This window comes from Thalassophryne amazonica, chromosome 23, assembly GCF_902500255.1.
Source record: "Thalassophryne amazonica chromosome 23, fThaAma1.1, whole genome shotgun sequence".
Classification (NCBI taxonomy): Eukaryota; Metazoa; Chordata; class Actinopteri; order Batrachoidiformes; family Batrachoididae; genus Thalassophryne; species Thalassophryne amazonica.
In genome coordinates, this window is record NC_047125.1 from 7396614 (window position 1) to 7684971 (window position 288358).

Sequence of the window (288358 nt, forward strand, 5' to 3'; positions counted from 1 at the left end):
CAGAACCATCCAGCTGTCTGATATATCCCAGAATGCACTCTGATCACTATGGCTTTCCAGTTACTTTACTGATAACTCCTTCCAAACCATACAACTGGAAGAGTGAAGTTTCAAACCATCTTTAGAAACACCACCGAAGGCGTACACTCTTTTGCTAGCTTTGGACTCCAAGTGTGTATATCTGAAGAACGACTGATTCAGTTTCGATCAAACTTGACAGGTATGTTCGATCTAGATTTGGTTAGGTCAGAGGTCATGGTCAAACTTCTTGCCCCATACTAATAAACAGGAGAAAGTCCAGTTTTAGATATGTTGAGCTGCAGGTGGTTGAGTCCACACCACTCCACAAACCTGTCCACCACACTCCTGTACTCAGCCTCCTGGTCATGCCAATGCAGCCCACAATGGCAGAGTCTTCCGAGAACTTCTGCAGGTGGCAGGACTGTGACCAGAACCTCTGAGCTGTGGAGCGTGCACAGAAAGGGAGACAGGACCGTCCCCAGGGTGTGGTGCCCCCACAGGTGATTAAATTCTCTTTTCACATCCTCAGCACTGATGGTGATGGGAGGCGTCAAGGAGAATGAGGGAGTGGTGGGGGCATGTTGGTGGGAGGCAGAGGGGTGGGGGGTGGGGTGGTACTAATTGGGGTGTGAGGTGAGTGCCCAGGGGAGGGGGAGCAATGAGATGAGTTGGGGGAAGGTTGGGAAGAGTCCATGTTGTCAAACCTGTTGAACAGGTTTAACTCTTTGGCCTCATGAAGGTCTCCTTCCAACATCTGGTCCACCTTCTTACCATGACCACTGATGGTTCTCATCCCACTCCTCACCTCCCTCATGTTCTGCTGGAGCTTGCTGTCCAACTTCCTCCTGTAACTGTCTTTCCCCTCTGCAAAAACCTGATATTTTTAGTTCTAGGCTTCAGAAAAAGTCTTGTCATGCATCAAGAACAATGTGGATAAACCGATTTAGACTTTAACGTTGAAGCACGAGATCAATCCAAAAACTAATTACATTCCCCGAGCCATCTGACAGCTGCTGAACACTGCAATCTACTGGATGGTTGGTAGATGTTGATGGAAATTAGGAGCAGGTGTGAAGATTAGGATTAGGATTTAAGATTAGGCTTAAAACTTTCCTTTTTGCTAAAGCTTATAGTTAGGGCTGGATCAGGTGACCCTGAACCATCCCTTAGTTATGCTGCTATAGACAGACTGCTGGGGGGTTCCCATGATGCACTGTTTCTTTCTCTTTTTGCTCTGTATGCACCACTCTGCATTTAATCATTAGTGATCGATCTCTGCTCCCCTCCACAGCATGTCTTTTTCCTGGTTCTCTCCCTCAGCCCCAACCAGTCCCAGCAGAAGACTGCCCCTCCCTGAGCCTGGTTCTGCTGGAGGTTTCTTCCTGTTAAAAGGGAGTTTTTCCTTCCCACTGTAGCCAAGTGCTTGCTCACAGGGGGTCGTTTTGACCGTTGGGGTTTTACATAATTATTGTATGGCCTTGCCTTACAATATAAAGCGCCTTGGGGCAACTGTTTGTTGTGATTTGGCGCTATATAAAAAAGTGATTGATTGATTGATTGAAGTGCTACCTAGCATGTCAGATTCTTTCATTTTCAATGCCTAGGTCAAGTGGCCTGGGTTTTGATTTGATTCCATAAAATAACATTTTTAAAAGCACAGGGTGGTGACTAACTTTTAATGTGACTCAAATGTCACTGTTTCAGTTATATGGTTTGAAAATATCAGTGTTTCCTTATTTGTGTTGTTTTTCGTAGATTCAATCAATCATTAATCTAATCAGCTCTGGTGACTGACCACAGCTTAAGACACGCCCACAAATGCCCAGAGTCAATAATAACAGGATATTCAAACACAGATTGACTGTGTGGCCAGACTTTAGGCTACGACTCTAAAGCCAGCTGACACGGAGATCGATAAAAAGTGAAGGATAACTAAAACCAGCGCTGCTCGAGCTGGTTACACAGGAAAAAAACAAAACAACAACACATTTCCTCTCACACTCGCATGCCCAATCACACACACACACACACACACACATTTGGCAAAGTTCAATCAGCCACAACAAAATTATCTTCACATTCAGCTTAAAGGGGCGATGATCCCCGACGCCCGCAGCACACAGCTTCCACTAGAACACAGTGCATGGCACGCACGTGTGTGTGCGTTACACTGCGTTCTCCTCATTGGGAGGTTCAGCACTGGCCGGCTCCAGAAGAGTCTGTTTGACTGCAGAGACAAAAATACACGATTGTTATTGGACACAATCGTCGCTGCAGAAATGACACGCAACCTGCACTCTAACCCATGTGGAGATGTTCAAACAGCGTTTCCCGTCTCTCCAGGGCGCCACTGACATTAAAATCAACTTGTAGCTACATGAAATCATCTGCTTTTAGGGTTAAACAATTGAAGCCCGAAGAAACTAGAGTTCCTTAGTTAACTTAGATTGTATCCAGTTTATTTTGGGAACCACTCTGTATTTTAGGTTAGAAAGTGCCACTAAATATTATTACAGCAGCAGTGCTTGTCTACAGCTTTTATTGTGAAAGCTCAGAGCAGGAAGTGCGTCTGTTTACCGTTAAGTTACTTCAGTTACTTCCCTAATCACTGTTCACACAACAGAGGCTCTGTTTCAGTGCAACTATGACCTTCTAACGTAGCCTTTGCAGTCACAGTTTCCTCAGCTTTAGAGGATGACACCCGTTGGCTTTCACAGTCCCTTTTCCTGCCCCTCGTCAATAACACGCCACTGTTCTTTTATTTATCGCCTCGTTTCCAGTGCTTTCTTATACTAAACCCCATCTTGCCAAACACAAATCAGATCAAAGCAAAAACTATGGAAAAACACAGATGTTATTTTGTGTTTTTGCCAGCTCAACCTGGTAGTCAAGCTGTCGGTACCACTTGAGGTGGCCAAACGACATTTACAATGAAGCCTCAGTGCCCTACACAAAAATGTAAGACCATCATCCCAGCCTGGTTGGGGTCAATAAAGGACTACATGGGGTGAAAATTTCAAAAAAGAAACAATCATTTTGAAAAGTTTACTGCATTAGTTATTCTGTTATTATTGTTCGGCTTTGTATCACATTTTGGGGATTCGTACACGGCTGTACGAACGTAGCTCGAATTCTTTTTGTTTTTCAATTCGTGTGATTCGTACAGCATTCATGCTCTAGTGTGATGTGGCTCTAAGTGTCCTGCTTGCTTCACATGCATTCAGCCTACAAAATCAGTAGAAAGGCTGAAGCCAAACAGTCCCTCGCTGAGGTGTTAACTGTTAGAGCAGAATGAAGAAGCCGTTACTGAGGCAAAACAACAAAATAGCGTTTTAAAGAAAACAGACTACAATTATTGAATTTTGTGGGAGCTGGAGAGTAGCATTACAACCACACCACATCTAAACCTCTGCACTGAAACATGGGGTGTCACAGGGTTCTGTGCTGGGCTCATTGTTATTTTTACTCTATATATCAGATCAACTTATTCGTAGCTATCATTTGCTGTTATGCTGATGACAGTGAAACACGGCTCGCTTGTGCACGTGATGCGTCTCATACTGTGAACCTGGAAGCTTGCCAGGCTGCTGATCAAAACTAGATGTCATTGAATTTCCCCATTTTTTAAACCTCATATGATGGGCTCTGGATCTTCTCAACACTGAGACACTGGTTAATTTCCTATCATGTGTTCTCTGCTAGCCTCCCCCGTGTTGGTTTGAGAAGTCTTCAAATGGTCCCAAAAAATGTCCCCACACCACTCCAGAATTCCACGCTTTACAAAGACTTTTGCAAATACGAAAGCAGACTTTGTTTCTTTGTTGCAACATCTAAATGTTTGAAGGCCTCTTTGTTTAAATATATTGAGTGTTCTCTAAAAGCAAGTCTACTTTGTGTTCTGAAGGTGAGTAAGAGGTTGGCAGGCTGCAGGACTTTTACAGACTGAGCTCCTTTGTTATGGAACAGAGGCTGCCGAGATTAGACAATTTAATGAATGTCAGTGCCAAGATAACCGAATCTATCTACAAGTTTCAGATACATTTCTGGTGGCCAAATCCAGGAAGTCACTAAAAGCCTGGATCTTAGTCTTGAGCTGGGACAACTGGAAAACCCAGACTGTCCCCTTCTTCACCCAGATGCTCAAGTACTGCAATAAAGGTATCTGCTGAGTCTGTCGAGGTCTCTGCACCCGTGGCCTTTGAAAGAGAGAAAGGTCCAGGAAGAACCTGTAGACTCAGGAGGTCACTGGACAGTAGAGCTGCAACAATTGACTGATTAATTGATTAATCAGAAGAATTACTTCACAACTGTTTTGATATCAATTAATTGTACTGCATCTTTTTTTAATTATCAAATATCCAAATCCTGTGATTTCACTTTCTTAATGAATACATGAATACTTGTTGAATTATTTTACTTGGTTTTTACTGCTATCTGGTTGTAAACTGAGTATTTTTGTGTTGTGAACATTTTAAAGCATCGTCTTGGGTTCTAGAAAATACTGACATTTTCTCAGCAATTTCTGACATTTTATTAACCAAAGAAACTAATAAATTATTGGCATTCACTCTTATTATTGGAGTTTGTTTTGTGCTTTGATTCGGGAAAGTCCTATTTGTATAAGGCATCCCAGGATTTCTTACATTTGTTATAATTATTAACAAATGCATGATTTTTTGGAATAAAAGTCACACGGGGGTAGAACTTGTAGAACCTCCCAAACTATTAAAAATTCTATTAAAAATATGGCAGATGTCTTCGTAAGTTTCTTTGGAGGATCATGGTTTGGCAAAATACATACTGCGGGTTAATTGTGAAATTCAGATTTGTTGCCATGGTGACTTGTTTTTAAAGTAATACCTGTGTAAATCTGAGCGTTTACGTGAACGGAGCCACCGGCGATTTGACTAATGTTTTCATCTAAAAGTCAGATTTTTATATATATATATATATATATATATATATATATAAGTTATTATTGTTACATCTCACTAGATAATGTAGACATCCTCATCTTTTTGAAAAAGAATTAGAAGTTATACACGTAGATCCACTTTTCTCCTTTTATCTCTTTTCTGATTGCTTTTCATGATTTTTACAAAGCATATTTATAATTCACTGGTACTGTTCATCATGCAATTTGATATAAAAATTCCATATTTTATTTTAAGTTATTATTTAACATCAGGCACCCTTGATCCCTTGATTTCAATGTTTGAGTTATTTTTAAAATGGAAAGTCAAGTGGAATTTGTCTTTTTTTCTCTCTCTCTTCCTGATCTGGAACATGACTTAAAAACTGTTAATACCTTGTGGTTCTGTGGCCACGACTCCCTCAGGGTTCTCAGCTTTCATGACTTCAGCATTCAGGCTCTCTGACAGAAGAAAAACACAGGTGGTGAGCAGGAACTACTGCAAAAAACGGACTGTTATTTTAACACTTTTAGTGTTAATCACTGTAGTTTGGAGGTGTTTAAGTAAACACCTCGACTCCCCACACCTCTACTACTGGTAGTCTGCTAACAATTCCATTACTGTACACAGTACTAAATATACAATGTCCATGTAAATAAAACAACAAAAATATAAATATAAAAATAAAATTGAGAGCTAAATCTACTATCTAGTAGAGACTGCTCAAATTTCTAAAATCAGCCTAGTTTTCTTAAAATTTGGTCCTTTATCCTACATTTAGTACTATGATGTAAAAGTTACTCCCTTTCATGATTTCTTAAATTATCTATACGAGGTCTACTAGAAAAGAAACCAACAGTTTTATTTTAAAAAAAACTATATGGATTTGAATCACGTGTGATTACATCAGCCAAGCTTGAACCCTCATGCGCATAAGTGAGTTTTTCCACGCCTGTCGGTGACATCATTCGCCTGTGAGCACGCCTTGTGGAAGGAATGGTCCAGCCCCCTCGTCGCATTTTCATTGTCTGAGAAGTTGCTGAGAGACTGGCGCTGTGCTTGATCAAAATTTTTTCAAAAACTGTGAGGCACATCCGAGTGGAGACCATTCGAGAAATTCAGCTGGTTTTTGGTGTTAATTTTAACGGCTGATGAGCGATTTTGGATTGTTTCTATCGCTGTAAGGACTTCCCACGGAGTGGGACGTCGCGCAGCGCTCCGAGGCGACGTCGTCATCCTGTTTCAAGCTGAAAACCTCCAAATTTAAGCCTCTGTTCACCCAGGACGTCGTGAGAGAACAGAGAACTTTCAGAAGAGGTCGGAATCAGCAGTTTATCCGGACATTCCAATGTTAAAGGAAAGTTTTTTAATGAAAGACGTGCGGACGGATTCACGCGCCGGCTGTGAGCCGGAGGAAAAACACCTGTTTCAGCTTGAAACAGGATGACGACGTCGCCTCGGAGCGCTGCATGACATCCCGCTCCGTGGGAAGTCCTTACAGCGATAGAAACAATCCAAAATCTCTCATCAGCCGTTAAAATTTTCACTGAAAACCAGCTGAATTTCTCGAATGGTGTCCACTCGGATGTGCCTCACAGTTTTTGAAAAAATTTTGATCAGCGCCAGCCTCTCAGCAACTTCTCAGACAAAGGAATTCTGACGAGGGGCTGGACCACTCCTTCCATAAGGCGTGCTCACAGGCGAATGACGTCACCGACAGGCATGAAAAAACTCTCGCATGCCCACGAGGGTTCAAGCTTGGCTGATGTAATCACACGTGATTCAAATCCATATGGTTTTTTAAAAAAATAATAAGGTCGGATACTTTTCTCACAGCCCTCGTATATGTCAAACTTATGATATAGTAAATGCTGCTAAGCCGTATTAACTACTAGCTAGCTAGCTAACACTCACACTTTAGTGGAGACAAAAAACAAAAACCGCTCACTCATAAAACCAGCTACAACTAGAACTAAATACATTTTTTTGAAGATACAGTTGTGGCAATTTAATATCATGAAGCATTTTGTATCACGTAACATCATTTTTGCAAGCTAACGCCACTACTGACTGGTACCATTGTAAGCTAGCAGTACTACAACTACCAGCTGGCCATTACCCCCGCCCCACACACACACACACACACACACACTTATGCAGCTTTAATCAGAATCCTTAAGAGGAACAGCACACAGTACAAGCAAAGACGCAATCTGGAAAACTAATTAAGAGGGGAGGTGTGCGACTGGAGCTTCAGCATCTATAATTAACGCCAGGCCAAACGATCATGTTCCTGCTGAACTGTGCTGTTAATCCTCTGAGGGGTTTTGTAAATCAGATTGTTATCAACCTGTTATTTCAGTCACGCGATTGTCTCAACTTGACCTACACTGCTCTATGGAGAAAAGGATGATTATACCATTAGGTGCACAAGAATTTGAACAGTGACAATTTTTGTAATTTTGTGTCTGTACACCACCATAATGGACAATAAATCAAACAATCGAGGTTCTTGCAGCGGAGGCTTTCAATGCTAATTCAAGTGTAACTATTTAGGAATTACAGCCACTTTGACACATAGGTTGTGGTTTACCGGCTGGATCGCTACTGGCTAAGGAGGATCATTTGCCAGGACCTGCGTTGGTGAACCCAAATAAGCAAAATGCATCGTGGGATACACCCAAATCCAGTGGTGGGCACAGCTAACCGAAAAGTTACACAAACCCAAAACAAACAACGACCCAGAGCTTCTGTCTTTATGTACGCTGCTGCCCCCGCCCCCCCAAAGTGTCATTTACTTTCCACATACTAAAACGCAAAGCTCTTTTCACTCACGGTTTCACTTATAAACAACTAATTCCGAACAGTTTATCAACATTAACGGTAAAGCCCCTTTCACACCGGGGTTGCTCCCAGTTGCATCATGACGACACAGGAATTTCTGCGTCAGGTGCACTCAGCAGGGGGCAGACAGGAGGTGAGAATGCAGCCTGCAGGTTCTCTGCACAGAGAAATCAAAGTGCACAGCTTGGCTGCAGACAGACCGTGCACTGAGATTTATCTTCTAGTTTATATTTGTTCTTGTGCAGAGCTGCAGGTCTGCGCTCTGAGTTCTGTTATACTTTATCTTTCCTCCTTTGAGGAACGAACCATCCATGAGCAAATGTGGAGATGTCTGGAGTTCTACTTGATGTTGACAGGTCCTGTCTCTGGCAATCAGTCTGTGAGCAGGACGTATGTCCTTTTTTAAACACAGTGATGAGAGTTTGAGGGGAGAACAAGGAGCCTGCAGCCAGACAGTTTTTTTTTCTTTCTTTATTGTTCACATGTGCGCGCGTGAACGAACCATCCGTGAGTAAATGTGGAGATGTCTGGAGTTATACTTGAGTTACACTTTTGTGAGTCTTCTCACAAAAGTGTTTAAAAGTGTTTGCTCCTCGTGGCAGCAGCAGCTGGCAGCCGGCCCGCCCCCGTCTGCTGCGGGAGGACTGAGCTCAAAGCGGTCTGACTGTTGCAAAATACGTAACAGACAGCAACTAAAGTATGATTTTAGGGTTTACAAATGTTTTCGACCGTTACGTTTAACTCACTGTGCCAGCAAAAAAATGTTAGCGGAGTGAAAGTTAGCGGAACTAAATTTAGTGGAAGCTAACTGGTCTGAAAAGCTAATCCGCTAACAAAAAAGTTAGCTTCACTAATTAGCAGTTAGCGGAACTGTGCCCACCACTGCCCAGATCTGGTGCACCTCAACAGGAAGTAATTTAACCCGTGTTAATCCGACCCAATGGGGTCACTGACTCCAATGTGGAGCCGTGGTGGAGACCAGCAAGTGCCAACAGGTGTGGAACTTAAAAACTTACGTTGTATACCAAAACACAGCTTCTTCTTCTGGTAGGAGATGTAGCTGGTGATTGCTCCCACCAACGCCATGGCAACCGCACTAACAATCCCTGCGATGGTGCCGATTTCTGCTGTAGTCTCTACAAATACACACAGATACACTCAGGCAGCTACTTGCAACGGTAAAGTGCAAATGCCGGTGCGCGCGCGCGCGCACACACACACACACACACACACACACACACACACACACACACACACACACACACACACAAAACCCACCGCTGTTTTGATCAGACTGGCCGATTTGGTCATTTCGGCCCGGCTGCCCACCTGTGTAGCACACGACAACAGTAAGTGACATCCTGTTAACCAGGTCTAAATTATTTATCTGGTCTTTATGATGACTTATGTTACCTCTGCCTTTGTCAGGTTTGTAGGTGTCATCTTTACTGACATCAAGTAGATCGTCATCAGAAAATCCACCTGAGAAACGAGACGGGTCATTAGTGAAACCTGAAAACTGACACCTAGAATTAGACACAACATTCTAAAGTTTGGATCATGAGCACTTCAAGACTAACTTGAGAGCCCGACCGATACCAGTCTATTTTACTACCATTAGGCAGTAAAATCATTTACGATACCGATATATACATAAAAATAGAGCCACTGGCACTGCATCTCACCCACATGATACAAGACATCACAGTTTCAGCTAGAGTGGGCATGGCCAAACTCCAAAGGTCATATCAAGATCAAAATTAAGGAAATCTTTAATAACCCATAGGATATATTTTAGAGCTATCTAATAGCTATCTTTGTACAAAATTTCAGATCTGTAGCTTTAAAAACTGCTGACCAATGGTATTTTCAATATCGCCACCGTGGCAGCCATATTTGAAATCAGATAAGAACTTTGGTGTCCTCATGGGCACACCAAATTTCAGTGCCATTGATTCAGTGGTTTTGGAGGTGATTATTAAACTGACAACTAAAGAAGTGGGCGTGGTCACTGTCCAGGAATCATATCAAGGCCACAATTTTAAATTTTGCAAAACCCATCAAATATTTTTTGGCTTGATTATAGCTACATGTAGATGCAGCAAACGTCAGCTCAACTGTTGCATAAATGGCTGTGAAATAACTATATCTGAGATTTTCAAGACAGCTGCCATGGCAGCCATATTTGAAATTGGATCGGAATGCCTCAAACAAAGTTTGGTGTCCTCATGGAAAGGAACATGCACACCAAGTTTCAGATTTATTGGTCCAGCGGTTTCAGAGAAGACGTTTACACACACTCACGATGACGACAGACCGGTGACCCACAACATAAGTTCACTGGACCTTTGGTCCAAGTGACCTAAAAATTGGCAACAATTCCCAACATTTGGACAAAGAAATGCATTTGAGCCTTGATAATGTCGTAAAATGGTGCACTCTGATTAAAAATTATAGGCAGCTTGTCGCTTTGCCTCGGGCTACTCTCACAGAGAAGGTGTGTTTGTGGCTTGATCGTTGCAACCAGTGGCATGCTACACTCACCGTGCACACACCAAAGTGTGCAGGAGTCAGTCGCGTTTAATATAGCATGTTGCCTTCTGGTTCCTGGCCAATTTATCAACCTCATCTCTGTTTTCTTTCCATTTTATCATGAATTTGGACTTTATGAACAACCTGGTGTTTTCCCGCGTCTGGTGTGTGTATAGAGACTGAGTGGCATGTAAGAGGAGACGGCATGATGAGTGGAGTTGAGCGGCACCCTGGACACACTCCAGTGAGTGGCAGCAACCATGTGGTGTTGTGTAACATGAGAGTAGTGATGCATTTGTTGCAGATAATGGCAGGTTGAGTGGTGAGTACTACATGCGCTTCAAAACCTTCTCTGTGAAAGGGATTTCTGGGTTATGTAGCTAACTTGATCAAGGGGTGATGGAGGTCCCACCCATCCTTGACAGCATAGTCAGCTTGTCCCTCTGCTGGACAAGCTATGTAATGACACCATTTCCAACAGCCAAAGTGTTTTCTGCATCATTTATTTGTTAAAATAAATGTTTTTATATCTGCAAAAATTATGGAAATAATATAACTGGTGAAAAGCTCATACTGGTCGACATTACTGGCTAAGCGATATATCAGTCGGGCTCTAATTAATACATTTCTTATTCCCAATCATGGTCAAATTAACAATTTCTCTTAATCTAATCAACAAACAACCAATATGTTAAAAACAAGTAACGCACATGCTAGCGCATGTACAGACCCAGCACCAAATGCTGTCTTAAAATATGAAATAAAAAAAAAAGTGCAACGCTCATACCTTCACTTGTGTTTTAATGTTTCAGCAACAAATAATGGTAACATTTTGAATTTTTTTTTTTTTTTTTTTTTTTTTTAATCAGTGATGTATTGAAGCCCCATTTAGCACAGCTCCTTTGGATATGTACTCCAGAACAACGTGACAAAAAGGTTTTGAAATATTCCAGTGTTTGCAGTTGGTCGTCACAATTTCAAAGTCCTGATGAAACGTTCAGGGTCCATTCCCACCCACATGTTCTTCTGGTTTTAGTTTCCTGTTCTATATTTTGTTGTGCATTTGACCATGTAGTGGGCATCACGTTTCTGCCTAGGGATGCTAGCTTGTTAACTGGGACACCGCTATGTAGACTAGGGTTTGATTCCCAGTCATACGTCCGGTCTGTGTCATCTACACGGTTGTCAAAGAGAACCAGCCTTGGTGGGGGAAGTAACCTGTGTTGGACTGGTGGTTCCTCCAGGTAGAATCTGGAGATGAGCACCGATACCAATGGGCCTCAGCGCTTATGACGTCTACCCAACATCCAGTGACCACCAATAACTTGTTAAAATATGTCAGTAACTATCCAGCAGGTGGCAGTTCTATGGGGTATTACATCGACAAAATACAGTTGGTCTTACGAAGCATCTGTTGCATCAAAATTCATCATACCTAATCGTGTTTGTCTTCACAAGCAGACTCTGTTTTGCTCTCTAAACCCTACACTGTTAAAAGTACAAGCGAAAAAAGAAAATCAATTTAGATATAGATATATATGAAAGGGTTGAATTGGTAAAAAAAAAAATAATAATAACTTGGAGAAATTAGATAGGAATGCAGAGTGGCAATAGAGAGCAGCAGTGTGGGACAAGACCAACGATCTGGACAACACTAAGCTGGAAAAAATGTTAATGACTTTCCTGACAACAAAGCATGCATTTGTATCCATCAGACAGTGGGACACGTTTCTGTCACCATCTGGTCCAGTCTAGTCCAGTTTCTTATACAGACTACGGCCCCAGTGGACATGCAATCAGATGCAGGGAAGGGTTAAAACGGAAAAACCTTGATTAAAAATCAGCGGTAGATCTGAACAAATTTAACCCGTGAGACAGTTTGGACAACCTTTTCAGACAGGCGACTAATCCAGCTGTTATTTTAACCAGGTTGTGATGTTTTCACAGCAAAGTGAAAAGGCTGATTCTGGCTGGCAGTGAAAAGCTTTTTTTAAGACAGACATGGTGTTTGTAATTGTTCATCATAAAACTGTTTGTTTGTTCGTCTGCCTGTCAGCAGTATTGGCCAGAATCATTCAGGAAACATGGTGAAAGCTGAACCAGAAAACAGACCAAACAAGAACCTATTTTTGGAATGGATGAAGGGGTGGATCTGGAATTGTCCTATTTCTAATTCATCTTTCTCTCCAAAAAGAATTAAAATAAGTGGTGTTTAAACAACTTTAAACTGTCAAATCTTTCAACCATTCAATTTCACTAAAATGGTGCTTACTAGAGTCTTGAATGATCTGCATCTTGATTTTAACGTCCGTGTTCTTACTGGACCTTGGTGCAGGCATTTGATACAGCAAGACTAGATCATTTTGTTACAGCTCATCAGGTTATTTCTGGGTTGTGATTATGTATCAGGTCGACGACAGTGAGTATTGTATAATAGCACTATGTGAACTGTCTGATCTAAAATGTGGGATACCTCAGGGTTCTGTCCGAGGTCCAGTGTTATTTTCCTTTAGATAACATCTCTGTCAAATTATTCACAGCTATGGGATATATTTCTGCTATGCTGATGGCATGCAGCTGTATATTCCCACAGATGTAGGTATGGTCTAATAATTTATTGATATTGATATTTATGGATCCACATGGTGATGGATGCCTTCCTGACACAACTCCAAATGTAGAAGGAAAAATGGGGCATGGATGGCCTTGAAAAGGGTTAATTCTCTGTGAAGTGACGACATGTAAGAAGAAAACCCACCTTAGGGGAAAACAGCAGGGGGGAAAAAAGAAAAGAAAAAAGCTAAACTTACAACAAATAGTCCCACCCACCTCCCTGCCCCTTGTTCTTATCCTTGCCACCAATGTCATTCTTGGGGTCCAAAGCATCAGCCAGGTCAAAGTCTCCATCGGCAGCTGTAGGGGTCAAAAGGTCAGGGATCAATGCCATTCCAAATTAAAGTCAAAGCAGGGGTAGAAACGTAAAACAAACAGAAATTCAAAAAACCAAAAGTGAATTGTTGCAGTCTTATTCCAGCATGTCCAAATTAAACAAAGTAACTATAATGCTCTAATGTGCACATCTGGATCCACACGCACTTTTATATTTGATCAGCTCTTTTTACTTTGCAAACTGTTGCAATGAAACAAAAGCATTTGAGTTTTCATTTCAGTAAACAGATTTTTTTTCAAATAATTTTGTGACACCAAAGTCATAAACACAAAAGAAATTCAATGTTCTTAGCATGTTTTTGTAATGGTGATTGATGATGTTGAAATGAAAACAAACCTCCACATGGTCTAAATTAAACTGCAAAATACTGAATTATGAAAGTCCTCGCTGCCTTTAAATGTGCATGATGAAGTTTTTCACATTGCGTTGATACTTATGTTGTAAACAAGTTGTAACCTCACTCAATAAAATGAGCCACTCACAGAACGGCCGATACGTGCACTGCTGTTTCTGGAAAGGAACTGGGTTGAATTTTATGGAACTGGCTAACACAGACCACGGTGTCTGTGTGTTGCTCCTAAATATCTCTTCCTGTGTCATTTAGCATCAACAGCTCAGCCAGAGAAGAGTACGGTTTGTGTTCCAAAATCTACTGTGTAACTAAAAACATGGAGTCAACCAACACCAAAAAAAAAAAAAAAAAAAAAAATACTAGGACGCAATAACCACTTATCCGAACAATCGAGTGGTTTAAGATCATGGACCCATGAAGTAGAACAAGTGGGCTCTTCATAGTCAGTTGACAGATCTGTTCCTTAGAAACATTCCCCAAAGATCCATGTATTTAGTGCAGCAGATAACTGAAACAATCCTGCAAATGGTGATACAAGCACCAAAGTCGGCACAAATACACTTAGATATTCGTCTTTTAAAAAACCGACTGGCCACTTGAATTTTCAATAGGTGGCCAGGTAGGGATCAATTGAAGAATTACACAGGGGTCAAAATTCAAAAAGATCCAATCAAATTGAAAACTACACTACATTATTTGTTGTGTGTTGGGGGGTGTGGCTGGATATTTTGGTGTTCTTTTCTTTTCTTTGCTCTCCAGGTGGCATGAGAACTGATTTGTCTGTGGAGAAGGTGCTGGCTGAAGAGTCCTTCACCCTCATCAACATCATGTGCAGCACCTGTGAATGGTGCTCACATGCAACCTTAAAGACTTTCAGCTGAAGCAGATAATTGGATGGCGTTCTGCATTTAAGTCATGTGTGATTCGAGCAGAACTGCCGGGAACTCGACCTTGTGATGTTCGTTTGTGAGACGCTGAGGACCGCGCCTGGGTTTGACACATCGAGCCTGTGAAGCAAGGAAGGGTGAGGGACACATGCTGTCAGCACACATCAGAGGTGATTAAGTGTTTGATTAATTGTTAATAGTAACTTGGTATTTTGTTACGCAGTATACTTGAATTGTGATGAGAATTGTGCAGCTCGCTTCTCACTGCTGTGGCATGCGGACAAGTGGTCCTCCACCTGTTGTGAGAAGCTGCTTATTTGCATAAAGCTTAAAATACAGACCTGTATGTGTTGCTGATAGTCTGTGTCTTTTGAAGGATATTAGTTGTAACTGCTAACTTACCTCACCTCTTCTATGCTTCGCAGAGAGTCGGTTTGTCGTGTCCACCTGGGGGGTGTTTGGCGGTGGTAGTGGGTCCAGGAGCGCCGGGCTTCGATCCTTTTGGGCGCTGGAGAGCGTGCCAGCCTTCACTCCACCAGAAGGATGCTATCTTGTTTTTTTTTTTTACACTTTTTATGAACTAGTGGGTGAATAAATATATTGTTTTTGGAACCGCTTTTCTGGTTATTTGTAGCGCTGGGTTCCGTCTGACGCAGGTCCGCTCCTCAACCCGCGTCAACACATAACATTATTTGTCTGATTATAAAGATTCCAAAAAGGTATAGTTTGGACTATCTATGACTGAATGTTCAGGAGTTATGGGTTAAAAACAGCAAAAATGGTGGCAAAGCTCAGTTTCAGTTTGTACAGGGGTCAGAAGTTAAAGTTGCTTCAGTTTTGGTAAAAAGTGATGCAAATTATTGGTTGAGATAATAAGATTAATAAATGGAATAGTTTTGACTGTGTTGAATGCTTGGTCTCCAAACTATTCCTTTTTAAAGCCCTGTTAACTCAACTAATAATTTGCACAATTTTTTTTTAAACCAAAATTGGAGTTACATTAACTTTTGACCCCTGTACAAAGTGAAACTGACCTTTGCCACCATTTTTGCTGTTTTTAACCCATAACTCCTGAACATTCAGTCATAGATAGTCCAAACTATACCTTTTTGGAATCGTTATGATCAGACAAATAATGTGGTATAGTTTTCAATTTGATTGGAGCATTTATAACACTGTAATCATAACTGTAATCAAAATCCAAAGAACTTCCTGTAAGTTCAAAAATAAAAGTCTGGGCACATTTATGTCAGCCTCATCTATCCATCTCTATTGGCATAGACATGCCCCTTTTTGGCTCCACTGTTTTCTTAAACTGAAGTACATATTTTTTATACACATCTTACCCCAGCAGTGATCCTCACAACAATTACACGACTTTTTAGGACGACTTATTCACTATTTCATCTCTGTCTGAAAACTGGTGTGAGAATTCCCTGTGAATCTGCGTACATCTGAGTTCACACAATACTTGTGTCATACCTCAAACGGGGTGAATGATACACAGTAAATTCTCTGCAGGCAGCCCACAAGTGATGTCATAAAGGGTTTGTCTACTTTAATTTACTTGTTCATAGTTCAAACCCACCCTGTATCTCTGATGGTGGGGGTACTGTCAGGTTCAGGTCTACACCCTCCCATAGTCTAAAGTCTCCAATATTTTAACAACTTAACACTTAAAAAAAGTGGATAGAGACTTTTCTAGTGTCAAATTGAAAAGAACATTACATATTTGCACAGAAATTAAGCGGCATTCTAATCCAATTACATTTGTTCCGTAAATCTGATTGGTTAATCGTGGGAGATTTCAGACCATGAAATATTGAGTATTCGGCAAAATATTCAACCATTTCACATTTGATGTATAACTCTGCGTTGCTGTGCAGGTGTCAGTAATGGCGTTGTCAGCTGAAAGCGACAAACTAGTGCCGCGACGACGATGCCGAAATGTGTGGATTTAATGGATTTAACTGGATTGATAGATGGATTGAACTCAATGCAGCTGACGAGATGGAGAACTCTGTGGATCTACTAACAGAATTTCCAGTTTGGCATGAACACGCGGCTACGGTAAGCTTTGACGAGTCAACCACACCCTTTCACAATGATTCACCGACTGAATTACTTGCAGAAAAATAAACCGTGCAAACGATGGAATTGGATTAGAATAACTCGTTGCGGGTAAAACTCAATTTGCAACCGAATAATCCAGCGTGAAGGTCCACAAATCAATCAATCAATTTTTTATATAGCGCCAAATCACAACAAACAGTTGCCCCAAGGCGCTTTATATTGTAAGGCAAGGCCATACAATAATTATGTAAAACCCCAACGGTCAAAACGACCCCCTGTGAGCAAGCACTTGGCTACAGTGGGAAGGAAAAACTCCCTTTTAACAGGAAGAAACCTCCAGCAGAACCAGGCTCAGGGAGGGGCAGTCTTCTGCTGGGACTGGTTGGGGCTGAGGGAGAGAACCAGGAAAAAGACATGCTGTGGAGGGGAGCAGAGATCGATCACTAATGATTAAATGCAGAGTGGTGCATACAGAGCAAAAAGAGAAAGAAACAGTGCATCGTGGGAACCCCCCAGCAGTCTACGTCTATAGCAGCATAACTAAGGGATGGTTCAGGGTCACCTGATCCAGCCCTAACTATAAGCTTTAGCAAAAAGGAAAGTTTTAAGCCTAATCTTAAAAGTAGAGAGGGTGTCTGTCTCCCTGATCTGAATTGGGAGCTGGTTCCACAGGAGAGCAGCCTGAAAGCTGAAGGCTCTGCCTCCCATTCTACTCTTACAAACCCTAGGAACTACAAGTAAGTCTGCAGTCTGAGAGCGAAGCGCTCTATTGGGGTGATATGGTACTACGAGGTCCCTAAGATAAGATGGGACCTGATTATTCAAAACCTTATAAGTAAGAAGAAGAATTTTAAATTCTATTCTAGAATTAACAGGAAGCCAATGAAGAGAGGCCAATATGGGTGAGATATGCTCTCTCCTTCTAGTCCCCGTTAGTACTCTAGCTGCAGCATTTTGAATTAACTGAAGGCTTTTTAGGGAACTTTTAGGACAACCTGATAATAATGAATTACAATAGTCCAGCCTAGAGGAAATAAATGCATGAATTAGTTTTTCAGCATCACTCTGACACAAGACCTTTCTGATTTTAGAGATATTGCATAAATGCAAAAAAGCAGTCCTACATATTTGTTTAATATGCGCTTTGAATGACATATCCTGATCAAAAATGACTCCAAGATTTCTCACAGTATTACTAGAGGTCAGGGTAATGCCATCCAGAGTAAGGATCTGGTTAGACACCATGTTTCTAAGATTTGTGGGGCCAAGTACAATAATTTCAGTTTTATCCGAGTTTAAAAGTAGGAAATTAGAGGTCATCTATGTCTTTATGTCTGTAAGACAATCCTGCAGTTTAGCTAATTGGTGTGTGTCCTCTGGCTTCATGGATAGATAAAGCTGGGTATCATCTGCGTAACAATGAAAATTTAAGCAATACCGTCTAATAATACTGCCTAAGGGAAGCATGTATAAAGTGAATAAAATTGGTCCTAGCACAGAACCTTGTGGAACTCCATAATTAACTTTAGTCTGTGAAGAAGATTCCCCATTTACATGAACAAATTGTAATCTATTAGACAAATATGATTCAAACCACCGCAGCGCAGTGCCTTTAATACCTATGGCATGCTCTAATCTCTGTAATAAAATTTTATGGTCAACAGTATCAAAAGCAGCACTGAGGTCTAACAGAACAAGCACAGAGATGAGTCCACTGTCTGAGGCCATAAGAAGATCATTTGTAACCTTCACTAATGCTGTTTCTGTACTATGATGAATTCTAAAACCTGACTGAAACTCTTCAAATAGACCATTCCTCTGCAGATGATGAGTTAGCTGTTTCACAACTACCCTTTCAAGAATTTTTGAGAGAAAAGGAAGGTTGGAGATTGGCCTATAATTAGCTAAGATAGCTGGGTCAAGTGATGGCTTTTTAAGTAATGGTTTAATTACTGCCACCTTAAAAGCCTGTGGTACATAGCCAACTAACAAAGATAGATTGATCATATTTAAGATCGAAGCATTAAATAATGGTAGGGCTTCCTTGAGCAGCCTGGTAGGAATGAGGTCTAATAAACATGTTGATGGTTTGGATGAAGTAACTAATGAAAATAACTCAGACAGAACAATCGGAGAGAAAGAGTCTAACCAAATACCGGCATCACTGAAAGCAGCCAAAGATAACGATATGTCTTTGGGATGGTTATGAGTAATTTTTTCTCTAATAGTTAAAATTTTGTTAGCAAAGAAAGTCATGAAGTCATTACTAGTTAAAGTTAATGGAATACTCAGCTCAATAGAGCTCTGACTCTTTGTCAGCCTGGCTACAGTGCTGAAAAGAAACCTGGGGTTGTTCTTATTTTCTTCAATTAGTGATGAGTAGAAAGATGTCCTAGCTTTACGGAGGGCTTTTTTATAGAGCAACAGACTCTTTTTCCAGGCTAAGTGAAGATCTTCTAAATTAGTGAGACGCCATTTCCTCTCCAACTTACGGGTTATCTGCTTTAAGCTACGAGTTTGTGAGTTATACCACGGAGTCAGGCACTTCTGATTTAAAGCTCTCTTTTTCAGAGGAGCTACAGCATCCAAAGTTGTCTTCAATGAGGATGTAAAACTATTGACGAGATACTCTATCTCACTTACAGAGTTTAGGTAGCTACTCTGCACTGTGTTGGTATATGGCATTAGAGAACATAAAGAAGGAATCATATCCTTAAACCTAGTTACAGCGCTTTCTGAAAGACTTCTAGTGTAATGAAACTTATTCCCCACTGCTGGGTAGTCCATCAGAGTAAATGTAAATGTTATTAAGAAATGATCAGACAGAAGGGAGTTTTCAGGGAATACTGTTAAGTCTTCTATTTCCATACCATAAGTCAGAACAAGATCTAAGATATGATTAAAGTGGTGGGTGGACTCATTTACATTTTGAGCAAAGCCAATAGAGTCTAATAATAGATTAAATGCAGTGTTGAGGCTGTCATTCTCAGCATCTGTGTGGATGTTAAAATCGCCCACTATAATTATCTTATCTGAGCTAAGCACTAAGTCAGACAAAAGGTCTGAAAATTCACAGAGAAACTCACAGTAACGACAGATAACAAATAAAACTGGTTTTTGGGACTTCCAATTTGGATGGACAAGACTAAGAGTCAAGCTTTCAAATGAATTAAAGCTCTGTCTGGGTTTTTGATTAATTAATAAGCTGGAATGGAAGATTGCTGCTAATCCTCCGCCTCGGCCCGTGCTACGAGCATTCTGACAGTTAGTGTGACTCGGGGGTGTTGACTCATTTAAACTAACATATTCATCCTGCTGTAACCAGGTTTCTGTAAGGCAGAATAAATCAATATGTTGATCAATTATTATATCATTTACTAACAGGGACTTAGAAGAGAGAGACCTAATGTTTAATAGACCACATTTAACTGTTTTAGTCTGTGGTGCAGTTGAAGGTGCTATATTATTTTTTCTTTTTGAATTTTTATGCTTAAATAGATTTTTGCTGGTTATTGGTGGTCTGGGAGCAGGCACCGTCTCTACGGGGATGGGGTATTGGGGGGATGGCAGGGGGAGAGAAGCTGCAGAGAGGTGTATAAGACTACAACTCTGCTTCCTGGTCCCAACCCTGGATAGTCACGGTTTGGAGGATTTAAGAAAATTGGCCAGATTTCTAGAAATGAGAGCTGCTCCATCCAAAGTGGGATGGATGCCGTCTCTCCTAACAAGACCAGGTTTTCCCCAGAAGCTTTGCCAATTATCTATGAAGCCCACCTCATTTTTTGGACACCACTCAGACAGCCAGCAATTCAAGGAAAACATGCGGCTAAATATGTCACTCTAGGTCCGATTGGGGAGGGGCCCAGAGAAAACTACAGAGTCCGACATTGTTTTTGCAAAGTTACACACCGATTTAATGTTAATTTTAGTGACCTCCGATTGGCGTAACCGGGTGTCATTACTGCCGACGTGAATTACAATCTTACCAAATTTACGCTTAGCCTTAGCCAGCAGTTTCAAATTTCCTTCAATGTCGCCTGCTCTGGCCCCCGGAAGACAACTGACTATGGTTGCTGGTGTCGCTAACTTCACATTTCTCAAAACAGAGTCGCCAATAACCAGAGTTTGATCCTCGGCGGGTGTGTCGTCGAGTGGGGAAAAACGGTTAGAAATGTGACACACACAAATCATCAAACACAAACAGTTATTCCCTAATTTTCAGAATGTCTTCAAAACACAACAGTGAAATGAGAGCAAGTCATGGAAAGCGACCGCTGGTTTTTGTCCTCTCGCAATAATCGTCAATCTGATGAGAACTATATTATTTCCAGTAGTCATGGTGACGGATGGGTAAGTCCTGCTGCATGCTACCATTTCTTTATTTTGCTAAATCCAATACTGCCATAATGTAATCTCTTATAAGGTGTATTTAGAACATCATGTGGCTCTTTCTGTACGTCATGTGACATGATATCCGGGAGGGTTTTTTTTTTTAAATCCCCCAGTTATGAAATACGGGGAGATATGGCAATCGCTTGTTAGCACAATATCTCAAGAACCAGTTGATCAATTTCATTCATATTTAGCATCAGTGTGTACTTGGGTGAACCTCGACACTTTGTATTACTGATTTGTGGGAACCATGATGATGTCATGTCCTGATGACTTTTGTTTAAATAACAATTCACAACTTCAACCTGCCAAGAAGCCCGCATATTCTCATTTGGCAGGGGAATACAGTGTGGAAAGAAAGTACTTGATACACCTGCGATTTTGCAAGTTCACCCACTTACAAGTTATGGAGGAGGCTGACACTTTCAGCGTATCTGCAATTCTCCTGTGAGAGACAGAATCTAAAAAAAAAAAATCCAGGAAATCACACTGTATGAGTTTTAAATTTATTTGCATTTCATTGCATGAAAAAGGTATTTGATACATTAGAAATACAGAACTTAATACTTGGTGCAAAAACCTTTGTTTGAAATTACAGAGACTGAACGTTTCCTGTAGGTCTTAACAAGGTTTGCACACACTGCAGCAGGGATTTTGGCCCACTCCTCCATACAGATCTTCTCTAGATCTTTCAGGTTTCTGGCCTGTCTCTGGGCAACACAGAGTTTCAGCTCTCTCCAGAGATTTTCTATTGGATTCAGGTCTGGAGACTGGCTAAGCCACTTCAGGACCTTGATGTGCTTCTTACAGAGCCACTCCTTGGTTATTTTGGTTGTGTGCTTCGGGTCACTGTCATGTTGGAACACCCAGCCACGACCCATCTTCAGTGCTCTGAGGGAAGGAGGATGATGGCCAAGATCTCGCGATACATGGCCCCGTTCATCCTCCCCTCAATGCGGTGCAGTCGTCCCGTCCCCTGTGCAGAAAAGCATCCCCAAAGCATGATGTTTCCACCTCCATGCTTCACAGTAGGGATGGTGTTATTGGGGTTGTACTCATCCTTCTTCAAACACGGCGCGTGGCATTTCGACCAAAAAGTTCTATCTTGGTCTCATCTGACCACATGACTTTCTCCCATGCCTCCTCTGGATCATCCAGATGGTCATTGGCAAACTTCAGACGGGCCTGGACATGTGCAGGCTTGAGCAGGGGGTACCTTGCGTGCGGTGCAGAACTTGAATCCATGACGGTGTAGTGTGTTACCAATGGTCCTCCTTGTGGCTGTGGTCCCAGCTCTCTTCAGGTCATTGACCAGGTCCTGGCGTGTAATTCTGGGCTGATTCCTCACCGTCCTCAAGATCATTGATACCCCATGCGGTGAGATCTTGCAGGAGGCCCCAGACTGAGGGAGATTGACTGTTGTCTTGAACTCCTTCCATTTTCTGACATTTGCACCAACAGCAGTAGACTTCTCACAAAGCTGTTTGGCTATTCTCCTGTAGCCCATTCCAGCCTTGTGAAGGTCTATAATTTTATCCCTGGTGCTCTTACACAGCTCTTTGGGCTTGGCCATTGTGGAGAGGTTGGGGTTTGTTTGTGTGTGTGCACTTGTCTTTTATACTCCTGAGTTTAAACAGGTGCAGGTAATACAGATAATGAGAGGAGAACAGGGGGGCTTCTTAAAGGAGAACTAAGAGGTCTGTGAATGCCAGAATTCTAATGAATCAAATACCTTTTTCATGCAATGAAATGCAAATAAATTATTTAGTGTGATTTCCTGGATTTTTTTTTAAGATTCTGTCTATCACAGCAGAACTGCATATACGCTGAAAAAGTCAGCGTCATCCATAACTTGTAAGTGGGTGAACTTGCAAAATCGCAGGTGTATCAAGTACTTTCTTTCCCCACTGTATGTCACACAGTTCGCTCGTATCAATCACCGTATTGCTGCAGGACACCGGTCTCCCGTGGATTCTTGACAGTCCCCAAACGCAACAATATTGCAGTTCCCACTGTTAAATTTGAGGAATGTTAACAGTGCTCATGTCAATCGGGAGCAAACCCACATAAAGCATTTAACAAAAAAACACCAAGACAACAAATAACACTAAAAATACTAAAGCTTAAGTGGGAATTTTAAAAGAAACAAACAAAGGCTCTGTGCATTCTCACCCGATTTGGGTTTAACTGGAGCTTTGGTGCTTTTCGGGACCTTGGGGATGACTTTGGGCGGGGCTTTGGTAACATCAAAGAAATCACTCAGGTCCAATTCTGCAGAAAATATTAGATCAGAAAAATAAAAAATACACAGATTTTATTTGTTAATGGCTGCTTAAATTACTTTTAAAAATAAACTTTGCAAACATGTCTTGCACATGCTCAGCAAAACACACTTTTCCACCATTATTATATCATTATTATATATGTGTTGCACAGCCACCGCGTAGGCTACAATTTCAGCCATTAATACAAGGTCCCTTCCCTTGTAACATTTTCACTTACTACTGGTCGATGTACAGTGCATCTGGAACGTATGCTTAATTTTTTCCACATTTTGTTGTTACAACCTTATTCCAAAATGGATGAAATTCATTTTTCGTCAAACATGTACACACAATACCCCATAATAACAATGTGAAAAAGGTTGCTATTGTTTTTTTTTTTGTTTTTTGCAAATTTATTAAAAATAAAAAACAAACAAACCAAAAAAATAAATTAAAAAAAATCATACGTACATAAGTATTCACAGCCTTTGCCATTAAGCTCAAAACTGAGCTCAGGTGCCTCCTGTTTCCACTGATCATCCTTGAGATGTTTCTACAGCTTAACTGGAGTAAACCTGGAGTAAATTCAGTTGATTGGTCATGATTTGGAAAAGCTCACAGTGCACATCAGAGCACAAACCAAATATGAAGTCAAAGGAATTGTTTGTAGACCTCCGAGACAGGATTGTCTCAAGGCACAAATCTGGGGAAGGGTACAGAAACATTTCTGCAGCTTTGAAGGTCCCAATGAGCACAGTGGCCTCCATCATCTGTAAAAGGAATAAGTTTGGTTCAACTAGGACTCTTCCTCGACCTACAGTGAAGCATGGTGGTGGTAGCATCATGCTGTGGGGATGTTTTTCCACTGGCAGGAACTGTGAGACTAGTCAATCAATCAATCAATCAATTTTTTTATATAGCGCCAAATCACAACAAACAGTTGCCCCAAGGCGCTTTATATTGTAAGGCAAGGCCATACAATAATTATGTAAAACCCCAACGGTCAAAACGACCCCCTGTGAGCAAGCACTTGGCTACAGTGGGAAGGAAAAACTCCCTTTTAACAGGAAGAAACCTCCAGCAGAACCAGGCTCAGGGAGGGGCAGTCTTCTGCTGGGACTGGTTGGGGCTGAGGGAGAGAACCAGGAAAAAGACATGCTGTGGAGGGGAGCAGAGATCGATCACTAATGATTAAATGCAGAGTGGTGCATACAGAGCAAAAAGAGAAAGAAACAGTGCATCATGGGAACCCCCCAGCAGTCTACGTCTATAGCAGCAATAACTAAGGGATGGTTCAGGGTCACCTGATCCAGCCCTAACTATAAGCTTTAGCAAAAAGGAAAGTTTTAAGCCTAATCTTAAAAGTAGAGAGGGTGTCTGTCTCCCTGATCTGAATTGGGAGCTGGTTCCACAGGAGAGGAGCCTGAAAGCTGAAGGCTCTGCCTCCCATTCTACTCTTACAAACCCTAGGAACTACAAGTAAGCCTGCAGTCTGAGAGCGAAGCGCTCTATTGGGGTGATATGGTACTACGAGGTCCCTAAGATAAGATGGGACCTGATTATTCGAAACCTTATAAGTAAGAAGAAGAATTTTAAATTCTATTCTAGAATTAACAGGAAGCCAATGAAGAGAGGCCAATATGGGTGAGATATGCTCTCTCCTTCTAGTCCCCGTCAGTACTCTAGCTGCAGCATTTTGAATTAACTGAAGGCTTTTTAGGGAACTTTTAGGACAACCTGATAATAATGAATTACAATAGTCCAGCCTAGAGGAAATAAATGCATGAATTAGTTTTTCAGCATCACTCTGAGACAAGACCTTTCTGATTTTAGAGATATTGCGTAAATGCAAAAAAGCAGTCCTACATATTTGTTTAATATGCGCTTTGAATGACATATCCTGATCAAAAATGACTCCAAGATTTCTCACAGTATTACTAGAGGTCAGGGTAATGCCATCCAGAGTAAGGATCTGGTTAGACACCATGTTTCTAAGATTTGTGGGGCCAAGTACAATAACTTCAGTTTTATCTGAGTTTAAAAGCAGGAAATTAGAGGTCATCCATGTCTTTATGTCTGTAAGACAATCCTGCAGTTTCGCTAATTGGTGTGTGTCCTCTGGCTTCATGGATAGATAAAGCTGGGTATCATCTGCGTAACAATGAAAATTTAAGCAATACCATCTAATAATACTGCCTAAGGGAAGCATGTATAAAGTGAATAAAATTGGTCCTAGTACAGAACCTTGTGGAACTCCATAATTAACTTTAGTCTGTGAAGAAGATTCCCCATTTACATGAACAAATTGTAATCTATTAGACAAATATGATTCAAACCACCGCAGCGCAGTGCCTTTAATACCTAAGGCATGCTCTAATCTCTAATAAAATTTTATGGTCAACTGTATCAAAAGCAGCACTGAGGTCTAACAGAACAAGCACAGAGATGAGTCCACTGTCCGAGGCCATAAGAAGATCATTTGTAACCTTCACTAATGCTGTTTCTGTACTATGATGAATTCTAAAACCTGACTGAAACTCTTCAAATAGACCATTCCTCTGCAGATGATCAGTTAGCTGTTTTACAACTACCCTTTCAAGAATTTTTGAGAGAAAAGGAAGGTTGGAGATTGGCCTATAATTAGCTAAGATAGCTGGGTCAAGTGATGGCTTTTTAAGTAATGGTTTAATTACTGCCACCTTAAAAGCCTGTGGTACATAGCCGACTAACAAAGATAGATTGATCATATTTAAGATCGAAGCATTAAATAATGGTAGGGCTTCCTTGAGCAGCCTGGTAGGAATGGGGTCTAATAAACATGTTGATGGTTTGGATGAAGTAACTAATGAAAATAACTCAGAACAATCGGAGAGAAAGAGTCTAACCAAATACCGGCATCACTGAAAGCAGCCAAAGATAACGATACGTCTTTGGGATGGTTATGAGTAATTTTTTCTCTAATAGTTAAAATTTTGTTAGCAAAGAAAGTCATGAAGTCATTACTAGTTAAAGTTAATGGAATACTCAGCTCAATAGAGCTCTGACTCTTTGTCAGCCTGGCTACAGTGCTGAAAAGAAACCTGGGGTTGTTCTTATTTTCTTCAATTAGTGATGAGTAGAAGGATGTCCTAGCTTTACGGAGGGCTTTTTTATAGAGCAACAGACTCTTTTTCCAGGCTAAGTGAAGATCTTCTAAATTAGTGAGACGCCATTTCCTCTCCAACTTACGGGTTATCTGCTTTAAGCTACGAGTTTGTGAGTTATACCATGGAGTCAGGCACTTCTGATTTAAAGCTCTCTTTTTCAGAGGAGCTACAGCATCCAAAGTTGTCTTCAATAAGGATGTAAAACTATTGACGAGATACTCTATCTCACTTACAGAGTTTAGGTAGCTACTCTGCACTGTGTTGGTATATGGCATTAGAGAACATAAAGAAGGAATCATATCCTTAAACCTAGTTACAGCGCTTTCTGAAAGACTTCTAGTGTAATGAAACTTATTCCCCACTGCTGGGTAGTCCATCAGAGTAAATGTAAATGTTATTAAGAAATGATCAGACAGAAGGGAGTTTTCAGGGAATACTGTTAAGTCTTCTATTTCCATACCATAAGTCAGAACAAGATCTAAGATATGATTAAAGTGGTGGGTGGACTCATTTACATTTTGAGCAAAGCCAATAGAGTCTAATAATAGATTAAATGCAGTGTTGAGGCTGTCATTCTCAGCATCTGTGTGGATGTTAAAATCGCCCACTATAATTATCTTATCTGAGCTAAGCACTAAGTCAGACAAAAGGTCTGAAAATTCACAGAGAAACTCACAGTAACGACAGATAATAACAAATAAAACTGGTTTTTGGGACTTCCAATTTGGATGGACAAGACTAAGAGTCAAGCTTTCAAATGAATTAAAGCTCTGTCTGGGTTTTTGATTAATTAATAAGCTGGAATGGAAGATTGCTGCTAATCCTCCGCCCCGGCCCGTGCTACGAGCATTCTGACAGTTAGTGTGACTCGGGGGTGTTGACTCATTTAAACTAACATATTCATCTTGCTGTAACCAGGTTTCTGTAAGGCAGAATAAATCAATATGTTGATCAATTATTATATCATTTACCAGCAGGGACTTAGAAGAGAGAGACCTAATGTTTAATAGACCACATTTAACTGTTTTAGTCTGTGGTGCAGTTGAAGGTGCTATATTATTTTTTCTTTTTGAATTTTTATGCTTAAATAGATTTTTGCTGGTTATTGGTAGTCTGGGAGCAGGCACCGTCTCTACGGGGATGGGGTAATGAGGGGATGGCAGGGGGAGAGAAGCTGCAGAGAGGTGTGTAAGACTACAACTCTGCTTCCTGTTCCCAACCCTGGATAGTCACGGTTTGGAGGATTTAAGAAAATTGGCCAGATTTCTAGAAATGAGAGCTGCTCCATCCAAAGTGGGATGGATGCCGTCTCTCCTAACAAGACCAGGTTTTCCCCAGAAGCTTTGCCAATTATCTATGAAGCCCACCTCATTTTTTGGACACCACTCAGACAGCCAGCAATTCAAGGAGAACATGCGGCTAAACATGTCACTCCCGGTCTGATTGGGGAGGGGCCCAGAGAAAACTACAGAGTCCGACATTGTTTTTGCAAAGTTACACACCGATTTAATGTTAATTTTAGTGACCTCCGATTGGCGTAACCGGGTGTCATTACTGCCGACGTGAATTACAATCTTACCAAATTTACGCTTAGCCTTAGCCAGCAGTTTCAAATTTCCTTCAATGTCGCCTGCTCTGGCCCCCGGAAGACAACTGACTATGGTTGCTGGTGTCGCTAACTTCACATTTCGCAAAACAGAGTCGCCAATAACCAGAGTTTGATCCTCGGCGGGTGTGTCGTCGAGTGGGGAAAAATGGTTAGAGATGTGAACGGGTTGACGGTGTACACGGGGCTTCTGTTTAGGGCTACGCTTCCTCCTCACAGTCACCCAGTCAGCCTGCTTTCCCGGCTGCTCGGGATCTGCCAGGGGGTAACTAACGGCGGCTAAGCTACCTTGGTCCGCACCGACTACAGGGGCCTGGCTAGCTGTAGAATTTTCCACGGTGCGGAGCCGAGTCTCCAATTCGCCCAGCCTGGCCTCCAAAGCTACGAATAAGCTACACTTATTACAAGTACCATTACTGCTAAAGGAGGCCGAGGAATAACTAAACATTTCACACCCAGAGCAGAAAAGTGCAGGAGAGACAGGAGAAGCCGCCATGCTAAATCGGCTAAGAGCTAGTAGCTACGCTAAGCTAGCGGATTCCTAAAAACACCCAAAGTGAATAATGTGTAAATAATTTAGAGGTGATTCAGCAGAAGGAGTGCTTTAGTTAAGGCACGTAAAGATTACACTGGGAAACAAATCGTAATCTAGATAACTAGATCAATCTAACTGCGCAGATTAAACAGCTAACAGATACAGAAAAACACCGCTGTGCTCCGGAACAGGAAGTGATACAATACCGCAGTGAGAGCCAAGATTGAGGGAAAGAAGAATGCAATAATGTACAGAGACATCCTGGATGAAAACCTGCTCTAGAGTGCTCTTGGCCTCAGACCCAGGCCACGGTTCATCTTTCAGCAGGACAATGACCCTAAGCACACAGCTAAGATATCAAAGGAGTGGCTTCAAGACAACTCTGTGAATGTGCTTGAGTGGTCCAGCCAGAGCCCAGACCTGAATCTGACTGAACATCTCTGGAGAGATCTGAAAATGTCTGTGCACTGACGATCCAACCTGATGGAGCTTGAGAGGTGCTGCAGAGAGGAATGAGCAAAACTGCCCAAAGATAGGTGCACCAAGCTTGTTGCATCATATTCAAGAAGACCTGAGATTGTAATTGCTGTCAAAGGTGCATCAACAAAGTACTAAGCAAAGGATGTGAATACTAATGTACACGTGATTTCTTACCCTGGATATAGCCTTTTCGACCTCCTCCCATCAGGTAGGAGGCTACGGTCCCTTCGGACCAGAACCTCCCACCATAAGAACAGTTTTTCCCCTATGCTGTTAGCCTCCTCAACAAGAACCTTAGAACTCTACATTGTTGGTATCACCACTAACGACCCTGTGTTGTGTACTCTGTCTGCACGGATCACATATGGGTGTGTGTGTATATATATATATATATATACACACACACACACACACACACGCACCCATATATGGGTGCGTATATGTATATACATCTTATATATTATCTTAGCTCATACATTCTGTACATTTTGTAACATTGTATAGTGTAAAGTTTTATTATATATTACTTGTTTTACTGCTCTTTTTTTTGTCTTTTATGTTAGCACCAAGTACTGCAGCAATTTCCTAATGTTGTGAACTTGTTCACTCATATGGCAATAAAACTTTTCTGATTCTGATTAGTTTATCATTTTTAATGAATTTGCAAAAAAAAAAAAAAACTTCTTCATGTTGTCATTATGGGGTGTTGTGAGTAGAATGTTGAGAGAAAAAAAATTTAATTTAATCGATTTTGGAATAAGGCTGTAACATGACAAAATGTGGAAAAAGTGAAGTGCTGTGAATACTTTCCGGATGCACCATAGCTAGATTCTGCCCAATCAGCGTAACTATAGCAGTGATGTCATCGAAGTGAATCCATCGGAGATGACTGGATGATGACTAACCAATATCTGCCACGCTGATTTTATACAGCACCGGAAAATGTTACATGGGACCCCATGTCAATCGCCATCATTATGGCAGATCACTGCTCTTTCATAAATTTGGTCACCCGAGGGGAATTCTCAAGCTTATCTTGTGCACAGAAATAAGAGGTGCAATCTGCAACCTTTTTTTTAAAGAAGACAAATATAATTGTATGCACATCCAAGGAGTGTAAAAACTAATGCCAATAACATATGAGGCCAAATTTCCAGAACATCAATCATGAATTACTTTCAAGAACAAATTTTTTTAAAGGCTGAAATAAATGCAACTAACATTGTTGAGGCAATGACAATAACACCACCAATGTTCTGCAAAGTCGAAAAAAAAAACAAAAAAAAAAACCAGTACCACAGAGAGATCTGAGGAGGGTCATTCCATGTCAATTCAACAAATATTTGAGGGGCCTCACGCACTTTGTCTCAGATTTTCTTTAAATTCTAATCAAATGTTCCCAGGCTATTCAGAACAATAAATCTGAAGTGTGAGGCCTGTAGGCCAAGTAGTTTCTGAGATATGGCCAATTTAGTGTGCATGGGGTCTGCTGTTTTTTAGGCAAAAAATTATGGCCGTCATTTCTGGAGCCATGTTCAAGGTAGAATATCTCAGCAAATAATAGACTTAGAGGCCTGGAATTTTCTGTGGCAGTTGTCATGGACACCCAGACTTGGACTATAGTCAAACAACAGCCATTGAAACTAAACTGTGAAGTTTATGTATGCTCAAACTATGGAAAATATTACATTGACTATTGCGAGCATCCATGTTTGAGACACTGAAGCATACCATTACACTCAAAGAAGCCTTTCCATTTCTTGGCTCTTTAATGCCAGCTATACTGGCTATGAAATATGTAAATTTGTCATATCTGTGGTAAACAGTTATTGTGGGAGAAACCTCTGAAATCTGAAAAAAGCATTTTGTGGTTGAATTTTATTAGAAGAAAAGCTCATGTGGGAAGTAAATAAAACTCTTCAAACTGATTCCATTTTGAAGGTGTTGATATCTACTTTATGTGTTATAAATATGGCCTTCTTTATGAAACTCCTTCCTGGTTAATTTAAGCATCCAATTATGGCTAATTTGTGCACTCGCAAATGTATTTCTAGTGCTTAAATGACAATTTCATTTTAATTGTGCACACACTGCTTTTATATGATTCATGGCACACCCCAGAATGCTTACACATAGATCTGCCAGGGGGATTCCCCAAGGTTTCCACGGTTACTAGGCTTAACAATACCTATACGTATAACAATAACAATACCTTCAAAATGGAATCAGTTTGAAGAGTTTTATTTACTGCCCAAATGAGCTTTTCTTCTAATAAAATCCGACCACAAAATGCTTTTTTCAGATTTCAGAGGTTTCTCCCACAATAACTGTTTACCACAGATATGCCAAATTTACATATTTCATAGCCAGTATAGCTGGCATTAAAGAGCCAAGAAATGGAAAGACTTCTTTGAGTGTAATGGTATGCTTCAGTGTCTCAAACATGGATGCTCGCAATAGTCAATGTAATATTTTCCATAGTTTGAGCATACATAAACTTCACAGTTTAGTGTCAATGTCTGTTGTTTGACTATAGTCCAAGTCTGGGTGTCCATGACAACTACCATTCCAGGCCTCTAAGTCCATTATTTGCTGAGATATTCTACCTTGAACATGGCTCCAGAAACGACGGCCATAATTTTTGCCTAAAAAATGGCAGACCCCATGCACACTAAATTGGCCATATCTCAAAAAAACTACTTGACCTACAGGCTTCAAACTTCAGATTTGTTGTTCTGAATAGTCTGGGAATATTTTATTAAAATTTGAAAAAAATCTGAGACAAAATGCATGAGGCCCTCATTGAATTGACATGGAATGACCCAGGAGCTAAATATCACTGCTACCAAGTGAGAGCTCAAGCGTAACTATATGCTACCTGTTTTTATTCTTCCTGGTTAAATTCATTGCATTTTATTATTCCAAAGACTCTAATTGTGTAGTTCCTACCTCCTCCTTCTCCAGCGCCCTCTGCTGGTGCTACTGGTTTTGGTGGTTTTGGTGGAGAAGTCGCTGTCGTGGAGAGGGAGACATAAAACAATCCTGTATTTTAATGCTGTAATTATCCTACACAACATATACATGAAATGTTTATTTTATAAAAAGGAGCTTAAAAGTGTAGTTCCCTTTGATTTTTCACAAACTTTACTCAAATTTCTGTTAAATCTACCCATTATGAAGGAACTTTATTTCTGTCCAGAAGATATCCAGCAAAACTTTAAGAGCCCATTTTTTAAAGATCAAGCGGGCTGAGATTCAAGCCGACTTAGATTTCAACAAAACATGGCTCAGAGATGGAACCTACCAAGAAACAAATTTTCCCAAAATCTTTCAACTGAAAACCAAACGGTGACCTTGCCAGGAGTCATCAAAGTTCAAGGCAAAAATACGCAAAAACTGATATTTCATTAAATTCCCATCTTTCAAGTGGTGTAACATTCAGTACCATCAAGTCCCCAAGCTAGTTTAACTATCAAATGACTAATGGAGGCAAACTCTTTCATCTTACATACATATTAAGTTGGGGGATCAATGACGCTGAATATAGGGGACGCTCAAAGTCTGGTCATTTTGCAAAATTGGCAGTATTTAAAGGCCCATAACCCTCTGTGCCATCAAAACCCCAACCAGATTTCAATGTTATCAACAAATATAGGTCCTAGTCTATCAAAAGCAACTGAAAAAACATTGGGGTCTTGATGGCACTGGCCACCAGGGGGCACCAAAGTACTCACCTTGCCTAATATTTAGGAAGTTTAGCGCCACCTGGTGGCCCGCGCCATCAGCCTTTTTTAACAAAATTTGCAGGAGTGGATAAACCAACATCTCTACTTTATATAACATTTTACAGAATTCTGGGGACTCCTCTTATACTGGTTTGATGTAAACCTGCCTGAACTTTAAAAAATATTGGCTCTTAAAATGAAATTTGTTCACATTTTATCCAGAGTTCTTCAAAACAGGATCTCAGGTGGTGTGTTTATTGGCTGTGTCCTTCTACCTCCATTTGACCTATTTTATTTCAGGTCTTTCTTGTTTCTGCTGCTCTGTGATGCTAACATTAGCGTATTTGGCCGCTGAACGGCATGCTGGGAAGCAGTGTTTTATCACTGTAAGTCCATGTGGGTCAAAATCTTAAAATGTTTCCAGAAAATGTGAATTTAGATCATACTGGTGAAAAATATAGTAAATCCTTTATCTGAATATTAACAAACAAAATGAGTGTTTCTAAAAAACACATTTTTATGGCAAATGGTTAAAAAAATAAAAGGGACAATACCTTTAAGTTTGGCAATGTTATTTAAAGTACGTGGTGAATGTTCTTCCGCTCTACTTACGTGATTTATCATCACCTCCCAGGGCATCAGACAGGTCCAACTCACCCTGAGAGAGGACTACATCCCAGAGAGGACAGAGGGAACGAAAAAGACCACACTTACTCAGTACAACACAAAAAGAGTTTCATTCATTCCAGCCTCTCATTGAAGCTTCTGGCATTTTGTCGCATTGAAATGACTGGAATTGTGCAGTCACACAGGCATGGTAATCCAGATGAGGTCCTGCTTCCAAACTGAGCCCCCAGTGCACTAATCCTCCCGTTTGTTATCCAGATCATTTACTTCAAACAACACAAAGGTTCAGGCAAACAAAAACGAGATACCTTCACTGACTCACAACCTCAAACTACGACTATGGACATCTGGAAAAAGTAGAGATTTATATTCTGTTTATCAAGTTTCAGTGAAACTTCAGTGTTGTTAATCTGATCAAAGTACCAGACCGGTCTCCACCCTTTGGTCGTGTCCGAAGTAGTAACAGGTTTAGAGATGCAGGAGGGAGAGCCAAGTACTAGAAACCACTTATGAAAGACAAGTATACGGGAGCAAGATCCCAGGTTAGAAGACCATCTAACCCACAGACAAACATAAGTCAAAGTCTCCACCAGGGATCTTCTTTAGATTAGATTAGATAGAATTTTATTGATCCCTTGGGAAGACCCCCTCAGGGAAATTGAGGTTCCAGCAGCATTTTATAGCAGCACGCTATATGTCTTGAAGCCACTACTTGGGTCCTGCACTTGGGAAGGAGCAGTCTGTGGCTGAAGAGGCTCCTCTGGTTGCTAATGACTGTGTTTAGAGGGTGACTGACATCGTCCATAATGTCCAGCAGTTTGTCCAGTGTTCTCTTCTCTGCCACCGTGACCAGAGAGTCCAGCTTCATGCCAACCACAGAGTCTGATCAGTTTGCCAGTCTGGATGTGTCCTTCTTGGATGCGCTACCCCCACCCCCCCAGCACACCACAGTGTAAAAGTGAACGCTGGCTACTACAGACTAGTGGAACATCTACAGGAGTTTCCTGCAGATATTAAACGACCGCAGCCTCCTCAGGAAGTCCAGCCTGCTCTGTCCCTTCCTCTACAGGTGGTTGTTCTGGGTTGTCTAGTCCAGTGTGCTGTCCAGCCACAGCCCGAGGTACTTGTAGGAATCCACAGCTTCCACCTCAACTCCCTCGATCAGAACTGGTCACGGTCTTGGTCTAGACTTCCCAAAGTCAATGACCAGCTCCTTTGTCTTCGAGGTGTTGAGGTATAGATGGTTTGTGTGGCACCAGGCAGCAAAGTCCTTCACTACGCTCCTTTAAGCCTGTACCTTTTTTATCTCATTATTGGGATTAAAGACAAGTGCCTCTGGTGCACACGTTTCGCAGATGAGGAAACAGAAAGCTGGCCAAAGAAAGAGCGGTGTTCGATAGGATGAGATTAAACCATGTCTGGCTTAAGTGTTGTGTGGTGTTGAAGCCGGGACTCCCCCCTTCGATAAAAGTTTCATTACCATTGGTGTCACTACAGCATCTCATTAATATAGTATTAAAACCCACTTCTCTCTTGTCTTCTCCAGCAAGTTATATTACAGTCATTACTTTTAGGATTACTGGGAGTGCCCTTGCATGGTTGACATCATACCTGACCAGTCGTTCTCACTGTGTTTTGTACAGTAACACTACCTCTAACCTTAGTGACATGAAATTTGGGGTTCCACAGGCGTCCGTCTTAGGCCCCCTGCTTTTCTCCCTATATACACCACACCTTGGGCACATATTGCGGCGTTTTGGGGTTACCTTTCACTGCTATGCTGATGATACTCAGTTATACATGCCGACAGCTGCTGGTAATCTCATTCACATAAAATCCTTAGAAGACTGCCTTGCATCAGTGAAAAGCTGGATGTCTAGCAACTTCCTACTTTTAAACTCTGATAAGACTGAAATGATGGTTCTTGGTACAGTGAGACATCAGCATCAATTTGACCAGTTAACGCTTAGCCTAGGCTCGTGTGTCATACATCAGTGAGCAACCTTGTATTTTTTGATCCTATGTTGACCTTTGACCTCCACATTAGAGATATTACGAGGTCTTCTTTCTTCCACCTGTGAAATATAGCAAAGATTCATCTCATCCTGTCTATGGCTGATGCTGAGACCCTAATTCATGCATTTGTTTATTCTAGATTGGACTACTGCAATGTTCTATTTTCTGGTTTACCGCAGTGCAGCATTAGGAGTCTCCAATTGGTTGAAAACGCTGCTGCCAGACTTTTGACAGGAAACAGAAAGTTGAAACACATTACACCCATTTTGACGTCTCTTCACTGGCTTCCTGTCCCAGTGAGATCAGACTTTAAGGTTCTGTTACTAAGCTAAAAAAAATATTCGTGGACTAACATCTCCCGACTTAGCTGACCTACTTAAACCCTATGTACCGGTCCGGGCTTTGCGTTCTCAGGGTGCAGGACTACTTTGTGTCCCTAGAGTGAATAAAAGGTCTGCAACTTACAGAGCTTTGTCTTATCGTGCCCCTTTTCTGTGGAATGATCTCCCTGCACCAATTAAACAGTAAGATTCTGTAGAGACTTTCAAGTCCAGACTTAAGACGCACTTATTTTCCCTTTCGTAGGCCAGCCTACTGGCATAGTATGTTACTATGCTTTTTACCCTTTTAAATTCATTTTATTAGGAAACAGACCAGGCAACTTTATCTAAAGTCTAGGTCTTTTAGTGAAGCTTAGGGCTAGTGGCCGGCGATCACCATAGTATTTCTTCTGTTTTTCTTGTTACTTAATGCTGAGAAATTATACTGTATTTCTTGTCTTTCTGTTGCCTGATTCTGTTTTTTCTCTCTGTTTGAGGTGCGGCTCCATCCAGAAGTGGGAGTGGACGTCTTCTTCTGCAAGCCTCCCGTCCTGGACACCAGCATGGACTCCCAAAATTTCCTGTATATTTGTATTGTCAATTGTGTCAATAGCATGGCCCCAGCAGAGGGTCGGTCACCCTTTTGAGTCTGCTCTGCTTGAGGTTTCTTCCTCAAAATCATCAGAGGGAGTTTTTCCTTACCACTGTTGCCTGTGTGCTTACTCTAGGGGTTGGTAAGGTTAGACCTTACTTGTGTCAAGCACCTTGAGGCAACTTTGTTGTGATGTGGCGCTATATAAATTAAATAAATTGAATTGAATTACCAACTAGATATATAGAACGCCACCAAATCAACAAGGGTGCGCTTCCGGTGGCGCTGCTCTGCGTGCGACCCGGACTTGTGTGCTGTTGCTGCTTTCTGTCTACATTTAAAACTGTCTATGTTTAACATTTTGTTGTGGTTTTGGATGCATTCATTTCCTTTGTGTTTATTGCACATAAGGATGGCATTATTTGTGAAAGCACTTCTTTTCGCGCTATTCCTCTGGACTTTGTTGAGGACATGCCAAACTTTTCTACACATGAAAGGTGAGTTTCCGCTCACCTATAGCAGAGATGTGCTGCTTTCCCTCCGCTTTTTGGGAATTACATCTCCGGGGGATTTACCTGAGGCTCTGGTGGTCCAACCAACTCGCAAGTTACGACACTGAAAGCGAGGCCGGCGAGGAGGGATACGGCAGCGTCTCCACCGTAGAGGCAGCAGACCTCCGCTGACAGGCATGATTCTCTGTAACGCCCGGTCTTTGAGGAACAAAATGCAGGAGCTCCGGGCTATTGCCAAGGTATGCTTCGAGTATCGTGAGTCGAGCATGCTGGTTTTTACGGAGACTCGGCTACATGCAGATATACCGACTTCTTTTATTGAACTGGAAGGCTTCTCTGTTATTCGCGCGGATCAGACCGAAACGTCAAGAAAGAGCCGTGGAGGGGGAATCTGTGCATACGTCAGCAACAGCTGGTGGAGGAATTACATCGTGAGGGACACTGTACGCAACACTGACGTTGAACTGCTGTGTCTCTCCCAGAGACCTTTTTATGTTCCTCGAGAGTTTGGAAATGTTTTAATCTGTATTGTTTATGTCCCTCCTAGTGGTAACGTGGCCCGGGCAGCAGCTCAAATTGCTGACTCTGTTCATCATAAGCTGCAGCGCACGCCTGGGGCCCCCGTTTTTGTTCTTGGAGATTTTAATCACTGCAAACTGGAAATGTCTCTTCCCGTCTTTGAACAGTATGTTAAATGTGCCACTCGAGATAATAAAATTTTAGACAAATGCTATGGAAACATTAAAAATGCGTATAGTTCTAGAATGAAGCCTCCTCTGTCAAATTCTGATCATAATACAGTCCATTTAATTCCTACATACAAGACTGTGTTCAAGAGAAGGAAACCTCAGACAAAGACTGTGTCTATATGGACACAGGATTGTGTGGAGACACTTAAGGGTTCATTCCTCTGCACAAACTGGAATATTTTTCATGATTTGAATATAAATGAGGCCACAGAAACAATAACAGACTATATTAAGTTTTGTGTTGACTGTGTGGTTCCCAAAAAGGACATTATTGTGTATCCCAATAACAAACCTTATATTACTAGAGAAGTAAAGGATTGTATTAATCGTAAAAAGATCACTTTCAAAAAACATGATAGAGCTGGTTTAAAAACAGTTCAAAAAGAACTTAATCAATTGTGGGAGGCAAGAAGGAAGCACAGGAACATCATAGAACAAAATTTTAGGTCTATGGACTCGAGAAGGCTTTGGGATTCTATGAAAGCTGCGGTTAACATGACTGCAGCAAGAAAAAGCTTAGTAACTCATGATGAACTGGAGAAAGCTAACGAACTTAATGATTTTTTTCTCAGGTTTGAAACTCAGGATTTTTCATTCGAATGCAATCATGTGTTACAGCCTCTTCCTGCTACTGAGGTTGGGTTGGTAGTTGACCCCCATAAAATTAAGTTACTATTTAGTAGGGTTTGTAAGGGTAAATCCATTGGCCCTGATGGCATTTCTCCTTTTCTTTTGGGGACCTGCGCAGAAGAGCTCACTCCAGCTTGGTGCCCAGTTTTTCAACAGTCTGTAGACACACACACACACACACACACACACACACACACACACACACACACACACACACACACACACACACACACACACACACACACACACACACACACACACACACACACACACACACACACACACACACACACTTCCTAACCTCTGGAAAAAATCGACTATTATTCCTGTTCCAAAGAAACCCAGTCCAACTGAGAGTAATGATTATAGACAAGTTGCGTTACCTTCCGTGATAGTTAAATGTTTGGAGAAATATATTATTTCTATATTGAAAGCCGATGTTAACTCTAAATTGGATCCACTGCAGTTTGCTTACAGACATGGACGAGGTACAGACGATACAATTAATAGTATCACCCATTTGACCCTAAAGCATCTTGAGGATCCCAAGGCTTACGCACATCTTTTGTCGATTTTAGCTCTGCTTTTAATACCTTGCAGCCTCATTTGTTATTAAGTAAATTGTCTCAGATGACTGTAGACCCGCTTATTGTGAAATGGTTTTATTCTTTTTTAATAGGACTCAGAATGTTAAAGTAAACAACACAGTCTCAGACTCCAGATTTACGAGTATTAGCACAGGAGTACCTCAGGGTTGTGCGAGTTCCCCTGTTTTGTTTACGTTATATACAAATCAATGCAGCAGTCGTCTCCCCGGTAACCTTATTTTTAAGTTTTCTGATGACACCGCCATCCTCGGCCTCTGCACAAGGACAAAGATTGCTCATCTTATTTTTCTGAGGTGGAGTCTTTTGTTCAGTGGTGTAATGCTAATCACCTGGTTATAAATGTAAATAAAACGCAGGAAATGGTTCTAGATTCTCGTTCTGTTGGGGACCAGACTCCAGTTGTAATTCATGATTAAAAAAATCTGCAAGGTAAGCTCTTATAGATATCTAGGTGTTCACTTAGTCTATTTAGCTGGGGAACCCATATTGATCATTTGTGTGTATTGATTGTATTTTTACTTCGACTTAGGGTATTTGGTGGTGACCAGAAAGTTATGCTTTTATTTTATCGGGCGGTGTTGGAGAGCATCATTAGATACGGGATGGCAGCATGGTATGGAAACTTATCGGTTCAGCTAAAATCGAAGCTTTCTCGCTTGGTGCAGACTGCTATGAAGTTTATGGGGAGGACCGGAACCCTTCCCCTTCAGCCCATCTATGAGCAGTCTGTTTATAGGCAAGCACAGAAAATACTCTGTGATCCATCCCACATCCTCCATCAGGAGTATGAACTTTTACCATCTGGCAGACGATACAGAGTTCCCAAGTGCAAACTGAACAGATACAAGAACTCTTTTGTTCCAACCTCAATCAGACTCTTGAATGCTGCAGGGGTTGTCCGGGAGCTGAATTAAGGGCTTTGTGCATGGATGTGTATGCACTTGTGAATATAGTAGAGAAGCTTGAATCTTCGACTGGACTGGGTTGCTTGACACAAGGACATGTGAGGACGCGAGGACACGTTTTATGATATTGTAAAACGTGCACTCAATATTGTCTTGACACATAAATGTTGGCTTTACACTGTGCGAGTTTTGGCCCTTTTTCAGTTGATTTTTCATTCGTGTGAAAATGTTTTGGACCGAGTTTCAGGTTAATCGCGCATCCTGCATCATGTAGTGTACATGGAGTAACAGGCTGCATTTAACATCTCACAACCACCTCCTGATCGCTGATCGTATGGTCAGATGAAAATCAAATCTGTTTGATATTATTCTGGTCAGCCGTCGTGAGGGTATCCTGCTGCTGAAGACCAACAAGCATCCAACCGCTCGCACTGTGCATGTGAAAACACCGCAGAGCTGTCTTGTAATGTTTTTTGTTGTTGTTTTGTTTTTAAACTTTGATGTCTCCCATCGAGAGTTTTTGTAAATTAAGTTTGAAAAAAAAAAAAGCTTACGTTTTGCTTCTGGAAACACGAGTTCAACGTGTGGTTTTTGAACGTACAATGTGTGTGAGAACATAAATCGTGTGCGCTGAACTTTTACACCGTGCGGTTCTGTTGTACAGTTTGAACTGAAACAGAGTACAGTGATTAAAATATCAAACAGTGTCTGCCCAGCTTCTTCTACTGCCATGAACACTACTGGCCAGTAGATGGCAGTAGAGGCCTTGAAAACTTGCCAAAACAAAATTCCAGATAATCCGTGTCTGTTACATTTAAGATGCGTGGAATTTAACAAATGCAAATACAATAACAACGTCTATAAACCCAGAGAATATATTCATCAGAGTTTTAGGCACTAGAGTTTAATGCTGCTGTCCGTGGAGCCTGAACAGAGTGTCTGAAATGCATTTCTCATGTCGTGAATGTACTGAGATTACCCTATCCTACCCATAATGCATTGCTGAGCACACATCTGCTATGTAACTTTTAACAGGTAGGTGCTCAACTGATTTTAAATTTTAAAAATGTTTGCCGCTGTTCAGCTTTGTTTACTACGTTATCGGTCTAAAAGTTATCGGACAAAAATTTTTCGGAAGATAATTAGTCCGATAATGGTTTTTAAAGTTATCTAAAAAGATAATCCGATTATGAAAATATTATCTTCGATAATTATCTGTTATCGGATTATCGGAACTGTGCCCACCACTGGTTATATGTAGACATGTGTATGTATATATATGTATAAGGGTGGGTGTGTGGGTGTGTGTGTACAAGTAAGGTGCGTGCTGCATGGGCAGAGTAACAATCAAGAACCCTTCTCAGGACCCGTTCAATGCAAGCCCTGAACAGAGTGGGGAGCAGAACATACCCCTGATGAACCCCAAAAATCATTAGAAAGATGCCTGGAACTAGTCTCTGATGACTGACACCAGAATGTTCTAGACAAATTTAAAGGAAACCCCTCCAGATGGATCATCAGTGCCCTCAAAGTTCTCATTGTCAATAACCCGTAATGCTTTGAAATGCCACCAACCTGAATCCTGCAGCTTCTCTTTGTGACAAACAAAATACTCTGAGATAAGACATCTCCTTCTGGTAACTCCAATGCAATCCATGGCACCCCCAGGATCTTGTCACAGAAGGTCTCCCATGCATTTAGGTGTTTCATTTTTTTTTGGGGGGGGGGGGGGTCCATTGTCTCTAAATACTCCACCCTAAGCCAGCCTGGTCTTGGGACTTCACTACAACCAGGACACCAAGCAGATGTTAATCTGCTGGAACCATTAGGGGAGCAACAACAGTTAGTCCCCACTCTGCGCCACACCCACGCAGTCTGTGAGGACTTGGAATGTAGAGTGGGAGGAGCAAGCAGCAGCTCCTTTCCATTTAAAAGGGTCACATTGTGTAAACCCCATTCTCTGTGTGATGTGGAGATGAGTCAGGATGAGCGTCCAGTGTCGTACCTAGAGCAAAAATCAACACGAGCTGCTGTGTCCCCAAGCAGAGACACCCGCCAAAGAAATAACATTTACCTTTAACATTTAAATACAGGAGGAGGGGGAGTAACAGGAAGACAGAGATCAGGAAGGAGAAGAAGAGTAGTAGCCAGTAAAGCACTACTGATCAGTATGTCTGGTATTTATATTTGCAAACTGTTTTTCTTTTCATACTCTGTGTGCTTCTTACCCTGTGTGCTGCTATACAATGCTGCTGGAAAATTCTATCTAACAGTTAACATTAAAAGTCCACAAAGTCCAATCATTTTTTAAACTGTGAATGTAGAAAGTTACCCACGAAAAGCAAAATTTAGGTCTGAAAACGCTTGACTAAAGGTGTCTGCGACGCATGTCGCAGAAGTCCATATATGGAGTGTAGGTTGCCCTGTGAAACGCCCACTCAGCCGGGTGCCACACCCACACGGAGAGGGACGAGCACCTGCTTTTCATTTAAAACAGCGAGCAAAGAAACATAAAAATTTATTTTACACTTAAGGGTTTTTTTTAAAGCAGGTGGTTAAAACCTAAAAATCAAAATAAAGGAACGCATAATATGACCCCTTTATGGTGGGCTGAAATAAACAGATTTCAAACAGATTTATAAATGAAGAGTGTGGTGTTATTTTACATTATAAGGTATGAACGTGGAGTAAGCGTGTGTAAAGGTGCCGTGGACGTGTGCGGGTGTGGGTTTGCCGTGGGACCGTTACGGGGCCTGAATGCGGCACAAAGGACGCGCGGCTGTGCGGAGCTCAGACTTACCGTGAAACGGCAAAACAGCCAGAAACAAACACACAGACACCGTCCACGGAGCCATTCCAGCTGTCCACGGGGTTTACACTGATCCCACGACGCCACAAAGAGCACAGCCCGTAAAAACCTTCCACACAACTGCCGCCGCCGCTGCAGAAAAACCGCAGTCAGTCACTGCGCGTGACACTCCCACACTGCACATCCGGCCAGACCCTTCAAAATAAAACCACTGCACTGTGACAGCGCGACTTCCTACCACAATAAAGGCATAACTAAGGCGCCACCGACTGACTATCTATCTATCTATCTATCTATCTATCTATCTATCTATCTATCTATCTATCTATCTATCTATCTATCTATCTATCTATCTATCTATCTATCTATCTATCTATCTATCTATCTATCTATCTATCTATCTATCTATCTATCTATCTATCTATCTATCTATCTATCTATCTATCTATCTATCTATCTATCTATCTATCTATCTATCTATCTATCTATCTATCTATCTATCTATCTATCTATCTATCTATCTATCTATCTATCTATCTATCTATCTATCTATCTATCTATCTATCTATCTATCTATCTATCTATCTATCTATCTATCTATCTATCTATCTATCTATCTATCTATCTATCTATCTATCTATCTATCTATCTATCTATCTATCTATCTATCTATCTATCTATCTATACTAGAGACCATCAGGTCCACAGGGTTTGTTCTTTTCCATAGTGGGGTTGCATAGCAAAACAATTGTGCATTCTGTGATAAAAGCATCAACTTTTGCACACATATTCTAAATTAACTCATGTTTATTTTCAGAGCCATCCTGGAGCTGACCTCGAATGAGCTACAGGGGTCAATAAAGAATTACACAGAGGTCAAAATTTAAAAATGCTCAAAATGCTCCAATTATGTTGAAAACTATACCACATTATTTGTCTGATTATAAAGATTCCAAAAAGGTATAGTTTGGACTATCTATGACTGAATGTTCTGGAGTTATGTGGTAAAAACAGCAAAAATGGTGATAAAGATCTGTTTCAGTTTGTACAGGGGCCAAAAGTTAAAGTTGCTCCAATTTTGGTAAAAAAAAAAAAATGATGCAAATTATTGGTTGAAATAAAAGGATTAATAAATGGAATAGTTTTGACTCTGTTGAATGCTTGGTCTCCAAAATTAAAGGTCAAACAAGGCCAACATCCATTGGGTTCTATGACATGTGACATATGTAACCCTGTAACATGATAACTTTTAATGATTCATCAGTTTATGTGTTCCTCTAAAGACATCAACATATAGTACCTAAGTTCTTAGGTTTCCATTTGATAGCATAATGATTATACTTTTTATTTTCCTATAGTATGTTAACAGAGTTACTTTAGATAGATACCAGTACACACACACTCACAGCTTCTACTTCTACAGCTTAGCCTACTAACTATATTTGATTTCACTACTAGACTACATACGAATTACCTTTACTACAATCTTCTCCTGTGATGTCTTATCCTTCTTATGTCTTATTACTTATTATATTATATATACCTTTTTCTTGAGCTGCTTGGGTGGGTAGGGAGAGTTCCCATGGGATAAAAAAGCTTTTTAACCTACCATCCCTGGTTCTCAAGACCAGGCACCTAAGTGGCTCTACTCTACTGTTTTCTACTCTCCTATTTCACTCTTCCTTTTTAGATCTACCTTTGTATACTGGCATAGTTCTACCTTAGAATTGGAATATAATACATAAGATATACCTTACTGAATTTTCATGACAGATGGTGCAAATTATTCCTTTTTAAAATACTATTAACCATTGAGCTCAGGTGCATTCTGTTTCCACTGATCATCCTTGAGGTGTTTCTACAACTTAATTGGAGTCCAGCTGGGGTGAATTCAGTTGACTGGACATGATTTGGAAAGACACACACTGTCTACATATAAGTTCCCACAGTTGACAGTCAGAGCACAAACCAAACATGAAGTCAAAGGAATTGTCTGTAGACCTTTGAGTCAGGACTGTCAAGACAGTCTCAAGGCACAAATCTGGGGAAGGGTACAGAAACATTTCTGCTGCTTTGAAGGTCCCAATGAGCACAGTGGCCTCCATCATCCCTAAATGGAAGAAGTTTGGATCCACCAGGACTCTTCCTAGAGCTGGCCACCCAACTAAACTGAACAGTTTGGGGGAGAAGGAGTTTAGTCAGGGAGGTGACCAAGAACACGATGGCCACTCTGTCAGAGTTCCAGCATTCCTCTATGGAGAAAGGAGAACCTTCCAGAGGGACAACCATCTCTGCAGCAATCCACCAGACAGGCCTGTATGGTAGAGTGGCCAGACGGAAGCCACTGCTTAGTAAAAGGCACATGACAGCCCACCTGGAGTTTGACAAAAGACACCTAAAGGACTCTCAGACCATGAGAAACAAAATTCTTTGGTCTGATCAGACAAAGATTGAACTCTTTGGTGTGAATGCCAGGCGTCCTGTTTGGAGGAAACCAGTCACCATTCCTACAGTGAAGTGTGTTGGTGACAGCATCATGCTGTGTGGATGTTTTTCAGCAGCAGGAACTGGGAGACTAGTCAGGATTGAGGGAAAGATGAATGCAGCAATGTACAGAGACATCCTGGATGAAAACCTGCTCCAGAGCGCTTTTGACCTCAGACTGGGGTGACAGTTCATCTTTCAGCAGGACAATGACCCAAAGCACACAGCCAAGATATCAAAGGAGTGGCCTCAAGGACAACTCTGTGAATGTCCTTGAGTGTCCCAGCCAGAGCCCAGACCTGAATCTGATTGAACATCTCTGGAGAGATCTGAAAATGTCTGTGCACTGACACTCCCCATCCAATGATGATGGAGCTTGAGAGGTGCTACAGAGAGGAATGAGCAAAACTGCCCAAAGATAGGAGCACCAAGCTTGTTGCATCATATTCAAGAAGACTTGAGGCTGTAACTGCTGCCAAAGGTGCATCAACAAAGTATTGAGCAAAGAGTGTGAATACTTACGTACGGGTGGTTTCTTAGTTTTTTAAATTTTTAATAAATTTGCAATATTTAAAAAAAAAACTTTTTCATGTTGCTATGGTGTGTTGTGAGTAGAACTTTTAGGTAAAAAAAAATGTATTTCATCTATTTTGGAAAAAGACCGTAACATAACAAAATATGAAAAAAGTGAAGCACTGTGAATTCTTTCCGGATGCACTGTGCAAACAGTATGGCACTCTATGGAAAATCTGCATGGATTAGATAATTTTCAAAAACTGAGTGACTGTGCAAGGAGACGAGTGAGGAAAGTCACCAAGACATCCAGACAACCGAGAAGTAGTTATTGGCTTCTCTGGCTGTGATTGGAGAAATTATGCATTGTCCATCTTTTGCACTTTGTGTCACCAGTCAGGGGTGCCAAAAAGGGGAGAATAAGGGGAAGGATTCTTGGGGCCCATGATTGACACAGGCCCAGAGAGGCCCCTAATACAACTATAAAACTGGCAAAATAACATGACACTCAGTTATAAACTTACAATAATGCATAGATTTTATTTACAATGTATTGGTAACACTATTGTTTTGGAAACATTTCTCAATGCTCACCCCCGACCCCACCCGTATTTACGTAAAATGGTTCAGTCCACCTGCTCCGTTAGACTGCTGCAGAAACTTTTCACAGACAGTCAGTGCAGGAGGGGAGGCAAGACAGCTCAGAGAGCAAAAAGTAAAAAATAAAAAAGGTCAGACAGGAGGAAGAAGCGAAGGGTCGACAGTATATCACCCAGTCCTTTCATAGGCAAGGTGGGTCTGTGATGGAAAGTTCTGGATTGTTAGCCTGTTGTCTGTTCCTAACTTTGTCCATAAGCTAGCTCACTTTTCTCTCCATGTTAGCTCATATTTCAAATCAAATCAAATCAATTTTATTTATATAGCGCCAAATCACAACAAACAGTTGCCCAAGGCGCTTTATATTGTAAGGCAAAAGCCATACAATAATTACGGAAAAACCCCAATGTCAAAAAGACCCCCTGTGAGCAAGCACTTGGCGACAGTGGGAAGGAAAAACTCCCTTTTAACAGGAAGAAACCTCCAGCAGAACCAGGCTCAGGGAGGGGCAGTCTTCTGCTGGGACTGGTTGGGGCTGAGGGAGAGAACCAGGAAAAAGACATGCTGTGGAGGGGAGCAGAGATCAATCACTAATGATTAAATGCAGAGTGGTACATAAAGAGCAAAAAGAGAAAGAAACACTCAGTGCATCATTGGAACCCCCCAGCAGTCTAAGTCTATAGCAGCATATCTAAGGGATGGTTCAGGGTCACCTGATCCAGCCCTAACTATAAGCTTTAGCAAAAAGGAAAGTTTTAAGCCTAATCTTAAAAGTAGAGAGGGTGCGAAGCGCTCTATTGGGGTGATATGGTACTATGAGCTCCCTAAGATAAGATGGGACCTGATTATTCAAAACCTTATAAGTAAGAAGAAGAATTTTAAATTCTATTCTAGAATTAACAGGAAGCCAATGAAGAGAGGCCAATATGGGTGAGATATGCTCTCTCCTTCTAGTCCCTGTCAGTACTCTAGCTGCAGCATTTTGAATTAACTGAAGGCTTTTCAGGGAACTTTTAGGACAACCTTGTTGTGTGGGCCGCTGAAGAGGAGGTACTGCTGGCCCACCACCACCAGATGGCGCCCTGCTTGGAGTGCGGGCTTCAAGCACGAGAGGGCGTCGGAGCCGCTGGATGTGACAGGTGTCACTTATCAGCACCAGCTGTCACTCGTACAACTCATCACCATAAAAGCCGGACTGCAACTCCACCTCCTCGCCGAGAAATCAGCTATCAATCGAGGTAACCTTCTCTGCGATTATTATTGTAACTAAACATTGTTCTGTGTGCAGCTGTATTCCTGGGGACTAAGTCTGAAGCTGGATTGGCGGATAGTGGGAGTGCGACGTTCTTCGCCTCTCACTCCATCCAGGGAAGAGACTGACAGGAGCTGCACGGGTGAAACTGTTTCTGGAGGTAGAGGTTCTCCCTCCCGGAGGAACTATTCAAGGGACGATTACTGGGTGTGTCTTCACACACCCACCATTAACTGTTTCTGCTCCTGCCAGCAGTACCTGGTCTGACAGCTGGAGACGGTGGCCACCTGGGACTCGGGACTTGGCGGCTCCGGTGTTCTTCAGATCCGCTGGCGGTGGAAGCCGTGTGGGACCGGCTCTTCTCTGGAGGGACGTCTTCTATCCTCGAGCCTGCCCACACGTCACCTTGTATACGATTGACTGTACTCCTCTATTGTGATTGTCTGTATTCCGTTGTGCGATTCACAACATTAAATTGTTACTTTTTGGCTCATCCATTGTCCGTTCATTAACACCCCCTGTTGTGGGTCCGTGTCACTACATTTGGCTCATCCATTGTCCGTTCATTAACACCCCCTGTTGTGGGTCCGTGTCACTACACCTTCCCAACAAACCTGATAATAATGAATTACAATAGTCTAGCCTAGAGGAAATAAATGCATTAATTAGTTTTTCAGCATCACTCTGAGACAATATTTCTGAAGAAAACTCTGGAATTATACATTTCATTGTTGCTTTAGTTAAATAATCAATGCAGGCAAACGGCTAGCAAGCTGTTGTGCTAAAAAAATGACTTATGGTCCACACAGACACATCGGGGGAGCAGCAGCACATCTGTCAGTTCTCACCCCCAACTAGAGGTGGGTGGATCGATCCTAATATCGATAATATCAATACCAACGCTGTTATTGATATTGAACAATCCTCATGTAAAAAGATCGATACTCAAGCTTGTTTTCTCTCCTGCACGCACTGACTGCTGCGCATACAGATTCATCAAAGTCTACTCTCTGTCTACGAGCAGCGCTGCGCTATGTCACACAACACGAAGCAGTGCACCCTCCCCCCTCTGGTCTTTTGTTGTTGCGCAGTCACGTGGCTCAGCGGCGCCAGCCAATTTTGTTGTGGTGTGTTAATTTTGTTGTATTGTGGTTTGTCAGCCCTCTACCTCAGGAGATTTTGTTTTAAGTTACAATGTTTGGCGAAATTCTATCCTAGGTCTTTTGGATCCTTTGGATCTATGAAGCTTAAATATGAAAAAGTATCATTATCGGTATCGATATCAGCAATACTGGGCCTGTATTTACTTGGTATCGGATCAATACCAAAATTCCCAGTATCGCCCACCTCTATCCCCCACCTGAACAAGCCCAGGAACCCCTGAGTTGAGCAGCTGTGTGTTGAATTAATCGATTGTTATGGAGAAAAACATTAAAAAAATAATAATAATTCTGAAATAGAAAAGCCTACAGTTTGTATTTATTTCAGAATAATTTTAATGGTTTGAAAAGCATCAGCTATCACTGAAATATAATGTTTGTTCAGTAGTTTGCAACTGCCACTCTTCTTTGTAGTAGGAACAGAGAACATTTCTAGTGCGTGCAAAATGGGTGACTGCTCTCAATCCAATCAGAGAAATGTTTACATTTTCTGAAATTCATAAGATTAAATAGTATTAACCAGCCTCATATATGTATTTTTGTCAGTCTCGTATCAGTCTTGCTGCAAATAACTGAATCTAAATGAGTTTCACTGTATTTTCAGTGCTTCCCCTACCAAGTAACTGTCAAATCACGTTTTTCTTTTCACAAATATGGGAATGATAGTCAAAAATATCATTAAATGCATAGTTTTATGTAAAAGAGTATCAAAATTTTTGTGGACGGCTATGGAGGGGCCCAAAAAGTTTTCTTTTCATGGGGCCCAAAATCCCTGGTGGCGCCCCGTCACCAGTTATACCGGTTCATGATGAAGTGGTATCGTGGTAGGCGCTTGGTCCGTACAAAAAAGGCCAAGGTCTGATATTGCCGCACAGACTGACCACGCAAGGTTAATAATTTGTTTATTATCTGGCTGTTTGGAGCTGTGTTTTCATCTTGTTGGTCTTCATTGTTCATGTTCACTTGCAGCTTGTTTGCTGTTAATTCCTCCAATTCAAACTCATCCTGTGTAATAAAATTTGCTCAAAGAATGGTCCTCTTTGTCACTCATAATTTCTTTGTTCGCTTTTTGTTTTATTTTATTTTGCACTGTGAAAATTGTTTGTTGTCCGGGGTGGGGGGGTGGAGTTTAATGGGAGTAGGTCTGTGGGTGAGTGTGTGTGAGATGAAGCTGTTTGTCAGCCTGCTGGTGTGGGACTGTTGACCTGCAGCATCTCCTGGAGGGCAACAGGTCAAACAGATCGGTGGGCTGGGTGTGTGGGGTCTTCTGTGATGGCCTTGGTTCTCCTCAGGCAGCAGGATATGGTGATGGTTTCCAGGCTGGGCAGCCGATGATCATTTGGGCAGTGTTTATGACCCTCTCCCCAGCCTTCCCATCTTTGGCTGTGGAGCCTGTGGATCGCACACCCAGACAGTATGTCAGTACGTTTTCCACCGAGGACTGATAGAAGGCCAGCAACAGCTTTGTGTCCAGGTTGTTCTTCCTGAGGACATGCAGAAAGTGTAGCCACTGCTGAGCCTTCTTAACCAGTGCCCTGATGTTGGAGGTCCAGGAATGATCTGTGGAGATGTGGTGCCCAAAAACCTGAAGGTAATGACAGTTTCCACCTGTTCTCCATTTATGGGGGGGTGGGGGTTCCTGTCTGTTCTTCCTGAAGTCCATGATGAGTTCTTTTGTCTTATGAACGTTCAGGGTCAGGTTGCTCTCTGAGCACCAGAGCGACAGTTTCTCCACCTCTGCCCTTTACGCTGTCTCGTCCCCGTCTCAGATGAGTCCATCCACTGTTTCAAACTAGTAGAATATTATCTCCAACCACCTAAAGGAGTTCAGCCCCAGTATACCATTGACCTTTACCCACGTGACTAACCTCTGGTTGACCATGCCAGGGCAACTCTGGAGTCCACCTAAGTGTTTTCCACATTTGGTCCAAAAATGGTTGAAAATTTGTTTCCTTGATCTGTACCAAAATTAATCCTTTAAGGGCAATTTTGTGGTCATAGTCCAGTGGACGTGGGAGGGATGCGTGTTTGGAGGTATGTATGAAGTTTTATTGTTGATTGTGGTACTCTGGAATGTCCTCAGCTAGAAACAGCCAAGTCCTTTAACTTTGAGGCACCTTTGAGGAATTTTTTTTATGTGTCAAAAACAAAATGGCCACAAACTGACTAAATTCCATATGCAAAATATGGCATCCATCCATCCATCCATTTTCTTCGGCTTTATCCAGAGTTGGGTCGCGGGGGCAGCAGCTCAAGCAAAGCCGCCCAGACCTCCCGATCCACACACACCGCCCCCAGCTCCTCCGGGGGGAACCCCAAGGCGTTCCCAAGCCAGTCGAGAGATGTAATCCCTCCAGCGTGTCCTGGGTCTTCCCCGGGGCCTCCTCCCAATGGGACGTGCCCGGAACACCTCTCCAGCAAGGCGTCCAGGGGGCATCCGGAAAAGATGCCAGAGCCACCTCAACTGACTCCTTTCGATGTGGAGGAGCAGTGGCTCGACTCCGAGCTCCTCCCGAGTGACCGAGCTCCTCACCCTATCTCTAAGGGAGCGCCCAGCCACCCTGCAGAAGAAACTCATCTCAGCAGCTTGTACTCGCGATCTAATTCTTTCGGTCATGAGCCAAATCTCATGACCATAGGTGAGGATCGGAACGTAGATCGATCGGTAAATCGAGAGGTTTGCCCCCCTACTCAGCTCTCTCTTCACCATGACGGCCCGATTCAGCAAGCGCATCACTGCAGATGCTGCACCGATCCGTCTATCGATCTCACACTCCATCCGTCCCTCATTCATGAACAAGACCTAGAGATACTTAAACTCCTCCACTTGAGGCAAGGACACTCCACCGACCTGAAGAGGGCAAAGCACCTTTTTCCGGTCGAGAACCATGGCCTCGGATTTGGAGGTGCTGATTTTCATCCCAGATGCTCCACACTCGGCTGCAAACCGCACCAGTGCACGCTGAAGGTCCTGATCTGACGAAGCCAACAGAACCACATCGTCCGCAAACAGCAGAGACAAGATTCTGTGGTTCCCAAACCAGACCCCCTCTACACCCTGGCTGCGCCTAGAAATTCTGTCCATAAAAATAATGAACAGAACCGGTGACAAAGTGCAGCCCTGGCGGAGGCCAACGTGCACTGGAAACAGGTTTGACTTACTACCGGCAATGCGAACCAAGTTCCTGCTGCGGTCATACAGGGACCGGTCCCTGTATGACCGGATAGCCCTTGCCAGAATCTCTTCGAGGCTGACTGATAGTCCTCCTCCAGAGCCTCCCCGAACTCCTCCCAGACCCAAGTTTTTGCCTCTGTGACCGCACGGACTGCGGCACGCTTGGCCTGCCAGTACCTGTCAGCTGCCTCTGGGGTCCCACCTACCAACAAAGATAAGTAGGACTCCTTCTTCAACTTGACGGCATCCCTTACTTCCGGTGTCCACCACCGGGTTCGGGGATTGCCGCTGTGACAGGCACCAGAGACCTTGCGACCACAGCTACGAGCGGCCGCATCAACAATGGAGGTGGAGAACATGATCCACTCGGACTCCATGTCTCCAACATCCTCCGGGATCTGGGAGAAGCTCTCCCGGAGGTGGGAGTTGAAGACCTCGCTGACAGAGGGTTCCGCCAGTCGTTCCCAGCAGACCCTCACGATACGTTTGGGCCTGCCAGGTCTGACCGGCTTCCTCCCCTCCCAGCGGATCTAACTCACCACCAGGTGGTGATCGGTCAACAGCTCTGCCCCTCTCTTCACTCGAGTGTCCGAGACGCGTGGCCGAAGGTCAGATGATACGACTACAAAGTCGATCATCGACCTCCAGCTCAGGGTGTCCTGGTGCCACGTGCACTTATGGACACCCTTGTGCTCGAACATGGTGTTCGTGATGGACAAACTGTGACTAGCACAGAAGTCCAACAACTGAACACCACTCGGGTTCAGATCGGGGAGGCTGTGCTTCCCGATCACCCCCCTCCAGGTCTCACTGTCGCCGCCCACGTGGGCGTTGAAATCCTCCAGGAGAACAATGGAGTCTCCAGTCGGAGCGCTATTGAGTACCCCTTCCAGGGACTCCAGGAAGGTCGGGTACTCTGTACTGCTGCTCGGCCCGTAGGCCGAGACAACGGTGAGAGACCTGTCCCCGACCCGAAGGCGTAGGCAGGGACGCGTCCCTCTCGTTCACCGAAGTGAACTCCAACACATGTCGACTGAGCTGGGGAGCAATAAGCAATGCGACCCCAGCTCTCCGCCTCTCCCCGTGGGCAACGCCAGAAAAATTAAGCGCCCAAGCTGTGCGTGGAGGTAAGCCCGACTATCTCTAGTTGGTATCTCTCAACCGCCCGCACAAGCTCAGACTCCTTCCCTCCTAGCGAGGTGACATTCCATGTCCCAACAGCCAGGGACTGTGAGCATGGACCGGGCTGCCGGGCCACCCGCCCTCGACCGCCACCCAATCCTCTCTGCACCCGACCCCCATGGCCCCCTCTGCAGGTGGTGAACCCACAGGAGGGCGGGCCCACATCGCTCTTTTAGGCTGAGCCCGGCCGGGCCCCATGGGCTAAGGCCCGACCACCAGGCGCTCGCGCGCGAGCCCCAACCCCAGGCCTGGCTCCAGGGTGGGACCCTGGCTCCGCCATACCGGGCGACGTCTCGGTCCTTGATTTTTTACTGGTCATGGAGGGCAAAATATGGCATAGCGTCTTTATTTTTGATGCTAGAGACACATACTTGGTGGTTACACCCATGTTTTCAAGGTCCAGGAAGGCATTTATGCATTAATAGAGGACCTAGCTGAGACATGTATGCACATCATTTAGGAGACGATAACTTAACTATTCTAGACTAATATGACCCCAATGAACAACTTGGGATATGTGCCAAAATCTCTATCTGGGATGAACAGCCCAAAAATGACGACGTCCTTTTTTGACCAGAGTGTTACTTTAAAAATAGCTGCATTTTCTAAACTGCAGCAGCTGCAGATTTTCCAACGTATTCAAAATGTTCAGAATGACCAATACATGTTTGGGAGGGTCATAGAAAAGTGTAAAATTTCTATTTTGATATTTTAAGAGAAAATGGCTAAAATAAGCATGTCAACTTATTACCATACATCTAAAGAAACTGAACATTTGCCATAGACATGAGGCTGTAATTGCTACCAAAGGTGCATCGACAAAGTATTGAGCAAAGGGTGTGAATACTTATGTACATGTGATTTCTTAGGGTTTCTTTTTTTTTTTTTTTTTTTTTTTATTAAATTTGCAAAAACTTCCAAAAAACTACTTCTTGAAATAAAAGAATTAATAAATGTAATAGTTTTGTCTGTGTTGAGTGCTTGGGCTCCGAAATAAAGGTCAAACAAGGTTGATGTCCATTGGATTCTATGACATGTGACAAATGTTACCCTGTAACATAACTAAGCATGACAGATGGTTTAAACTATTCCTTTTTAAAATGCTATTAACTCAACCAATAATTTGCATAATTTTTTTTTTTAACCAAACTTGGAGCAACTTTAACTTTTGACCCCTGTACAAACTGAAACTGACCTTTTTCACCATTTTTGCTGTTTTTACCCCATAACTCCATGGAATTCAGTCATAGATAGTCCAAACTACACCTTTTTGGAATCATTATGAACAGACAAATAATGTGGTATACTTTTCAGCATGATTGGAGCATTTTAAAATTTTGACCCCTGTGTAATTCTTTATTGACCCCTGTAGCTCATTAGGTCAGCTCCAGGATGGCTCCATATCTGAAAATAAACATTAGTTAATTTAGAATATGTGTGCCAAATTCCATGCTTTTATCACAAAATGAACAATTTTTATGGAAATTTTAGCTAAGCCGCACCACGATAACCACTAGACTATCACATCCCATAAGCTTTCCCAAAACCAGCCCTTTAAGGACAATTTAGCGGTTGGTCATCATCCCCCAGTCCTCCGAGATAAATTTTCATCCAGTTGGATGAAAATTTACCTCAGAGGACTGGGGGACAAAGACAGAAAATTTGCCCAAATTCTTGATTAGCCCTCAGCCATAGTCTGACTACCACAAAACAGCTTTCATATGAATGTAGCTGATGCAGACACTTCTTCCTTCCCTCTCTATCACTCTCTCAACGTGTGGTTTTTAAGTCCTATGCAGCAACCTGGCACAAGTGGAAATTTTGGGTCCGAAACAAGTTTCTTTGATTTTTAAAGACTAAATCTGGTGGACACCAAGGCGACTGCAGCTTTATTTGTTGTATGTATGTACAATGACGAGTACTTTTCTTTATGTTGACTGGTGGGTTCTGATATCTTCACCCCTGGCATAAGTGATGCGCAATTCAACAGCGGGTTCTTTCATTTTCCGAACATTGCTGTTTCTTGCATGGTCTATGCCCAGTGCCTCTGATTCTCTTCTGCCCTCATATGTTTTCTGTGCACTGCTCTCTTATCTCTTTAACGGGGGAGTGGCAGAGATACGACTAAGACAAAGTAGATAGACATAATATCATCCACATTGGGGAACCTGTGCTCTGGTTTACCAGAGGCCAGCGGCCGTGTGGCTCGACCCTGAAGCCTCAAACCACGACTTCTTATTGCTGTTACCCTGTGTAAAAATATTTTATTGGAATATCTAAGAAACTTGTGCAGAATTCAGATTTTAAAAAAAATCAGCACTGAATGCCAGAATGAACTTAGAAATACAAAGCATTTTACAAACTGTCCATTTTCAGATTACTGGTGGTTCTAGAAGTCCATCATGACGTGGACACAGTCACATACAAGAGCACTGCCCACAGGCCAGCACGCTCCTCTGGATTATGTCTGCTGCTGGTCCAGCATCACCTCACAGGTCCGTCCCAGGTCTGCCAGTTTCACCTTGGCATACTCAGCTCGGTTCAAGGCCATCTGACAGTCCTTTCTGGCTGAGTAAGTGGAACCTTCATGAGGCTGGCCTGTAGCTACCTGGAGAAAGGACAGAATGTTATTCTCCTGGTCACAATAACTTTAACAAACTGCCTACAAGTTGTGTTTCACAAATCTGGACCACTTTTTATGCATAGCCACTTGAAGCGGATGAACATCTAGGACTGTCCCTGGAAAGGACATCAGTCTGACATAGGTTACTTTCCCAGCCACGGCCGAAACCCATTTACAGCTGGAAGGACTGGGACAATGCAATTAACCCTCTGGGGTCTGAGGGCATTTTTTGGACAGTTCACTCGCCTGGCATAAATGTTTTATTATTGCTGTTAACAGCTCTCCCTGCATCCCACAATCAAGTTTTACGTCTCTTTTTTTCAGCAACAACCTGTGCTTTCAGAATATATATGTTTTTGTTGTGTTTTATAAGTGTAATAAAGGTTTACAATCAAAAATAGGCAAGGAAAAAATAAAGCGAAAAATAATTTTCCACACACATTTATTCAAACACACAGCAAACTATAATAAATTGTTGTGTGTGGGCCGCCAGAAGAGGAGGTACTTGCTGGCCCACCACCAGTGGGCGCCCTGCCTGAAGTGCGGGCTTCAGGCACGAGAGGGCGCTGCCGCCACGGACACAGCCGGGGGTGACAGCTGTCACTCATTATCTCTTGACAGCTGTCACCCATCTACTCAACATCATCTCACTCCATAAAGACCAGACGTCATCTCCACCTCGTTGCTGAGATATCGTACTTCATTGGAGGTAATATCCTCAGCTATTTGTGTTACTAATAAGCTGTATATTGTGAGTGTTTGCAGGAGTACCGGTCCCTCTTCCTGTGGAGGCTGAGTGAGTGCAGGACGGCACTCTTTTCCTCTGAGGGATCACTGCGGTACTCTGCTACATATTGAGTGAGAGGTGGAGGTGGCATTCCCACCGTTATTGTTACTGGGTGTGCACACACCTACACTTGACTGTCTTTGTTCTCGCCAGCCGTACCAGATCCAACAGTCGGGGACGGTGATCACCTGGGAATTCGGGACTTGGCGGCTCCAGTATTCACCAGGTTCGGAGGCGGCGGAAATCGTGTGGTTCCAGCTCTTCTCAGGACAGACGTCTTCTATCCTCGAGCCTGCCCACACGTCACCTTTGTGATTTGACTGTAATTATATTCTGAGATTGTCTGTATTTCGTTGTGCACATTTCACAACATTAAATTGTTACTTTTTGGCTCATCTATTGACCGTTCATTTACGCCCCCTGTTGTGGGTCTGTGTCACTACACTTTCACAACAGGATATCTCAGCCAGCGTCATGGACTCCGAGGGGCGTCACCCGACTGTTGAACGACCAATGGGAGAGCAGGGAGCGCAGGCGTCTGCAGGAGGCGTGATTGGTGAGCTGCAGCACATTCTCACCACCTTTACGGCTCGGTTGGATCAAATGACCGAGCAAAACATCCTCCTGAACCGCAGGGTGGAGGCTCTCTCCGCGCAGATGGCGGCGAGCGCTCAGGGCGCTGCTGCAGCTCCTCCTCCTGCCGACCCTGTGCAGGATATGAACGTTCCAGTGGTGGTTCAACAACCCCTCCCACCATCCCCTGAAGCATACATAAGCCCTCCTGAGCCGTACGAAGGTTGTGTGGAGACGTGCGCGGACTTTCTCATGCAGTGTTCGCTCGTCTTCGCACAACGTCCCGTCATGTACGCGTCAGATGCTAGTAAAATAGCTTATGTGATTGCTCTGCTTCGGGGTAAGGCACGCGCCTGGGCTACGGCGCTCTGGGAACAGAACTCACGGTTGTTATCAGCATACACTGGGTTTGTGGGGGAGTTCAGAACAGTGTTTGAGCACCCTAACAGAGGAGAGACCGCTTCAACAATGCTGCTGTCAATGCGACAGGGGCGCCGGTGTGCAGCCGAATATGCAGTCGACTTCCGCATCGCGGCTGCGAGGTCCGGCTGGAATAACGTTGCGCTCCGCGCCGCCTTCATAAACAGACTGTCGTTTGTCCTGAAGGAGCATCTGGTAGCTAAGGAGGAAACGCGGGATTTAGATGGGCTTATCGATCTCGTTATACGATTAGACAATCGGTTGGAGGAACGCCGTCGGGAGCGAGGCGAAGGACGTGGCCGGATAGGCGCCGCCCCTCTCCCTTCCGGGTTCGAAAAGGGGCCGCCCTCCCCATGCTCCACAGCCGCAGCGCTCTGTGGGGCAACAGCTCCCCCTGCTGACGTTGATAGGGAAACGCACAGGGCCAAAATGAGGAGGCTGATCCGCAGGGAGTGTTTTCTCTGCAGCTCAAAGGAGCACACACAGAAAAACTGCCCCAAACGGCCACAACAACAACCGCCCTCAGAGACTGGGCTAAGGGGGGGTCAAAACATTCACGTGAGACACACACAGATTGCCACACGACTCCCAGTTACAATCCTGAGCGGGGATTTAACCCTTCAAGCCCCAGCACTGGTGGACACGGGGTCAGAAGGGAATTTGCTAGACAGCAGATGGGAAAGGGAGGTAGGGCTCCCTCTGGTGGCGCTTCCTTCGCCATTGCAGGTGCGGGCACTAGATGGCACCCTCCTCCCTTTAATCACACACAAGACACAACCAGTAACTCTGGTGGTGTCTGGAAACCATCGGGAGGAGATTGAGTTTTTTGTAACTCCTTCTACCTCCCGCGTGATTTTGGGCTTTCCATGGATGTTGAAGCACAATCCCCGGATTGATTGGCCGTCTGGGTTGGTGGTTCAGTGGAGCAAAACCTGCCATCGGGTGTGTTTAGGATCCTCGGTTCCTCCCGGTTTACAGGCTAAGGAGGAGGTCAAAGTCCCTACAATCTGACGGCAGTGCCGGTTGAGTACCACGATCTTGCTGACGTCTTCAGCAAGGATCTGGCACTCACCCTTCCCCCACACCATCCGTACGATTGTGCCATTGATTTGGTTCCAGGCGTTGAGTTCCCGTCCAGCAGGCTGTACAACCTCTCACGACCTGAGCGCGAATCAATGGAGACCTACATCCGGGACTCATTAGCTGCCGGGCTGATCCGGAACTCCACCTCCCCGATGGGGGCAGGTTTCTTTTTTGTGGGCAAGAAAGATGAAGGACTCCGTCCATGCATTGATTACAGGGGGCTGAATGAGATTACGGTTCGCAACCGATACCCGTTGCCATTGTTGGATTCCGTGTTCACCCCCCTGCATGGAGCCAAAATCTTTACTAAGCTGGATCTTAGAAATGCGCATCACCTGGTTCGGATCCGGAAGGGAGACGAATGGAAGACGGCATTTAACACCCCATTAGGTCACTTTGAGTACCTGGTCATGCCGTTCGGCCTCACCAACGCCCCTGCGACGTTCCAAGCCTTGGTTAACGACGTCTTGCGGGACTTCCTGCACCGATTCATCTTCGTATATCTGGACGATATTGTCATCTTTTCTCCGGATCCTGAGATCCATGTCCAGCATGTACGTCAGGTCCTGCAGCGGTTATTAGAGAACCGACTGTTTGTGAAGGGCGAAAAGTGCGAGTTTCACCGCACGTCTTTGTCCTTCCTGGGGTTTATCATCTCCTCTAACTCCGTCGCCCCTGATCCGGCCAAGGTTGCGGCGGTGAGAGATTGGACCCAACCAACAAGCCGTAGGAAGCTGCAACAGTTCCTCGGCTTCGCTAATTTCTATAGGAGGTTCATTAAGCGCTACAGTCAGGTAGTTAGCCCCCTGACAGCTCTGATCTCTCCAAAAGTCCCCTTCACCTGGTCGGATCGGTGCGAAGCCGCGTTCAAGGAGTTGAATCGACGGTTCTCTACTGCGCCAGTTTTGGTGCAGCCCGACCCTAGCCACCAGTTCGTGGTTGAAGTGGATGCCTCTGACTCAGGGATAGGAGCCGTGCTATCCCAGAGCGGAGAGACCGATAAGGTTCTTCACCCGTGTGCCTACTTTTCACGCAGGTTGACCCCGGCTGAACGGAACTATGAAGTCGGCAATCGAGAACTCCTTGCGGTGAAAGAGGCTCTTGAAGAGTGGAGACACCTGTTGGAGGGAGCGTCTGGGCCGTTCACGGTTTTCACTGACCATCGGAACCTGGAGTATATCAGGACCGCCAAGCGGCTGAACCCCAGGCAAGCCCGCTGGTCACTGTTCTTCGGGCGTTTTGACTTCCGGATCACTTATCGCCCCGGGACCAAGAACCAGAGGTCGGATGCCTTGTCCCGGGTACACGAAGAGGAGGTCAAGACTGCACTGTCGGATCCACCACAGCCCATCCTGCCTGAGACCACTATCGTGGCCACCCTCACCTGGGACGTGGAGAAGATCGTCCGGGAGGCCCTGGCACAGAGCCCGGACCCAGGAACAGGTCCGAAGAACCGGTGCAGTTGTCCGGCAGCGCTTCTGGTGGGCGTCTATGGAGACCGACGTCCGGGAGTACATCCAGGCCTGCACCACCTGTGCCAGGGGCAAGGCAGACCATAAAAGGTCCCAAGGACTTCTCCAGCCATTATCTGTGCCTCATCGCCCCTGGTCCCACATCGGCCTGGATTTCGTCACGGGCCTCCCGCCGTCCCAGGGCAACACCACCATCTTCACGATAGTGGACCGATTCTCCAAGGCAGCCCACTTCGTGGCCCTCCCGAAGCTCCCAACAGCCCAGGAGACAGCAGACCTCCTGGTCCACCACGTCGTCCGTCTGCATGGGATACCCACCGACATCGTCTCAGATCGTGGTCCCCAGTTCTCCTCACACGTCTGGAGGAGCTTCTGCTGGGAACTGGGGGCTACTGTGAGCCTCTCGTCCGGGTATCATCCGCAGACCAATGGACAGGCAGAACGGGCCAATCAGGAGTTGGAGCAAGCTCTACGCTGTGTAACGTCCGCACACCCGACGGCCTGGAGTAAACATCTGGCCTGGATCGAGTATGCGCATAACAGCCAGGTGTCCTCTGCCACCGGCCTCTCCCCATTTGAGGTGTGTTTGGGGTATCAGCCCCCGTTGTTTCCCGTGGTGGAGGGAGAGGTCAGTGTGCCCTCGGTCCAGGCCCACCTGCAGAAGTGCCGTCAGGTGTGGCGCTCCACCCGTTCTGCCTTGTTGAAGGCCCGGACGAGGGCGAAGACCCATGCAGACCGCCGGCGATCCCCGGCCCCTGCTTACCAGCCCGGGCAGGAGGTGTGGCTTTCCACAAAGGACATCCCCCTCCAGGTGGACTCCCCGAAACTTCAGGACAGCTATATCGGACCATTCAAGATCCTCAAAGTCCTCAGTCCTGCCGCAGTGAAGCTCCAACTCCCGGCTTCACTGCGGATCCATCCGGTTTTTCACGTTTCACGAATCAAGCCTCACCACACCTCACCCCTCTGTGCTCCCGGACCGGCACCGCCTCCTGCTCGGATCATCGACGGGGAGCCGGCTTGGACGGTGCGCCGGCTCCTGGACGTCCGTCGGATGGGCCGGGGGTTCCAGTACTTGGTGGACTGGGAGGGGTATGGACCCGAAGAACACTCCTGGGTGAAGAGGAGCTTCATCCTGGATCCGGCCCTCCTGGCCGACTTCTACCACCGTCACCCGAACAAGCCTGGTCGGGCGCCAGGAGGCGCCCGTTGAGGGGGGGGTCCTGTTGTGTGTGGGCCGCCAGAAGAGGAGGTACTGCTGGCCCACCACCAGTGGGCGCCCTGCCTGAAGTGCGGGCTTCAGGCCCGAGAGGGCGCTGCCGCCACGGACACAGCCGGGGGTGACAGCTGTCACTCATTATCTCTTGACAGCTGTCACCCATCTACTCAACATCATCTCACTCCACAAAGACCAGACGTCATCTCCACCTCGTTGCCGAGATATCGTACTTCATTGGAGGTAATATCCTCAGCTATTTGTGTTACTAATAAGCTGTATATTGTGAGTGTTTGCAGGAGTACCGGTCCCTCTTCCTGTGGAGGCTGAGTGAGTGCAGGACGGCACTCTTTTCCTCTGAGGGATCACTGCGGTACTCTGCTACATATTGAGTGAGAGGTGGAGGTGGCATTCCCACCGTTATTGTTACTGGGTGTGCACACACCTACACTTGACTGTCTTTGTTCTCGCCAGCAGTACCAGATCCAACAGTCGGGGACGGTGATCACCTGGGAATTCGGGACTTGGCGGCTCCAGTATTCACCAGGTTCGGAGGCGGCGGAAATCGTGTGGTTCCGGCTCTTCTCAGGACACACGTCTTCTATCCTCGAGCCTGCCCACACGTCACCTTTGTGATTTGACTGTAATTATATTCTGAGATTGTCTGTATTTCGTTGTGCACATTTCACAACATTAAATTGTTACTTTTTGGCTCATCTATTGACCGTTCATTTACGCCCCCTGTTGTGGGTCCGTGTCACTACACTTTCACAACTGTTGGGAAAGTGTAGTGACACGGACCCACAACAGGGGGCGCAAATGAACGGTCAATAGATGAGCCAAAATATAACAATTTAATGTTGTGAATGTGCACAACGAACATACGGACAATCACAGAATATCATAACAGTCAATACACAGAGGTGAGGTGTGGGCAGGCTCGAGGATAGAAGACGTCTGTCCTGAGAAGAGCCGGAACCACACGATTTCCGCCGCCCCAGAACCTGGTGAATACTGGAGCCGTCAAGTCCCGAATTCCCAGGTGATCACCGTCCCCGACTGTCGGATCTGGTACTGCTGGCGAAGAACAAAGTACAGTCAAGTGTGGGTGTGTGTACACCAGTAACAACAACGGTGGGAATGCCACCTCCACCTCTCACTCAACACGTTGCAGTGGTCTCAGAGGAAAAGGAGCGCCGTCATGCACAGCCTCCACCAAAACGACCGGTTCTCCTGCAAACACTCACAATCACAGATTTATAAATCTCAAAAAAAGGCTGAGAGTAGTACCTCCTATGAAGTATGATATCTCGGCAACGAGGTGGAGATGACGTCTGGTCTTTATGGAGTGAGATAATGTTGAGTAGATGGGTGACAGCTGTCAAGAGGTAATGAGCGACAGCTGTCACCCCCGGCTGTGTCCATGGCGGCAGCGCCCTCTCGTGCCTGAAGCCCGCACTTCAGGCAGGGCGCCCTCTGGTGGTGGGCCAGCAGTACCTCCTCTTCTGGCGGCCCACACAACAACAACAATAAATAACTGTTTTGACACTTTATAAAGGTAATTTGAGGTCTTGTGTGAAAGACTGAACAACAAAAAGGTTCAAAGAATAAACACAAATGCACATTTTGAACACTATATACAAAATGGTCTATGCGTTTTGTTGTCAATTGATATGGTAAACAGTGCTTTACACAGAGAAAGCAACAGAGTTATCCAGTAACATTCACATGCAAACTAGTGGAGCAATCCTGATAGTTACACACTCTTTGTTTGAGCATGTGAGATTGTCATCAGAGGCTCTCGTCTGGTGCTGCTTTCACTGATCGCTGTGTGTAATGGCGCAGGGCGCACTGAGTATGTACTAATAGTATGTACTCATTGGAGCACCCAGGGGGCTATTCAAACGGGCCAACTAGTAACACATCACTCCTGAAAACGATCTTTGGATTTCATGTGAGGGAAATCTGCCCTACGATTGGATTTTGGAAAACTATGTGACAGTGAACCAATTCTGATTGGACACTCACATTGTGCACATCATCACACAGCTTCTATGAGGAGTACAAAGATGGCCGATGGCTGGCTCGAACGTCCGCGGAGTTAACTTTTCAGCAAAACAAAAAGTAAGTTTCTATCTCATATCATTCAAAAGTTATTTATAATTTAGTAAAGCTTGGTCTTAGCCGTCGTATATGACGACATCGAACCCAGAGGGTTAAGTGTCTTCTCCAAGAACACAGACAGGTAGAGTGGCTGGGAATATTTACTTTGGAGGAGTAAAGTTGAGGTGTTCAACCCCAAGAACACTGGACCAACCATGAAGCAGAGTGGTGGTAGATTCAGGCTCTAAGCGTGTTTGGTTATCAGTTGAACTGGTGCATTCCACAATGTGGATGAAATAACGAAGGGCAAGAACCTACTTCTGAATTTCTTTAGTAAAACCTCAGATCGTCAGCTAAAAAGTTGAAATTTGGACATAATCAAGCATCCCATCAGAACACTGACCCCAAACAAATATACAGATATACGTCTCAAAGTACTGATTTCAACTCTGTTGCAAATATCTGGACTGTCCTTAAAAGTCAATGGTCAAGGTGAAACTGGCTAAGTCACATTCAACTAATCATTAGGCATACTGTATGTGGAGGAGCAGGAGGAGTAACAGGAAGACAGAGGTCGGGAATGAGAGGAACAGTAGTAGCCAGTAAACCAGTATTGATCAGTATGTCTGGTATTTATACTGTGTATTTGTATTTCTATTTGCAAACTGATTTTCTTTTTTACTTTCACTTTTGATGCTCTGTGTGCTTCTTACCCTGTGCGCTGCTATACAATGCTTTCCCTGAAGGAGTCTTCCCAAGAGATCAATGAAGTTCTATCTAATCTAATGTAATGTATATTTCTAACTGTCAGTATAGTCATTTTTACAGTCATTTTTACATTTGTACAGTCATTTTTTATCAGGATATGTCCTTTAATGCGCATATTAAGCAAATATGTAGGACTGCTTTTTTGCATTTGTGCAATATCTCTAAAATTAGAAAGGTCTTGTCTCAGAGTGATGCTGAAAAACTAATTCATGCATTTATTTCCTCTAGGCTGGACTATTGTAATTCATTATTATCAGGTTGTCCTAAAAGTTCCCTGAAAAGCCTTCAGTTAATTCAAAATGCTGCAGCTAGAGTACTGACGGGGACTAGAAGGAGAGAGCATATTTCACCCATATTGGCTTCTCTTCATTGGCTTCCTGTTAATTCTAGAATAGAATTTAAAATTATTCTTCTTACTTATAAGGTTTTGAATAATCAGGTCCCATCTTATCTTAGGGACCTCATAGTACCATATCACCCCAATAGAGCGCTTCGCTCTCGGACTGCAGGCTTACTTGTAGTTCCTAGGGTTTGTAAGAGTAGAATGGGAGGCAGAGCCTTCAGCTTTCAGGCTCCTCTCCTGTGGAACCAGCTCCCAATTCGGATCAGGGAGACAGACACCCTCTCTACTTTTAAGATTAGGCTTAAAACTTTCCTTTTTGCTAAAGCTTATAGTTAGGGCTGGATCAGGTGACCCTGAACCATCCCTTAGTTATGCTGCTATAGACTTAGACTGCTGGGGGGTTCCCATGATGCACTGAGTGTTTCTTTCTCTTTTTGCTCTGTATGCACCACTCTGCATTTAATCATTAGTGATTGATCTCTGCTCTCTTCCACAGCATGTCTTTTTCCTGGTTCTCTCCCTCAGCCCCAACCAGTCCCAGCAGAAGACTGCCCCTCCCTGAGCCTGGTTCTGCTGGAGGTTTCTTCCTGTTAAAAGGGAGTTTTTCCTTCCCACTGTCGCCAAGTGCTTGCTCACAGGGGGTCGTTTTGACCGTTGGGGTTTTTCTGTAATTATTGTATGGCTTTTGCCTTACAATATAAAGCGCCTTGGGGCAACTGTTTGTTGTGATTTGGCGCTATGATTTGATTTGATAATTTGACTATGTACTAATTTAATAAACCTTAAAGCATTGAAAGTGATGCACTAAATGTGAAGGAATTTTGTTTCACTGAACTAAATCATGTGTGTCAATCTTTAACTAGTGGTGAGGATAAATCATCATTAATTAAGATAACTGCTGTCAAATCCTAACAAATACGATCCGTTTAATGGTTCTTGGGGGTTTTATTCCCATAAAAAGTATTGTCAGTCTGGAAATGTTTTCCTGTCTTTAACCTGTGTGAGATAGCGGATCTGGCCGCTCAGTTCGCTCTCCACTCGGTTGACGGAGCTCTGGAACTGGACCAGCTGTCTGTCCAGGTGACCGGCATTGTGCTTGTCTTTGGACAGCTCCAAGACAATATTACCTGGTAAGACAGCCACAGAACAATATTACAGTTTTAAATCCAGACATTGTCATGGCGTCAAAAACATAATTTTAAACGCATCATTGCACATTCTATTGGTGGTCAGTTCCATGAGACTGTCATATCCATTCACGTTCTCAACAGGATGAAGAAATAATGGACAAACCATAATTCTCTGGGTAGGCTCGATCAGAGCAGGACCATTGAAAGCCGTAATGAGCATGACAGACTCATGGGACTGCCCCGTCTAAAGGAGGAATTAAAAATAGTCAATAAATGTGCTTTGACTGTCACTTGAGGCCTTCACCTTTGACACAGATGGCATATTGTCACAGTCAGGTGACTTATGTAGCAACCCAGCACAAGTGGAATTTTTTAACCAAAACAACAGATATTAGGGAGTAAATTTTTTACCAATATATCTGCTGATATATACATTAAATATGGCAATAATTCCTAATATTTTATTATCAAACCCTTAGGACAAAAATGTAAATAAGGCTTGATGTCTTACAGTTTAAGCATGAACTTTATTATTCAGAATTATAAATATAACCAATAACTAACCACACTGCTATCACTCAGAGTAGCAATTGCCATGTCACATCGCTTAGCATTTGCTTCAAACAAACTTCTTATCTATTTTGGCCCCACCTATCTGGCAGCATGGTGAACACTTGTCACCTGTCACTGTAAAACCCCCACTCTGATTAAAAATGAGTGGCAGCTGGTCGCTTTGCCCCTGTCTCTTGTGGAAAATGTGACTAAGGGGTGATATGGGTCCCAGCTATGCTTGACGCCATTGTAAACATTGCCATTGGAGTGCCCTCTGCTGAACAAGAGAATAGCCCATTTCCGACACCCAGTAGGTTTTTTCTGCCTTGGTTATTCAGTAAAACAAAAGTTTTCATATTGGCAAAAATAATGCTGCTACGAATATGTTGGTGAGGAGTTCATGTAAAAAGGTCAAAATATTCATGAGCAAAGGCAGAATGTGGGTCAACGACATCCCTTCTGTGAAACATATTGGCCAATGTAACAATTACCTGATTTAGCTCATCATCAATTCATGCTAGCTAGTGTGAGATTCCAATTGCATGAAGCCTTTTCTTTCTTCTTTCCTGTTCAGTTGTTTCGTTCAATCACAGATTTTCCACTTTCAGCAAAATGTTGGTGCAACCATTTTTGCTGGCTATTCAGTATTTTAATGTTTCTCATAATCCCCTTATGCTTCCCAGAATGCACTGCGGTGCCAGCAGACTTCTAGCCTCTCACAGTTCATGTAAACAATGGCAAAGTGAAGCTGTGAATGGCGAGTGAATGGTGAATGTGATTCAGCAAGTTCACGAGCGATTATGATGATGACACGTTCTCTCAAGTTGAGAAAGTTATCTAGAAGAGGTGTAGCACCTGTGATGAACTTCTGCCATGCCCCAATGTTGTCTTGTTGTCCACTTTTCACGAGTTGTGTTAGTTAACATTGTGCCCTAAACCTGAACTCTGCTGAAACTGACCTCTCGCGTGAGTCACAACTGCCAAACGGCGCGAGATTCAAAACTGCGAAGCACCGAATACTAAAATAAGAAATGGAATAAATGTAACAAAATGGATCAAAATGGGGACTGATAATTACGAAATGGGGGTAAAATGTAACGAAATGGAGTAAAATGGGGTACTACAATTTACCCAGCTTGACTCCAATTATGAGTAAATTAAGTACTTTATTTTTATTATTTTTTTTGGCATTTTGGAAATGCGAAAATGCGCTCAGTCCCCAAAATGGTAAATGTACTCAGGGCGAGTGTGTCATCTGGTGATCAAGAGCTGAAACTTCAGCCACTGACCCAACAATGGACCCGTTTTTGCTCCATTTTGTTACATTTTACCACCATTTCGTAATTATCAGTCCCCGTTTCGCTTCATTTCGTATTTTGGTAAGGCCCGTTTTTGCAGCGTGATTAATTGGCGGAAATGTCACAAAAGAAGTACTGAACAATGCTTTGTTTTCCCCTTCTTGCTGGTTGCTATGGGCGCGCAGTGCATCGTGGGAAACCGGTCAACATCTCTCACGAATAAAATAACTGACATTTTAAAAACAGAAGCTAGTTGTTGCTCACCAGCACACTGCAGGATCATCGCGATCTCCTTTTCCACCTCCTCCAGGGCTCTGAGCCGCTCGTTAGCCATCAGGGCGTCTAAAGTTATAACAAAACCAGGTTTAAAGTTTTAAGATTCATTTACCAGAGCAGAACGCGACTAAATGTGGTGACGTCAGGTTGTCGCAGCGTGATGACGACACTCGGTGCTAAAGCAAGATGGCTACGTCGGGTTGGCTGCATGGCGCAGCTGGTGTGCGGCTAACGGAGGGTTTAGTGTCCGTTCTGAAGGAGCAGCGTCCGGAATATTTACCTGCTTTGTTGGCCAGCTACAGAGAACACGGCGTGCTCGTCGCGCAGGTAAGAGTTGTTGCGGCTGCAGAGGCTCGGTAGCTCGGAGGCTAGTTGTTAGCCTAGCTGCAGGGCTTTGTTGTTGTTCACATCTGGACGCGCTGCTGCTGTTTGTCTTTAACTGTTGTGTTGGACACATTTCAGTAAAACATGATAAATTAACGTTCTGATTGACGTCAGACGGTGTGATGTTGCCGTGTTGTTACAGAGCAGAACAGTTTACTTGACTGCTCTCTGTCAGGGTTTAGACAAACTGGATTTTGGTGTTAAATCTTTAGAAACACTAGTGTGGGGCTCCACAGGGCTCAGCCTTGGGACCAATTAAGTATCAGTCAACTCAGCCTCAATACACCACAGTGGAATTTAAGTGAATAGATGAATGAATATGGATGTACTTCTTATGGTAACCGCAAGTGTGTGTTAGTAGGCTGTTATGGTGGTGATGTGACACTCTAATAGCCCATATAACCTAAATCTGAACCAAAAGAATAACTGAAACAAGAAATGTTGGTTGATATGAAGGAAGTGGGGAAAAAAACCCAAACAAAAAGTCCTGTCGGAGAATCGAACCCTGGTCTCCCAGGGCCATACTAAAATACAAAAGCGAAATGTTGGTAAAATGTAATGAAATGGGGCCTAAAGTTACGGTACATTTTGTAAAGAGCAGGTCTTGGGGGGAAAAAGCACAAACTTTATAGAAAAAGACAGTGTTCTCCCCCTGTCTCTCGCTCTAACAAATTAGCTCTTTAGAATGGTGAAACAGGGGCAAATATAAAATAACCAAATAAATATTATTCATGATATACATATTTTATGTACGTATAAATAGGGCCATTCTTGGGTCAGTGGCTGAAGTTTTATTTCTTGAACACCAGATGGCACACCTGCCCCGAGTACATCTACGGAGTGCATTTCCGTATTTCCACAATGCAACAAAATAAATAAATAAAAAAAGTACTTAATTTACTCATATTTGGAGTCGGTCTGGGTCAGTCTGCTCCATTTTGTTACATTTTACCCCCATTTTGTAATTGTCAGTTCCCATTTCGCTCTTATTTCGTGTTTTAGTATAGCTGGTCTCCTGCATGACAAGCAGGGATGCTTACAACTACTAACAAGGAGTTAGCAACGAGCACAGAGTCACAGTACATCAATTACAGCAGCTGCCGTAAGCATAGATTTAGGGTTACAGCACAGCTGCCATAACTGCAACCAGTTCATAGAATGTTAGCTTTAATTCATGGGGTTTCATAAAAATATCACACGAACCATTGAAAAATTACAGGATCTATAAAATACAGTCCCTCTGTTTTCATAGATTAAGCTTCCCTTTGCATCAGGGGAGATTTACTGTCCCACATGGAGGAGTTCAAGTATCTCTGGGTCTTGTTTGTGAGTTGGGGTAAGACGGAGCGTGAGCTCGATAGATGGATTGGGGCTGCATCTGATCTTTTTCGGATGCTTTCGGATGCCGGTGTCATGCCACAGATTGCTATGATGAAGAAAGCTGCGCCAGGAGGCAAGACTTGATTATGTGTCTTTCTTCACCTATGTTGGAGGAGGCCCTGGGGAGGACCCAGGACAGACTGGAGGGATTATGTTTCCCAGCTGCCTTGGAATCCGCCAGGAGGAGTTAAAGGACTTGGCTGAGAATAGGGAAGGGTGGGATGAGCTGCATGTTCTCCAGCCACTGCGATCCAGACCCAGATAAGCAGCAGAAAATGAATGAAAAAACTAAATATGAGGATTATTTTTAGGCCGTGGCCATCTTTCAAGTTGCTGGAACAATATTCATCAGTCTGATTTTCCAGCTGTTGTCATGTGACCATATAACCTGTATAATATAAACTAACCCTAAACTCTTCTGTAACCATAATAATAGACTGAAAAACTGTACCAACAACACTATGTGACCCTGTCGCCAGCTTCAAGTGAAACTGTTGACAGTGTGATCACAACTTCCAACTGGCAGGATTCTGTCTACATCTATAGTATATGGATGTATTGTATCAATACACTGCTGTGATTTATCATGAGATAAAGAGAGATATCATGGTGTTGAAGGGTAGTTGATGAATTTGAAGCTCTAAAGTTAAGGGTTGTGCATGAACTATGCTTGGTGGTTGAAAAACAATGGTGCCTTACGAATACCAATTTGCAGTTTGTATATTGTACCATATCAATAGCAACATCCTGTTTTTAATTACAAATCGTCCCTTTTACAGCCAGTTTTTATTAGACAGATTATAGGATGGAAGCATGATCATTACATCATCATTCATTTACATCAATCATTAACAAATACAAAATGGGTCTGAAGTAGGCAGCTCTCAAAAAGTAACCATGCAAGAACGAGACTAGTGAGGGAAGCCACCAAGACGGGTCTGAAAGAGTTATAGGCTTCTGTGGTTATGGTTGGAGAAACTGCAAAGTGCAGCTTTTGTTTGTTGCATCACCAATTGTCCAGCTTCATGATGGAGTGGAGAAAAAGAAGGATTTGCATACAGGAAAATGGATCATATCCCAGCTCGAGTTTCTCATGTCCCTGCTGGAAAACTAGCTGAAATTTATTTATTTGTTTTATTATTGTTCTATTTTCAGAAAATCCCTTTCTACTTCTACTCCACCAAGAAGCAACATGCACAGTTTCCCCAGCCACAAATGTGTATAACCCCTTCAGAATTGCCATACAGTTTATATTTGCCATTGGTGTCTTGGTGGATCCCCTCACTTGTCTCCTTCTTACATAATCGCTCAGTTTTTGAGAATGGCCTATATACAGCACCGTGGTGTTTGCATGTGTTAACGTGAAGTCCAAGACACACAAAATCTGACTTGATAACTTCCTGTGTAATTTTCTAAGTCGACCCATATCAATCAATCAATTCAATCAATTTTATTTATATAGCACCAAATCACAACAAACAGTCGCCCCCAAGACGCTTTATATTGTAAGGCAAAAGCCATACAATAATTACAGAAAAACCCCAACGGTCAAAACGAACCCCTATGAGCAAGCACTTGGTGACAGTGGGAAGGAAAAACTCCCTTTTAACAAGAAGAAACCTCCAGCAGAGGTTGGGGTGATATGGTACTATGAGGTCCCTAAGATAAGATGGGACCTGATTATTCAAAACCTTATAAGTAAGAAGAAGAATTTTAAATTCTATTTGGGAATTAACAGGGAGCCAATGAAGAGAGGCCAATATGGGTGAAATATGCTCTCTCCTTCTAGTCCCCGTCAGTACTCTAGCTGCAGCATTTTGAATTAACTGAAGGCTTTTCAGGGAACTTTTAGGACAACCTGATAATAATGAATTACAATAGTCCAGCCTAGAAGAAATAAATGCATGAATTAGTTTTTCAGCATCACTCTGAGACAAGACCTTTCCTATTTTAGAGATATTGCGCAAATGCAAAAAAGCAGGCCTACATATTTGTTTAATATGCGCATTGAAGGACATATCCTGATCAAAAATGACTCCAAGATTTCTCACAGTATTACTAGAGGTCAGGGTAATGCCATCCAGAGTAAGGATCTGTTTAGATATATAGATTGAAAGATAGATTGATCATATTTAAGATCGAAGCATTAATTAACGGTAGGGCTTCCTTGAGCAGCCTGGTAGGAATGGGGTCTAACAGACATGTTGATGATATGCCATAGGCACTGCGCTGCGGTGGTTTGAATCATATTTGTCTAATAGATTACAGTTTGTTCATGTAAATGGGGAATCTTCTTCACAGACTAAGGTTAATTATGGAGTTCCACAAGGTTCTGTGCTAGGACCAATTTTATTCACTTTATACATGCTTCCCTTAGGCAGTATTATTAGACGGCATTGCTTAAATTTTCATTGTTACGCAGATGATACCCAGCTTTATCTATCCATGAAGCCAGAGGACACACACCAATTAGCTAAACTGCAGGATTGTCTTACAGACATAAAGACATGCATGACCTCTAATTTCCTGCTTTTAAACTCAGATAAAACTGAAGTTATTGTAGTTGGCCCCACAAATCTTAGAAACATGGTGTCTAACCAGATCCTTACTGTGGATGGCATTACCCTGACCTCTAGTAATACTGTGAGAAATCTTGGAGTCATTTTTGATCAGGATATGTCATTCAATGCGCATATTAAACAAATATGTAGGACTGCTTTTTTGCATTTACGCAATATCTCTCAAATTAGAAAGGTCTTGTCTCAGAGTGATGCTGAAAAACTAATTCATGCATTTATTTCCTCTAGGCTGGACTATTGTAATTCATTATTATCAGGTTGTCCTAAAAGTTCCCTGAAAAGCCTTCAGTTAATTCAAAATGCTGCAGCTAGAGTACTGACAGGGACTAGAAGGAGAGAGCATATCTCATCCATATTGGTCTCTCTTCATTGGCTTCCTGTTAATTCTAGAATAGAATTTAAAATTCTTCTTCTTACTTAAGGTTTTGAATAATCAGGTCCCATCTTATCTTAGGGCCCTCATAGTACCATATCACCCCAATAGAGCGCTTCGCTCTCAGACTGCAGGCTTACTTGTAGTTCCTAGGGTTTGTAAGAGTAGAATGGGAGGCAGAGCCTTCAGCTTTCAGGCTCCTCTCCTGTGGAACCAGCTCCCAGTTCGGATCAGGGAGACAGACACCCTCTCTACTTTTAAGATTAGGCTTAAAACTTTCCTTTTTGCTAAAGCTTATAGTTAGGGCTGGATCAGGTGACCCTGAACCATCCCTTAGTTATGCTGCTATAGACTTAGACTGCTGGGGGGTTCCCATGATGCACTGAGTGTTTCTTTCTCTTTTTGCTCTGTATGCACCACTCTGCATTTAATCATTAGTGATTGATCTCTGCTCCCCTCCACAGCATGTCTTTTTCCTGGTTCTCTCCCTCAGCCCCAACCAGTCCCAGCAGAAGACTGCCCCTCCCTGAGCCTGGTTCTGCTGGAGGTTTCTTCCTGTTAAAAGGGAGTTTTTCCTTCCCACTGTCGCCAAGTGCTTGCTCACAGGGGGTCGTTTTGACCGTTGTGGTTTTTACGTAATTATTGTATGGCCTTGCCTTACAATATAAAGCGCCTTGGGGCAACTGTTTCGTACTGATTTGGCGCTATATAAATAAAATTGATTGATTGATTTGGAGGAAGTAACTAATGAAAGTAACTCAGACAGAACAATCGGAGAAAAAGAGTCTAACCAAATACCAGCATCACTGAAAGCAGCCGAACATAAAGATATGTCTTTGGGATGGTTATGAATAATTTTTTCTGTAATAGTTAAAATTTTATTTGCAAAGAAAGTCATTACTAGTTAAAGTTAAAGGAATACGTGGCTCAATAGAGCTCTGACTCTTTGTCAGCCTGGCTACAGTACTAAAAAGAAACCTGGGGTTGTTCTTTCAGAAAGCGTTTTCAGAAAGACTTCTACTGTAATGAAACGTATTCCCCACTGCTGGGTAGTCCATTAAAGTAAATGTAAATGTTATTAAGAAATGATCAGACAAAAAGGGGTTTTCAGGGAATACTGTTAAGTCTTCAATTTCTTAAAGTGGTGGGTGGACTCATTTACATTTTGAGCGAAGCCAACTGAATCTAACAATAGATTAAATGCAGTGTTGAGGCTGTCATTCTCAGCATCTATGTGGATGTTAAAATCGCCCACTATAATTATCTTATCTGAGCTAAGCACTAAGTCAGACAAAAGGTCTGAAAATTCACAGAGAAACTCACAGTAACGACCAGGTGGACGATAGATAATAACAAATAAAACTGTTTTTTGGGACTTCCAATTTGGATGGACAAGACTAAGAGTCAAGCTTTCAAATGAGTTAAAGCTCTGTCTGGGTTTTTGATTAATTAATAAGCTGGAGTGGAAGATTGCTGCTAATCCTCCTCCTTGACCCGTGCTTCGAGCATTCTGACAGTTAGTGTGACTCGGGGGTGTTGACTCATTTAAACTAACATATTCATCCTGCTGTAACCAGATTTCTATAAGGCAGAATAAATCAATATGTTGATCAATTATTATATAATTTACTAACAGGAGAGAGAGACCTAATATTTAATACATACATATTTAATATTTACAACTCTGCTTCCTGGTCCCAAACCTGGATAGTCACGATTTGGAGAGTTTAATAAAATTGGACAGATTTCAAGAGATGAGAGCTGCTCCATCCAAGTGGGATGGATGCCGTCTCTCCTAACAAGACCAGGTTTTCCCCAGAAGCTTTGCCTATTATCTATGAAGCTCACCTCATTTTGTGGATACCACTCAGACAGCCAGCAATTCAGGGAGAACATGCGGCTAAACATGTCACTCCCGGTCCGATTGGGGAGGGGCCCAGAGAAAAGTACAGAGTCCGACATTGTTTTTGCAAAGTTACACACCGATTCAATATTAATTTTAGTGACCGCCGATTGGCGTAACCGGGTGTCATTATTGCCGACGTGAATTACAATCTTACCAAATTTACGCTTAGCTTTAGCCAGCAGTTTCAAATTTCCTTCAATGTTGCCTGCTCTGGCCCCCGGAAGACATTTGACTATGCTTGCTGGTGTCGCTAACTTCACATTTCTCAAAAGAGTCGCCAATAACCAGAGTTTGTTCCTCGGCGGGTGTGTCGCCGAGTGGGGGAAAAACGGTTAGAGATGTGAACGGGTTGGTGGTGTACAGGGGGCTTCTGTTTAGAACTACGCTTCCTCACAGTCACTCAGCCGGAAAGCAGGCCGTATCAGAAGTAATCTTTTAAAAATAATGGGGTTTTTTTGTTGTTTTTTTGTCATTTCATGAAATTGGGTGGTGGGGTGAACCCGTCTCATAACCTCTACATGTTGCGACTCGTAATTGTTTTTTTTTTTCTTTTTTTTTTCTTCTCAGCATTAAGTGATTCCGTTATGTGCTTGATATGGACAAAGTATTAATTGGTATTAATTAAACAAATTTATTTGTTTGTGGTAAGTTTGTATGGAGCCAAAATGTTTAGCTGTTCAACAAAAATTGTGTGATTTGATTCTTGTCATTCTTCTTCTGTTTGTTCTTGTTCTTTGTTATCTGATTAACGTGTTTCCTTTTTAATCTGCAGAGCTCTAGCACTGTTGGCGGTCTTGTGGGTTTCAGCAATGCCAAACTGGGTTCGAGCAAGACCAAGTGAGCAAATAAACATTTACTTTGATTTATATTGTTTATGATAATATGTCAATCATTAAGAAGTCTGTAAACCAATATTTACAGGGATTATAGAACCCCTGGCAATAATTATGGAATCACCGGCCTCGGAGGATGTTCATTCAGTTGTTTAATTTTGTAGAAAAAAAAGCAGATCACAGACATGACACAAAACTAAAGTCATTTCAAATGGCAACTTTCTGGCTTTAAGAAACACTATAAGAAATCAGGAAAAATAATTGTGGCAGTCAGTAACGGTTACTTTTTTAGACCAAGCAGAGGGAAAAAAATATGGACTCAGTCAATTCTGAGGAATAAATTATGGAATCACCCTGTAAATTTTCATCCCCAAAACTAACACCTGCATCAAATCAGATCTGCTCGTTAGTCTGCATCTAAAAAGGAGTGATCACACCTTGGAGAGCTGTTGCACCAAGTGGACTGACATGAATCATGGCTCCAACACGAGAGATGTCAATTGAAACAAAGGAGAGGATTATCAAACTCTTAAAAGAGAGTAAATCATCACGCAATGTTGCGTGATCATTAACACCTAAACAGAAAAAAACAAGGTTACAATGGGCTAAGGAAATGCAATCGTGGACTGTGGATGACTGGATGAAAGTCATATTCAGTGATGAATCTCAAATCTGCATTGGGCAAGGTGATGATGCTGGAACTTTTGTTTGGTGCCGTTCCAGTAAGATTTCTAAAGATGACTGCCTGAAGAGAACATGTAAATTTCCACAGTCATTGATGATATGGGGCTGCATGTTAGGTAAAGGCACTGGGGAGATGGCTGTCATTACATCATCAATAAATGCACAAGTTTACGTTGATATCTTGGACACTTTTCTTATCCCATCAATTGAAAGGATATTTGGGGATGATGAAATCATTTTTCAAGATGATAATGCATCTTGCCATCGAGCAAAAACTGTGAAAACATTCCTTGCAAAAAGACACATAGGGTCAATGTCATGGCCTGCAAATAGTCCGGATCTTAATCCAATTGAAAATCTTTGGTGGAAGTTGAAGAAAATGGTCCATGACAAGACTCCAACCTGCAAAGCTGATCTGGCAACAGCAATCAGAGAAAGTTGGAGCCAGATTGATGAAGAGTACTGTTTGTCACTCATTAAGTCCATGCCTCAGAGACTGCAAGCTGTTATAAAAGCCAGAGGTGGTGCAACAAAATACTAGTGATGTGTTGGAGCGTTCTTTTGTTTTTCATGATTCCATAATTTTTTCCTCAGAATTGAGTGATTCCGTATTTTTTCCCTCTGCTTGGTCTAAAAAAGTAACCGTTACTGACTGCCACAATTTTTTTTTCCTGATTTCTTTTAGTGTTTCTTAAAGCCAGAAAGTTGACATTTGAAATGACTTTAGTTTTGTGTCATGTCTGTGATCTGCTTTTTTTCTCCAGAATTAAACAACTGAATGAACATCCTCCGAGGCCGGTGATTCCATAATTTTTGCCAGGGGTTGTATTTATTTTATGGGTTACCCTGCAAAGCAGTAGACTTACATCTACACTTAAAACAACGTTATTTCAAATAGGTGATGTTAACGGGTGATTGCAGTCGTAATTTGGTGCAAACGCAGTATCTGCGAAAGGCTGAGTCTTTGAGAAGCCAAGATGGGCATAGGATCTCCAGTTTGTCAACAGATGCATGTTCCTCAAAGAAATATTGGAAGGGATTTGCATATTTCTCCCTCTGCAATGCATAATATCATTACATGATGAAAGAATCTGGAGGAATTTCAGTAGGTAAAGGGCAAGGACATAAGCCTAAGATGAACACCTGATATCTCTGCTCCTTCAGTCAGAACTGCATCAAAAAGCATCATTCATCAATAGCTGATATAATTACATGCGCAAGCGATTACTTTTTGTCAAACACTACGAAATGGAGTTACAGTCACTAATGCCACTTAAAAAATTACTGTGTAGAAAACAAGCCTTATGTTAACCTTGTTGAGAAGTGGCATTGACGTCCTTGGCCTCAGAGGCCTCTAGGTTCAGCCATCACACAGTGGAAATGTGCACTGTGGTCAGATAAATCAGTATTCGATATTGTTGGAAGAACACACCGTGTCCAGTGATGGAAAGGATCATTCAGACTATTATCAGCAGCAAGTCCAAAAGCATATGATATGGTCCTAGTGTGGGGTCGTGTCAGTGTGCTTGACAAAGGTATATTATACTTCTGTGATGGGAGAATTAATGCAGAATAAGATTTTAGAGTAACATATACTTCAGGGTTCTCCCCAGGAATTCTAATGAACACATACTGTATAAATAAAGGCGAGCACAAAGTAAGAGGCTTTGAATAATACGACTTGATTATACCAGAACTTGTCACAGTGAAGAGAAAAAGAACTCTTGTAAATGAGTGGAATCAGTCACAGGGTGACTTCATTTAGTAAAATGTTTATGTGCGAAGTTGCATCAAAACTCTAGCCTCGGTCCCACCAAATAATGAAGGCTGAAGAAGGAGCCACGCATGGGTGTGGAGTGATTATTCAAAGAATAACCCATGTTTTCATCTAACACGTATCCACTATTAAGGTGCCTCTCTGTACCCCGCACGTGCCACGTAGAAGCCACGACCGACAGGTCATTCGAGCCTCGAATGGCTCGTATTAGCCATGCTAAGCCACGCATGAGCCACGTATGAGCCACGCAGTGCTGTGTAGCGTGATGTTATCAAGCTATAAAAACATTAAAAATAGTTACCTTAAGCTGTTCAAAATATATTCCACATGGAGCAGGAAAGAGGAAAAAAAAAAAAAGGCGTCCAGATGAAACAGTCCTCTGTGATTCCAGAAGTGATTAGAGGTGTTTTCAGCATCCAAGGTTTGGCAGAACATGATTACGTTATTTATATAGAGCTCAGCGCACAGAGCAGGTGGAATTGTGTGCGCAAGAGCCGTTCCAAAAATAGCCTCTCAGGTCCTGTGTAACTGCCAGGCGCACGGATAATGGGCTTTTAGCAGATTTGTAATCACCACGCAAATGCCTCTAAGCCGTCGCAGTAACTCGAACACAAACTGCGCCACGCTGTTGTTGCTAAATTTTGAACATCTTGAAATTAGCGCCACGCACAGAGAGGAGCCTCGTTAACTGAAGATAATGCCTCTAAGAGCCACTCTGAGCCACTGCCACGATAGCTCATGAAACAAAAAAAACAGGGTGCGTGGCTCCTTCTTCACTCCTTCACTCGGTGGGACTGAGGCTTCTCTCACAAACATGCGCTCACAAGATTACTCCAGTAAATAAAAGAACAAAGAAAAATGGCTCCTGTTGGCAAAACGTCTGCATCTCAGAAAAGAAAAGCTTTTAACGTTAGAAAAAGAAGGGAAAGTCATTCGTTTGAATGAGAAAGGAGAAGGTTCCTGAAAGTTAGCTGTTGATTTCAGTGTTGGTGAAATGCAGAGCAACAATATTCATGCAAACGCGATGATGCACTACAAGAAGAAACTCTTCCATCATGTGTTGATGGTAATGGATGATGTTTCCAAGACATTAGATGTGTTGCCAGGCAAGTTAAAGATTTTATCAAATCACAATCAATTTTATTTATATAGTGCCAAATCACAACAACAGTTGCCCCAAGGCGCTTTATATTGTAAGGCAAAAGCCATACAATAATTACAGAAAAACCCCAACGGTCAAAACGACCCCCTATGGGCAAGCAATTGGCGACAGTGGGAAGGAAAAACTCCCTTTTAACAAGAAGAAACCTCCAGCAGAGGTTGGGGTGATATGGTACTATGAGGTCCCTAAGATAAGAAAGAAACCTCCAGCAGAATCAGGCTCAGGGAGGGGCAGTCTTCTGCTGGGACTGGTTGGGGCTGAGGGGAGAGAATCAGGAAAAAGACATGCTGTGGAAGAGAGCAGAGATCAATCACTAATGATTAAATGCAGAGTGGTGCATACAGATCAAAAAGAGAAAGAAACACTCAGTGCATCATGGGAATCCACCAGCAGTCTAAGTCTATAGCAGCATAACTAAGGGATGGTTCAGGGTCACCTGATGAAATGACTCCAAGATTTCTCACAGTATTACTAGAGGTCAGGGTAATGCCATCCAGAATAAGGATCTATATATATATATTTATATATATATATATATATATAAATAATATTATAAATAATTACCTTTGAGACAAGATTTCAAACTCATTCTCCACCACACGATGTGCATGAGACAACCTGCAGCTGTGGGCAATTTCTGGTGATTCTGGTTTCACTTCTGAGAGCAACTGCATCATCGGCTATGAAATTATTTTATATAGCGTGGTGTCAAGCGGGACGCATTGGCACAGTGAATTGTGCGGCGGCGCGGGGATCATACAGAATCCACATGGGGATGTTGGCTCATTGGATTTTAGTGATCTGGACAAGTCAAGATTGATATCAACCATGCATTATACTTTTTTAGCAGCCCCATTCCAGGCCGTGATAATAAAGGGTTTTGTTGTACCTTTGGGTCACTGTACCCACTCCTCTCCTGATCACATCTCTGTGTGCAGATTTGAAGGGCTGTGCCTTCTCTCCATGCTGGTTAAGGACAGTTCCAGTGATCTGTTTCAGCAGCACTGCCTGTCGTGGCTGCGCTCCGTGCAGCAGGTCATACAGGTAAGATACGAAGGCTGTTCCTGCTTCACCGACTGACCTGTAGCTTTTATCGGTCATCAGGGAGTTCAGACAGAAATGTGATGCCACTGTCATCATCATCATCATCATCATGGCCTGGAAGGCCGTCAGCTAAGAAGGAAGCAGTTTATCCAAAATTAACATTAGAAAAGTTCAGATTTTGTCCTGGTGATCAACTTTGCATTTTTGTCTTCGGGGAGTGAGATGGGCTATGTCCAGTTATCACACCCCTAATCACCGTAATGTCTTGAGTTTGAAAGTTTTTAACCAAGATGTACCCAAACATGTGTCCACAGCTGTGCATACACAGTCAGGAAAATAACACCAGTGGTGTTTTTAAATGAACTGCAAGAAAGACACTAAAATAATACATAGATGTGACCATGTCAGGGATGGGTTGTATTGACGGGTTGTATTGACTTTACTCTTTGTTCCATTTTTATTAACCCCCAAGAAAACCCTGTTGTCTCATTCCTTGCTCCACCCCAGATTTGCGTCTTCCTTTGGCATCATTGCACTCTGAATCGCCACTGTTCTTGTGCTTGTTATGCTCCAGTCTCAGGCTCCGGTTCAAACCATCCAGCTAGCGGTGAACATTCTGAAGGATTTGTTGCAGTATTCTTCTCAGCTAGCAGAGCTGGCCCGGGAGGTCGGCCTCAACGCCATCCTCGGCATCCTCACGTCTCTGCTCGGCCTCAAGACAGAGGTGAGTGTAAACAGCAGACGTGTCCGAGCTGTGAATTAGAAAATTTAAACATGGAGGCGGGGCATATGAATGACGACCCTTGTACATCATGCACGGGTTAATATTACATTGTATGGTGCAGATGGTTTTATGCATATTTAATGCGGCTGAAACTTAAAATTCATGTTGTTAGAGCCTGACAGATATCTTGGTTGGTCGATAACAACTTTACACTCACTGACTCTTTGGCCTCATTAATATACACACCAGGCCTCTGTTGCCATGGTGATTATTCCCTCCCCCGGAGCTACTTGTGACACATTTGTCTTAGGTATTGGAGATATTGTGGAATATAGTTGATCAATTGGACGGACAGCGCTGTCAACCCTTTGCCGGCTGATACTTTGTTTAGGCTCTCAGGGTACAAATACATCAAAACAGTCCCATCAAGTCACTGGGTGTCGAATACTTTTGCAAAGCACTAGCTCTGTTCTTCTTATGTCAACACACATTAACCGTTTCAGTCCAAGACAGCAGCTACATTTGGTCTTCATTTGTTTTTTTCTTGTTGTGACGCAGTGTGAGCTGGCAGCCATGGAGGGGATGATCGCCTGCATGTCGTATTACCCCAGAGCCTGTGGATCCCTCAGGGTAAGAGAGGCAGAACGGAGACCAAAGATGAGTAACAGGTTGTTCCTAGAGGTCTGGGGGTGGAAAAAGCACTCAACTGCGCTGTACACAGTTGCCTTTCAGAAAAGTTCAGACACCTTAAACCTAAAGCGCTCAGATGGACCGCTCTGAAAAAGTGTGCGTTTTTTTGTTTGTTTTTTCCTCGACGGCCGTGTACGTTCCGTTCTCACTTAGATCAACTGTTAAAAGGCACGAGTACCTACAAAAAAAAAACACATTATGTCCGCAGGGGCCCTTAAGCCCCTTTCACACCGGGCCTGCTTGAAGTTGCATCATGCAGCGTCATGACGACGCCAAGTTGATGCAACCTAATGCTACAATACCATGAGGAACGCAAAGGGCGAAACGGACACAAAAAAATTAAACATGTTTAACTTTTTCTGCCTCAAGCACAGGACGCAGAAAGGTAGTTTTCTCGCGAGTTGAGGCAACTTAACGGTACTTAACGTGACTGGATGCCACACCTACCCAATATAATGCTACCTGCCGCCAATTTTTGATTCCTGTTGTGCTCCATTGTTGCCGAGCTATAAATCACGCAGAATTGTTGTTGAACTTTTTATACCGTATACACAATCCAGTAAAACTATACCGCTGAAAGAGCACATGTGAACAATTAAAAGAAAAAAAATGCTCATTGCAGCCCGGCTGCAGTTCCTCACGCTCACATCCTCAAGTTCTCTCATGATTGTGTTAAATAAAGTCCATAACCCTGCTCACAGACCGATCGGCAGCGACAGGACATGTCCACATCCAGTATAACTCCTCACGGAGGACGTATCCACGTCCACTCATGGACAGTTTGCGCATGCGAACTCCGGCTGCAGCTCTGCGGTCACAGGAAGAATAAACTAGAAGAGAAATCAGAGCGCACACCTGCAGCACTGCACAAGAAGAAAGATAAACTAGAAGAGAAATTGGAGCGCACACCTGCTCAATTTACAGTCTGGCTGCAGCTCCTTGGCACTCTCACCTCATCAAGCTTCTCCCCCTGGCTGCGCGCAACTGACGCAGACATTCCCCCGTTATTAGATACGCAGCAGGCGCAGTGTGAAAGGGGCTTTAGGTAAGGAGAAGGGTGTTTCTTGTCATTGTATATACATGAATACAGACAATGGGCCTCATGTATCAACGTGCGTACGGCAATATTTGAGCGTATATGGGGTGTACGCCAAAACGGCTGCACCACTTGGCATTTATCAATGTGGTCGTTGGCGTACGCTGCGCTGAAAATATACACCAGGTTGAGAGGTGGTGTAAATTATACACCAAAATGAACCAGCACTGGAATCCACATAAAAATGAATATGATCGGTCTGATAAACAGTGCCATCATACAAATCAATGCATCTGTTACATAAATAACACTTTCCTGATTTTACATAATAATCTACTATCTAATAATCTACATACTACATAATAATCAATACAAATCCCACTTTTGCGGGATTGCTGGTCTATCGAGCACGATCCGTGGCCACAGCGCTGACTGCAAAGAAAGCGCTGCGCGCCTTTTTCTCCAGACTTCAAGCCTGGAGCCAGAACAGCGCTGAGCTTAACTTTATGTGGTGTGATTGTTTTAGACAATGAAATTGATCATAAGAACTGTAGTGTTGTCATTCCCTTCGCCTGTGCTGCAATCAGGTTGTGTCGTCTCCATTCGTTTGTCACAATAAAATAAAGAAAGAAATACATTTTAAGAATAAAGAAATCTGAAAAATTAGGCGTGTCTTATTAATTGAGCGAGCAAATATCCACGTCAAGAATTATTGACATGTGAAAAGAGAATACAGCAGTCCCTCGCTATAACGCGGTTCACCTTTCACGGCCTCGTCGTTTCGCAGAGTTTTTAGTCCAATTTTGCATGCTTTTTTTTTTTTTTTTTTTTTTTTTTTTTTTTTTTTTTTTTAAACAGTGTTCTGTGTTCTATGTGTCTGTTTATAAGAATCTTCTCACCCAGAAGAAAAAAGAGCGGCAACAACTACTCATAACTGTGTTTGTCACTCAGAAACAGACACCTGCAGCCAGGTGTGCGTGGAAAAAGGCACAGCGTCAGGACGCAGAGGCGCGATCTGTGAAATACTGGTCAGTCACTATTAATAATTTCTTATGTGTCCAACCTTGTACGTTGATCGTTCAAATTAAATTCGTTAGTTCTAAAAGCCATCATAATTATTTATAGGAAAACGTTCTATTTTTATTTCTCAAACAAATGTTTGGGCCTGAAAACAGTTTGGTCTTATATTTCTACTAAGGTTTGAACTTTAAGATCGTTTACACACGAGAGAAAAGTGAGAGAGAGAAATGTTCATGGTGGTTTTACAGGGGTTTTACAGCTTTGAAACGTCTATAATAATTCTAAAAAAATAACGCTGACTACGTCGCGGTTTCGCGTATTACGGGCTGTTTTTAGAACGTAACTCCCGTGATAAACGAGGGACCACTGTAACACTTTTTTGATTATACTACAAAACAATTAATACAACGGCCGCTTTTGACGCTCTATTGGCATGCATCGTGATTGATGGAGTTCTTTTTCTTTGCCGTCTTCCTGGCTTCCATGTCGTAAAATGAGGAGGGTGTGTCTGAAGTGGAGTCTGAATATTTATGGGCGTGTTTATTATAATTCCGATTGTTTTTACCCGCCGCATTTATCAAGGTCGCGTCAGGCGTACGCCGGAAATGGGCAGGTGCGCACTGCTTGATACATGTCACGGCAGCTTTGGTGTACTTCAAATTTACACCGTAAATTTATGCCACAAGTGCGCAACTTTGATACATGAGGCCCAATGAAACTTGTTCTCTGCATTGAACTCATCTTGATTACAATTGAACACAAGCCAGCAGTGTCTGGCTACACTCCAGTGCCTGGGGTCCAAGTCCAGATGTGGAGACGCTGCCTCGGTCAGGGGCAGAGAAAGGAGCAGACCCAAATGTGCATGTTCATGATAGTGGGAACCCACACAGACATGGGAAGAACATGCAAATTCCACACTAAAAGGAACTGGGCATATGTGGAATCGAACCCCAGACCTTCTCACCGTGAGGCAGCAGTGCTAAGTCAGTGTGGCTTCGGTTCCAGGTTCACTTCCCAGCTGGTCGTGTCTGTGTGGAGTTTCCATGTTCCCCCATGTCTGTGGGTTCCTTCCAAAGACACAAAAGAGACGAAGTTGGCCGTTGTTTGTGAATGCGTTGAAATGTTCTGATACAGAAGTCTGAATTCTGATTTGTTGTCTTCAAACAATCGAAGCCCACTTGGTTGAGTTCATTTCATTGCTTCTGTTAAGATTTTTTTTTTTTTCTCCAGGACAAACTGGGAGCTTATTTTCTCTCGAAAATGGAAAGTTCCAACAAGAAAACACAAGAGGTTTGTATTTTTTTACTGCTGAGGAGCAAACACTGAATTCACGGTCTTATTTATATCTCTCCACCTCTTTATCTTTCTGCCTGTCTTTATAGCCATCTGTCTGTCTCTTTCACTCTGTAGCTATCAGCATATTTCTCTCTCGCTCTATCTTTTTTCTGTCATCTATCTGTCTGTCTTTATCTGTGTGTATATTTGCATTTTGAGGTGTTTCTGAGCAGGTTTTGCGTGTCTTACTTTGTCAGGTGGCCTGTCAGTGTTACGCACGATTGCCCTGTCTGGGCGGCCTGTTGGACAGAGGGATGGGTGCTGGCAGAGCCGAGGGCTGGGCTAATCAGATCCACTGTTTACTGGCCTCGGCTAATGGCCTCCTGGCTCAGATATACCAGGGATCAGAAACAGGTAGACCATGATTTTTTTGTACAAGGGTTTATCTTTATTGGCTCTCAACGAAGCAAGCGTATAGGTAACGAAAAACTCCCTCAGGGTTTTTTTTTTTCATTACTGAAGAAACCTCAAGCAGAACAGACCATCCCCGGTGAGCATCTACACTGCAAAAACTGGCCCTCTCAAAGTGAGCCAAATAATCCGAAATCTAGCCACATTGTCTTGTATTGAGCAAAAAAATTTACTTTGTTACAAATCTCAAAACTAGCAAAATGTCTGAGCACTGAATAATCAAAATGTGCCTTAAAATTGGACAGAATTCTTATTTTAAGATTACAGTGGTCCCTCGTTTATCGCAGGAGTTACATTCTAAAAATAACCGGCAATAGGCGAAATCCGTGAAGATTTGGGCACATATTACAGCGTTTTGGGATTACCTTTCACTGCTATGCAGATGATACTCAGTTATACATGCCGATAACTGCTGGTAATCTTGTTCACATAAAATCCTTAGAAGATTGCCTTGCAGCAGTGAGAAGTTGGATGTCTAGAAACTTCCTGCTTTAAACTCTGATAAGACTGAAATCAATCAATCAATCAATTTTTTTTTATATAGCGCCAAATCACAACAAACAGTTGCCCCAAGGCACTTTATATTGTAAGGCAAGGCCATACAATAATTATGTAAAACCCCAACGGTCAAAACGACCCCCTGTGAGCAAGCACTTGGCTACAGTGGGAAGGAAAAACTCCCTTTTAACAGGAAGAAACCTCCAGCAGAACCAGGCTCAGGGAGGGGCAGTCTTCTGCTGGGACTGGTTGGGGCTGAGGGAGAGAACCAGGAAAAAGACATGCTGTGGAGGGGAGCAGAGATCGATCACTAATGATTAAATGCAGAGTGGTGCATACAGAGCAAAAAGAGAAAGAAACAGTGCATCATGGGAACCCCCCAGCAGTCTACGTCTATAGCAGCATAACTAAGGGATGGTTCAGGGTCACCTGATCCAGCCCTAACTATAAGCTTTAGCAAAAAGGAAAGTTTTAAGCCTAATCTTAAAAGTAGAGAGGGTGTCTGTCTCCCTGATCTGAATTGGGAGCTGGTTCCACAGGAGAGGAGCCTGAAAGCTGAAGGCTCTGCCTCCCATTCTACTCTTACAAACTCTAGGAACTACAAGTAAGCCTGCAGTCTGAGAGCGAAGCGCTCTATTGGGGTGATATGGTACTACGAGGTCCCTAAGATAAGATGGGACCTGATTATTCAAAACCTTATAAGTAAGAAGAAGAATTTTAAATTCTATTCTAGAATTAACAGGAAGCCAATGAAGAGAGGCCAATATGGGTGAGATATGCTCTCTCCTTCTAGTCCCCGTCAGTACTCTAGCTGCAGCATTTTGAATTAACTGAAGGCTTTTTAGGGAACTTTTAGGACAACCTAATAATGAATTACAATAGTCCAGCTTAGAGGAAATAAATGCATGAATTAGTTTTTCAGCATCACTCTGAGACAAGACCTTTCTGATTTTAGAGATATTGCGTAAATGCAAAAAAGCAGTCCTACATATTTGTTTAATATGCGCTTTGAATGACATATCCTGATCAAAAATGACTCCAAGATTTCTCACAGTATTACTAGAGGTCAGGGTAATGCCATCCAGAGTAAGGATCTGGTTAGACACCATGTTTCTAAGATTTGTGGGGCCAAGTACAATAACTTCAGTTTTATCTGAGTTTAAAAGCAGGAAATTAGAGGTCATCCATGTCTTTATGTCTGTAAGACAATCCTGCAGTTTTGGTGTGTGTCCTCTGGCTTCATGGATAGATAAAGCTGGGTATCATCTGCGTAACAATGAAAATTTAAGCAATACCGTCTAATAATACTGCCTAAGGGAAGCATGTATAAAGTGAATAAAATTGGTCCTAGCACAGAACCTTGTGCAACTCCATAATTAACTTTAGTCTGTGAAGACGATTCCCCATTTACATGAACAAATTGTAATCTATTAGACAAATATGATTCAAACCACCGCAGCGCAGTGCCTTTAATACCTATGGCATGCTCTAATCTCTGTAATAAAATTTTATGGTCAACAGTATCAAAAGCAGCACTGAGGTCTAACAGAACAAGCACAGAGATGAGTCCACTGTCCGAGGCCATAAGAAGATCATTTGTAACCTTCACTAATGCTGTTTCTGTACTATGATGAATTCTAAAACCTGATTGAAACTCTTCAAATAGACCATTCCTCTGCAGATGATCAGTTAGCTGTTTTACAACTACCCTTTCAAGAATTTTTGAGAGAAAAGGAAGGTTGGAGATTGGCCTATAATTAGCTAAGATAGCTGGGTCAAGTGATGGCTTTTTAAGTAATGGTTTAATTACTGCCACCTTAAAAGCCTGTGGTTCTTGGTCCAGTGAGACGTCGGCATCAATTTGACCAGTTAATGCTCAGCCTTGGCTCATGTGTCATACATCACACTGACAAAGTGAGGAACCTTGGGGTAATTTTTGATCCTTCGTTGTCCTTTGGCCTCCACATTAGAAATATTACTAGGACTCCTTTCTTCCACCTGCGAAATATAGCGAAGATTCGTCCCATCCTGTCTATGGCTGATGCTGAGACCCTGATCCATGCATTTATCTCTTCTAGATTGGACTACTGCAATGTTCTATTTTCTGGTTTACTGCAGTCTAGCATTAGGGGTCTCCAGTTGGTTCAAAATGCTGCAGCCAGACTTTTGACACGAAGCAGAAAGTACAACCACATTACACCCATTTTGGCGTCTCTTCACTGTCTTCCTGTCCCAGTGAAATCAGATTTTAAGGTTCTGCTACTAACCTATAGAGTTATTCATGGACTGGCACCTCCCTACCTAGCTGATCTAATTAAACCTTACGTACCGGCCTGGGCGTTACGTTCTCAGGGTGCAGGACTACTTTGTCTCCCTAAGGTGAATAAGAAGTCTGTGGGTCACAGAGCTTTCTCTTATCGTGCCCCTGTTCTGTGGAATGATGTCCCTGCGTCAATAAAACAGTCAGATTCTGTGGAGATTTTCAAGTCCAGACTTAAGACGCACTTATTTTCCCTTTCATATGGCTAGCATACTGGTACAGTTTTGTTTTACGCTTTTTACTCTTTTAATTCATTTATTAGTAATTGGAGCGGGCCTCAACTTCACCTAAATTCTGGGTCTTTTAGTGAAGTTTAGGGCTAGTGGCCGGCGATCACCTTAGTATTTATCTGTTTTTCTTGTTGTTTAATGCTGGCAAATTTTGCAGTATTTTTTGTGTTTCTGATGCCTGATTCTGTTTTTTTCTCTCTGTTTAAAGTGCAGCTCCATCCAGAGATGGGAGTTGTATTCGTGTTGTATTCCTCAGACGGAGTTTTTCTTTACCACTGTTGCTCTGGAGGTTGGTAAGGTTAGACCTTACCTGTGTGAAGCGCTTTGAGGCAACTCTGTTGTGATTTGGCACCATATAAATTAAAATAAATTGAAATTGAAAATTGAAAATACATGTTTTAAGACCCATCACTACACACTTTATACACTTTTCTCAAACAGGCATTAACATTTTATCACTTTTCTCTCCTGTGTAAACATTCTTTTTTTCTTCTGGGCGAGAAGATTATAAACAGACACACACAGAACACAATGCGCATGCGCTCCCTTCGTTCACTGCCTCCGGGAGTACGGATGCGCGACCCGCAAAGAATCCACATGGCCACAGAGCTCTGCGGCTGCAGTTACCAAGACCGTGCTGTGGATTTTTCTGCAAGAAGTCTATCCTTGCAGGCTGCCGGAGCGCTTCGCATCAAAACGGCGAGGGTAGTCTCTGGACCTGTTGCCAGACTTGTCTGCAGCTCCGCACAGCAGACGGGGGCGGTGTGAGTGGCCCGCTGCGGCACTTACCGAGCTCGCAGACTCAGTAAGCGCATCGGAGGCAGTGAGAACAGTCGCGGTGATGCCGACTGGTGCCGCGACCGGCCCGCCTTATCAGGACGCAGAACACAATGCGCTGTTTAAAAAAAAAAAAAAAAAAAAAACAGAAGCATGCAAAGTTGCACAAAAAAAATCCGCAAAACTGCGAGGCTGCGAAAGGTGAACTGCGTTATAGCGAGGGACCACTGTAGCCTCTGTCTTAAAATAAGGAAAACAATCTTGTTCCTTTAGACAAAAATGAAGTCAAATTTTCTTTAAGCAAAGCTTTTTTGCTTTCTTAGTTTTCTCAGTTTTTGCAGTGTGTGACTGATAAAAGACAAAAAGGCACAACACAAGATTGACAGATGTGTTGCAACTAAACAATTGTATCTCGATCATTGATGTAATAATGATGATGGCCGGGTAACGGAATAAAAAAAATAACTAGGAACGGGTTCTCGATTATTTTAAAAGTGCCCTGTTCACTTCCATAAAGTTCCTTTACAGTCGGTATATATTTGGGTACATGGTCATGTGTCAGTCCAGAAGACAGCTGACCCCACAAACATCAACGCTTCTGTGAATTTAGAGAGTAGTTTTTCTGAACATTGGTTTTTAACTCCAGATTTAGAGTCCACAGTGAATCTTGAGCTTTATTTCTTATTTGTGTCCCGTGCTGTGGGGTTATGCTGTGACCAAACTGTGCCGTTAGATGGAACGGTGCAGTATGAAGGTCCCGGGGTGGAGCTCGTCTTTCCTGATCTCGACCAGTCGGACCCTCTGGTGCTGCTGCAGCTCCAGCACAGATACACTGCCGCCTGCCTGGCTCTCAAACACACACTCAGGTAGGACACAGGAACGTCCTCCTCAAACCACAAGATAAATACTGATCAGAGATATTTTGATGTCCACTGAACTGAGTGAGAGATTCCAGATGAGTCTAGGTGTTCCCAATAGCAAAAAGACAGGATCTTGTTTTTGATTTTGTCCTTCAGGGTGGATCCATCTTCAGCAGTCCGCCTGCCCGTCAGACCCGTCCTCAACCTGGTGTGTCGAGCCCTCGCCGTCAGCTCCAAGAGCATCGTGAGAATCCATGCTTTTTAAAAAAAAAATCTTACGTTTTGTTGTTGTCTGAATGTCTTGAAGCTGCGTTTCTGGGCAGGTTACATCAAGCAAACTCGCTTGTTGAATGAAGGAATTCCATCTGTTCCACTGTGACATGCTCTATTTTATGAGCACCAGTGCGAGAAGATTTGCCACTTGTTTAATTTGCTGCGTTTGTCCCAGAATACAACAGGTGATGGAAGTCTGAGGGTCCTGCTGCTTCCCATCGTTCACACCAACACGCTGGACGTCCTGTCGGCGCTGATCACAGTGTGAGTTATCTCCCTCTCAAAGCACTTTTCAGCTGCAGGAACTAGGTCCCTAAGATGGTTGCAGACATACGTGCTGCTAGTTGTATAGCGCAAAAAAACAGCAGAAGCAAAAACATTCTTTGTCCACTCATTAAAGTTATGAAAATATAGCAGTTGTAATGTGGTGCCGATGCATTGTGGGTAATATGTGTTTTACAGGGTTCGTCACGGGATGGTTCAGTACGCCTCTGTACTCCAAAGGCTGTTTTCTCAAACCCTGTCGGCCTGGACGCCGCTGTCAGAAAGCACTCTGGGCCAGCAGAGAGCCTACAGGTAGCTTTGGCTTTGATTCACTAAAAACTCTTCTTGGTCCTGCAGCTGTTGAAGTAATTAGTTCACAGGCTGGTTAATTATATCCATGTCAGATTAGTGCCACATTACATTTGCATTCATTGTGAGGGTATTAACATGTAGAATAAGAATGTAAATGATAGGAAATTTAAACTGTTATTATCATTATGACCAAATAAGGTAAAATATCAGAAAATGTTCAAAACCGATAGTTATTTTATTTCTTCATATTAATCCCTTGGGAAGACTCCCTCAGGGAAATTGAGGTTCCAGCAGCATTGTATAGCAGCACACAGAGTATGAAAAGTAAAAATAAAACAATTTGCAAAATGTAAATACAAATATAAATGCTGCTCACGACAGGAACTACTGTTCCTCTCCTTCCCGTCCTCTGTCTTCTTGTTGTTCCTGTCACTTGAAAGTAAATCTGAATCAAATTTAATCAGATATTCCTGTCTAATAAGAAGGTAAATATTTAATTTGGGAGCATGTGAAAAAAAATTTTTTTTTGTTGATTTAAAGTTTTTGTCAACAAAGACTGTAAGAGGTGTAATAAATTGTTCCAGTTGCAAAATGTATCAGTTTATTAGGCTTTGAGGTGTTGATTAATGAACTTTAACAACAGATATTTCTGTTCTGTCAGCTGATTTTTGATTTATTAAACTTAATAAACTAACTTTATGAAAGTTTAGCTTTCCTTGTTGAAAACAAAATATATCAAACTTATGCGTGACGTTTAGGTAACATTCCCATCACCACAAACTGAGCAAGAATCTTCACAACAATCTTACAGTTGATTTTTTTTTTTTTTTTTCTCTCATTATTTATGAAACCTTTGAGATTAAAGTCTACCTGAGCCACAGTGTTGGAGTTTATTCATGTGTATTTTATGACTTTGAGTGGGCAGCGTTTAATTTGCGTCTTGTGTTTCTGTTTTCAACCCATAGTTCAGTGAGAGTATCTGTATATAGAACCTTGGAGCTCTGGGTCCAAGTGGTGGGAGCTTCTGCCGGTATTCTTCAGGCAACATCTGGACAAACAGATCTCCTGTTTATCCACCTGCTGGGTGACATCACTCCAGGGGCCGACTCTGTCAAGGTGAGTTCAGGTTCTCTCTCTCTCTCTCTCTCTCTCTCTCTCTCGCTATATATATATATATATATATATATATATATATATATATACATACATACATACCAAAAAATGTATCGGAATTTACAGCTAACCAATAATTTTCAGCATTGTTTCTGGTACACTCTCAGCTGTGAACAAGCGGATTTTGAGTTTAAACACCACCAATCCTTCTGATAGAATCAAAGGTGATCACAGCCAATGCTTCTGTCTTGGTGCGCCCTGCCCACTGCTGTAGGGAAGCGTCATTTTCACCTTGACAGCATACAGAGGTCCAGCCGTGAGGCAGACATCTTGAAAAGGAAAGCAGGTTTGACTTATGGTTTTGATTTATAAACCAAATTAATCTGTATAGAATATCTAAATTAATGTCTACTCTCAATATGTACAAAGTAAAAATATAACACATCTGTTCATTTTAAAATAATGCACTAATTCTGAAGATTTGAACATTAACACACAGATTCCCAAAGGGATTATGGGTAAACTGAGCCTCCGCTCATACTGATTGGTTGACTAATTCCTTCTATGTTAAAACCAACACAAGTTAATGTAACGTGTGTGTTGGTGTTCACAAATAAATGTGCTTTTGTAAAATAGGTTTTTTTCATTTGTTAAAAAAAGGCATTTGCAAAACCAAAAAGTCTTAAGTTGTGATTCAGGTTGACAACCATGTGATATAACTGGGCGCCAGTAGATGGTAATGTTCTATCCATGTTTTCCTCCAAGGACCAAAAAATGGAGACAAGGATCCAGATCAGAACTATACCACAGAGTCACATGGTCCATTTTGTATTTTACACAATGTTTTCCAGGTTTGTGTCTTTTTTTTGGGTAAATGCACACAAATGTAAATTAGAGGTGAGCACAAAGTCTGGTTTGGTTATGCGCTTTCTGTCCACAAGTTAGGCAACAGATACAAGAACATTTCCAAATCACTGGTGGAGTTTTCATTAATTCTAGAAGGATGAAGCTGACTAGAAAAGCAGCTGTCTGTGCTCTCACTTGTGAAAGCTGAAACACTTGTGATTTGTTCACAGTCTGAGCTCAGCAGCAGCGTGTTTGTGCGTCTGTAGTTGATCCTGTGTGTGTGCTGTTCTCCAGCTCCGAGCTGGCCTGTCAGCTGATGTGGTTCCCGGTGGGAAACCCGGCCCGCGCCGCACAAAGCAGCTGGTCATGGCAGACACTGTTGGACCGTCACTCCAGAGGAAAGGAGACCTTTTGGCCAATCAGGACACGTGTCTGTCAGCCCTCAGGGGTGAGACACAAACCTGAATCTGTATCATATTTTACAACCTTTTATATAAAACTTACGCGTCTTTCCCATTTTTTGATTGCAGCTCTTAGACAAATCATACTGACCAGCGGCACGTTGCTAAAGGACGACATACACAAGGTACAGTATGAGTTTTTTCCACCCGTGTGTGAAGTTGAGTTTGTCTGTGTGTGGCCCTGTCGTCCTGCACAGAGCAGGAGAAACAAAGTGTTTGTCACACTGCTGTGTTTTATGTTGACATGCTGCATATTACAAACTGTTGCTGGCTGTATTTCTTTGAGGTACAATGAATGTTTCTAAACCTATTCATTCTTCATAACAGGTCATTTGCTGTTGCAGCTACAAGCAGTTTTCTGTCCACATATGTTGTGTTTTGTTCTTTTTTTCATTCTTTCCGTTTTGCGTTTGTCAGTAATTTGTTGTCTGGGCTGTATTTGCGTTTTCCGCAGCGTCTCCACGGGGTGGTCTTACCGCTGTGTGTCCGCCTGCAACAGCAGCAGTCCAGTAGCAGTACTGCATGTGAACCTGCAGGGGGCATCAGCGGTCAGTACAGCAGTGCCTTTCCTCGCCGAGAACTCTACAGGTATTAGCTTCATTTTGATTGCAGTGATTTGGAAGAAAAGAAAGCAGAAATAAGCCAATCAGACGAGGTCCCCATTTTGACAAGATGTGATGGGACAGATTCAATTCCAATGAGACAATTGTCAAATACACTGGCAACAAACTTCTAACCAAATTTAGAATATTTACCAGTGTCTCAGTGGACAGCCTTGGACTCACTTAGCACTGGGTGTTTTGGCAAAAAATATCATTGTGTGTGTGCGTGTGTGTTATTGATTGATTTTAACATTTATAACAATATGTAATAATGTTCTAATGCTGCCAGTTAGAAGAGAACAATAACTGAAGCCTGAAGAAATTATGTCAGATTAAAAGAATTTGTCATGTTGGAGAAAATTTACTCTCTTTTGTAACTTCAATATGTTCTGTCACCAGAGTTGGAGATGAGATAAAACACTGAAGCTGTGCTCTCGTCCCAAATCATCAGGGACTCCCCCTGATATATATCTGGCAGATCAGAGCTCCGGACTAACTTTTATTTATTTATTTCAGTCAGAGTACTGCACTTACTGAAAATTTTAAGAGTATGATGTGGCCAATCAGGACACGTGCCTGTCAGCTCTCAGGGGTGAGACACCAACCTGAGTCTGTATCATATTTTACAACCTTTTATATAAAACTTACGCGTCTTTCCCATTTTTATAATGTATAGTATAATGATTCACATTCTTCCCGTCGTACTTCCTGTACTAATAAATGAACTCCCTCAGCCATGTCTGTCTGAAACATGGTTTTCTTGTGATTTTAATGAATATATTCAAACATATTTACATGTGAAAAACAATATAGTCACTTTTTTAATAGAGAGCAGCATCTAAATTGAATCCTGATTTCTAGACCCCCTCTCTCACACACACACACACACACACACACACACACACACACACACACACACACACACACACACACACACACACACACACAGAGCCAGCACAAGCAGACACACTCATTAAAAAAAAAAATAAGTTGCCAGATTTGCATGTTGCTCATGCTTGATCTCTCCCCCCCCCCCCCCCCCCTTCAGTTCTCTCGTCTCAAAAAAATAGTTGCAAAAATGTGACCATTTGGGGGCAGTGTGGAGCCCCACAGTTTGAGCTATACAGTACATTCCTGACCAGAAAAGCAGCGCAGCCGGCATATACATAAAAAAGGACAGTTGCCATGTAACCTACTAATCATGCACTGATGGGTTTTGTTTAAAATTGGCAATAAAATACATTTTTAAAAACGCACCACAAGCATCCAAACCAGCCCAAAAATATTTTAATCCACAAAATAAAATTCAAAACTACCTGGCAACACTGCAGACACTCTCCAGAGGGGAGATATCTCACCGTCCTGGTTCTCAGGATTACTTTCTCAGTTTTTCTCCCGTTTCTTTTTAGAAGCAAACTTTTTTTTTTCATTCTCTCAATGAGTTGACCATTATGTTCTGGTATATAGCTTTACATGCGTGCACTACCTAGGTATGCAGTAATTACTGCGAGGACACGCACGATTCAGCTGCAGAGTCTTTAAAACAAAATGCCAGGTGTCAACCAGGAGGCTGTTTACATCCGAATGACTGAATATTTGTTTGATAGTTTTCATCTGCGTTATTAACAATTATTTGTGGCCTGGTTGGGTTTCTGTCTGCATGTAATTGAGATCAGAGACTATAACGTGCGCCTGACCCACTAAATCAGCAGCGGTAATAATTCTGTACTTTATGTCGATGAGTTACACTTGTGGTACAAAAGACGTGAAACCAGTGGGACATATTTTTTTTTCCATGCAACACTGGTGTAAGACACCCCTTAGTGGTTTATCATTTTTAACATGAAACCTTATCCAATGTTGGTTTCCAGACTGTTACTGGCGTTGGTTCTGGTACCATCACCCCGTTGGCCCCCGCCGCTGACTTGTGCTGTATCCATTCTGAGCAACGGTCGTACCGACCGCAACCACAAGGTAACCGATGTTCTTCTCAGTCCTGCTCAGGTGCAACACACGATGGAGGCACTTTCTGAAACTGCCAAAAACAATCTAACAAACAATTTCAGTCTATTCTCTATTTATATAGCACCAAATCACAACAACGTTGCCTCAAGGCATTTCACACAAGTAAGGTCTAACCTTACCAGCACCTCGAGCAAGCACACAGGTGACAGCAGTAAGGAAAAACTCCCTCTGATGATTTGAGCGAGAAACCTCAAGCAGACCAGACTCAAAGGGGTGACCCTCTGCTTGGGCCATGCTACAGATACAATTTACTTCAAATATACAGGAAATTTTGGGCATCCATGCTGGTGCACAGGATGGGAGGCTTGCAGAAGAAGACACCACCCCCATCACTGGATGGAGCTGCACCTCAAACAGAGAAAAACAGAATCAGGTGGCAGAAAGACAACAAATACAGTGTAATTTGTCAGCATTAAACATCCAAGACCCAGACTTTAGATAAAGTTGAGGCCGCGGTCCCGCTTTCTTTACTAACAAATTAATTTAAGAGAGTAAAAAGCATAGTAACATACTATGCCGGTATGCTAGCCATACGAAAGGGAAAATAAGTGCATCTTAATTCTGGACTTGAAAGTCTCTACAGAATCTGACTGTTTTATTGATGCAGGGAGATCATTCCACACAACAGGGGCACGATAAGAGAAAGCTCTGGAACCACAGACTTTTTATTCACCGCAGGGACACAAAGTAGTCCTGCACCTCGAGAAAACAGAGCTCGGGCCGGTACGTAGGGTTTAATTAGGTCAGCTAAGTAGGGAGGTGTCACTCTGTGAACAATTTTATAGGCTACTAGCAGAACCTGTGGTCAAACTTTCTGCTTCCTGTCAAAAGTGTGGCAGCAGCAATTTGAACCAATTGGAGACTCCTAATACTGGAATGTGGTAAACCAGAAAATAGAACACTGCAGTAGTCCAGTCAGGAAGCAACAAATGCATGAATCAGGGTGTCAGTATCAGCCATAGGCAGAATGGGATGAATCTTCGCTATATTTTGCAGGTGGAAGAAAGCAGTCCTCATAATATCTCTAATGTGGAGGCCAAAGGACAACGTAGGATCAAAAATTACCCTAAGGTTCCTCACTTTGTCAGTGTGATGTATGACACAGGAGCTTAGGCTAAGCGTTAGCTGGTCAAATCGATGCCAATGTTTCAGTCTTACCAGAGTTTAAAAGTAGGAAGTTTCTAGACATCCAGCTTCTCACTGATGCAAGGCAATCTTCTAAGGATTTTATGTGGATATGATTGCCAGCAGTTATCTGCATGTATAACTGAGTATCATCAGCATAGCAGTCAAAGGTAATCCCAAAACACCGCAATATGTGCCCAAGGGGTGCTATATAAAGGGAGAAAATCAAGGGGCCTAAGACAGACCCCTGTGGAACCCGAAATTTCATGTCACTTAGGTTAGAGGTAGTGTTATTGTACAAAACACAGTGAGAATGACTGGTCAGGTATGATGTCAACCATGCAAGGGCACTCCCAGTAATCCTAAAATGATTCTCCAGCCTAGTGAGTAGAATATGATGATCCACGGTACCAAACGCAGCACTGAGATCGAACAGCAACAGAACCGTAGGGGTGTCCGAATCCATTGCAAGCAGAAGAACATTCACCACTTAGTGAGAGCCGTCTCTGTGGAATGATATTTTCTAAAAGCAGACTGCAGTGACTCAAAGAGATTATTCTCAGTAAGGTGGTCCACGAACTGCCATGAAATCACTTTTTCCAGAATTTTAGAGCAAAATGATAGATTTGATATCGTCCTATAGTTTTTCAATATACTTGGGTCAAGATTATATTTTTTAAGTAATGGCTTAATCACTGCAGATTTTAAACATTTAGGAACAGATCCAGAGGTTAATCATTTCCAGCACAGACGCCCCAAGAGTGGGCCACAGGTACTTAAACAGTTTTGTTGGTATAGGTGCAAATAAGCAGGTTGTGCTTTTTGTAGACGTTACGGGTTTTGTCAGCACTCCTAGTGAGACACTGTCAAATTCTGTAAATCTAGGTAATACCTCAGTAATGGCAACCACTTCAATAGTAGGGCGTAGTAGCTGGGTTAAGGCATGCTGGGATAACCTAACCTTTAACCTAATGTTGTATATTTTCTTCTTGAAGTAATCCAAGAAATCTTGTGCTGTAAAAGGAGAGCGACTTACAGGTGATGAATAAGTGTTGCCACCGTGTTGAACAAGAACTTTGAGTTGTGCTTGTTTTTGTTGATCAAATCCGAGTAATAGGTCCGCTTTGTAGCCAGTAGTGCATGCTTAGTCTAAGATAGCATCACACCACGCAAGGTGGAATACTTCTAATTTTGAACTACGGCATTTCCATTCTAGACCTCTAGCCTTATGCTTGAGGTCATGCAAGTAGTCATTGAACCAAGGTGACTGTGTTTTGGGTGGGGGCTTGGTTTGAATATAGGTGGAGCAATCATGTCGAATGTTGTTTTGAGTGCTGAATTTAAACTGTCCACAAGACTGTCGACTGGGCATTTTCCAAATGTGAAGCTAAGACATCAGGCAGTCTAGCTTTGAGTTTAGTCGTAGTTGAGGAGTTGATATGTCGTCGCAGTGATAAATAAGGTGGTTGTTCCACTAAACACGGTGAAACTGTAAACCACATAAGTGAGTGATCAGAGACCACTGATGCAAGAGGCATGATGTCATGATGGCATGATGAAAGTAGGTTTAGGTTTCAGAAATTCCATGCGGGTTGTAGATAGCACACAAAATATTTGATACTGCTGGAACAGCCAGTGGGCCATCCTCAATTTCAATGTCATCCAATGTAGTAATGGGTATTAAGTTTGCAAAGCATATCCCTCTGATTTTTATGGACACACCTGCGGAAAGGGGCCACATTTTCAACTGGACGAATTTCCTTCACATGCCACATAAACTTCACCATCACCATAGTGTATTTTCTGCACTAATTTCCCCGCGAAGATAATGGATTCCACACCCGCATTCGTCATAATCCTTGCAGGGTCTCTAATCACCTGCTCCATGGCCTACTGTAAAGTCCTAATGTTACCCTCCCTGTAGAGCTCTATCTATGTTCGCAGACAAGATGGCGGCGACTTACCCAGTAGGGTGAAGGCCGTCCACCATCAGCAAGCCACGGCGGCCCCAAAACAAAGGCTAGTTGTCAATAAAACTCTTGATAAGGATTTCTAAGGATTTTCTTACAAATACATGAAAATTTAGTAACAGTTTGTCAGAAGGCACATGGGAGGCTCGAGCCAAGCCTGGGTTTGATCTGCGGTCTATAAAAGACCTCTGCACCACTCCACCATGAAGTTGTATAACTGGAGATGCGCCGTACATGTCACTTATCACAGTTTCTCCACAACCACAGGTGTCTTGGTGGCTTCCCTCACTAATCTCGATCTTGTTTGTGCAGTACCTCTTTTTGATTTTCTGTCTGTGGTCTTTATCAGTTTTAGCACTGCCTTCTGGGTTCCTACGGCCCAAGACATCTCTTTTTTTTTTTTTTTTTTTTTTTTTTTTTTTTTTTTTACTGTAATATGTTATGATGAAGAAATGTGCACCAGCAGTTTCTATAATTCTGTGCTTCTCCTCTTAGGTCTCCTTATTCTGCACTGAGGCTCTGACTATCTGTAACTCCCTGGTGCACCCTCGCACTCCTTCCATTGCGCTCCCCTTACCACCACTCACCCTGAAACCCACTCCCAGCCCCCACGTCATGCCCTCACCCCAAGTACCGGCTCCTGGACTCACTTTGCCAACCCTCCTAGGAGGCCCGTCCGCCAGCACTCCCTTCCCCACCAGGCACTCCCTCAGCTTGGGCCCCGGTTCCTTGCTGGGTACTTTGGAGAACCACCTTTCCCTTGTTCCAGGGCTCCAGGGTCAGGGCCCCCCTCCAGCTGAGATGATCCTTTCTCCACGCACGCACCACCACCCAGATCCAGGCAGTCTGGGGCCTCCCGAGGGACAGAGACCTGTTTTTGTCCGCTACGACAAAGAGGAAGCGGAGGACGTGGAGATCTCTCTGGCCAGTGATTCTGATGACAGTGTGGTTATTGTTCCTCCGGGGATGCTGAACAACCAACAAGATGAAACGCCAGCCTCAACTAACTCCACTGTGCACAACATGGCCTCCTCTGCACCAGGGGGTGCCACTGGCACCCTACCAGGAGGTGAGTCTGGGGTCACCATGGTCCCCACTACAGCCTCAACAACCACCATAGAGGGAGTCTCGCTCTCCAATGACGTTTCCACCTCCTCTTCCCTTCTCACAACTTCCATCACCACCCCCGTCAACTCGTTCCCTCCTCCCAGCACTTCTGTGGTGTCTTTGATTCCACCTTTGAACTCCACCACACCCACTGCTCCCCCTGCTGGTGTGGGGGAGACGCTGCCAGGGAGACCACAGCTGCAGCAGATGCTGATGCAGTCGTCCACATCTGGCCAGCCCGGTCCCATGGGCCTCCCGCTCCAAATGCACCAGCTGCAGAATCCTTTAAGCCAGCAGGGGCGGCACGTCCCGCAACACCAGCCCCCCGCCAGCAACGAGGAGTCCGCCGTCATCAACATCAACAGCACCGACGACGAAGAGGAAGACGAGGACGACATGGAGGACGATGAAGAGCTGGATGAAGACGAGGAAGGTATGGAGGACGACGAAGAGGATGAGGAAATGAGCGAGTATGGGGAAGAATATTATGACGGAGAGGACTACGAGGATTACGATGAAGAGGAGGGTGAGGAGCTAGACGAAGAGGAGGAAGAAGAGGAGGAGGATGAAGATGGGGATATCCCACCACTGGAGGGAACAGAGGACAAGGCTGGAGAAGCTGAGGCAGAAGAAGTGGATGTAATCCAAGCAGCGGTGGTTGAAGGAGAAGTGGGTGCTTTCAGTGTGGAGAGAGAATCGGAAGGAGGGATAGAGGAGATCCAGACGAACAGAGCGGTGTTTGAGGACGACAGAATGAAAGTGCAGGAGGTGGAAAGTATCGGAGTCCTGGAGGAGGCGAGGGAGGGAGAAGAAGAAGACGAGGACGAGAGCGAAAGAATGGACGACCCCACCATGCCCCAGATCTTGTGTGTCACCGGAGGAGCTTTGGAGGAGAAAGAGGAAGAGGAAGCGGAGGAGGAGGAGGGAGCAGCAGCAGGAGGAGGAGGAGGGGCTGTGCAGGAGGAGACGAGGTCCTGGGAAGAAGAAGGAAATGAGGTCGAGCAAATGGCCTCATCAGAGGAGCAAACAACCAATCAGGATCAACAGGTAGCTGTCAGTCACGTCTCAATCTAAAGTTCAGGTCGGATCAGTTTGACAGGCTGAAAAATCACAGCCACAAAATCCTCTCATATGTGAATTTCTGTCCGTATTTTATTTGGCAGAATAAACGATACTGAAAAATACCTTAAAATAGTTTAATATGTTGTCATTATGTAGTTTGTCCAGCAGAGGGCAGTGTGACTGCATTGTTCACAAAGCTCTCATAGTCCGTAGGCCAAATAGGTTCTGCTCAGACTCCACTCGCCCACTGTCCTCAGAGTATGAACTTCTCCCAACAGGAGGAAGATTTTGTATACCAAAGTGTAAAACAAATTGTCTCAAATTATCGTTGGCTCCAGTTTTTGTATCAAACTGCTAAACAAAGCAAGCAACTAGTGCAATAGAACAACGTGCAACAGACATCAGCACTTTAGCACCTGGCACTTTTCTCAGCACTTTAAATAGTTGAATGTCTCTGTGTTGTCATTGTAATGTATTTCCTGATTTTAGTCTAGATTTTAATTCTTGTGTTTTATGTGATTTGTGTCCTTTTTAATTGTTCTCTGCCCTGTGAAGCGATAATGTAGTGCAACGCCCAAGACAAATTTCCCTAATGGGACAATAAAGTTGACCTTTACCTTGAGGTTGGTTGCTATCACCCATAACTGTTGCCCTGTGGTAGACTGCCGTCCTCTCCAGGGTGTACCCCCTCTCACCTTAGTCGCCCTACTGAGATATCCCATAATCCCTTGCGTGCCAGTGAGTCACTGTAGTCTAAACATCGAAAAGTCAAATGATAATTGCAAATGAACATTATACAACTAAAATAAGAGACTGCATCCATGAGACCCTGAAAACGTGCTAAAACAAATATTCCAAATAATCTGTGTCTGCTACGTTTAATCTGTGTGGAATTTAATAAACGCATATATATATATATATATATATATATATATATATATATATATATATATATATATATATATATATATATATATATATATATTATACAGTGAGGAAAATAAGTATTTGAACACCCTGCGGTTTTGCAAGTTCTCCCACTTAGAAATCATGGAGGGGTCTGAAATTTTCATCTTAGGTGCATGTCCACTGTGAGAGACATAATCTTAAAAAAAAAAAAAAATCCGGAAATCACAGTGTATGATTTTTTTTTTTTTATATATATATAATTTATTTGTATGTTACTGCTGCAAATAAGTATTTGAACACCTGTGAAAATCAATGTTAATATTTGGTACAGTAGCCTTTGTTTGCAATTACAGAGGTCAAATGTTTCCTGTAGTTCTTCACCAGGTTTTCACACACTGCAGCAGGGATTTTGGTCCACTCCTCCATATAGATCTTCTCTAGATCTTTCAGGTTTGGAGTTTCAGCTCCCTCCAAAGATTTTTTTATTGAGAGGTCTGCAGACTGGCCAGGCCACTTGAGCACCTTGAAATGCTTCTTATGGAGCCCCTCCTTAGTTGCCCTGGCTGTGTGTTTGGGGTCATTGTGATGCTGGAAGACCCAGCCATGACCCATCTTCAATGCTCTTAATGAGGAAAGAGGTTGTTTGTCAAAATCTCGCAATACATGACCCCATCCATCCTCCCTTCAATACAGTGCAGTCGTCTTGTCCCTTTGCAGAAGCGCACCCCAGAGTATGATGTTTCCACCCCCATGCTTCACGGTTGGGATGGTTTTCTTGGGGTTGTTCTCATCCTCTAAACATGGTAAGTGGAGTTGATTCCAAAAAGCTCTATTCTGGTGTCATCTGACCACATGACCTTCTCCCATGTCTCCTCTGGATCATCCAGATGGTCACTGGTGAACTTCAAACAGGCCTGGACATGTGCTGACTTGAGCAGGGGGACCTTGCTGCCCTGCAGGATTTTAAACCGTGACAGCATCATGTGTTACTAATGTAATCTTTGTGACTGTGGTCCCAGTTCTCTTCAGGTCATTGACCAGGTCCTCCTGTGTAGTTCTGAGCTTTCTCAGAATCATCCTTACCCCACAAAGTGAGATCTTGCATGAAATCCCAGACCAAGGGAGATTGACAGTCATCTTGTGTTTCTTCCACTTTCTAATAAATAATCATAACAGTTGTTGTCTTCTACCAAGCCGCTTGCCTGTCGTCCTGTAGTCCATCCCAGCCTTGTGCAGGTCTCCAGTTTTGTCCCTGGTGTCCTTAGACAGCTCTTTGGTCTTGGCTATGGTGGACAGGTTGGAGTGTGATTGAGTGAGTGAACAGGTGTCTTTTATACAGGTAACAAGTTCAAACAGGTGAAATTAATACATGTAAAGAGTGCAGAATAAGAGGGCTTCTTAAAGAAAAATTAACAGGTCTGTGAGAGCCAGAATTCTTGCTGGTTGGTAGGGGGACAAATACTTATTTGCAGCAGTAACATACAAATAAATTATTTTTAAAAAATCATACTTTGTGATTTCTGGATTTTTTTTTAGATTATGTCTCTCACAGTGGACATGCACCTAAGATGAACATTTCAGACCCCTCCATGATTTCTAAGTGGGAGAACTTGCAAAATTACAGGGTGTTCAAATACTTATTTTCCTCACTGTGTATACGTGTGTGTGTATATATATATATATATATATATATTACTCGAACAAATAGGACAAACAGTGCTGTAAAGGACAATTAATCAGGACGTTAAAGAGCAAACTTCACTTTTCACCAGAATGACATGACCAGGAAGCGATCGCGACTCACAGCGATTCCCATTAAGAATAACGGAGAAACACAATAACAGCATCTATAAACCAGAGAATATATTCACCAGAGTTTTATGCACAATATACAAAGAGTTTAATGCTGCTGTCTCGCAGCGCGGCGAACTCTTCAAGGTTTTGCGGGATTTGAAACCTCAATAAGGTGAATGACTGATGGGATTGGCTTACAGACGTCACCCTGGTGGTAGTGACACGCCCACTTTATGGCTCAAGGCCTATCGACACCTTATGCAAAGCACGTTTGCGTCACAGCGGACTGGTTTTAGGAATTCAGTGAACAAAGTTTACAATGATGCAGAAAAGATTACATTTTAGGGAAACGGTGTGTGTTTTCCTAATTCTATACATTTAGCATGTTCCTTTATAGTTATTAATAATTTTACCGTATAATATTGGTATTGCTTCCCAGTTTGTCAAAAATTTAAATGGGCGGCTTATCTGTAATCGTAACAACAGGAGCTAGCGGCCCAGCCTCCGCCGGAGAGCAGTTTGAGTGACAGCCAGCCTCCAAGCCATCAGGAGGAGCAGCAGCAGGAAGCTCCTCAGGGTGCTGACTCCACCGCCGCAGAACCTGAACCTGCCACAGACCAAAACCGAAACGAGCAAGAGGAGGCGAAGGCCGAGAAGAGAGAAGAAATGAAGGTGAAGCAGGAGGTGGAGGCCAACGGGGAAGACGGGGAGGAAGACAAGGGCAAAGGGGTAAAACGAAAGAGAGAGGAGGCACAGACGGAGGAGGAGGAGGCGGCACAAAGTCCACAGAAGAAGAAGGTAAAAGTCCTGGTTGATCAGTCATAGCGTGGCTGTTTACATTAATCCCGCCGACATGTTTCACAGTTCTCCCGCCACTGTTTCTCAGGTGGACGATGAAGCTATGGCATCCATGTTGGCGGATTTCGTGGCGTGTCCACCTGACGATGAAGACGGCACCTCTGGATCAAACCGCTCATGAATATTCACAGCCTGAAACAATGTCGTGGATTTACAAACTGTTTGTGTCAGTGTCATGTTGAAAGTTCAGTTCCGTTTTCATTCTTCGTCACTCGTACCGCCATAGACATTTTTCACTAAATTGTGGCCTCCAGTAGTGTTTGTTTATTTATTTTTTTTCTTTTCCAAGCAGTGTCGCCGGCTTTGATGTGCACCGTGTCAGTTTTGGGAATGTCTCTACAGTCCACATGGAGAAGACAAGCAGCAAAGAGAAGCTGCGTGAAGTGTAACCCGTGACTGCGGTGCTTTGGCCTGAACACAGTCCAAACAGTTCCACGTGTGATGTGTTTTTGTTTTTCAGGTTATTGTTGTTATATGGTTGTTATAAAAAAAAAAAATATCAAAAATGTTTACATAAAATACACAGTTTCTTTCTGGTCATTTAGCAGTTTCATTTTAATTTATTTTTTTAAATCATGCCTTCTGGCATACCTTCACCAGTAGAGGGGTCGGTCTGTCAGTTATTCGTCAGCCTCACTTTGATGGGGTACGAGCGCTGCTCTCCTATTGGTCATTTAGGAGTGGGAAATCTCACTCCAAAATGGAGGCCACTATCCGGCCCAATTCCTTGCCAGGTCGGTTGTCGGTTTATCCCACCCAGTATGTATGCATTTATGAGATCATAAAGATCAACAGTCAACCCACAGTTAAGGCACCTTGACACTTGGTCCCGTCTGACGCCGCGTTCTGTCCGGCTTTGTGCCACGCTATATAAAATAATCATTTCATAGGCGATGACACATTTGCTCTCAGAACTTGGCTGATGAAACCTTTTTCTTATCGCTCCCAGAATTGCAGAGAAATGATCAACAGCTGCATCTTGTCTCTTGCACATTATGTGGTGGAGAACGCATTTGAAATCTTGTTTCAAAGGTAATTATTGATAATATGTATTTTGTAATGGATCGGTAAAGCAGTTGCTTTGTAATGAGTTAGAGAATGTATCTGTAAAATTGTGTTTGTTATAGCTGTAACATCTCATAATTGTTCAGATGCCCAATGCGCAGTGACAACGCAGTGTTTTCGAATAGGTTTTGCAGTGTTCATGACTAGTTCACGAAATTAATGCTGTTTTGAACAGTTCAAAATTTTCTTTGTGCACTGGCACGCAGCCACGCACAGTTTACGACGGGTTGACTCGCCAGAGTATGGGGATAAAAAAAAAAAAAAAGAGTATGGGGATCAAATTCAATTCAAGTGTTGAGGTGCCTTTATTGGTTGGCCTTGCAGATGTGGTCCAGGAGAGTCTGACTGTCTGTACCTGGTTATTCTGAAGGCTGTCTGGATCCAAAACCAGGAATACAAAGTAAAAATTCAAATAGTCTGTTTATTATTGGAAAAATATCTATTTTAGTAAATATCTTAAACATGGCCTTGGAGAATTTGTCACAATTGTAAGAAGTATAAAAAAATCAAAAGATATTTTGCCAGCAGAAAGGTTGGAACTACTTGACAGCATGTTGGCTTAGTGGTTAACACTGTTGCCTCACAGTAAGAAGGTCATGGGATTGATTCCCACCTGTGGAGTTTGCATGTTCTCCCGGTGTTTGTGTGGGTTTCCTCTGGGTGCTCCGGTTTCCTCCTGCATTTAAAGACATGCAGGTTAGGCGGATTGGAAACTTTAATTATCCAGGTCTCCCTTACGAGAGAGGTCTCGATCACAATGGGACTAGGCTGGTTAAATTAAATTACTTAATAAAATTTTATATCTTTATCAAGCATAGTTTTCAAACTGCAGTCACATAGAATATTCTTTTCAATCAATCAATTTTATTTATATAGCGCCAAATCACAACAAACAGTTGCCCCAAGGTGCTTTATATTGTAAGGCAAGGCCATACAATAATTACGTAAAAACCCCAACGGTCAAAACGACCCCCTGTGAGCAAGCACTTGGCGACAGTGGGAAGGAAAAACTCCCTTTTAACAGGAAGAAACCTGCAGCAGAACCAGGCTCAGGGAGGGGCAGTCTTCTGCTGGGACTGGTTGGGGCTGAGGGAGAGAATCAGGAAAAAGACATGCTGTGGAGGGGAGCAGAGATCAATCACTAATGATTAAATGCAGAGGTGCATACAGAGCAAAAAGAGAAAGAAACACTCAGTGCATCATGGGAACCCCCCAGCAGTCTAAGTCTATAGCAGCATAACTAAGGGATGGTTCAGGGTCACCTGATCCAGCTTTAGCAGGATCAGCTATAAGCTTTAGCAAAAAGGAAAGTTTTAAGCCTAATCTTAAAAGTAGAGAGGGTGTCTGTCTCCCTGATCTGAATTGGGAGCTGGTTCCACAGGAGAGGAGCCTGAAAGCTGAAGGCTCTGCCTCCCATTCTACTCTTACAAACCCTAGGAACTACAAGTAAGCCTGCAGTCTGAGAGCGAAGCGCTCTATTGGGGTGATATGGTACTACGAGGTCCCTAAGATAAGATGGGACCTGATTATTCAAAACCTTATAAGTAAGAAGAAGAATTTTAAATTCTATTCTAAAATTAACAGGAAGCCAATGAAGAGAGGCCAATATGGGTGAGATATGCTCTCCTAGTCCCCGTTAGTACTCTAGCTGCAGCATTTTGAATTAACTGAAGGCTTTTCAGGGAACTTTTAGGACAACCTGATAATAATGAATTACAGTAGTCCAGCCTAGAGGAAATAAATGACGAATTAGTTTTTCAGCATCACTCTGAGACAAGACCTTTCTAATTTCCTTTCTTTTGATGGCTCATAAACACTAGAGCCTGACTCATGGCAGCTGGCGGACAATGTCGGCCATATGAACATTTCTTATCGAGTGCAGGCAAAGCACGCTGGCTGTTGGAAATGGTGCCATTATGTAGATTGTTCAGCAGAGGATGCTCCAACAATGTTGTTTACAATGCTGTCAAGCATGGCTGGGACCCGCATCATCACTACATTGACTTAGCCTGGAAAAAGAGTCTGTTGCTCTATAAAAAAGCCCTCCGTAAAGCTAGGACATCTTACTACTCATCACTAATTGAAGAAAATAAGAACAACCCCAGGTTTCTTTTCAGCACTGTAGCCAGGCTGACAGAGTCAGAGCTCTATTGAGCCGAGTATTCCTTTAACTTTAACTAGTAATGACTTCATGACTTTTTTTTCTAATAAAATTTTAACTATTAGAGAAAAAATTACTCATAACCATCCCAAAGACGTATCGTTATCTTTGGCTGCTTTCAGTGATGCCAGTATTTGGTTAGACTTTCTCTCAGATTGTTCTAAGTTACTTCATCCAAACCATCAACATGTCTATTAGACCCCATTCCTACCAGGCTGCTCAAGGAAGCCCTACCATTATTTAATGCTTCGATCTTAAATATGATCAATCTATCTTTATTAGTTGGCTATGTACCACAGGCTTTTAAGGTGGCAGTAATTAAACCATTACTTAAAAAGCCATCACTTGACCCAGCTATCTTAGCTAATTATAGGCCAATCTCCAACCTTCCTTTTCTCTCAAAAATTCTTGAAAGGGTAGTTGTAATACAGCTAACTGATCATCTGCAGAGGAATGGTCTATTTGAAGAGTTTCAGTCAGGTTTTAGAATTCATCATAGTACAGAAACAGCATTAGTGAAGGTTACAAATGATCTTCTTATGGCCTCAGACAGTGGACTCATCTCTGTGCTTGTTCTGTTAGACCTCAGTGCTGCTTTTGATACTGTTGACCATAAAATTTTATTACAGAGATTAGAGCATGCCATAGGTATTAAAGGCACTGCGCTGCGTTGGTTTGAATCATATTTATCTAATAGATTACAATTTGTTCATGTAAATGGGGAATCTTCTTCACAGACTAAAGTTAATTATGGAGTTCCACAAGGTTCTGTGCTAGGACCAATTTTATTCACTTTATACATGCTTCCCTTAGGCAGTATTATTAGACAGCATTGCTTAAATTTTCATTGTTACGCAGATGATACCCAGCTTTATCTATCCATGAAGCCAGAGGACACACACCAATTAGCTAAACTGCAGGATTGTCTTACAGACATAAAGACATGGATGACCTCTAATTTCCTGCTTTTAAACTCAGATAAAACTGAAGTTATTGTACTTGGCCCCACAAATCTTAGAAACATGGTGTCTAACCAGATCCTTACTCTGGATGGCATTACCCTGACCTCTAGTAATACTGTGAGAAATCTTGGAGTCATTTTTGATCAGGATATGTCATTCAAAGCGCATATTAAACAAATATGTAGGACTGTTTTTTTGCATTTACGCAATATCTCTAAAATTAGAAAGGTCTTGTCTCAGAGTGATGCTGAAAAACTAATTCATGCATTTATTTCCTCTAGGCTGGACTATTGTAATTCATTATTATCAGGTTGTCCTAAAAGTTCCCTGAAAAGCCTTCAGTTAATTAAAAATGCTGCAGCTAGAGTACTAACGGGGACTAGAAGGAGAGAGCATATCTCACCCATATTGGCCTCTTTTCATTGGCTTTCTGTTAATTCTAGAATAGAATTTAAAATTCTTCTTCTTACTTATAAGGTTTTGAATAATCAGGTCCCATCTTATCTTAGGGACCTCATAGTACCATATCACCCCAATAGAGCGCTTCGCTCTCAGACTGCAGGCTTACTTGTAGTTCCTAGGGTTTGTAAGAGTAGAATGGGAGGCAGAGCCTTCAGCTTTCAGGCTCCTCTCCTGTGGAACCAGCTCCCAATTCAGATCAGGGAGACAGACACCCTCTCTACTTTTAAGATTAGGCTTAAAACTTTCCTTTTTGCTAAAGCTTATAGTTAGGGCTGGATCAGGTGACCCTGAACCATCCCTTAGTTATGCTGCTATAGACTTAGACTGCTGGGGGGTTCCCATGATGCACTGAGTGTTTCTTTCTCTTTTTGCTCTGTATGCACCACTCTGCATTTAATCATTAGTGATTGATCTCTGCTCCCCTCCACAGCATGTCTTTTTCCTGGTTCTCTCCTTCAGCCCCAACCAGTCCCAGCAGAAGACTGCCCCTCCTTGAGCCTGGTTCTGCTGCAGGTTTCTTCCTGTTAAAAGGGAGTTTTTCCTTCCCACTGTAGCCAAGTGCTTGCTCACAGGGGGTCGTTTTGACCGTTGGGGTTTTTACGTAATTATTGTATGGCCTTGCCTTACAATATAAAGCGCCTTGGGGCAACTGTTTGTTGTGATTTGGCGCTATATAAATAAAATTGATTGATTGATTGATTGATTGATCACTTGGCCACATTAGGTACAAGGGACGGAGGCAAAGTGACCAGCTGCCATTCATTTTCAGTCAGAGTGGACAATTAACAGCGATGGGAGACAAGTGGTCACTATACTGCCCGCTAGATAAAACAGATAAAGCTGGTTAAGGTACTAATTACAATAAAGTTAATATTTAAACTGTAAAATATCAAACCTGAATTACATTCCTCTGTCATAAGGGCTTGGTAATGAAATGTTGGGATTTTTTATTTTTACTCACCAATAAAAAAATTATAATCCTTTTTGGTTGGGCTCTAGTATCCGACATAATGTAAATATACAGTAGTGTTCAGAATAATAGTAGTGCTATGTGACTAAAAAGATGAATCCAGGTTTTGAGTATATTTCTTACTGTTACATGGGAAACAAGGTACCAGTAGATTCTCACAAATCCAACAAGACCAAGCATTCATGATATGCACACTCTTAAGACTATGAAATTGGGCTATTAGTAAAAAAGTAGAAAAGGGGGTGTTCACAATAATGGTAGCATCTGCTGTTGACGCTACAAACTCAAAACTATTATGTTCAAACTGCTTTTTTAGCAATCCTGTGAATCACTAAACTAGTATTTACAACCCTCGGCAAAAATTATGGAATCACCAGCCTCGGAGGATGTTCATTCAGTTGTTTAATTTTGTAGAAAAAAAGCAGATCACAGACATGACACAAAACTAAAGTCATTTCAAATGGCAACTTTCTGGCTTTAAGAAACACTATAAGAAATCAGGAAAAATAATTGTGGCAGTCAGTAACAGTTACTTTTTGAGACCAAGCAGAGGGAAAAAATTATGGAATCATGAAAAACAAAAGAACGCTCCAACACATCACTAGTATTTTGTTGCACCACCTCTGGCTTTTATAACAGCTTGCAGTCTCTGAGGCATGGACTTAATGAGAGACAAACAGTACTCTTCATCAATCTGGCTCCAACTTTCTCTGATTGCTGTTGCCAGATCAGCTTTGCAGGTTGGAGCCTTGTCATGGACCATTTTCTTCAACTTCCACCAAAGATTTTCAGTTGGATTAAGATCCGGACTATTTGCAGGCCATGACATTGACCCTATGTGTCTTTTTGCAAGGAATGTTTTCACAGTTTTTGCTCTGGCAAGATGCATTATCATCTTGAAAAATGATTTCATCATCCCCAAACATCCTTTCAATTGATGGGATAAGAAAAGTGTCCAAAATATCAACGTAAACTTGTGCATTTATTGATGATGTAATGACAGCCATCTCCCCAGTGCCTTTACCTGACATGCAGCCCCATATCATCAATGACTAGAAATTTACATGTTCTCTTCAGGCAGTCATCTTTATAAATCTCATGGGAACGGCACCAAACAAAGGTTCCAGCATCATCACCTTGCCCAATGCAGATTTGAGATTCATCACTGAATATGACTTTCATCCAGTCATCCACAGTCCATGATTGCTTTTCCTTAGCCCATTGTAATCTTTTTTCTGTTTAGGTGTTAATGATGGCTTTCGTTTAGCTTTTCTGTATGTAAATCCCATTTCCTTTAGGCGGTTTCTTACAGTTCGGTCACAGATGTTGACTCCAGTTTCCTCCCATTCGTTCCTCATTTGTTTTGTTGTGCATTTTTGATTTCTGAGACATATTGCTTTAAGTTTTCTGTCTTGACGCTTTGATGTCTTCCTTGGTCTACCAGTATGTTTGCCTTTAACAACCTTCCCATGTTGTTTGTATTTGGTCCAGAGTTTAGACACAGCTGACTGTGAACAACCAACATCTTTTGCAACATTGCGTGATGATTTACTCTCTTTTAAGAGTTTGATAATCCTCTCCTTTGTTTCAATTGACATCTCTCGTGTTGGAGCCATGATTCATGTCAGTCCACTTGGTGCAACAGTTCTCCAAGGTGTGATCACTCCTTTTTCGATGCAGACTAACGAGCAGATGTGATTTGATGCAGGTGTTAGTTGTGGGGATGAAAATTTACAGGGTGATTCCATAATTTATTCCTCAGAATTGAGTGAGTCCATATTTTTTTCCCTCTGTTTGGTCTAAAAAAGTAACCGTTACTGACTGCCACAATTTTTTTTTTCTTGATTTCTTATAGTGTTTCTTAAAGCCAGAAAGTTGCCATTTGAAATTACTTTAGTTTTGTGTCATGTCTGTGATCTGCTTTTTTTCTACAAAATTAAACAACTGAATGAACATCCTCCGAGGCCGGTGATTCCATAATTTTTGCCAGGGGATGTATATAACCACAGTTTTTCATGATTTCTTCACATCTGCAAAGCATTACTTTTGTTGGTTTGGAATCAAGATTTTGCTTGTTTTCTAGTGTGCTTGGGGTCATTGTCTTGTTGAAACACCCATTTCAGGGGCATGTCCTCTTCAGCATAAGGCAACATGACCTCTTCAAGTATTTTGACATATCCAAACTGATCCATGATACCTGGTATGTGATATATAGGCCCAACACCATAGTAGGAGAAACATGCCCATATCATGATGCTTGCACCACCATGCTTCACTGTCTTCACTGTGAACTGTGGCTTGAATTCAGAGTCGTCTCACAAACTGTCTGCGGCCCTTGGACCCAAAAAGAACAGTTTTACTCTCATTAGTCCACAAAATATTCCTCCATTTGTCTTTAGGCCAGTTGATGTGTTCTTTGGCAAATTGTAACCTCTTCTGCACGACTTTTATTTAACAGAGGGACTTTGCGGGGGTTCTTGCAAATAAGTTAGCTTCACACAGGCATCTTCTAACTGTCACAGCACTTACAGGTAACTCCAGACTGTCTTTGATCATCCTGGAGCTGATCAATGGGTGAGCCTTTGCCATTCTGGTTATTCTTCTATCCATTTTGATGGTTGTTTTCTGTTTTCTTCCAAGCGTCTCTGGTTTTTTTGTCCATTTTAAAGCATTGGAGATCATTGTAGATCAGAGGTCTCAAACTGGTTCCAGAAATGGCAGAGAGGGTGCAGGCTTTCTGTGCAACCACCCACTCCAGCAGGTGATTTCACTGATTAACATCACTTTGAGCAGGTGAAATCAGTTAATCAGCAAAATCACCTGCTGGAGTGGGTGGTTGCACAGAAAGCCTGCACCCCCTCTGCCATTTCTGGAACCAGTTTGAGACCTCTGTTGTAGATGAACAGCCTATAATTTTTTGAACCTGCGTATAAGTTTTCCCCTCTCCAATCAACTTTTTAATCAAACTACGCTGTTCTTCTGAACAATGTCTTGAACGTCCCATTTTCCTCAGGCTTTCAAAGAGAAAAGCATGTTCAACAGGTGCTGGCTTCATCCTTAAATAGAGGACACCTGATTCACACCTGTTTGTTCCACAAAACTGACGAACTCACTGACTGAATGCCAAACTACTATTATTGTGAATGCCCCCTTTTCTACTTTGTTTTACTAATAGCCCAATTTCATAGCCTTAAGAGTGTGCATATCATGAATGCTTGGTCTTGTTGGATTTGTAAGAATCTACTGGTACCTTGTTTCCCATGTAACAATAAGAAATATACTCAAAACCTGGATTAATCTTTTTAGTCACATAGCATTACTATTATTCTGAACACTACTGTAAATGATAGAATCAGGTCAATATTGAGATTAAGCAGCGACTGCTGAAAACACCTTTTTATTTTTGTTTTCAGCCACATTGTGACACCATGATTGAAGTTACATTTTAATTTGATTAAATTATTGGGTTCTATGGGGGAAGTTTTACCTGTGAGAGTTTTCAGAATGTTCTGAGGGTCCATCTGCTCCAATCTGATTGATTTCATACAGATTGGACTAAGTTGTGAGTTAATGTATGGAACTTACTGTGTTTCATGCAGGTTTATACAAGCTGCTCAGGACAGGAATTTCTCAAATGGCAGGACAAGTTCAGTCTTGTAATTGCTTGAGCAGAACGTCCAAAATGGTCTATCCATCACATTTATGCAAAAGAAGGACTTGGACTGGTGTCTTTTCCAGGTGGAGCCGTAGACTCTCGACCACTTCATGCTGTTATTGGGATAAATTGGGATATTGAATTGCATCAACAAGAAAAAAGTCCAGGTGACGGTTTGAGATGATTTACACAGAACATTTTTACTGCTTCTGAACATAATTTTTCATTTTTGTTGTTGGTAACAGGTGTGCGTGTCAGAACAAGGTGTTTGTATCTTATCTGATGCCACGTTGTAAATAGGCTCGGCTTCCCTTTTGTGTGCGTGTGCTCCTGTGAGAGGTTTTATTCCTGCCAGGTGAGCATCTCTTGGTCCTCAGTGTTCCTGACGGCACCCAAAGATCACTTTGTGGGTTCAGACTGGGTTTAGTCTGTGTCCGATCTGGTGTGAGACAAGTGTTAGTGGGGCGGCATAGCAAAACAGTTGTTCTTTTTGTGATAAAAGCATGGAATTTGGCACATATATTCTAAATTAACTAGTTTATTTTCAGATATAGAGCCATTCTGGAGCTGACCTAATGAGCTACAGGGGTCAAAATTTAAAAATGTTCCAATCATGTTGAAAAATGTACCACATTATTTGTCTGATCATAATATTCCAAAAAGGTATAGTTTGGACTATCTATGACTGAATGTTCTGGAGTTATGGGGTAAAAACAGCAAAAATGGTGACAAAGGTCAGTTTCAGTTTGTACAGGGGTCAAAAGTTAAAGTTGCTCCAATTTTGCTAAGAAGAAGTGATGCAAATTATTGGTTTAAATAAAAGGATTAATAAATGGAATAGTTTTGACTGTGTTGAATGTTTGGTCTCCAAAGTAAAGATCAAACAACGTCCATCGGATTCTATGATGTATGACATATGTTATCTCGTAACATGATAACTAAGCATAACAGATGGTTTCAACTATTTCTTTTTAAAATGCTATTAACTCAGCCAATAATTTGCGTCATGTTTTACCAAAAATGGAGAAGCTTTGACCCTGTACAAACTGAATCTGACCTTTGTCACCATTTTTGCTGTTTTTACCCCATAACTCCAGAACATTCAGTCATAGATATAGTCCATGGGCCAAGCAGGTTTTTGGTACCACTTAAAAGGGAAAAAAAAACCCCACACTTAGAATCCAGCCTCAGTCTATCATGGCCCACACAAAAATGTATGATAGTCATCCCAGGGTGGTAGCTGTAGGCAGCTAGGGATCAATGAAGAATTACACAGAGGTCAAACTTTAAATATGCTCCAATCATGTTGAAAACTATATCACATTACTTGTCTGATTAACAATTCCAAAAAGGTATTATATTGGACTATCTATGACGGAATGTTCTGGAGTTATGGGGTTAAAACAGCAAAAATGGTGACAAAGGTCAATTTCAGTTTGTACAGGGGTCAAATATTAAAGTTGCTCCAATTTCGGTAAAAAATGATGGAAAATATTGTTTGGATTAATAGGGTTCTAAAAAGGAATCGTTTGCACCATCTGTCATGCTTAGTTATCATGTTACAGGGTAACATATGTCACAGGTCATAGAATTCAGTGGATGTTGACCTTGTTTGACCTTTACTTTGGAGACAAAGCATTCAACACAATCAAAACTATTCCATTTATTAATCCTTTTATTTCAACCAATAATCTGCATCACTTTTGACCAAAATTGGAGCAACTTTAACTTTTGACCCCTGTACAAACTGAAACTGACCTTTGTCACCATTTTGCTGTTTTGACCTCATAACTCCTGATCATTCAGTCATAGATAGTCCAAACTATACATTTTTGGAATCATTGTGATCAGACAAATAATGTGGTATAGTTTTCAACATGATTGGAGCATTTTTAAATTTTGACCTCTGTGTAATTCTTTATTGACCCCTGTAGCTCATTAGAGGTCAGCTCCAGGATGGCTCCATATCTGAAAATAAACATGCTTTTATCACAAAATGAACAATTTTTATGGAAATTTTAGCTAAGCTGCACCACCATGTGACTGTGATTGTTACGTTACAGGTTTGAGGCAATGCATTTTGTTGTCGACAATCCTCACAAGGGCGTGTGTGAGGGAGGGAGGACAGTGGTGAAAAGAGGCTTGACACTCTTTCAAAAGAGTGCGAGTCTGTTACAGCGTGGACACAGACACAAAAGAAGACTAAACAGAGGGGACGAATGACAGAAGAATAGACTGCAAGAGGACCATAGGTCAAAGGTGAACCAGTAAAAACAGGTGGCCACTGATACTAAGCTGCAGACATAAAAACAAAGGTGAGTTTTATTTATTTTTTTGTTAACTAAAAAATGTAATTTCTTGGAAAAAAGTCAGGAATCAGTTTCACACAAGAAAAATGCACAGAATCTAAATACTTTTAATCTAAATACATTGTAGGAATTTAAAATGTAATAACAGGCTTTTTATGCAAATATAATTTAAAATAACTTAAAACTATCAGACCAAATCATGGATTTTACGCTGTAAGTCATCAACCTGTTTATCAACAACAAAATTGTTACTTTTACAGCTGGTTGTTACCTCCGTCAAGGAGGTTATGTTTTCGGTCGAGTTTGTTTGTTTGTCTGTTTGTCAGCAGGATAACTCAAAATGTTTTGAACGGATTTTGATGAAATTTTGTGGAGTGGTTGGAAGTGACAAGAGGAACAAGTGATTAAATTTTAGTGGTGATCCGGATCACGATCCAGGAATGTTTTTAAGGATTCTTCACCATTGCGGGATAGGGGGAATTTTGACATTCTAGTTTCGAAGTCCACAAAAACAAGGCAGAAAGGCTTGAAAAAAATTAGGGTGTAACATAGTCAAATGTTCTATCAAACAACAAAGTTTGGTGATGATCGGATCTGGATTCCGGATTTGGTGATCCAGAATATGCAAAACTATAGGGAAAATAGAAAATGTGTCAGTGTGAGGTGACAAATGAAGCTAGAGATGCACAACTAACACCAAATTGTAGCTGAATCTGTACTGATTCAGTAAGGTGTCATCAGATTTGATGTAGCTTCAAATGTTATGTAGCTAGATCCAGAAGAAAACCACCATTACCGAAAAATCGTTTTTATACAATAACGTTTGAACTAATAAAGACATAAAAGTGATTCCAAGTTCTAGTGGTATGTTTTCATGGTCAAGGATGTCAAATATAAAGGAAAGAAAAGTGTATGTATCATAGTTTTGGTTGTAACACTGAATTGTTGAATAGATCACTGTACCAAGGAGGGAATCTCTTTAGGGTCAGTGACCCTATGGCCTTGTGTAGCACATGCAACACTTAAAAAAATAGTTCTATTTGAGAATTTACTGTTATTTATTTAGAGAAGTGTTTCATAAATGTTAAAAAATTCATTTATTTGCAGTTTAGTTGAATAATAAATTGAATTTTGTCTCTTATTTGTTTTTGTCTATAAGCACATGCAATATCAATATCAGTGCTCAGATGACAGTAGCTTCTGGTTAAAGGTGCAAGTTGCAATAAACTGTGATGCCAAGCGCTAAGGATACATGCTATCCAGTCACAGCAGATGAAACTTTTTTTACTACTGAGCAAACATCATTGTTAGACTTTTTTAGGTTCAGTGATTCCACGGTGTGTAGATGTTATGGCGTCACTGACCCCATGGTCTTGGCGGAGGTTTGCACTCTCTGAGTGCTTCTAGTTTTAAAGAATAATTTTAAGTTACTAAAATTACCATTGAGAAAATAAAATTGTGACACACTGTGATAAATTTAGTGAGATCAGGCTGATGTCAAAAACTGAGTGAGTGTGCATGTGAAGGAAGGCACCAAGCCTGGACTGTGGCTGTAACCACTTACAGGATTCACAATTTACAAGCATTTTAAAAAGTCAAAGTCTTACAACATGCAGAATTAGCAAATGAAGCAATTATTTTAGAAAAATGGTCAAAACACAAAATGAAACAATTGCTTCAGAAAATGATGCAGGACAAATTCTTTATTAAATTAAAAAGGAAGAAAAATGGATAATTTCAAAAGCAACACACCAACTGTAGATAAGGGTTTCAAAATATTTTATAAAAATTGTTTCAGTAAGTGATTTGCTGTTTCATAAAATTGATGGTGACATACGAGGGTAGGCTGAAAAGTTCTAAGGCTCACTATAATGCAGTTAATGCATTACTCCGTCATGGGGACCCTTAGAACTTTTCACCCTACTCTCGTATAGTTCAGAAGGGGGTTCGACGGTTCAAAAAAGAAACACTTTTTGAAAAGTTTGAATCAGCTGTCGGAAAAATAATCATTTTGTAACATTAAACAAACCAGTTTTGACTCTCAGTAAACTCTTGAGACAAGGAAGTTAATTATTTGAGAACATGACTCAGTTTCACAGAGAATGATTCAAGATATGTGGAGCGGTGCACATGCAAGGTGTTCGGACATAATTCACCAAGTCAGTGGCCCATTCAAGTTCAAATCTGTTCACGATCAGCCACTTACAGTTACAATGTGTTTCATGTTTCACAATTACATGTTGATGAACCAAACCTGTATGTTCAAGGTGACGCCGCGCTCCTCGCCTGGCATGGTAATCTGTTTTCCTGGCAGGTTCCATTATTTTTTTTTGCAATAATGTATGTAAACTTTGATCACTCACTGCATTGTGCCAAGCGCAGACAACCGTCTGCACCTGCTGTTTGTGTAATCAGCCGGCCCGGCCCTTTGTGTTTCACTGACAAGCCCCTGCGGTAGAGGTGGGCGGATTGGTCCTAATATCGATAATATTGATACCAACGCTGGTATTGATATTGAACGATCCTTGTGTAAAAAGATCGATACTCAAGCTTTTTTTCTCTCCCACATGCACTGACTGCTGTGCACGCAGATTCATCAAAGTCTACTTTCTGTCTGTAAGAGCAGAGCTGCACTGTGTCACACAACACAGAGCAGCACACCGTTGTATTGTGGTTTGTCGGCCCTCTACCTCAGGAGATTTTGTTTTAAGTTGTGTTGAGTGATATTTTTTAAACAGTATTTTGTTTACGTATTTTGTTGTCACGTACAATGTCTGGTGAAATTCTATCCTAGGTCTTTTGGATCCTTTGGATCTATGAAGCTTAATGAAAAAAGTATCGGTATTGATATCGGTGATACTGGGCCTGTATTTACTTGGTATCGGATCAATACCAAAATTCCTGGTATCGCCCACCTCTAGCCTGCGGAGTATGAAGCCTGGAAAGTTTTCAGTTTTTACTTTTATGTGAATAAAGGACATGCCATGTGTGTTAGACTGTAGAAATTGTCTCTCTTCATTTCGTCTGACTCAATTTCTACACACGGGATTCAGAAACTGATCCACTTGCAAAACACTCAAAAATAAATTCTACATTTTCCTCAGGAATTAATTCACTGTTTGAAACATAAGACAGTAATGAACAAATGAATTGTTTCAGAAAATGATTCACAGCGTTAAAACATCAAATATAACACCAAATACTGAAGATTATAAATAATACAGTTGTAATGCATTACTGCAGTCATCATTGTAGACACATCCAGGTTCAGAATGAGTATATGGTGTATTTGCTTATCTGTTGTTTATTTGCATTAGTGCAACGAGGACGTGTGCTTTTTGTGCACAATATTCAAACCAGGAAGTCATATCACAACAAACATCAGTGTATCTGCAGAATCCGTATGACAGCTGCTGTGTTTTAAATTTAAATTACGAGAGGGAATGTTTGTTTGAAACCTTCATTCAAATAGTAAAACACATACAATAGATATCTAAACATAAGATACTTCTGCTGAGGTTCAGCAGTACTCTGTGTCCTAATTATTTACAGTTATTCCTCTGATCTGTCCAACCTAACAGGTTTTGATCCTAATATTGCTGAATTTTGATCTTGACCTTGGATCCTGATTACTGATCTTTGATCATAAGCGCTAATCTTTGAGCTTTATTGCTGATCTTAGATCCTGGTGACTCATCTTTGATCCTGACCTTCGCTCCTGATTGAGGATGTATAATCCTGATTACTCATCTTTGTTCCTGATCTTAGAGAGTGATTGCTGATCTTTGATCCTGACCTTTGACCCTGATCACTCACCTTTGATCCTTACACTAGAGCCTGATTGATATCTTTGATCCTGACCTTAGAACCTGATCACTCTTCTTTGATTCAGACTTTTGACCCTGCTTCCTGGCTCTTTGGTCCTGACCTTAGAGCCTGATTGCTGCTCTTTGATGCTGATCACTCATCTTTGACTCTGACTGTTGATCCTGCTGGTGATTTGATCCTGAGCCTGAATGCTGATGTTTGATCCTGATTATCCATCTTTGATTGTGACTTTTGATCCTGCTTCCTGGCTCTTTGATCCTGGCCTTAGAGCTTCACTGCTGATCTTAAATCCTAATCACTCATCTTTGATTCTGACTTTTGATCCTGCTTCCTGGCTTTTGATCCTGGCCGCTCATCTTTGAACCTGACAATAGAGTCTGATTGTGTATCTTTGATCCTGATCACTAATCTTTGAACTTGACCTTATATCCTGATTGCTGATCTTTGATCCTGACCTCAGAGCCAAATTGCTGATATTTGATCATGATCGCTCATCTTTTATCCTGACCTTAGATTTTGGTACCTGGTCAAACTCAAAGGAATCATAATCAAAGTGTATCATGATTAAGATAAACCAATGGCAGGATCAGGATCACAGAAATAATCAAAGTTCAAAAATAAAAGATCAACAGCAGGTTCCACCATTTGAGGTGGATTTAACCCAAAATGTACACAACTCTTCCTATAGTCAAGGTAAATCTGAATGCAAAATTTAGATGAAATTTCATTAAAAATGCAATGAAAACAAAACCTTCTTGGCAAAGGTAAAAAAAAAAGTTAGGGTTCAAAAGATGTAATATTATCCACCTTTTCAGTAAGATAATATAGATTAACAGGTGTCTTGAAAGTGTTCAGATATGAAAAGTGAAGAGTATGTCATAAAAAAAAAACTAAATTTGTTTCAAAATGCCGTTGCTCACATTTCTGTTGCATTTGCTTAAAACTGTTACCTGAAATCCTGCATTCTTTTTTCTTTATGTCTTTAGATGGAAATCTACACTGTCACTGTGGCAACCGGCACATGCGAGTACTCTGGAACTAACAACTACATCTATTTGACTTTGGTGGGGGAGAAGGGTGAGAGTCAACGCACCCTGCTTGACAATCCTGGGTTGGACTTCTGTCGAGGAGCTGTAAGTCTGTAAAGACTTCTGATTTGGAAATTAAGCATTCATGAGGATGTGATTGTCGTTTCCAGTTTTGGTGGTCAATGTTTGATGCAATGATGATGATGAAATCTGAAGAGAGTGTGATGAAATTGGGGAAGTAACACTTTTCACACTTGTGTCAAAATGGATTTGATTTTAAGGTTGAAGAAACAGAGCCTGACTGCTCTGAGACCAAGTAATGGAAGAATGGCAAAGGCAGTGGCTGTTGTGAATACTGGTAATGCCAAATATAGTAACTTTACAGTAGAAATCAGCCTCTCCTATCAACACTGTTCCTCAACATAGTAGCTGGGTCTTCAGCAATGAGGCACCTGCATGCTGGCTCATGCTCAAGAAAATAAGCTACATAGCCTTAGGTTTGAAATTGAGATTCTGTGGTGTGCCCCAAGGTTTCATTCTGGGACCTATTTTGTTTGTTTTGTAACACTGAAGTCCTGAGGATTAACACTGAATAATAATAAGAATAATAAGAATAACAATAATAATAATAATAACAATAATAATAATAACACTGAAGATTGACAAGATGTTCCAGTTGACTTTTCTAGTAAGGAATTCACCTGTGGCTGACTTGGTAGAGCTTTTGCCTCAAGTACAAACAATCTGGTGTTTGAACTCCACCATAACTGTGCCACAAAGATATGTCATCCAGTCACACTTTGTGGTTTTTTTCCACCTGGATACATCTAAAGTACCTTTGAATGTGTTACATATCATTGCTATGTAGATGATATCCAGCTGTACATCTGATTTACACCTCAGAATGTAGCTAAATTATCTATACATATGATTTACACCTCAGAATGTAGCTAAATTATCTATCCCCCAGGATTGTGTTAATGTTACTGTAGCGGGATGAAAGTCCCGGGTCCCAATTGAAAAGATGTTCCCGCTAGCTTGGCTAACGGGGAGTTCCCCTTTGGCTGACCTGGTAGAGGAACGGTCTTTTGGTGCGAGCCGCGTGGGTTCGATTCCCCACCATCATCCCAGCCACGAAGGTCCTGCTGCTTCATTACAAAGAAATGGATGGCTGCTAACTACCTGCCACTCAATACAGGTAATTATCATCCATCCAGGTGAGGCATTATCCAAAAGAAACAAGCACTTTTCATCAACTTCCTGGGGCATTACACCAAGACAGCCTCATGAAGCTACTTCAGCTAGTTGTAGAAAGGAGGTTGGCAAAGTATCCAATCCCCTTTGCACTTCAAAAAAGTCAGACACAAGCACCTTCCAGACTATAAATAACTCTGGCCTTCACTGGAGGGTACTGGAGTTGTTACAAGGATGGACCAAATACTGGTCTTGGGTTTGAAATCCTTGACAAAATCTGCTGACTCACTCTGGTGGCTCCAATGTAGCAGAGTAGGTAGCTCAGTAGGATAGGAGCTAGACTGTAAACCTGGGTTTGACTCCCAGGAAGACTAGCTGTCTGTGTCCTTTGACATGGCAGCCTAAGTAGGTGTGTATGTGTACCAGCCTTAGCTGGGGAGGTAACCTGCAATAGACTATCTTGTTGGCGCTCTCGTTGGAGTGACATCTCTGCTATTTTGGCATTGTAGGATAGCACGCCAGACTACTTTCGCCTTGACCCAGTGCTGAATTTGCCGACATGAGAAGATGCTGCTGGATGAGTGTATTGACTTATGTAGCGAGATGATGGTCCCTGGTCCTGATTGAAAAGATGTTCCCGCTAGCCTGGCTAATGGGGAATTCCCCTTTGGCTGACCTGGTAGAGGAATGGTCTTTAGTGCGAGCCGTATGGGTTCGATCCCACCACCATCCCGGCCACAAAGGTCCTGCGGTCACAATTTGGCGTCACGAACAGGATGTGGTTAGTCACAGAACATGCTTAAATGCACCTGTGACTTCGGGACGAAGTCAAAAATGTTGGGGAGATATGTAGCGGGATGAAGGTCCCGGATCCTGATTGTAAAGACGTTCCCGCTAGCTTGGCTAACGGGGAATTCCCCTTTGGCTGACCTGGTTGAGGAATGGTCTTTAGTGCGAGCCGTCAGGGTTCGATCCCACCGCCGTCCTGGCCACAAGGTCCTGCGGTCACACTTACAATCATTTAGGTGTAAAAACACACAAGATACACAAGTTCTTGTGCCAAATATACTCCTGATGTTTGTGTTACCCATAAAAATGCACTGTCATCGCAGGTTTGGGAACTACTTTTAGCGCATGAATTTATCAAGCACATTGGCCATGGGCGCATAGTAACACAGAATATACAGAAATTGCATATCGTTGTTTGGCCAAAACGAGAGCGTTCACTGTTGTCTCGCCATAAAATAGTGGCATACGTGAGAGTATGATATAGGACATGCTTTCATGACAGATGCTAACGACTCTCGTTAGGAAGTGAATAGTCAAAAGTGATGTGCTTGATTAATGTTTTCTAGGTTGGAGGAATTTGTAGGACACCTACACAACAGCTGAAATGTATGATGGGAAATTGTGTTTTTCAAACTAATTTTTTCATTATGTTTCTCCTCTATGTGTATCAGGTCGATCAGTACACTGTATGCAGTCCGTCCCCTTTAGGTCCGCTGTTACTTGTCAGACTGGAAAAGCAAAAGTACTGGGTGGAGGATAACTGGTTCTGTTGCTACGTTACTGTGGAACTTCCAGACGGAGGCCGAGTGCTGGCTTTTCCTTGTTACCGCTGGTTTACCGGCAACATCAAAGTGGAACTAAGAGAGGGAACAGGTAGGAAAGATTTGCAGTTAAACTTATCTGTAAACTGACCAGGTTTTGCCCTCCAAAATAACCTGAAAGGTCCAGAACTAATCCCACATTTCAATATTGGGGTTAATCCAAACACTTAAATTAAATTAAATGACATCTAGACTGGATTTTACTATGACATGTATCTTGGAGTGCAGTTAAATGAATCACCAACACATGGAACGATTTAGCACAGTGTGATAAATACAGCCAGCAAGACACCCATGGTGAGTTGTGTAGTGAGTTTTTGGTGAGGATACTTTGTGATGGAAAACTGCATTCACAATCTGAAAGAATAAAGTTGAGGTTTATTTCACTGCAGAAAACGATCCAGTTGATCACACAGCACACAGGAAGAGACTATATTGTGATAAGCAGAGCAAATTTATACAAACACAACCAAAGCGGGTGAACAGTGACGTGTTTGTTACAGTGCATCCGGAAAGTATTCACGGCTTTTTCCACATTTTGTTACGTTACAGACTTATTCCAAAATGGATGACATTCATTTTTTGCCTACAAATTCTACACACAATACCCCATAATGACAAAATTTAAAAAAAGGTTTTTCTTTTATAGATTTTTGCAAATTTATTAAAAATAAAATAACTAAGCAATCTCGTGTAAATAAGTATTCACAGCCTTTGACATGAAGTTGAAAATTGAGCTTCATGGAGCTTTATGAAGCTCAAAATTGAGCTTCATGGCAAAAGCATCAAAACTGTTGATAAGCATCTAAACTGTTAATAAAGTTTAGATGCTTATCAATACCAACACCTAGTGATGTGTGAATGAGGACATGGCACTAGCCAGAATGAGAAGCAACTTGATGTTTGTAGCTCAGTGGGATAAGGAACTGGGTTCCCAAAATGTAGACCTAGGTTTGATTCTGAGTCATGCTTCATGTCTGTGTCCTTGAACAAGACACATCCTGTGGAACCAGCTCCCAATCCAGATCAGGGAGACAGACACCCTCTCTACTTTTAAGATTAGGCTTAAAACTTTCCTTTTTGCTAAAGCTTATAGTTAGGGCTGGATCAGGTGACCCTGAACCATCCCTTAGTTATGCTGCTATAGACTTAGACTGCTGGGTGGTTCCCATGATGCACTGAGTGTTTCTTTCTCTTTTTGCTCTGTATGCACCACTCTGCATTTAATCATTAGTGATTGATCTCTGCTCCCCTCCACAGCATGTCTTTTTCCTGGTTTTTTCCCTCAGCCCCAACCAGTCCCAGCAGAAGACTGCCCCTCCCTGAGCCTGGTTCTGCTGGAGGTTTCTTCCTGTTAAAAGGGAGTTTTTCCTTCCCACTGTAGCCAAGTGCTTGCTCACAGGGGGTCGTTTTGACCGTTGGGGTTTTACATAATTATTGTATGGCCTTGCCTTACAATATAAACCGCCTTGGGGCAACTGTTTGTTGTGATTTGGCGCTATATAAAAAAATTGATTGATTGATTGATCCAAGAAAATTGGCCAGATTTCTAGAAATGAGAGCGGCTCCCTCTAAAGAGGGATGGATGCCGTCTCTCCTAACAAGACCAGGTTTTCCCCAGAAGGTTTGCCAATTATCAATGAAGCCCACCTCATTTTTTGGACACCACTCAGACAGCCAGCAATTCAAGGAGAACATGCGGCTAAACATGTCACTCCCGGTCTGATTGGGGAGGGGCCCAGAGAAAACTACAGAGTCCAACATTGTTTTTGCAAAGTTACACACCGATTCAATGTTAATTTTAGTGACCTCCGACTGGCGTAACCGAGTGTCATTACTGCCGACGTGAATTACAATCTTACCAAATTTACGCTTAGCCTTAGCCAGCAATTTCAAATGTCCTTCGATGTCGCCTGCTCTGGCCCCCGGAAGACAATTGACAATGGTTGCTGGTGTCGCTAACTTCACATTTCTCAAAACAGAGTCGCCAATAACCAGAGTTTGATCCTCGGCGGGTGTATCGTCGAGTGGGGAAAAACGGTTAGAGATGTGAACGGGTTGACGGTGTACACAGGGCTTCTGTTTAGGGCTACGCTTCCTCCTCACAATCACCCAGTCACCCAGTCAGCCTGCTTTCCCGACTGCTCGGGATCTGCCAGGGAGTAACTAACGGCGGCTAAGCTACCTTGGTCCGCACCGACTACAGGGGCCTGGCTAGCTGTAGAATTTTCCACGGTGCGGAGCCGAGTCTCCAATTCGCCCAGCCTGGCCTCCAAAGCTACGAATAAGCTACACTTATTACAAGTACCGTTACTGCTAAAGGAGGCCGAGGAATAACTAAACATTTCACACCCAGAGCAGAAAAGTACGGGAGAGACAGGAGAAGCCGCCATGCTAAACTGGCTAAGAGCTAGTAGCTGCGCTAAGCTAGCGGATTCCTAAAAACACACAAAGTGAATAATGTGTAAATAATTTAGAGGTGATTCAGCAGAAGGAGTGCCCCAATCAGGCACCAAACAGGCCATGAAGCAGCACAGGCAACGCACGACAACAGCGAACGCACGACAACGGTGCTAAAATAAAATAAAAATTAAAAAAATAAAAAATAAAAACGAAAGCGTTAGCAAGCTAGTTAGCTTGCCAACGCTGATGAAAGTTAGCTGATAAAAGTGCTCTGTCGCGATGTTTCGACCGTTAGAGGTCTTCCTTAGGCGTTGGAGCACAGTAAAAAAGTAAAAAAAAAGTAAAAAGGTAAAAAAAAGTAAAAAAGTCTTGAAAAAGACTGTTAGTTCAAGTCCAAAGCAGCAGGTAGCAGTCTCAGTGTAAACAGTCCCAACAGAGAGCCAAAATTCTGATGCAATCTCACTCCGAAGACCAAGTCAGCAAAGTCCACGTTCCGCTATTATGTTAAAACTACTGTACATGATTTGAATGTGTTCACCCATAAAACTTGATTTTATGTCATAGAAGCTACATGTTAGACTTACGTTCATGTAACATAAAAACCAAGAACACCCATGTTGTCTTTTTTTTAGTATAGATGTCAGAATGGTTGTTCAACATCTTTCCAGAGATTGTAAAGTCATATGGCCGGAAGAATACATGGAATCGGGGTCATCATCATAGTAACGATATAAGCAGTCAAGTGAGATAGCATCAGTAGAAGATCATTGATCCCTAATTGATTGATCCCTGATGAACGTGTGAAGAAGATGTTGAGAAAAGTGTCTCACACTTATGGTTTTATACACCTGCTAAAGTTGCTATTCCCGCATTCTGTTCTCTTTCCTCAGCGAAGAGACTGACAGACGACTCATCAGCTCAGCTGCTGGCACACAGAAAGGCAGAGCTGCAGGAGAGACAGAAGATGTACAGGTCCAACACACGTGCATCAGCAGAACCTTGCTCTTTGATGTTGGTTACTCGTGCACCTGCAGCATAATGTGTGCGGTTGTGTTTGTCAGGTGGTTGACGTGGGCTCCAGGTATTCCCAGATGTATTGATGCCAAAACCGAAGAGGATTTACCGCATGATGCTCGCTTTGCCAATGAGAAGAGGAGCGACTTTGAACATTCTTTACAATATGCGTAGGTGGTGCACACGAACACACACATGCACATAATGGGGCCTAACATCCACTCGGTGAAAATCAGAGCAAAGCGTAGGGCATCACTGGTAGTTCCACTGCAATCTTAAACAAGGTGTATCTGAATATGACCAGGTATTCCTGCAGCTTAATGAAACAATCTTTCACTTGGTGACAAAAAGCATCAAATTTGGCACAAATTGTCTTTGCAACCTACTTTTTACAAAAAAAAAAAAAAAAAATTAGCCACCTGAAAATTCAAGATGGCGGCCATTTTTTTCAAGATGGCAACCCTTGAAAGTCATTTAAAGTGGTTTTTGACCCCTTGATGGCAAATGAATGTCTGATGATTTTGATATCAAAATATACATTTCTGAATGTGAATTAGTTAATTCTGTATAAAAATGTCAAAATTGTGATAAATTGTGAAGAAACAAGCCATGTAATTTCAAAAATAGTGTCCTACAGCATCAAATTCGACACAATATCTAGCTAGACAATATTATAATTCATTGTATAGTTAAATATGTATTTTTGTAATTCCATGTTTAAACACTATACATTTTATTTTTCATTGATTGATACCTATTCACAGCCTGCATTCTTGAGAGTTTCCAAAGCATACACTGCAGTGGTGAGATTATCTGTGTCAGAGGCCTTTACCAACACAGACTGCATGCAGTGCATGTAGAAAGATTCTGGTGTCCATCTCTTCATGGTTGTAAGGACTTAAGTCTTCCAGATCACTGGATTTATTGCTGAGAACATTGTCACCTTTGGTCACGATCACCACATTGTTTGGACACAAAGCAGCAATTTTGTCAGTAAGAAATCCAAAAAGTTCAGTCTTGTTGTTATTGTCTCAGAGGAAGCTTCTCCACTTTGGTGGACATTTGGTTTTGGACATCTGCCTTGTTTTGATCGAGCTTCAGCCTTCAGACTGGCTTCTCAGTAGACATCAGATACTATGCCCTGTTATAATTTGAAGTGTAAGAATGAACTCGTGGAACGAAGTCTTGGACAGTGCATTCCTCAAATGTCTTTTCATGCCTTTGGAGACAATGAATAAACAAGAGAAGACCCATCTATGATAATGACATCACATTGTGGTACTACATCTGTAGGAGAAGCAACAGTTTCCATAATATTGACAAAGTGAGACTTCTGACCACTGTGGAGTTTTGCGTTGTCACTCAGTGCTGCAGGGAAGGACGGGTTCTTAGGCTTAAAGAACTCAAGCAGATCACATCAGTGATCAGTGATCAAATTATGACATAGAAACTGCATTTTTATTTTAAAAATGGCTACAATTTTGAAAAATAGCAGCCATATTGATTTTTTATTTTTTTTTTAATGACACAGTTGAATTTGTCACATCAAAATACATACATATTGATGTTTTGACAATTAAAATATATCCAGCCATTCAAGTTCTACAGTGGAAAAACATTTATAAGATTAGATGCGACAGCCATCTTGAAAAATGGCTGCCATCCTGAATTTTCAGGTGACTGGGCTTTTCTAAAAATATAGGTCCTGGACATTATTCACCAAATTTGGTGCTTTTGTCACCAAGTAAAAGATTCTTATGAAATATTAACTTAATCTGCAGGACTGAGGTAATCCTCCAGTTTGATGACTTTAGTCAGTGGATGTTCAAGGGCAGCTTGTACATTGCGATGGTCATTCATTGAGAACCGACTCTTGATGGCGATACCCGTGTCCCAACAACATGGTGACTGTCTTTTTTTTTCCCTGTCAGCTTGCTGGAATTGTCTCTGAAGAAGTTGGCCATCAGTTTTGGAAAGTCCTGGGATAATCTGGAAGATTTTAAAAGAATCTTCTGGAAGCTGCGAAGCCCCGTAGCTGGTGGGTAAATGTGTTCCACGCTTTCCACGAAGCAGGGTGCACACGGGAAAATCAGCACCGCTGAGTTTGAATATAGGCCTGAGAAACAGAAATGATAACAAAGCTCATCACCAAACCCTCACTGCTTCTCAGTGAAGAAGCTGAACTGGCTCTCACTACAAATACACCGCTATTTGTGGTTAGAGTGTGTCTCCTGTTCTGCAATAGGCGAAACAGGCCATCATAGGGAGGCACATCTCCGTTAGCGTAGGAGATCATCAACAATATCTGTGACATCATCATGACAAATTGGCAAATCACAAGTGTTATTTTTACATGAAGATGGGGATCTCTGAGTCCACATTCATCTGCCTGTAAAGGACCTAAATGTGGTCCTGTGGCAGACAAACACATAACGGACATAATTCACCATACCAAGCAGCATGTTTTTGATGCTGCACATGGCCTTTCCCACCCAGGGAGGAAACCATGACAAAGGTTGGTGGCAGCCAAGTTCATCTGGCACGGGCTCAAGAAGGACTAACCATTAAACCAGAGATAAATTAGTTAAACTAATGATAAAACCAGTAATCACTAACAATAAAACCAGGACCCATTAACTACAAAACCAGTATTAAGTAACCATTAAACCAGTAATCACTAACCATAAAACCAGTAATAACTAATCAGAAAACCAAGACCCATGAACTATAAAACCAGTACCAAGTAACCATTAAACCAGTAATCACTAACCATAAAACCAGTAATCACAACCATAAAACCAGTACTAACTAATCATGAAACCAGGAGCCACTAATTAGAAAACCAGAAACCACTAACCAACTATAAAACCAGTACTGAATAACCACAAAAACTGCAATCAGTAACCAATAAACCAGTAACCACTAATCATAAAACCAGTAGCCACTAATGATGAAACCACTAATCACTAACCATAAAACCAGTAATAGCTAATCATAAAACCAGGAGCCACTAAAACAAGTACTAAGTAACCATTAAATTGTCATCAGGACAGTAACCATAAAACCAGTAGCAACTAATGATGAAACCAGTAATCTCTAACCATACACCAGTGATGACTAATCATAAAACCAGGAGTCACTAACTATAAAACTGAGTTACTATAAAAACTGATCAGTAACCAATAAACCAGTAACCACTAATCATGAAACCAGTAACTACTAATGATAAAACCAGTAATCACCATAAAACCAGTAATAATTAGTCATAAACCCTGGAACCACTATCTACAAAAATAGTATTGAGTAACCATAAAAACTGTAAACAGCAACCATAAAACCAGGAATCACTATCCATAAACCAGTAAAAACTAATCATGAAACCTGTTACTAGTAATGACAAAAACTGGATTCACTAACCATAAGCCAGTAACAACTAATCATAAAATCATTAACTAACAGTGATAAAACCAGAAATGAACAAAAAAGACCCTGAATGATCCTTCCACAGGTTTAAATCAAATCAAATCAAATCAATTTTATTTATATAGCGCCAAATCACAACAAACAGTTGCCCCAAGGCGCTTTATATTGTAAGGCAAAATTCATACAATAATTACGTAAAAACCCCAACGGTCAAAACGACCCCCTGTGAGCAAGCACTTGGCTACAGTGGGAAGGAAAAACTCCCTTTTAACAGGAAGAAACCTCCAGCAGAACCAGGCTCAGGGAGGGGCAGTCTTCTGCTGAGACTGGTTGGGGCTGAGGGAAAGAACCAGGAAAAAGACATGCTGTGGAGGGGAGCAGAGATCAATCACTAATGATTAAATGCAGAGTGGTGCATACAGAGCAAAAAGAGAAAGAAACACTCAGTGCATCATGGGAACCCCCCAGCAGTCTACGTCTATAGCAGCATAACTAAGGGATGGTTCAGGGTCACCTGATCCAGCCCTAACTATAAGCTTTAGCAAAAAGGAAAGTTTTAAGCCTAATCTTAAAAGTAGAGAGGGTGTTTGTCTCCCTGATCTGAATTGGGAGCTGGTTCCACAGGAGAGGAGCCTGAAAGCTGAAGGCTCTGCCTCCCATTCTACTCTTACAAACCCTAGGAACTACAAGTAAGCCTGCAGTCTGAGAGCGAAGCGCTCTATTGGGGTGATATGGTACTACGAGGTCCCTAAGATAAGATGGGACCTGATTATTCAAAACCTTATAAGTAAGAAGAAGAATTTTAAATTCTATTCTAGAATTAACAGGAAGCCAATGAAGAGAGGCCAATATGGGTGAGATATGCTCTCTCCTTCTAGTCCCCGTTAGTACTCTAGCTGCAGCATTTTGAATTAACTGAAGGCTTTTCAGGGAACTTTTAGGACAACCTGATAATAATGAATTACAATAGTCCAGCCTAGAGGAAATAAATGCATGAATTAGTTTTTCAGCATCACTCTGAGACAAGACCTTTCTAATTTTAGAGATATTACGCAAATGTAAAAAAGCAGTCCTATATATTTGTTTAATATGCGCTTTGAATGACATATCCTGATCAAAAATGACTCCAAGATTTCTCACAGTATTACTAGAGGTCAGGGTAATGCCATCCAGAGTAAGGATCTGGTTAGACACCATGTTTCTAAGATTTGTGGGGCCAAGTACAATAACTTCAGTTTTATCTGAGTTTAAAAGCAGGAAATTAGAGGTCATCCATGTCTTTATGTCTGTAAGACAATCCTGCAGTTTAGCTAATTGGTGTGTGTCCTCTGGCTTCATGGATAGATAAAGCTGGGTATCATCTGCGTAACAATGAAAATTTAAGCAATGCTTTCTAATAATACTGCCTAAGGGAAGCATGTATAAATGGACTGCATTTATATAACGCTTTTCCATCTGTATCAGATGCTCAAAGCGCTTTACAATAATGCCTCACATTCACCCCGATGTCAGGGTGCTGCCATACAATGCGTTCAGTACACACCGGGAGCAATAGGGGATTAAAGGCCTTGCCCAAGGGCCCTTAGTGATTTTCCAGTCAGGCATCTTCTGGACTCAAGCCCAACACCTTAACCACTAGCCCATCACCTCCCCCATGTATAAAGTGAATAAAATTGGTCCTAGCACAGAACCTTGTGGAACTCCATAATTAACCTTAGTCTGTGAAGAAGACTCCTCATTTACATGAACAAATTGTAATCTATTAGATAAATATGATTCAAACCACCGCAGTGCAGTGCCTTTAATACCTATGGCATGCTCTAATCTCTGTAATAAAATTTTATGGTCAACAGTATCAAAAGCAGCACTGAGGTCTAACAGGACAAGCACAGAGATGAGTCCACTGTCTGAGGCCATAAGAAGATCATTTGTAACCTTCACTAATGCTGTTTCTGTACTATGATGAATTACCCTCAGAAACCTTGTTACCACTTTTATAACTAATCATACAACCAATAACTGCTACTGATAACACCAGGAATCATTACCAATAAAATGGTAATAGCTAATCATAAAACCAGTAACTAGTAATCATAAAACCATTAACTACCAGTGATAAAACCAGAAGTGAACAAAAAAGACCCTTAATGGTCCTTCTGCAGGTTCACCCTCGGAAACCATATTACAAGTGAAGCAGCAGGACCTTTGTGGCCGGGACGACGGTGGGGATCGAACCCACGCGGCTAACACAAAAGACAAATTCCCCGTTAGCCAAGCTAGGGGGAACGTCTTTTCAATTGGGACCTGGGACTTTCATCCCGCTACACATCTCCCCACCATTTCTGACTTCGTCCCGAAGTCACAGGTGCATGTTAGCATACTCTATGATCCACATCCTGTTCGTGACACCAGATTGAAGCAACAGGACCTTCGTGGCCGGGACGACGGTGGGGTTCGAACCCACGCAGCTTGCACAAAAGACCGTTCCTCTACCAGGTCAGCCAAAGGGGAACTCCCCGTTAGCCAAGCTAGCGGGAACGTCTTTTCAATTGGGACCTGGGACTTTCATCCCGCTACACATCTCCCCACCATTTCTGACTTCGTCCCGAAGTCACAGGTGCATGTTAGCATACTCTATGATCCACATCCTGTTCGTGACACCAGATTGAAGCAGCAGGACCTTCGTGGCCGGGACGACGGTGGGGTTCGAACCCACACAGCTTGCACAAAAGACCGTTCCTCTACCAGGTCAGCCAAAGGGGAACTCCCCGTTAGCCAAGCTAGCGGGAACGTCTTTTCAATTGGGACCTGGGACTTTCATCCCGCTACACAAGTTTTATAGCTAATCATACAACTAGTAACTCCTAATCGTAAAACCATTAACAATAAAGCAGTAATAGGTAATTGTAAAACCAGTAACTAGTAATCATAAAACCAACAACAAGTATTCATAAAACCACTAATCACTAACAAGAAAACCTACAATATTCATTGATTTTCTGCTGCTTATCTGGGACCAGTTCATGGTGGCAGTAGACCAAGCAGCTCATCCGCTCACCATAAAACCAGGAATCACTAATCACAAAACCAGTAACTACCAACCATAACACCAGTACTAAGTAACCATAAAACATCTGCTAGGATTCAAACACCAGACTTCTCGCTCAGCCAGAGGAGCACAGCCTTTGTCTAAAGTCCATAGCAGTACAATAGTGGCGTCCAGGTGTACATTACAACTCTAACAAAAAGCCCCTTGTGATGTTTTCAGCTTTCCAGGAAGAACGGTGCACAAATTATGAAAACAGAGGCCGGTGAAACCCGAGCTTGAGCAGGGTGTCTCAATTCAGTGTGTATCGTGGGGCCTTTAACCCTTGGTGATGTGCTCATTCATGAGCAGAAAAGTGTGTGTGTGTTTAAATCTTTATTTACCAAGTGTTTATCTGTTTAACCCAGAGTACTGCATGGAGCACTGGAAGGAGGACTGGTTATTTGGCTACCAATGTCTAAATGGCTGCAACCCCAGAATGATCAAGAGGTGCAACAAAGTGCCAGAGAACTTTCCTGTCAAACCTAACATGGTACAAAGGTCCCTCTATCCCAGAACCAACTTGGACAAGGAACTGAAGGTGAAGCTATGTGAATAAACCATTTAGTACCTTTAAAACTGCAAGAGGTATAATCTCTCGGGCAATAGTGGATCTAAAGGGGGTTACGGTAGGAATCACATGCAGTTCATTTCTGTAGGTTCAGCAGCCACCAGTTTCTGACACTATGGATGTTTAATCTGCTACATCAAACCAAAGGACTTCCAGGCGGTCCATGACAGGATAGTTGCAGCAGTAAAGGGAGGTTGCACATGGCAGAGAAATCCTGAAACATTACAGAAGACACATCACTGTTAGCCTAGGGGATCATCAATAATATCTGTGACATCATCATGACAAATAGGCAAATCACAAGTGTTATTTTTACATGAAGATGGGGATCTCTGAGTCCACATTCATCTGCCTGTAAAGGACCTAAATGTGATCCTGTGGCAGACATTCATCACGTAACTGACATAATTCACCATGTCAAGTGTGTTCCTTATGGCATGTGGTAACACAAGTGTTAACACTGCGGTATGTTACCACAAATGTTGCTACATGTGGTTAGAGTATGTCCCCTGTTCTGTATGTGTTAACATGCCGAGGTGTGCATATTGATGATTCCTGTCTTGCCCCTGCGTGGGCAGTGAGCAGTGTTTATTCCTGCTATGCAAGCTGTCATGACCCCTGTGGTGCTTTTCCTGTCAGAACGTCCGTCAGGTCAATGGGTGTGGCCGAGCTGTTATAAAAGCTCTGTGAATTGTGTGAAAAGAGAGAAATAAAGTGACACGGCATTATGTTGTTGAAATGGGAAATTGTTGCTCCTTTTTTCATCCGTTGCAATTTCCACACTAGTGACACCGTCTGTCTTTAAACATTTTTGAAGGACATTCTGACACTAGCATGTTGCAGGCAAGACAAACTTTGTTGTGGACTGCCTCTCTCCAAGCTTTAGCGCCGCAGCCCACCTCGGCCTGGACTACACCCTCATGGTGGCTGATCAGACCACTGACCCAGAGGTGCAGTCACTCAGGTCTCCAGCCACGGGACTACAGTTGACAGACATCGGTTTTGGTGAGGGCAGCACCAGGCTGCTCTGCGACATCTCCACAGGACAGCCACAAATCGTCATCCCTGTTGCATGGAAGTGGCATGTTTTTGATGCTGTGTACAGCCTTTCCCACCCAGTGAGGAAACCATGACAAAGGTTGGTGGCAGCCAAGTTCGTCTGGCATGGACTCAAGAAGGACATTAGAGACTGGGCGACTCTTGTGGCGAGTGTCAGTGCTCCAAAATCCACAGACACTCCAAAGCTCGCCTGGCTCATTTCCTGTATCTGAGCGGCGGTTCTATCACGCTAATGTGGGCTTCGTGGGCCCCAACCCCCCTGGGTTTCACACACCTCCTTACGATGGTGGATAGGACCACCCGGTGGCCGGAGGCTGTTCCGCTGATGACCGAGATGATCCAGGCATTTATCTGCACTTGGGTGGCCCAATTCGGCACTCCATCTGACCTCTCTTCTGACAGGCACTCATAGTATGTCCGAGCACTGGAACACAATCGTAGACAGCCTGGGTGTGAAACTCCATGGGACCACAGCTTGTCACCCCCAGGTTAGTGGACTGTGTGAGCGATTTCTTCACTCTACAAAAGCCTCTCTGTGGGTCAGCTTAACAGACGGCGGATGGGTGAACAGACTCCCATGGTCATGCTGCACCTACAAACTGCCCCCAAAGAGGACCTCCAGTTCTCATCAGCAGAGTTGGTTTATGGCCAACCACTGCGGGTCCCAGATTTTATTCCCAAGATTTCTCACCCCTGGTCGACTGCCCACCAAAGGAGCGAGCTTCAGGACAAGGTTAGGCTTTTCACACCTGTGCCGACTTCACAGCAGGGCCTTCTGCCTTCCTACACTCCCTGACACCTGCAGTCAGTGGACTATGTCTTTATTCACCATGATGCTCACAGGGGACCACTGCAATCTCCCTATGATAGCCTGTTTCACCTATTGAAAATGGGGGACAAAAACTTTGTGGTCGACATAGGCGGTAAAGCTGAGCACATTTCAGTGGACCGCCTCAAGGCAGCCCACCTACATTGGGACAGACCCACAGAGCTTGCCCGTATGCCTCCACTGGAGCACGCCCTTAATCGGCCTGGACCCCCATGGGGGACGCCTGTGCTTCCTTTACGTCACTGTGCCTCCAATGCGGAGGAGTCATTGCAGCCGGATTATTCGCCCACCCCCTCAATAACATTTATTCTTTTTTTTATGGTGTATTCTGGGGGGGCGTATGTGGCAGACATTTAACACATAATGGACATAATTCACCATACTGAGCGTGTTCCTGGTTTGGAATGTGATAACACACACAGATGTACAAAGCATATACCAAAGTGCCGGCCACTTGGCTTTACAGTACGTCCCCTGTTCTGCATGTGTTAACACTCTGAGGTGTGCTTATTTAACAAGACATTTGAACAACCTGTCTTGGTCCCTGCATGGGTAATTGGCAATGTTTATTACTGCTATGCATACGACAACCTGTCTGGATATTGATACTTCCTGTCTTGGCCCCTGTGTGGGCAATGTTTAATCCTGCTACCCCTATAACAAGCTGTCTCAGGCCCTGTGGTGCTTTTCCTGTCAGAACTAGTAGTTAAAGGGCCACCAGACAAAGCTTACAGATTCATCTGGTTTCCCAGAAAGTATCCACCAGACAGCATTCAAAGAGTCTGCCAGCTGCAGAGAAGGTGGGGTCCAGATAATAGTCCCTGATTTTTCCAGATTCCTAGTTGCCACTAGGAACATATGTCTTAAATATAAGACATTGTTCAAGCATCATCTTACAGTCAAGTTACATCTGCGTCTGGGATGATCTCTTTGCATTGTCGATCTGCTCCCCTAGCAACATCCTGAACATTCCAGCTGTGACCAATTTCTTTCTCTGTTCCCTATATTTTGACCTTGGGTTTCCAAGATGTAGACTTCTATAAAGAAGAAAGCTGTATCATCTACAACTGTTAGATTTAGTGTGTAAATGGACGAATGACATGCTTATGGCATTACGCCCTCCCTATCACTTATCCCTCCATATCCCTCCAGTCACTTCATTACTTCTCTGATTTACTTTTGTCCGATCCAGGCAGGAAACATCTTCCTGTTGGACTATGCCATCATGGATGGGATTCCCGCCAACACTATTCAGGGTAGACCTCAGTACATCGCTGCACCCATCTGTCTCCTGTACCAGCATCCGGACCAAGGACTCATACCGATAGCTATACAGGTAAGCAGCATTCACATCAGGAACATACTAAAGAACAGCTACAAAACAGAATTGCAGCTCACGATTATTTCATTTACTGAACATATTGATAACTTTGATGAACTTTTTATCCCCCACCAGCTGTAAGGCCAGAACCGGGATACAGAAATGCTCTTGGTCTATGCATGAATTTGGGCAAAATGTATAGGATTTTCAACTAATTTGAAGGTGGATGTCCCAAACAGGTGCATTCTAGACCCTCAAAGGACTGTGCACTTTACTGACCAGAGTATTGATGCTTTTACCAAAAATAACTTGAATAAAGTTTATTGGGGTTTTACAGAATTATCACTGAAGATCCCAAATGAGTTTATTCTCCTTCAGCACTGAAAGTCCGGGGCACATGATTGTCCACCTGAACTTAATGAGGTCTGAGACATGCACACTCCCATATTGATTTGACATTGTTTAATGTTTTGCACATCAGGAATCTGCCTGACCATTTAGAGTGCTTTCAGAATGCTGTGCGACGTCCACAAATGCACCTCAACACTTAAGGAATGTGGGCCGAACTTTTATTTGGACAGCATTCGACCTCTTCTGTGACGGGGGTATTACCAATATTCTTGCTCTTATAGTTACAGCAGACACCAGGCCTAGACACGCTCATTTTCCTCCCCAATGATCCGCCCCTGGCCTGGCTATTGGCTAAGATGTGGGTGCGTCACGCCGAATTCCAGGTGTTCCAGCTGCTATCTCACCTGCTCAGGACTCATCTTGTGGTAGAAGTGTTCTGTGTGGCGACACTAAGACAACTGCCAGCTGTCCATCCCATATATAAGGCAAGCCAACACATCTATCTATCTATCTATCTATCTATCTATCTATCTATCTATCTATCTATCTATCTATCTATCTATCTATCTATCTATCTATCTATCTATCTATCTATCTATCTATCTATCTATCTATCTATCTATCTATCTATCTATCTATCTATCTATCTATCTATCTATTGATCTCTATCTAAATCTATCTATTTCTCTCTCTCTCTCTCTCTCTCTCTCTCTCTCTCTCTCTCTCTCTCTCTCTCTCTCTCTCTCTCTCTCTCTCTCTCTCTATGTATTGATCTATCTATATCTATATCTATCTCTCTATATCAATCTCTATATATCTCTAATTATCTCATGACTCTCTATCCATCTCTACCTCTAACTATCTCTGTCTATCCCTATATATTTCAGTCTATATCTCTATCTCGCTATCTACATATCTCTGTCTATATACCTCTATCTATCTCTCTATGTCTATCTCTATCCATATCTCTATGTATCTCAATATCCATATATCTCTATCTACATCTCTATATATCTGTATCTCGATATCTATATCTATTTCTCTATCTCTATCTATATATCTATCTCTGTCTATATCTATCTATATATCTATATCTATCTCAATCTAGCTCTCGCTCTCTATCTATATAGCTATCTCTATCTATATCTCTATCTAGCTCTCTATCTCTACAAAAATAAATAAATATCTTTATTTATCTCTGTCTGTATCTCTATATATCTATCTATATCTATCTATATCTATCTCCATCCATCTCTATCGGTCTATCTATCTATATCTCTATCTCTATATTCCATCCATCTCTATAACTCTATTTCTCTATCTGTATCTCTATATATCTCTCTCTGTATCTCTATATATTTCTATCTCTATATCTATTGCCATCTATCTCTATATATCTCTATCGCCATATATTTCTATCTCTCTCTATACATCTCTCTCTCTCTTTCTCTCTCTCTCTATATATATCTGTCTATATCTCTATCCATATCTATCTCTCTACATCCCTACATCTATCTCTATCTATATCTCTATATCACTATCTTATCTCTATATATGTCTATCTGTATATCTATTCTCTACCTCTCTAGATCTATCAATCTCTATCTATCTCTATCAATCTCTATCTATCTCCATATCTCTATCTATACCTCTCTATATCTCTATCTCCATTTCTCTATCTATACCTCTATTTATATCTCTATTTATCTCTATCTACCTCTCTATCTCTATAGCTCTATCAATCTCTATCTCTCTCTCTATCTATCTCTATATCTCTATCTATACATCTGTTTATATCTCAATATCTCTGTCTCTCTATCTCTTTATCTCTATCTATCTCTAATCTATCTCTCTACCTATCTCTATTTATCTACCTCTCTATCTCTACCTATCTCTATCTACCTCTCTATCTCTAGAGCTCCATCAATCTCTATCTATCTCTATCTATACCTCTATTTATATCTCAATCTATCTCTGTATCTCTTTATCTATCTCCCTATCTCTATCTATCTCTAATCTATATCTCTACCTATCTCTATCTATTTCTCTATCTCTATATTTATATATCTATCTTTTTCTATCTATCTCCATATCTATCTATCTCTCTCTATATATATGTCTTTTTGTATGTGCAGGATATTAACACAAACAAATGAAATGCTGTTTACAGTGTTGCTCCCCCTTGTGGGTGAATTTAGCAACATGTCCTTGAAAGCAATAATTCAACTTGTGTAATTTTGCATCATGACATTTAACATTTTTTTCGTAATGTCTTGCTGAAGCTCTTGGCCCCTCACCTACGCTACACTCTTGAGATCAACTGCAGGGGGCGCAGTCAGCTCATATCCTCGGAAGGCATCTTCAAACGGGTTTGTAAACCTTAGATTTATTAGAACTTTATTGATCCCTTGGGAAGACTCCCCCAGGAAAAATGAAGTTCCAGCAGCACTGTATAGCAGCACACAGGCTAAGAAGCACACAAAGTATCAAACGTGAAAGTAAAAAAAAATGGTTTGAAAATATAAATATAAATACCAGACATACTGATCAATACTGGTTTGCTTGCTACTACTGTTTACTACTTCCTGTTACTCCTGCTCCCCCGAGTGAGGAGGGAGCAGGAGTAACAGGAGTCTAAAATTTTGTTTAGAGTTACTCTAAACGAAATTTTACAAGGTGTTTTTGATGGATTTTGGACACCAGATGTGTCAAATTTCACTTTCTGGTTAAGGGTATTCAAAACAATATTTGCTAATTTCAGTGAAAGAAGATCTGAATAAATTGTTTCAAAGACTCATTAAGGGAGATGTCTCTGAACACAGAATGTGTTTCTTATTACTGACATGATCCTGATTATTGTTCCTGATATCCTGAAATTATCTTCTATTGCTGATCTTTGACCCTAAGCTTTGTTCTTGGTCTTTAGTCCTGCTCACTCACCTTTTTCTAATTGTTGACCTGTGATCCCGATCACTGTTCTTCAAATCCTGAAAATATCTTTGATTGTTATTACTGATCTTTAATTCTGAGCTTTGATCCTGTTTGCTGGCCTTTGTTCCTGACTTTTGATCCTGATTATTCAACTTTGATCTGTTTTGGTTTGATGTTGTAATCAGGATCAAAGGTTCTGGAGCAGAAATCAAAGATTAAAGGCTGGATTGGAATAAAATTAATCAAGATCAAAGACAAAATCCACCCCTTGATTTAGATCTGCACCAAAATGTATTCAGCTTGTCTCCAACCAAAGACTGACCACTCCACCAAATTCCCTTGAAATCTATCAACATCCTTTTGAGATTTCTTGGTGACACCAAGCAAACAAGCAAAGAAACAAACAGTCTACAAGGAAAATGTAACCTCTTTGGCGGTGGTACTGAGGGAAACATTTCTGTGACTTATTTTCAAATCACCAAGAAATGAAAGATCCATCTGTCTCACCATATCCGAGCTTTGTCTCAGATATGGTGAGGTTGTTGTACCAGTTAGACAGTAAAGTGCTGGAGGACCTGGAACACAGGGATGTGGTTGTGATGATGGTTGTATGTGCAGGTTGTGTCCACAGGTGGCCATGGCCTGCTGATACTGGCCCAGAAGGAGTACAAAGATCTGACCTACCGCTCTCTCCAGCCTTGCTGCGACTTCATTGACAGAGGAGTATCTAAGCTCCCAAACTATTTCTACAGAGAACACAGTCTGATGCTGTGGGAGGCCATCCACAGGTAGACCACACAGTGTGTGACATCTTGTGTCAAGCATGACCAGTTTACACTCTTACATCAAGTGCTCAGTGACTTCCTGGCCTCAGTCATCAGTACTGTATGTAATAACTCAAATAGAGGACCCCAGTGCAGAGAACCTCAACGATAGTAGGACAAAGCTGGTTTATTGTCTTCCAGAGACTTATAGGCAACAGTCTTTCAGAGGGAGCAGCAGGAAGGCGTTATCCAGAATAAGCACAGATTTTAGTTAAGCCACACTGAGTGAACATGGAAAAAATGTCAGAGTACTCAAAGAACCAGAGACGACTTAATGTGGGGGCAGAAATAACCAGGAAACAGATAGATAAAATAGACAGGCAATAACACCAGAGAACATGAAGAGAAAACCAAGGAAAATCACTATGAATGCACCAGGATACGATTAATAAGACATGATAATACCAGGACCAGAACAACAGAGATCAGAATCAAACACCACAAAAATGTGGTGGGAGTGTGATGGTGAGAGTGTGAAACACATTGATTTTGCCTGATTCAGTGACAATTTTAAGTCCAGGCTGACAAAAAAATGCCTGGGAAGGAGTTATGGAGCCATGAGGTTGTTAGACGGGGTGTCGGTAGGTTGATAGAGTGGGTATGTTGTAGACGGGGGGCGGTAGATTGATAGACGGGATGTTGGTATGTTGGTAGACGGGGTGTCAGTAGGTTGGTAGACAGTCAATCAATCAATCAATTTTATTTATATAGCGCCAAATCACAACAAACAGTTGCCCCAAGGCGCTTTATATTGTAAGGCAAGGCCATACAATAATTACGTAAAAACCCCAACGGTCAAAACGACCCCCTGTGAGCAAGCACTTGGCGACAGTGGGAAGGAAAAACTCCCATTTAACAGGAAGAAACCTCCAGCAGAACCAGGCTCAGGGAGGGGCAGTCTTCTGCTGGGACTGGTTGGGGCTGAAGGAGAGAACCAGGAAAAGACATGCTGTGGAGGGGAGCAGAGATCAATCACTAATGATTAAATGCAGAGTGGTGCATACAGAGCAAAAAGAGAAAGAAACACTCAGTGCATCATGGGAACCCCCCAGCAGTCTAAGTCTATAGCAGCATAACTAAGGGATGGTTCAGGGTCACCTGATCCAGCCCTAACTATAAGCTTTAGCAAAAAGGAAAGTTTGAAGCCTAATCTTAAAAGTAGAGAGGGTGTCTGTCTCCCTGATCTGAAGGATCTGGTTAGACACCATGTTTCTAAGATTTGTGGGGCCAAGTACAATAACTTCAGTTTTATCTGAGTTTAAAAGCAGGAAATTAGAGGTCATCCATGTCTTTGTCTGTAAGACAATCCTGCAGTTTAGCTAATTGGTGTGTGTCCTCTGGCTTCATGGATAGATAAAGCTGGGTATCATCTGCGTAAGAATGAAAATTTAAGCAATGCCGTCTAATAATACTCCCTAAGGGAAGCATGTATAAAGTGAATAAAATTGGTCCTAGCACAGAACCTTGTGGAACTCCATAATTAACCTTAGTCTGTGAAGAAGATTCCCCATTTACATGAACAAATTGTAATCTATTAGATAAATATGATTCAAACCACCGCAGTGCAGTGCCTTTAATACCTATGGCATGCTCTAATCTCTGTAATAAATTTTTATGGTAAACAGTATCAAAAGCAGCACTGAGGTCTAACAGAACAAGCACAGAGATGAGTCCACTGTCTGAGGCCATAAGAAGATCATTTGTAACCTTCACTAATGCTGTTTCTGTACTATGATGAATTCTAAAACCTGACTGAAACTCTTCAAATAGACCATTCCTCTGCAGATGATCAGTTAGCTGTTTTACAACTACCCTTTCAAGAATTTTTGAGAGAAAAGGAAGGTTGGAGATTGGCCTATAATTAGCTAAGATAGCTGGGTCAAGTGATAGCTTTTTAAGTAATGGTTTAATTACTGCCACCTTAAAAGCCTGTGGTACATAGCCAACTAATAAAGATAGCTTGATCATATTTAAGATCGAAGCATTAAATAATGGTAGGGCTTCCTTGAGCAGCCTGGTAGGAATGGGGTCTAATAGACATCTTGATGGTTTGGATGAAGTAACTAATGAAAATAACTCAGACAAAACAATCTGAGAGAAAGTGTCTAACCAAATACCAGCATAACTGAAAGCAGCCAAAGATAACGATACGTCTTTGGGATGGTTATGAGTAATTTTTTCTCTAATAGTTAAAATTTTATTAGCAAAGAAAGTCATGAAGTCATTACTAGTTAAAGTTAAAGGAATACTCGGCTCAATAGAGCTCTGACTCTTTGTCAGCCTGGCTACAGTGCTGAAAAGAAACCTGGGGTTGTTCTTATTTTCTTCAATTAGTGATGAGTAGTAAGATGTCCTAGCTTTACAGAGGGCTTTTTTATAGAGCAACAGACTCTTTTTCCAGGCTAAGTGAAGATCTTCTAAATTAGTGAGACACCATTTCCTCTCCAACTTACGGGTTATCTGCTTTAAGCTGTGAGTTTGTGAGTTATACCATGGAGTCAGGCACTTCTGATTTAAAGCTCTCTTTTTCAGAGGAGCTACAGCATCCAAAGTTGTCTTCAATGAGGATGTAAAACTATTGACGAGATACTCTATCTCACTTACAGAGTTTAGGTAGCTACTCTGCACTGTGTTGGTATATGGCATTAGAGAACATAAAGAAGGAATCATATCCTTAAACCTAGTTACAGCGCTTTCTGAAAGGGTGTCGGTATGTTGGTAGACGGTGTGTTGATAGGTTGATAGACGGGGTGTCGGTATGTTGGTAAACGGGGTGTGTTAGTAGACAGGGTGTCGGTATGTTGTAGGCGAGGTGTTGGTAGGTTGATAGATGCGGTGTCGGTAGGTTGATAGATGGGGTATGTTGGTAGACGTGGTGTCCGTAGGTTGATAGACGGGGTTTGTTGGTAGACAGGGTGTCGGTATTTTGATAGACGGGGTGTCGGCAGGTTGATAGATGGGGTATGTTGGTAGACAGGGTGTCGGTAGGTTGGTAAACGGGGTTTGTTGGTAGACGGGGTGTCAGTAGGTTGATAGATGGGGTATGTTGGTAGACGGGGTTTGTTGGTAGACGGGGTGTCAGTAGGTTGGTAGACGGGGTGTCAGTAGGTTGGTAGATAGGGTGTCGGTATGTTGGTAGACGGTGTGTCGCAAGGTTGATAGATGGGGTGTCGGTAGGTTGATAGATGGGGTATGTTGGTAGACGTGGTGTCCGTAGGTTGCTAGACGGGGTCTGTTGGTAGACTGGGTGTCGGTTGGTTGGTAGACGGGGTTTGTTGGTAGACGGGGTGTCGGTATGTTGGTAGACGAGGTGTCGGTAGGTTGATAGACGGGGTTTGTTGGTAGACGGGGTGTCGGTATGTTGGTAGACAGGGTGTCGGTATTTTGATAGACGGGGTGTTGGTAGGTTGATAGATGGGGTATGTTGGTAGACGGGGTGTCGGTAGGTTTGTTGGTAGACGGGGTGTCAGTAGGTTGATAGATGGGGTATGTTTGTAGACGGGGTGTTGGTAGGTTGGTAGACGGGGTATGTTTGTAGACGGGGTGTTGGTAGGTTGGTAGACGGGGTGTCGGTAGGTTGGTAGACAGGGTGTCAGTATGTTGGTAGACGGTGTGTCGCAAGGTTGATAGATGGGGTGTCGGTAGGTTGATAGATGGGGTATGTTGGTAGACGGGGTGTCGGTAGGTTTATTGGTAGACGGGGTGTCAGTAGGTTGATAGATGGGGTATGTTGGTAGACGGGGTGTCGGTAGGCTGGTAAACGGGGTGTGTTAGTAGATGGGGTGTCGGTATGTTGTAGACGAGGTGTTGGTAGGTTGATAGATGAGGTGTCGTTAGGTTGATAGATGGGGTATGTTGGTAGACGTGGTGTCCGTAGGTTGATAGACGGGGTTTGTTGGTAGACCGGGTGTCGGTTTGTTGGTAGACAGGGTTTGTTGGTAGACGGGGTGTCGGTATGTTGGTAGACGAGGTGTCGGTAGGTTGATAGACGGGGTTTGTTGGTAGACAGGGTGTCTGTATTTTGATGGACAGGGTGTCGGTAGGTTGATAGATGGGGTATGTTGGTAGACGGGGTGTTGGTAGGTTGGTAAACGCGATTAGTTGGTAGACGGGGTGTTGGTAGGTTGGTAAACGCGGTTAGTTGGTAGACGGGGTGTCAGTATTTTGATAGATGGGGTATGTTGGTAGACGGGGTGTCAGTAGGTTGGTAGACAGGGTGTCGGTAGGCTGATAGATGGGGTATGTTGGTAGACGGGGTGTCGGTAGGTTGGTAAACGGGGTGTGTTAGTAGACGGTGTGTCGGTATGTTGTAGACAAGGTGTTGGTAGGTTGATAGATGGGGTGTCGGTAGGTTGATAGATGGGGTATGGTGGTAGACGTGGTGTCCGTAGGTTGATAGACGAGGTTTGTTGGTAGACCGGGTGTCGGTTGGTTGATAGACGGGGTATCGGTAGGTTGATAGACGGGGTGTCGGTAGGTTGGTAGACGGGGTGTCGGTAGGCTGATAGATGGGGTATGTTGGTAGACGGGGTGTTGGTAGGTTGATAAACGGGGTGTGTTAGTAGACGGTGTGTCGGTATGTTGTAGACGAGGTGTCGGTAGGTTGATAGATGGGGTGTCGGTAGGTTGATAGATGGGGTATGGTGGTAGACGTGGTGACCGTAGGTTGATAGACGGGGTTTGTTGGTAGACCGGGTGTCGGTTGGTTGATAGACGGGGTTTGTTGGTAGACGGGGTGTCGGTATGTTGGTAGACGAGGTGTCGGTAGGTTGATAGACGGGGTTTGTTGGTAGACGGGGTGTCGGTATGTTGGTAGACAGGGTGTCAGTATTTTGATAGACAGGGTGTCGGTAGGTTGATAGATGGGGTATGTTGGTAGACGGGGTGTCAGTAGGTTGGTAAATGGGGTTTGTTGGTAGACGGGGTGTCAGTAGGTTGATAGATGGGGTATGTTGGTAGACGTGGCGTCGGTAGGTTGATAGATGGGGTATGTTGGTAGACGTGGCGTCGGTAGGTTGATAGACGGGGTTTGTTGGTAGACGGGGTGTCGGTATGTTGGTAGACGAGGTGTGGGTAGGTTGATAGACAGTGTTTGTTGGTAGATGGGGTGGCGGGATGTTGGTAGACAGGGTGTTGGTATTTTGATAGACGGGGTGTCGGTAGGTTGCTGACGGCTGAAGATCCAAGTCTATTATGTCGTCCTGGGGTTTGCAATTTTACAGTGACTGAAGCTACAAAATTCTTGGGTAATTTCTGTGGTTAATCAGAGACCTACATGAGGTGTAGGACTTGAACTGTGAGAGAACATCAACTAGAACACTGTGTTTATGTGATACTGTCCAGCATGCAGGTGTCCAGAGACTGGACTTGGCCAAGAACATAACCAAGTATCCCCTGACTGCGGCAGACAGTTGGGATACTTTTGGAAGAAAGGTTAGATCGCAGTTCTCCCTGGGTGGTTGTCAGTGAATTCTGACTAGTCAAGATAGTAGTAATTGCTGTTCAATCTGTAAATAAAGTATACATTATAAATACACATGAACCCATGTGAACCTCAGGTATAGGCCGTGGGATTGTTCCCCTCCTTGTTGAAGCATCCTGCTTCCATGCCTGAGGTCTGGAGTTCAAGTCTTTTGTGTGTGACTGTTTGTCTACAACAGATAACATTGGTGACATAATCCAGATGGCTATGAGGTTTAGGGGAGTGACTATGAAGATAGTCAGTGGGTTTACTTACATTCTATTGCCAGACACTGGAGGCTTTGGGCATCTGCCTCCCCGATTTATCACGGTTATAGACTATGAACCTTGCTTCCCTCCCTTGATACTTATCTTTGAAAGTCAAAATGGATACTTGGATACTTCAAAAAGTTCTTGGCCTCACCTGGAAAAAACGTATCTGGAGACTCAAGAGCTGACCTTCTTCCTCCAAGGAATAGTGAAGAGTAAGAATAAAATGAACTTTTTTATCAATAAGGAAATTATTTTGCCAGAGTACCAAACAGTAAACAGTGACCATTTTTTTTTACAATAGGCACAACATTCACCAATATTGCACATAACTGAATAACTCTGTTCATTATGTTTTTATCCTGCAGACGGGGGACGAATTATAGAGTCTAAATGCCACAGGTTGGAAAGACCTCCTGTAGTGTTCCGTGGTGCACCTCAGTGGCCTCAGTCTATGGCTGAAGGTGTTTTGACAGGACATCAGTGTGGCACGCAGGGGGTCGGAGGTGTTGTCCTAGATGTTGCACAGTTTCCTCAACATCCTCCTCTCTGACACCTCCACCACAGACTCCAGCTAAACCCCATGTCAGCTGTCTTCAGCCTGCTGTCTCAGCACACTACACTGTAGAAGATGACACTGGAGACCAGCGAGTGATAAAACATCTGCAACAGTTTTTTGCAGACATTGAAAGATCTGAGCCTCCTAAGGAAGCACAGTTGGCTCTGACCTTTCTTATACACAGCATCTGTGTTCACAGTCCAGTCCATTTTGTTGTCTATGTCGACACCCAGGTACTTGTCTACAATGTCCACCTCAGTTCCGTTGATGGTAACTGAGTTCAGACAGGTCTTCTGAAGTCCACCACCAGCTCCTTCATCTTCGATACATTGAGCTGCAGGTGGTTGAGTTTGCATTATTCCACAATCCTGTCCATCACACTTCTGTACTCATTCTCCTGGTCCCTGCCGGTGCACCAGCTTGAACATCGGTAGACCAAGTGCATTAAAGTTAAGGGAGACTATGTTGAAAAATAACGCAAGAATAATCTTCTTCTGATAACGTCTGGGTCAGGCCAAGAAAATTTTGAAGTACCCTCGTAGGGAAATTGTTACACTCCTTTTTTTTGTCCAGCAGAGGTCACTATTGAGAATCATGACACCAAAGCTGCTCTGTCTCAGAATGCTTAGTCTTGCAACTTTGTTAAAAAGACGAGTTGGTAAATAATCTGAAATCAGATTAGTATGCATCTAAATGGATTGATATAATTTATGGTGGATTGTAATTGACTGTAACCTGTTTCTTTCAGCTTTGTCTCAGATATGGTGAGGTTGTTCTACCAGTCAGACAATGAGGTGCTGGAGGACCTGGAACTTCAAGCCTGGATCAGAGACGTAACGCAGGAAGGCTTCACTGAACTCCCCCACTTTGGTTTGTTCTGAATATTCTAAATATGTCACACTAAAACCTAAACAGCTACACTAAAAGACGAAAACACAAGGAGAAATTCGAGAAATTCACTCAAATACAAGTTAAATTTTTCTAACAAAAAATTTCATTTTGTTCTTCGCTCACTGGTTAGAGTCCAAGTTTCTCAACCATACAGTAAGACAGGAACCGCCAGGACCCTAAGCAGCATTCCTTGGACCATAAGATCTTAAGACCCAGGCATGTATGAATGAATGAATGAATGTCATTGCTGAGAGAAGTGAATGTCTCATCAAGATCAATACTGGTCAAGTCCAGGAAGTCATTAAAAGCCTGGATTTTATTCTTGATCCAGGATAATCTCAAACCCAGAAACTCGGATGTCTTCAAATGGGCACCACTGGAAACAATCAAAGAAGTGACTATTTGGGGAGACTGGGATGAGGAATGTCACTTGAATTGTGAGGGAGCTTTAGTTTTGAAATTTTGGCCATGTGGTTCTCTGTACATGATCGATCCAGCACATAGGTGTGAAGACCACAGTGGCTGGAGCAGGGGTGTCCAAGTTCGGTCCTTGAGATCTACCTTCCTGACACTCTTAGTTGTCTCCCTGCTCCAACACACCTGAATCAAATGAAAGATGCGTTAGCAGGCTTTTAATGAGCCTTTCACTGGATTTAGGTGGGAGACAACTAAGAGTGTCAGGAAGGTAGATCTCGAGGACCGACCTTGGGCACCCCTGGGCTGGAGAAACCTAAGGGAATGTCCATGCTTTACCTGACTGCGGCAGGTAGATGGTTGCCATCCAGGACCCAAGGCAGTTCCATGATGTTGTAGGTGCGGCAAAGTGTGACAACTAGGTCTCTTTGGAGGATCATTGGATACAACTGGAATGACCTGCCCCCCAGGACCCAAGGCACTGTTATAATGTGGTAGATGCGATGACGTGCAGCACCAGGACAAGTTCCGAAAATGACTCCACCAATTCACATTGATGTGTTATTTAGACAGTGGGATGTGATCAAAGTCATCAGACCATTTCTTCAGACATCTATCTTGACATGGACCAAAATCATTCCTGCTCCTAATTTTCTGCACATAACTCTCTGCACATCTGATCAGCGATGGCATTACACGATTATACGTCAAAACCCATTCAAAGATTGTGCGGTAAAATGTTAACGATCGTCCACATGATGGCTGATCCTGATGTGTGTAGTAAACTTGATGATGGTTGTATTTCAGGTCTCCCCTGTCAGCTCGGCAACCGAGAGGAGCTCAGCACTCTGCTGGCAGTTGTCATTTTCACAAGCACTGCCCAACATTCTGCGACCAACAATGGACAGGTACTAACACTCACTGAGGGGCACTGTCAACATGTCTGTTATGAGTCTGAGATGTCCCTGGTGTCTGAACATACTCGACAGCTGTGATGAATGATATTTCGGCAAGAGAGATGAGGTGACACTTACCTGGTCGTTGGTGATTTCAGTGTGAGCATTGACAGGGCTACTTACTGTAAATGCTCCCATGGATTTGGGCAACTGTGGTGAAAATGCTCAGTGCTCCTTGACATAAAATTTTGGGAATACGAGCCGCTAGATCCTATTGTAGCAAGGTGAAGTCCGGATTGAAAAGATGTTCCCACTAGCTTGGCTAACGGGGAATTCCCCTTTGGCTGACCTGGTAGAGTTCTGGTCTTTAGTTCGAGCAGTCCGGGGTTCAATTCCACCGCTGTCCCGGCCACAAAGGTCCTTTGGTCACAATTGGCATTGTCGGCAGGATGTGGGTAGTCACAAAACATGCTTAAATGCACCTGTGACTTTGGGACGAAGTCAAAAATGGTGGGGAGATATGAAGCAAGGTGAAGTCCAGATTGAAAAGATGTTCCTGCTAGCTTGGCTAACCCTTTTGGCTGATCTGGTAGAGTTCTGGTCTTTAGTTTGATCCCACCGCCGTCCCGGCCACAAAGGTCCTTCGGTTGCACTAGTATCCAGAGTTACACAGCTGGACATGGTATTCTTATACCGGTGGTGTAGCTTAGAGATGGATCATGTTCTCATGAAAGATGGTGGAGACTTCTGTAGAACCGCCCGCTTTGTGAACTTTGAACACAGTTTTGTTGTAGCTTCCCTAATATACACAATCTGGATCAAAGGAGAGACAAAAACAAATGACCCAAATAGAATGTGGGAATTCTTTTAGAAGATGATCCTGAAAATTGCATTGGAATAACTAATGTTCACAGTAGGAGTATCATCCAGAGTATTACATGAAGAAGTAGAAGTACATCCTACACAAATGGGTAAGAGTCTAGAACTTGTTTTGGACATGATGCCAATCCAGCTGGATTGACTGGGACGATGCAGACAACGTGTCTTGTCCAAGGGCGCAGTAGTACCCTGTCATCTGTACCTTAGTGTTTCACCTCAGGGACCCAGTAAATGACCCGCACACGCTTCAATACTTTGCACATGTAAGGGAGGCCAGCAGGTGGTGCTGTGCAGAAGCTGATTAAACTTTACCCCTCAAGGCGAAAAGATGCTCTGGCAACGCTAGAGCCCATGGGTTTTACATTACTCCAGCTTCATCCCACATCTAAAGACTTGCAGGTTAGGTGAATTGGAAGCTTTAAACTGACCATAGGAGTGAGTGCAGGTGTGAATGTGTTTGTCTTGGTGGGAATTCCAAGCGGTATAGGGAGTTGAGAAAGCAGGCTGAGATGGCACTGAGGAGTTTATGGGATCGCCAGACAGAGGTGTTTAGTGATGTTGGAACCTTTGCAAGAGAAGAAAGTCCAAGAGTTTAAGTTGCTGAGTTTTCCAGTCTTACTGTATGGTGTGACATCTGGACACTCATCAGTAAGGCGATGACTGGATGCCTATGGTACTAGTAGGTCTCTAGATGATCCTGTGAATGACTACTTAGGTATTGCAATGCACTTAACTGAACAGGATCCAGTGCACAGGTACCTCAGTACTGACAACTTGAAAAGGCCAAGTTGGAGTTGGACAGATTCTATTTCTCTGTTGTTGCCATCCAGTACCCAGGACTGCTCTATACTGAGGTGGATGCAACAATGCATGGCAATCTAACCTCACTGGCTTAATACCGCTGCCAATATCTGAGGGGCATTTTAGAAGACTGGAGGACCATGATGTGAAAAAACAGCAAAAATAACCAAAGCTTTGTCAATGTTCCAGTAAATATGGATCTCAGTATATGCAAACAGTAGAATTGCTTGTGAAGCAACACTGATGATGGTGGTGGTGGTGCTGAAGACATGTCTTGGAGATAAGTTCTACATCTTTGACTCTTCTACAGTGGCTAGTGGATATCTTTTGAAGTTTATATGGTCAAAAATCTTGTTATAATGTAACAAGATTCATGTGTTAATGCACATGAATCATTGTGAATCACATGAATCATCACTGTGCATGTTGAATTGTCCTTAAGACACTAAATTCAAATTGCACTATTCTGGGAGTGATGCTGAGGTACATTGGGGACTACAAGTGGACAAAGTCAGAATTAGTGCTCCATCTTTTTTTTTTTTTTTTTTTTAAGTTTGACTGGTGTGCCTGGGTACCCAACACCCCCTGCACCATGAGACACCCCCCACCCACTGACAAGGATGCTGTTACCATGGAGATGATCATGGACACTCTTCCTGATGTCAGCCAATCTTGTGTAGAGATGGCGATCACATGGCATTTGGGGAGACCACAGCCGGATGCAGTAAGTCTGTCTCGACATTCAGCAGGACAGTGTGTCAGTAAGGCCCAATAATGTTCTTACGAGGTCATTAAAGGTGTAATATTGGACAATTTTTTTTAAATCTACATTTTAACTTTAAATACTTTGGTTTGTTTCATTATTCCAGCTTCATCCCACATCCACAAACATGCAGGTTAAATGATTGGACACTTTAAACTGACTGTAGGAGTGAGTGCAGGTGTGAATGCATTTGTCTGTCTCAGGCTGTACCCCGCCTCCAGCCCCTCTATGACCCTTAACTGGAGTGAATGTGTGTTGAAAATGGATGGATTGTTTCATGTAAGAGATCCTTAAAGTCTCATAAGTGGAAAATGGTGAAAGCACTATCCTACAACCAGGCAAAGCAGCGCACAGCACAATGCAAATCTCATTGGACGTTTCCAACAGGCACCCATGTTTAAATACTAAATATACTTGTGGTCATCTGTGTGCCCATGGGTATGTTGGTCTTAAAATGAAGAGTGGTCTAGTACATTATTATGAGCCAGTAGAATGTGAGTGCACCATAGACCAATAGAGATCTATGAGCTCAGAGATTTTGTTATTTATTTCATTAATCTTCAGATTCATGATGCAGGTACTCTTAGCTTGTACACATTGATGTGCATTAACACATGAAAAGACACCAAAATTTAACTGAAAGCATAAATTTAAAACAGAAGAAAACCCCAATGGAAAAGTATAAAACTATACCTTAGTGTTTCACCTCAGGGAGCTTTGGCGGTTGCTCCAGTAAATGATCCGCTCACGTGCTTCAATACTTTGCACATGTGAGGGGGGCCAGCAGGTACAAGTTGATTAAACTTCACTCCTCATGGCCAAATGACACTCTGGCAATGTTAGAGCCCATTGGTTTCACCAGAGAACTCTGTACACCATTTAAGTAGAAGTTAGAACCTGGCCAGTATATTGGTTGGTCGATTGGTAAGCCTTTCACAAACGTATTAATATCTGCAATATTTTCATGAATAAGAAGACTTTTATTTTGGTCAATAAACAATGCAAAAAACACTTTGACTGTTGGAAATGATGTCAGTACATTGATTGTCCAGCAAAGGGCACTCCAACGCCATTGTTAGCATGGCTGGAACCCCCACACCCCTTGGTCACATTAGCTACAAGAGAGAGGCAGAGCTACAAACTGCCTTTCATTTTTTAGTCAGAATTGGCTTCTTTAAATAACTAAAAAGGTCCCTGTAAAAAAAAAAAAAAGTGACCCATTTCATCTAATATGGCCTATGCTACCAGCTAGGTGGGGCCAACTTAAACAAGAACCCTATTTTATGCAAATGCTGAGTGACAGTATGCTGCAACTGTGAATCTTAGTGAAAGCAGCCATTGCATTGGTTGGTTGTATGAATAATTATTTATGATGAAGTTCATATTTAAACTGAAAAACAATAAATCTCAATTACATCACAAGGTGACCTTGTGTAAAGATGGACACCCCCCCAAATGCACTCGCACAATGCAATTTAGATGGTCCACTATAGATGGACAAGACAGCACCAGCAGCTCATCTCTAAAGGAAAAGGCACCTAAACGGGTTGTTTTTAGTCATGTGGTTCCATTAGTTCAACAGGAAGAATACATTCCATATAAGAGGGTCTGATTTAATCCTTTTTTTCCCCTCTTTTCTAATGCAGGTTCCTTTGGGCCATTACACAGAGCGCTACTTCACAGAGGGGCAGGCCCAGGAGCGAATTGACAAATTCAAGCAACAACTCAAAGACATCGAAGAAGACATCCAGACTCAGAATGAAGGGGTGGAGCTCCCGTACCTCACCCTTCTGCCGAGCCGCGTAGAAAACAGCATCACTATCTAAAAATGACAACCAAGATATCATTGTGCAGTTTTTCCTTCCAAAAGCTGAGATCTCCTTATTTTTGATTTATGAGGTTGCGCCAGCACAATGACAGGAAAATATGGTCATATTTTAGCTTACTATAAAAAATGACTGATTGTAATTCTGTTACAGTAGAATTACCCTGTAGAAACAAAAACAAAGTCGGAAGAAATCAATGGCCAACAACGACATATTTCTTTTATATTAGGTCTAAAAGAGACATTTTACAACAAAGCTTTAACAAAAATAATCAATCTCCTTCCAGCAAAAATCTAATTCTTAAAGCAATTTGATCAAGAGGTAGAGTTGATTTTGTCTTAAATATCCGAGGGCCACCACATTTCAATATCTTCAACAAAAGACAACGAACATGTCGCCTTTTCAGTCCAAATTCAGCTTCCATTGTGTGGTCCGAGCTCCGGGATCCAGCCAGTAGCACTAGTGCACCAGGTACTCCTACAATGACAGACAGAAAAAAAAGGGTGAAAAACATACAATCAATTAAAAAAACAAAATTTATCGGAATATAACCAGCAATTACCAGTTTTATAAAACCAACTGTTGACATGTGAACATTTGATAGCTTCTGTACAACTAACCCAAACTAAACACGTGCCTACACCTTACTCGTTTGATTGTCGTGAAGAAAGTAAGACGGCGCATGAATATTTGGAAAGACTTTATAGTTTTATCGATCAATTTATCACTGCAAGTTGACTCTGCCCTAAAAACCAATGTTAGCCCAAAAATTAGCCCAAGGGCTAATTTTTTTTCCACATCACAGCATCATTTTATCATTTATGTCCTTACATTTCAGTCTTTCTTTATAAAAACTTCACTCTTAGCTGACCTCATAACATTTTCCTCAGAAATTTCTATTACTGTAGTTTTTCTTGACATTTGTTTTGTATTTTTGCTCCATATTTCATTTTTCCCCCCAATCAGAGGGAGACTTTGTGTAAAACAAGTTTGTTTTTATACTGCAGCTTTTCCTTGATTCAAATAACTTTTACTATGAATTCTTTAGATTCTTTTTTTTCTTAAATCTTTTAAAAACTTGACTCATGAATCAACTTGTCCCTACCAATTACATGTGTGTGTGTATATATATATATATATATATATATATATATATATATATATATATATATATATATATATATATATATATATACACACACACACGAGGTCTATTAGAAAAGTATCCAACCTTATTTTTTCAAAAACCATATGGATTTGAATCACGTGTGATTGTGTCAGACAAGCTTGAACCCTCGTGCGCATGCGTGAGTTTTTCCAACGCCTGTCGGTTGCGTCATTCACCTGTGAGCAGGCTTTGAGTGAGGAGTGGTCCACCTCTGCGGATTTTCATTGTCAGGAAATGGCGGAATGATTTGGGCTTTTTTTCCATCAGAATTTTTTCAGAAACTGTTAGAGACTGGCAGCTGGAAACCATTAGAAAAATTTATCTGGCTTTCGGTGAAAATTTTACGGGCTTCACAGAGAATAAGGACTGTTACTACAGCTTTAAGGACGCTCGGCGCGCCGCGCTCCATGCCGCCATCGAGAGCCACAAACCACCGGATCATTTCTAAACGGATGGCTCTGTGGATCTGAGACCGTCGTGTGCACTTTCTCTGGTTATCACAAGAGCTGGACATCAACCATTTTCCGGCAGATTTCATTTTTAACAAGAGATTTTGTCATGGAAAGCCGAGCCGAGGCTTCGCGCGTCACGATGGATTCGCTACTGGAGCGAGACAAAACCACCTCCGTTTTGGTCTCACAGGACGGCTTTGAGATGGCGTTCAGACAGCTGTCGGTGGTTTTTCCATCGAGTGATTATCCGAGAAATTGTGGATGTGCCTGGACATGCCAGAACATGTCCCGTGAGGCTTCATCACGGCGTTGCTGTGCGCCATGCGGCACCGCCCGCGACACGTGGAATTCCTCCGCACGTCTGTCTCAATGTGCCGAAAAAGTGCTGATGTCCACGTCTTTTCACAATTCCTGTGCTAGTCAGACGACGTCCCGTATAAAACACAGCGTCCAGTTTGGAAATGAACGGCACATTCCACTGTTACAGGAGTTTTTGTCATGGAAAGAGGAGCGGAGGCTTTGCGCGTCGTGGCGGTGCCGCATGGCGCACAGCAACGCCGTGATGAAGACTCACGGGACATGTTCTGGCATGTCCAGGCACATCCACAATTTCTCGGATAATCACTCGATGGAAAAACCGACAGCTGTCTGAACACCATCTCAAAGCCGTCCTGTGAGACCAAAACGGAGGTGGTTTTGTCTTGCTCCGTCAGCAAATCCATTGTGATGCGCGAAGCCTCCGCTCGGCTTTCCATGACAAAATTGTTAAAAGTGAAATCTGCCGGAAAATGGTTGATGTCCAGCTCTTGTGATAACCAGAGAAAGTGCACACGACGGTCTCGGATCCACAGAGCCATCCGTTTAGAAATGATCCGGTGGTTTGTGGCTCTCGATGGCGGCACGGAGCGCGGTGCGCCAAGCGTCCTTAAAGCTGTAGTAACAGTCCTTATTCTCTGTGAAGCCTGTAAAATTTTCACCAAAAGCCAGATAAATTTTACTAATGGTTTCCAGCTGCCAGTCTAACAGTTTCTGAAAATATTCTGATGGAAAAAAAGCCCAAATCATTCCGCCATTTCCTGATGATGAAAATCCGCCGAGGGGGTGGACCACTCCTCACTCAAAGCCTGCTCACAGGTGAATGACGCAACCGACAGGCGTTGGAAAAACTTACGTATGAGCACGAGGGTTCAAGCTTGTCTGACGCAATCACACGTGATTCAAATCCATATGGTTTTTGAAAAAAATAATAAGTTCGGATACTTTTCTAATAGACCTCATATATATATATATATATATACACACACACACTCTGTCATTTTGTTTCTTTTGCTCAGGAATTTCTTTGGCATGAGATGATAGTAAAAAATGACTTTTCTTCAAGTTATCAAAAATAAGTAAATAAACTAAAAAATGAAAAACAAAAAACAAATCCAACCTGACTGTGTTCTGTTGACTGTGTGGTACATTGTCTAAAACCCCGTTTTTTTTTTTTTTTTTTGGTCATATTGGTATGATGAAGCAGCAGCAGTTTGTCTCTAAATCTTTTTATCCTGTGATTTGTAAATTCAAAGAAAGTTTTACTGATAGATTTATGAAATATAAAGTTTGCACACAGACATGTAAGAATTAAATTGATCATTTAAAGGTTTATGTTTGATTTGTAGATTCTTTGTTATTTTAAGATATTTGTCTATTTTTGTTTGGGGAGGTGATGGTCTAGTGGTTAAGCATTGGGCTTGAGACCAGAGGATCCTCTGTTCAAATCCCAGCCTGACCAGAAAATCACTAAGGGCCATTAGGCAAGGTCCTTAATCCCCTAGTTGCTCCCACTGTGTAGTGAGCGCCTTGCATGGCAGCACCCTCACATCGGGGTGAATTTGAGGCATTATTGTAAAGCGTAGTAGAGAAGCTTGAATCTTCAACTGGACTGGGTTGCTTGACACGAGGACGTTTCGCTTCTAATCGAGGAAGCTTCCTTAGCTAAAATTCTTGCTCTGGTAGTCTGACTTCTGTCTTGACTCTTGTAGAAAAGAATAACAGAAGCCCACAAAAGCTGGAGTTTAAACCTAACCAGACCCCTCCTACTGAGAGGCTGACTGCTATTGGCTAGTGACCAATAATTGCTCTAATTAGCCCCTATTGTGCTCTAGTTAGCACCCTCCTAATGACAGGGCAGCTGCCCCTCCTAACAATGGGACTGATGCCTCACCTGATGACGTGAATGACTCATTACCATGAACAAAAGACTGTGCAATGGCTGCTTAGTGTCACCTATGTAGTATTCGTTACAGTTTTTCTTACATCTGATAGAATACACTACATTGCTCTGTTTGTAACTAGGGATCCTGTCCTTAGGGTGAATTAATTTCTGTCTCAAGGTGTGAGACAGAAATTTCTGTCTCATGTTGTTCTTTAGCCCTTTCCTCTGTAGTTGTGGGTACCTGTTGAGCTCTGTGTTGAAGAGTCCTGATTACCCCGAGCTTGTGTTCAAGGGGGTGGTTTGAGCAAAAGAGCAGATATTGGTCAGTGTGAGTGGGTTTTCTGTAAACCACTGTCTGGAGCTGCCTGTTCTCTCCAATCGTAACAGCACAGTCCAAGAAGGCTAAATGGTTGTTTCTGGCATCCTCACGTGTGAACTTGATATTGGAGTCCACTGAGTTGATGTGCTCTGTAAAAGCCTCCACTTCCTGTTGCTTGATTTTAACTCATGTGTCAATCAACATATCTGAACCAGTGACTGGGAGAGATGCCTGTGAACGACTCCAAGGTTATCTTCTCCACTAGCTCCATGTACAGATTGGCCACAATGGGGGATACCGGAGATCCCCCTCACACAACTATGAATCTGCCTGTAGTAATTCCCTCTAAACAGGAAATACGTGGTGTTAAGACAGATATCCAAGAGTTGGCAGATGTGGTCTGGTATAAGTTTGGTCCTTTCAAGTAGAGATGTGTCCTCGCCACCACAGTTGTGATGGCCTCAGCAGTAGGGATACAGGTGATTAACGATGTCACATCGAATGACACCATAATTTCATCTGCCTCCAGCTGAAGGTCCTTGATCTTGTTCACAAAATCTTGTGTGTTCTCCACATGGTGGTCTGAGTTACCCACTAGAGGAGCCAAAATCCGCTTGAGGTGCTTGGCCAAATTCTAAGTGATGGAATCTGTGCTACATACAATTAAAAAATAAATACCGTTTGTGGATTTTGGGCAGCGCATAGATGCATGGAGTGGGGTCCCCAGGGTACAGTCTGTAGTACGCCTGCCTGGACTCTTCAACAGTGCATAAGTCCCAAAGACGAAAGAGACCAGACAGACAGGAGACGAGCCAAGAAGAAGAGGAGTGTCTCTCCCTTATTTAGCAGGAGTAGAGGAAAAACTACAAACGATTTTCAGACAGCACAAAATCCTAGTTTACTTTAAACCTGTTAACACCTTGAGACAGAAATTAGTTCACCCTAAGGACAGGATCCCTAGTTACGAACAGAGCAATGTAGTGTATTCTATCAGATGTCAGGAAAACTGTAACGAACACTACATAGGTGAGACTAAGCAGCCGTTGCACAAAAGGCTATACCAACACCGCAGAGAGGGTGCTGGTGGACCTCAGTCTGCAGTTCATCTCCACCTTAAAGACACCAACCACACATATGAGGAAAAGGAAGTTAAAATCTTAGCCAGAGAAAAGAAATGGTTTGAGAGGGGAGTGAAGGAAGCTTTATATGTGAAACAGTTGAAACCCAGCCTTAACCGGGGAGGGGGTCTGAGACACGCTTTGTCCCCTGTTTACAATGGGGTACTCAGCTCAAAGCAGTTCAGTCTTTTGTTTGTGGTAATGATTCATTCACACTGTCAGTCGGAATGAATTTTAAGGCCAACATAACAAAGTAGGTATAAAGACAATTGCTGTTCGAAAATCTGCTAGCACTGGTCGGAGGCCAGGTGTAGTGGAGACGAGGGCAGAACTGAGACATACCTGACGTCTGCTGGCTCAGATGTTTGCAAATTGCTCCATTTCCTTGATTCCCTTCATGATGAGTTCGAAGGACTTCTGACACTTATCCGGGTCACAGTGGCAATAGACCAAGCATCTTATCCCACACGTCCCTATTCTCACCAAAGTCCTTTAACTTCCTGAGGGTTTCTAAGTCATTCCCAAACCAGATGAGAAATCTTATCCCTCCAAGCGTGTCCTGTGTTTTCCCCAGTTGGACTTTCCTAGAAGACATGACCAAGGGGCATTCTAACCAGATGTACTCACCATCTGAGCTGCTTGCTTTTGATGCAAAGAAGCAGTGGCTCGACTCAGAGCCCCCCCAGAGAGTCTCTCTGCACCGTAGATTGCGTAACAGTGAGCTGATCAAGTTCGTGCAAATGTCAAGGAAACTTTATCCCAATTGTGAACAAGATCCCGAGATACTAAATTTCTTCACTTGTGGCAATAACTCTTCCCCGACCCAGAGGGGACAATCCACCTTTTTCTAACAGAGGACCAAGGTCTCAGATCTGAAAGTGCTGATTCTCAAAATCTGCCTTGAAAAGCCAATTTTCTTGAAATTTCCACTTTCTCATGTCATCGCATTACAACAAGCTAGTTAAAAATGGGTCGACTTTGAGTGTCCCGTCAAGAAATGCAAGATTTGTTGGTTCTGTTGTCTCGATTTGAGTAGTATTCTGAAACTCTTTCAATGAATTATTAAATAATAAACAAATAATAATCTTTAATTTGGTATTTTTTAATGATTAAAGTCTTATTTCCTATGTTTTGCCATTTTTAAGACTTTTGAAGGATCTGCAAGAAGCCTGTAGATAGACAGTTAGCCGTGTGTCCTACGTCGGCCCTGAAGCCAGCTATAAATGAATCACCCAAATGGTGCGATTCTGTTCTTGCAGGCTGTTTGGCGAAGTGCAACTTTGGGATTGTGGCATCATTTGTGCTGCTGGCTGAAGCATTTATTTTTATTTTAGTGATGCCTAACTTCATCATTTTAGCAACAGTGAGTCAGATGTCTGTAAGCGGTTCCACAAGTTACTCATGTAGCCAGCATACAGCCAGGTTCATAAGTATTTGGACAGTGATAACACAACCCTTCCATCTTTAGAGGCCAAAAGTAATTGGACAGCAATGGGCAGTTGGGGGAAATTGAGTTTAAACATTTTTATCCAAGGTGTATCTCAACTGGCGTGTGCAATTATACAGTCAAATTAAGACAAACACAACTGGACTCTGTATACAAAGAGTACAAAGTCAAAAATGGAATCACCTTCTTCTTGTTGAGCCTCATCTGGCAGTAAGAGAATATTCCGACCGCAAGGTAGATGGCAGCTGCTATGAAGCAGTTGTAGCCGACTTGCGTATAGACGTCGTAGATTTTCTTTGGCGGGTTTGGACTGTGAGGGGGAGACACATTCACATTACAAGTTCCAAAAACGTTAACATAACACGTCTTATAATATAAGACAGCCTGTGCAGTTCATGTTCAAGTATTTTACCGTGTTTGAGAGGACAAAAATCCTCTATTTTCAGGTTTATCTGGAGCTGAAAGCCAAGATATCCTGGCCCATGTTTAACAGCCCCTTCTGGGTAATTCAAAGTTGTTTCGAGTGTGTTCTCGGCCCAACTCATGATTGTCTCATTGCTGGATGTGCAAAAAGGCCCTTCACAGGGAGGTGTCCAGGAGTCAGGCTAACCTGATGCTTGGACCACCTCCACTGATTCCTTTCAATGTGAACAACAGTAGTTACATTCTGAATTCCTTCATCACCCTCTCTCTCCAAGGGTGAGTCCAGGCATAGGTCAAATCAGGACTAGGAGCCTGGACTGTGCTTTGTTACATCTGCTAATGTACAGTCCCACCCTGTCTCCTAAATGGAAACCACCCAGACAGACTAGGCCCATGACGAAAGTAACCATCTCTATGTAGGTGCTATCTTGGTCCAGTCACTGGGATCAAGAGCACTGCTGCATCCGCATGCTGGAGGATACTCAGGGAAATGGTCGTGCCTGGATGGTAGCCATCCAGGACCCAAGGCAGTTCTGGTGTGCAACACGACATGGTGACGCAATGGCTACGTGCTAAATAGCCATTGTGTCATGACTTTGTTATTTTTTTTATCTTGGTGGACCATTTTCATTGTGTACAGAATACTGATGAATGGACTGGCTGTGGGAAACGCGGCCGTGAATGAATGGAGGGCTGTGACTCTTTAAAGGTTTAAAGCCCAGAGTGGTTGCTTCCTGATCAGCGGACCTGATCAGGTCTGATCATCCACTGATCAGGTCATCACAGACCTGAATAACGAAACACTGTGATGATTTAAACTTTTAAAGTGCCAGTCGACCGTGATCAGGTGTGATCTGAATGAAGTGGTGTGTGATCTTCTGGCGTGGTGATCACCAACAGCACTTTAAATGTTTAAACAGCGCATTAATCAGGCGTGATCACCCAGATAGATCAATCAGGTCATCTGATGATTACACCACAGCGACGGCGCTTTAAAAGTTTAAATCATCACAGTGCCTTAACGCACCTGCAGCAGAAGAAACCACAGAGGGACTTGCTTTAAAACACTACATTTACAGCCACGAATTAAAGGAGTTTCAGAGGTAATTTTCAAAAATCAGGAGCTTTATGTGGATTCATGTCCGTCTGTGATGGTGTACTGGACTGAAATGAACAAGTCAGACTTTATTTTTTTCATGTGCGAATCAAAGAGTCGTTCTGCATACAGACCGCGGCTTTCAGCCAATCAGTGGCCAGCATGAATGGACAGATTTAGACTTATGAGTAAATTACAAGAAATGTCTGCTAACAATCATCTAACTTACCTACATCTTATGTCCAGCATGTGCAGGACGTGTGAGTCACACGCTGGCATGTATTGAAAATTTTCAGCATGCCCAAAATTTTTTGAGGAGCTCAGCTTATCAGGATGAACATCAACAAGCATCAGCGTGTTTCAACGTGCTCTTAACACGCACCACATCTCGTTATAATAGTACAGACGAGCTGCGCTCTGATGTGATTCTCCACTTCTCACAGAGGCACCTTGAGGTAATCAGCTAACTGCAGCACATGACATCAAACAAAACCAATTCCAAAAGTAGACACAAAGAAGTAGTAACACCTATACAGGCCCTGAGGCCAATGTGGCCATTTCTTATCTCCAGATACTGTAGTGTGAAGCAGATGAGAGTCTACGACTCCCAATGAACGGGATGTTAGTCCATCACAAGATAGTATCCCAGTTAAAGCAGGTTCCCATATACAGTTGGGTGGAATGATACAATGCAGAGGATGTTTCTTGTCCAACCACACAGACACACAGTTTCTTGAAGGACAGACATGGAAGAATATCTACAAATAACATATGTCAATGAATTTCCTAAAAGTCCCCATAGTAAGAGTACGCAAGTCCCTTCAGCTGCTCCCTTGTTTTCACTCAGGGGTCACCAGAGCAGACCCAAGGTCAATCTGCATGTTGAATTGGCACAAGTTTTAAACATGATGCCCTTCCTGATGTAACTCCCACATTACATGGAGAAAAGTGGCAGGGGTGGGGTTTGAACCAGGAGCCTTCCGCACTGAAACCAAGTGCACTAACTACTTGGCCACCACCCCTGCCTTCCTAAAAGTCCTCATAGAACTTTTATTTCTTTATTTTTTACCTAGAGCCGCATGTGCATGCAAGCAAAAAGAGAAAACCGTGACAAGAAAACTACTTACTCGCCAAGTGTGTCATTATGCACCAGAGGCAGGTCTTCGATCAACACGGCTGAATGTGTGGAGAAGAAAATCCCCAGCAGCCCCTGAAGAGAAGGATACCTGATGTCAAAGGGCATCATAGGGTTACACTTTGACCTCAAAGACAGATGATTTTCTCGCAGAAACTACTCCAATAAAATTCTACCAACATAGAAACATGCACTTTTCTTGAGAGTCATTATGAGATAAAGTTCTAGAACTAAAAATGAATGTTTGCCACCTTTTTTGGCAAGTTTGAAGATGGAAACAAGAGTTATTCAGATGTCAAACACATTTTCAACCCGAGCAGACTTATTCCTGCAGGCATCTTGCTGCAATTTTCAACAAATGTAATGTAAAATGCCCTTTAAAATAGTACCCGGGTTGATATGATACAAATATTTTTCAGTCAAACTTGCCAAAAATATTCAAGTTGAGGAATTGGAGGAACCCTAGTGATCTTGAAAAACTTCACTTGATGCTTCCTGTCATGTCTTGAAACAAAACAATAACAGCCACCTTGGCCTTAAACCAGAACAGACTTGAACCACCTCAAAAGGGTGGTCTAAATTTTACACTTTGGGACTAGAGGTAGAAGGGCCTAACTTGCTAGTCTGTCCCCATGATCACCACCATTTTTAAGCTCTGACTAAAATTTGAGCACTAACCTTTAATTGCAGTCAATCTCCCTTAGTACTGCTTCATAAAAATGGGGCATGACCTACATAATGGTGGGTCACCAGGTCCTAAAAGGGCCTTTTAATAGGACCATTTTAAAAGAGAGAATGTTGTTCACCTACAAACAGCGTGAAACTGTCCCACTGGACAAGCTTTTGGAATTACTCAAACTAATTTTACAGATAGGTTGTATTGCCTAGACGCCTATTTTTTTTTTCCAGGCCCTGACCTTGATGCCTTAAGGGTTCAAGGTATTCATCATCTCAAGAAAATTTAAAGCATTTTCAAGGCATATGGAATTTTGTGCATTTTACATATAACCTGCACAACACAACATAGTGAAACATTACATGATAATGGAAAGAGCTGCTGGAAATCTCGGGGCTGCTTGGGAATCAAAGCCTTAGTTTTGGGGTTTTGAGCCCTGGTCTAGTTCTTTAGGGGTGAAAGTGTTGGAATTTAAAGCCCTAACCTTGGAATTTAAGAGTCAAAGCCTTGGCCTTTCCAACAGTGGCTTTGGTTTTTAAAGGTCAAGCCTATGGCATTTCAAACCCTGGTATTTAACGTTAGGGATCAAAACCTTGGCCTTGGTATTTCAAGCACCGCCTTTAGAAATCAAAACCATGAGATTTGAAGCCCTAGTCGTGGGTGTAGGATTTCACACCCTGACCTTGGCCATCAGGGATGAAAGGCATGACCTGAAAGTTTTGGGTCTCAACTAGGTACTTTTACACTAAACAGTACTGCAATTTTGTGTACTATGATCTGCTTTGTTGTACGCTGATACATATGGGCAACTATACAACACAAATCAATGATTTTAAACTTTCATTTGAAACAGAATCCAAACATTATACAGGCATGTCCCCTTAAAGGGTTAGTGCTTTATACTTGTCACAAAACACAAATGACTACTTGTAGTTTGTTCACTTAGTGGATAAACTAAGCAAACTAGTAGAAAAAAATAGGATTATTCGACCACAGTGCCATAAAGCTTGCATAAAACACTGAACTTTTCAAAATATTCAACTGAAAACAAAATGAGGAAGTCGAACTGTCAGTACAAACTGTAACTTCTTTTCACATCATAGCTTTAATAAATCACTAATGGAGTTTTAAAGAATTGGTGCTGACAATAAAAAAAACATGAAAAAATATAGATGTACAGTAATCACATGGGGAAAAGTTTGTTGTAATTTCTGTAGCAATTTGTAATAAAAACAGATTAAACCGTGATTTGTTTGAAGTAAAGTCAAACTTTAATGAATAAATCGCGTTTGTTTGACGAAATCTTATTTTCTTAACACTCACCAACATGATGACGCCCCACGCGCTCAACACGAACCCGCAGGCCGCGAGTTTAGGACCACAGATCCACAGCGACATTTGAAAACGCTCAAATACGTGGAAAAGTAACGAAAAAGAATCCGAAAATCGTTTTTGAGTTTATCGGTGGGTGTGCTGCTGTTTCTCACTGACCTCAGATCTCAGCTGACCCGCGGAAAGCGGAAGTTTCTGCTTCGGACTTCCACTGTTAATCAGACTATATTAGATGTTTATTTTTCTGACTAAATACAAATTATCGACAAACATACGTTAAAATGGTAACATTTTAAATTTCAAATACAAAACAATATGGTATTTTTTTTTCTTGGACTCTAGAACCTCAAACGAAGACGTCTGAACTTTTTGTGTGTGATTCATCTTTCCTCACACACACTCTTTGACTACTTGACAGTCTTTTCTCAGGCAGTGACGTCACCAACATTGGCACAGTTCAAGTGTGACTCATTAAAAATATTTTACTGTAAAAGACTGTAAAGATATTACATAAAAGTATAATAGTTATCTCCAACTTAACTCGACACCAGAAAGTGTCGTTTGTCTTATGGTTGAAGTGAAATCAGATTCTTACAACTGCTACCAACTTTTAATCAAGGTTCTTAGCGATTTTCCACAGTTTTTACAATTCTAAATTAGTCAAAAAGAGCAATGTTTTACAAAGTATAATGTACATGTATAGTGCAAAAAAGAAAGACATCAAAACATTTGTCACATTTCCAAAATACATATTGTGAAAATGGTATTTTTAAAAAGGGGAAAATAAATAAATAAAATCACAAATAGTTGGACAAAAGTGCATTTGACGAACGTCAATAAATACATACAAAAATAAAAAATGATTTAAAAAAATTAAAAATAAGCTTAATGCACCAAACGGACGTTGTCTGTTTTTTAATGAAGTTCGACCTCAGTCCTTGCGGAGCCATAATTACATAATTATAATTACAACCGAAATGCACTCAGTGTTCTTAACTTTGTAGCCAGATCCAGATGTGGAATCATTATTTTTAATATTTTTCCGTGTCATTTGGAGCTTGGGAAAACAGCGCCTCCATCTGCACAATTTAGACAATACTTAATACGATTTTTTTTTTTTTTTTTGCTTATAACTCAAACTATAATTTGCATCTTTGAGTTGAACAGTTTGACCGTTTGTCACATTCTACCTAACTACAATTACATGAGTTCTATTCTGTATAACAGCTTTTGCAGGCTCTATAAAGATGCGCAACGTACAAGCCTAATTGTTGTGTAGTGAACATCGATGGAACAATTACGAATGACTAAAAAGCTGAGGACTTTTTGCTTGTAAGTAACTTTTTATTCATTGTTTTATCCACGGACGCAATTTCCTTTCTTCCGAGGAGACCCTGAACGTAGCACAAACATTCTAGTTGCCTTTTCTTTTTGCACATTTTAATGTTAAATAACACGAACAGTTCTTTTAGTTTCAGCATTAAAGTGTTGCATTGCAACATAATAAACACCGCAACTGGACAAGAAACAAAGAAAAATTAAAGCGATTTTATACTTTTTGTCCGAGTCACGTGACGAAAGCGCAGGCAGCGAGTGTGTACAAGAAAATGAAGCTTTTAAACGCTATTTTAGTTATCCAGTGCACTGTGAAAATGCTAGACGTTTAATACTAAAAAGTAGATTTTATCAGGTAGCCTCTGTATTGCTACATCAAGTGTATCGCTAAATGCTAGCTAGCTGTTCAGTTGTTAGCATCTTAGCAGCTGCGGTGTCTCCTTCAAATCACTGAATATGACCTCCGCCTCCACCAAAGTAAGTCATTTTAACACGGAAAACTTGTCAATTGTGTTTATCCCTGTTGCTCAGTGTGAATAGTGTTTTGTTTTAAAAAACGTAGAAGTTAACGGTGCTTTTCGAAGGTTTCTGTCACAGCGAGCTTTAAAAACTGAGAATAAACTTATTCTCTTTTAAATTCAAATTAATAGAGACAAAAGAAGTAAATAAATTTGATTAAAATCAGTGTTCTATGCTGTAAATTAAAGTGCAAACTCCGAAATTCAAAAGCCATCAGACAATAATGTTTAATGAATAGTCAGAGATGCATTCAGAAAAATCAGAAAACTGAAAAGCGAGACTCTCGATTTAGCTGCTCCTATGGTCAAGAATTCCGGTGGTGACCGGAAGAACAAGGTCACAGACACAAGCAAAGAAAATGTGATTCCTCTGTTGGGTATCTTGTCTTGCACTCGAGAAGAAGCACAAATATCTGGGAAGGACTCTGAGTAGAGATGCTGCTTCTTCCCAATTGAAAGGAGCCAGCTGAGGTGGCTCGGGCATGTGGTGAGGATGCTCTCTAGTTGCCTAACTAGGTCCAGGCACATCCAGTTGGGAGGAGACCCCAGGGAATAACCAGGACACGTTGGAGGGATTATATTTCCCAGAAGGCTTGGAATCCACCTGGAAGAGTTGAAGAATTTGGCAGAAGATAGGGAAGTGTGGGTTGAGCTGCTTGGTCTGCTGCCACCGCGACCTAGACCCAGATATGCGTCAGATAATGAATGAATGAATTAATGTGGTACAGTGTTATGTTTTTCCACAAGTACAGCATCCAATAACAAACCAGAAACCACAGTGATTATAAAGAGGATCATAATGACATTGAAGCTCTGCAGGAGGCTGCTAATGAATTTCATGCTGAAAACCTAAGGTTAGGGTTGGTTAGTTGAAACAATAATGAGTTCTTTACTAATAGCAATTAGTAGTTTGTGAACGGTACGTATCGATAGTTGTGGCTTTCTTTAAATCAGTGTAATGCTGTTGTGATTTAAAACCCTCCTGTTCTCTGAAGTAGACCCATGTGATACTTGTTTTCATGCCTGTTACATGTGTCACACATGCACACAGTGATCTAAATAAAGTTTAGTGGACGATCCATTATAACCACCACAAGAGACCCCCATTAAAGACACTCAGTCGTCACATTAAGTTACGATCCAACTCTCACAACAAAACCAGTAAGACGAGAAGCACCAGGAACTTGGATTTTTGATCTCCTTCAAAGGTATTGACACCAGCAGTCAGCTCTGTCCGTGGACCTCATGACTCTTCTCAGGTATCTCTTGAAAAGAGCACGCAGACAGCTGTGCATGGTCCCACACAGACTCCAAAATGTGCATGTGTGTGTATTTGTGTGACACAGTGTGACAGTAAAAATCATGAGTTGCACCAAAATGTTCTTTATACTGAGCACAGAATAGCGCAGCAGTATGGTCCACCTGATGGAGATATTTACTCTTAAAGAAAGAAGCACAAGGTAAACTGTTTTTTCTCTAAATATGCCTGACGTTTATAGTGACTGACTTTTTTTATTGATTGATTTTATTCTGTGTGTGAGGCAGTGGCAGCCTCTCTGCTGCTGGGACAGCAGTCTATCAAGCGCAGTAAGCGAACAGCCAAGATTTCAAGCACGCAAAAGAAGGACAGACTAAATTTTCTTTTGAACTTGATAAATCGTGTTGTATGTGCAAACCTTTGCATGTTCCCTCCCACAATTTTGCACACACAGGTAGACAAACCCCAAATTGCATATTCATGAGTGTAAGTGTGCTAAATGGAATTACACACTATTTTGCAAATTTGAGAGGCAATTCTTAGTGCACACTGTTATTGGCACCTTGACACTTGCATGAATTTGATCAGCGCACTGGCTCGCAGGTCTTGCGTAGCAATGAGTCAACTCGTAAACTGTGTACGGCTGTGTGCCAGTGTGCAAAGAAAATTTTGAAATGTTCAAAATTTCTGGCGTGCAACAATTTTGTGCCACTTATGTGAACTAGTCGTGAACATTGCACAACCTATTTGAAAACACTGCACGTTACTGCGTGTCATTGTGCACAGGGCATCTGAACAGGAAATTAGATTATGACAAAATGTTACATCTATAATAAACATAACTTTACAGATACATTATCTAACTCAGGAATGAAAATGAAAAAATATAATTGCGACAAGATTCAAAATGTGTTCTCCACCACACGAAGCGCACAACACAACCGGGGAGTGATGTGATTCGGGGAGCGGTGAGAGATGGTTTCATCTGAGAGCAAACGTCATCGGCTACGAAAAGATTATTTTATATAGTGTGGCGTCGAGTGGGACAAAGCAGGATGCATTGAGACGACGAATTGCGCGGCAGTGTGGGGATCAAATTTGTGCAAGTGTCAAGGTGCCTCTAGTAAATCAGCATGAACTTTTTTGCTATGGTGTTTGTGCATTTTTACACACAAACCTTCAGTAAATCAGCTCGACTGGGAAAGTAACCTGCGATGGACTGGCATCCCAGCCTGTATAGAACCTACATACTTGCGACAACTCCAAGCCTCACAGTTTGTCGCTTGTTTGTGTTGGACAGGTGGGGGAGATCTTCTCAGCAGCAGGAGCTGCCTTCACCAAGCTCGGAGAGCTCACCATGCAGCTTCACCCAGTTGTGGACTCGAGTCCTGCCGGGTAATGTACACAAAAGATACTAATTTAGTGAACCACTGTGGAAAATAAACATGTACAGCTGGTGTACATGTTTCACAAATGCATGCATGCATCACAAATTATTTCATGGAAATCAATCTCCAACCTGGAAACAGAACATCTGCATCAGCTTGTTTCACAGCTGGAACATTGTCACACACTTTGACTTTTTAACCTGTTAAATCGTGTTTAGTTCCCATCTATCGTCCAGCGGTCTGACGAAGGGCGTTGTGAAGAGGAAGCTGTATGAAGATGGGCTGCCTGCCGCTGGCGACGGCTCTAAAAAGATTATCAAAAAGTCACCTGCTGCTGTCGCCATGGCCACCCAGGGCATCTCCACGCCAACAGCGTCAGTTGTCATGGCGTCAGGATTACAGGGTCTGCCCTCCAACCAGCCCACACTGAAAAAACAGAAGACTGCAGGTTAGTTTAAAAACTTGCATGTCTCAAAGAAATAACAAGCTCAAAGTGCAGATGAATTGAAATGTGCAAATGAAGCACAGAATTTAAAATTTATAATAGATTAGATTATTATTTGTTGGTCAGTATCAATTTCAACCACAAATAGCACATCAAGGTTTCATATGCATGTCTTCAACGGTGAAATGCCCAGTTGTACATCCTGTTGAACGTGGAATTGCACGCACATGCAGAAGTACCAAACTCCTCCCTGTCCACGCCTCTATTTAAATATGTAGATGTATTTAAATAGGACCTGGGGATTCCCCTCCCTATCCGGAATGATCACGTAAGAAAAGGACTTTAACCCAGTGTGAGCTACAGATGACGTGGAGATATGCAGAGATATTTTATTTGGTACCCTGTCAACCAGAATCAACATGAAGTGGAAGCAGTGCGCACACACTGAATGCTCCACAGCTTTGACACAACTGTCACATGTTATTCATGAACACTGAACAAAGGGAGACAATCCCCCGATTATCACCCTGTGTTCAGTATTTAATGTTAGAGCTTGTTGAGAAGCTCGAGTTTCACCATCAAGAAAAAATAAATAAACAGAAAACATATTTGAATGCGCACATGCCCAAATGTGCCTGCATAGTTTCATTAAGAACAGTTACGCAAATAAACTATTTACTTATCGCACTCGTGCCAGATGGGGGCACAAAATGCAGGGTGACGCGGGGAAGGGGTCTGGGGGGTTATAGTTAGGGAGACAGTTACGTTAGGGTTAGGAGGAGTTAGGGTTAGAAATAGTAAAATTAAAAAAACGCGTCGCAAAAGTGTCACTCATTTTGTGACGGGCGCATGAAAATAAAGCGTGAGACTGGGCAACCACACTGTTGGTCAGGATGAATGAGTCATGCATTGAACCAGGCCACCTAGCCATGATGTTAGTTAGATACATTTGCACATCACATATGATGTGAACATTGATGGAATGAAACAACGAATTCATCATGTGATGGCGCCTTTACAACAATATGTGTGCAGTAAATGGCTCTGATTTACATTAGGGAAACCGGCTCTCGCTGCAAATTGTGCTTTAATGTTGGAATGTGATGTACCTGGATGACATTCAGATGATTGCTTTCCACACAACTGGCATGGCTCAGCTCAAGGTTGACTGGCACACTCCTGAATGATCGGCCAGTTCCCGCTGGAGTACCCCTGTTGCCAAGACACCCAGCGTGATCAGCACTTGTGTGGGCACAGACAACACCTGGCTCCTTGCCGTATTGCGCTCTGGGCCGGCCGCAGTTCTGCATGCAACTCCAGTAACACTGGTCTCGGTAATCAAAATTAACATATGAGCCAATTACCGTCATTTGCAAGTAAATCCTCACGTTCCCTGAATACTTGCTCATGTCAGATTGCACCATTTGCAAGGTCCTTGAACAACATAACACAGCCATGGTTAGTGCTATGTCTGATTTGGCTTCAGATGAAGAACCTGACATGTTTTGACATCAAAGATTTGATGGATTAATTTATTAGATTTTTTTTTTCTTGGTTGCTTTTAAAAACAAGAAGGCATCGCTTCTGCGTAGAATCTCTTAAATACATCTAGTAAAGTAAATCCCTCATTCATCTGGACTGAAAAACTGACATACTGATGAAAATTTTTGCCAGAACCTATGTCGAAGTAAAGTCAGCATTAAAGCTTTAGATCAGAAAAAGTAGATGGACAGTATGGGGGGAAAAATATGAGAAGTAATGGACAGTAACATTACAAATGGTCAGATTTTTTTTTATTGTTTCTGATTTGGGATCGTGTAGTTCAGTGAACACGTATTATTTGATGAAGTAGGTGGAACTTGAGTTTGAAGTATGGTGCTGTGTAAACCTTGTGTTCAAATGGATCGTGTGGGATTCAGACTTCACTATGACGACAGTCCAAGTTTAAACCCAGATGCAGACAGCGACCCCTTCAGGACAAAAGTGAAATATTTGATCTCTGTACTGGTACTTCATCCTGAGCTTCTAGTGTACTGAAGTGGGTCACAGCCCTTATTTCTCTGCTATGTCTCTGCAACCAATAGGGCTCGAGAGACAATCCTCAAGTTCATATTGATTAAGACAATATTTGTGATCGATTGGTATAAATGGTGTCATGATGACGTCATTAAAAGTCATCATGTTTGTTCAGATCTGTGCACAGTTTGTGTCAGCCCCTCTGATGGCTTTCATCAGAATTGCAGTTAAATATTGAGTAGACATGAAGTTCTGTCATTTCTGGAAGAAGAAAACTAAATTTAAAGAACATGTATGTACGTTGTGTAACAGTTGCTGTGTGTGTGTAGATGTGACCCTCAGTGCTCTGAATGACTTCCGATGTCAACAGTGACCTGGTGGATATCGAGGGAATCAGCGAGGGATCCAACTCCAAAAAACTCAACAACTTTGAGAAGGTGATGCTGATGTTCCTCATTTCTGATTGGCTGAAGTTGTAGCACAGCCACTCTACATGCATCGTAAAATCTGTGTGCAACAGCGCCACTCTGAGGTGGTGTGGTGCCATGAGCATGTGAATCTCATTCACTCATCACCTAATTGGACAAAAATGATGTCAGCTTTCTGATGCACAGCGTGAGCATCGGGCCGTCATCCAGAAACACACCGAGCCGATCACAGACGTGACGCTTTACTTTCGACTGCACCTTTATTCTGCTGATTTTACTCTTTTTCTGCATTATTTCAGATAATCTGAACCTGGACTCCAGCCTCATCATGAATCCCAGTGACCTCCACTACTTGCACGTTGACCTTTCCTTACCTGTGGCGTTCTTCGCTCGGTGACTGCGCGGGACTGCTCCACCCAGGGTTCTAACCCCAACCACTACTGCAATACTGCTCCATCTGAAAAAACAAAAACACTTACAGTCGTTACAGTTTTCGTTATTGTAAAAATGTAAATGGGGAGAAAACAGGAGTCACATTTCTGACCGTGAGAACCAATAAAATGAAGTCACCCCTCAGGTTATGAATAATTTTGATTTAATGACTTTAGAAAAAACAATCATTACAAATATTTAGAAAAATGTTTAAATCTTAAATTGGAAAGTAATTTATTGTAAAATGTACAAGAACACGCAAAGTTGCTGAATATTGTAGTTGTTTCAGCTGAATCCATCATTAAGAACTTAAAGAGGAACACAGTAAATCTGGAGCAGGCGGCCTGCCAACACTGAGCGAGCATGCGCCAAGGAGACGGGTGAGGGAAGCCACCAAGACAACGCTGAAGGACTTGACGCCCCTGTGATAGGAGAAACCGGCTCATATTTGCCAGAAACCGTCTGATTTTGTAGAAATACTGATTTATTTTAGTTAAAAAAAAAAACATCTGAACAGATGAAACCCATTTGTATGGCAACTTTAGTTGGTAGAACTCAAAATAGTTTACAAGAAGACAGCATTTTTATATGTAGTTACATGGTTTATTTTAATATGAACATTTAAATCCACAAAGCATACGAGGTTTCATATAATTTCTTCCCCACTGGCTTTTATTTTGATAGAAGTTACACAAAATTATTAAAGACCTGTACTTGTTAATAATAAATGTATGTTATGATTAATTTAGTCCAGGAAGTAAATCTTATCGAGATAATTGCAAAGATTCGGGCATTTAAACAAACATCCAGTAAGGGCTGTCAAATGTCGTGGTCTTCATACAACCAGTAGGGGGCGTACATATTACACCAAATTTACAAGGACATACGTTCTAAAGAATAGTGATCATGTTGGCACAGTTTATTGATCTGATTGGTTATATAACATCTTCAGATTATCTTCCACATAGAACAGTTGGGTCAATTTGAATTAAGAATAAAATGACAACAAACTGTGGTATTTGTGTTGAAATGTTTTGCTGGTTAAATTGTTTATGTAATGCGTATCAAATTTACTGAATTTGATTTTCTTTAAGTAATGCATGTCATTATTAGTGATCTAGTCGGACGTCAACCCAAATGTTTGGATTTTTATGTATTTACAGTGAAACGTTCCATAAAAGCTGAGAAGCTTTTTCTATTGTGTGCTTAGGTTTATTATAGAAAATGTATAAATGTAAAAAACAATAGATTGTTGATTTTTATTAACAATGTAACATATTTCTGTAAACCAACCAGTTTATGTTTCTTCTAAATAAAGATGATTAGAGGACGTGCTTGACCTTGTTGCTGAAGAGACGCGTGTGTCTGACTGGAGCAGCACATATCGTACTGGTCATTTCAAGACAGACACCAGTAATGATGTGCTGCTACTGCCCGACGCACAGACACACACACACATTTTTATCACTTTGGACGAACCAACAAGAAACAAGTCTGAACACTTTTGGGGAAAAACACAGGGCTGTGTAGAAGAAAATAAAATAACCGGAAAAAAAAATGGAGCATTAAGCAAGTAAACCCAACAACAAAGGAGGGCATGTGGCCTTTGTGATGTCATAAAGCAAAAAGGGGCACAAGAAATTTATTTTCAGTTTTATAGCAATAAAACATCAATTCATCCTCAAGCCAAAGCCCGTCTATTCATCCCCAGACAAGATCAAAGGATTAAAGTCCAAGACTGCGCAAAAGTCCCCATTAATGTCCAAGGCATTGCACTTTCAGAAATGTGTGAACTCCAAATTAAACTTGCAATATCTGACAAAAAAACCTTCCCTTTGACACATACGTTAGTTTATTTCTAATTCAGTGTGATGATGGGTTTAATTATCAGCTGTTAAAGTGTCCTTTTCAAAAACAACAGTAGATGGGAGCAGAAGTGACGTCCACGTGACCAGGAGACACTGAGGGGTCCACCTGTAGTGAAATAACAGCACGGACACACACGTTATTTCAGTTCTACAGTGAAACAATCCACATTCGTCATGTCATCACTGTGTTTTAATCATGCATGTGATGATAAAATTCTCTGCAACAAGCCCAGACGTCCAGCAGACAGCAACTCTTTATTTGTCCTTGTAATTTGTACACTTAGATGTCTACAAAATGTATTTATTGCTGTGTATTTATTGTCATTTGTTGTTTTTCAGGGGGTGGGCTCATCTGTCTGTCACTGCATTTTATGGAGAATATCAGAAATCATGACAAACAGTTCTCACTTAAGGCCAAGTTGGAACCACGTTTTCAAGGGTCGTGCCTCGAAAACGTGGTTCCACTACTCTGCATGCTTTGGTGCAAAACTGTAAGTTTACCCAATAATGACAATGTGACAAAAAAAAAAAAAAAGATTTTTTACAAATTTAGTACAAAATAAAAAACTAAGAACTCACATGCACATAAGTATTGATGCCCTTTGCTGTGAAACTCTGAATTGTGCTCAGGTGTCCACCTGAGGAAAATTCAGTTGATTGGACATGATTTGGAAAGACACACACCTGTCTACACATAAGGTCCCACAGTTGACAGTGCATGTCAGAGCACAAACCAAGCATGAAGTTAAAGGAATTGTATGTAGACCTCTGAGATGGGATTGTCTTGAGGCACAAATCTGGGGAAGAGTACAGGCCTTAATCAGGGAGGTGACCAAGACCCTGATGGTCACTCTGTCAGACCTCCAACATTCCTCTGTGGAGAGAGGAGAAACTTTCAGAAGGACAACCATCTGCAGCAATCCATGGAAGCCACTCCTTAGTAAAAGGCACATGGCAGCCCACTTGGAGTTTGCCAAAAAGCACCTGAAGGACTCTCAGACCAGGAGAAACAAAATTCTCTGGTCTGATGAGACAAAGATTGAAGTATTTGGTGTGAATTCCAGGCACCATGTTTGGAGGAAACCAGCACCATCCCTACAGTGAAGCTTGGTCGTGGCAGCATCATGTTGTGGGGATGTTTTTCAACAGCAGGAACTGGGAGACTAGTCAGGATTGAGGGAAACATGAATGCAGCAATGGACAGACACATCCTGGATGAAAACCTGCTCCAGAGCGCTCCTGACCTCAGACTGAGGCGACTGTTTATCTTTCAGCAGGACAATGACCCTAAACACACAGCCAAGATATCAAAGGTGTGGCTTCAGGACAACTCTGTGAATGTCCTTGAGTGGCCCAGCCAGAGCCCAGACCTGAATCTGATCGAACATCTCTGGAGAGATCTGAAAATGGCTGTGCACCGACGCTCCACATCCAACCTGATGGAGCTTGAGAGGTGATGCAAAGAGGAATGAGCAAAACTGTCCAAAGATAGGAGCACCAAGCTTGTGGCGTCATATTCAAGAAGACTTGAGGCTGTAAATGCTGCCAAAGACGCATCAACAAACTATTGAGCAAAGGGCGTGAATACTTATGGAGAGAGATTAGAGATTAGATTAAATAGAATTTTATTGATCCCTTGGGATCAATCAGGGAAACTGAGGTTCCAGCTGCATTGTATAGCAGCACACAGGGTAAGAAGCACACAGAGTATCAAACGTGAAAGTAAAAAAATGAACTACTACTGTTCCTCTCCTTCCCGTCCCCTGTCTTCCTGTTACTCCTCCTCCCCCTGAGTGAGGAGTTGTACAGTCTGATGGCCTGAGGGACAAAGGACTTTTTCAGTCTGTTGGTCCCGCACTTGGGAGGAGCAGTCTGTGGCTGAAGAGGCTCCTCTGGTTGCTGATGATGGTGTGCAGAGGGTGACTGGCATCATCCATAATGTCCAGCAGTTTGTACAGTGTTCTCTGCCACCGTCACCAGAGAGTCCAGCTTCATGCCAACTACACAGCCAGCCAGCCTACATGTGATGCCCGTGTGATTATTTAGGTTTTTTTTAATAGTAGAGAAGCTTGAATCTTCGACTGGACTGGGTTGCTTGACGTAAGGACGTTTCGCTTCAAATCGCAGAAGCTTCCTCAGCTAAAATTCTTGCTCTGGTAGTCTGACTTCCATCTTGACTCTTGTAGAGAAGAATAAAACAGAAGCCAACAAAAGCTGGAGTTTTTAACCTAACCAGACCCCTCCTACCGAGAGGCAGACTGCTACAGGCTAGTAACTAAACAATAGCTCTAATTAGCACCTATTGTGCTGTAGTTAGCACCCTCCTAATGACAGGGCAGCTGTCCCTCCTAATGATGGGACATAAGTCTCTCCTGATGGCTCCCTTGACGACTCTCCTGATGACATGAATGACTCATTACCATGAACAAAAAATAAAATTTTTAATAAATTTTCAAAAAAAAAAAAAAACACAAACGGTGGCACAACTCAGGGTTGCTGCGCGACCTTCACCCACTTGGATAGCGGACTTCTTATTTAGTGCACATAAACAATGTCAATGTGTATGTGCTGTCTTTAATTCTGATGTGTGCCATTATTATGGTAAACAAGTAACAGTTGTGGACTAATTGCTGTCTGAGGTCACTGGAGTTAAACATAATTTCTCCACTGTGAGATCAATAATGTATATCTCATCTCAAACAAACAAACAAACAAAAAAACTCTTAGCATATTGTCATTATGGGGTGTTATGAGTAGAATGGTTGGCTCTCACTGCGGTATTGTATCACTTCCTGTTCCGGAGCACAGCGGTGTTTTGCTGTATCTGTTAGCTGTTTAATCTGCGCAGTTAGACTGATCTAGTTACCTAGATAACGATTTGTTTCACAGTGTAATCTTCACGTGCCTTAACTAAAGCACTCCCTCTGCTGAATCACCTCTAAATTATTTACACATTATTCACTTTGTGTATTTTTAGGAATCTGCTAGCTTAGCGCAGCTACTAGCTCTTAGCCGGTTTAGCATGGCGGCTTCTCCTGTTTCTCCCGCACTTTTCTGCTCTGGGTGTGAAATGTTTAGTTATTCCTCGACCTCCTTTAGCAGTAACGGTACTTGTAATAAGTGTAGCTTATTCGTAGCTTTGGAGGCCAGACTGGGCGAATTGGAGACTCGGCTCTGCACCGTGGAAAATCCTACAGCTAGCCAGGCCCCTGTAGTCGGTGCGGACCAAGGTAGCTTAGCCGCCGTTAGTTTCCCTCTGGCAGATCCCGAGCAGCCGGGAAAGCAGGCCAACTGGGTGACTGTGAGGAGGAAGCGTAGCCCTAAACAGAAGCCCCGTGTACACCGCCAACCCGTTCACATTTCTAACCGTTTTTCCCCACTCGACGACACACCCGCCGATGATCAAACTCTGGTTATTGGCAACTCTGTTTTGAGAAATGTGAAGTTAGCGACACCAGCAACCATAGTCAATTGTTTTTCGGGGGCCAGAGCAGGCGACATTGAAGGAAATTTGAAACTGCTGGCTAAGGTTAAGCGTAAATTTGGTAAGATTGTAATTCACGTCGGCAGTAATGACACCCGATTGCGCCAATCAGAGGTCACTAAAATTAACATTGAATCGGTGTGTAACTTTGCAAAAACAATGTCGGACTCTGTAGTTTTCTCTGGGCCCCTCCCCAATCGGACATGTTGAGTGACATGTTTAGCCGCATGTTCTCCTTGAATTGCTGGCTGTCTGAGTGGTGTCCAAAAAATGAGGTGGGCTTCATAGATAATTGGCAAAGCTTCTGGGGAAAACCTGGTCTTGTTACGAGAGACGGCATCCATCCCACTTTGGATGGAGCAGCTCTCATTTCTAGAAATCTGGCCAATTTTCTTAAATCCTCCAAACCGTGACTATCCAGGGTTGGGACCAGGAAGCAGAGTTGTAGTCTTACACATCTCTCTGCAGCTTCTCTCCCCCTGCCATCCCCTCATTACCCCATCCCCGTAGAGACGGTGCCTGCTCCCAGACCACCAATAACCAGCAAAAATCTATTTAAGCATAAAAATTCAAAAAGAAAAAATAATATAGCACCTTCAACTGCACCACAGACTAAAACAGTTAAATGTGGTCTATTAAACATTAGGTCTCTCTCTTCTAAGTACCTGTTAGTAAATGATATAATAATTGATCAACATATTGATTTATTCTGCCTTACAGAAACCTGGTTACAGCAGGATGAATATGGTAGTTTAAATGAGTCAACACCCCCGAGTCACACTAACTGCCAGAACGCTCGTAGCACGGGCCGAGGCGGAGGATTAGCAGCAATCTTCTATTCCAGCTTATTAATTAATCAAAAACCCAGACAGAGCTTTAATTAATTTGAAAGCTTGACTCTTAGTCTTGTCCATCCAAATTGGAAGTCCCAAAAACCAGTTTTATTTGTTATTATCTATCGTCCACCTGGTCGTTACTGTGAGTTTCTCTGTGAATTTTCAGACCTTTTGTCTGACTTAGTGCTTAGCTCAGATAAGATAATTATAGTGGGCGATTTTAACATCCACACAGATGCTGAGAATGACAGCCTCACACTGCATTTAATCTATTATTAGACTCAATTGGCTTTGCTCAAAATGTAAATGAGTCCACCCACCACTTTAATCATATCTTAGATCTTGTTCTGACTTATGGTATGGAAATTGAAGACTTAACAGTATTCCCTGAAAACTCCCTTCTGTCTGATCATTTCTTAATAACATTTACATTTACTCTGATGGACTACCCAGCAGTGGGGAATAAGTTTCATTACACTAGAAGTCTTTCAGAAAGCGCTGTAACTAGGTTTAAGGATATGATTCCTTCTTTATGTTCTCTAATGCCATATACCAACACAGTGCAGAGTAGCTACCTAAACTCTGTAAGTGAGAGTATCTCGTCAATAGTTTTACATCCTCACTGAAGACAACTTTGGATGCTGTAGCTCCTCTGAAAAAGAGAGCTTTAAATCAGAAGTGCCTGACTCTGTGGTATAACTCACAAACTCACAGCTTAAAGCAGATAACCCATAAGTTGGAGAGGAAATGGCGTCTCACTAATTTAGAAGATCTTCACTTAGCCTGGAAAAAGAGTCTGTTGCTCTATAAAAAAGCCCTCCGTAAAGCTAGGACATCTTACTACTCATCACTAATTGAAGAAAATAAGAACAACCCCAGGTTTCTTTTCAGCACTGTAGCCAGGCTGACAGAGTCAGAGCTCTATTGAGCCGAGTATTCCTTTAACTTTAACTAGTAATGACTTCATGACTTTCTTTGCTAATAAAATTTTAACTATTAGAGAAAAAATTACTCATAACCATCCCAAAGACATATCGTTATCTTTGGCTACTTTCAGTGATGCCAGTATTTGGTTAGACTCTTTCTCTCCGATTGTTCTGTCTGAGTTATTTTCATTAGTTACTTCATCCAAACCATCAAGATGTCTATTAGACCCCATTCCTACCAGGCTGCTCAAGGAAGCCCTACCATTATTTAATGCTTTGATCTTAAATATGATCAATCTATCTTTATTAGTTGGCTATGTACCACAGGCTTTTAAGGTGGCAGTAATTAAACCATTACTTAAAAAGCCATCACTTGACCCAGCTATCTTAGCTAATTATAGGCCAATCTCCAACCTTCCTTTTCTCTCAAAAATTCTTGAAAGGGTAGTTGTAAAACAGCTAACTGATCATCTGCAGAGGAATGGTCTATTGAAGAGTTTCAGTCGGGTTTTAGAATTCATCATAGTACAGAAACAGCATTAGTGAAGGTTGATCTTCTTATGGCCTCAGACAGTGGACTCATCTCTGTGCTTGTTCTGTTAGACCTCAGTGCTGCTTTTGATACTGTTAACCATAAAATTTTATTACAGAGGTTAGAGCATGCCATAGGTATTAAAGGCACTGCGCTGCGGTGGTTTGATTCATATTTATCTAATAGATTACAATTTGTTCATGTAAATGGGGAATCTTCTTCACAGACTAAGGTTAATTATGGAGTTCCACAAGGTTCTGTGCTAGGACCAATTTTATTCACTTTATACATGCTTCCCTTAGGCAGTATTATTAGACGGCATTGCTTAAATTTTCACTGTTACGCAGATGATACCCAGCTTTATCTATCCATGAAGCCAGAGGACACACACCAATTAGCTAAACTGCAGGATTGTCTTACAGACATAAAGACATGGATGACCTCTAATTTCCTGCTTTTAAACTCAGATAAAACTGAAGTTATTGTACTTGGCCCCACAAATCTTAGAAACATGGTGTCTAACCAGATCCTTACGCTGGATGGCATTACCCTGACCTCTAGTAATACTGTGAGAAATCTTGGAGTCATTTTTGATCAGGATATGTCATTCAATGCGCATATTAAACAAATATGTAGGACTGCTTTTTTGCATTTATTTCCTCTAGGCTGGACTATTGTAATTCATTATTATCAGGTTGTCCTAAAAGTTCCCTGAAAAGCCTTCAGTTAATTCAAAATGCTGCAGCTAGAGTACTGACAGGGACTAGAAGGAGAGAGCATATCTCACCCATATTGGCCTCTCTTCATTGGCTTCCTGTTAATTCTAGAATAGAATTTAAAATTATTCTTCTTACTTATAAGGTTTTGAATAATCAGGTCCCATCTTATCTTAGGGACCTCATAGTACCATATCACCCCAATAGAGCGCTTCGCTCTCAGACTGCAGGCTTACTTGTAGTTCCTAGGGTTTGTAAGAGTAGAATGGGAGGCAGAGCCTTAGACTGCTGGGGGGTTCCCATGATGCACTGAGTGTTTCTTTCGCTTTTTGCTCTGTATGCACCACTCTGCATTTAATCATTAGTGATTGATCTCTGCTCCCCTCCACAGCATGTCTTTTTCTTGGTTCTCTCCCTCAGCCCCAACCAGTCCCAGCAGAAGACTGCCCCTCCCTGAGCCTGGTTCTGCTGGAGGTTTCTTCCTGTTAAAAGGGAGTTTTTCCTTCCCACTGTTGCCAAGTGCTTGCTCACAGGGGGTCGTTTTGACCGTTGGGGTTTTTATGTAATTATTGTATGGCTTTGCCTTACAATATAAAGCGCCTTGGGGCAACTGTTTGTTGTGATTTGGCGCTATATAAATAAAATTGATTGATTGATTGAATGGTGAGGGGAAAAAATTAATTTACCCCATTTTGGAATACGGCAGTAGCATAATAAAATGTGGAAAAAGTGAAGCTCTATACTTTTCGAGTGCACTGTGTGTATGTATGTATATATAAATAATGTTATATATATAAATACATATAATATCATTATATTTTATCAAGCTTCAGTTACATTTCTGTCATAAGGGCTTGATAACGAATTAAATATATCGATATCGTATTGGCTCCCCCCAAAAATCTATATGGGTCAGGCTGTAATATCCGTCTACACACACACACACACACACACACACACACACACACACACACACACACACACACACACACACACACACACACACACACACACACACACACACACACACACAGAGGATGTGTGTGGACTGTGAAAGCAACAAGAGCGATGATGGTGACAACATTCAGAAAGCTTTAACGTGTGGGGAATCCCGGGGCTCACAGTGGCAGCACAAAATGATTTGGAGTGATTCAGTAAATATCTGCAAAACATGATGTGCTGCTAGAGCGCACCCCGTGCACGTCAGTACTGGCTCAGGCTGTACACTTAATGTTTCACAGTCAAATCCCAAATCTGCCCATTTCTTGTGCAAGTTACATCTAAAGCAAATAAAATGCAGTTAAAGGTGTCGTCCCTTTGATTTTTCACACAGTTGACTAAATCTACTTGAAATCTATCAAGCTAATTTTTTTTCTGTAAAATTTGTTTGTTTATTAACCGTGTTCATGTTTTCTTTTTCTGTCCACTTTTTGCCCTTTTCAGATACTGCGTATCTTTGTCTCCATGATGCTAACACTAGCATATGTAGCGCAGCAGTGCTGTTTAACCGGTGAAGTGCATGCTGGGACACTGAGTTTCCGACCGCATTGGCATTATATTTTAACCCACGTGGTTCAAAATTGTAAATGGTTTCCACAAAAGGTAATCACACTGGAGATAAGACTGTAAATTTTTTGAATGTTAAGTAACAAAATGATTGTGTTACTAAACAAAATCTTTTTACTTTAATGACATAAATACAAAAAAAAAAAAAAAAAAAAAAAATCAGAAAGGGACTACAGCTTTAATAATTATGGTAGAAAAACTGTAAACAGTGTTTTGAACTGTAATCCAACTGGGTTTGTAATTTTTTCCCTTTTTCCTGTTATTCTTGATGCAAAATACTTCAGTCACAAACAGTTATTTTGACTAATGTACACATAATGAAATCTTGGAGCGCCTTGGGGCAACTGTTTGTTGTGATTTGGCGCTATATAAAAAAAAAAGTTGATTGATTGATTGTAAATCACTGTAAAGAAAAGCACCACACTGACCAGAAAATTAATTAATTAATAAAAATCTGTTCCAAATTTAGTAAAGTTGGTTTGTATTTTATGAAGATGAGCTTTTTCATAGATGGTTCATCCAAATTTGTTCCATCAAATTTTTTTGATTTAAATTTGGATCATCACTGATGAAGAGGACAGAAAACTGTAATATACTGCTTTTCTAGTTTGTTTGCTAAATACTGCAGTTGATCGTCACAGGAAAAAAATCTAATTTCTCTGGAAATTATTTTATATAATGGAAACGTGTTTGGTCTGGATATTGGAATAAATCTGAAGGAGGATAATATAAAAATGAAGTGTGTGGAAGTATTTAAGTCCGTCTCATAGGGACAAATGAAGATTTAAAAATAAAATAAAAACCTGAACAAATATCAAACACATGAAAATGTTGATTTTGTTGTTTCCACGAATCCACAGAAGAGTCAAAGCAGCAAAATCAAGTAAAGACATCAAAGCTTCAAAGGTCTGTTTGGACATCATCAATAAAAAGTTTCTTTTACACGCTTAAAACTCTTACTGTGTAAAAATCTAAGGCACATCACTGTTTCTGTTTTATTGTGTCAGTAAAATAAAAAATTGAACATTTTCATGTTCATTAAAAAAAAAAAAATCACAGACAATTTTGTCATGTTTTAGTAAAGAAATGAGTGTGTTTCAGGTGTGCAGCCCATTTTCTAATTCTACAAAAATAGCAAACAATAGATGATGAATACAACCAACCAAAGAGTTCAGGTTTTTCTCATTTTTTTAGGGTTACTCAGAAACACAGTTTTGTGCCAAGATTTTTGGCGCATTTAATGTGTGTTCACATTACACAAATACCGAAAACGTGATAAATATCTGGTATTTATATATAAATACCATTTAAATACCTTATACCAAATACCATTCTTTGAGGAGGACTCATTTTATTTAGTATTTTATTTTATTTAGTTATTTTAGTTTATAACTCCTTCACAGTTGTCTGTCTTGGTGGCTTCCCTCACTGGTCTCAATCTTGCATGGTCACTCAGTTTTTGATACAGTACCATTCTGTTTGTATTTCTTAATGACTGATGTAGATGAAGTCCAGTAGACATATTCAGTGACTTGAAAATGTTCATGTATCCAGTCTAAAAAGAAAACTGGCTGTAAAAGTGATGATGTAAAAGTGATGTATAAAATAGCTATTTTTAGTTTGTCCAATTACTTATGGTCTCTGAAAATGGAAAGACTGTGCTTGATTCCTAAATGATAAATGCAATATTTTTGTTAAACCCCTCGAAATAAAGAACTTCTCAGTTGTTTAATTGTGGTGCAGAGAGGCAAACTCATGTCACTGGCAATGGACCAGGCTATATGTGCATTTCAATATGTGGCCTAGGTGAAATAAAAATTTTTCACTGAGGTAGGCTTTAAATCTACTAGGACATATTAAAAATCCATCAAGGTAAAATTAAAATCTGCATTCTGCTGAGGCCAGAGTGAAATACCCCTCATAGGGATTTTAATTTAATTAACCATCAGATTTTTAAATTCTGCATAGGCTAAATAAAATTTTGTCTGGGGTGATTTTTACAGTCAGCCAAGGCAGACTCAAAATCTGTGATTTCATTAAAGAAAATTAAAATGTTGGCCTAGGTGTAATTAAAATTTTAATTTGGCTTTGGATGATTCTGTGTCCAATAAGTTAAATTGAATCTTTGATTTTACCTAGGCAATTCCAAATGTCCAGATTTAAAAACCACCAAAGGAAAATCAAAATTTCGATTCTGCCTAGGCAAAACTAAAATTTTAATTTTGTGTAGGCATATTTCAAATCTGCAAAGGCAGATTCAAAGTCAATGATTCTATGAAAGAAAAGTCTAAATTTACCTTTGACTGATTTTAAACCCACCCAGGCCAAACAAAAACTTTGGCCCTACATACGATAAATTAAAATTTTGATTATACCTATGCAGATTTTAGGTTAGATTTGATAGAACTTTATTAATCCACTGGGAAGACTCCCTCAGGGAAATTGATGCTCCAGCAGCATTGTATAGCAGCACACAGGGTAAGAAGCACACAGATATGCTTCTGCCTAGACCACATGGAATGAATTTTATTAAAAATAAGGAAAATCTGCCACAGCAAACTCAAAATTGAATGTAAGAAAAATTTTAATGTGGCCTTAGCAGAAATAACATTTCAATTAGGCCTGGATAGATCTGTCGGCCCTAAGTAACTCACGCTTGGTTGTCTTGGTTATCCACCTATGCAAAATCAAAATGCTAAATTGGATTTTGGCTTGCCTAGGTCTATATTTAAAATCTGACAAGGTAAAATAAAGAATGGAATTCAGGCTGCAACTAACAACTGTTTTCATAATTGATTAATTGCCTGACAAATTGATTAGTTGTTCGCTCCATAAAATGTGTGAAAATGGAGAAAGATCTCGATCAGTGTTGTCCAGAGTCCTTCAAAGATACTCAGTTTACTGTCAGAGATGAGTAAAGAAAGAATTAAAATAAACCAGAACACATCCACAGCTAAGAAGCCAAAATCAAAGAATTTGGATATTATCAAACCAGTTGTTGGTGAATTTAACAGTTGATTAATAATCAATTAATCATCACTGCCCGAGATGGAAAACAGACATAAGACTAATAAAGGACAAGGATGGAAAAGAGCTCGAAGTGTAAGAGGAGGTCACGTGAGCAGCGACATGAGGTTATTCTGAGCCAAACTTCAATCCTAAAAAACAGAGGAAAGAGACAGAGAGACAGACAGAGACAGAGAGACAGACAGAGAGAACCCTGCTGCTTTCGAATCAACATTTAAAAAAGCTTCGACACAAAAAGATTAACTTATAAAGTCTTACTAAGCAGCATCAGTCACCAGACGAGCACCAAGTCACCCACAGATGTCACGTGTCCACTATCTCTGATCAGAAAAACTCAGATCAGAAAATCTTTAAAAAAGAAGACAGATTTAAATAAATAAACAAGCAAACAAACAGACAAACAGCCCGGAGTTGAAGACATGCAGACAGAGTCGAGACAGGTTTGACTGTCTCCTGCTTCTAAACGGGGGCTGCTGGGGAGGGTTAAAATCGGTAAATAAATGAGTAAATAATAATCAAAAAGGTGCCCGTCCCATATTCACCTGGAGGCCCCTGTGAGTCGTGGTCAGTGCTGCCTGCTGCCTCGCTGGAGCTGCTGCGCACACTGACACGGTGAGGAGGCTCAGGAGGCTCACAGCCTGCAGGCTGCAGCCTTTTTCCCCGGCCATCACTTTCTACAATACAAATCAACAGCTCAGAGGGCCCCGAAAAATCTGCAAAAAAATCAGGAGGCCCCCGAAGCCGAGTGGAGTGCAGGTGTGCAGCCAGGGGTCCGTGCGCGCACGCAGCTGTGGGCAAAAAATGGATTTATGTCGGGCAATGTGACTGCTGTACGGGTGCCAAGCTGCTCGGCTGTCAGACTGAAAGGGAAGGAGTGAGGGAGGAGAGGGAGGGAAGGAAAAGGAAGAAAGTGTGGCTGTGAGGAGACACTTCTCCAAGCCATCACACGCAGCGGCGGGATTAGAGAAGTCTACGTTCAAGAGTAAAGTCACAAATAAAACCCCATAAACCACAGCAAAGGAGTGAGAGTGCAACAGGCCGGCTTTCATCCGGAACCCACACGTGGAGCTGCTCCACACAAAGGCGGATGGGCTTTAAACCCAAAACGTCTCGCCGACGGGCACGCCATTTGTCAAGACGCCCCTGGATTTTGGGAATGCAGCCGCCACTCAGAAGACAATCTGGTTGGCCTTCATCCTGCTGAAAGTGCTGCTTGTAAAAGTAGCCTGCTTTACATGGAGGCCTTCCCCCCGCCCACCAGCTGTTACGTGTGGACACGTGCACACACGTGCACGCACGCACCATGAAAGACGGCCCGGCTCGATCTCAGGCTGTTGTTCTAAATTGGAAAAAGACATCACAAACAAACCACCTTTGAGGAGACAGCGAATTCATGTGGGACTACTTAACCTTTATGACATCATAAGAGGAGTTAAAGTGTTCACACAGTGTGTGCATTTAATTTCACTTTGTCCTCTTAATTAAGTCATTAACACTCCTTCTCCTCTACAACATGTCTCACACACAATTCCCTACTTTAATTGTTTGGTTGTTATTCACATTTACTCACTGATTAATTGCAGTTATTTCATTTGTTGTGTTAACAGAAAAAACTTTTGGCTTAATTTTGTTAGAATACCTTTAATTTTTTAACAGTTTGGATCTTTATCAAATCATTTCAAACACACCCTATTTTTTGTGTATTATTTAAACCACTCAAAGGATTTTTCTGTGTATATGTTTGAATACTGGAGTTCTAGATTAACTATTTATAGCCACTTTGATAATCAATTAATCATTTTGAGTCATGTAAAAAAATAATATCCAAATTCTTTGCTTTCAGTTTTGTAAATATGAATATTTTCAGACTTATTTTACTCACTTATTTCACCATATATTTTGCAGTAAACTGAGTGTCTGGGCTGCGGCTGAAACAACACTGGACTCTCTGGATAACACGGATTTACAGCTTTCAATTTTTGTTTTTGATTTTATGAAATTAACTAATCAACTAATGGAGAAAATAATCAACTGATTAATCGATTATGAAAATAATTGTTAGTTGCACCATTAGTCCTATAACAGCACACACTGAACAGCACAGCACACATATGTACACATTTTAACAGTAAAATTGTAGATGTAATGGTACAGATATGCTTTTTTTAATATTCCATTTTTTTTACTTTATTATTTTTTTTTATTTTTTTTTTCTTAAACACAAAACATGTGTGTCTCTCTTAGTTTAAACAAGATGGAAACATTGAAAAGCAGATCATAGAACAGAATACAATTTAATATTTTGGGTGACTAATTGTAAGTTTTGAATGTTATTAATAAGTTTCTGTGAGAGCTCTGAAAAGGTGAACATGGAGTGTAGGATATTTTATTGCAGAATTTGCCCTTTGAAGAAAGAAAGAACAAAGACTCATAAGGCTGATTCATTTATGATTTATGATTAGACCCATCAATTTATTGATTATTAATCAACTATTAAAATCATGGCCAACAACTTTGATAATTTTGAGTAATTAAAAAAATAATCCAAATTCTCTGATTTGTTAATTTTGACTACTTTCTGGTTTATTTTACTAATTTCTTTACTCCTCTCTGGCATTAAGTTAAATATCATTGAACAGTGGATAAAACAGGACATTTGAAGGCATCATCTTGAACTCTGGAAAATACTGATGGACATTTTTTCACCACTTTCTGACATTTTGTGGACCAAACATCAAGAAAATAAGTCCTTAATTAATTTGAAAAATATTCATTACTTGCACTCCTGTTTATCCAAAAGAATCAGGAGAATGGATTTACATTTGTTTTATTATTTACATTTCAGTATCAAACTGAATTGTAAAAATTCCTAATGTAATTTGTAAAACTGTAAATAAAAAAAATTGTTAACTTTTTAAAAATATTATTTTGATTATTTTTGGGTGATTTTTTTGTTTTAATCTGCACCGCCCCTGGCCTTCCTGATTTATTGTAAACTGAACATCTTTTGTTTTATGGGTATAAAAACTTCATATATATTTTAGATATTTTAAGGCATCTCTTTCAGTTCTCGAGACTCATCATGAGCAAATGTTTTTGGACATGGAGTGAATAACTGATTGTCTGAAGATGTTATGAGGTGGTGATAGTGGTCGTGGAAGTGGAATTTATATTTGCACCTGCCTGAACATATTCAGTTGAACTGACCTTCGAGTAAGTGTTTGTTCTCATAAATGATATACTACCAGACATATACTGATTGTAAAGCAGGGTTCAAACCGTAATATCAGGATTCAAGACTGAAAATTAAGTATTCTCATATTTAATAAGATATAATATTATATATAACAATATATTATTTCATTTGTTCTCTAAAACTACATTCTATAAATGTAATGCTGAGATTACTTTTACTCACTGAAATACCTCAAATATCGGCTGGTTTGTTAATATAAAATGGGATTGAACCAGTTTTGGTGTATATTACATTAAACTGGATTTTGCTGGTTGCGGATGGAGTCAGTTTTGGTATGTTTATATGAAACAGGACTCCAGTTGGTTTTTGTGTGTTTATATTACACTGGATTGATTCGCTTTTGGTGTGTCTTCTATGATTATATTGGATTGATTTGATTTTGGTGCATTTACAATGAACTGGACTGAGCTGGTTTGGATGTGTTTAGATAAACTGGATTAAAACAGTGTTGGTGTGTCTGAGATTAAATGGCTTTGAGCTGTTTTGGTGTGTTTACTTTGAACTGGATTTTGTTATGTTTACAGATTAAACTGGACTGAATCAGTTTTGGTGAAACCGTATTGACTCAGTTTTGGTGTGTTTATATAAAACTGGATTGAGCAGGTTTTATTATTTTTATATTAAACTGGATATAATAGGTTTTGGTGTGTTTCTATTAAACTGGACTGAGTCAGTTTTGGTATATTTATATTAAATATTGGTATATTTATATTAAACTGGATCAAGTCAGTTTTGGTGTATTTACATTAAACTGGATTGAAATGGTTTGGTGTGTTTAGATTAAACTGAATAGAGCTGGCTTTTCTGTGTTTATATTAAACTGAACTGGTTTTGTTATTTTTAGATTAAACTGGATTTAATAGATTTTGGTGTGTTTATATTAAACTGAATGAGCTGGTTGGGTGTTTTTATAGTAAACTGAATTGAGCTGGTTTTAGTGTGTTTAGATTAAACTGAAATGCTGGCTTTTGTGTGTTTATATAAAATTGGATTGAGTTGGTTTTGGTTTGTTTATATTAAAAGAGGTTGAGTTGGTTTGGTGTGTTTAGGTTCACATGAATTGAGCTGGTTTTGGTGTGCTTATATTAAACTCGTTTGAGTTGGTTTGACATGTTCATATGAAACAAGTTTGAACTAGTTTGGTGTGTTTAGGTTAAACTGGACTGAGCTGGATTTGGTGTGTTTAGATTCAACTGGATTGAGCTGTTTTGGTGTGTTTAGATTAAACTGGATTGAGCTGGTTTGATGTGTTTATACTGAACTGGATTGAGCTGGTTTTGGCATGTTTGAATAAAACTGGTTTGAGCTGGTTTTGGTGTGTTTAGGTTAAATTGGTTTGAGCTGGATTTAGTGCATTTAAACTGGTTTGAGCTGTTTTGGTGTTTAGATTAAACTGGATTGAGTTGGTTTTGGTGTGTTCATGTTAAACTGGATTGAACTGGTTTGATGTGTTTATATTGAAGTGGACTGACCTGGTTTTGGCATGTTTAAATAAATCTGGTTTGAGCTGGTTTTGGTGTTTAGATTAAACCGGTTTTAGCTGGATTTGGTGTATTTAGATTAAACAGGACTGAGCTGGTTTTGGTGTTTATAATGAACTGGACTGAGCTGGTTTTGGCATGTTTATATTAAAGTGGTTTGCGCTGGTTTTGGTGTGTTTAGATTAAACTGGTTTGCGCTGGATTTGGTGTATATATTGAACTGGATTGAGCTGGTTTTGGTTTTTTATAATGAACTGGATTGAGCTAGTTTGATGTGTTTATATTAAACTGGTTTGAGCTAACTTTGGTGTGTTTAAACTGTTTGAGCTGGTTTTGGTATTTATAATGAACTGTCTTGAGCTGGTTTGACATATTTATATTAAACTGATTTGAGCTGGCTTTGGTGTGTTTAAACTGTTTGAGCTGGTTTTGGTATTTATAATGAACTGGATTGAGCTGGTTTTAGCATGTTTATTTTAAACTGGTTTGAGCTGGTTTTGGTGTGTTTAGATTAAACTGGTTTGAGCTGGATTTGGTGTTTAGATTACACTGGTTTGAGCTGGCTTTGGTGTGTTTAAACTGTTTGAGCTGGTTTTGGTATTTATAAGGAACTGTCTTGAGCTGGTTTGATGTGTTTATATTAAACTGAGCTGTTTTGGTGTTTATAATGAACTGTCTTGAGCTGGTTTGATGTGTTTATATTAAACTGGTTTGAGTCAGCTTTGGTGTGTTTAAACTGTTTGAGCTGGTTTTGGTATTTATAATGAACTGGATTGAGCTGGTTTTGGCATGTTTATGTTAAACTGGTTTGAGCTGGTTTTGGTGTGTTTATAATAAACCGGATTGAGCTGGTTTTGTTGTGTTTATATTCAACTGAATTGTGCTGGTTTGGTGTGTTTATATTAAACTGGATTGAACTGGTTTGAGCTGGTTTTGGTGTATTTACACTGGTTTGAGCTGGTTTTGGTGTTTATAATGAACTGGATTGAGCTAGTGTGATGTATTTATATTAAACTGGTTTGAGCCAGCTTTGGTGTGTTTAAACTGTTTGAGCTGGTTTTCGTATTTATAATGAACTGTCTTGAGGTGGTTTGATGTGTTTATATTAAACTGTTTAAGCTGGTTTTGGTGTTTATAATGAACTGTCTTGAGGTGGTTTGATGTGTTTATATTAAACTGTTTGAGCTGGTTTTGGTGTTTATAATGAACTGTCTTGAGCTGGTTTGATGTGTTTATATTAAACTGTTTGAGCTGGTTTTGGTGTTTATAATGAACTGTCTTGAGCTGGTTTGATGTGTTTATATTAAACTGGTTTGAACTGGTTTTGGTGTTTATAATGAACTGTCTTGAGCTGGTTTGATGTGTTTATATTAAACTGGTTTGAGCTGGCTTTGGTGTGTTTAAACTGTTTGAGCTGGTTTTGGTGTTTATAATGAACTGTCTTGAGCTGGTTTGATGTGTTTATATTAAACTGTGAGCTGGTTTTGGTGTTTATAATGAACTGTCTTGAGCTGGTTTGATGTGTTTATATTAAACTGGTTTGAGCCAACTTTGGTGTGTTTAAACTGTTTGAGCTGGTTTTGGTATTTATAATGAACTGGACTGAGCTGGTTTTGGCATGTTTATATTAAACTGGTTTGAGCTAGTTTTGGTGTGTTTATATTAAACTGGTTTGAGCGGGATTTGGTGTTTAGATTAAACTGGATTGAGATGGTGTGATCTGTTCATATTAAACTGCATTGAACTGGTTTTGGTGTTTATAATAAACTGAATTGAGCTGTTTTGGTGTGTTTATAGTAAACTGGATTGAACTGGTTTGATGTGTTTATATTGAACTGGATTGAGCTGGTTTTGGTGTATTTAAACTGGTTTGAGCTGGTTTTGGTGTTTATAATAAACCGGATTTTGTTGTGTTTATATTCAACTGAATTGACCTGGTTTGGTGTGTTTATAGTAAAGTGGATTGAACTGGTTTGATGTGCTTATATTGACCTGGATTGAGCTGGTTTTGGTGTGTTTAAACTGTTTGAGCTGGTTTTGGTATTTATAATGAACTGGATTGAGCTGGTTTGATGTGTTTATATTAAACTGGTTTGAGCCAGCTTTGGTGTGTTTAAACTGTTTGAGCTGGTTTTGGTATTTATAATGAACTGGACTGAGCTGGTTTTGGCATGTTTATATTAAACTGGTTTGAGCTAGTTTTGGTGTGTTTATATTAAACTGGTTTGAGCGGGATTTGGTGTTTACATTAAACTGGATTGAGATGGTGTGATCTGTTCATATTAAACTGCATTGAACTGGTTTTGGTGTTTATAATAAACTGAATTGAGCTGGTTTGGTGTGTTTATAGTAAACTGGATTGAACTGGTTTGATGTGTTTATATTGAACTGGATTGAGCTGGTTTTGGTGTATTTAAACTGGTTTGAGCTGGTTTTGGTGTTTATAATAAACCGGATTTTGTTGTGTTTATATTCAACTGAATTGAGCTGGTTTGGTGTGTTTATAGTAAAGTGGATTGAACTGGTTTGATGTGCTTATATTGACCTGGATTGAGCTGGTTTTGGTGTGTTTAAACTGTTTGAGCTGGTTTTGGTATTTATAATGAACTGGATTGAGCTGGTTTGATGTGTTTATATTAAACTGGTTTGAGCCAGCTTTGGTGTGTTTAAACTGTTTGAGCTGGTTTTGGTATTTATAATGAACTGGACTGAGCTGGTTTTGGCATGTTTATATTAAACTGGTTTGAGCTAGTTTTGGTGTGTTTATATTAAACTGGTTTGAGCGGGATTTGGTGTTTAGATTAAACTGGATTGAGATGGTGTGATCTGTTCATATTAAACTGCATTGAACTGGTTTTGGTGTTTATAATAAACTGAATTGAGCTGGTTTGGTGTGTTTATAGTAAACTGGATTGAACTGGTTTGATGTGTTTATATTGAACTGGATTGAGCTGGTTTTGGTGTATTTAAACTGGTTTGAGCTGGATTTGGTGTTTATAATAAACCGGATTTTGTTGTGTTTATATTCAACTGAATTGAGCTGGTTTGGTGTGTTTATAGTAAAGTGGATTGAACTGGTTTGATGTGCTTATATTGACCTGGATTGAGCTGGTTTTGGTGTGTTTAAACTGTTTGAGCTGGTTTTGGTATTTATAATGAACTGGATTGAGCTGGTTTGATGTGTTTATATTAAACTGGTTTGAGCCAGCTTTGGTGTGTTTAAACTGAGCTGGTTTTGGTATTTATAATGAACTGGACTGAGCTGGTTTTGGCATGTTTATATTAAACTGGTTTGAGCTAGTTTTGGTGTGTTTATATTAAACTGGTTTGAGCGGGATTTGGTGTTTAGATTAAACTGGATTGAGATGGTGTGATCTGTTCATATTAAACTGCATTGAACTGGTTTTGGTGTTTATAATAAACTGAATTGAGCTGGTTTGGTGTGTTTATAGTAAACTGGATTGAACTGGTTTGATGTGTTTATATTGAACTGGATTGAGCTGGTTTTGGTGTATTTAAACTGGTTTGAGCTGGTTTTGGTGTTAATAATAAACCGGATTGTGTTGTGTTTATATTCAACTGAATTGAGCTGGTTTGGTGTGTTTATAGTAAAGTGGATTGAACTGGTTTGATGTGCTTATATTGACCTGGATTGAGCTGGTTTTGGTGTGTTTAAACTGTTTGAGCTGGTTTTGGTATTTATAATGAACTGGATTGAGCTGGTTTGATGTGTTTATATTAAACTGGTTTGAGCCAGCTTTGGTGTGTTTAAACTGTTTGAGCTGGTTTTGGTATTTATAATGAACTGGATTGAGCTGGTTTGATGTGTTTATATTAAACTGGTTTGAGCCAGCTTTGGTGTGTTTAAACTGTTTGAGCTGGTTTTGGTATTCATAATGAACTGGATTGAGCTGGTTTGATGTGTTTATATTAAACTGGTTTGAGCCAGCTTTGGTGAGTTTAAACTGTTTGAGCTGGTTTTGGTATTTATAATGAACTGGATTGAGCTGGTTTGATGTGTTTATATTAAACTGGTTTGAGCCGGCTTTGGTGAGTTTAAACTGTTTGAGCTGGTTTTGGTATTCATAATGAACTGGATTGAGCTGGTTTGATGTGTTTATATTAAACTGGTTTGAGCTGGCTTTGGTGAGTTTAAACTGTTTGAGCTGGTTTTGGTATTCATAATGAACTGGATTGAGCTGGTTTGATGTGTTTATATTAAACTGGTTTGAGCTGGCTTTGGTGAGTTTAAACTGTTTGAGCTGGTTTTGGTGTGTTTAAACTGTTTGAGCTGGTTTTGGTATTTATAATGAACTGGATTGAGCTGGTTTGATGTGTTTATATTAAACTGGTTTGAGCCAGCTTTGGTGAGTTTAAACTGTTTGAGCTGGTTTTGGTATTTATAATGAACTGGATTGAGCTGGTTTGATGTGTTTATATTAAACTGGTTTGAGCTGGCTTTGGTGAGTTTAAACTGTTTGAGCTGGTTTTGGTGTGTTTAAACTGTTTGAGCTGGTTTTGGTATTTATAATGAACTGGATTGAGCTGGTTTGATGTGTTTATATTAAACTGGTTTGAGCCGGCTTTGGTGAGTTTAAACTGTTTGAGCTGGTTTTGGTATTTATAATGAACTGGATTGAGCTGGTTTGATGTGTTTATATTAAACTGGTTTGAGCTGGCTTTGGTGAGTTTAAACTGTTTGAGCTGGTTTTGGTGTGTTTAAACTGTTTGAGCTGGTTTTGGTATTTATAATGAACTGGATTGAGCTGGTTTGATGTGTTTATATTAAACTGGTTTGAGCTGGCTTTGGTGAGTTTAAACTGTTTGAGCTGGTTTTGGTATTCATAATGAACTGGATTGAGCTGGTTTGATGTGTTTATATTAAACTGGTTTGAGCCAGCTTTGGTGAGTTTAAACTGTTTGAGCTGGTTTTGGTATTTATAATGAACTGGATTGAGCTGGTTTGATGTGTTTATATTAAACTGGTTTGAGCTGGCTTTGGTGAGTTTAAACTGTTTGAGCTGGTTTTGGTATTTATAATGAACTGGATTGAGCTGGTTTGATGTGTTTATATTAAACTGGTTTGAGCCGGCTTTGGTGAGTTTAAACTGTTTGAGCTGGTTTTGGTATTCATAATGAACTGGATTGAGCTGGTTTCGGCATGTTTAGATTAAACTGGGGTCAGACTGTTTTGCCGTGAGGGGGGTTGGGGGTCTTTGGGGAGGGGGCTGTGACTGGAGGAGTGTCCCTTCCTCAACTCAGTCAAGACTTTAGAAATATAAAACATATCTTCATAATTAGACAAAGAACCAAAACATTAATTTAAGTGACCTGCCTCAGAAAAACAACAAAAAGCTGTTTTTTAGAGCTGCCAGTGTTAAAGTTATAAACTGTTTTTATCTCTTTATTATGTGAGTTATTATGACTTAAAGTAAGATTAAAAAATGAAGAAGCAACATCACGAACATGAGGGGAAAAAAGAAAAAGTATGAAAACAAGTGCTGCCTATATTAATAAAAAAAATAAAGTCACTATAACTGTGCTACATTAAAACAAATATTAAAATAGCGTGCTTACCTTAAGACAGTCCACAGGATAAAAGGCTGTGAGGTATTCCTGGTGAGTGTTAGTGTGAAAAGAAACAGAGGTGTAAATGTTTTGAAGCTGTTCTCTCATTCTGTGTCAGTGGAGGATTTGAAAGTGGCGCCAACAGTCGCGCGCTCGGCTGCTCCTCTCCGCCGTCACACACACACACAAAAAAAATAAATAGAAATTTAAACGCACACGCAGCAATATTTCACTTATTGCAAAATGTGCCTGTCGACCAGCCCAACCGATCCTGAGCCTCACTTTGCTATAATATCGCTTCTACGATTTTTATTTATTTTATATCTTTAATTAAAATAAGGGGCAAAGGCTTTTTCGGGCCGCAGTGCAGGACGGGAGATTGAGCTGGCGGTTGGATTTTGAATTTTCAACCGTTACGGCACCATCGAGAGGACGATAGTGTCTCCCCCTGCTGGTCATATTAGAATTATACATGTATTTAACTGAAGTCAAACTACACGCGGTACTTTACATTGTTAAATTGCATTATTCCATATTATTACATTATTGTAATATCATGCATCATATGTTGCAATTATTGTTATTTTGCATTATTGCATATTTTTACATTATATTAGTATAATACATAAAAATCACACTGATGTAATATAATGCCTGAAATATTGCATTACTGTAACATAATACATAACATACGATGTATTACATCAGTGTAATACATCGAGCCAGTTGTAGTCTTACACACCTCTCTGCAGCTTCTCTCCCCCTGCCATCCCCTCATTACCCCATCCCCGTAGAGACGGTGCCTGCTCCCAGACTACCAATAACCAGCAAAAATCTATTTAAGCATAAAAATTCAAAAAGAAAAAATAATATAGCACCTTCAACTGCACCACAGACTAAAACAGTTAAATGTGGTCTATTAAACATTAGGTCTCTCTCTTCTAAGTCCCTGTTGGTAAATGATATAATAATTGATCAACATATTGATTTATTCTGCCTTACAGAAACCTGGTTACAGCAGGATGAATATGTTAGTTTAAATGAGTCAACACCCCCGAGTCACACTAACTGTCAGAATGCTCGTAGCACGGGCCGGGGCGGAGGATTAGCAGCAATCTTCCATTCCATCTTATTAATTAATCAAAAACCCAGACAGAGCTTTAATTCATTTGAAAGCTTGTCTCTTAGTCTTGTCCATCCAAATTGGAAGTCCCAAAAACCAGTTTTATTTGTTATTATCTATCGTCCACCTGGTCGTTACTGTGAGTTTCTCTGTGAATTTTCAGACCTTTTGTCTGACTTAGTGCTTAGCTCAGATAAGATAATTATAGTGGACGATTTTAACATCCACACAGATGCTGAGAATGACAGCCTCAACACTGCATTTAATCTATTATTAGACTCTATTGGCTTTGCTCAAAAAGTAAATGAGTCCACCCACCACTTTAATCATATCTTAGATCTTGTTCTGACTTATGGTATGGAAATAGAAGACTTAACAGTATTCCCTGAAAACTCCCTTCTGTCTGATCATTTCTTAATAACATTTACATTTACTCTGATGGACTACCCAGCAGTGGGGAATAAGTTTCATTACACTAGAAGTCTTTCAGAAAGCGCTGTAACTAGGTTTAAGGATATGATTCCTTCTTTATGTTCTCTAATGCCATATACCAACACAGTGCAGAGTAGCTACCTAAACTCTGTAAGGGAGATAGAGTATCTCGTCAATAGTTTTACATCCTCATTGAAGACAACTTTGGATGCTGTAGCTCCTCTGAAAAAGAGAGCTTTAAATCAGAAGTGTCTGACTCCGTGGTATAACTCACAAACTCGTAGCTTAAAGCAGATAACCCGTAAGTTGGAGAGGAAATGCCGTCTCACTAATTTAGAAGATCTTCACTTAGCCTGGAAAAAGAGTCTGTTGCTCTATAAAAAAGCCCTCCGTAAAGCTAGGACATCTTTCTACTCATCACTAATTGAAGAAAATAAGAACAACCCCAGGTTTCTTTTCAGCACTGTAGCCAGGCTGACAAAGAGTCAGAGCTCTATTGAGCTGAGTATTCCATTAACTTTAACTAGTAATGACTTCATGACTTTCTTTGCTAACAAAATTTTAACTATTAGAGAAAAAATGACTCATAACCATCCCAAAGACGTATCGTTATCTTTGGCTGCTTTCAGTGATGCCGGTATTTGGTTAGACTCTTTCTCTCCGATTGTTCTGTCTGAGTTATTCTCATTAGTTACTTCATCCAAACCATCAACATGTTTATTAGACCCCATTCCTACCAGGCTGCTCAAGGAAGCCCTACCATTATTTAATGCTTCGATCTTAAATATGATCAATCTATCTTTGTTAGTTGGCTATGTACCACAGGCTTTTAAGGTGGCAGTAATTAAACCATTACTTAAAAAGCCATCACTTGACCCAGCTATCTTAGCTAATTATAGGCCAATCTCCAACCTTCCTTTTCTCTCAAAAATTCTTGAAAGGGTAGTTGTAAAACAGCTAACTGATCATCTGCAGAGGAATGGTCTATTTGAAGAGTTTCAGTCAGGTTTTAGAATTCATCATAGTACAGAAACAGCATTAGTGAAGGTTACAAATGATCTTCTTATGGCCTCGGACAGTGGACTCATCTCTGTGCTTGTTCTGTTAGACCTCAGTGCTGCTTTTGATACTGTTGACCATAAAATTTTATTACAGAGATTAGAGCATGCCATAGGTATTAAAGGCACTGCGCTGCGGTGGTTTGAATCATATTTGTCTAATAGATTACAATTTGTTCATGTAAATGGGGAATCTTCTTCACAGACTAAAGTTAATTATGGAGTTCCACAAGGTTCTGTGCTAGGACCAATTTTATTTACTTTATACATGCTTCCCTTAGGCAGTATTATTAGACGGTATTGCTTAAATTTTCATTGTTACGCAGATGATACCCAGCTTTATCTATCCATGAAGCCAGAGGACACACACCAATTAGCTAAACTGCAGGATTGTCTTACAGACATAAAGACATGGATGACCTCTAATTTCCTGCTTTTAAACTCAGATAAAACTGAAGGTATTGTACTTGGCCCCACAAATCTTAGAAACATGGTGTCTAACCAGATCCTTACTCTGGATGGCATTACCCTGACCTCTAGTAATACTGTGAGAAATCTTGGAGTCATTTTTGATCAGGATATGTCATTCAAAGCGCATATTAAACAAATATGTAGGACTGCTTTTTTGCATTTACGCAATATCTCTAAAATCAGAAAGGTCTTGTCTCAGAGTGATGCTGAAAAACTAATTCATGCATTTATTTCCTCTAGGCTGGACTATTGTAATTCATTATTATCAGGTTGTCCTAAAAGTTCCCTAAAAAGCCTTCAGTTAATTCAAAATGCTGCAGCTAGAGTACTGACGGGGACTAGAAGGAGAGAGCATATCTCACCCATATTGGCCTCTCTTCATTGGCTTCCTGTTAATTCTAGAATAGAATTTAAAATTATTCTTCTTACTTATAAGGTTTTGAATAATCAGGTCCCATCTTATCTTAGGGACCTCGTAGTACCATATCACCCCAATAGAGCGCTTCGCTCTCAGACTGCAGGCTTACTTGTAGTTCCTAGGGTTTGTAAGAGTAGAATGGGAGGCAGAGCCTTCAGCTTTCAGGCTCCTCTCCTGTGGAACCAGCTCCCAATTCAGATCAGGGAGACAGACACCCTCTCTACTTTTAAGATTAGGCTTAAAACTTTCCTTTTTGCTAAAGCTTATAGTTAGGGCTGGATCAGGTGACCCTGAACCATCCCTTAGTTATGCTGCTATAGACGTAGACTGCTGGGGGGTTCCCATGATGCACTGTTTCTTTCTCTTTTTGCTCTGTATGCACCACTCTGCATTTAATCATTAGTGATCGATTTCTGCTCCCCTCCACAGCATGTCTTTTTCTTGGTTCTCTCCCTCAGCCCCAACCAGTCCCAGCAGAAGACTGCCCCTCCCTGAGCCTGGTTCTGCTGGAGGTTTCTTCCTGTTAAAAGGGAGTTTTTTCCTTCCCACTGTAGCCAAGTGCTTGCTCACAGGGGGTCGTTTTGACCGTTGGGGTTTTACATAATTATTGTATGGCCTTGCCTTACAATATAAAGCGCCTTGGGGCAACTGTTTGTTGTGATTTGGCGCTATATAAAAAAATTGATTGATTGATTGATTGTGTCATATAATACATAAATTAACATTAATCCAATATAATACATCAAACACTACACTGATGTAATATGAAACATAATATCTTACATATAGCTTATTATTGTAATATAATATAGAAATATGCTACATTATTGTAATACATTACATCACATAATAGATTAATGTAATATGCTGTAGTATACTTCAGTAATGTGCTAATTAATGTATTATACTGATATAAATAAATGGTAAATGGACTGCATTTATATAGCGCTTTTCCATCTGCATCAGACGCTCAAAGCGCTTTACAATTATGCCTCACATTCACCCCGATGTCAGGGTGCTGCCATACAAGGTGCTCACTACACACCGGGAGCAATATCACATATCACGGTACATATATATGTACCATGCATCTGAAAAATATTCACAGCGCTTCAGTTTTTCCACATTTTATTATGTTACAGACTTATTCCAAAATGGAGTAAATTCAGTTTTTCCCAGCAAAATTCTATTCACAACACCCCATAATGACAACGTGAAAAAGTTTTTTTTTTTTTTTTGCAAATTTAGAAAAAATTTAAAAATATTAAATGACATGTACATATGTAAGTATTCACACTTTTTGCTAATTACTTTGTTGATGCATCTTTGGCAGCAATTACAGCTTCAAGTCTTCTTGAATATGATGCCACAAGCTTGGTGCACCTATCTTTGGGCAGTTTGGCCCATTCCGCTTTGCAGCACCTCTCAAGCTCCATCAGGTTGGATGTGGAGCGTCGGTGCACAGCCATTTTCAGATCTCTCCAGAGATGATCAATCAGATTCAGGTCTGGGCTCTGGCTGGACCACTGAAGGACATTCACATAGTTGTCCTGAAGCCACTCCTTTGATATCTTGGCTGTGTGCTTCGGGTCATTGTCCTCCTGAAAGGTGAACCGTCAGCCCAGTCCGAGGTCAAGAGCGCTCTGAAGCAGGTTTTCATCCAGGATGTCTCTGTTGCTGAATTCATCTTTCCCTCAATCCTGACTAGTCTCCCAGTTCCTGCTGTTGATAAACATCCCTGCAGCATGATGCTGCCACCACCATGCCTCACTGTAGGAATGTTGCCTGGTTTCCTCCAAACATGACACCTGGAATTCACACCAAAGAGTTCAATCTTTGTCTCATCAGACCAGAGAATTTTGTTTCTCCTGGTCTGAAAGTCCTTCAGGTGCTTTTTGTCAAACTCCAGGTGGGCTGTCATGTGCCTTTTACTAAGGCTTCCGTCTGACCACTCTACCATACAGGCCTGATTGGTGGATTGCTGCAGAGATGGTTGTCCTTCTGGTAGGTTCTCCTCTCTCCTCAGAGGAATGCTGGAGCTCTGATAGAGTGACCACCGGGTTCTTGGTCACCTCCCTGACTAAGGTCCTTCTCCCCCAATTGCTCAGTTTAGACAGGCAGCCAGCTCTAGGAAAAGTCCTGGTGGATCCAAACGTCTTCCATTTACAGATGATGGAGGCCACTGTGTTCATTGGGACCTTCAAAGCAGCAGAAATGCTTCTGTACCCTTCCCCAGATTTGTGCCTCGAGACAATTCTGTCTCAGAGGTCTACAGACAATTCCTTTGACTTCATGCTTGGTTTGTGCTCTGACTGTCAACTGTGGGACCTTATATGTAGACAGGTGTGTGTCTTTCCAAATCATGTCCAATTCTATCTATCTATCTATCTATCTATCTATCTATCTATCTATCTATCTATCTATCTATCTATCTATCTATCTATCTATCTATCTATCTATCTATCTATCTATCTATCTATCTATCTATCTATCTATCTATCTATCTATCTATCTATCTATCTATCTATCTATCATGGTGGACAAATGTTTGCGCACACATTTGCTAAACTCTTGCAAACTAATTTTTGCCCAGTTGCACACATAAACGCAACTATATATAAATTATATATGTGCAAAACCATCACATTAAATTTATTTTCATATAAGGTTATTTACAAATAATAGTTATACAATAAATATATTTTAAACTGTATTCAAAGTGTCAGGTTTTCAGCACATTTTGCAAAAAATTATAAATATTAAAACAAATATTATATACACAGAGTACTGTGCAAATGTTTTAGATGCATTTAATGCATCATAAAAGCATTAACTGTCATGATTCTGCCTGTTCGGGGCTCTTATTATGGTTTTGTCTCCAATGCTCTCCCTGTTTGGTCCTCTGTCTTTGATTTTCTGTTTGTTATATATTGAAGTCACTGTTTATCATGTATATTGTATTTATCATACTTTTGCCATGCACCTAGTTCCATCCTAGTTTCTGTCCAGCCATTGTGTTTTTTTCATTGTGTAATAATTGGTTGTATCACATGTTAGCTTTACTTTGGTCTTATGTTGACTTATCTGTGTATTTTACTTTTGCCACATGTTTGTGTTTCATTCTAGTTTTGGCCTGAGCCTTTATTTTTGTTGTTGATCTGTTTTCAGTACTTACATTTGTTTTCTGGTTAATTCTTTGTTCTTTCATGTTAAGTCTTCTTTATATTATTTCTTATTTATTAGAACTTGGGTTTTGTTCATCAGTGGTTTTGGCACTTTGTTTAGATCACTGTGGTTTTAGGTCTGTCTTTGAGTTGGGGCCTTGTTCACTTTGCTTTTATCTTACTGCACTCTCTTGTCTGATGTTCAGAGTTTGATGTGGGTGTGTCCTGTCCCTTCTGTTTGCCACACCCCCTTTTCAGATTGTTCTCCTGCACCTGTGTCTCATTTCCTAATTACCAATGGTTCTATTTAACCCCTTTGTATTTGCCCCCTCACTGCCAGTTTGTTGAATTTCATTCACATTCCAGCCTCAAAATACAGACAGGCGGTAAGCCTGTCTGTATTTTGACTTTGATTATTGCCTTTGCCACTGAACTCTACCAGGCTGTGTATTTGTGACCTCTGTTTCCTCACTGTAAAAAAAAATAGTTGAGAATACTTCAAATTTGCATGCAACAGTCTGCACTAAGACTTTTATGTTGTACCGATGATGAACTATATTACTATAACATATATTTCATCATCGGCACAACATAAAAGTCTTAGTGCAGACTGTTGCCTGCAAATTTGAAGTATTCTCAACTATTTTTTTTTTTTACAGTTCTGGACCATGCCTCAGTCTCTTGTCTGTCTGCTACCTCTCCCTCACTGCTTGACCATCTGTGTGTACTGAATCTCTGCTTGTTTTTCAACATTAAACCTTTTTTTATTACTTCATCAACTTGTGAGAGTTTGTATTTGTGTCTTACCTCCACCAAGCCTGACAGAACAAGCTGGCCAAACATGGACACAGCAAACTTTTTATGACGAATGTAATTATCAATGTCCATTGTTCACTGTTAGGTAATATTTGCAGTTTCTCCAAAAATATTAATCCTATCAAATTTCTGTTTTCATGGTGTTCATCCTTGACGTAAAATACATAAGCATAGCAAACTGCAATTGTCAGCTCTCACCAGTTTGTCTGTGATCGAAGCCATACACACACACACACACACACACACACACACACACACACACACACACACACACACACACACACACACACACACACACACACACACATACATCTGTAGAGGCCACTTGGCATTTAATATATCATTAAATCTAATTTTTTAAATATACATTTATATATTATGTATACATTGATAATTATATTCTGAACTCACACACAATTCCAAAAGGGGGCGGTAAATCATCTATCTATTAAAAGCCAAGTGGCCTCCTTGTATGTAACTTCCATCATGGACAAACTGGAGAGCAGACCTTTGCCGTTTTATATGCTTATGTATTTTGGGTCAAGGATGAACGACGCGAAAATGGAAATTTGATAGGACTAATATTTTTAGAGAAACTTGGGATACTGAGTAACAGTGAACAATGGACGTTGATAATTAAATTCTGGACTCACACTCCATTCCAGCAGGGGGCAGCAAATCATGTATATACACTCAACAAAAATATAAACACAACACTTTTGGTTTTGCTCCCATTTTGTATGAGATGAACTCAAAGATCTAAAACTTTTTCCACATACACAATATCACCATTTCCCTCAAATATTGTTCACAAACCAGTCTAAATCTGTGATAGTGAGCACTTCTCCTTTGCTGAGATAATCCATCCCACCTCACAGGTGTGCCATATCAAGATGCTGATTAGACACCATGATTGGTGCACAGGTGTGCCTTAGACTGCCCACAATAAAAGGCCACTCTGAAAGGTGCAGTTTTATCACACAGCACAATGCCACAGATGTCGCAAGATTTGAGGGCATGCTGACAGCAGGAATGTCAACCAGAGCTGTTGCTCGTGTATTGAATGTTCATTTCTCTACCATAAGCCGTCTCCAAAGGCGTTTCAGAGAATTTGGCAGTACATCCAACCAGCCTCACAACTGCAGACCACGTGTAACCACACCAGCCCAGGACCTCCACATCCAGCATGTTCACCTCCAAGATGGTCTGAGACCAGCCACTCAGACAGCTGCTGAAACAATCGGTTTGCATAACCAAAGAATTTCTGCACAAACTGTCAGAAACCGTCTCAGGGAAGCTCATCTGCATGCTCGTCGTCCTCATCGGGGTCTCGACCTGACTCCAGTTCGTCGTCGTAACCGACTTGAGTGGGCAAATGCTCACATTCGCTGGCGTTTGGCACGTTGGAGAGGTGTTCTCTTCACGGATGAATCCCGGTTCACACTGTTCAGGGCAGATGGCAGACAGCGTGTGTGGCGTCGTGTGGGTAAGCGGTTTTCTGATGTCAATGTTGTGGATCGAGTGGCCCATGGTGGCGGTGGGGTTATGGTATGGGCAGGCGTCTGTTATGGATGAAGAACACAGGTGCATTTTATTGATGGCATTTTGAATGCACAGAGATACCGTGACGAGATCCTGAGGCCCATTGTTGTGCCATACATCCAAGAACATCACCTCATGTTGCAGCAGGATAATGCACGGCCCCATGTTGCAAGGATCTGTACACAATTCTTGGAAGCTGAAAATGTCCCAGTTGTTGCATGGCCGGCATACTCACCGGACATGTCACCCATTGAGCATGTTTGGATGATCAACTCTATGTGAAGGAGATGTGTTGCACTGCATGAGGCAAATGGTGGTCACACCAGATATTGACTGGTATCCCCCCCAATAAAACAAAACTGCACCTTTCAGAGTGGCCTTTTATTGTGGGCAGTCTAAGGCACACCTGTGCACTAATCATGGTGTCTAATCAGCATCTTGATATGGCACACCTGTGAGGTGGGATGGATTATCTCAGCAAAGGAGAAGTGCTCACTATCACAGATTTAGACTGGTTTGTGAACAATATTTGAGGGAAATGGTGATATTGTGTATGTGGAAAAAGTTTTAGATCTTTGAGTTCATCTCATACAAAATGGGAGCAAAACCAAAAGTGTTGCGTTTATATTTTTGTTGAGTGTATTAAAAGTCAAGTGGTGTGTGTTAACTTCAATTATGGACAAACTGGGGAGAGCTGACATTTGCCGTTTGGTATGCTTTTGTATGTTGGGCCAAGGATGAACACCGCAAAAATGGAAAGTTGATAGGACTAATATTTATTGAGAAAATATGGATATTGTGTAGCAACAGTGAACAATGAATATTGATCAGTCCCTGGTAACCAGACAAGCTCTGAGCAAAGGAAGTATTTCAACCTTGCCAGTTGTAAAACATGACATCAACTAAATGTGCCAAATAATAAATACAATTATGTATTCACAAAACTCTCATTTTAATTTCCTGCACTTTCAAATTATTATAGAAACTTTGCATAATTTATCTCCACCCTTGAAAAATGTCAACCATCTTTATTATAAACACTACCCAATCTAGTACCCATGGATCCCCATGGGCAAGGCCCTAGTGTGTGTGTGTGTGTGTGTGTGTGTGTGTGTGTGTGTGTGTGTGTGTGTGTGTGTGTGTGTGTGTGTGTGTGTGTGTGTGTGTGTGTGTATATATTATATATATGTCAATTGTACATGGAATAGAAAATAGAGGCAAACTACCAAGCAGCTTGTTGAGGGTCTTTAATCATTGCTTTTTTCTACAGTGATCATATAAAATGATTTGTTTTCCTTCAAAAACATAACATCTACTGTATTACTGTATATCTCAAATGTAATCTTTCACCATCAATTCACTCAACTATATATCGGACTTTCTGAGGCGACTGCTTCATGTAAGTTGGACTGTTGGGAATTCCTTTATTCTCCTTAATGTTGATTCTTTCTTCCATCTCAATCTCTCCTCCATCCTCTGCTTTCCCCTTCATTCTCAGTGGCCAGAGAACTCCACCATCCTGTTGAGTGGACGTGTTCACTGCCTGGCAACAGTGGCCGCCCCCCTTGTCTTTAGTCAGAAAGTAAAGCAGGGCATTGAGCCACGCGTTAAATGACACCAGAGGCCGAGTGATCTTGTAGCACATGGAGAACATGGTCATAGTGTGACAGGGGACACCTTTAGTCACTTTAAGCAGGAGGAAGATGGTTCTCGTCACATGGAAGGGGAAGAAGCAGAGTGCAAACAGGAGTGTGATGGTGATGATGGTCTTGATAGATTTGCGCCTGCGATGGGCGTATGGGGACTGGACCCCAAGGAAAATGGAAATACCTTCATCTCTTCCCAGTCCATTGCTTCCTCTTCTTCCAACAATTCCAACATTACTTGTCTCTCCACGTGCAATTTCGTCATTCTCTCCTTGTCGTTGACCTCTGTTGGGTAAAGGCTCAGAGTGCAATGTCCTAAATATGGTCAGAACTACGTGAGAGTAACACCAAGCAATTATGGAAAATGGCAGAAAAAAGCCCACCAAATGGAGTATGATTCCATACGGCACATAATCCGAAAACTCCTTATCTATGGCATCATCCCAACAGTTCTGGTACTCCTCAATGACAAGTCCCCAGTTACCATGGCTGGCGTTGGCATTCACCAGTGATAGCTCATCCATAGGTTTGCCGGCATTGGTTCCATTGCCCCATATCCTTGTTAATCGTGTCACATGACCAGTCTGTGCAAATCGGAAGATAGGGCAAGTTAGAGCAAAGACGACTATCCAAACCAGGACACATGTGCACTTAACCGCCTTCTTGGTCTCCAGTGTAATTATTTTCATTGGGTGGCAGATACCAAGGTACCTGTGGACAGAAATGCATGTGAGGAAGAAGATGGAACAGTACAGGTTGAAGTAGAAGAGAAAACGGACCAGTCGGCACATGAAGTCCCCAAAGACCCAGCGGTCACGCATGATGTAGCTAGCAACAAGAAACGGCAGAGACAGGCCATACATGAAGTCTGTGGAGGCCAGGTTGACCATGTAGATCAATGAAGCATTCCAGCGCTTCGTCTGGCGAAAAGAACGGTAGAGGACAATGGAGTTGAGAGAAATGCTGAAGATGAATGTGAATGAGTAACAGATGGGGAGGAAGATGTACTTATAGGACTCATCTATGCTGCAAGACGAAGGTGAAGGCCTGGCGGAGAGTGAGGGAGGAGGTGTGGTGGAGTTGAGGAAGTCATGTAGGATGAAGTTACTTATGTTGGGAGCAGCTCCAGCTCTGGAGGCCATGATAAGCATTTATGTCTTGAAAGTTTACATTCATGCAAAAAACGTTGAATGAGGCTTGTACGTTTGGGAATCTGTCAAACGTCCTTCTTGTCATCCTTCAGTTCTGTGATTTATAATGACTATTTTGTTGTATCCATTTTAGATGGTCAGGTCCATTCATGGGTGTTCACCTGGAGTTAAAAAAACAGACAAATTAGTCATCTATTCATTTGATTTTTAGAACATTCACTTTCGTCTTACTCTTACTTGCAATATAGTCTGTAATATAGTGCGTGACACTGCACTATATTGCAGACATACACAAACGCTAAGATTTTTTACATACTGGCCTTGAACACAATGTGAGCAGACACCTGCTAATAACCGCCTACTTCACCTCACTTTGTAGCCAATAACAGACAGTGAATCACGACAGGCTAAGGGCTGACCACATGGGGTGGCTTATAGCACAGAAATAAAAGCTAGAGTAGAAAGGTGATCTGGGCTCTTTGTTCTAGTTGTTTGCATGTGATCTGGTTCAAAGACCCCAGCGATGTTAGATGACTCTCTGTATCAGGGTTTGAACTTTTTCAATACTTCATCTAAACTGTGAAGTCTGTTTCCTGTCCAATTCTTTTTGAGATCATTCACCACAATAAAAGAACCTAACAGAGTCCTCTTGGCCTTCTCCAACCACTGGGTTCTCATACACACCACATGGTTTAGGTGATGCTCCCTCATAATCCAAGTGATACTTCTCATCTGTGTCTCCTTAGGTAGGGGCTTGTTTGACACCAACCCATTCCATTATTACCTGCCACCCACCCACCAATGCTGGACTAGACACAAACCTTTCCTGAGATACTTAAACATTTTCTCTTGGAGCCAAATCTTGCTTTCAACTATGTTTTATACATCCAACATGCCATAGAAGAGGAGCTAAGTCCTCTCTAGGCCCTAAGACCTAAGACCAGTAGATACTACTGCTTATCTACGGATACCACTGGAGAAAACATTTTACTGTTTTCTTTCTTGCCTCACACTCAAAGGAGGATGGAAAAAAGCAGTACTTCCCCATTGCGTCACCCTTCTCGGCCCACTTCTGGGCATCTGTCCACAGTCTCCTGAGTAGTGGGGCAGCATAGCAAAAGATAAATTGGATAAAAGCATCAAATTTGGCACACATATTTTAAATTAGGTAATGTTTATTGTCAGATATGGAACCATCCTAGAGCTGACCTCTAATCAAATCAAATCAAATTAATTTTATTTATATAGCGCCAAATCACAACAAACAGTTGCCCCAAGGTGCTTTATATTGTAAGGCAAAAGCCATACAATAATTACAGAAAAACCCCAACGGTCAAAACGACCCCCTATGAGCAAGCACTTGGTGACAGTGGGAAGGAAAAACTCCCTTTTAACAGGAAGAAACCTCCAGCAGAACCAGGCTCAGGGAGGGGCAGTCTTCTGCTGGGACTGGTTGGGGCTGAGGGAGAGAACCAGGAAAAAGACATGCTGTGGAGGGGAGCAGAGATCAATCACTAATGATTAAATGCAGAGTGGTGCATACAGAGCAAAAAGAGAAAGAAACACTCAGTGCATCATGGGAACCCCCCAGCAGTCTACGTCTATAGCAGCATAACTAAGGGATGGTTCAGGGTCACCTGATCCAGCCCTAACTATAAGCTTTAGCAAAAAGGAAAGTTTTAAGCCTAATCTTAAAAGTAGAGAGGGTGTCTGTCTCCCTGATCCAAATTGGGAGCTGGTTCCACAGGAGAGGAGCCTGAAAGCTGAAGGCTCTGCCTCCCATTCTACTCTTACAAACTCTAGGAACTACAAGTAAGCCTGCAGTCTGAGAGCGAAGTGCTCTATTGGGGTGATATGGTACTAAGATAAGATGGGACCTGATTATTCAAAACATTATAAGTAAGAAGAAGAATTTTAAATTCTATTCTAGAATTAACAGGGAGCCAATGAAGAGAGTCCAATATGGGTGAGATATGCTCTCTCCTTCTAGTCCCCGTTAGTACTCTAGCTGCAGCATTTTGAATTAACTGAAGGCTTTTCAGGGAACTTTTAGGACAACCTGATAATAATGAATTACAATAGTCCAGCCTAGAGGAAATAAATGCATGAATTAGTTTTTCAGCATCACTCTGAGACAAGACCTTTCTAATTTTAGAGATATTACGCAAATGTAAAAAAGCAGTCTTACATATTTGCTTAATATGCGCATTGAAGGACATATCCTGATCAAAAATGACTCCAAGATTTCTCACAGTATTACTAGGATGCTCTAGGATGGACCCCATATCTGAAAATAAACATTAGTTCATTTAGAATATGTGGGCCAAATTTGATGCTTTTATCACAAAATGCACAATTGTTACGGAAACTTTAATTAAGCTGCTCCACTAGCGGTGTATTTGACCTCCTGTTGTCTGCTGCTGATGCTTGGTGGTTGTTTGCCTTCCCCTGTGCAGGATTATGCTGCTGATTCAGACTCTTCTCACTCCATTTACCTCAGCAATAAGTAACCACACTGCCCCGATGTCTCTGTATGCTGGACTCCACTGACTAAACACCGGCTCAGCACCATCTTCACAGTTCAGCACAAGTGTACTTGAATGATGTACTTTTAGTATATACCATTTCCACTGACTCATTTAGCCGTTATACTCTTCCTGCCATCATCGCTTTTATCTTAATATGTAACACTGAAGTCATTTTGGACCCGCGGGCTCCGTTTCACCTCATTAGTCTTTTCTGATAGATATTTAGGAGTCATCATGGTGTGCTGCCCTGTTTCAGCTAAACGACGCGCGCTCCTCGGCTGAAATCGTGACATCAGCCCGTCGTATTGGGATCAACACGCAGGTGCAAGTGTGTGTGTTTAAGTGTTAAGTGAGCCGATGCAGGTCATCCTGCCACTTCACACCCAAAGAGACTTCTGGTAAATATGGGTGGGCAATGTGTTAACCAGAAACATGACATATTAACTGTACAGCGCAAAACAGAGGGGCACTCAGTGGAGCGTGCGCTTCCACGGGGCACAATATGCCCTTCACCCGGCTTCCAAATGCTTGACTTTTGAACTGATAACCCACTATACCTAAACCACCTGACCTTAGCCTTTTGTCACTGGATTGATTCAGTTTTCCAGATCCACGTGAATATTAAAATTGTGTCATTTTCATACCCACATCTAAGTTGGACCACACTCGGTGGACTTGTTACAGAGTCACCGGCCTCGGAGGATGTTCATTCAGTTGTTTAATTTTGTAGAAAAAAAGCAGATCACAGACATGACACAAAAATAAAGTCATTTCAAATGGCAACTTTCCGGCTTTAAGAAACACTATAAGAAATCAGGAAAAAAATTGTGGCAGTCAGTAACGGATACTTTTTTAGACCAAGCAGAGGGAAAAAAATATGGAATCACTCAATTCTGAGGAAAAAATTATGGAATCATGAAAAACAAAAGAACGCTCCAACACATCACTAGTATTCTGTTGCACCACCTCTGGCTTTTATAACAGCTTGCAGTCTCTGAGGCATGGACTTAATGAGTGACAAACAGTACTCTTCATCAATCTGGCTCCAACTTTCTCTGATTGCTGTTGCCAGATCAGCATTGCAGGATGGAGCCTTGTCATGGACCATTTTCTTAAACTTCCACCAAAGATTTTCAATTGGATTAAGATCCGGACTATTTGCAGGCCATGACATTGACCCTATGTGTCTTTTTGCAAGGAATGTTTTCACAGTTTTTGCTCTATGGCAAGATGCATTATCATCTTGAAAAAAGATTTCATCATCCCCAAACATCCTTTCAATTGATGGGATAAGAAAAGTGTCCAAAATATCAACATAAACTTGTGCATTTATTGATGAAGACAACTTTGGATGCTATAGCTCCTCTGAAAAAGAGAGCTTTAAATCAGAAGTGTCTGACTCCGTGGTATAACTCACAAACTCGTAGCTTAAAGCAGATAACCCGTAAGTTGGAGAGGAAATGGCGTCTCACTAATTTAGAAGATCTTCACTTAGCCTGGAAAAAGAGTCTGTTGCTCTATAAAAAAGCCCTCCGTAAAGCTAGGACATCTTTCTACTCATCACTAATTGAAGAAAATAAGAACAACCCCAGGTTTCTTTTCAGCACTGTAGCCAGGCTGACAAAGAGTCAGAGCTCTATTGAGCTGAGTATTCCATTAACTTTAACTACTAATGACTTCATGACTTTCTTTGCTAACAAAATTTTAACTATTAGAGAAAAAATTACTCATAACCATCCCAAAGACGTATCGTTATCTTTGGCTGCTTTCAGTGATGCCGGTATTTGGTTAGACTCTTTCTCTCCGATTGTTCTGTCTGAGTTATTTTCATTAGTTACTTCCTCCAAACCATCAACATGTTTATTAGACCCCATTCCTACCAGGCTGCTCAAGGAAGCCCTACCATTATTTAATGCTTCGATCTTAAATATGATCAATCTATCTTTGTTAGTTGGCTATGTACCACAGGCTTTTAAGGTGGCAGTAATTAAACCATTACTTAAAAAGCCATCACTTGACCCAGCTATCTTAGCTAATTATAGGCGGTGGTTTGAATCATATTTGTCTAATAGATTACAATTTGTTCATGTAAATGGGGAATCTTCTTCACAGACTAAAGTTAATTATGGAGTTCCACAAGGTTCTGTGCTAGGACCAATTTTATTCACTTTATACATGCTTCCCTTAGGCAGTATTATTAGACGGTATTGCTTAAATTTTCATTGTTACGCAGATGATACCCAGCTTTATCTATCCATGAAGCCAGAGGACACACACCAATTAGCTAAACTGCAGAATTGTCTTACAGACATAAAGACATGGATGACCTCTAATTTCCTGCTTTTAAACTCAGATAAAACTGAAGTTATTGTACTTGGCCCCACAAATCTTAGAAACATGGTGTCTAACTAGATCCTTACTCTGGATGGCATTACCCTGACCTCTAGTAATACTGTGAGAAATCTTGGAGTCATTTTTGATCAGGATATGTCATTCAAAACGCATATTAAACAAATATGTAGGACTGCTTTTTTGCATTTACGCAATATCTCTAAATCAGAAAGGTCTTGTCTCAGAGTGATGCTGAAAAACTAATTCATGCATTTATTTCCTCTAGGCTGGACTATTGTAATTCATTATTATCAGGTTGTCCTAAAAGTTCCCTAAAAAGCCTTCAGTTAATTCAAAATGCTGCAGCTAGAGTACTGACGGGGACTAGAAGGAGAGAGCATATCTCACCCATATTGGCCTCTCTTCATTGGCTTCCTGTTAATTCTAGAATAGAATTTAAAATTCTTCTTCTTACTTATAAGGTTTTGAATAATCAGGTCCCATCTTATCTTAGGGACCTCGTAGTACCATATCACCCAAATAGAGCGCTTCGCTTTCAGACTGCAGGCTTACTTGTAGTTCCTACGGTTTGTAAGAGTAGAATGGGAGGCAGAGCCTTCAGCTTTCAGGCTCCTCTCCTGTGGAACCAGCTCCCAATTCAGATCAGGGAGACAGACACCCTCTCTACTTTTAAGATTAGGCTTAAAACTTTCCTTTTTGCTAAAGCTTATAGTTAGGGCTGGATCAGGTGACCCTGAACCATCCCTTAGTTATGCTGCTATAGACGTAGACTGCTGGGGGGTTCCCATGATGCACTGTTTCTTTCTCTTTTTGCTCTGTATGCACCACTCTGCATTTAATCATTAGTGATCGATCTCTGCTCCCCTCCACAGCATGTCTTTTTCCTGGTTCTCTCCCTCAGCCCCAACCAGTCCCAGCAGAAGACTGCCCCTCCCTGAGCCTGGTTCTGCTGGAGGTTTCTTCCTCTTAAAAGGGAGTTTTTCCTTCCCACTGTAGCCAAGTGCTTGCTCACAGGGGGTCGTTTTGACCGTTGGGGTTTTACATAATTATTGTATGGCCTTGCCTTACAATATAAAGCGCCTTGGGGCAACTGTTTGTTGTGATTTGGCGCTATATAAAAAAATTGATTGATTGATTGATGTAATGACAGCCATCTTCCCAGTGCCTTTACCTGACATGCAGCCCCATATCATCAATGACTGTGGAAATGTACATGTTCTCTTCAGGCAGTCATCTTTAGAAATCTCACTGGAACGGCACCAAACAAAAGTTCCAGCATCATCACCTTGCCCAATGCAGATTCGAGATTCATCACTGGATATGACCTTTATCCAGTCATCCACAGTCCATGATTGCTTTTCCTTAGCCCATTGTAACCTTGTTTTTTTCTGTTTAGGTGTTAATGATGGCTTTCGTTTAGCTTTTCTGTATGTAAATCTCATTTCCTTTAGGCGGTTTCTTACAGTTCGGTCACAGACGTTGACTCCAGTTTCCTCCCATTCGTTCCTCATTTGTTTTGTTGTGCATTTTCGATTTTTGAGACATATTGCTTTAAGTTTTCTGTCTTGATGCTTTGATGTCTTCCTTGGTCTACCAGTATGTTTGCCTTTAACAACCTTCCCATGTTGTTTGTATTTGGTCCACAGTTTAGACACAGCTGACTGTGAACAACCAACATCTTCTGCAACATTGCGTGATGATTTACCCTCTTTTAAGAGTTTGATAATCCTCTCCTTTGTTTCAATTGACATCTCTCGTGTTGGAGCCATGATTCATGTCAGTCCACTTGGTGCAACAGCTCTCCGAGGTGTGATCACTCCTTTTTAGATGCAGACTAATGAACAGATCTGATTTGATGCAGGTGTTAGGTTTGGGGATGAAAATTTATAGGGTGATTCCATAATTTATTCCTCAGAATTGAGTGATTCCATATTTTTTTCCCTCTGCTTTGTCTAAAAAAGTAACCGTTACTGACTGCCACAATTATTTTTCCTGATTTCTTACAGTGTTTCTTAAAGCCAGAAAGCTGCCATTTGAAATGACTTTAGTTTTGTGTCATGTCTGTGATCTGCTTTTTTTCTACAAAATTAAACAACTGAATGAACATCCTCCGAGGTCGGTGATTCCATAATTATTGCCAGGGGTTGTATGAAGTCATGGCATTTTGATTTGCTACATGACCTTTGACTTTGGGTAACCTTGACAACTAAACATGATAACTGTTTAACTCAAACAGTTCAGAGCCTATGTCCATATTATAAACGACCTTACATGTGTGGCTCTGCAGCGTGTTGGCTTTCTGTGTGTGTAAGCCGCCACCTCACTTAACAGAAAAATAGAGATCCACATACGTAATATCAATCAATCAATCAATCAGTCAATGTTTAATATGCGCATTGAATGACATATCCTGATCAAAAATGACGCCAAGATTTCTCACAGTATTACTAGAGGTCAGGGTAATGCCATCCAGAGTAAGGATCTGGTTAGACACCATGTTTCTAAGATTTGTGGGGCCAAGTACAATAACTTCAGTTTTATCTGAGTTTAAAAGCAGGAAATTAGAGGTCATCCATGTCTTTATGTCTGTAAGACAATCCTGCAGTTTAGCTAATTGGTGTGTGTCCTCTGGCTTCATGGATAGATAAAGCTCGGTATCATCTGCGTAACAATGACAATTTAAGCAATACCGTCTAATAATACTGCCTAAGGGAAGCATGTATAAAGTGAATAAAATTGGTCCTAGCACAGAACCTTGTGGAACTCCATAATTAACCTTAGTCTGTGAAGAAGATTCCCCATTTACATGAACAAATTGTAATCTATTAGATAAATATGATTCAAACCACCGAAATCACCACCAAATATCTATCTATGGTATAGGTATTTGTAATAAAATGCTCACAGAGGAGCCATTTGCTCATAGTGGAGAGGCACAGCAAAACAATTGTTCATTTTGTGATTAAAAACATGGAATTTGGTACACATATTCTAAATTAACTAATGTCTATTTTCAGATATGGAGTCATCCTGGAGCTGATGAGCTCCAGGAAGACCCTTGTGAGCTACAGGGGTCAATAAAGAATTACACAGGGGTTAAAATTTAAAAATACTCCAATCATGTTGAAAACTATACCACATTATTTGTCTGTTCATAATGATTCCAAAAAGGTAATAGTTTGGACTATCTATGACTGAATGTTCTGGAGTTGTGGGGCAAAAACAGCAAAAATGGTGACAAAGGTCAGTTTCAGTTTGTATAGGAGTCAAAAGTTAAAGTTGCTCCAGTTTTGGTAAAAAGTGATGCAAATATTGGTTGAAATAAAAGGATTAATAAATGGAATAGTTTTGACTGTGTTGAATGCTTGGTCACCAAATTAAAGGTCAAACAAAGTTGACGTCCATTGGATTCTATGACGTATGACATATGTTACCCTGTAACATAACTAAGCATGACAGATGGTGCAAACTATTCCTTTTTAAAATGCTATTAACTCAACAATAATTTGCATAATTTGTTTTTACCCAAACTTGGAGCAACTTTAACTTTTGACCCCTGTACAAACTGAAACTGACCTTTGTCACCATTTTTGCTGTTTTGCCCCATAACTCTATGGAATTCAGTCACTGATAGTCCAAACTATACCTTTTTGGAATCATTATGATCAGACAAATAATGTGATATAGTTTTCAACATGATTGGAGCATTTTTAAATTTTGACCCCTGTGTAATTCTTTATTGACCCCTGTAGCTCATTAGAGGTCAGCTCCAGGATGGCTCTGAAAATAAACATGAGTTAATTTAGAATATGTGTGAAAAATTCTACAATTTTATCACAAAATGAACAATTTTTGTGCACATTTTAGCTAAGCTGCACCACAATCATGCTAACATTAGCTGTGAGCATCGCCCTATGTACAACTTCTACAAGATGATGTTTTCAAAACTCATGAACGATTAAATCCATCATGTCGCTGCTTTAAGGCGCACACCTTGGTCACGTCATCAGCCACACTCTGAAAGAAATGCAACACTTAAAGATAATTTAATAAATAAGACAAATTATTCTTTTTTGTGCTTTATCAGTAGCTTGCAAACCAGCTTTAGAGGTGCATACTGCACCTACTGTATCAGAGTGTGTACAATCATGGCAGCAATTATTCTAAGTCAATACAATACAAACACACAATCATGCAGCACTTTTAAAAGACCGAACAAGAGCAGTCTGTGACTGCTGTAAATTTATTTAGTCAACAAACACCACATTGTTGCGCTGATTGCAACAGCGTGCTTACATTTTTTAATGATAAACTCTTCAAACTTGGCTACGACTCCTCACCCGGGCAAAGACGGGTACCACTGCTAGTTAGCTAAACATGGCAGAAGGGTTGAGGGGTAGCCAAGGGTAAACTGGTCCAATTTTTAACAAATATGGCCAAAGCCACACAGAATAAACCAAATAATGTGGTATCACCGGTATTATTATGGTATTGGGAATCATAAATAAGACGTGGGTGTTGAAATCTGAGTACACTTCCCTGTCTCTCTTTCTTTAAATTTAGGAACATACAAACATGGCATATCTTGAAACACGAAAAGTGTAATTTTTTCCCATGGAAAATAAACAACACCTAATCTGTCAGAAAAAAGATTTGGAAAATCAAACGATACACAATAATTCTGCCCCAAAGCTAGATTAAGTGCTAATCAAATATTAGCGGTCATCCACAAATGTCATCATTTCTGACATCAGGCAGCCCAATAATAAAGCAATGGCAATAAAATGTATTTGTTTGTAAAAAAAAAACAAACACATTTTTAGTTCTAATATAAAGACACTGAAGACTGACTTTGAGGAAAAGCCCCCAAAATAAATGTAGGACAATTTTATTTATTTATTTATTCATTTTAAATTGGAAGGCAAAACCAAAACAAACAAACAATACTTTGTTGGTTTATATACTTTTAGTGTTATCACGATCTCTGCAAACAAGGTTACATCGTCATCACAATTTGTTTGTTCATGAATATTCAGAAATATTTGAACAGATTTTGAGATAAATGAGGATCCAGGGTCCTTCTTGTTCTCTTTGATAACCTTCTATGCATCAGTATTGGCAGGTACAGTCGATGTAAAGATGAGAAGAACTGATCTGATTTTTGTCATAAGTCAAGGTCAAATTGCCATCCCCATGCTATTATGCTAATATTATGTAGGATAAAGTTACAGAAATATGTTCACATACTTTTTTTTCCTTAGGCAACTTGACTAAACATTAAACCTCATGTTCTACTCGAGATGATAATTGAATCGAATTTTTAAATCTAGTGGACTTGTACAACTCAGATGTTATCAGTTCCGGCAAAGTTTGGCATCTTGATTTCTCCCATGATGTCATGACGTCAGTCTCATCATTCCAAAAACCTGCATCGGCCTACATTTTTCCACACAGCAAAGTGAGGAATCAATAAAGAACTGGACCAATGATCAGAATCAGTAACGGCACTGACATCGGTCAAATTGCCTGAAATTCTCCTCTCTGGTCTCCAAATGTCAGATACTTTGACATGTGGGTGCGGCACTTTTGATCTTGTTTTTATAGTGTCCTATCGATATTCAGTTATTTGTAATTTGTTAAAATAGCACCCCCACCACCATTTCAGTTGGCTGAAAGACAGGAGCGCCCTTCATAAAACAAACCTTGGTGAAAAGGTTTGAATCAGACATAGATATGAGGTCAGAAGGCAAAATCGTAATCAGGATATATCCATTTGTGGCAGGTGCTTCCAGATTAACACACAACTTGCCATGATGGGAAACTGCAACATCAACCAATTATGGGTTTCTAGGCTTTTGGACTATGGACCGTATTGGTAGCCAAGCGGGAAATGAGTTCCAGGCTGCAAGAACATCACAATAAACTGCAAATGGACATTTTCTGTATAGTGTTTTGGTCAAAACTCCACAATGGAACCTGAGTGCTCTGATGCTGGGTTGGTAAGACTTGTGTTATATGAAGCATCCGACACATTCTGAACAGATCATTTCCAACACAATTTTCTGTAGGGTTGTCATCCCATATGACACCGGATTTATGGTGGGTCTGGTTGGGGTGGTCTGGATCTCTCTGTAGGGTTCTGCACTCCAGTGAAGCCTGTTTTAGTTTGATTTGCATGTAGATTTGAAATACAGTTAAATTTGTCTCTGCCTGTCCGTGTGAAGATACGTCAGATTATCTAGCAAGAATCTTTGTCAAACCAGAAGTCTATAATGTTCAATAAATGTCCATTCAATTTAGTTTTATAATCTTCAAGTGGTAATCTGCTGCTGCAAGAATAAATCAGATCTGACAAATAGAATCATGTTATTGCTGAAAATGGATAAAAGTAGTTATAAAACTGAATTTAAACTTTTCACTTTTACCCAAATTAAGTTCCGGTTTTTAGAGCATTATGCCACAAAATTATGGTCCTTGATGAATTACTAACCAAACTGTGGCCAGAACTTTGAAAAATTAAGTCTAATTTATGAGCCTTGCTCCTGAAGTCTTGAGGTTTGTGTAAATGGCAAATCGACCTGGAACTCATAATACCTGCATCACTCTGGTTAAAGAGCTACCTGTGCCGGCAAAGACTTTGCTCCATATGGCCCCAGCTAGATTGGATCCACATCAGAATAATCACAACAAACAACAAAACAGAAAAAAAAAAACATTTTGTTTTCCTTTTTCTTTTTTAAAGCGTTCACACACTCGTGATGTAATATCAGTGACAGTGACTTTGACAGTTTGACCACTCCAGCTTTCACCTTTTCCTCCGGCTCCTTGGAGCCGTCCAAACAGTTTCTATGGTAATTCAGTCCCTCCCTCTGTCCGTCAGTGTGTGTCATCCAATTCTTTCTTCCCTGCTTCACTTTGTGTGCGTGTCTGCGGAAATGCAATCATGCACATTGTGGGGACACAAACCTGATCCCAGTCACTTGTGGGGACCTAAGTCCTTTGACGAGATTTTAAAAGTGTCTCGTTATATGATCTTTACATTTGCTCTCAAGTTACCTTGGTTATGGTAGGGGTTAAGGGCGTGGATCAAGTTAGACATGAAAGTTAATGTACGTTAATGCAAAGTCATGTTTAAAAACATTCTTTCAAGGTACAAGGTTTCATCTGTCCATGGTGAGGGTGCTGTTCTGCAGTGAAGACCTAAAGACGGGATATAGAATGAAGGATTTCTATGGACATTTGGATACTGTATAGTCTACAGTATTATATAACACAATGCCCCTGGCACTATGAGCATAAAAATAGGAAACAGATTGTGACTTTTGACCTTTTAAAATAGGTTTAACCATCTTTGAACTTGTCCAAGGTCTGTGTCCCAAGAATGTTCCTGTGAAATTGAAGACCCTGGCAGTAATAGGACTGGACTCATGCTGAGCACGGCCACATACAAGGCCTTCGCAATACTCAATGGCCATATTTTGGCCTCAGGCAATAATCAGTTCCTATCAAAACCAAACTTGGTGAGTTTGAGCCATTGCATTTAGGGTATAGACAACCAAGACCATAAGTAGGCTGATTAAAGAAGTGAGTCCAGAAAACAACAGAACAAGATGTGGAAGGAGTAGGAGAAGATGAAACCAAAATATGAACAGCATGGTCCATCCATCACACATGTGCCAGTAAGTAACTAAAACTAGCCACACAATACTACACTCGATACGACAAAGTGAGTTAGCTCAGCACAAAATTCTTCAAAAGTCTTATGGCACTTGCTACAAATCTTTGACTTATAGATTGATAAGGTCTGAAATGATACTACTGTGTGCCTCCCATTATGTCCAAAAGATTACATCTCCAAGCAGTCTTGTATAAAATACCTCAAAGTGATACTTCAATCAATCAATCAATTTTTTTATATAGCGCCAAATCACAACAAACAGTTGCCCCAAGGCGCTTTATATTGTAAGGCAAGGCCATACAATAATTATGTAAAACCCCAACGGTCAAAACGACCCCCTGTGAGCAAGCACTTGGCTACAGTGGGAAGGAAAAACTCCCTTTAAGAGGAAGAAAACCTCAGCAGAACCAGGCTCAGGGAGGGGGCAGTCTTCTGCTGGGACTGGTTGGGGCTGAGGGAGAGAACCAGGAAAAAGACATGCTGTGGAGGGGAGCAGAGATCGATCACTAATGATTAAATGCAGAGTGGTGCATACAGAGCAAAAAGAGAAAGAAACAGTGCATCATGGGAACCCCCCAGCAGTCTACGTCTATAGCAGCATAACTAAGGATGGTTTCAGGGTCACCTGATCCAGCCCTAACTATAAGCTTTAGCAAAAAGGAAAGTTTTAAGCCTAATCTTAAAAGTAGAGAGGGTGTCTGTCTCCCTGATCTGAATTGGGAGCTGGTTCCACAGGAGAGGAGCCTGAAGCTGAAGGCTCTGCCTCCCATTCTACTCTTACAAACCCTAGGAACTACAAGTAAGCCTGCAGTCTGAGAGCGAAGCGCTCTATTGGGGTGATATGGTACTATGAGGTCCCTCCTTTAAAAATATTACTTGAGTAAAAGTCTTAAAGTATCTGACATTTACTGTACTTAAGTATCAAAAGTAAATTTCTCATATAAAATGTACTTTAAGTAAACGCATTGAGTAAAGTAAAATCCAAAACGAGTGGAGAGTGAAACAGCAACATGAAAAGAAAGCCAGTGTGGTGTCTGGAGAAACCAGGAGGGAGCACAAGCCTCTATAAAAGGCTGGATCCTGGCGGAGCAGTTGGTGTTGGTGACAGGATGAGTGAGCAACAGGTGGATGTATATAGCTGTAAATAAAGCTGCATTCTTTGGGTGATGACGCAATCTTTTTCCTGGAAGACACACGCCTTTTCTGTTAAACACAACAGTCAGGCTCTTGTCAAACAGAACAGTCATTTACAGCTACACATATGTGTAGGAAAAGTACAAAAAAGCAATGCAAGCATCACCACCACCAACCACTCCAAAGCAACCAAACGTAGCACTCTTTGCGTTCTCGAATTCAAAGTACGCAGTGCTTCTCTGCGGAAGTTACAAATAATAAATGAAACAAAACAGCCACACTATAGTTTTCCCTTAAGTGTGAGTGTTAACACCAACAGGAGCCGAGCCGTGTATGTGTGTATACGTCGCTGTGTGCGCCTTTGGAGTCCAAAGCGCAGATGGCCCCCTTTTCACCCTCCAGTCTCCTCCTTCTCAGTGGGTGTGCGCCATCTTTTATTTTTATTATTATTGTTATTATTATTAATTTTTTTGTCTTTAAACTTGTTTTATGTCAAACACAGCACTTGCTGCCAGAGTGTAAGGTGGCCCCCTGCACTGGCGCCGAGTAGGACGTCTCTTTCCAGTACGGCGCACCACTGCTTTCACCTCTGCAAACAAAATTTTTTTTTCCTTTTATATTGTAGTAACGAGTAACGAAGATGGTCAATGGAAATTTATCGGAGTAAAAGTATACATTTTACTGAGGAAATGTAGTGAAGTAAAAGTGAACGTCGCCAGAAATGTAAATAACGAAGTAAAGTACTGATACGTCAAAATTCTACTTAAGTACAGTAACGAAGTATTTCTACTTCATTACATTACAACACTGTCTCCAAGGCCCTTGTTCCAAACTAACCAAATTTGGCACAGTTGGGGGAAATGATCAACAGTGATCTGATTTTTATGAATTAGTTTGGTTAATCAGAGGGTTTGTTTCAGTGACTTCCTGGATTCGGCCATCAGAAGTGGCAAAAGTGTTGAACTTGTAGAGACACTTGTCTTGGCAGTGACATTCATATCGCTGTATGTTCAGCCTTTGAGAACAGGAGATGCCCGGAAAGAGGTTATGGAGTCATGAGGTTGCTGAACAGAGGTGTTTGGTGATGCTGATACCTTTGCAAAAGAATGAAGTTCTGAGTCTTTAGGATCCTGGTGCTTCTGGTCTGATCCTGGTGCTGTCTTACGAAATAGTTGTGGAACTTGGATGCTAACCAGTAATCTAATGTGACAACTAGATGTTTTTGGTACTTGGTCTCTTCAGTGGATCCTTGGGTATCACTGGACTGACTTTGTGTCAAATAGACTCAGATGATGAATGCTACTTGCATGGTGTGGGCACCTCAGTTATGACATTTTGGCCATGGATTCAGCATAAACGTGTCTCAGTGTTGAGGACCCCATAAGGCAAAGGGGACATCAAATTTCACCTGACAAATCATGCGAGAGCTGAGGATAGATCAGTTGACTGCCTGAGTGACTTTCTTCCAATACCCAAGGTGGTTCTGTGGTGCAGTAGCTGCAGTGACGCGTGGCACTAGCAGATACTCCCAGATGTGACTGAGGAGGGTGGCAAGTGAAAAAAATCCTTACCTGAGATTGGCACTCAAAATTTTGACTCAACCTACAACTGACTCCAATGTACCCACAAGGTACCAGGTGGTCATCCAGTTCAGACTTTTACTCAGATGCTGGTGGGGATTAGTCAGTTAATGTCAAAGTTCTTTTCAATGTCTTTGACAAAGGAGATCAGAATAGCTAAGAAGAGCTACTCTGATAGACTGAAAAAGCAATTCTCAGCCAACGATCCTGCAGCAGTGTGGAGAGGAATTCGGTATGCCACCAACTAGGAGACCACCCCCCCACCCTGTGGAGAACCCCCAACTGGCTGAGGAGCTGAACCTGTTTCATTGCGCTATATAAATATTGAACCTGTTGCTGGTATTTGGTTAGAGTCTTTCTCTCCGATTGTTCTGAGTTATTTTCATTAGTTACTTCCTCCAAACCATCAACATGTCTATTAGACCCCATTCCTACCAGGCTGCTCAAGGAAGCCCTACCATTAATTAATGCTTCGATCTTAAATATGATCAATCTATCTTTATTAGTTGGCTATGTACCACAGGCTTTTAAGGTGGCAGTAATTAAACCATTACTTAAAAAGCCATCACTTGACCCAGCTATCTTAGCTAATTATAGGCCAATCTCCAACCTTCCTTTCTCTCAAAAATTCTTGAAAGGGTAGTTGTAAAACAGCTAACTGATCATCTGTAGAGGAATGGTCTATTTGAAGAGTTTCAGTCAGGTTTTAGAATTCATCATAGTACAGAAACAGCATTAGTGAAGGTTACAAATGATCTTCTTATGGCCTCAGACAGTGGACTCATCTCTGTGCTTGTTCTGTTAGACCTCAGTGCTGCTTTTGATACTGTTGACCATAAATTTTATTACAGAGATTAGAGCATGCCATAGGTATTAAAGGCACTGCGCTGCGGTGGTTTGAATCATATTTATCTAATAGATTACAATTTGTTCATGTAAATGGGGAATCTTCTTCACAGACTAAGGTTAATTATGGAGTTCCACAAGGTTCTGTGCTAGGACCAATTTTATTCACTTTATACATGCTTCCCTTAGGCAGTATTATTAGACAGCATTGCTTAAATTTTCATTGTTACGCAGATGATACCCAGCTTTATCTATCCATGAAGCCAGAGGACACACACCAATTAGCTAAACTGCAGGATTGTCTTACAGACATAAAGACATGGATGACCTCTAATTCCCTGCTTTAAAACTCAGATAAAACTGAAGTTATTGTACTTGGCCACACAAATCTTAGAAACATGGTGTCTAACCAGATCCTTACTCTGGATGGCATTACCCTGACCTCTAGTAATACTGTGAGAAATCTTGGAGTCATTTTTGATCAGGATATGTCATTCAATGCGCATATTAAGCAAATATGTAGGACTGCTTTTGTGCATTTGCGTAATATCTCTAAAATTAGAAAGGTCTTGTCTCAGAGTGATGCTGAAAAACTAATTCATGCATTTATTTCCTCTAGGCTGGACTATTGTAATTCATTTATCAGGTTGTCCTAGAATTTCCCAGAAAAGCCTTCAGTTATTCAAAGCTCTCCACCAAGCCTGACAGAACAAGCTGGCCAAACATGGACACAGCAAACTTTTTATGACGAATGTAATTATCAATGTCCATTGTTCACTGTTAGTAATGCAGTTTCTCCAAAAATATTAATCCTATCAAATTTCTGTTTTCATGGTGTTCATCCTTGACGTAAAATACATAAGCATAGCAAACTGCAATTGTCAGCTCTCACCAGTTTGTCTGTGATCGAAGCCATACACACACACACACACACACACACACACACACACACACACACACACACACACACACACACACACACACACACACACACACACACACACATACATCTGTAGAGGCCACTTGGCATTTAATATATCATTAAATCTAATTTTTTAAATATACATTTATATATTATGTATACATTGATAATTATATTCTGAACTCACACACAATTCCAAAAGGGGGCGGTAAATCATCTATCTATTAAAAGCCAAGTGGCCTCCTTGTATGTAACTTCCATCATGGACAAACTGGAGAGCAGACCTTTGCCGTTTTATATGCTTATGTATTTTGGGTCAAGGATGAACGACGCGAAAATGGAAATTTGATAGGACTAATATTTTTAGAGAAACTTGGGATACTGAGTAACAGTGAACAATGGACGTTGATAATTAAATTCTGGACTCACACTCCATTCCAGCAGGGGGCAGCAAAATGTATATACACTCAACAAAAATATAAACACAACACTTTTGGTTTTGCTCCCATTTTGTATGAGATGAACTCAAAGATCTAAAACTTTTTCCACATACACAATATCACCATTTCCCTCAAATATTGTTCACAAACCAGTCTAAATCTGTGATAGTGAGCACTTCTCCTTTGCTGAGATAATCCATCCCACCTCACAGGTGTGCCATATCAAGATGCTGATTAGACACCATGATTGGTGCACAGGTGTGCCTTAGACTGCCCACAATAAAAGGCCACTCTGAAAGGTGCAGTTTTATCACACAGCACAATGCCACAGATGTCGCAAGATTTGAGGGCATGCTGACAGCAGGAATGTCAACCAGAGCTGTTGCTCGTGTATTGAATGTTCATTTCTCTACCATAAGCCGTCTCCAAAGGCGTTTCAGAGAATTTGGCAGTACATCCAACCAGCCTCACAACTGCAGACCACGTGTAACCACACCAGCCCAGGACCTCCACATCCAGCATGTTCACCTCCAAGATGGTCTGAGACCAGCCACTCAGACAGCTGCTGAAACAATCGGTTTGCATAACCAAAGAATTTCTGCACAAACTGTCAGAAACCGTCTCAGGGAAGCTCATCTGCATGCTCGTCGTCCTCATCGGGGTCTCGACCTGACTCCAGTTCGTCGTCGTAACCGACTTGAGTGGGCAAATGCTCACATTCGCTGGCGTTTGGCACGTTGGAGAGGTGTTCTCTTCACGGATGAATCCCGGTTCACACTGTTCAGGGCAGATGGCAGACAGCGTGTGTGGCGTCGTGTAGGGAAGCGGTTTTCTGATGTCAATGTGTGTGGATCGTGTGGCCCATGGTGGCGGTGGGGTTATGGTATGGGCAGGCGTCTGTTATGGATGAAGAACACAGGTGCATTTTATTGATGGCATTTTGAATGCACAGAGATACCGTGACGAGATCCTGAGGCCCATTGTTGTGCCATACATCCAAGAACATCACCTCATGTTGCAGCAGGATAATGCACGGCCCCATGTTGCAAGGATCTGTACACAATTCTTGGAAGCTGAAAATGTCCCAGTTGTTGCATGGCCGGCATACTCACCGGACATGTCACCCATTGAGCATGTTTGGATGATCAACTCTATGTGAAGGAGATGTGTTGCACTGCATGAGGCAAATGGTGGTCACACCAGATATTGACTGGTATCCCCCCCAATAAAACAAAACTGCACCTTTCAGAGTGGCCTTTTATTGTGGCAGTCTAAGGCACACCTGTGCACTAATCATGGTGTCTAATCAGCATCTTGATATGGCACACCTGTGAGGTGGGATGGATTATCTCAGCAAAGGAGAAGTGCTCACTATCACAGATTTAGACTGGTTTGTGAACAATATTTGAGGGAAATGGTGATATTGTGTATGTGGAAAAAGTTTTAGATCTTTGAGTTCATCTCATACAAAATGGGAGCAAAACCAAAAGTGTTGCGTTTATATTTTGTTGAGTGTATTAAAAGTCAAGTGGTGTGTGTTAACTTCAATTATGGACAAACTGGGGAGAGCTGACATTTGCCGTTTGGTATGCTTTTGTATGTTGGGCCAAGGATGAACACCGCAAAAATGGAAAGTTGATAGGACTAATATTTATTGAGAAAATATGGATATTGTGTAGCAACAGTGAACAATGAATATTGATCAGTCCCTGGTAACCAGACAAGCTCTGAGCAAAGGAAGTATTTCAACCTTGCCAGTTGTAAAACATGACATCAACTAAATGTGCCAAATAATAAATACAATTATGTATTCACAAAACTCTCATTTTAATTTCCTGCACTTTCAAATTATTATAGAAACTTTGCATAATTTATCTCCACCCTTGAAAAATGTCAACCATCTTTATTATAAACACTACCCAATCTAGTACCCATGGATCCCCATGGGCAAGGCCCTAGTGTGTGTGTGTGTGTGTGTGTGTGTGTGTGTGTGTGTGTGTGTGTGTGTGTGTGTGTGTGTGTGTGTGTGTGTGTGTGTGTATATTATATATATGTCAATTGTACATGGAATAGAAAATAGAGGCAAACTACCAAGCAGCTTGTTGAGGGTCTTTAATCATTGCTTTTTTCTACAGTGATCATATAAAATGATTTGTTTTCCTTCAAAAACATAACATCTACTGTATTACTGTATATCTCAAATGTAATCTTTCACCATCAATTCACTCAACTATATATCGGACTTTCTGAGGCGACTGCTTCATGTAAGTTGGACTGTTGGGAATTCCTTTATTCTCCTTAATGTTGATTCTTTCTTCCATCTCAATCTCTCCTCCATCCTCTGCTTTCCCCTTCATTCTCAGTGGCCAGAGAACTCCACCATCCTGTTGAGTGGACGTGTTCACTGCCTGGCAACAGTGGCCGCCCCCTTGTCTTTAGTCAGAAAGTAAAGCAGGGCATTGAGCCACGCGTTAAATGACACCAGAGGCCGAGTGATCTTGTAGCACATGGAGAACATGGTCATAGTGTGACAGGGGACACCTTTAGTCACTTTAAGCAGGAGGAAGATTGTTCTCGTCACATGGAAGGGGAAGAAGCAGAGGTGCAAACAGGAGTGTGACTGGTGATGATGGTCTTGATAGATTTGCGCCTGCGATGGGCGTATGGGGACTGGACCCCAGGAAAATTGTGAAATACCTTCATCTTCTTCCCAGTCCATCTTGCTTCCCTCTTCTTCCAACAATTCCAACATTACTTGTCTCTCCACGTGCAATTTCGTCATTCTCTCTCCTTGTCGTTGACCTCTGTTGGGTAAGGCTCAGAGTGCAATGTCCTAAATATGGTCAGAACTACGTGAGAGTAACACCAAGCAATTATGGAAAATGGCAGAAAAAAAGCCCACCAAATGGAGTATGATTCCATACGGCACATAATCCGAAAACTCCTTATCTATGCATCATCCCAACAGTTCTGGTACTCCTCAATGACAAGTCCCCAGTTACCAATGGCTGGCGTTGGCATTCACCATGATAGCTCATCCATAGGTTTGCCGGCATTGGTTCCATTGCCCCATATCCTTGTTAATCGTGTCACATGACCAGTCTGTGCAAATCGGAAGATAGGGCAAGTTAGAGCAAAGGACGACTATCCAAACAGGACACATGTGCACTTAACCGCCTTCTTGGTCTCCAGTGTAATTATTTTCATTGGGTGGCAGATACCAAGGTACCTGTGGACAGAAATGCATGTGAGGAAGAAGATGGAACAGTACAGGTTGAAGTAGAAGAGGAAAACGGACCAGTCGGCACATGAAGTCCCCAAAGACCCAGCGGTCACGCATGATGTAGCTAGCAACAAGAAACGGCAGAGACAGGCCATACATGAAGTCTGTGGAGGCCAGGTTGACCATGTAGATCAATGAAGCATTCCAGCGCTTCGTCTGGCGAAAAGAACGGTAGAGGACAATGGAGTTGAGAGAAATGCTGAAGATGAATGTGAATGAGTAACAGATGGGGAGGAAGATGTACTTATAGGACTCATCTATGCTGCAAGACGAAGGTGAAGGCCTGGCGGAGAGTGAGGGAGGAGGTGTGTGGAGTTGAGGAAGTCATGTAGGATGAAGTTACTTATGTTGGGAGCAGCTCCAGCTCTGGAGGCCATGATAAGCATTTATGTCTTGAAAGTTTACATTCATGCAAAAAACGTTGAATGAGGCTTGTACGTTTGGGAATCTGTCAAACGTCCTTCTTGTCATCCTTCAGTTCTGTGATTTATAATGACTATTTTGTTGTATCCATTTTAGATGGTCAGGTCCATTCATGGGTGTTCACCTGGAGTTAAAAAAACAGACAAATTAGTCATCTATTCATTTGATTTTTAGAACATTCACTTTCGTCTTACTCTTACTTGCAATATAGTCTGTAATATAGTGCGTGACACTGCACTATATTGCAGACATACACAAACGCTAAGATTTTTACATACTGGCCTTGAACACAATGTGAGCAGACACCTGCTAATAACCGCCTACTTCACCTCACTTTGTAGCCAATAACAGACAGTGAATCACGACAGGCTAAGGGCTGACCACATGGGGTGGCTTATAGCACAGAAATAAAAGCTAGAGTAGAAAGGTGATCTGGGCTCTTTGTTCTAGTTGTTTGCATGTGATCTGGTTCAAAGACCCCAGCGATGTTAGATGACTCTCTGTATCAGGGTTTGAACTTTTTCAATACTTCATCTAAACTGTGAAGTCTGTTTCCTGTCCAATTCTTTTTGAGATCATTCACCACAATAAAAGAACCTAACAGAGTCCTCTTGGCCTTCTCCAACCACTGGGTTCTCATACACACCACATGGTTTAGGTGATGCTCCCTCATAATCCAAGTGATACTTCTCATCTGTGTCTCTTAGGTAGGGGCTTGTTTGACACCAACCCATTCCATTATTACCTGCCACCCACCCACCAATGCTGGAATAGACACAAACCTTTCCTGAGATACTTAAACATTTTCTCTTGGAGCCAAAATCTTGCTCTCAACTATGTTTTACATCCAACATGCCATAGAAGAGGAGCTAAGTCCCTCTCTAGGCCCTAAGGACCTAAGACCAGTAGATACTACTGCTTATCTACGGATACCACTGGAGAAAACATTTTACTGTTTTCTTTCTTGCCTCACACTCAAAGGAGGATGGAAAAAAGCAGTACTTCCCCATTGCGTCACCCTTCTCGGCCCACTTCTGGGCATCTGTCCACAGTCTCCTGAGTAGTGGGGCAGCATAGCAAAAAGATAAATTGGATAAAAGCATCAAATTTGGCACACATATTTTAAATTAGGTAATGTTTATTGTCAGATATGGAACCATCCTAGAGCTGACCTCTAATCAAATCAAATCAAATTAATTTTATTTATGTAGCGCCAAATCACAACAAACAGTTGCCCCAAGGTGCTTTATATTGTAAGGCAAAAGCCATACAGTAATTACAGAAAACCCCAACGGTCAAAACGACCCCCTATGAGCAAGCACTTGGTGACAGTGGGAAGGAAAAACTCCCTTTTAACAGGAAGAAACCTCCAGCAGAACCAGGCTCAGGGAGGGGCAGTCTTCTGCTGGGACTGGTTGGGGCTGAGGGAGAGAACCAGGAAAAAGACATGCTGTGGAGGGGAGCAGAGATCAATCACTAATGATTAAATGCAGAGTGGTGCATACAGAGCAAAAAGAGAAAGAAACACTCAGTGCATCATGGGAACCCCCCAGCAGTCTACGTCTATAGCAGCATAACTAAGGGAGGGTTCAGGGTCACCTGATCCAGCCCTAACTATAAGCTTTAGCAAAAAGGAAAGTTTTAAGCCTAATCTTAAAAGTAGAGAGGGTGTCTGTCTCCCTGATCCAAATTGGGAGCTGGTTCCACAGGAGAGGAGCCTGAAAGCTGAAGGCTCTGCCTCCCATTCTACTCTTACAAACTCTAGGAACTACAAGTAAGCCTGCAGTCTGAGAGCGAAGTGCTCTATTGGGGTGATATGGTACTAAGATAAGATGGGACCTGATTATTCAAAACATTATAAGTAAGAAGAAGAATTTTAAATTCTATTCTAGAATTAACAGGGAGCCAATGAAGAGAGTCCAATATGGGTGAGATATGCTCTCTCCTTCTAGTCCCCGTTAGTACTCTAGCTGCAGCATTTTGAATTAACTGAAGGCTTTTCAGGGAACTTTTAGGACAACCTGATAATAATGAATTACAATAGTCCAGCCTAGAGGAAATAAATGCATGAATTAGTTTTTCAGCATCACTCTGAGACAAGACCTTTCTAATTTTAGAGATATTACGCAAATGTAAAAAAGCAGTCTTACATATTTGCTTAATATGCGCATTGAAGGACATATCCTGATCAAAAATGACTCCAAGATTTCTCACAGTATTACTAGGATGCTCTAGGATGGACCCCATATCTGAAATAAACATTAGTTCATTTAGAATATGTGGGCCAAATTTGATGCTTTTAATCACAAAATGCACAATTGTTACGGAAACTTTAATTAAGCTGCTCCACTAGCGGTGTATTTGACCTCCTGTTGTCTGCTGCTGATGCTTGGTGGTTGTTTGCCTTCCCCTGTGCAGGATTATGCTGCTGATTCAGACTCTTCTCACTCCATTTACCTCAGCAATAAGTAACCACACTGCCCCGATGTCTCTGTATGCTGGACTCCACTGACTAAACACCGGCTCAGCACCATCTTCACAGTTCAGCACAAGTGTACTTGAATGATGTACTTTTAGTATATACCATTTCCACTGACTCATTTAGCCGTTATACTCTTCCTGCCATCATCGCTTTTATCTTAATATGTAAACACTGAAGTCATTTTGGACCCGCGGGCTCCGTTTCACCTCATTAGTCTTTTCTGATAGATATTTAGGAGTCATCATGGTGTGCTGCCCTGTTTCAGCTAAACGACGCGCGCTCCTCGGCTGAAATCGTGACATCAGCCCGTCGTATTGGGATCAACACGCAGGTGCAAGTGTGTGTGTTTAAGTGTTAAGTGAGCCGATGCAGGTCATCCTGCCACTTCACACCCAAAGAGACTTCTGGTAAATATGGGTGGGCAATGTGTTAACCAGAAACATGACATATTAACTGTACAGCGCAAAACAGAGGGGCACTCAGTGGAGCGTGCGCTTCCACCGGGGCACAATATGCCCTTCACCCGGCTTCCAAATGCTTGACTTTTGAACTGATAACCCACTATACCTAAACCACCTGACCTTAGCCTTTTGTCACTGGATTGATTCAGTTTTCCAGATCCACGTGAATATTAAAATTGTGTCATTTTCATACCCACATCTAAGTTGGACCACACTCGGTGGACTTGTTACAGAGTCACCGGCCTCGGAGGATGTTCATTCAGTTGTTTAATTTTGTAGAAAAAAAGCAGATCACAGACATGACACAAAAATAAAGTCATTTCAAATGGCAACTTTCCGGCTTTAAGAAACACTATAAGAAATCAGGAAAAAAATTGTGGCAGTCAGTAACGGATACTTTTTTAGACCAAGCAGAGGGAAAAAAATATGGAATCACTCAATTCTGAGGAAAAAATTATGGAATCATGAAAACAAAAGAACGCTCCAACACATCACTAGTATTCTGTTGCACCACCTCTGGCTTTTATAACAGCTTGCAGTCTCTGAGGCATGGACTTAATGAGTGACAAACAGTACTCTTCATCAATCTGGCTCCAACTTTCTCTGATTGCTGTTGCCAGATCAGCATTGCAGGATGGAGCCTTGTCATGGACCATTTTCTTAAACTTCCACCAAAGATTTTCAATTGGATTAAGATCCGGACTATTTGCAGGCCATGACATTGACCCTATGTGTCTTTTTGCAAGGAATGTTTTCACAGTTTTTGCTCTATGGCAAGATGCATTATCATCTTGAAAAAAGATTTCATCATCCCCAACATCCTTTCAATTGATGGGATAAGAAAAGTGTCCAAAATATCAACATAAACTTGTGCATTTATTGATGAAGACAACTTTGGATGCTATAGCTCCTCTGAAAAAGAGAGCTTTAAATCAGAAGTGTCTGACTCCGTGGTATAACTCACAAACTCGTAGCTTAAAGCAGATAACCCGTAAGTTGGAGAGGAAATGGCGTCTCACTAATTTAGAAGATCTTCACTTAGCCTGGAAAAAGAGTCTGTTGCTCTATAAAAAAGCCCTCCGTAAAGCTAGGACATCTTTCTACTCATCACTAATTGAAGAAAATAAGACAACCCCAGGTTTCTTTTCAGCACTGTAGCCAGGCTGACAAAGAGTCAGAGCTCTATTGAGCTGAGTATTCCATTAACTTTAACTACTAATGACTTCATGACTTTCTTTGCTAACAAAATTTTAACTATTAGAGAAAAAATTACTCATAACCATCCCAAAGACGTATCGTTATCTTTGGCTGCTTTCAGTGATGCCGGTATTTGGTTAGACTCTTTCTCTCCGATTGTTCTGTCTGAGTTATTTTCATTAGTTACTTCCTCCAAACCATCAACATGTTTATTAGACCCCATTCCTACCAGGCTGCTCAAGGAAGCCCTACCATTATTTAATGCTTCGATCTTAAATATGATCAATCTATCTTTGTTAGTTGGCTATGTACCACAGGCTTTTAAGGTGGCAGTAATTAAACCATTACTTAAAAAGCCATCACTTGACCCAGCTATCTTAGCTAATTATAGGCGGTGGTTTGAATCATATTTGTCTAATAGATTACAATTTGTTCATGTAAATGGGGAATCTTCTTCACAGACTAAAGTTAATTATGGAGTTCCACAAGGTTCTGTGCTAGGACCAATTTTATTCACTTTATACATGCTTCCCTTAGGCAGTATTATTAGACGGTATTGCTTAAATTTTCATTGTTACGCAGATGATACCCAGCTTTATCTATCCATGAAGCCAGAGGACACACACCAATTAGCTAAACTGCAGAATTGTCTTACAGACATAAAGACATGGATGACCTCTAATTTCCTGCTTTTAAACTCAGATAAAACTGAAGTTATTGTACTTGGCCCCACAAATCTTAGAAACATGGTGTCTAACTAGATCCTTACTCTGGATGGCATTACCCTGACCTCTAGTAATACTGTGAGAAATCTTGGAGTCATTTTTGATCAGGATATGTCATTCAAAACGCATATTAAACAAATATGTAGGACTGCTTTTTTGCATTTACGCAATATCTCTAAAATCAGAAGGTCTTGTCTCAGAGTGATGCTGAAAAACTAATTCATGCATTTATTTCCTCTAGGCTGGACTATTGTAATTCATTATTATCAGGTTGTCCTAAAGTTCCCTAAAAAGCCTTCAGTTAATTCAAAATGCTGCAGCTAGAGTACTGACGGGGACTAGAAGGAGAGAGCATATCTCACCCATATTGGCCTCTCTTCATTGGCTTCCTGTTAATTCTAGAATAGAATTTAAAATTCTTCTTCTTACTTATAAGGTTTTGAATAATCAGGTCCCATCTTATCTTAGGGACCTCGTAGTACCATATCACCCAAATAGAGCGCTTCGCTTTCAGACTGCAGGCTTACTTGTAGTTCCTACGGTTTGTAAGAGTAGAATGGGAGGCAGAGCCTTCAGCTTTCAGGCTCCTCTCCTGTGGAACCAGCTCCCATTCAGATCAGGGAGACAGACACCCTCTCTACTTTTAAGATTAGGCTTAAAACTTTCCTTTTTGCTAAAGCTTATAGTTAGGGCTGGATCAGGTGACCCTGAACCATCCCTTAGTTATGCTGCTATAGACGTAGACTGCTGGGGGGTTCCCATGATGCACTGTTTCTTTCTCTTTTTGCTCTGTATGCACCACTCTGCATTTAATCATTAGTGATCGATCTCTGCTCCCCTCCACAGCATGTCTTTTTCCTGGTTCTCTCCCTCAGCCCCAACCAGTCCCAGCAGAAGACTGCCCCTCCCTGAGCCTGGTTCTGCTGGAGGTTTCTTCCTCTTAAAAGGGAGTTTTTCCTTCCCACTGTAGCCAAGTGCTTGCTCACAGGGGGTCGTTTTGACCGTTGGGGTTTTACATCATTATTGTATGGCCTTGCCTTACAATATAAAGCGCCTTGGGGCAACTGTTTGTTGTGATTTGGCGCTATATAAAAAATTGATTGATTGATTGATGTAATGACAGCCATCTTCCCAGTGCCTTTACCTGACATGCAGCCCCATATCATCAATGACTGTGGAAATGTACATGTTCTCTTCAGGCAGTCATCTTTAGAAATCTCACTGGAACGGCACCAAACAAAAGTTCCAGCATCATCACCTTGCCCAATGCAGATTCGAGATTCATCACTGGATATGACCTTTATCCAGTCATCCACAGTCCATGATTGCTTTTCCTTAGCCCATTGTAACCTTGTTTTTTCTGTTTAGGTGTTAATGATGGCTTTCGTTTAGCTTTTCTGTATGTAATCTCATTTCCTTTAGGCGGTTTCTTACAGTTCGGTCACAGACGTTGACTCCAGTTTCCTCCCATTCGTTCCTCATTTGTTTTGTTGTGCATTTTCGATTTTTGAGACATATTGCTTTAAGTTTTCTGTCTTGATGCTTTGATGTCTTCCTTGGTCTACCAGTATGTTTGCCTTTAACAACCTTCCCATGTTGTTGTATTTGGTCCACAGTTTAGACACAGCTGACTGTGAACAACCAACATCTTCTGCAACATTGCGTGATGATTTACCCTCTTTTAAGAGTTTGATAATCCTCTCCTTTGTTTCAATTGACATCTCTCGTGTTGGAGCCATGATTCATGTCAGTCCACTTGGTGCAACAGCCTCTCCGAGGTGTGATCACTCCTTTTTAGATGCAGACTAATGAACAGATCTGATTTGATGCAGGTGTTAGGTTTGGGGATGAAAATTTATAGGGTGATTCCATAATTTATTCCTCAGAATTGAGTGATTCCATATTTTTTTTCCCTCTGCTTTGTCTAAAAAAGTAACCGTTACTGACTGCCACAATTATTTTTCCTGATTTCTTACAGTGTTTCTTAAAGCCAGAAAGCTGCATTTGAAATGACTTTAGTTTTGTGTCATGTCTGTGATCTGCTTTTTTTCTACAAAATTAAACAACTGAATGAACATCCTCCGAGGTCGGTGATTCCATAATTATTGCCAGGGGTTGTATGAAGTCATGGCATTTTGATTTGCTACATGACCTTTGACTTTGGGTAACCTTGACAACTAAAACATGATACTGTTTAACTCAAACAGTTCAGAGCCTATGTCCATATTATAAACGACCTTACATGTGTGGCTCTGCAGCGTGTTGGCTTTCTGTGTGTGTAAGCCGCCACCTCACTTAACAGAAAAATAGAGATCCACATACGTAATATCAATCAATCAATCAATCAGTCAATGTTTAATATGCGCATTGAATGACATATCCTGATCAAAAATGACGCCAAGATTTCTCACAGTATACTAGAGGTCAGGGTAATGCCATCCAGAGTAAGGATCTGGTTAGACACCATGTTTCTAAGATTTGTGGGGCCAAGTACAATAACTTCAGTTTTATCTGAGTTTAAAAGCAGGAAATTAGAGGTCATCCATGTCTTTATGTCTGTAAGACAATCCTGCAGTTTAGCTAATTGGTGTGTGTCCTCTGGCTTCATGGATAGATAAAGCTCGGTATCATCTGCGTAACAATGACAATTTAAGCAATACCGTCTAATAATACTGCCTAAGGGAAGCATGTATAAAGTGAATAAAATTGGTCCTAGCACAGAACCTTGTGGAACTCCATAATTAACCTTAGTCTGTGAAGAAGATTCCCCATTTACATGAACAAATTGTAATCTATTAGATAATATGATTCAAACCACCGAATCACCACCAAATATCTATCTATGGTATAGGTATTTGTAATAAAATGCTCACAGAGGAGCCATTTGCTCATAGTGGAGAGGCACAGCAAAACAATTGTTTCATTTTGTGATTAAAAACATGGGAATTTGGTACACATATTCTAAATTAACTAATGTCTATTTTCAGATATGGAGTCATCCTGGAGCTGATGAGCTCCAGGAAGACCCTTGTGAGCTACAGGGGTCAATAAAGAATTACACAGGGGTTAAAATTTAAAAATACTCCAATCATGTTGAAAACTATACCACATTATTTGTCTGTTCATAATGATTCCAAAAAGGTAATAGTTTGGACTATCTATGACTGAATGTTCTGGAGTTGTGGGGCAAAAACAGCAAAAATGGTGACAAAGGTCAGTTTCAGTTTGTATAGGAGTCAAAAGTTAAAGTTGCTCCAGTTTGGTAAAAAGTGATGCAAATATTGGTTGAAATAAAAGGATTAATAAATGGAATAGTTTTGACTGTGTTGAATGCTTGGTCACCAAATTAAAGGTCAAACAAAGTTGACGTCCATTGGATTCTATGACGTATGACATATGTTACCCTGTAACATAACTAAGCATGACAGATGGTGCAAACTATTCCTTTTTAAAATGCTATTAACTCAACCAATAATTTGCATAATTTGTTTTTACCAAACTTGGAGCAACTTTAACTTTTGACCCCTGTACAAACTGAAACTGACCTTTGTCACCATTTTTGCTGTTTTTGCCCCATAACTCTATGGAATTCAGTCACTGATAGTCCAAACTATACCTTTTTGGAATCATTATGATCAGACAAATAATGTGATATAGTTTTCAACATGATTGGAGCATTTTTAAATTTTGACCCCTGTGTAATTCTTTATTGACCCCTGTAGCTCATTAGAGGTCAGCTCCAGGATGGCTCTGAAAATAAACATGAGTTAATTTAGAATATGTGTGAAAAATTCTACAATTTTATCACAAAATGAACAATTTTTGTGCACATTTTAGCTAAGCTGCACCACAATCATGCTAACATTAGCTGTGAGCATCGCCCTATGTACAACTTCTACAAGATGATGTTTTCAAAACTCATGAACGATTAAATCCATCATGTCGCTGCTTTAAGGCGCACACCTTGGTCACGTCATCAGCCACACTCTGAAAAGAAATGCAACACTTAAAGATAATTTAATAAATAAGACAAATTATTCTTTTTTTGTGCTTTATCAGTAGCTTGCAAACCAGCTTTAGAGGTGCATACTGCCACCTACTGTATCAGAGTGTGTACAATCATGGCAGCAATTATTCTAAGTCAATACAATACAAACACACAATCATGCAGCACTTTTAAAAGACCGAACAAGAGCAGTCTGTGACTGCTGTAAATTTATTTAGTCAACAAACACCACATTGTTGCGCTGATTGCAACAGCGTGCTTACATTTTTAATGATAAACTCTTCAAACTTGGCTACGACTCCTCACCCGGGCAAAGACGGGTACCACTGCTAGTTAGCTAAACATGGCAGAAGGGTTGAGGGGTAGCCAAGGGTAAACTGGTCCAATTTTTAACAAATATGGCCAAAGCCACACAGAATAAACCAAATAATGTGGTATCACCGGTATTATTATGGTATTGGGAATCATAAATAAGACGTGGGTGTTGAAATCTGAGTACACTTCCCTGTCTCTCTTTCTTTAAATTTAGGAACATACAAACATGGCATATCTTGAAACACGAAAGTGTAATTTTTTCCCATGGAAAATAAACAACACCTAATCTGTCAGAAAAAAGATTTGGAAAATCAAACGATACACAATAATTCTGCCCCAAAGCTAGATTAAGTGCTAATCAAATATTAGCGGTCATCCACAAATGTCATCATTTCTGACATCAGGCAGCCCAATAATAAAGCAATGGCAATAAAATGTATTTGTTTGTAAAAAAAAAACAAACACATTTTTAGTTCTAATATAAAGACACTGAAGACTGACTTTGAGGAAAAGCCCCCAAAATAAATGTAGGAACAATTTTATTTATTTATTTATTCATTTTAAATTGGAAGGCAAAACCAAAACAAACAAACAATACTTTGTTGGTTTATTATACTTTTAGTGTTATCACGATCTCTGCAAACAAGGTTACATCGTCATCACAATTTGTTTGTTCATGAATATTCAGAAATATTTGAACAAGATTTTGAGATAAATGAGGATCCAGGGTCCTTCTTGTTCTCTTTGATAACCTTCTATGCATCAGTATTGGCAGGTACAGTCGATGTAAAGATGAGAAGAACTGATCTGATTTTTGTCATAAGTCAAGGTCAAATTGCCATCCCCATGCTATTATGCTAATATTATGTAGGATAAAGTTACAGAAATATGTTCACATACTTTTTTTTCCTTAGGCAACTTGACTAAAACATTAAAACCTCATGTTCTACTCGAGATGATAATTGAATCGAATTTTTAAATCTAGTGGACTTGTACAACTCAGATGTTATCAGTTCCGGCAAAGTTTGGCATCTTGATTTCTCCCATGATGTCATGACGTCAGTCTCATCATTCCAAAAACCTGCATCGGCCTACATTTTTCCACACAGCAAAGTGAGGAATCAATAAAGAACTGGACCAATGATCAGAATCAGTAACGGCACTGACATCGGTCAAATTGCCTGAATTCTCCTCTCTGGTCTCCAAATGTCAGATACTTTGACATGTGGGTGCGGCACTTTTGATCTTGTTTTTATAGTGTCCTATCGATATTCAGTTATTTGTAATTTGTTAAAATAGCACCCCCACCACCATTTCAGTTGGCTGAAAGACAGGAGCGCCCTTCATAAAACAAACCTTGGTGAAAAGGTTTGAATCAGACATAGATATGAGGTCAGAAGGCAAAATCGTAATCAGGATATATCCATTTGTGGCAGGTGCTTCCAGATAACACACAACTTGCCATGATGGGAAACTGCAACATCAACCAATTATGGGTTTCTAGGCTTTTGGACTATGGACCGTATTGGTAGCCAAGCGGGAAAATGATGTTCCAGGCTGCAAGAACATCACAATAAACTGCAAATGGACATTTTCTGTATAGTGTTTTGGTCAAAACTCCACAATGGAACCTGAGTGCTCTGATGCTGGGTTGGTAAGACTTGTGTTATATGAAGCATCCCGACACATTCTGAACAGATCATTTCCAACACAATTTTCTGTAGGGTTGTCATCCCATATGACACCGGATTTATGGTGGGTCTGGTTGGGGTGGTCTGGATCTCTCTGTAGGGTTCTGCACTCCAGTGAAGCCTGTTTTAGTTTGATTTGCATGTAGATTTGAAATACAGTTAAATTTGTCTCTGCCTGTCCGTGTGAAGATACGTCAGATTATCTAGCAAGAATCTTTGTCAAACCAGAAGTCTATAATGTTCAATAAATGTCATTCAATTTAGTTTTATAATCTTCAAGTGGTAATCTGCTGCTGCAAGAATAAATCAGATCTGACAAATAGAATCATGTTATTGCTGAAAATTGGATAAAAGTACGTTATAAAACTGAATTTAAACTTTTTCACTTTTTACCAAATTAAGTTCCGGTTTAGAGCATTATGCCACAAAATTATGGTCCTTGATGAATTACTAACCAAACTGTGGCCAGAACTTTGAAAAATTAAGTCTAATTTATGAGCCTTGCTCCTGAAGTCTTGAGGTTTGTGTAAATGGAAATCGACCTGGAACTCATAAATACCTGCATCACTCTGGTTAAAGAGCTTACCTGTGCCGGCAAAGACTTTTGCTCCATATGGCCCCAGCTAGATTGGATCCACATCAGAATAATCACAACAAACAACAAAACAGAAAAAAAACATTTTGTTTTCCTTTTTCTTTTTTAAAGCGTTCACACACTCGGTGATGTAAATCAGTGACAGTGACTTTGACAGTTTGACCACTCCAGCTTTCACCTTTTCCTCCGGCTCCTTGGAGCCGTCCAACCAGTTTCTATGGTAATTCAGTCCCTCCCTCTGTCCGTCAGTGTGTGTCATCCAATTCTTTCTTCCCTGCTTCACTTTGTGTGCGTGTCTGCGGAAATGCAATCATGCACATTGTGGGGACACAAACCTGATCCCAGTCACTTGTGGGGACCTAAGTCCTTTGACGAGATTTTAAAAAGTGTCCTCGTTATATGATCTTTAACATTTGCTCTCAAGTTACCTTGGTTATGGTAGGGGTTAAGGGCGTGGATCAAGTTAGACATGAAAGTTAATGTACGTTAATGCAAAGTCATGTTTAAAAACATTCTTTCAAGGTACAAGGTTTCATCTGTCCATGGTGAGGGTGCTGTTCTGCAGTGAAGACCTAAAGACGGGATATAGAATGAAGGATTTCTATGGACATTTGGATACTGTATAGTCTACAGTATTATATAACACAATGCCCCTGGCACTATGAGCATAAAAATAGGAAACAGATTGTGACTTTTTGACCTTTTAAAATAGGTTTAACCATCTTTGAACTTGTCCAAGGTCTGTGTCCCAAGAATGTTCCTGTGAAATTGAAGACCCTGGCAGTAATAGGACTGGACTCATGCTGAGCACGGCCACATACAAGGCCTTCGCAATACTCAATGGCCATATTTTGGCCTCAGGCAATAATCAGTTCCTATCAAAACCAAACTTGGTGAGTTTGAGCCATTGCATTTAGGGTATAGACAACCAAGACCATAAGTAGGCTTGATTAAAGAAGTGAGTCCAGAAAACAACAGAACAAGATGTGGAAGGAGTAGGAGAAGATGAAACCAAAATATGAACAGCATGGTCCATCCATCACAACATGTGCCAGTAAGTAACTAAAACTAGCCACACAATACTACACTCGATACGACAAAGTGAGTTAGCTCAGCACAAAATTCTTCAAAAGTCTTATGGCACTTGCTACAAATCTTTGACTTATGAGATTGATAAGGTCTGAAATGATACTACTGTGTGCCTCCCATTATGTCCAAAAGATTACATCTCCAAGCAGTCTTGTATAAAATACCTCAAAGTGATACTTCAATCAATCAATCAATTTTTTTATATAGCGCCAAATCACAACAAACAGTTGCCCCAAGGCGCTTATATTGTAAGGCAAGGCCATACAATAATTATGTAAAACCCCAACGGTCAAAACGACCCCCTGTGAGCAAGCACTTGGCTACAGTGGGAAGGAAAAACTCCCTTTTAAGAGGAAGAAACCTCCAGCAGAACCAGGCTCAGGGAGGGGCAGTCTTCTGCTGGGACTGGTTGGGGCTGAGGGAGAGAACCAGGAAAAAGACATGCTGTGGAGGGGAGCAGAGATCGATCACTAATGATTAAATGCAGAGTGGTGCATACAGAGCAAAAAGAGAAAGAAACAGTGCATCATGGGAACCCCCCAGCAGTCTACGTCTATAGCAGCATAACTAAGGGATGGTTCAGGGTCACCTGATCCAGCCCTAACTATAAGCTTTAGCAAAAAGGAAAGTTTTAAGCCTAATCTTAAAAGTAGAGAGGGTGTCTGTCTCCCTGATCTGAATTGGGAGCTGGTTCCACAGGAGAGGAGCCTGAAAGCTGAAGGCTCTGCCTCCCATTCTACTCTTACAAACCCTAGGAACTACAAGTAAGCCTGCAGTCTGAGAGCGAAGCGCTCTATTGGGGTGATATGGTACTATGAGGTCCCTCCTTTAAAAATATTACTTGAGTAAAAGTCTTAAAGTATCTGACATTTACTGTACTTAAGTATCAAAAGTAAATTTCTCATATAAAATGTACTTTAAGTAAACGCATTGAGTAAAGTAAAATCCAAAACGAGTGGAGAGTGAAACAGCAACATGAAAAGAAAGCCAGTGTGGTGTCTGGAGAAACCAGGAGGGAGCCACAAGCCTCTATAAAAGGCTGGATCCTGGCGGAGCAGTTGGTGTTGGTGACAGGATGAGTGAGCAACAGGTGGATGTATATAGCTGTAAATAAAGCTGCATTCTTTGTGTGATGACGCAATCTTTTTCCTGGAAGACACACGCACTTTTCTGTTAAACACAACAGTCAGGCTCTTGTCAAACAGAACAGTCATTTACAGCTACGCATATGTGTAGGAAAAGTACAAAAAAGCAATGCAAGCATCACCACCACCAACCACTCCAAAGCAACCAAACGTAGCACTCTTTGCGTTCTCGAATTCAAAGTACGCAGTGCTTCTCTGCGGAAGTTACAAATAAAATAAATGAAACAAAACAGCCACACTATAGTTTTCCCTTAAGTGTGAGTGTTAACACCAACAGGAGCCGAGCCGTGTATGTGTGTATACGTCGCTGTGTGCGCCTTTGGAGTCCAAAGCGCAGATGGCCCCCTTTTCACCCTCCAGTCTCCTCCTTCTCAGTGGGTGTGCGCCATCTTTTATTTTTATTATTATTGTTATTATTATTAATTTTTTTGTCTTTAAACTTGTTTTATGTCAAACACAGCACTTGCTGCCAGAGTGTAAGGTGGCCCCCTGCACTGGCGCCGAGTAGGACGTCTCTTTCCAGTACGGCGCACCACTGCTTTCACCTCTGCAAACAAAATTTTTTTTTCCTTTTATATTGTAGTAACGAGTAACGAAGATGGTCAATGGAAATTTATCGGAGTAAAAGTATACATTTTACTGAGGAAATGTAGTGAAGTAAAAGTGAACGTCGCCAGAAATGTAAATAACGAAGTAAAGTACTGATACGTCAAAATTCTACTTAAGTACAGTAACGAAGTATTTCTACTTCATTACATTACAACACTGTCTCCAAGGCCCTTGTTCCAAAACTAACCAAATTTGGCACAGTTGGGGGAAATGATCAACAGTGATCTGATTTTTATGAATTAGTTTGGTTAATCAGAGGGTTTGTTTCAGTGACTTCCTGGATTCGGCCATCAGAAGTGGCAAAAGTGTTGAACTTGTAGAGACACTTGTCTTGGCAGTGACATTCATATCGCTGTATGTTCAGCCTTTGAGAACAGGAGATGCCGGAAAGAGGTTATGGAGTCATGAGGTTGCTGAACAGAGGTGTTTGGTGATGCTGATACCTTTGCAAAGAATGAAGTTCTGAGTCTTTAGGATCCTGGTGCTTCTGGTCTGATCCTGGTGCTGTCTTACGAAATAGTTGTGGAACTTGGATGCTAACCAGTAATCTAATGTGACAACTAGATGTTTTTGGTACTTGGTCTCTTCAGTGGATCCTTGGGTATCACTGGACTGACTTTGTGTCAAATAGACTCAGATGATGAATGCTACTTGCATGGTGTGGGCACCTCAGTTATGACATTTTGGCCATGGATTCAGCATAAACGTGTCTCAGTGTTGAGGACCCCATAAGGCAAAGGGGACATCAAATTTCACCTGACAAATCATGCGAGAGCTGAGGATAGATCAGTTGACTGCCTGAGTGACTTTCTTCCAATACCCAAGGTGGTTCTGTGGTGCAGTAGCTGCAGTGACGCGTGGCACTAGCAGATACTCCCAGATGTGACTGAGGAGGGTGGCAAGTGAAAAAAATCCTTACCTGAGATTGGCACTCAAAATTTTGACTCAACCTACAACTGACTCCAATGTACCCACAAGGTACCAGGTGGTCATCCAGTTCAGACTTTTACTCAGATGCTGGTGGGGATTAGTCAGTTAATGTCAAAGTTCTTTTCAATGTCTTTGACAAAGGAGATCAGAATAGCTAAGAAGAGCTACTCTGATAGACTGAAAAAGCAATTCTCAGCCAACGATCCTGCAGCAGTGTGGAGAGGAATTCGGTATGCCACCAACTAGGAGACCACCCCCCACCCTGTGGAGAACCCCCAACTGGCTGAGGAGCTGAACCTGTTTCATTGCGCTATATAAATATTGAACCTGTTGCTGGTATTTGGTTAGAGTCTTTCTCTCCGATTGTTCTGAGTTATTTTCATTAGTTACTTCCTCCAAACCATCAACATGTCTATTAGACCCCATTCCTACCAGGCTGCTCAAGGAAGCCCTACCATTAATTAATGCTTCGATCTTAAATATGATCAATCTATCTTTATTAGTTGGCTATGTACCACAGGCTTTTAAGGTGGCAGTAATTAAACCCTTACTTAAAAAGCCATCACTTGACCCAGCTATCTTCGCTAATTATAGGCCAATCTCCAACCTTCCTTTCTCTCAAAAATTCTTGAAAGGGTAGTTGTAAACAGCTAACTGATCATCTGTAGAGGAATGGTCTATTTGAAGAGTTTCAGTCAGGTTTTAGAATTCATCATAGTACAGAAACAGCATTAGTGAAGGTTACAAATGATCTTCTTATGGCCTCAGACAGTGGACTCATCTCTGTGCTTGTTCTGTTAGACCTCAGTGCTGCTTTTGATACTGTTGACCATAACATTTTATTACAGAGATTAGAGCATGCCATAGGTATTAAAGGCACTGCGCTGCGGTGGTTTGAATCATATTTATCTAATAGATTACAATTTGTTCATGTAAATGGGGAATCTTCTTCACAGACTAAGGTTAATTATGGAGTTCCACAAGGTTCTGTGCTAGGACCAATTTATTCACTTTATACATGCTTCCCTTAGGCAGTATTATTAGACAGCATTGCTTAAATTTCATTGTTACGCAGATGATACCCAGCTTTATCTATCCATGAAGCCAGAGGACACACACCAATTAGCTAAACTGCAGGATTGTCTTACAGACATAAAGACATGGATGACCTCTAATTCCCTGCTTTAAAACTCAGATAAAACTGAAGTTATTGTACTTGGCCACACAAATCTTAGAAACATGGTGTCTAACCAGATCCTTACTCTGGATGGCATTACCCTGACCTCTAGTAATACTGTGAGAAATCTTGGAGTCATTTTTGATCAGGATATGTCATTCAATGCGCATATTAAGCAAATATGTAGGACTGCTTTTGTGCATTTGCGTAATATCTCTAAAATTAGAAAGGTCTTGTCTCAGAGTGATGCTGAAAAACTAATTCATGCATTTATTTCCTCTAGGCTGGACTATTGTAATTCATTATTATCAGGTTGTCCTAGAATTTCCCAGAAAAGCCTTCAGTTAATTCAAAATGCTGCAGCTAGAGTGCTGACGGGGACTAGAAGGAGAGAGCATATCTCACCCATATTGGCCTCTCTTCATTGGCTTCCTGTGAATTCTAGAATAGAATTTAAAATTCTTCTTCTTACTTATAAGGGTTTGAATAATCAGGTCCTATCTTATCTTAGGGACCTCATAGTACCATATCACCCCAATAGAGCACTTCGCTCTCAGACTGCAGGCTTACTTGTAGTTCCTAGGGTTTGTAAGAGTAGAATGGGAGGCAGAGCCTTCAGCTTTCAGGCTCCTCTCCTGTGGAACCAGCTCCCAATTCAGATCAGGGAGACAGACACCCTCTCTACTTTTAAGATTAGGCTTAAAACTTTCCTTTTTGCTAAAGCTTATAGTTAGGGCTGGATCAGGTGACCCTGAACCATCCCTTAGTTATGCTGCTATAGACTTAGACTGCTGGGGGGTTCCCATGATGCACTGAGTGTTTCTTTCTCTTTTTGCTCTGTATCCACCACTCTGCATTTAATCATTAGTGATTGATCTCTGCTCCCCTCCACAGCATGTCTTTTTCCTGGTTCTCTCCCCTCAGCCCCAACCAGTCCCAGCAGAAGACTGCCCCTCCCTGAGCCTGGTTCTGCTGGAGGTTTCTTCCTGTTAAAAGGGAGTTTTTCCTTCCCACTGTCGCCAAGTGCTTGCTCACAGGGGGTTGTTTTGACCGTTGGGGTTTTCTGTAATTATTGTATGGCTTTTGCCTTACAATATAAAGCGCCTTGGGGCAACTGTTTGTTGCGATTTGGCGCTATATAAATAAAATTAATTTGATTTGATTTGATTTGATGCCAGGTTTGAAAGAGACCCTCTCACACCTCTCACCACCCCAACAATAGTAAACTTCCTGCCCCCCTAGATACCTCTTTCCCCTTCCCCTCTGCAACACCACCCACACTAACGATCTGTGAAGAGGAAGTATGCCAGCACTTTTACAAACAAAAGATCAAAAAGGCTCCGGGACCTGATGTTTGACAGCATGTGCTGATCAGCTGGCGCCCATCTTCACCCAGATCTTCAACAGATCTCTGGAGCTGTGCAAAGTCCCCTCCCGCTTCAAACGCTCCATTATTATCCCAGTCCCAAAGAAACCCTCCATAACAGGAATAAATGACTACAGGCCCGTCATCCTGACATCTGTAGTCATGAAGTCTTTTGAACAAATGGTGTTGAACCACCTGAAGGACATCACAGGATCCCTACTGAACTCCCTGCAGTTTGCCTACTGGGCAAACAGGTCAGTTGAGGATGCAGTCAACATGGGCCTGTATTACATCCTGCAGCACCTGGACTCTGCAGAGAACTACGTGAAGATCCTGTTTGTGGACTTCAGCTTGGTGTTCTACACCATCATCCCCGACATTCTCCACAAAAAACTATCCAACCTCTCTGTGCCAGCTCCCACCTGTCAGTGGATCTCCAACTTCCTGATGGACAGGACACAGCAGATAAGGCTGGGGAGCATCACATCCAGCACATGGACAATCAGCACTGGCGCCCCCCCCCAGGGGTGTGTGCCATTTGTGTACTTTTCTCCCTCTACACAAATGACTGCACCTCAAGGAACTCCTCTGTTAAACTCCTGAAGTTTGTGGATGACACCACCATCATTGGTCTCATCCAGGATGGTGATGAGGCTGCATACAGACAGCAGGTGGAACAGTTGGTCCTCTGGTGTGATGATAGTAGACATCAGGAAGAACCCACCATCACTCCCCACTCCCCCCTCCATCCTCAACAACACTGTGCCTAGTGTGGACACTTTCCAGTTCGTGGGATCCACCATCTCCCAAGATCTGAAGTGGACCTCCCACATAGACTCGATTAGGAAAAAGGCACAGCAGAGGATGTACTTCCTCAGACAGCTCAGGAAGTTCAACCTGCCCCAGGAACTGCACATCTTCTACACATCCATCATCCAGTTTGTCCTGTGCATCTCCATCTCTGTTTGGTTTCCCTCTGCTTCCAAACATGACAGACACAGACTTCAACCAACTGTTAGGTCTGCAGAATAAAATCATCAGAGCCAGCCTGCCCCCTATCCAGGACTTATACAGGTCCAGGACCAGGAAGCTGGTAACATCTCTGTAGACACCTCACACCCTGGACACATATGGTTTAAACTCCTTCCCTCTGCTCGAGGTTACAGAGTTCTGTACGTCAGAACAACCAGACACAGGAACAGTTTCTTTCCACAGGCAATCACACTGATGAACAACTTAACTTCCCAAAATGTACAACTTCAATCTGTTTGTCTGTTTCACACACATTGTCTGTTGCTGGTCTATAAAATTGTTCACGGACTGGCACCTCCTTACCTGGCTGACCTGGTTAAGCCCTACGTACCGGCTCAGGCCTTGCATTTGCAAGGTGAAGGAATTTTGGGTGAATAAGAAGTCTGTGGGGTCTAGAGCTTTCTCTTACAGTGCCCCTACTCTGTGGAATGATCTTCCTGCAACTATAAGGCAGTTGGACTCGGTGGAGATTTTTAAATCAAGATTAAAGACCCACTTTTTTAGATTGTGTTGTCATTAATATATTATGTTTTTTGTCTGGTTTGCATTTTTTTTATTCTTTTGTTTTCACTTTTTATTGTGCGTTTTTTGATTTTAATTAATTTTGTTCTGTTGTGAATTTGTGTTGTGTGAAGTGGCTTGAGGCGACTGTCGTGAAATGGTGCTATAGAAATTAATAAAATTGAATTATTGCACATTTTATTTTAGTTGCACATTTAATTACTGTGAATTATTCAGTGTGTAGTGTTTATTTATACATCCCATACAGAGAGAGTACAGCTCAAACCGAGGTCAGATTCCTTGTATTCTGTGGATACTTGGCGAATGAAAGCGATTCTGATTCTGATGCTTTGTTGTTTATTTTGCACTTGTTCAATCTGATGCCGAAACTCTAAGCCCTTTACAATGACGTGCACCCATTAAGACACATTTATGCCAGGCACCTGGGAACTAAGGAACTTGTCCTGGGATGCATTACAGACCATGGGCCAACATGGTCCTTCCTGCATGCCCCCCCCAACCCTATAAATTTGGTATCATTAGACAGCTTAAGATGTCTAGATTACAAAAATAACTGGTAATAGTAAAACTACTGGGCCTCACTATGACATATGACAACATTGGATTACTACACTGTCATTAACTACCCTATTATGGAAAACAAAACTGTCAAAGAACACCTGGGAGTAGCAGAAGAGGCCACACATGAAGTAGGTAAAGAGTTTGTCATTACAACCTTCGACATAGGGGTTTGTATGAAGGCACACCCTCTGATGCACATAATTCAAAATGTAGTTGAATTTATATCATGACCGGTTTCATTTGGTGTCTTATATGTCCCATTTGCTTAAAAAATGATTTGGGAACTCTTTATGTTGTGCGTAAAAAATTTATAAGAGATGCAAGCTAAAAGAAATCACAGACTGTAAGGTGGTAGCAGGAGAGAGTGTCACTAGACAGCATAGGATGGTTGTTTGTAGGATGACTTTAGAGGTAAAGAAGAAGAAGAGAGTGAGAGCTCAACAAAGGATCAGATGGTGGAAGCTGAAGGAGGAAGATTGTTGTGTGAAATTTAGCGAGCAGGTGAGAGAAGCACTAGTTGGAGGGGAAGCAATTTTGGACAACTGGAAAAGTACTGCAGATGTGGTGAGGGAGACAGCTAGGGCAGTACTGGGTATGACATCTGGACAGTGGAAGGAAGACAAGGAGACTTGGTGGTGGAATGAAGAGGTCCAGGAAAGCATAAGGAGAAAGAGGTTGGCGAAAAAGTTTTGGGATAGTTGGAGAGATGAAGAAAGTAGACAGGAGTACAAGGAGATGCAGCGTAAGGCGAGAAGAGAAGTGGCAAAAGCAAAGGAAAAGGCATATTGCGAGCTGTACAAGAAGTTGAATAGTAAGGAAGGAGAAAAGGACTTGTACTGATTGGCCAAAGGGACAGAGCTGGAAAGGATGTGCAGCAGGTTAGGGTGGTAAAAGATGCACATGGTAATGTGCTGACAAGTGAGGAGTGTGTGCTGAGAAGGTGGAGGGAATATTTTGAAGAGTTGATGAATAAAGCTGCTATGAAGAGGATGAAGAGTGGAAAGGCAGTTGGTCCAGATGACATTCCAATGGAGGCATGGAAATGTCTAGGAGAGATGGCAGTAGAGTTTCTAACCAGATTGTTTAATAAAATCTTGGAAAGTGAGAGGATGCCTGAGGAGTGGAGACGAAGTGTGCTGGTTCCTATTTTCAAGAACAAGGGTGATGTGACGAGCTGCAGTAACTACAGAGGCATAAAGCTGATCAGCCACAGCATGAAGTTATGGGAAAGAGTAGTAGAAGCTAGGCTTAGAAAACAGGTGAAGATCTGTGAGCAGCAATATGGTTTCATGCCGAGAAAGAGCACTACAGATGCAATGTTTGCTCTGAGAATACTGTTGGAAAAGTACAGAGAAGGACAGAAAGAGTTACATTGTGTGTTTGTGGACTTAGAAAAAGCTTATGATAGGGTGCCAAGAGAAGAGTTGTGGCATTGTATGAGGAAGTCTGGAGTGGCAGAGAATGCTAGGGTAGTGCAGGACATGTACAAGAATAGTGTGACAGCGGTGAGATGCACAGTCGGAATGACAGACTCATTCAAGGTGGAGGTGGGATTACACCAAGGATCAGCTCTGAGTCCTTTCTTGTTTGCAGTGGTGATGGACAGGTTGACAGATGAGATCAGACAGGAGTCCCCATGACTCAATGTCATGTTTGCAGATGACATTGTGATCTGTAGTGAGAGTAGAGAGCAAGTTGAGTCTAGTCTGGAGAAGTAGAGATATGCTTTGGAGAGAAGGGGAATGAAAGTCAGTAGAAGCAAGACTGAGTACATGTGTGTGAATGAGAGGGAGCCCAGTGGAATAGTGCAGTTACAAGGAGTAGAAGTGAAAGTAGATGAGTTTAAATATTTGGGGTCAACTGTTCAAAGTAATGGAGAATGTGGTAGAGAGGTGAAGAAGAGAGTACAGGCAGGGTGGAGTGGGTGGAGAAAGGTGGCAGGAGTGATTTGTGACCGAAGAATATCAGCAAGAGTGAAGGGGAAAGTTTACAAAACAGTAGTGAGACCAGCTATGTTGTATGGTTAAGAGACAGTGGCACTAACAAAAAGACAGGAGGCAGAGCTGGAGGTGGCAGAGCTGAAGATGTTGAGATTCTCTTTGGGAGTGACAAGAATGGACAAGATAAGGAATGAACATATCAGAGGGACAGCTCAGGTGGGACGGTTTGGAGACAAAGTCAGAGAGGCGAGATTGAGATGGTTTGGACATGTGCAGAGGAGGGACCCAGGGTATATAGGGAGAAGGATTCTGAGGATGGAGTCACCAGGCAGGAGGAGAAGAGGGAGACCAAAGAGGAGGTTTATGGATGTGCTGAGAGAGGACATGCAGGTGGTTGGTGTGACAGAGGAAGATACAGAGGACAGGGTGAGATGGAAACAATTGATCTGCTATGGCGACCCCTAACGGGAACAGCCGAAAGGCAAAGAAGAAGACATACCTTAGTATACTAGCATAGTTCCACCTTAGAATTGGAATATAATATATAAGATATACCTTACTGAGTTTTCATGGGTTAGATAATGTATGTGAAATATTATGATCATCATAGCGCCACACCACACTGCTGCCCCACGGAAATCAATGCATTTCAGAGGCTTGGCACGGCACAGCGCAGCTGAATGGCATGTCACAGCTGTAATCCACATTTTATGACATGTACACCATCTAGCTGTTTAGGAGGAATGGTGTAACAACTGTATTGCCAAGCCATTACAATATAAATAAAATAGAAAATCACCTTTGGAATGTCTCCAGATGTGTCTCACACCTTAGGCCGAACAACAGCCAGCTTGCAGCCTGTGAAAAAATCCCTGTCAACCTGGGAACACCATGAGATGATTACATCAGCCAAGCGCTGATTGTACATGCCTCGTCCACCACGTAATATACACTCAACAAAAATATAAACGCAGCACTTTTGGTTTTGCTCCCATTTTGTATGAGATGAACTCAAAGATCTAAAACTTTTTCCACATACACAATATCACCATTTCCCTCAAATATTGTTCACAATCCAGTCTAAATCTGTGATAGTGAGCACTTCTCCTTTGCTGAGATAATCCATCCCACCTCACAGGTGTGCCATACCAAGATGCTGATTAGACACCATGATTAGTGCACAGGTGTGCCTTAGACTGTCCACAATAAAAGGCCACTCTGAAAGGTGCAGTTTTGTTTCATGGGGGGGGGGGGGGATACCAGTCAGTATCTGGTGTGACCACCATTTGCCTCATGCAGTGCAACACATCTCCTTTGCATCACCTCTCCAACGCGCCAAACTCCAGCGAATGTGAGCATTTGCCCACTCAAGTCGGTTACGACAACGAACTGGAGTCAGGTCGAGACCCCGATGAGGACGATGAGCATGCAGATGAGCTTCCCTGAGGCGGTTTCTGACAGTTTGTGCAGAAATTCTTTGGTTATGCAAACCGATTGTTTCAGCAGCTGTCCGAGTGGCTGGTCTCAGACGATCTTGGAGGTGAACATGCTGGATGTGGAGGTCCTGGGCTGGTGTGGTTACACGTGGTCTGCAGTTGTGAGGCTGGTTGGATGTACTGCCAAATTCTCTGAAACGCCTTTGGAGACGGCTTATGGTAGAGAAATGAACATTCAGTACACGAGCAACAGCTCTGGTTGACATTCCTGCTGTCAGCATGCCAATTGCACGCTCCCTCAAATCTTGCGACATCTGTGGCATTGTGCTGTGTGATAAAACTGCACCTTTCAGAGTGGCCTTTTATTGTGGACAGTCTAAGGCACACCTGTGCACTAATCATGGTGTCTAATCAGCATCTTGATATGGCACACCTGTGAGGTGGGATGGATTATCTCAGCAAAGGGGAAGTGCTCACTATCACAGATTTAGACTGGTTTGTGAACAATATTTGAGGGAAATGGTGATATTGTGTATGTGGAAAAAGTTTTAGATCTTTGAGTTCATCTCATACAAAATGGGAGCAAAACCAAAAGTGTTGCGTTTATATTTTTGTTGAGTATATATCCCACATGGTGCACCGTCGAGTGACGCAACGCACACCTTCTAGCTGGGCCGCATGAACCCCCGGTGCACATCAGGGCATATAATGCGATCATCCAGACATTACGTCAAGCGAGGAATTAACGCATTAGCAGGACACACGCGTGGACCAGTGTGGCCATCTCATGGACCTAATAACCTGGACAGAAAGCCGTGAGGCTTTATCAACTGATCGCCCCGCTATGCATGTGTGAGCTCACATCATCTGATGGCTCTGCAGCTCATGCACAAGCTCACGTCATCTGATTGCTTTGCAGCTCGTGCGCGAGCTCTCCTCTGGTTTCCGTTTTGTATCAATATATGGAATAATTTATATAAGCCAGGTCCCCTGATCATGTGTTTACTGTGATGCACCGTGAACTGGTGGCTATTACCTGTAATAATGGCTGTGGGTGTGCATATCAGTGATCTGAGGACTGTAATAATCTGATCATATGCAATCACATGCACTGCAGTGATGTGATAGTCAGTGGACCCTGGTTCACATCTAATCAGTTCATGGGTTGGATGTAATTCGAAATCCAGCAGTGAGACACGGCAGGTCTTCAAGAGTGGACCACAGCACTTGCTCTGCCACGACTCCCTCCTTGCTCGCATTCCACCCAGACCTGGGGTGGCGATCAAACCGCACACGTACGGCATTCAAGGTGCGTTCTGCATATTCCTGCTGCAGTCTGCTGGCATTGTGCGGCTTCGTGCTGCGTTCTGGCTGCATTATACTTGCACTCGGGGTTTCCTACCATGTTCCGCATTTGACCTGGATTCGGGAGCTGCTGCACACCGAATGTGCGCAAATCATTTGAGGTGGCTTCAGCACACATTCTGGTTGTTCAAACAGCATTCATACATGGCTGTCTGAATGTCTGTCCCTGTAACTGTGCCTCGAAGTTTGGCTTTTTTTCCCCCATTCACCCTGATTCATGCTCCTTCGTACCAAGTGTGACACGGGCATTAAGGTGACCCAATAGGACTTCAGACTTCAGACAACTTTATTGATCCCAAAAAAGGGCAATTACGTTTACACTCCAATTACCTCAGACAAGATACAGCAGTCTTCTGAATTGAGGCAAAGTGGGTGAAGACATGCGTCGTGTGCAGATGAGTTAAATTTCTGTCCGTGTGTGTGTGTGAAGTCTGACAGTTTCTGTCCGTGTGTGTAAAGTCTGATGTTGCTAGGCAACAGCAGGCTGGGGGGGGGGCAAATTCCTTCACCAAGGCTGTAGATCCTTCTGGGGGAAGAGCAGGGAATTTGGCCTTCAGGAGCCGATAAGGCTGCCATGTTCATGTTTGGCGGAGAGATATAGAATTCTATTTACTGCACCCCTGACCGTCGAGAGTCCAAATTTATGAAGGATATTCTCTGGTCCTCAGCAGTACAATTCCTTTGCAATGCAGTGATTTGCTCTGAGATTGAATCCATTTTATGTTTGAGTTCAAGAGTTCATGCAGTCTGAGATTACACAGCATTGCCCAACTCATTAATTATGACGGACTGATGAGGGGACAAAATTCTGGAAGCAGCCGTCTTGCTAATATTCCTGTGGGTCAGGGCAGCGCACAAACCAATCAGCACCAAACCTCCCACCATAAAAGCGAATACAAATGAATCGTCAACGTCTTCCACAGAGTGGAGCCGTATGACACACTCCATTCTCTCAGGCATCGAGAGCAAAGCCTGCTGGGTAGGTTCCATCAGGGCACACAGGGTCCCCAAACCCTGACAGAATGAAGCAATACTTGTTGATCAAAGTGAGGTCCTGGACCAGTCCGGACCTGACTACTCCTGTCCATGACCATATGTTTGTCTTTGGTCCCGGTTGGCAACCATATTTGTTACTTCACACAAATTAACTGACATATTCTAATAAATTGCTATTAATCCATCAATATATTAGGTGAACATCAGACAAGTGAATTTATTCAAATAAAAACAACAAAAATGTTACACTGCCCTCAGTAATATTAAAGACACTGTCCAGCAATGAATGATCAAAAACAGCTAATACTTTCTTGTCATAATAAAATAAACTGACATTTAATTTGCTCTTTAGGACATAGCGCTGTCATGTTTCTATCTGATGTCTCCAACACCTTAGTTGGGATCGATTTTGTTGGACCTCCAGAACAAAGCTTCATAAATTCCCGGCTGTTCATTTGGGCCTCCTGTGTGGTTTCAAGCTGCTTAAATTTTTGTATAATCAATTTTACAGTTGCTCATGAACGCTTTTAAGATGGTCTCTAAGGAGGAACTTGATTTGTAGAGTTCTAAAATTGTGTACCAAATGGCTTAATTCGGCTTTTATGTTTCCCTGGGGTACAACAAAAATGATTTAGGATTTGCAGTTGTCATATTTCTGCTTTATCTGTGTCACTTCCTGTTTTATTTTGACATTCCCTTCCCTCGTATTTTTCTGTAGCTTTTTTTCCGGTTTCCCTGGAGCGGTTTCTGACTGCTTGCTTCTGTGTTAGACTCAGGTGACTTTTACCTTCTGTAAAATGGTTTGCAAAAATGACCTCAGGTTATATTAATCCCATAAAAATAGACACATTAACAATATCCTGTGGTAAAGGAGTTTTCTGTAGTTTATTTCAAGTAAAGAGGTGCTTAAGAAGCATTTGGAAGACAGAGATTTTAGCCAAGGTGTATCAATCAATCAATCAATTTTATTTATATAGCGCCAAATCACAACAAACAGTTGCCCCAAGGCGCTTTATATTGTAAGGCAAGGCCATACAATAATTACGTAAAAACCCCAACGGTCAAAATGACCCCCTGTGAGCAAGCACTTGGCGACAGTGGGAAGGAAAAACTTCCTTTTAACAGGAAGAAACCTACAGCAGAACCAGGCTCAGGGAGGGGCAGTCTTCTGCTGGGACTGGTTGGGGCTGAGGGAGAGAACCAGGAAAAAGACATGCTGTGGAGGGAAGCAGAGATCAATCACTAATGATTAAATGCAGAGTGGTGCATACAGAGCAAAAGAGAAAGAAACACTCAGTGCATCATGGGAACCCCCCAGTAGTCTAAGTCTATAGCAGCATAACTAAGGGATGGTTCAGGGTCACCTGATCCAGCCCTAACTATAAGCTTTAGCAAAAAGGAAAGTTTTAAGCCTAATCTTAAAAGTAGAGAGGGTGTCTGTCTCCCTGATCTGAATTGGGAGCTGGTTCCACAGGAGAGGAGCCTGAAAGCTGAAGGCTCTGCCTCCCATTCTACTCTTACAAACCCTAGGAACTACAAGTAAGCCTGCAGTCTGAGAGCGAAGCGCTCTATTGGGGTGATATGGTACTATGAGGTCCCTAAGATAAGATGGGACCTGATTATTCAAAACCTTATAAGTAAGAAGAAGAATTTTAAATTAAATTCTCTCCTTCTAGTCCCCGTTAGTACTCTAGCTGCAGCATTTTGAATTAACTGAAGGCTTTTCAGGGAACTTTTAGGACAACCTGATAATAATGAATTACAATAGTCCAGCCTAGAGGAAATAAATGCATGAATTAGTTTTTCAGCATCACTCTGAGACAAGACCTTTCTAATTTTAGAGATATTGCGTAAATGCAAAAAAGCAGTCCTACATATGTGCACTGAATGACATATCCTGATCAAAAATGACGCCAAGATTTCTCACAGTATTACTAGAGGTCAGGGTAATGCCATCCAGAGTAAGGATCTGGTTAGACACCATGTTTCTAAGATTTGTGGGGCCAAGTACAATAACTTCAGTTTTATCTGAGTTTAAAAGCAGGAAATTAGAGGTCATCCATGTCTTTATGTCTGTAAGACAATCCTGCAGTTTAGCTAATTGGTGTGTGTCCTCTGGCTTCATGGATAGATAATGCTGGGTATCATTTGCGTAACAATGACAATTTAAGCAATGCCGTCTAATAATACTGCCTAAGGGAAGCATGTATAAAGTGAATAAAATTGGTCCTAGCACAGAACCTTGTGGAACTCCATAATTAACCTTAGTCTGTGAAGAAGATTCCCCATTTACATGAACAAATTGTAATCTATTAGAGAAATATGATTCAAACCACCGCAGCGCAGTGCCTTTAACACCTATGGCATGCTCTAATCTCTGTAATAAAATTTTATGGTCAACAGTATCAAAAGCAGCACTGAGGTCTAACAGAACAAGCACAGAGATGAGTCCACTGTCTGAGGCCATAAGAAGATCATTTGTAACCTTCACTAATGCTGTTTCTGTACTATGATGAATTCTAAAACCTGACTGAAACTCTTCAAATAGACCATTCCTCTGCAGATGATCAGTTAGCTGTTTTACAACTACCCTTTCAAGAATTTTTGAGAGAAAAGGAAGGTTGGAGATTGGCCTATAATTAGCTAAGATAGCTGGGTCAAGTGATGGCTTTTTAAGTAATGGTTTAATTACTGCCACCTTAAAAGCCTGTGGTACATAGCCAACTAATAAAGATAGATTGATCATATTTAAGATCGAAGCATTAAATAATGGTAGGGCTTCCTTGAGCAGCCTGGTAGGAATGGGGTCTAATAGACATGTTGATGGTTTGGATGAAGTAACTAATGAAAATAACTCAGAACAATCTGAGAGAAAGAGTCTTACCAAATACCGGCATCACTGAAAGCAGCTAAAGATAACGATACGTCTTTGGGATGGTTATGAGTAATTTTTTCTCTAATAGTTAAAATTTTATTAGCAAAGAAAGTCATGAAGTCATTACTAGTTAAAGTTAAAGGAATACTCGGCTCAATAGAGCTCTGACTCTTTGTCAGCCTGGCTACAGTGCTGAAAAGAAACCTGGGGTTGTTCTTATTTTCTTCAATTAGTGATGAGTAGTAAGATGTCCTAGCTTTACGGAGGGCTTTTTTATAGAGCAACAGACTTTTTCCAGGCTAAGTGAAGATCTTCTAAATTAGTGAGACGCCATTTCCTCTCCAACTTACGGGTTATCTGCTTTAAGCTGCGAGTTTGTGAGTTATACCACGGAGTCAGGCACTTCTGATTTAAAGCTCTCTTTTTCAGAGGAGCTACAGCATCCAAAGTTGGCCTCAATGAGGATGTAAAACTATTGACGAGATAATCTATCTCACTTACAGAGTTTAGGTAGCTACTCTGCACTGTGTTGGTATATGGCATTAGAGAACATAAAGAAGGAATCATATCCTTAAACCTAGTTACAGCGCTTTCTGAAAGACTTCTAGTGTAATGAAACTTATTCCCCACTGCTGGGTAGTCCATCAGAGTAAATGTAAATGTTATTAAGAAATGATCAGACAGAAGGGGTTTTCAGGGAATACTGTTAAGTCTTCAATTTCCATACCATAAGTCAGAACAAGATCTAAGATATGATTAAAGTGGTGGGTGGACTCATTTACATTTTGAGCAAAGCCAATTGAGTCTAATAATAGATTAAATGCAGTGTTGAGGCTGTCATTCTCAGCATCTGTGTGGATGTTAAAATCGCCCACTATAATTATCTTATCTGAGCTAAGCACTAAGTCAGACAAAAGGTCTGAAAATTCACAGAGAAACTCACAGTAATGACCAGGTGGACGATAGATAATAACAAATAAAACTGGTTTTTGGGACTTCCAATTTGGATGGACAAGACTAAGAGTCAAGCTTTCAAATGAATTAAAGCTCTGTCTGGGTTTTTGATTAATTAATAAGCTGGAATGGAAGATTGCTGCTAATCCTCCGCCTCGGCCCGTGCTACGAGCGTTCTGGCAGTTAGTGTGACTCGGGGGTGTTGACTCTTTTAAACTAACATATTCATCCTGCTGTAACCAGGTTTCTGTAAGGCAGAATAAATCAATATGTTGACCAATTATTATATCATTTACTAACAGGGACTTAGAAGAGAGAGACCTAATGTTTAATAGACCACATTTAACTGTTTTAGTCTGTGGTGCAGTTGAAGGTGCTATATTATTTTTTCTTTTTGAATTTTTATGCTTAGATTTTTGCTGGTTATTGGTGGTCTGGGAGCAGACACCGTCTCTACGGGGATGGGGTAATTAGGGGATGGCAGGGGGAGAGAAGCTGCAGAGAGGTGTGTAAGACTACAACTCTGCTTCCTGGTCCCAACCCTGGATAGTCACGGTTTGGAGGATTTAAGAAAATTGGCCAGATTTCTAGAAATGAGAGCTGCTCCATCCAAAGTGGGATGGATGCCGTCTCTCCTAACAAGACCAGATTTTCCCCAGAAGCTTTGCCAATTATCTAAGAAGCCCACCTCATTTTTTGGACACCACTCAGACAGCCAGCAATTCAAGGAGAACATGCGGCTAAACATGTCACTCCCGGTCCGATTGGGGAGGGGCCCAGAGAAAACTACAGAGTCCGACATTGTTTTTGCAAAGTTACACACCGATTCAATGTTAATTTTGGTGACCTCCGATTGGCGTAACCGGGTGTCATTACTGCCGACGTGAATTACAATCTTACCAAATTTACGCTTAGCCTTAGCCAGCAGTTTCAAATTTCCTTCAATGTCGCCTGCTCTGGCCCCCGGAAGACAATTGACTATGGTTGCTGGTGTCACTAACTTCACATTTCTCAAAACAGAGTCGCCAATAACCAGAGTTTGATCCTCGGCGGGTGTGTCGCCGAGTGGGGAAAAACGGTTAGAAATGTGAACGGGTTGGCAGTGTACAGGGGGCTTCTGTTTAGAACTACGCTTCCTCCTCACAGTCACCCAGTCGGCCTGCTTTCCCGGCTGCTCGGGATCTGCTGGAAGGGAACCAACGGCGGCTAAGCTACCTTGGTCCGCACCGACTACAGGGGCCTGGCTAGCTGTAGGATTTTCCACGGTGCGGAGCCGAGTCTCCAATTCGCCCAGCCTGGCCTCCAAAGCTACGAATAAGCTACACTTATTGCAAGTACCATTACTGCTAAAGGAGGCCGAGGAATAACTAAACATTTCACACCCAGAGCAGAAAAGTGCGGGAGAGACAGGAGAAGCTGCCATGCTAAACCGGCTAAGAGCTAGTAGCTGCGCTAAGCTAGCGGATTCCTAAAAACACACAAAGTGAATAATGTGTAAATAATTTAGAGGCGATTTAGCAGAGGGAGTGCTTTAGTTAAGGCATGTGAAGATTACACTGTGAAACAAATTGTTATCTAGATCAATTTAACTGCGCAGTTTAAACAGCTAACAGATACAGCTCCGGAACAGGAAGTGATACAATACCGCAGTGAGAGCCAACCACGAGCAAGTGTATGTGTACTTATGTCTGAAATTGTAGGTCATTAAGTAATCCAGAGAAGAATTTGGCATCACTTGCATGTCAGAGCTGAAAATGCAGGTTTTAGGAAATCTTGTTGACCAGCTAGCTTCTTTATTCCTATGCGTGCCTTGCTAATCTATAAGAGCACCAATCACTGACTATTGTGAGAGAATTTTATGTTCAAAAGAGAAACACACACTCTCAACCAACAATGAACAGAACCAGACACAAAACCTTATGTGCATACACGTTTTTATGATTAAAAATGCTTTATTGTTCGGGTATAAACAAACAGGATTCACATGGTCGAGGCCCAACATCAACATCACTAAAAAACAAAAAGTTGATCAATTTAAAAATCAACCATCAGATTCCTACATTTCAGGCACTGAAGCTGAAGGACATTAAAATGGCACCTCAGACGGACAGGACGGGAATGATGTCACAGTGGACATTAAGAAACACATCGAGTGACGGTTTTAATGAGTCTCGACTGTAAGTGTGAATAACATGACATGAACATTCCTAACATGTAAATTAATGTTAAACATTAATGAGTTGGAAACTGTAAGTCGCACTTCCCTCTCAAACACTTTTGTTGGAGTGCTGACCCCACACACACACACACACACACACACGACCTTTAACCTTCTGGGTCAAAATGTCACCTGTAGTTTGAAATGACACTGCGTCACATGCAGGTGTTCAAGGTCACTTTGCTGTTTAGAACCATCAGAAAATCCCAAAAATCAAACTCCACTCACTGCAGCTTTTGTTTAGTTGAGTCCATAAATATTTGGACAGTGTCCATTTTGTAATGTTGCCTCTGTGCGGCACCACAATGGAGTTGAAATGACTCAATCAAGATGTTCTTGTCGTGTCAACTCAAGGACATCAACCAGTGAGGAAAGCCACAAAGCACAAATAGCTTTTTTTGTGGATTTATTTGTAAAACATAGAATAACTTCATCACCAGGCACAACTTCATGATGAAGAGGAACAGCGAAAGGTTCAAGAAACTTGATCAAATCTAGGCTCGAGTCTGCCATGTGCATTCTGGCAAACTGAAGTGGAAATTTCATGTCTTCTTTTTTAACAAAATCCTCCTGTTCCACTCCACCATGAAGGTGGTAAAGTGGAACAGTTTCTCTAATCAAAACCAAAGGATCCTAGAACTTCAGAGTTGTCATTTGTGTCTTGGTGGGTTCCCTCACTCGGTCTCCTTGCACAGTCATCGAGTTGTTGAGAACTGCCTGTTCTGACAGATTTGTAGTACCACACCATCAGACACATATTCACTGATTTGGAAAAGTTCACGTGTTCATCCTTTGACCAGTCAAAAGAAAACTGTAGTAAAATAATTCTTATATTTAGTTTGTCCTCTTACTGACTGTGTGACCTCTGGAAACAGAGGGACTTGTGGATAAAAAAAAAAAAAAAAAAAAGCATTTTTCACCCTTGAATCAAAGCTGAAGTCTCCACTACAATAAGATCTGGACTGATTCATTTTAGCTCCATTCTGTTGGTGTTGAAGCAAAATCACAAAAACTGCGTCACTGTCCAAATACCTATGCACCTGACTATAGCTAAAAGTGTCCAGGAAAGTGCACAGTGTTAGCTCGTGTTTGGGGGTAATTTGCTTTTATATATCTGTTTAACTGAAGTAAGATTAACATGTTACATTATTACTACATTAAAAACCTAATGTTTAAACAGTGGACACAAAGATGAATTAATACAACGCCCGGCAAAAATTATGGAATCACCGGCCTCGGAGGATGTTCATTCAGTTGTTTAATTTTGTAGAAAAAAAGCAGATCACAGACATGACACAAAACTAAAGTCATTTCAAATGGCAAGTTTCTGGCTTTAAGAAACACTATAAGAAATCAAGAAAAAAAGATTGTGGCAGTCAGTAACGGTTACTTTTTTAGACCAAGCAGAGGGAAAAAATATGGAATCACTCAATTCTGAGGAAAAAATTATGGAATCACCCTGTAAATTTTCATCCCCAAAACTAACACCTGCATCATATCAGATCTGATCGTTAGTCTGCATCTAAAAAGGAGTGATCACACCTTGGAGAGCTGTTGCACCAAGTGGACTGACATGAATCATGGCTCCAACATGAGAGATGTCAATTGAAACAAAGGAGAGGATTATCAAACTCTTAAAAGAGAGTAAATCATCACGCAATGTTGCAAAAGATGTTGGTTGTTCACAGTCAGCTGTGTCTAAACTCTGGACCAAATACAAACAACATGGGAAGGTTGTTAAAGGCAAACATACTGGTAGACCAAGGAAGACATCAAAGCGTCAAGACAGAAAACTTAAAGCAATATGTCTCAAAAATCGAAAAATGTACAACAAAACAAATGAGGAATGAATGGGAGGAAACTGGAGTCAACATCTGTGACCGAACTGTAAGAAACCGCCTAAAGGAAATGGGATTTACATACAGAAAAGCTAAACGAAAGGCATCATTAACACCTAAACAGAAAAAAGCAAGGTTACAATGGGCTAAGGAAAAGCAATCGTGGACTGTGGATGACTGGATGAAAGTCATATTCAGTGATGAATCTTGAATCTGCATTGGGCAAGGTGATGATGCTGGAACTTTTGTTTGGTGCCTTTCCAATGAGATTTATAAAGATGACTGCCTGAAGAGAACATGTAAATTTCCACAGTCATTGATGATATGAGGCTGCATGTCAGGTAAAGGCACTGGGGAGATGGCTGTCATTACATCATCAATAAATGCACAAGTTTATGTTGACATTTTGGACAATTGAAAGGATGTTTGGGGATGATGAAATCATTTTTCAAGATGATAATGCATCTTGCCATAGAGCAAAAACAATCCTTGCAAAAAGACACATAAGGTCAATGTCAATGAGCAGATCTGATTTGATGCAGGTGTTAATTTGGGGGATGAAAATTTACAGGGTGATACCATAATTTTTTCCTCAGAATTGAGTGATTCCATATTTTTTTCCTCTGCTTGGTCTAAAAAAGTAACCGTTACTGACTGCCACAATTTTTTTTTTCCTGATTTCTTATAGTGTTTCTTAAAGCCAGAAAGTTGCCATTTGAAATGACTTTAGTTTTGTGTCATGTCTGTGATCTGCTTTTTTTCTACAAAATGAAACAACTGAATGAACATCCTCTGAGGCCGGTGATTCCATAATTTTTGCCAGGGGTTGTACATTAAAAATATTCTGGAAAAACAAACACACAAAAAAACATGTTCATAATATGATAGACTGATGTAATGGCAGAATTAGCAGCTTCTTTTCAGAATGCCTTTCATATGTCAGAAAATATGGTGAACAGCAAATTTTAAGTATTAATCCAGTGCTGACAAAACATAATCCTCAGATCCCAGACGGCTGGAGCCACAAAAAAACATCTACCCACCTCAAGTAGTCCATGGGCCAAGCAGGGTTTCGGTACCACTTAAGGGGACGAAACCACACTTAGAATCCAGCCTCAGTGTATCATGGCCTACACAAAAATGTATGATAGCCATCCCAGGGTGGAAGCTGTAGCCAGGTAGGGGTCAATGAAGAATTACACAGAGGTCAAACTTTAAAAATGCTCCAATCATGTTGAAAATGATACCACATTACTTGTCTGATCATAACAATTCTGAAAAAGTAGAGTTTGGACTTTCTATGACTGAATGCTCTGGAGTTATGGGGTAAAAACAGCAAAATTGATGACAAACGTCAATTTCAGTTTGTACAGGGGTCAAAAGTTAAAGTTGCTCCAATTTCAGTAAAAAAAAAAAGAAAAAAAAAAGAGCAAATTATTGGTTGAAAAATTAGGATTAATAAATGGAATAGTTTTGACTGTGTTGAATGTTTGGTCTCCAAAGTAAAGATCAAACAAGGTCAACATCCATTGGATTCTATGACATGTGACATATGTTACATCATAACTAAGCATGACAGATGGTGGAAACTCTTCTTTTTTAAAATGCTATTAACTCAACCAATAATCTGCATAATTTGTTTTACCAAAATTGGAGCAACTTTAACCGTTGACCCCTGTACACACTGAAACTGACCTTTATCACCATTTTAGCTGTTTTTACCCCATAACTCCAGAAAATTCAGCCATAGATAGTCCAAACTGTACCTTTTTGGAATCGTTATGATCAGACAAATAATGTGGTATAGTTTTCAACATAACTGGAGCATTTTTAAAGTTTGACCTCTGTGTAATTCTTCATTGACCCCTACCTGGCTACATTTTGTGTAGGTCATGATACACTGAGGTTGGATTCTAAGTGTCATTTTTGTCCCCTTAAGTGGTACCGAAAACCTGCTTGGTCCATGGACTATTTGAGGTAGATTCGGTCAAAACTGATGACTGGCTCATGGACTAAAGGTCCCATGGAGCGCTTGAGGAAAGCCCCCAACCAAAGCCTCCAGAAATGTTGTCAGAAACACAAAAACATTTCTCAGCGGTCTACTTTGAGGAAAACCTGATTCACCAGATACCGGACTCGGTTTGACTTTGTACTGTTCATCAGCACAAGACAATCTCTTAAAATCGTCAGTTCCCAAACCTTGTTCTGATACGTCGGGTTTTGTTCTCAAGTAAGAAAACACAATGTCACGATCCCACCCACAACAAAACAAATCAGTGAACACAACACTTAACCAATACCGGCGACACAAAGAGTCGATTCTTGTCGTTCTGTTGTCAGAAAAACTGATCGCGCCTGAATCTCAACATCATGGAACATTAGAACAAACTCCAGTTTTTATGTTGTCCCGCTGACAGGCCTCAGTTGGAGAATGTGCACAGCGCACTCACTCATCCCCCCCCACGATGATCACACCACGTTAGGACTCACTGGCTGTTCTGGCACATTCATGTTTAAAGAGGAACTCGGCACAACACTAGACCTCGGAGAGCGGAACACCCACGATTTACACGTCGGATAAAACTGTACCACTTTATGTTTGATGAACTCATAACCGTTACACCATCCGCACTTCCTCTTGACTGCTTGAGTCTAACAGAAATGAGCCTGAAATGAGCTTTCTTGGTCACCTAATGTCAAAGGTCATGTGATCAACAGTAAGGTGATATATGACTTCATATTAGGTACATCTTGAAATAGCCATTTTAAATGTCCTCTATATGTAAGGAGATAAGTCCTCTGTAGGCCCTAAGGCCCACTGGTGCTTATCCCCAGATTCCCTCATAGATGATGTCTACGACTCCCCCTGGACAGGACACCAGTCCATTGCCGGCAACTTGCCTAGCCACACCCAGTACCCAGTTACAGCAGGGCAGACTGCGACAATGTAGATTCCCGGTGGTCACACAGAGGTAGTTTGACTGGGAATCAAACCCAGGTCTACATACTGGTAGCCCATCTCACCATCTCTATGAGCTACCTGATCTAATACATAAGCTTTTGGCCAATGTGTTGACTCTGACTTGAGTTTTCGGAAAATCCATTTACTCTGTTGTTGGTTCACCCACAGTCATTATACCCAGTTTGGTCCCAATTGGTTGAAAACACTTTGAACCACACACATGACCAAAAAAACCACTGCATGAGTGCAGGTGCAAGTATCTGAGCCGTGGAGGAGAGTACACGCGACAACACCAACTACAACAGATCTGGCGCTGAATCACGACTCAAAAACGCTCCTTGGAGCTGAAAGTTTCATTCTTTGGTCACTGTTCAGCTGGGACCAAGTAGGATTGAGTCCATGCATACCTGGTCAGGGATTTAAACTAACAGGTAGAGATCTCTAATTTGTGCTGGAATCTACTGGTACCGCCGGATTTTGGTGAAGTGGTTCCTGCACCATGAGCGGTACTGTGCTTCAAAATTACTCAGCTGGTTAATATATAGAATTCTGTTTGTTCTGTTTTTGAAGCACCAGCTGTGAGGAACTCTAAGAAGTTAAACACAGAAAACCACATCGGCCTTTTGCAGGACAAAAAAAAAACAAAAACAAAAAAAACCCTAAAGAAAATAGAACAAAATAAAAAAAATCCCTTTGTATCCGAGTGTAGAAGTTCTTTGAAGGTGTGAACGATTCCTCACAGTGATTGGCTGAGATGTCTGACTTCACCAGGGCTCACCTGTGTGACACAAAAAGTCAAATCAAATCAATTTTATTTATATAGCGCCAAATCACAACAAACAGTTGCCCCAAGGCGCTTTATATTGTAAGGCAAGGCCATACAATAATTATGTAAAAACCCCAACAGTCTGCTGGGACTGGTTGGGGCTGAGGGAGACAACCAGGAAAAAGACATGCTGTGGAGGGGAGCAGAGATCAATCACTAATGATTAAATGCAGAGTGGTGCATACAGAGCAAAAAGAGAAAGAAACACTCAGTGCATCATGGGAACCCCCCAGCAGTCTAAGTCTATAGCAGCATAACTAAGGGATGGTTCAGGGTCACCGGAACACTAGCTGCAGCATTTTGAATTAACTGAAGGCTTTTCAGGGAACTTTTAGGACAACCTGATAATAATGAATTACAATAGTCCAGCCTAGAGGAAATAAATGCATGAATTAGTTTTTCAGCATCACTCTGAGACAAGACCTTTCTAATTTTAGAGATATTGCGCAAATGCAAAAAAGCAGTCCTACATATTTGTTTAATATGCGCATTGAATGACATATCCTGATCAAAAATGACTCCAAGATTTCTCACAGTATTACTAGAGGTCAGGGTAATGCCATCCAGAGTAAGGATCTGGTTAGACACCATGTTTTCTAAGATTTGTGGGGCCAAGTACAATAACTTCAGTTTTATCTGAGTTTAAAAGCAGGAAATTAGAGGTCATCCATGTCTTTATGTCTGTAAGACAATCCTGCAGTTTAGCTAATTGGTGTGTGTCCTCTGGCTTCATGGATAGATAAAGCTGGGTATCATCTGCGTAACAATGAAAATTTAAGCAATCTAATAATACTGCCTAAGGGAAACATGTATAACGGGAATAAAACTGGTCCTAGCACAGAACCTTGTGGAACTCCATAATTAACCTTAGTCTGTGAAGAAGATTCCCCATTTACATGAACAAATTGTAATCTATTAGATAAATATGATTCAAACCACCGCAGCGCAGTGCCTTTAATACCTATGGCATGCTCTAATCTCTGTAATAAAATTTTATGGTCAACAGTATCAAAAGCAGCACTGAGGTCTAACAGAACAAGCACAGAGATGAGTCCACTGTCTGAGGCCATAAGAAGATCATTTGTAACCTTCACTAATGCTGTTTCTGTACTATGATGAATTCTAAAACCTGACTGAAACTCTTCAAACAGACCATTCCTCTGCAGATGATCAGTTAGCTGTTTTAATAACTACCCTTTCAAGAATTTTTGAGAGAAAAGGAAGGTTGGAGATTGGCCTATAATTAGCTAAGATAGCTGGGTCAAGTGATGGCTTTTTAAGTAATGGTTTAATTACTGCCACCTTAAAAGCCTGTGGTACATAGCCAACTAATAAAGATAGATTGATCATATTTAAGATCGAAGCATTAATTAATGGTAGGGCTTCCTTGAGCAGCCTGGTAGGAATGGGGTCTAATAGACATGTTGATGGTTTGGAGGAAGTAACTAATGAAAATAACTCAGACAGAACAATCGGAGAGAAAGAGTCTAACCAAATACCGGCATCACTGAAAGCAGCTAAAGATAACGATACATCTTTGGGATGGTTATGAGTAATTTTTTCTCTAATAGTTAAAATTTTATTAGCAAAGAAAGTCATGAAGTCATTACTAGTTAAAGTTAAAGGAATACTCGGCTCAATAGAGCTCTGACTCTTTGTCAGCCTGGCTACAGTGCTGAAAAGAAACCTGGGGTTGTTCTTATTTTCTTCAATTAGTGATGAATAGTAAGATGTCCTAGCTTTACGGAGGGCTTTTTTATAGAGCAACAGACTTTTTCCAGGCTAAGTGAAGATCTTCTTAATTAGTGAGACGCCATTTCCTCTCCAACTTACGGGTTATCTGCTTTAAGCTGCGAGTTTGTGAGTTATACCACGGAGTCAGGCACTTCTGATTTAAAGCTCTCTTTTTCAGAGGAGCTACAGCATCCAAAATTGTCTTCAATGAGGATATAAAACTATTGACGAGATACTCTATCTCACTTACAGAGTTTAGGTAGCTACTCTGCACTGTGTTGGTATATGGCATTAGAGAACATAAAGAAGGAATCATATCCTTAAACCTAGTTACAGCGCTTTCTGAAAGACTTCTAGTGTAATGAAACGTATTCCCCACTGCTGGGTAGTCCATCAGAGTAAATGTAAATGTTATTAAGAAATGATCAGACAGAAGGGAGTTTTCAGGGAATACTGTTAAGTCTTCAATTTCCATACCATAAGTCAGAACAAGATCTAAGATATGATTAAAGTGGTGGGTGGACTCATTTACATTTTGAGCAAAGCCAATTGAGTCTAATAATAGATTAAACGCAGTGTTGAGGCTGTCATTCTCAGCATCTGTGTGGATGTTAAAATCGCCCACTATAATTATCTTATCTGAGCTAAGCACTAAGTCAGACAAAAGGTCTGAAAATTCACAGAGAAACTCACAGTAACGACCAGGAGGATGATAGATAATAACAAATAAAACTGGTTTTTGGGACTTCCAATTTGGATGGACAAGACTAAGAGTCAAGCTTTCAAAAGAATTAAAGCTCTGTCTGGGTTTTTGATTAATTAATAAGCTGTAATGGAAGATTGCTGCTAATCCTCCGCCTCGGCCCGTGCTACGAGTGTTCTGGCAGTTAGTGTGACTCGGGGGTGTTGACTCATTTAAACTAACATATTCATCCTGCTGTAACCAGGTTTCTGTAAGGCAGAATAAATCAATATGTTGATCAATTATTATATCATTTACTAACAGGGACTTAGAAGAGAGAGACCTAATGTTTAATAGACCACATTTAACTGTTTTAGTCTGTGGTGCAGTTGAAGGTGCTATATTATTTTTTCTTTTTGAATTTTTATGCTTAAATAGATTTTTGCTGGTTATTGGTGGTCTGGGAGCAGGCACCGTCTCTACGGGGATGGGGTAATGAGGGGATGGGTGGGGGAGAGAAGCTGCAGAGAGGTGTGTAAGACTACAACTCTGCTTCCTGGTCCCAACCCTGGATAGTCACGGTTTGGAGGATTTAAGAAAATTGGCCAGATTTCTAGAAATGAGAGCTGCTCCATCCAAAGTGGGATGGATGCCGTCTCTCCTAACAAGACCAGGTTTTCCCCAGAAGCTTTGCCAATTATCTATGAAGCCCACCTCATTTTTTGGACACCACTCAGACAGCCAGCAATTCAGGGAGAACATGCGGCTAAACATGTCACTCCCGGTCCGATTGGGGAGGGGCCCAGAGAAAACTACAGAGTCCGACATTGTTTTTGCAAAGTTACACACCGATTCAATGTTAATTTTAGTGACCTCTGATTGGCATAACCGGGTGTCATTACTGCCGACGTGAATTACAATCTTACCAAATTTACGCTTAGCCTTAGCCAGCAGTTTCAAATTTCCTTCAATGTCGCCTGCTCTGGCCCCCGGAAGACAACTGACTATGGTTGCTGGTGTCGCTAACTTCACATTTCTCATAACAGAGTCGCCAATAACCAGAGTTTGATCCTCGGTGGGTGTGTCGCCGAGTGGGGAAAAACGGTTAGAAATGTGAACGGGTTGGCGGTGTACACAGGGCTTCTGTTTAGGGCTACGCTTCCTCCTCACAGTCACCCAGTCGGCCTGCTTTCCCGGCTGCTCGGGATCTGCTGGAAGGGCACTAACGGCGGCTAAGCTACCTTGGTCCGCACCGACTACAGGGGCCTGGCTAGCTGTAGAATTTTCCACGGTGCGGAGCCGAGTCTCCAATTTGCCCAGCCTGGCCTCCAAAGCTACGAATAAGCTACACTTATTACAAGTACCATTACTGCTAAAGGAGGCCGAGGAATAACTAAACATTTCACACCCAGAGCAGAAAAGTGCAGGAGAGACAGGAGAAGCCGCCATGCTAAACCGGCTAAGAGCTAGTAGCTGCGCTAAGCTAGCAGATTCCTAAAAATACACAAAGTGAATAATGTGTAAATAATTTAGAGGTGATTCAGCAGAGGGAGTGCTTTAGTTAAGGCACGTGAAGATTACACTGTGAAACAAATCGTTATCTAGTTATCTAGATCAATCTAACTGCGCAGATTAAACAGCTAACTGATACAGCAAAACACCGCTGTGCTCCGGAACAGGAAGTGATACAATACCGCAGTGAGAGCCAACCACCAGTAGAGGTCAGTCAAAAAATAGTGTAGTCAAAAAGTAGTGATTAATATTTTTTTTAACTGCTGCATGCTTTTATTCATGACTAGAAGTGATAGAAAGGAAAAATGCTCAAGTCTGGCATCAGATGGGACGACCTGATAAGATGTAGCACAATCAGGAACCCAACAAACCCACTACGTAAACACAATTACACGTTCTGGTTAAGGCTTAAGGTTGCTACAGCATTGATGAAGACAAAAATAATACACGTTCACGTAGTTATGAACTATGAAAATGGAAGATTTCCCATGACTTTTTGTGTAAAACCCAAACCTACTATTTCCAGCAAAATATTGGTTCCATTTAATGGTTCCATCATTCAGTGTTCTAGGAACATTACTGCGAGTCTACTGCATTGTAGCAATCTCACTTTCTAATGTCACTATTACTAAAAGGTGACCTGCTAACGACACTGCAATGTCGTTACAATGTGGAATTGTTTGCTGGGAAGTGTGTACTTTTGCTTTGCACACTACAGGATCACACTGTAGCAACAACAAAGAACAGAAGGGGGATTGATGATGGATTTCCAGACATCTCGAAAATTTAAGTCGTGAAACCCGTGCTTGTGACATAGCTTGGCAGAAGTCACAAGGTTACATCACTCACAGCGTGTTCAGTTTGATCTCTGACCAGACGTGTGCTCAGTTCCTGAAAAATTGTTAAGGATCAAAACTGCTACACAAGTTCAGCTGATCTTTCCCAGCGTTTGAGCCATGCTACACAAATACTCCTGAATTCACCCTGAGCAACTTGTGCCAAGTCTGGAAAACCCGCTACCCAAGTCAGCCGGGTGGTAAAGTAGTAAACTCACTGGACTTGGAATCACCAGATTCAGAGTGATGTCAAATCCTGGACCTCCAGCAGCAAGGCATCCTGCTCTGTCCTCAGCTGGTCCCGAATCTGAAGACGACCCACCAGCTCCGAACTAAGGTCTGAGGAATACAGAGCACACACACATGCGCAAAGTTAGCATTTTAACGTTCATGTTAGCCAACTGTCAAAGTTCCCAAAGTTGTCACTACAATATCAACGGATAGACAATCCAAGTATTTAGTCAACTGGAAAACACAAATCAAGTCTGAGAACATGCGCCGGTGCTGTAAGCCGCCACATCCACCACACTATGGAACCACATGGGGTGATGGATGGGACCCACCCAGGTAGACAACCGGTTCATCCCCACCTCTCGAAAGTAACCATATGTCAAGCCAGGTGAAACATGGGCTTGTCCTTCGTCTTCAACAGTCACTGAGGTCCTCAAAAGTTAGGCATGTTGGGTGACGCACACAGAAAGGCACCACATAGTCAAAATGTCAAAGCTGATGTTCCCTTACAATGCAATTGATGATACAAAGTCAAGGAAGCCATTAAAAGCCTGTATCTTAGTCTTGATCCAGGGTAATTTCAAACCCAAACCTCAGATTCCTCACTCAGCTTCCCAATGGCAGCAATCAGAGTTTGATTTTGCAAAGATCAGAGCATAGCCTGTAAAGTCAAGGTCAGTAAACCTTTTCTCATTAAAAGAACCTCAACTACTGGTTTCCACAACCCTACACAATAGCCACTCCATGCAAGCACTGGACAGCATAGGACTCAAAACACATCCCTGAAGAACACCAATTTTCCCAATGGGAAAAACTCAGAATTTCTGCCCCCTCATAGTCCCCTGGGTGTAAGCTGGGTATGATGTCCAGCCGCTTATTGGGGATCCCCTGAATTCTCAGGATGTCCCAGAAAGCAGCCCGATCCAACGCTTTGCGAAAATCAACATAATGTGCAAAGAAGCAACGTTGATATTCATTCACATAAAAACTTTGAGCAAATAACGACTACAACCCAAAAATAATGCTTCGACTGATACTGCTTAAACCCTGTCCTGCTTTTGAGAGTGCGACGGTCTCGTAATGTGTCAGGATACAATGGTGCTTTATACTTGTATATGTTTCTTTCTAATCTATTGTGGAATCTCTTGGGGGGTGTAGTCGTGCTGCTTTTTGAGACCTTTGAACCCATTTCTCATTGCTAAAAAGGTTCTATTTAAGTGCTGTGTACACTACGTCAGGAACGCAAGAATCAAGCCAGGGTGTGTCGAGTAAACACATTAAATTTAGTTACCGAGTTGGCTTGAGTACAGACTTTCACAAATGGTCTGTGAGCGTTTGATACAAATGGATCAATAAAATGTACCTTTATGTTCCATTAAATTTTCTACATTTGGAATATTTGAAACAAAATAAAGGAAATGGGGACAGTTGAGACAGATCAGCTCAGTCCTCTCAAACTGAACTCTACCTTTGAAAGTAAGTAGGCTCGAGGGTCTGAGGTGTGGATGTGCTGGTACCTTGTATGGCCTGGCTTAGCGATGCGCACAGAGAGTTTAAATCCTTGACACTGAAACTCTGTAAATCACTGAGGCTCAAACGTCTTTGCTGGGCAACGGGATCGTGAGCTGGAGTCTGAAAGAGGAGCAGAGTCTGAGTTCAATGGGTTCAAACAAGTGATAACTCTCAGAATTTGTGATTTTTCAGTGTCACGCAGAGCTGGAAATAATAATTATTTACAAAACAGATTAATCTGTCAGTTATTTAAATCCACGTAGAGTTCAGTGTTAAACACGTTTTTCCTCTTCATTAGTATGTCAGCCAGGTCAGGTATGGGATCGCTACATCCACCACACTAATGGAACCACCTTGGGTACTGGAGGACAACCACACAGGTCAGTCCATCTCCACTGCTTGAAATTAACCATCTATCTACCACAGAGAGGTGAAACAGGTGGAAGAACAGGTGCACTGTATCATACCCAGGGAAACACGCAACATGGCCAAAATGTGATAACTGACTGTCACTCATAATGGAAGTGATACGCTCCTGGAAAAATGTGACCATGTCCAAACATCTCTGGCCAGCAACCTCCTGACTCCATAAGTTCTTCGCAGGGCATTTCTTGATCTCAAACGATGAAGACCCAGAGACATAAGTGTCACCACTGAGATGACAGAATGTCCCTACAATTTCAACACCTTCACTTCTTAAAGACAGTTCTGATGGTTGGGTCCAGGAAGCCATCGAAAGCCTGGATCTTACTTTTGATTGAGGACAACAATGAGCAAACATTGCATCTGTAGTGCACTTTCTCAGCATGAAACCATATTGTTGCTCAGAGATCTGCACCCTCCATTCTAAGTCTAGCTTCTACTACTCTTTCCCATGATTTCAAGCTGTGGCTGATCAACTTTATACCTCGTTAGTTAGTTGTAGTTACTGCAGTTCTGCACATCACCCTTATTCTTGTACTAGTACACTTCTCATCCACTCTTTAGGGATTCTCTCACATCTCTCCTAAACATTTCCATCCCTCCACTGGTATATCATCTAGACCAACTACTTTTCCACTCTTCACCCTCTTCATAACTGTAGTCACGTCATCCACAAATTCAGTAAACGTTCTATGCTTACATCTCAATTTTGTATTCGTCATTGGTATTTCTTTGTGTACATTGTTGATACAGACATCTGCACCTCTTTAGGGTCTGGCGTTATGTCTATAGGTTGGGCCCTTATGGTGTCCTGTATAGGCCCCGAGGCCATTCAGTGCTTGTGCACCAAAGTCTACTACTCCCCTGGACAGGGTGGCAGTCCGATACCCAGTTATCCGAAGGCCAGGTCCCATTTACTGCTGGGTGGACAGAGGCGATGCATATGAACTATCTTGTTTAAGGACACAGACAGACAGGATGAGCAGGAATCAAACCCAGGTCTACATATTGGCAGGCCAGCTCCTTATCCACTGAGATCACGTGAGCTGGTTGTTGTTTTTTGTTTGCTGTTTAAATACCAAAATTTCCTTTGTGGGCTTAATAAAATTGATCTTACCTTAACCCCCAACTTAACTAGAGTCGAGTCAAGTAATACTGCAACATCACCTCAAGTGGGAGTTTCATGTAGTAGGTCGTGTCATGTAGTACTCCTTGACTGCAGTTAGACCTATTTGGATAGATGGCTAGTTCTGGGTGGTGGAGATGGATTGGTTGACTGGGTGATAGTCAACCAAAACCCAGGGCAGTTCTGTTAAATGCAGCGCCAGTGCTTGCTTCCAGATTCCTCAACAAGCTGATGAATCTGGAACTCACTGACACATAAAGGCTGATGATTTTAATGTTTGCTTCTGCAGTGCATTGCGTCTTCTCTCTTACATGTGGTTTATGGTCTGTTCTCAGTTTGTCCCGCAGGATCCTGAGAGTGTTCCTGAAACCTTTGGATGCTTTAGGTTTCTCCGGCTTTGCAGGAGGTGGAGGATGCTGATGAACGTGTACAGTCCCTTTCTTTCAAAAACAGAGAACAGCATTTTAAAGTTGATATAATACACATTGACAGTTCAGTCCATTTCTTAAAATTTTTACCTTCTTACACCTCACAAGGCTGCAGTGATATTTTACACACTGTTTGTCCATATGTCAGTCCGTCTGTCTGTTCAGGATATGTTTGGGTCAGGTTACCATCAAAATCAGTTAAAGATGTTTTTATTTTGAACCAAATAATGATGGCTTATTAACCAAACTCAGTCAGTATGTTTGGAAGTCAATCTCCATCAACTATATGTTTTGGGATCATAGTGCCAAAGATCAACTTCACTGGAAAATTTAAAACTAAATGAATAGTGCCATGGGTACTGTAGCTCACCTGGACAAGACATCGCGATTTCAGCTAAAAAAAAATTGGGCATAGCCAAACTCCAAAGGTCGTATCAAGATCAAAATAAAAAATAAAAAAAAATTCTTAAAAACCCGTTGGATATGTTTTAGAGTTAACTACTAGCTACCCTTGTACCACATTTCTGCCCAATATCATTACAAACTGCTGAGCAATGGCTCCAGGTGGTATTTTAATATGTCCGCCATGGCAGCCATGTTTGATATTGGATTGAAATGCCTCAGACAAACTTTGGTGTCTTTATAGGGTTGAACATTTATGTCAAGTTTCAGCTTCAATGGCTCAGCAGTTTCGGAGAAGATTTTTTTCATTTTTATTTATTTATTTATTTTACACACACCACTGACATAACCTCACCGGACCTTTGGTCCAGGTGACCTAAAAATTCACAAAAGCCATCAGATTTCATGTTTGGGCTTTTCTCAGTGGCTTCTGAAAAGAAAATGTTTAAAGTGATAACTGGAAAAGTGGGCATGATCACAGTCCAGGGGTCACATTAAGGTCAAAATTAAAAATTTCACAAACCCCCTCAGATATGTTTTTAGGCTCACTGACCGTTACCCATGTAGAAGATTTCAGCTTAACTGCTGCATAAATGGCTGACAAATGGCTATAAATGGCACTTTCAAGATGGCCGCCATGGCAGCCATATTTAAAATTGGACTGGAATGCCTCAAACAAACTTTGGTGTCTCATGGGTAGGAACAGGAAATTTGAATTTTCAGCTAAACAACACAACTCTTTGCCTGGTGGAAAGCTGACCAAGACATGAATTACTGACATTTGGGTCCTTTAATAAATCCAAGTATGTGCGCCAGTTTTGGTCTAAATCTGGCACAAAAACCAATTCTGTTGACTCAGTCTCGATGATATTGGAAGGTGATGGTCTAGTAGTTAAGCGTTGGGCTTCAGACCAGAGGATTCTCTCTTCAAAACCCAGCCAGACCAGAAAATCACCAAGGGACTTTGGGCAAGGTCCTTAATCCCCAGTTGCTCCCGGTGTGTAGTGAGCACCTTGTATGGAAACACCCTGACAACGGTGTATTTGTGTGAATGTGAGACTTAACTGTAAAGTGCTTTGAGCTTCTAATGTAGATGGAAAAGCACGATATAAATGCTGTCCATTTAACATGCACACAAAGCTTTATTGGTCCAGCGGCTTCAGAGAAGAAGATGTTTACACACAACATCGACTCACACGGCATAAGTGCAGTGGAACTTCAGTCCAGGTGAGCTAAAAATGTTCCAGTAACTAATGATTACTTTTTGTAATCGGTTAATCAATCTATTTTTTTTTTTTTGACGAATCAATTAATCCAACAATGATTTTTCATTTGTCATTTGACAGTTTTCAGATTATCCAGTTTCTGCTGCTGTAGTTTTCCAGTTCCTTCAAACCATCAGGTAAAACTTTAGTTCAGTCACATTTTAAGGGACACATCTCTGTTGGGGGTCAGTACCTTTGTGCTGGAGTTCTCCTTCTGGCCAACTTCCACTTGCTTCTCGTCCTCTTCTTCACTTTCACTATTGTTGATGAAGCAGAGCTGAAGATTCATCTGCGTCTGAAGACTGAAGAACAACGAGGGCAGTTAGCGTTAATCTAAAACTACATAAAAAAGTCACAGCGACTCTTCTGGCACGTCTTCGAATGGCGTTAGCGACTCTTGTGCTCCCATCATCCAGTAACAAAAACAGTGGCATTCTGACCCAACTGAGCCAGGATGCATTGGGTCATCAACATCAGAGATGTTTTGCAGCCAGCTGAACTTCCAGTCGCTTTCACTCTGCAGTACAAATAGGCTCTATTACCACAGTACAAACAGGCTCTATTACTACACGTGTCTACAAGAAAACTTTGGAAGTTTATCCTATTTGGGAAGAGTATGACCATGAAGACATGGCGGTGGGTGACGACAGCAGATGGTTCTACGCGTGATCTCAACAGGAAAGCTGTGAGGCGGATATAACATTTAAATAGCATCGCTTTGTGTTAGCGATGTCTTTGTTTTCCTGCTAATTGACTGTGGACAGACAAATGAAAGAATAGAGAAACACAAACGTGCTGACGGCTATCGAATGTTTACTGACCGTCAAGTTGAACTCTTAGAGGAACCTGAAGTACTGAAGCTGGATGAAGCTCCAGCAGCGTCGGACAGCAGGAAATCTTTATGAATTCAGTGGGATGTGGCTGTGTTTTTATTAGTTTGTTTAATCAGATTTAAACTTATTTGATGTATTTTTAACACTCACTTGGACAAAGTATGACTGGCTGCAAAATAAGGCAGTGATAATACTACGCACCCTACATTGGTCGGGATGTAACTATGTGCGATAGTTACAGCAAACAAAAAATACATTAAAATACAAATGAACAACTGAAGGAATAAATAAAAGTGACAAGAAAACAAGATGTTAAATCTTACAGAATGTAGCTGCAGTCTGAACTTCATTTTTATAGTGATCAAAAATTTACGGATATTATCGGATTCGGGCGGGGTGGCATTCATTGAAGAATGCACCCCCGCCCCCCCCCCCAAAAAACCCAAAGCAAAACAAAAAACTAACCGGGAGGTGAGTGCCATCACATGGCTGTTGTAGACATTGTCGCCGTCATCCCAGCTCTCCGCCCTCCTCCCTCGTTCTTCTGTCCAGCTCAGCGGAGCTCTGCATCGGTTCAGAGGCGAGTCACTGGGACTCTAAACCACCACAAGCACAGATTTAGCATCTCGTGAGACACAAACTACAGAGCTGAGTCCAAACCGGCCCGACGGGTTTAAGAAAAGCACGGGAGGGTGATTCTGGATGATAACAAGCCAATGTAACATTTTAGTAAACTACAGAACGCTTTTAAGAATAAAGTGTTCACTGTTTATCTGTGGTTAGTAATAGTTAGTACAGAAACGACCATCAGGATCCTGACCTGCCAAACCGCCAATCAGAACGCTAGCCGTCACTAGCTGTGTTAACAAAAGTCAACCTAGTGATGAAAACAACGCCAAAGACTTTTTAAAATTTTCTTCAGGGGATCCATAAAATTGATCCCATCTGAATGTAAATATGTCAGACCACCTTTGAATGAAGACAAGCGAGAACCAGGGGGGTTAATTTGAGTGGAGAGAAACAGAAATCCAAAATGGCCACCAAGATGGCGGCCAAGACAAAAATATTCCAAGATGTTCCCGCCCCATCAGTGATGACTTTAGTTTTGGTTTGGTGTTGATATTGCAAATTGTGTCCTGAATATAAGCTAGTATCTCAACATCCTGCCTCAAGGTCACCTGAGGGTCGTCTGGTACTCAGAGCATTTCTGTGTCACTTGGAGTCTTGGAGGAGTGACATTAATAAGACTCCACCCCTCTTCTTCAATGTCAAACACATTGTTTTCAGTAATCATTTTTTTTTAAATGTGGGCCCACGTTTGGTGCAAACCAGACATTATTTCTGACCTTCGCCATCTTCTCTTTCTTCTCCTCTTCTTGTTTCTCCAGCTCAGCGATGCGCAGGCTGAGTGCCTCCCAGTGCATGATGGGAAGGTGCAGACTGTCTTTATCGTAGCTTTCCTGCCACACTAGAGCGGCGCTCTCTGAATCCTCCTCTTCCTCTTCTTCGTTATCAGCATCACAGTCACTTGTCTTCTCCTCCTCAGCCTCATTGCTGTCCTTTTCCTCCCTTTGCTCTCTCTCTCGCTCCTTCTCTCCATCCATCTCTACGTCCACTGAGTCATTCTGAAACAGACGCCACCAGCAGACGCTGTAAGAATGATAAAAAGCTTTCACACGCCACATAAATAATTAGAAAAAAAACGCTGAGGAGGACAGACTCTTGTGATAAGATTTGTCGTTACGCAACTGTATTTGTATGTTAGCGCGATATAAGAACATCTAATCTGATTTTGATCGCACTCTACATTTACACCGGACCTACAGACCAACATAACAGATCACAACCATTAACTTTACATTACTTACCATATGATACACTAAAAATAATATTCAAGAGTAGAATTTCAAATTATTTTGTGTAGTGTTCCTGTGCTGCACAAAGCACTTAGAAAAATCCATAAAAAAAAAAATCAGAATGCAGTGATGTCAACATGAAAATGCTCTTCGAGAGAACTAGACAACAAATAGAAAGTAGACACTCTCCTGTTTGATTTTAGTAAAGTTTTTGTCAAGGTGCCACGTAGCAGACTCCCATTAAAATGGCAACATTACAGCATCGGGCGTGTGAAACGACATTGTAGCCTGGATAACGAGTGTGGCGTCAGAATCAGCTCCTGAAACATCTGGAGTTCCGCAGGAATCTGTCATAGGACCCCTGTTATTGGCTTTCCTACATTAATGACCTGCCAAGAAGAGTACAGCTGAACAGAGTGAACACGCAACAACATCATGGCACAACTCCAGTAAATCCTAAGCTCGAACGCGAGAAGCAATTCAGTGTAGAGGCGACATCCAGGGTCACCAGAATGCTGGAACAGCTGCAGTTAGACGACTTGAGAAGCCAACGCATCAAGGCCTGTGCTGTAATGTTGTAAAAGGCATCAAGAACCTTGTGGACATCTCAGCTTCTGACCTGCTGCAAATATCTGCAGTCACCACTAGAGGTCAAATTCATCAGTCCTAAAACACGAATGCACACCAGGACCCATCAGTTACAATCTGGAACACCCATAATCAATTTTATAACAATACATTATCTGAACTTATGCCCGTGAAATGATCTCTTTCCCAAAAAATTGTCATGGGGCCAGACACAGGCATTTAAGCTTGACCTCTGACCTTAAGCATGGTCCAGTCCTAAAGAAAATCAAACCATTTCTTCTCATCCACAGCTGCAACATATCCAGCAAGTATGAGTAAATAGGGTTTTGGCGTTCCTAAAACATCATGCAAATATCATCTCTGGCAGTGCTGTTCATGCATTTGGGGGGCGGAGGAGAGTTTAAAACAAGCGAACAAACGATTTGTTCTGCAGTGTCCCGGTTCAGTATTTCAGTCTCCATTTGTCATCCTTGGGCTAAACAGTGGGTGTGTATTCTGTATTTAAACCATGACGGGGATTTGTACTCATCCCGCTGCATTCAGAGTCCAGCGCGCTCGCGATTACGCCACTGCAGCTTTTCATAATTATGGAATGTTTCAGGCACCGTGCCGAACCCTCTTCTGAACACACTGTAACTGCTGTACATTTATTTCTGGACTGTTTTGATCAAACAGTGCTTTGAAAGAAGCCATGTGCCTTTGAAGTTTCTCATCCTGCAATTTTGTTTTGACCCTGCATGGCGGTAATCGCTTACGTGTGCCTGTGTACAAAATAACTCAGACGCGGGAGCAGATTTCCACTAAATTTGGTTGGAATATTTCTTGGGGAGTGACTCCAGATTGTTCAAAGGTCAAAATGAAGGGAGTCAAAAATATACCAAAAATAATGACCTATGTTCAATAATAAAATCTGTGTTTTTTTAAAGGGGGAAAAGTTCAGTCATATACTGTACATCTGCACGTTGAAAAAAATTCCATTGGGAATCTGGAGAAAAGGACACTGCAGCTAAAACAGCAACATATGAAACGGAAAAATGACGTAACACTTTGGTGATGAAGGCTCGAGCAGCCAAAAAGTAGATGAGTGGGTGAGTGAGTGAGTTTTTCTATCCCTGTTAGCTTTGTGTAGACATCAACTCAAAATCAATAGATGTTATCATTTTGTAAATTTTCATGATCACACTAATGGAAAAAGCAACTATGTTTTGTCATGTAATATCTGTTTATCTCTCTTAGTGGATGCTGGATAAATTTTTTAAAATTCGGTACTTGCATGTAATTCATCTGCTTCCTGGGCAGCAAAAGGTAATGACGCAATAGCAAAACAGTTTACAGGCTAATAAATGTCAATTCATAATGCAGTGGGACTCAGATGACATCATAGGTTGACCTAAATATGACTTCAACGCATCATTAACTCATCTGAAGCAAAATATTGATTTGCGCCCTCCAGTGTTGAAACATTAAAACCCAATAAGCTAGGATAGCTCATTGGGTTCATGTATGTTACTTAATTCATGTATGTTACTTAATTTTTCTACATACCAAGAAACACTGATGAAATTGTAAAGGAAAAAAATATCTATTGTTGGAAAAGTTTAAACATTCTCGAGGTTGGCGCTCCGTCACTTCAAAAAACGGCAAATCTGAAGGCGAGAATTTGTGGCTGCTCAGTGAAAACACCCTCAATCTGTATATTGTTCTATTGAAATCAGCCGGTTTATTATTGTGTCTAACTTGCTTCTAACAGCTATCATCGCCTGGAATGATTCTTACCCCTTTAAAAAGTGACCAGATTAAATGTATTTGTATTGAGTTTGGTGATGTTTTCACTGTAGAAAACCCACCCCCTCAAGGTTAAATGCCCAGACGGCCGACCTTGAGAATTAACCAAAACTATCACAGCAAAATTAAAGCTACAGTATGTAGCACAGTGTCATCTAGTGGTGAAGTTGCAGATTGCATTATGCCATAGCCGGTCATGATTGTTTCCCTTCATGTTTTTGATTGTTTGTCACATAATCCCTCGCCTTTCTCCTTGGGACTCCGGCGAGGACGGTCATATCTCCTCCTCTCTCCTCTATCTCTGCTCCAACCTTCAAAGTCCCTACTTCACCGGACTGTGAATTCTTCAAAATATGTTTGGAATAACCATGGAATTGATCAGCTGGCCTCTGAATGCTATTGACACCATTTTTTCAACAAGGAAATCAGGGCTGGGGGACCCTACGTGCCCTGATGGACCTACCCTGCGGGCTATGTTCTCGACGCCTGGGAGAAGTAGCGTGATGCGTGCTTGGTACCACTCTCTGTGGAGGACGTCGAACATTTATTTATATTTGGTTTTACTGTGGGAGGACTGGTGCTTATTGGTTTATGTGCTGCCCTGACCTACCAGAGAATTGGCAAGACGGCTGCTACCATAATCGCAACCCCTCACCTGTCCATCATGATTAATGAGTTGGGCAAGGCAGCACAGTCTCAGACTGCGAATTCAGACGTAAGTTGAAAAACATCTCGGAACAAATGTCTGCCTTGCAAAGAAAGATGTCGGAGACCAGGGAATACTCATAAATTGGATTTGGTTGGGCAGAGGAGCTGTAAATGGAATTTCTGTGTTTCTCTACTTAACCTTAAACATGGCAGGCTTATCAGCCTCAGAAGGTCAAAACGCCTCACTTGTTTTCCTCCAGAAGAATTTCTATGGCCTTGGTGACCCATTCGGCTGCCCCTCTTATCATTCTGCCCTCCCCTACAGTCTGATGTTGTCAAGGCAACTCCAGACATTATGTACACACTGACAGAAACTGATACAAACTCATCTGACTGATACAAACTCAACTCCTCTCATCTGCACACATGATGCACGCCCCATCCCCCCACCTCCCCTTGCCTCCGCCCTGCCATTCCTCCCCCCTCCGGATGCCTTGCGGCTCTGCAGTTGCAGTGGCCTTCACCTCCCCAAGCTTGGCGGCGCGGCACGCTGCTGCAGCCACCTACACCCTCAGTGCCTCAATTCGGACGACGGACTCTTTCAAAGCTTAGTGTACATAAACAATCAAATGTATATGTGCGGTTGTTTTAATTCTGATGTGCGCCATTATTACCTTCAACTAGTCATAATTGTGGATTTTAGCAATCAATGAAGTTGTTTGAATCTTGAATCTCAATTTACGCAATTATCTGGATTTACGATTGTTTTCGGGATCTGAGCCAATACTACTATAAACTTCTTGCAAAAAGCCCAATAATCATGAGTCTGCTTAAAAAGGAGCACGCCAGGTGTTGTGCTACCACCTGCTGGCTGGACCAGGAATTTGCATCTATATCAGATTTTGAATTGAACACACAACACATACCGCTTGTGAGCATAATTACACTCAAACTAAGGTGGCTGACAAGGGCCAAACGTACTGCAACAGCCAAACTCCTGAAAATTCCAACAATTACTTTTTTAATTTTGCATGTGTGACATTTTTATGTTGCATTCTCATTCCAAAGTCACTTCAGCGCACAACTTTATTTATTTTATTTACTTTTTGGTTCTTGTCAGTATAACCTGTAAAGTTCCGTTAAACTTAAAGAAAAAAAAAAAGACAAAGAATTTAACTTAAAAGTGTTAAAAGAAAAAAAACGTTTGTTGGGTGTTTCCACTGTGATTTTTTTTTTAAATAAATGCCATAAAATCAAAAACTGTCTCAAACACAAACGTACCACTTTATCCCAGATCTTAACACCGTTGGTTATCCGTTTTTGTCTTTGTTAGTTTTGTCCACGTAGTTTTCCTTAAATCTTTCCTCGGCTCCTTCCTCGGTTCCTTGTAACTTTCTTCGTCCATCAGAACCGAAACTTTCGTTTTACTCCACAAACTCTCCTTCAAGTCGCACTTTTATCATAGCGTATATTCTGACATATAATCACTTAGTGGCCGCAAACCTCCACATAAAAGACAAATTTTGGAGAAAGTTGACGCAAAGAAGGAAAAACTTTCAGCTCTCGGGGCACTTCCCGTCACAACCATAGAGATTCAAAATTCAAGGCACTAGAGCGGACATCGAGGTTGACTGAACGAGCAGGGAACAAGTAGCCATCTTGAGTAGGAATTGAATGAGGTTGAAATAAAAGGATTAATAAATGGAATAGTTTTGACTGTGTTGAATGACTGACTGTGTCTAACCAGATCCTTACTCTGGATGGCATTACCCTGACCTCCAGTAATACTGTGAGAAATCTTGGAGTAATTTTTGATCAGGATATGTCCTTCAATGCGCATATTAAGCAAATATGTAGGACTGCTTTTTTGCATTTGCGCAATATCTCTAAAATTAGAAAGGTCTTGTCTCAGAGTGATGCTGAAAAGCTAATTCATGCATTTATTTCCTCTAGGCTGGACTATTGTAATTCATTATTATCAGGTTGTCCTAAAAGTTCCCTGAAAAGCCTTCAGTTAATTCAAAATGCTGCAGCTAGAGTACTGACAGGGACTAGAAGGAGAGAGCATATCTCACCCATATTGGCCTCTCTTCATTGGCTCCCTGTTAATTCCAGAATAGAATTTAAAATTCTTCTTCTTACTTATAAGGTTTTGAATAATCAGGTCCCATCTTATCTTAGGGACCTCATAGTACCATATCACCCCAATAGAGCGCTTCGCTCTCAGACTGCAGGCTTACTTGTAGTTCCTAGGATTTGTAAGAGTAGAATGGGAGGCAGAGCCTTCAGCTTTCAGGCTCCTCTCCTGTGGAACCAGCTCCCAATTCAGATCAGGGAGACAGACACCCTCTCTACTTTTAAGATTAGGCTTAAAACTTTCCTTTTTGCTAAAGCTTATAGTTAGGGCTGGATCAGGTGACCCTGAACCATCCCTTAGTTATGCTGCTATAGACGTAGACTGCTGGGGGGTTCCCATGATCAATCAATCAATCAATCAATTTTTTTTATATAGCGCCAAATCACAACAAACAGTTGCCCCAAGGCGCTTTATATTGTAAGGCAAGGCCATACAATAATTATGTAAAACCCCAACAGTCAAAACGACCCCCTGTGAGCAAGCACTTGGCTACAGTGGGAAGGAAAAACTCCCTTTTAACAGGAAGAAACCTCCAGCAGAACCAGGCTCAGGGAGGGGCAGTCTTCTGCTGGGACTGGTTGGGGCTGAGGGAGAGAACCAGGAAAAAGACATGCTGTGGAGGGGAGCAGAGATCGATCACTAATGATTAAATGCAGAGTGATGCATACAGAGCAAAAAGAGAAAGAAACAGTGCATCATGGGAACCCCCCAGCAGTCTACGTCTATAGCAGCATAACTAAGGGATGGTTCAGGGTCACCTGATCCAGCCCTAACTATAAGCTTTAGCAAAAAGGAAAGTTTTAAGCCTAATCTTAAAAGTACAGAGGGTGTCTGTCTCCCTGATCTGAATTGGGAGCTGGTTCCACAGGAGAGGAGCCTGAAAGCTGAAGGCTCTGCCTCCCATTCTACTCTTACAAACCCTAGGAACTACAAGTAAGCCTGCAGTCTGAGAGCGAAGCGCTCTATTGGGGTGATATGGTACTACGAGGTCCCTAAGATAAGATGGGACCTGATTATTCAAAACCTTATAAGTAAGAAGAAGAATTTTAAATTCTATTCTAGAATTAACAGGAAGCCAATGAAGAGAGGCCAATATGGGTGAGATATGCTCTCTCCTTCTAGTCCCCGCCAGTACTCTAGCTGCAGCATTTTGAATTAACTGAAGGCTTTTTAGGGAACTTTTAGGACAACCTGATAATAATGAATTACAATAGTCCAGCCTAGAGGAAATAAATGCATGAATTAGTTTTTCAGCATCACTCTGAGACAAGACCTTTCTGATTTTAGAGATATTGCGTAAATGCAAAAAAGCAGTCCTACATATTTGTTTAATATGCGCTTTGAATGACATATCCTGATCAAAAATGACTCCAAGATTTCTCACAGTATTACTAGAGGTCAGGGTAATGCCATCCAAGTAAGGATCTGGTTAGACACCATGTTTCTAAGATTTGTGGGGCCAAGTACAATAACTTCAGTTTTATCTGAGTTTAAAAGCAGAAAATTAGAGGTCATCCATGTCTTTATGTCTGTAAGACAATCCTGCAGTTTAGCTAATTGGTGTGTGTCCTCTGGCTTCATGGATAGATAAAGCTGGGTATCATCTGCGTAACAATGAAAATTTAAGCAATACCGTCTAATAATACTGCCTAAGGGAAGCATGTATAAAGTGAATAAAATTGGTCCTAGCACAGAACCTTGTGGAACTCCATAATTAACTTTAGTCTGTGAAGAAGATTCCCCATTTACATGAACAAATTGTAATCTATTAGACAAATATGATTCAAACCACCGCAGCGCAGTGCCTTTAATACCTATGGCATGCTCTAATCTCTGTAATAAAATTTTATGGTCAACAGTATCAAAAGCAGCACTGAGGTCTAACAGAACAAGCACAGAGATGAGTCCACTGTCCGAGGCCATAAGAAGATCATTTGTAACCTTCACTAATGCTGTTTCTGTACTATGATGAATTCTAAAACCTGACTGAAACTCTTCAAATAGACCATTCCTCTGCAGATGATCAGTTAGCTGTTTTACAACTACCCTTTCAAGAATTTTTGAGAGAAAAGGAAGGTTGGAGATTGGCCTATAATTAGCTAAGATAGCTGGGTCAAGTGATGGCTTTTTAAGTAATGGTTTAATTACTGCCACCTTAAAAGCAGCCAAAGATAACGATACGTCTTTGGGATGGTTATGAGTAATTTTTTCTCTAATAGTTAAAATTTTGTTAGCAAAGAAAGTCATGAAGTCATTACTAGTTAAAGTTAATGGAATACTCAGCTCAATAGAGCTCTGACTCTTTGTCAGCCTGGCTACAGTGCTGAAAAGAAACCTGGGGTTCTTATTTTCTTCAATTAGTGATGAGTAGAAAGATGTCCTAGCTTTACGGAGGGCTTTTTTATAGAGCAACAGACTCTTTTTCCAGGCTAAGTGAAGATCTTCTAAATTAGTGAGACGCCATTTCCTCTCCAACTTACGGGTTATCTGCTTTAAGCTACGAGTTTGTGAGTTATACCACGGAGTCAGGCACTTCTGATTTAAAGCTCTCTTTTTAGAGGAGCTACAGCATCCAAAGTTGTCTTCAATGAGGATGTAAAACTATTGACGAGATACTCTATCTCACTTACAGAGTTTAGGTAGCTACTCTGCACTGTGTTGGTATATGGCATTAGAGAACATAAAGAAGGAATCATATCCTTAAACCTAGTTACAGCGCTTTCTGAAAGACTTCTAGTGTAATGAAACTTATTCCCCACTGCTGGGTAGTCCATCAGAGTAAATGTAAATGTTATTAAGAAATGATCAGACAGAAGGGAGTTTTCAGGGAATACTGTTAAGTCTTCTATTTCCATACCATAAGTCAGAACAAGATCTAAGATATGATTAAAGTGGTGGGTGGACTCATTTACTTTTTGAGCAAAGCCAATAGAGTCTAATAATAGATTAAATGCAGTGTTGAGGCTGTCATTCTCAGCATCTATGTGGATGTTAAAATCGCCCACTATAATTATCTTATCTGAGCTAAGCACTAAGTCAGACAAAAGGTCTGAAAATTCACAGAGAAACTCACAGTAACGACCAGGTGGACGATAGATAATAACAAATAAAACTGGTTTTTGGGACTTCCAATTTGGATGGACAAGACTAAGAGTCAAGCTTTCAAATGAATTAAAGCTCTGTCTGGGTTTTTGATTAATTAATAAGCTGGAATGGAAGATTGCTGCTAATCCTCCACCCCGGCCCGTGCTACGAGCATTCTGACAGTTAGTGTGACTCGGGGGTGTTGACTCATTTAAACTAACATATTCATCCTGCTGTAACCAGGTTTCTGTAAGGCAGAATAAATCAATATGTTGATCAATTATTATATCATTTACCAACAGGGACTTAGAAGAGAGAGACCTAATGTTTAATAGACCACATTTAACTGTTTTAGTCTGTGGTGCAGTTGAAGGTGCTATATTATTTTTTCTTTTGAATTTTTATGCTTAAATAGATTTTGCTGGTTATTGGTGGTCTGGGAGCAGGCACCGTCTCT

The 288358-nt window shown here is 41.5% G+C and overlaps 8 protein-coding genes and 1 pseudogene across 16 annotated transcripts; 3 read left to right on the top strand and 6 right to left on the bottom strand.

Moving 5' to 3' along the window:
- Positions 1-2179: 2179 nt before the first annotated feature.
- Positions 2180-42671, bottom strand: cd99l2 (CD99 molecule-like 2). Of its 3 annotated transcripts, none has more exons than XM_034164187.1 (10): positions 42480-42669; positions 33333-33389; positions 31945-32007; positions 23137-23235; positions 13140-13223; positions 9192-9260; positions 9057-9107; positions 8795-8914; positions 5330-5395; positions 2180-2248 (listed from the first exon to the last, which is right to left on the bottom strand). In XM_034164187.1, the coding sequence occupies exons 1-10, from the start codon at positions 42532-42534 to the stop codon at positions 2187-2189; spliced, it is 726 nt and encodes a 241-aa protein (XP_034020078.1). In that variant the 5' UTR covers positions 42535-42669; the 3' UTR covers positions 2180-2186. The 3 variants fall into 3 exon arrangements, with proteins under 3 accessions (XP_034020078.1, XP_034020077.1, XP_034020079.1); XM_034164186.1 differs by having other exon boundaries at positions 31945-32010; XM_034164188.1 differs by lacking the exon at positions 13140-13223 and having other exon boundaries at positions 31945-32010; positions 42480-42671.
- Positions 42672-55029: 12358 nt separating this feature from the next.
- Positions 55030-67658, bottom strand: med11 (mediator complex subunit 11). The gene is made up of 3 exons (XM_034164310.1): positions 67484-67658; positions 65236-65366; positions 55030-55459 (listed from the first exon to the last, which is right to left on the bottom strand). Exons 1-3 carry the CDS (start codon positions 67551-67553, stop codon positions 55313-55315), a joined length of 348 nt encoding a protein of 115 aa, XP_034020201.1. The 5' UTR covers positions 67554-67658; the 3' UTR covers positions 55030-55312.
- On the top strand, positions 67584-104711 carry pelp1 (proline, glutamate and leucine rich protein 1). Of its 5 annotated transcripts, XM_034164309.1 has the most exons (21): positions 67585-67822; positions 74890-74954; positions 79512-79617; positions 80192-80341; positions 80900-80971; positions 84318-84377; positions 84620-84776; positions 89392-89524; positions 89675-89762; positions 89967-90055; positions 90254-90367; positions 91333-91483; positions 92621-92774; positions 92857-92912; positions 93242-93375; positions 95261-95363; positions 99005-100182; positions 100423-100498; positions 100568-100663; positions 103862-104179; positions 104268-104711. In XM_034164309.1, exons 1-21 carry the CDS (start codon positions 67682-67684, stop codon positions 104358-104360), a joined length of 3534 nt encoding a protein of 1177 aa, XP_034020200.1. In that variant the 5' UTR covers positions 67585-67681; the 3' UTR covers positions 104361-104711. The 5 variants fall into 5 exon arrangements, with proteins under 5 accessions (XP_034020197.1, XP_034020200.1, XP_034020199.1 ...); XM_034164308.1 differs by having other exon boundaries at positions 67586-67822; positions 100423-100663; XM_034164307.1 differs by having other exon boundaries at positions 67591-67822; positions 99005-100498; positions 104268-104707.
- A 10940-nt stretch (positions 104712-115651) lies between these two features.
- Positions 115652-154056, top strand: alox12 (arachidonate 12-lipoxygenase). 2 transcript variants are annotated; one of them, XM_034164196.1, is made up of 15 exons: positions 115652-115829; positions 120638-120784; positions 123334-123535; positions 126777-126858; positions 126948-127070; positions 128832-128938; positions 133777-133949; positions 137060-137203; positions 137821-138024; positions 139822-139908; positions 141089-141258; positions 148332-148453; positions 149696-149796; positions 152018-152188; positions 153874-154056. In XM_034164196.1, the coding sequence occupies exons 2-15, from the start codon at positions 120638-120640 to the stop codon at positions 154051-154053; spliced, it is 2013 nt and encodes a 670-aa protein (XP_034020087.1). In that variant the 5' UTR covers positions 115652-115829; the 3' UTR covers positions 154054-154056. The 2 variants fall into 2 exon arrangements, with proteins under 2 accessions (XP_034020087.1, XP_034020088.1); XM_034164197.1 differs by having other exon boundaries at positions 115786-115791.
- Positions 154057-154255: 199 nt separating this feature from the next.
- Positions 154256-165608, bottom strand: rnaseka (ribonuclease, RNase K a). The gene is made up of 4 exons (XM_034164198.1): positions 165411-165608; positions 163404-163486; positions 160941-161067; positions 154256-154530 (listed from the first exon to the last, which is right to left on the bottom strand). The coding sequence occupies exons 1-4, from the start codon at positions 165483-165485 to the stop codon at positions 154513-154515; spliced, it is 303 nt and encodes a 100-aa protein (XP_034020089.1). The 5' UTR covers positions 165486-165608; the 3' UTR covers positions 154256-154512.
- A 1261-nt stretch (positions 165609-166869) lies between these two features.
- zgc:92664 (uncharacterized protein LOC436695 homolog) lies at positions 166870-172858 on the top strand. The gene is given in 5 exon segments (XM_034165011.1): positions 166870-167231; positions 169831-169925; positions 170137-170366; positions 172709-172734; positions 172736-172858. Coding segments are annotated over 5 exon segments (495 nt in total). The 5' UTR covers positions 166870-167210.
- Positions 172859-206753: 33895 nt separating this feature from the next.
- On the bottom strand, positions 206754-219839 carry LOC117505261 (P2Y purinoceptor 3-like). The gene is made up of 2 exons (XM_034164868.1): positions 219821-219839; positions 206754-208481 (listed from the first exon to the last, which is right to left on the bottom strand). The coding sequence occupies exon 2, from the start codon at positions 208318-208320 to the stop codon at positions 206881-206883; it is 1440 nt and encodes a 479-aa protein (XP_034020759.1). The 5' UTR covers positions 208321-208481; positions 219821-219839; the 3' UTR covers positions 206754-206880.
- An 8056-nt stretch (positions 219840-227895) lies between these two features.
- Positions 227896-241163, bottom strand: LOC117505260 (annotated as a pseudogene).
- A 25481-nt stretch (positions 241164-266644) lies between these two features.
- On the bottom strand, positions 266645-284289 carry si:dkey-6n21.12 (schwannomin-interacting protein 1). 2 transcript variants are annotated; one of them, XM_034164782.1, is made up of 8 exons: positions 283962-284288; positions 279150-279428; positions 278269-278399; positions 277164-277272; positions 275187-275315; positions 273332-273446; positions 271817-271922; positions 266645-266771 (listed from the first exon to the last, which is right to left on the bottom strand). In XM_034164782.1, the coding sequence occupies exons 2-7, from the start codon at positions 279405-279407 to the stop codon at positions 271822-271824; spliced, it is 843 nt and encodes a 280-aa protein (XP_034020673.1). In that variant the 5' UTR covers positions 279408-279428; positions 283962-284288; the 3' UTR covers positions 266645-266771; positions 271817-271821. The 2 variants fall into 2 exon arrangements, with proteins under 2 accessions (XP_034020673.1, XP_034020674.1); XM_034164783.1 differs by having other exon boundaries at positions 266652-266771; positions 271802-271922; positions 283962-284289.
- Between the last annotated feature and the right edge of the window lie 4069 nt (positions 284290-288358).

Excerpts from the sequence above, each read along its gene's own strand:
- rnaseka (XM_034164198.1), bottom strand. The coding sequence starts at position 165,485 with ATGTCGCTGTGGATCTGTGGTCCTAAACTCGCGGCCTGCGGGTTCGTG. Across the intron at positions 163,487-165,410 it reads CGTGGGGCGTCATCATGTTG|GGGCTGCTGGGGATTTTCTT; the intron begins GTGAGTGTTAAG and ends CCTTCTCTTCAG. Across the intron at positions 161,068-163,403 it reads CATAATGACACACTTGGCGA|TCCAAACCCGCCAAAGAAAA; the intron begins GTAAGTAGTTTT and ends TCCCCCTCACAG.
- LOC117505261 (XM_034164868.1), bottom strand. The coding sequence starts at position 208,320 with ATGCTTATCATGGCCTCCAGAGCTGGAGCTGCTCCCAACATAAGTAAC.
- alox12 (XM_034164196.1), top strand. The coding sequence starts at position 120,638 with ATGGAAATCTACACTGTCACTGTGGCAACCGGCACATGCGAGTACTCT. Across the intron at positions 133,950-137,059 it reads ACTTGGACAAGGAACTGAAG|GCAGGAAACATCTTCCTGTT; the intron begins GTGAAGCTATGT and ends TGTCCGATCCAG. Across the intron at positions 139,909-141,088 it reads CGGAAGGCATCTTCAAACGG|GTTGTGTCCACAGGTGGCCA; the intron begins GTTTGTAAACCT and ends TTGTATGTGCAG.
- si:dkey-6n21.12 (XM_034164782.1), bottom strand. The coding sequence starts at position 279,407 with ATGGATGGAGAGAAGGAGCGAGAGAGAGAGCAAAGGGAGGAAAAGGAC. Across the intron at positions 278,400-279,149 it reads AGAAAGAGAAGATGGCGAAG|AGTCCCAGTGACTCGCCTCT; the intron begins GTCAGAAATAAT and ends GTGGTGGTTTAG. Across the intron at positions 275,316-277,163 it reads AGGAGAACTCCAGCACAAAG|AAAGGGACTGTACACGTTCA; the intron begins GTACTGACCCCC and ends TGTTTTTGAAAG.
- cd99l2 (XM_034164186.1), bottom strand. The coding sequence starts at position 42,534 with ATGGCTCCGTGGACGGTGTCTGTGTGTTTGTTTCTGGCTGTTTTGCCG. Across the intron at positions 9,108-9,191 it reads CAAACCTGACAAAGGCAGAG|GTGGGCAGCCGGGCCGAAAT; the intron begins GTAACATAAGTC and ends TGTGCTACACAG. Across the intron at positions 8,915-9,056 it reads CCAGTCTGATCAAAACAGCG|AGACTACAGCAGAAATCGGC; the intron begins GTGGGTTTTGTG and ends GTGTATTTGTAG.
- pelp1 (XM_034164305.1), top strand. The coding sequence starts at position 67,682 with ATGGCTACGTCGGGTTGGCTGCATGGCGCAGCTGGTGTGCGGCTAACG. Across the intron at positions 80,342-80,899 it reads TGCTCGGCCTCAAGACAGAG|TGTGAGCTGGCAGCCATGGA; the intron begins GTGAGTGTAAAC and ends GTTGTGACGCAG. Across the intron at positions 92,913-93,241 it reads TAAAGGACGACATACACAAG|CGTCTCCACGGGGTGGTCTT; the intron begins GTACAGTATGAG and ends CGTTTTCCGCAG.
- med11 (XM_034164310.1), bottom strand. The coding sequence starts at position 67,553 with ATGGCTAACGAGCGGCTCAGAGCCCTGGAGGAGGTGGAAAAGGAGATC. Across the intron at positions 65,367-67,483 it reads GATGATCCTGCAGTGTGCTG|GTAATATTGTCTTGGAGCTG; the intron begins GTGAGCAACAAC and ends CTGTCTTACCAG. Across the intron at positions 55,460-65,235 it reads AGATCCGCTATCTCACACAG|GTAGCTACAGGCCAGCCTCA; the intron begins GTTAAAGACAGG and ends TCCTTTCTCCAG.